The following is a 288,358-nucleotide window of genomic DNA, read 5'->3' on the forward strand; positions in this document are numbered from 1 at the left end:
AAAAATGTGTCCTCACTGGGGTTACCCGTGCCGAGGACACTTAACAATATACTTTTTTGAAATGTTTTTACATTAGAGAATAAACAAAGCAGACTTACTTAATAAACAGAGATAATTAACAAAATAATCACAGTTTTAAAAACAAGGTATATATGTACATCTATATTATTTATATTACAAAACGCACAATGAAAATAACAAAAACCTAACACTTGTGGATCGGTTGATTCAATATTGGTTTTCAATATTGAATATTTCCTCTTTATATATTTTTCTGTTTGGTTTTATTGTTAATTATTGTTAATTATTGTTATTAAGACTATTATTATTATTATTATTATTATATACATACATACAACCTAAGCCAATAACAACAGTTATATGAAGAAACATATGTACAAGAAACTGAATAAAAAGAACATAAAATTATGTAGCAAAGACAGACAAGGGCAATAAAATAATGATACACATTATATTCATAAACACGATAAACATATAGGACTTCGAGCTAAACTATGCGAATCCATCTTCATCGTACACTGTTTTAGTGGCGAAGAGATCTACAAAAAGCCGGAAGATCTATTCCAAAGAATTCCAAGTTGTGTGACGATTTGACAAATCTACACATTCTGGACATTGGGGCATAAAAACAAAAGTTGCTCTTAGAAGATTTGATATATTATAGCAGATTTTGACTTTTCGTGACATGGTTAGGAACACGAAAAGAATGGTATAAACTGTCATTTCGTTTTTTTATTGATAACTTTATACTTTATATACCATTATATCTTAATTATTTTTCCAATTGTGTGTTTGTCTTATTTTGATTTTTTAAATAATTAGTAAAAAATCTCATACATACGTATTAATTTGGCGTGATTTCCACACAATTTAAAATACGAGATTCTTTTTAATTGAAAATAAAAATTTTAATTAGCTCTTCTGTAAAGTTGCTATATGCCGCCTGGTAAGTTTTTTTTTCCAGCGTTGATATTATTTTTGTGCCATTGAGTATTGCGAGAAATTGTATTTTTTTGGAAGCATTTCAATATTTTTAAACCATGTAAGTAAATATAACTAACTTTGAACGAAGTAGATTGTGTACCTTGATATATTTTTAATAAAATATGAAACACTGCTTAATTTATTGAACAAAAATATAAAACAAATTCATGAAATCTTATTTTCATAAATGCACATGAAAAATAAGTACGTTTTTCATGAAACGAAATTATTTTCACGATTCAAACACTTTATTGTTTTTTTTTTATTTAAGGAAAAAAAGTTTTACAATATATTTTTTAAGTATATGCATGTGATATTTATACACATTACTACCTCTCTAATTTAGAGAGAGTTAAAGTTTTTTTACAAAACATTCAAAATATATATACATTTATACAAAAATCGATGACTACAGCATTCTTTGAATGGCGCAGATAATAAAACTGCCTTCCTCTTATGCAGCTGACAAATGGCATAATCGATTGGGTAGATTCCCCTATAATACAATTCAAGGGGAAGAAGGAAAAAGACAACATAGAGGGGTTTAATAGAAGAAAACATGGCGCATTGAAAAAATCAGCCCTTAATCGATTTCGGAGGCAACCCAAAATGATAGTAGTTCTTGATTTATTATATTTACCTATATACATTTATTAAGTGTTGTGTAGTTTTAGGAAAAATAAAATTTCTAGGTTTATTACAGAAAAATACGGATTTAATCGTTTTATCCGAAAATTTAGGATGGCGATCGATGTATCTTGCGCCTCGTCGCGACATCTTTAAAACAGCAATGTTTATTATAAAAAATAAAAAAATATGCACGCTAAGTAAGTATTAACATCCTTATTCTGAACCTTTATAAAGGAGTGTTTTCGCTACATATTTACTCAAATAAGCTTAATATTGTTGATTGATGTGCAAATTTAGTATTATTTTCCAAATAAAGATCCTATTATTTATTTATTTATACTTTTACATAGTTCGTATTTTATTTTTTATACAGAATAATGTTCTCCTCACTGGGGTGTCCCGTGCCGAGGGAAACATTTTACAAAATGTGAAACATGCCTTAAATTAGTCATTTAACAAATTTAGCATAGTAATAATAATAAAAATACTATAATATAATATAATTATAATATAATAATATAATAAAATCAACCTAATTATCATTAAAATAATAAACAACATAAACTTAAATAATCAAAACAAACATAACCAATTTATACGGATTAATAGAACAAATTTCATAAACAGTACACACATTTTAACTATTTGGCTTGATCCACTCATCGATCTGTGCTCAACCCACCTCCACTATCCATTTTTTAATAGCAATTTTATATTGAGAGTACTTACTAATTGTCCTTATGGATAATGGAAGTAGATTGTACATTTTATATTACCGAAAGTTATATTAAATTTTTTTTGCAGCATCAGGGTGGACAAGAGTTGAACTCTTGTATTTGTAACGGAAGGCAGAGAATAATGTTTGTGTGCGCATCGTAATAAAGCTTTTACATAAAGTTGTTTTATTGATTTTACATTAAGATTTTCGAATATACCGAGGGAGCTAGTTCTGATAGGGACTCTTAAGATAATTTTTTTAAAGGTTTTTGTACAATTATTACTATACATTCGTAAATACACAGGAATTTTTATTTTGGATCCATATCCTCACTGCGATATTCATATTTTTTATAATTGAATAAAATTTACTTCTTGCCCATACTGATCATCGTGGTTTCAAATGTGACAGGGTTTAAGGAACACCCTGTATACTGTTGCACCCTGGTTGCTCTGACGGCGATAGGGGTAGATTGAAAGCAGTAAATGTAAATTCGGAGAAAAAAAACGCAAATATTTTGTAAACGAAAAATTTAAAAATATTTTTTTAAATACCGTTCATTACAGCTTAAAAAAATGTTTTGTAGTGTGCGGATCTAAAAAGAGGCACGAGAACTTTAAAACGGATCCGGGTTAATAGACCACAAAGGAATCAATGTAGAAAAAATAGACCACGGAGGAAATGAACTGACGACATCGTCGAACTTATAGGACATGGGTAGAAACAAAGAGCCCAGGACAGAAAAAAAGGAAGAATTTGGAAATGGCAATGGAGATAAACGGACTGATAAGAAGAAGAAGAAGAAGCTTGCAATTTAGCGTATGATTGGATTCGGTAGACAACATGAAGTTATATATCTTATAGATTGCAATTTTACTTAACCTCAGTAAAATCTTGAGGCCTTAATAAATATTCCAAAAAATTGTAGGCTTAAATTCTACGGACACAATCACATAAGTCAATTATTTTTTAAAAAAACACATATTTTCTCATTTTGTAGTATGCACCTATGTTCACACGTGTTCTAAAACACGAAAGTCAAATAACCATATTAAGGATAGTATTATCAATGTAATTTATCACACAAAACCAATTTATTAATTATAATAATAAAAATACGTATATAGTTTTATTCCACCTTTATTTATTATCGACTGTGGAATCATCTCCCATCCACCATCAAAGATGTTACTACATTATCTTTGTTTAAATCACGTCTGAAGAAACATCTCCTTTTTCTTACTTAATCTTTCCCCCTTTCCTCCTTTCCTCTTTCCTCTTTTTTTCCTTTTTCCCATTGAGTAATAGTTTTTATTTAAGGTAATTCATTACGTTCATTTCTATTTTTATATATCTTTAGCTTTTGAATCTTTTTTTCGATTGAATATGTTCTGCACCTTGAATTATAAAAATATAACTTTTATTTTATTTGTTGGTTGGAAGAAATTACCATTTGGCAATAAACCCGCCAATGCACAAATAACATTATGTACATAAAGTTAAATAAATAACTATTTATAAATTTCAAACCCGGTCACTGGTAAAAATTTATAAATAAAAGTGGAATTAAACTATATTCGTATTTTTATTATTATAATTAAAAATGTAGTTCCATCAAGAAATGTCAGTAGAAAAACTCAACAAATGTATTAGTTATCAGCCAAAAAAAAGTTTTCTCGATGAAGAAATATTTTTATTTTACAAATTTATAAAGAAGAAAAAATAAAAGAATTTGAGATGAATAAGTCACTCAGATACCACCATAATACTAAAATTCCTAAATTCCATACCAGTGATGGTCAAAATAGCTTTGTCTTCAAAGGTGTAAAAAAAGATAATAATTTTCCCAATGAACTAAAAACTATTAAAAATAATATATCAATAAATAAATTTAAAGTTAATCTAAAGAAATTTTTTGAACACGTGTAAAAACCACATTAAATTTTAATTAGTACGAATGTATTATTGTTTCATGTTTTTTCTTTATATATCCTGTTTTTATTTTTCTTTTTCATGTACTCGTATTTAAAATTATATAAACTCCTATAAATAAACAACTAAAACAGTGTAAGTCACTCTCCAAGCACAAGAGTTAGTCTCTTTTTTTTTGAGAGTTACAGTGAATATACTAGATGTGTAAAAGTAGATATGTTTAGAATTTTGCAAAAACATGTTCTATTTATGAAATTTATTAATAAAAAAAGTAATAAAGATTTAAAAAAAAACTTTACGTCTTAAACGACGTTATTACATTGAAGAGTTTTCACATGATTATGTATTCCTAATTATTAGCAATAATTCAATTCCTATAAGTATGGAGCAGAAAAGGATATTCTTTTAATGTTAGATTTGATTCCTGCAATATTTGAGACACAAAAAAATGTCTCCTGAAAAGTAAGGGATTTTGACTTATGTGATTTTTCCCCCCGCCCATAGAATTGTTATATTATTTATTTTCTTAATGGCCACGATGAAAAAGTTGAACTAATAAAATGTCTTTTTTATAATAATTTTATCTCAGTTATGAGTCATGACATAATAGAACCATTAGCATAATATAAGCAAGTCGTGCATATTTTCTATTCATTTTTAATATCCATAGCTAAATCAGAAAAACTGTCATTAGCATTATTCCATCCAAGTTGAAGGTCTATTATATAAATATATGCTCATGAACTTAAGAGTTCTTAGAATATATCATTTTTCTTAACATATAATGCATGTGGGTATATAATGATATAATAATAGACAAAGAGAAAATACAATTGCAAAGCATAAATATAAGATGTTACTAATAAAATTATTACTTTGCAGATTATATTTTTACACTATATAAAGCATTATGTAGAAGCACGCTGGAGTATGCATCACTTATATGGAGTCCACAATACGATAAATATAAAAATAGTCTGTATAAAATCATCAACGAAAAAATTGACTGTCCTGGGTACGTATTCTGGTGGGGAGTTAAAATTTATCTTTAATTTTATCTACAAAGTAAAATTATGTTTTCTGTATGAAAAATAGTATATAAGTAGTTACATTTTATTTTCTAAACATTTTCAATTACCAACGAAGATATTTTGAATTTTCATTCATATATACACACTTTCGCACATAAATATCGATATGAGTTTATACCGATGAAGATGGCCGTTCATAATCGCGGCCCAGATTTACTTTCCCTAATATATTAATTTATTTGTAACATTACGCCGTACAAGGCAAACGCTTTTGTTTCAAATTAAGAAATATAAAACGAATTCACCAATCAACCGAGCATTTACTTACTATACTAAAAATGAGCAACGATTAGATTTCGATATATTTCACGACTCGGTATAGCAGTACAAAAAGAAGTTAAAAGCAGTTTTGTAAAAAATATTAATATTCCAATTTATATACATATTTTATTATCTTATAATTTTTATTTTATTTTTTCATGAACAATTAACTTCATTATTGATGTTCTAAAATAATCATCATAAACATATATTTATTATACATGCATACATACATGTAATCGTATTATATGTATGTGTGTATATGAGTACTTAGATGTATATTTATATATTTTTGTTTTTGATTACTTTTTTGAAATTTATACGTACAAATTTTTAAATTTGGATTTTATCAATATCGATAAGGTGGTAGATAGGTTTCCTCATAAGTGTTTGAATAAGTTTTTTGATAATATTTGTTTAATAACCACTTATATTCACTACACAATTTTCCCATACATACAATACTCACACACCCATACAGGCCATACACATATAACACACACCCTCGCAAAATATATATGTATGTACCCACCCTCACTCACGTGTACAATAATAACACTGATACACTAAAACAAGTAATTAGCATAAATATTATCATGTTATAATACAATTTATCCTCAGGCTGCTTTTGCAGTTTGGCGCATTTTATATATATTTCTACCGACATATTAAAACTATTGTATAAATTCTATAATGTGTTTTGTTTTTATGAGAAAAAAAAATAACAAATACAATATGCATTTAACAATAGAGAAATATAATATCACGTTTTTTTTAACATTTTTAAAGTAAGACGGGTCTCTAAAATAATGTCTAGCAAAAAATAAATCTACTTGTTAGTAGCATATTTTTTTTTTAAATTTGTTATTTTGAATTCGCTCAAAAACGTTCATTGCATTGGCCACGCCCCTAATACGTCACAATTCATGTTCATATTCAAGTTTGTTCCAAACCGTTCAATTTTTTTAGAACACCGTCACAAACCTTGACGTCACAACTATCAATGCCAAACATGTCGCGTTTTTATAGTGACATGTTTTTTTATATTTTCTTTTTTAAAGTTATACAGGGTGTTCTTTAAACCATGTCACATCCGAAACCACGATAATCAGTATAGGCAAGAAGACATATTGGCATATTTAAAAAAATATTTAGAACTCAGATTTTTTTTTTAAAAATAAAATATTTTAAAATAACAAATGGTTGCTTATTTCTGTAAGCGAGGGGAGCGCGGCCGTGCGTTCAGACTCCCCCCTCCACCCTGCAGAAGTAAGCAACCATTTGTTTTTTTTCTTTATTTTATTTTTTAAGGTTTTAGTCGTTCTAAAAAAATATGTCAATGTGCCAATATGTCTTCTTGCTCATACTGATCATCGCTGTTTCGGATGTGACAGGGTTTAAAGAACACCTGTATATGAAAACATTTCTCCACAACTGCAAAACATATCCATATTGATTTCAAAAATACAATTAATTATTCTAAATCCATTTCGTATATTTTTATCGGTATTTGAGTACGTAATATTTGCCTATACACAACATCTTGTGATACAAAATAGAGTAATTTGACACTCTTTTCTGATGCTGCAAAAAAAAAAAAAATTTACACCACTTTCGGTCAAAGAGGATCGGTCTACTTAATCGATTAAAGTGTACAGCCTACTTCCATTGTCCATAAGGACAATAAGTAAATAAAAAATGCTATCAAGAAGTGGACTCACCAATCAGAAGTCCGAGGTTCGATTCCCGCTCTACCATAAAATGATTTACATTTTTTATAGTGAGTTATTTATTACTAACTCTTTGAAAATGGCTCCGAAATTGAAATGTTTGTGTCAATCATATGGACGAAAATATTTTTATCCTTGAATAAAAAACATGAATCTGTGAGATATTTTCATTGTTTACTTAAAAGATTGTAAATAAAACAATGTTTGGCTATTTTTTAATGAACACTTTAGTTATAATAGTTTTTATAGTGTATTTAATCTCTCAGCCTCGTGGTGTAATGGTTAGCGCGTTTGCCTACCAAGCATGAAATCTCAGGTTTGATTTCAGGCATGGAAGATATAAAATATTTATTTGAATAGGGTGTTTTCTCACCAGAATATGTCATAGTCCGTGGACTGGTATCTAAAGCCTAAGACTGATCATCTTACCTTCACGTCACAAAAATGACCAAGATGCGCTGCGATTGGTGTACCAATGCAGTGCCCTATGCACCATTAGGTGTGGAAAGAGAATGATGATGATGATTGAATTTTATTCCACTTTTATTTATAATTTGCACCAGTGACCGGTTATAGTCGTGACAGACATCGTCAGATTGATGAGAGACTTAATTATGGAGGAAGTTCAGTGGTTTAAATATATATTTTTGATATGTTAATAGACAAACTAAACCATTCTTTTTTTAAATGCATCGTATTATCAGAGGTCAGCTTCGTGGTGAGCGCGTTTGCCAACCAAGCAAGAGGTCTCGGGTCAGATTCCCGACATTCCCGCGATGAAATATTTATTTAAAAGGATTTTTTCACACCAGAATATTTCATAGTCCCTAGACTGGCACCTGAAGCGTAAGACTGATAATCTTATCTTCATGTTACAAAAAAATATCAAGATAAGCTGCGATTTGTGTAACAATGCAGTGCCCTATGCACAATTAGGTGTGAAAAAAATGATGATGATGATTATCAGCGGTATGATTTTTTAAAGTTTTGTATTTTTTTTATTACTTCGCGTGTGACGTCTCAAATTTTCCCCTTCTTCTCGATGAGTTGTGTTGATTGGTCAGTCGACCTACCGTGAACCGGAAATCTATTACAACTCTCTTATCATTTTTTTTTTTTTTCGTAAATTTTCAAGATACTTCGCCGTACAATTAAATGTTCTAATTTTTACCGCGCGTAAGAATACATTTTTTATACCCAATACGGAAATATCCGAAGGGCTGAACTTCCTCATTGTTGTGTTATAAAAGACAAAACTTGGTTTAAATTATAAATAAGTATACAATAAAACTTATTAAATCATTTTTTTGATAAGAATGTAATTCCATGTAGAAGAGAAGAGAAACTCGATCAAACAAAAAAAAAAAAAAAGCCTTTGTGGTAAAAATTACAAAGTGTTTCATTTTGAATAAATTCGATCAAACAAATCATTGTTCTTAAATATTAGCTGTTGCTTATCAAAATACTATTTCCAAATGTGAGATTTCTTTAAAAGTTTGTTTGAATTATTGTTTAATAGATTTTATAGTAATGTAATGCCTAATATAAAGTTAGATACTTGCGTATTTCTATGCGGATAGCTAACAAACGATTCTTCTGTTCTTAGAAATTCTATGCACTCGGAAGACATTATTCTCTCGAAGACCGCCTGGCACTGCATAATAAAATAACCAAGATTCTTAAACGTTTTATATTAAATAATGTTTGAGTAAGTCCAAATGCTTGCAGACTGGCTGGATTTCCTCCCTAGGGAGTAATTCGTATTTAAATTTATTTCACCAGAGAGGGAAAACATTTTTGAGAAGGGAATATGGAAGTCAAGGCATTTACAGGGCTTATGACCTGTCATTGGCTGGTTTAAGTGGCCACTTTACACACTGTGTAACATTCACCATTCTGCCCATGTTTGAACATTGACATTTCCTGAACTCTTCCATCTGTTGACTTTTGTAAAGTAAAAGAGCTGAAACCTTTATCGCGTAGGTGAGATTCATCACCTACTAGGCAACGCAAAGAATTTGAAAAGAATTTGGAGGAAATCCAGCAGGTCTGCAAGCATTTGGAAAAACTTAAACATTGTTGAATTAACTACCTGGTAAAAGAAGAAGTATAAAAATATGAAAATTGTTTTCAAGCGTTTCCTAGTAGGTGATTTGGTTCAGCCGGATGATTCTCACCTACGTGATAAAGGTTTCAGCTCTTTTACTTCACTAAAGTCAACAGATGGAAGAGTTAAGGAAATATGGATGTTCAAACATGGGCAGAATGGTGAATGTTACACAGTGTGTAAAGTGGCCACTTAAACCAGCCAACGACAGGTCATAAGCCCTGTAAATGCCTAAACTTCCATTTTCCCTTCTCAAAAATGTTTTCCCTCTCTGTTGAAATAAATTCAAAATTTTAAAATTATTTTAATAAAAAATCTCATTTTGATTAAACAGACGCACTTAAAAAAAAACAACCCGCTAAGCCTTTATTTTAGAGGCTTGTCAGCAGGTGGGAAGGAGGTAGAGGATATAGAAATAAGTTATGAAAAACGCACCACACACCCAACCAATTGAGAAAAAAATCTTCCTTGGATTCCTTTCTTGCAACTGGCGGAAACCGAACCCGCGACGCCAGTTTCACAGTCAACCGTATAATCAACCAACTGTGCCACGACGCCTGTCACAAATATGATTTATTTACTATACGGGGCCCAGCTACTGTTTAATTCTAATTCGGTCTTATTTTTTTTCACTATTTTTTTTTCATCATGATCTGCAGATATGTATAGATACATACAAACTCAGGGCTCCAATTACAGTAGGAAGTAAACAGAGTTATCTGCAATTGTCTTTAAAGTTTGAATTTTCTGTATGAAACTGTGTGGGTATACATGTATGAACATTTTAAATAACTTTGTCGGAAACCTGTAATTAAACATCTAAAAACATGGTTTGCACAAATATTCATTTTTCTGGTATGGAAAATTGAAGATAAGTCTATTGACTTCCCACTGTAATTTAAGCCTTAGTCCTGGGGCCCGTATTACACTGGGAAGTTCACATTTATCTAAAATTTTATCTACAAAGTAATATTAGATTTTCCGAATGAAAAATATACAATTTTTTTTCTGAACATGTTTAATTAGTGATCGAAATTCGTTCGGATCTTCTTGTTCGGTAACTTATTGTTTATAGAATTTTTTACATTCAGAAATACGATTAGTGGTTGATTGAAAATTAAAGCTCATTCAGAATTCGTATCATGAAGAATAAAATGATTTTCCAATTTATTACGATTGTTTTTGCCATGTGTTGAACTGAATTTTGAACGTAAAGTATGTAAACAACGCGTTGTTAATAACGTAATTACATTTTGTGCACAAGAAAATAGCACGAAAGATGTTTGAGTGTACAATAAATACAAAAAAAAGAATATATATATCATACATCAAATTTCTTCGGAAGTCTATGTAACTCGTAAATTTTTGCATACTTTTCCAAAGTGCCTAAAACCATACCACGAATCGGACGTACATATGTAATTTATGTTCAGCACGGCATCTTGGTATAGCAACATGGTAATTTTCTTACAGTATAAAAATTGGCATTGTTTTGGAGTCAGTTTATGTTAACAGGACGATAACATGTTTCTGCGTACTGCATACAAAGCAGGTAACTGTTTTCGGGCGAACTTTCATATGGAAATACGAAATAAAATATTTAAGAGGCGCAGGCGGTTTGCAGAAAACGCCATGTAAAATTGCTTGTAAGGGATGATAGTAAAAATCTCACAGTATTGCACCGAAATTAGTTTCGTATTTATAGGCAGGAATAGTGAATGCACAGTCAGTTTTTTTGAGTTATAATGCCATGATTCGTTCGCACTCTTTTTCCGGGTTGATGTTATTCCGTTATTCCGTTATTCGTGTAGATATGTGAACTTAAGTTAATATTGTAGATATATATGTAAACTTATGTTATTTGTGTAGATATATGTGTAAAATTATGTTACTTGTGTGGATCTATATGTACACCTATGTTATTTGTGTAGATATATACATGTAAAGATATCAACAATATTTTGAGTTTGTCCAAATTTTAATAGACAAGGACTGGATTCAACTCCCTGGGGAGCTTTTTATATTAACATATTACAACAGAGATAAGGAACATTTAAGAGAAGATAATATGGAAGTCTAGGCATCTACAGGGCTTATGACCTGTCAATGGCTGGTTTAAGTGGCCACTTTAAACACTGTTTAACATTCACCATTCTGCTCATATTTGAACATGTATATTCCTTCAATTCTTTCATCTGTTGATGTTTGTGAAGTTAAAGAGCTAAAATCTTTATTTATGAGGGTGAGATTCATCTAATTGAATTATTTCACCTACATACTACGCAATGCCTGAATATCTTATTTTTTAAATTTCTCTATTTCTTCATGGACCAGGTGGATTTATCAACAACATTTTGAGTTTGTCCAAATTTTTGTAGACAAGGACTGGATTCAACCTAGGGAGAAGAAATAAAAATTGTATTGATAATATTATATTTTTCAGCTGGTGGATGCAGCCGATTTCAGTAGAGGATATAAAAGCAGAAAATGCAGAAAACTTTATTTTATTTTGTAGATAAAATTAAAGATAGCTGCTAACTTCCCATTGTAATACGCCCTGGTACCCAGTACCCAGTTATAAATCTATAGGACTTATGAGTATAAACATAAAAAAACAGTTTTACAGGATAGCGAAAATAATGTTAAACATAATTATAAGCTCGTGCTTCTAGTTATAGAGCATATTATATAATATATAACAAAAGTGGATACATCTTTGTAAATTATAGTCACTGTAATTAGAAGCACAAGCTTATAATTAAGTTTTCAAACATTGATCTGGTCCTCTTGTAAAATTATTTTTTGTACTTATACTCATAAGTCCTCTCACCATAAAAATAATCATTCAAGCCAAAGTCCTACATACATAATATTTTTGGTCGCAAGATAGTAAAATGCCGTTATGGAAATGTAGTTCTACAAGCTAGTACTCCATAAATATTTGTTGCAGTACCGGTCGATTATTTAAAGCTGGCGCGTTCGCAAAACTTTGTGTAGTATATGTGAATAAGCGTATGATATGACATCGCTCGGCATATGCATTATGGAAATAATCTTTGTCTCTCTCCGCTCAGACGCGCTTATGAGCAAAACATAGAATACTATTGCTTTGTTAGAAGCTAATTATATGGTTATAAAATAAACACAGGATGCTTCTGCGTTGTCTAAATTTTTCTACTATTTTAAATAGTAAAAATGTTACAATGTATTAAATGTTTAGCTATGGATTAAGAACACTGGTTTATAAATACTTTTTTTCCTTAAAATGAATTTATATTTAGATAAATCTAATCATGTATATTTAGGTCTATTATCTAGTGCTGGGGCTTTCGCAAATCTTACACAAACACATTTTTAATGTTTAGAATATTGATTAAAAAAACTTTTGTATTTTATTCAAGTCAAATGTGCTATGTTTTTTTCAAAATCTTCTTTGGATTAGAGCAAAAAAACAATCAGTTAAGACAATTTCGTATATTTATTTAAAAATACGTCGATCCCAAAAAACTGCTAAAAATGGCAGCAGAAAACTACCATTTTTATTATTTAGTTGGTCGAAAATGATGAACACAAAATTTTATTATAAATAAAAAATGTACTTGTGTAAAAATAAATTGCACTTTCTTAACCCAGTTTATTTTTTTCTAATATACACAACCCTCATATCCTACACGGATTTTAAAAAAAAGATAGCACATTTGGTAAAAATTTAATATAATCTTTTTAAAATCAACAACCTGTAGATTTTTACTGCGTTTGTGTAAGTTTTGAGTTAACGCGCCAGCTCTAATTAATCGACCAGTACGTGTTAGAATATTTTGTTATTCTATGATATATTTTAATTTGTCTGCAAGAACCACCCTGACATAAAGCTGGCTGACACTCGACAAATTAATTTTTCGACTCAAATAGATCATCGGGAAGGTAGGTAATTAGGTGTTCATTAAACCCTGTCACATCCGAAACCACGATGATCTGTGTGAGCAAGAAGACATATTGGCACATTCAAATATTTTTTTAGAAACAAGGGAGGGGAGAGGGGATTCTGACACTCCGCCGCACTCCCCTCACTTCTCCCCTGCAGAAGTAAGCAACCATTTGTTTTTTTAAATATTTTATTTTTAAAAAATCTTTGTTCTAAATATTTTTTTTAATATGCAAATATCTCTTCTTGCCCATACTGATCATTGTTGTTTCGGATGTGACAGGGTTTAAAGAACACCCTGTATATACATATCTTGGATAAAATCTAATTTGCCTTTAGTTTCTTATTTCAACACCATCCAAAATCGTACCTGCCTCGCTGCTCGCTACCATATTTATATTAATATATTTATTATGTAATATGGATATTATGTTTCAAGGCAGAGTTATGAACTGAATAAACACACAACTCCGGTGACTTGAACAAGTGACCGACAAAGGAAAATCATAAAAATGCTTAAATACGGCCATTTTACTTAACGGAGTACGCTATTTTCGCATTTTTATGAAATAATATATTTTTATATGGTAGATAAACGCACTGCCTACTATGATCTATAATACGAAGCTAATTTAACTCCACTTGATTTTATTTTTCAGGATTCAGCCGTCTAACCAATTGCGCCACGGTGCACGGTATTTCGTTTCTTACAAGCTAGATGCTTGAGAATAAATCATAAGAAATTACAAATAGAAGATGACATAACATTTTTTTAAATGCTGACATACACACATATAATACCAGCCAACAACAACACTATCACATTAATAAAAGCAAAGACGAACGTAGGACAGTCACACATACTATACAATGGACTTAAAGACTATAATGACTTACCTTACCATTTAAAAATTACACTAGAGACAAATTCAAAATGAATCTTAAAAAGCACGTAAAGACTTCACTTACCAGTCGAGACACAACATGATAAGACCTTATAATATATCCTATATAACCCTGACGGGTTTAAAAAAAAAAAAATGTTTTTTTTTTTAAATCTTAAAGGTCTTCTCTAAACCCACGCGTTTGATATTTTTCATTCTGCCATGGAATTTTTTTTTATATACATATGATAATTCACAGAAATAAATAAAAGTAATTCTCAAGAAATTGAAATGTACGTAAAAGTATGTGTTTAAAGAGTGTTAGATTTTTTAGTTGAAATTTATTCATAAAACTGTTATACACTCCCACTAACGTAAATCGCTTTTATAAACTCTTCCCAGCAAATTATGTACTTGGAGTCTGAAAAATAAAATATACAATGAGCTGCAACTAGAAACCTCAAAAGAATTAAGTTAAGTTTTAGTTTTCCGGAGAAATTTTTTTACTGACCATTTACACATATACATTTGACATTGACCCAAATACTTTGGTCGTGGCTCGAAAACGAGAGAATAAGATCAAATTTTAATGACAAAAAATATTTTTACTTCCAGATTCACTCGATACTCAACGCTTGTATACATCATCTAAATTACCATGACCTTATTACTTAATTATCTGGGAATATGGCTAGTGTCTCGGACTCACGGCTCATAAGTCCGTGATTCGAATCCCACTCTACCCCAACTTGATTCCCATTTTCTAATAGTGAGTTTTTTACAACTCGTTGAAAATGGTCCCTCAAAATGAAATATTTGGGGAAATTAAAAAAAAAACTTATATTAAAACACTGTGCGGCGCGTCGCCAGATATGAACTAAAATATAAATAAAATATAAAAGTGTATTAACGTGAAATACCAATCAAATTTAATTATCTGATTATTAAAAAAGGGAACAAATGCGTAACGAAGAGAATAAAATCGATTTACTCCAATTTTGGTCGCAGACACACCTTCTACAGACAATCTTTTATTCATGCCACGATGAATAAATTAATCAGCTTTATTGATTGAAATAAAATACATAGGTGTGTTAAATATATGAACCTTAGTTTGAAACAGGTTTTCCTGTAAACAAATATAAACTGGATTTAACAGCCGTTATTAGAATATACAATACTGAACAGGTAATATATTGAATTAAACTTTGACCTTAGACAAAAACAATGCAGTAAATTCAAACTTTGGTTTCTTGAGAATGTATGTAGGTGTACATTTTCTCTTCTGACTAATTTGGTAACCAGCTGAAATCAATAATCAGGTAGCTACTTTTGGCTTAAATAACATATATAACCTTTTATCGAGGATGTGTGTATCTATTTCTATATTTAATGTAGCTCCTAATTTTCCTCAACAATTTCAGGCTAAGATAAACAACAGATTTTTGATCGTAAGCAGGATGCAAACTACTCATTATCTCGCTTTCAAGTTCGTTTAGCATCGTTAGTATCCTATGTGCTATTAAATGTGGATAGAAAAATAACGGTGATAAAATGAATAAACCTAGTCAGAAAGTTCACAAATAAATTTAAATAAAATTGTTTTTCTAGGAATTTTAGAAATTAAGAGATTTTATTTGTATGCGTTTTAGTACGAATGTTTTTTTTTTTTTTTGTCTTTACGTTTATACTATTATTTATTTAGAATCAAAAAGATATTTACGTTCTAATGATTTACTAAAATATTACAATTTTGTGGTCATTTTCAACGAATTATCTCATTATTAGAAAATGTAAATTATTTACGGACTCATTCAGTCCATTTAGTTACAATAAAATGCATTTCATTTTATTTTATTTATATTCTTTTATTTATTCACAATATATTTACCTAACATTTATTGAGACACAAATCCCAACTCCATCTAACTAAGGTCCTGTGTTGAGTTAAGACGAATATATGTATAAAACTTTAACAATTTACATATAGCCATATATTATATATTGTACAGAACAAAAAATCATTAAAAAATACATGGCATATTAACATATAAAAGAACATACAACATTTATATGCAGATACGATAACAATAAAATACAATTTAAAAAGAGCTATGACAAAATATAAAAAAGCAAGGACATCGAGATAAGATTTGGTGTATTTTAGTGTTAGTTTAAATCTAGAAAGACTTACACCAAAAAATCCTGAAATAAATTTAAATATTGAGGACTTGATTCATTAATGTTCATGTTCAATATATCCGTTATTTTGATATTTATTAAACGATATTATTATGTCCAATAATAATTGAAATTCAGCACTGAAATTCATATAAAAAAAAACCGTTCAAATTAATGCCGACGTTAAAAAAAAATTGCCTCTGGTTTTAGTCCAAAAAAGTATCATCGTAAGTTCGTTGGTCTCATATTAATCGGAGGGGTGGAAAAGTGCATTGCTCACAGCGCATACACTGCTTCCCCTAAATAAATCGCATTTCTCGACGAGTGCAATAGTCCCCCCACGCTTATCGTAAGTTTCACCCACGCGCTGTATTCGATGTAGCCGGGAGTATGGAGTATAATACAATTTTGTATTTAGTAGAGATCGCACGCATCCACGGCGCGGTCCGCCAGCCGTTTCTAGAGCAATCGATAGCCAAAACAAACGGTTAGCAACATCCCTATAATCATCTCAGTTTTTCCTCGACTGCCGGAGAAATCGCCGCGTTGGTACCCCCGTTTTCCCGCTCGCCGACGCCATTTTATTGACGCTCGTTTGTTTCCGGGCATGTTTTGCCGCCGAAATGTCAATCGGCGTTGAAATCTGTATCGCCGCGTTCGCTCCGCGAATTCATCCCTAAATAACGAAGGTCTGTGTCGAAATGAGACGTTGGTTGTTAATATTTGTGTTGAGTGTTGTTTTTGCGCGGTGAAATAATCGGTTAAATGGGATTACGAATGACAGGGCATCGACTGGGGGTGAAAACATATGACTTAACCTGCTTTTACTAGGCGACGTACTGCCTGAATATTTTCCTCTTGCACGTGTTGATGTACCACTTTGATAAATAGCAGCGTTCTTTTTTACTATCATTATAAATGTGTCACGTTTTTTGTGACATTTGGTCGCGCCATTTGAGTGACTTTTGTTTATTGCTCGCTTTCCTTAAGGTTGTTGCGTATTTTTACGCTTCCTCATTTTGTAAATATTGATCGAGTGGCTTTTACATTTACACGCGTACATTTACGATGTTTTTTACGTAGGTAGCCAAGTGCGTGTAGTGATTTTCCTTCCAAATTTTCAGACGTTACTACGTACATATTTAAAATCAATATTTTTTTATACTTACACTATTAAATTAATTACAAACTACATTATATTTTGCACACATACCAAATAGCAACATTGCATTGAAGAATTTCTTAATCTCAAGAAAGTAAATGGACCTGATGAACTCATCGGGAATGAATTCCACTAAGGGTGACCTTTTCGTCTTAAGACGATCAAATAAGGACGTATATTATTACTTCAACCGGTTTTCATGGAATTTCAGTTTTAAAATTAAGTCAAAGATATCTGTTGAATGCATTCAACATTCTTGCAATATTTTCATAATTATTTCAACAACGTTTGTAAAAACAAAAATATTATTTTTTTAAATTCCTTCAACATTATTGTAAACTATTTCATTTATTGAGTTTTTCTACTGACATTTCTTGGCGGAACTGCATTTTAATTACAATAATAAAAATACATATATATGGGTTGTAAATAACTCTTATAAATATTAGAAAATGGAAATCAAGTTGGGGTATAGTACGATTTGAACCACGGTTCTTTGAGCCGTGAGTCCGAGACACTAGCCACGAGACCACAACGCGATTTTGCAGTTTACTTTTATGTAGTTCCTAAATAAAAGTATATACGTATACATAAATGAATGAGTACCTGCTCTTAGCTATAAATAATGACACGACCAGATACTTACCTACATGTTGGTGATATCGAAGAGCAAAATACCCTTTCACTTTCAAAATATTCATCAAACCTGTTTATATTTTCATGTATGGTATTGTTATTGCAAAATATCTACAGATATAAGTTATATGAACCCAAATACCTTTAATTGCATAATTGGAATAAATAAATATTACCCACCTAGGCACATAATGTTTAAAAACAAGTAGTTGACATACATCCATTAGGGCCAGTTTCACCGCATTCAACAGTATGAACACTGTCTATAGCAGTGTGTGCCAGCCTTCTTTATGCCATGCCCCGCCATAGTCTTTTCAAAAGTAAGATGCCCCACCGGAATCTTTTTTAATTAAACAGCAGGTAAATTTTCAAATCATATTGTAATATTACAATATTTGAGTTTGTCCAAATGTTCATAGACAAAAGACTGAATTTCACCCCCTTATTAAAGGTATTCTCCATCCCTGTTGTAATTTGTTAATCTGAATGACCCCCGAGGGGGTGAAATCCAGTCTTTTGTCTATGAACATTTGGACAAACTCAAATATTGTAATGAAACCAACTGGTCCAAGAAGAAGTTTAAAAATTAAAAAAATGTTTTCAGGCGTTGTCTAGTATGTGAAATAATTCAGTCAGATAAATCTCTTCACAACAATAAAGGTTTCAGCTCTTTAACTTCACCAAAATCAACATATGGAAGAATTGAAGAAATATGGATGTTCGAACATAGGCAAAATGGTGAATGTTACACAGTGTGTAAAGTGGCCACTTAAACCAGCCAATGACGAGTCATAGGCCCTGTAAATGCCTAGATTTCCATATTCCCTTATTTAAGGTATTCTCCATCCCTGTTGTAATTTGTTAATATTGTAATTTGTTTGTAAACATATGAACCCCTAATGAAAGGAAATAAAACCTATTGTAATACATATATTATAAGTGAAATTATTACAAAACACAAATTGAAAATGTAATTAAGTGGAATAAAATAAAAATGAAAACAATGATGAAACACGAGTGACAGCTTACCCACCACATACCGCACACCGCATCTGAGGACATAAGTCTCCTTTGCGGTGCCCAGATACACGGAAAATTTGCTCGTTGTCAAACGAGAAAAGCTGCCCGAAGGAGCTCTCTGAAATCTGGTAGCCTTAGCATCTTTGTTCTGAAAGAAAGTAATCCAGAAGTACATAATATGTACTTCATTGGATTGAGAAGAGAGGGAAGTGAATTCTTCACTGACTGGGATTAAATTGATTGGACATGATCAATTCGCCGAAATGATTACAAAACTTTTTAAAAGCCTTGAAATTCTATTTAGAAGCCACCAGATCTGTATATCCGACAGGACCTATAACAGGGCCACGGATAGTAGCGAGAAGCTCCATTCGGTAATCATAGAGAAGGGGAAAGGGACAAGAAACACGAGTGACAATTTAAATTGAGTACAGACACACACATGTCTCGACGCCTAATTCATGATTTAATTCAGTTACGCTTGCTACAAAGAAATTTGATGTCCGGATCTAACTTAGTTAATTCCAGTCTTAGGTCCTCTTTATACCTCTATTAGTTATATCCAATCGATTTCGTTTTTTAATGAGTAAATCGCGTAAGGCGCTAAAACCACATTCCACCAAATAAGATGAGGGAAAGGGTAATAATCATTTTCTGGCATGCAAAGTAATATAATGATATTTTGTGTTAGTTTTTTCGCAAGCAAATCCATGCCATTATTCCTTTTATATTCAATAAATTTGTAATCGAAATCGAATTTTGCATTTTTGAAAGTTCCTCTTCATACAGTTGTTCATTTGAAATACTACCAGCATTGGTTGTGTCAACCGAGCTGGAAATTTTATTTCCTTTAAATCAGCAAATCGTTCTTTAAAATCACTTAATAAAGTTTACAGGTGGTCGAAAATAACAAGTTTAGCATTATCACAAGTACAATTTGGCGTATATTTTAGTTTTGGTGCCTGTCGATTAAGGTAGTAATGAAGAGTGGGCAATATTTTTTTTTTTATTTATTCATCAACGGTTCAAATATCCTTCTACAAAAATTGTAAAACAAAAATAATCACAGCGGTGAACAAATTACAATGTAACACATTTTTTTAAAATTTAAAATGTTTATGATGAAAATATTATAATATACGTACAATATTAAAATTTATTTCAACAGAGAGGGAAAATATTTTTGAGAAGGGAATATGGAAGTTTAGGCATTTACAGGTCTCACGACCTGTCATTGGCTGGTTTAAGTGGCCACTTTACACACTGTGTAACATTCACCATTCTGCCTATGTTTAAACATCCACATTTCCTCAACTCTTCTATCTGTTGACTTTTGTGAAGTAAAAGAGCTTAAACCAGCCAATGACAGGTCATAAGCCCTGTAAATGTCCAGACTTCCATATTCCCTTCTCAAAAATGATTTCCCTCTCTGTTGAAATAAATTCAAATATGAATAACTCCCTAGGGAGAAAATCCAGCCAGTCTGCAAGCATTTGGACATACTCAAACATTGTTACCACTGTTCATATACCACTGATTTTCTCAAATTGAACGGTTTGGGTAGGTAGGAAAAAATTGCCTTAAGGCAATATGCCCGCCCTTATGCATATGTATGTAAACTGTATATGCATATAAAGTGTTTAAATAAATAAAAATAACGCAATAAAAAAAATAATAGTGTCCAGTCTTTCCTAGTTATAAGTTGACAAGATTCTGTATGACGATCATTATGGCATTTTTGCATGAAGCTCCGCGGTCCATTGCCCATTGTCATGACGCGATACAATCAAGGCCTCGAGTTCGATACCGTGAACAGTATAGGCTCTATTATGTAATCAAATCACACGTGCAATTCTATTTAAAACACCATTAGTGGCTACTCGGAACCTATTGTAAAATAAACACATACACATAACTGGGATCATACCATGACCAAATCCAACAAATGTTTGAAGATGGACATGTCAAAAGTCGGAATAATCAACGCGCGTGCATGAGAAGATGCATGAATGTAAAAGAAGCGAGAATTGCATGCAAAGACAAAGTGATATGGCGTCGTATCCTCTCTGCCTACCCTTAAGGGGAAACGTCGTGATGGTTTGTTGTTGTTGTTTACAAAATTACATAAGACTTGCTGGATATATTTATGTTAAGTCAGGACTGTATACAAATTATACACAATCGTTCTTTACAGCATAGATACATTTTAAATTGGCATACCTATTCACATTATTGTGATTCATTCATTATTTCACTCACACGTGAGTGAAATCTAGCTTGTCTACAAACATTTGGACTTACTCAAAACACTGTTAAATAACTATAGGTACATAAATCATCATAATTCCCTTTTGTCGTCGATTGATGCATGAATGATTGTGTATAATTTGTACTCTTCTTATTTGATAATTAATTAAAACTAATGTCTGAGCACCCGATGACAAACTATTATTGAATAGTTTATCGGTATAAAATATATCTTAATACTTTGTTTTCTTTATAATGTATTAATATTGTAATAATGTGTATATTTTATTGAATAAAGACTCTATAAATAAATAAAAAATAAATAATGAAACTGTCTTATACTGCAGGTTTACAGTCCTAGGGTGGTATTCCAAACGCTCTCGCGGCCGTATTATCTCGTATATTTACAAAATACATGAGAAAAACTGTTTTCTCGCGCCGCGAGAGCGGTTGAGAATAGCACCCCTGGGCCGCAAGACGGTATTTTTAAAAAATTCTATTCGATTCTATTCTAATTTGACTTTTCTTTCAACACATTATTGAATTTATACAATGGTTTCAATATGTCGGTAAAAATATACCAAATGTGTCTTAATTACATTATCAGGATAACTTTTACCATAACATAATAATATTAAAATTTATTTCAACAGAGAGGGAAAACATTTTTGAGAAGGGAATATGGAAGTCTAGGCATTTACAGGGCTTATGACCTGTATATTGATATATTTTCCACAACAATTATCTAAAGATATTAAACTATAAAGCTTCATTAATTATCTTACAATACATACATGTATGTCAATAAATATTTACTTTGTTATAATTTTTTCAGAAATTCAAATATCAATACCTAAATTCCCCATTACCTATTAAACACTTAGCCTTGCCCTTAACTATTGGTTTTTCCCACAATTATGATTAATGTACATGCTATAGTTTATAAGATTATTTTTATTTTTGCTCAAGTACCTTGATCCAAAAATTAAAACAAAATAAAAAAAAACTCAAATATATATATATGTAAGTACTCATATACACACATAAATATATGATAACATGTATGTATGTATATATATATAGGATGATTATTTTAGAACTTCAAACGTTTTTCGTTTCTGTTTAACTTGATATAAAAAGGTAATCAATAATCACGATTAACTAAGTTAATTTTTTTTTAAATGTAATCAACAATGTTTTGAGTATGTCCAAATGTTTGTAAACATGCTGAACATCCTTTCCTATGGAGATATTCAGATCTAAATTTGTTGCAACAGAGAGGGAAAACATTTTAAGAAGGGAATATGGTAATCTAGGCACTTATAGGGCTTAAAGGTTTCACCTGTTTTTTTTCCAAATGTCAACAGATGGAAGAGTGGAGGAGATGTGGATGCTTAAACATAGGCGGAATGGTGAATGTTACAAAGCGTGTAAAGTGGCCACTTAAACCAGCCAATGACAGGTCATAAGCCCTGTTAATGTCTAAACTTCCATATCCCTTCTCAAAATGTTTTCCCTCTCTGTTGCAACAAATTTAGAAAAAAAATGCAATCAATAATCACACTGAGTTAAATAAAAAAAAGATATTAAATCGCCATCATCATTTTATTTTATTTTAAATTTACAATGGTAAATATGTACAAACATTTTATTTATGGTTTTCCAAATTCTTTTCTTGTATAATATAACTTTATTTATGACACATTACGTATATTGAAAATTATAAGTTGGAGATCATTTTTACTCTAGTTTTTAAGTATCTATTATATTATAACCGTATTATTGTATATGACTGTAGATTTCAATAAATATATATTTTTTTTTTAATGAAAAAAATCATCATTCCATTTCCGCACCGAATGGTGCATAGGTCGTTGTATTGGTACACCAATCGCATCTTGGCATATGATTTATTGCTCCTATTCCTTATATTTCTTACTATAATTGAGTGAATTTCTAGAAAACATAACTCAATTATCATTTCAATTATGCTTATATATATATATATATATTATTTTTCTGATGATTTAAATCATGCTCTTATTTTGTGTTATTTTTTTTTAATACTACTATATTTTACTATTATTTTGTTGATTTTAATGATACCACTATTTTGTATATTTGATTATGTGTGATTCTTAATTTGTATAATTTATATTTTAAAAATTATTTCTGATTATCTTTTTTGCATTGTATTCTTTGGAATTTGATTATTTATTATATTTACCTTTTTTTCTAGATTGTGATTCTATGTCATTATAATTTGATCTAATTAATTTTACTATGTATTTTTATTGTTATTTATTGTGGCTTGACACGGGCATAGCCTAAAAAGCCTTAATAAGTTCATAAATATTTAATTTTGTAATTTTGAATGAATAAATAAATAAATAAAATAAATTGTATATTTATCATAAAGGTAAGATGATCGGTCTGTCGCTTCAAGTACCAGTTCAGGGACTATGAAATAGTCTAGTGTAAAAACACCTTAAAAACCACCTTTAAAAATAAATATTTTATGTCAACCATGTCGGCAATCGAACCCGAGACCTCTTGCATGGCACGGAAACGCGCTGACCACTACACCGCAAGGCCGACTATGATGGTAATCATTGATTGATTCAAAATATACTAATTTTTTTTTTTTTTTTTTAAATATCATCGACCACGAGTACCTAGTATCTAGTACCTACATGGGGATTTTTGAGAGTGCAGAACGAATTTTACTTACAGCGAATCATTATTACCTTTTTAAATGTTCTTTCAGTGGCGTATATAAGTTCACACATATTAGTTATGTGAATAAATAATAAAAATGCCTTTGATATCAAAAAGATTTTTCACTTTGTTGTATAACATTTTACGCTAATTTGTTTAAACTACTTTAATGTTTAAAGTCCTTAAAATATAGCTTAATTAGAATGACAGCTGTCAAACTAATTTCATTAGTGATGGGAAATTACTGATCACTGATCAAATTTATTTTATTGGTTATTTCATGCAATCATGAAACTCTTTTTCCGAAAATTGATATAAAAAACGCAAAAACAAGCCTATTATAGTGTGTTTAACACAATTATTCACCAAAAAATTAGAAATTTACACTTTTTCGTGAACAACATCAAATGAATATTTTTTTTATTCGATCAATTTACATTGATCAATTTGTCCCATCTCTAACATTTTTGCAAAATGATGTAACCTTGTTAGAACGTCGTTAGTAATAAGGTTTATTTTAGTTTTCTTTTAGTTTTAAAGCTGATTTTATATTTTTATGTTGATTTATGTTTCAAGCATTGTATTAAAAAATAAATTAACACGCCAGATACAAATGATTTTTCGTGTGTCAATATAAATAACTCCTTTGGCGTTACTACAAAGTTATGTCGTCACTTTTTCTGACAACTGTCATTCTAATCATGTTACATTTTAAGGGCTATAGTTATATGTTGACCGGTTTTGAGATTACTAACTTAATCACCAGGACATTTTACACGTTAAGCAGAGAAAGTAGAACAGCGAGTACGCGTGTTTAGGTATTTATAAGATACACAAAAACACGTTTTTCTTAGGCATTTGTGTCAACAATACCTCAAGTGACGCGTCAGCCGTTTACAATGTTTATCTCACTTTTTTTTAACAATCAGATTGCGTTCGACAGTAAATAATTATTCACTCGGTCCCCTCCACACATATTTACATGAAAATTGCGCACGGCAAAATAAATTATAATTAGTAATTTTATTCTATTTTATTTCGGATATTAACAGTAATACATAAAATAAAAATAGTACAACGAAAAAAACATAAAATTACACCAATAACAGATATCCACAAATATACATAAAATAAGTATTGAATGAGAGAGAGGATTCGCGTGTGTGAGTACATTAGGGTGTGAAAAGGTGGTTGAGAGTGTGTATGTATGTGAATAAGTATCAATTAAGTTTTTGTAAATATTATAAAACTGGAAGACCAAGATAAATGTTTTAAATTTTCAATTAGTGTAGGATACCTATATGAACATACACAAGGTGAAATATAGCCAAAGATTTAAAGACTAGTATTTAATATTAATTTAACCAGGGTTGCATTCAAGGAGAATGCATTTGCAAAAAAAAGGAAAGATGTTGTTTTTGTTTGTGTATAAAAAAAGTTTGTTTTTAAATGTTAACAGATAACATTTGTTTTTGGTGGATCTCAATCAGATTCTTTCCTTAAATTCCTTATAATTTCTACCCATTTAATTATTTTTATTGGATTTTTGGTAATACTAAAATAATATTAAATTCAAAACATTTAAAAAAATCGTATTCCTGCATAAGTACACCCCTTTGTTGGTGAGACGACCGGAGCTTGACGTTTGCAAAAAGAATGCCGTATTTGAAAAATATTTATTTTATGTTTTGGAATTCAACCATAAACAAGTACCTACTTAAATTCAATATTGTTTTACTAATTGACAATTTTTAGTTTTGTAATTTAATCACAAACAAATATCTAGGTACCTAATTATCAATGAAAAGTCTTTTTCCAAGGCAAGCCGACGTTCGGGGAGGACAACGTCTGTCGGGTCAGCTAGTATAATATATATATTATATTGTATTATATTATATTATATTGTACAATATTTATATTATATTGTAGTATTTTATTATATTGTACAATATTTATTTTTCGCGGGTCTGGGTCCGTTCCTTCATTATTTTTTTTATTTTTATAACTTATGTCTTCAGAAAGTCAATGCATCTTTCCGCAGTGGCTTTATTTATAATTACTTCCTCTGGGTTTTCAAAAATTTGATCGTATTGTGCGCACATTTGTTTGCCGTTTAACCTCTCGGCGTCAGACATAGGACAATCGCGTAGTATATGGAGGACGTCCTGAGAAATGAGTCCATCGCAAGACCAGTCAGACCACCAGACCACCAGAATCATTATCTCTTTTCCGAACCTATGAAGACATTTTCGGAAAGCACTATGACCTGAAAGCAATTGTGTCTCGTAAGTCCGCCCGTAAGTCCGCCCGTAAGTCCGCCCAAAAGTATCCAATATCTCGGCATCCTTTAAAGTTTTGGAAAACAATTTCGTTATTTTGCCTGTATCACTTGATAAATATCTTTTGTTCAAAGTATTATTTATTTTTCTTGCACTTTTTATTAAATGTATGACATGGGAATATGGTCATAGGTAGGGAGAGTTCTCATTTTGGAAGCTTTTTTCGCTAATTCATCGCCTCGCTCATTTTCCATATTAAAATCCATGTTTTAATCCATGTCATTGCAGTATCGTTTTTTACTTCGGTATTTTTTCCAGCAAGCTCTTCAATTTGGTTGATAATTGGATCTGTAGACTTTGGATCATTCAATCCTTGTAAGCTTGACATGCTGTCAGTAACATTTTGAAGTCAATATGCTTGTAAGACTTTTAATTTATTGTGCCTACAGCCAAGACATTTTTTTGCGTCATCCGCCTTTTTCAGGTGTGATTTTCCGTGTTCACTTAATACATATAGAAAAAATAGTTTATTCATATTACGTATTTAAAAAATAGTTTAATACTTTACTACATGCTAGTATACACCCATAGTATACCGTTTTTGCCTATTTCGCGGCCTTAAAAGGGACCACTGTCCTAAGTCATAGTGTTGCTTATTTTAAAAGTTAACTAGGTATATCTTTACCTATCATACTTGTGCATTTATACATATCTGTAAAGTTTTTTTTACCTGTCAATTGTTTTATTTTATTCAGTCAGTATATTTTAGTCAATAGTCGTATTTTATTAAAAAGTCCATTCGTTGTAACGCCAGTGGTGTAGTTATCTACCTAATAGAGTCTAGAAAATATAAATATGTATAGCCACATTCGAGTCTTTGTTCAAATTCAAATTAGCCATTAGGAGAATCTCCACCTGATGCTGTTAGGCCAGAGGTCATTGTCCTTTAAATGCGGCCATTTTGACACCAGAAGAAATATTGTTTAGCTGATTTTTATAGAAACCATTTAATGCGCTGTTCATTCCAACAATGGCAAAAAGTGATTCGTTTCTGATTCAAAAAATGCTTTGTCACTCTGCGACCACAATAACCGCCACATTTTGAATAAAACGTACATTAGACTTTTCAACTATTTGTCGCTAAGTGGTGACAAAAAACACGCAGCTGTTAATTAAGAATTTTCATCATCATTATTAATGTATTTTGGCCCACCTAAATTAGTGATTTTGTTGATTAATTAGTAATAATTGTTATTTTTGTATTCTTTAAGAATATGTATTCTTCCACTTTCCATTATGTTGTATCCAAACTCAACTCGGGGCTCTTGGCCTCATGGAGTTAGGGACACGTTATTTTAGATTTTATGAAAAATATACAGGGTGTTCTTTAAACCCTGTCACATCCGAAACCACGATTTCTTACATTTTTCGTCGTTTTATCAAACAACTTTATTCCATAGGTGCGACGGTTTTCACGGTCACTGTTATAAACATGTTTCTTTTTTGGGTGATATTATGTGTGTTGGATTTATTCCGACGTTTCGGCTACCACTGCAGGAGCCATCTTCAGGGTAAACTGAGCTTAAACTGGCTCCTGCAATGGTAGCCGAAACGTCGGAACAAATCCAACACACACGGTATCACCCAAAAAAGAAACTTTATTTCGTTTACATAAGGCAGTTTTGGGACACTGCTTTTAATTTATTTTCCAGTCTTATATATTTAGATCCTATTGTTGTACATTTATGAAAGAACTGGCTCTTTTTTATTTCATTTTAGAAATATCACCGCACTATTTCTTTCATAATTTTATCAATTTCATTAGCAATATTAAATTTAATTCTCCGATCAACTGTCGTAATATCTGGAAGTTTGATCATGTTTTTAATTTGAATAAGTCTATCACATCAATATTATTCTCATCGCTCTGTTTTGTATTTTTTGGAGTCTTTTGATACAAGATGGCTAAATTATTCGTTTTAGGATTCAGACGAATATTAAATATTTTAGTGAAATAAATGAGGAAGTTCAGTGTCTTTTTTTATTTTTTTATTTGTTAATGGCAAAAATATGTACCTTTTTACATCCTGTAATTATTTTAATGACTAAAAACTGTGTTGCTTTTAATTGCCAAATATCTCCTTATTGTTTTTATCTATATTTTATTTTTACTTTTTATGTTTATTCATTTCCATATGTTTAATTTTCTAATTATAAATGGTATATTCTGTAATTTATTTTTGTTCTTCAATTTTTGATTATTAACGATATATTTTCAAATTTATATTTATGCTTGAATTTTTATTATAATCGGTATGTTTTCCAATTAATATTTTTGTTTAATTTCTTTATTATTTTATTTTATTTATTTTATTTATTTGGATAACCAACAGCTATAATTATCTCATATTTATATAACAAAACAAATAACAAATAAGCCAATTACAGGTTTTCACAAGTAGCATCACAGTAAGTTAAAAAAGATTCTCGAACAAAAAATGAATAGTAATTAAATGTAAATTTAAAAGAAAAGAAAAAAATACTACGAGTTATTTCGAAAGCAAACGCCGCACGTTTTTAAGATTATTTTCAAATAAATCTATGTTAAATGATTTATTAATTACATTAAAATTATTAAAAGTTCGCCATAAATATGAATTTTGCCTATAATTACTAATGTTATATTTTATAATGTGTATTTATGCTTCATTTTTTATTATTATCGGTATGTTTTCTAATTTATAATAATTATGTCTCATTTATTTAATATTAATGGCATATTTTCTAGTTTATTTTTATGATTCAATTTTTATTATTATTACCTGCATGTTTTCTAATTTATATTTATATTGATTTTTTCTAATTTTATTATTATTTTTTGAATTTATTAAGCATCATTTAATGAAATAAAAAAAAACACACATATAAAAGAAGATCCTTCCTAAACACAGGAATTTCCTAGCTAGTCGGGACCTGAAACAAAGAAACTCTACATTTTAAAACTGTGAAATATAAATATAAATAAATAAATGGAATATTAAACTAAGCCATTTTTAAATTTTTTTTATACATCGTATTATCAGCGCTATGATTTTTTAAAGTTTTGTATTTCTGAAATAACTCCGCGTGTGACGTCAGAGGTTGTTTTATGACAGTTCTTCCGATTGGTTCGTTTACGGTGTCCAAACCGGATATCCATCAAAGCTCTCATATCATTGGATGGTTTATATAAATCAGTGACGTCATTCAAAGTAGTGCGTTTTTATTAAAATATTTATTATTATTATTTTCGTACATTTTTAAGAAATTTTATGGTACAATTGAATACTCAAATGTTTACCGCGCGCAAGATTTTTTTTTTTGTATCCTATTTCCCGTAGGACTGAAGTTCCTCATTGTCTTGCATGGTAGGCAAACTTTCAGACTCAATTGCCCGTTGCTCTTTTTACATCTTAAGAGCAGTTGATTTATTTAAATAACTATGAACCTACATGCAATGCGTTTTTATTCATAAGCTTTATTACCAACTCGATGTCAATAATAATAAAGAATTCATTCGAACAATGACATCAATACGCGCCTATTTAAATTCATTTCAGTACAGTTAGACAAATTGATCCGAATGTATTGTTACGCGTTTTGGTTAGTTTATTTGGTCGCCAGTCGAAATGCCTTTCTTTAGGCATGTAGTTTTTATAAACGAGTCAAAAATGTAAAAGTAAAGGCAAAAATATTTTTAAAATATCACTGAACTGATAATTTAATTCAATTCTGTGTAAATAAATTTACCTTTTGTGGCCCCAAGAGTGTTCAATGTAATGGATGTACATATTAAGTTCTCCAAAACGAAAACGATTTTTAGAAGAAGTGTACAAGTTTGGATTTTGTCAAGGGAAAAGACCATTTTAGGAGACTACTGCGACGAGACATTGCATAGATTTATATACAGTGGTGCCTCGCATAACGAACGCCTCGCACAGCGAACGCTGCACACAACGAACTTCCTTTTCGTTCATTTCACGATTCATACAACGAACTTCGCTTCACACAACGAACTTCGCTTCACACAACGAAGTCGCCCACTTCACACGATCACTGCCGATTTATTGCATCCTTCCGCGCAGGCAGTCGTTAGTCACTGAGCAGTACGCTTAACTTACGCACGTGTCGCAGCAATCGTTGAAGAGGATGTAGAGGAGCTTATTGAGGAACACAAAGAAGAGCTGACAACTGAAGAGCTCCAAACACTTCTGGCCCAACAACAGGACAATGCTCAAAGGGAAGCGTCATCTGATAACGAGGAGCAACAATCAAACAATCAACCAATTCCAACTGCTGACATCAAGAACATCATGGTCAAATGGAAAGCAGTTCAGGAGTTTACCAATGCCCACTATCCGGATTCCGCTGAAGCAAACAGGATCAACGACCTGTACTCCGATACTCTTGTCCGTTATTTCCGGCAGATGTTGAAGAAAAGAGAGAAACAAACGACTTTGGACAGGTTTTTCACTGCACCATCGGCCAAAAAGCGGAAAATGGATGAAGATGAGCAAGATTCGATTATTTCTTAAAATTAAAAAATGTGTGTTTTTTTCATTATGTTTTCAGATGTATCTAAATAAAAATAATAACAAAAAATTTATCTTTTTTTTATGTCATCTTACCATATTTTATGCTACAGAACGAATTATTTTTTTTAACATGTATTGTTATGGGAAAACGCGTTTCACATAACGAACTTTTCGCATAACGAACTTGCTCCTGGAACGAATTAAGTTCGTTGTGTGAGGCACCACTGTACATACTATTAAGCGTGCTGTCCAGATGTTTATTAAAATTTATGTTTTTGTAATCATTTGTTTTTTAGTATTCTTTAATAATATGCACGTTTCCACTTTCCATTATGTTGTATCCCAACTCAATACAGGGCTCTTGACCTCGTGGAGTTAGGGATACGTTATTATTTTTTTGTAATATGTAACTTTATGAATAAATATATTTTTTTTAAATATATTTCTGTCTCCGAAGAATACTGGGTGTGCGGTAGTTTAACTTCGTAAGGAGTTTTGAAATAAGACAACGAACGCACCAATCTCCAGTGACGGTCGCCACCAAGCGGAGGTGATATGCCCGGTCGAGCCACGAATGCCACCCGAGAACCCTACCCATGCTTGCCTACTGATTTGAAAATCAAATAATTTCATAGTTTATTGTTAGGTGTTACATAATTCATTTTGGGCAGTATAAAATTAAAGTTTATAACAATAGAAATACAAAATAAAGACATTGCAAAACATAAACAAATGCTGACATTTATCATCTTCATCATTATTCCATGTCCCCTCCCTGGTTGGAGTATGTGGTGTCCACAACGAGCCTCCCGGCATCTCTGTCATTTGCCAGCTCCTGTGCATCCTCCCAAGTCGTGTTCGCGTCCCGCAGTCCTGACATAAACTGCCGACGAACAGTCAGAAGCAGACGATTCAGGACATCGAAAACCTGATGCCTTGTAAAGTAGAAAAGCGTGGTTAACGCTCTCAGGGGTGGTATTCCAAACGCCATCGCGGCCGTAAAAAAAGCTTTTATCTAGCGAAGTAGATTGCAAAATACGCAAGATAAAAGTGTTTTCTACGGCCGTGAGAGCGGTTCAGAATAGCACCGTAGGAGGCATACACAATAGGTACCTATTTGGTCAAGCCAGCCGGCGATAGCACAGGCTGTCAGTGGAGTTTGCTGCGCTTGTTCTCTTATTTCATCATTCCTTACAAAGTCACAAATACATTGAATTTATCATAAGATATTATTTTTCACTTACAAACATTGTTAGAAGTCTTCACGAAGGCAAGATGTTAAGACTTTCACTTCAAATGCCAATCTAGGGTCCCGATTACGATGGGCAGTTAACATTTTTCTTCAATTTATCTGCAAAGTAAAATTAAGTTTTCTGTGTGAAGAGCAGAATATGCATACATTTTTTTCATCTGAACACGTTCAATTATAGGTTACCGATGAAGATACTTAAAATTTTCATGCAAATATACTCATTTTCGTACACAAATATCGGTTTTTCTTTATAGACAGTCAAAGATAACTCTGCAAACTTCCCATTGTAATCGGGGCCCAGGGACTCGTTTTAACAAGAAAATTATTGTAGAGAAAAAAACATCCTATGAAATATTTTTCAAGGCATCACAACTGGTCAGAAGCATAATTTCAGTGGTAAAATACAACACAAAACACACGGGCTTGTCAAAAATCACATTTAATTATTGCAATTTCGCTGAGAATCGAATTTGAAACCCCCTTGCAAGAAACATGCATTTTTTGAATTAACTAACACTTTATATTACAAATCAACATTGGTATTTACTAGCCATCGCTTAGATATACAATAATGACATAGCGTTTAAATGTATTTCATAATTATTGCGCAATCTGAATGACATTTTTGCCGATGAAACTGCACTTCGAATTTTGTTGCATTGTCCTGAAATGTCTAAATGCTTTTGTAATGTGAAATTACAGTTCCTAGGATCCATTGTGCGTTGTGCGTAATGGCATCGCGCGAACTGTTTCATAGAAGGACTGAAAAATGAAAGAACTAAAATGTACATCAAGTGATTGTGTTTTTCCCGAGTGAAATGGATCGAAGCTGCATCATGTTCAACTGTCTGTGGCAGCTGTGGGACTGGTGAGTACTAAACTTTTAATTTATTTTTAGAGAAATTTATAATTACTTTTATTTGTGGAGAATTTATAACGTTCCTGTTTGGGACATATCACTATTTATCGAATCAATCCCATTTTTTTTACAATACTGAATGACGTTCTCGTTTTGTGACAGTTTTAATTTTTTTACTGTCAAAATCACGCGTTTGGCTGTCAGCTGTCATTCGACACGCAACCGAACTGCCCATTTTAGAGAAGGGAATATGTAAGTCAAGGCATTTACATGGCTTATTATATTTAATTATTGTTTATTTTTAGGAGTAGTCTATAAACACTGTTGTTATTAGTAAATGTAAAAAGATACCATGTACCGTTAATGAGTATAAATGAATTAAATATATACCTGAAATAAGTTGGAATAAATTAAATTCAGTGGTTTAAAAAAATTAAAAAACCGAGATTCTTCATAAATTAAAAAAAAGCTTTCATTGGCTTTTCCGTAAAATGGCTACAACATGTCGCTTGGTAATTAAAAAAAAAAAATTCATAGCTGTCTTAGACCATGCCCTTGGACACCCAGAGGTTGGGGATTTTAGAATGGGGCCCATTAAGAATGTTGAGGCCCCTACCAGGTCGGGGGCCCTGGGCTCGTGCCCCACGTGCACGTTTGGAAAATATGGCCGAACTATCACACTGGGGTGCAATGAGAGATACACTTTATAAGTGACAAAAATTGGAAAAGATTTTCAATCAATTATGTTAGTAGATTACTAAAAAAATATAGGCAAGACATGAGGCAAGAATTAAAACGATTTTTCTCTGAAAATTATTTTAAGGTAAATTGTTTTTAAAAACACGGGTAATTTACATGCGTTATATGTATTCAATTTTTATATTAATTAATTTACGATTTAATATCATTATTATTCTAATATATTTTTAAAACAATAATATGAGAGAAAATCTAAATGACGTAATTATTTATCTCATTTAAAATTTTAGTTCTAAATCTCATCAAGAGGTGGCGCTAAAATCGTTCGCGTTGCGCTCGCGAAAGCGGCGACGCTGCCAATATATAGCTGGAAAACTGCTTCAACGGTAGGACTGTACTTCACAGGATCATTTCTGTAGTACTTCCTCCCTCGTCATATTAACTCTTCACCAGAGTGACAAACCGCGATGAGGAGAAGTGGCGCGGCTCCCTGAGCGTGAGGCAGGCCTTGCTTCGGCTCATATGAGCTGAAGCTTGGCCATCGATGATCGTTCGCCGACCGATTTTGTATCGGGCGGTTAGGGGGGCCGTCGCTTTCTGAGCGGCCTTTAAAAATTTAATCTTTAAATTCATTCAGCAACTTCTATTGTCGATAATTTGATATTGACTTTCTTGGTGGATGAATTGGTTAATATGACAAATGGTTAAAATCTTAATATTGCATTTTCTAGTTGATTTGGAACGTTTTATTTTTAAATACAGGCAAATTGGATTTTCAGACAACTTTAATTGAACGTAGTTATGCAGAAAGCAGCCAGCCATAGAAAAGTGAAACTAAGATAATAGCAATTTCGTGAAAAGGGTGAATTATCAAATCTACACAAGTACACAACAGTTGGAATGTTTTTAACTTACAAATGATAAACAATGAATAAGTAAGTTTTTTTTTAAAATGCAAACAAGAGTCTAATTATGTATTTGAGCAGTTTTAATGATTTTTAAAATATAAGATTTGTCTAGTGCTGTGGGTGTTTTCTTAAAATTGAGAAATGCCGTTTTTGTGATCGACATCATTTTCAGAAGATGATTAGTACAGTTTTTTGTATGAAAGAGGTCTGGCTATTTTTAGCAGAGCATAGAATTGACCTTACTGCACCCGATAACATAAATATTTCATTTTTTCAAAATTGTGGACTGGCTGCTTTCTGCATAACTACGTTCAATTGGGGTGTCATGTTTTTAAAAAATCCTTCATTTTCTTTTTCATCTAATCTACAACGAGGCTGGAGAATATGGAAGTATGGGCATTTACAGAGCTTACGACTGGTCATTAGTTGGTTTAAGTGGCCACTTTTACACGCTGTGTCCTACCTAGGGTTGCCAACCCTCCCGGAATTCCGGGATCTATTCGATTGATTTTTAATCTCCCGACATGCAGATAATGTCACCCGGAATCTATTCCTGTATGACCATGAATGTCATCATCTTTATTCCCTGTCGCGCACCCCTTGGTGCATAGGGGCACTACATTTGTAAACTGAGCGTGAAAATTCAGCGTATTTCAATAATTTAAGTCAGATAAGGTGATTAGTCTTACGTTTCGGGTGCCAGTCCTGGGACAATGAAACGTTGCAGTTTAAACAGTCCACCCTGCTGGGAATCGAACCCACGACCTCGAGAATGATGGGTGAACCCACCAACTACAACAGAACGAGTCGGACTTATCTCCAACCGATGTCCTTATTAAGGATAATAATAAATCTTTATTAACAATAATATACAATGTGATAAATACAATTATAAAACAATGAAGGATTTATTGCCACTAACAATAATAATGATCTGAGAGCAGCCACTTAGCCGAAAACACTTGTCCAGGGTTTTGATTCTATTTCACACACAAAACCGTATTTTCTATCCGCCCTTTCTGGTGAAAATGAATGTGGGAAAGGCTTAAAAAGATGTTGCATTTATCCATTAATCCCAATCTACTCGTACTAACTAATATTTCATTTTAGTTGTTTTTAATTTTACCTACCGGATTTTCGGTAGATTGAGTTGGCGACCCTAGTACTATCCCCTAAAGAAGATTTGTATTTACTTCATATAATGGCTACATCCATGATTAAACGTCAAATGGTGTATCAAACGGAAAAAAACGAATACGGTCGGATTTGGTCTATTCAACCTAATTATGTGTTTTATTCAGATAACATAATAAGTATTAAAAACAACAATTTTTTAACATAAAAAGACTAATTAAGTTTTCATAAATTATGCAAAAGATTTAAACATTAAATGTGACAAAAAATTTCATAAATAAGAAATTCAAGCGAGAAAATAATAATTGTTAACATTTGAGTTTTCCATGGAGGTTATCGTTGGTAATAAATTGGAATAAATAAAAATACCGAATGCACACTCCGAGCCATTTACGCTCACACACATGAACGCACATATAAAACATACACAAACATATACATTACACGCGGCACATACACATAGCACAAACCACTCAAGATGTACATTCAGCAACTATCCCAAATAATCGACCCCATGAAGAAATTTTCTGTATAAATGCAACGTGCAGTTAAAAATGTCTAAATCAATACTGAGTCCATTATAATTTCTACAGGTACGTCTAATGAATGAATTCGAGGTATGATTGTTTATACAAGTTTTCTTTATTATATGAAGAAAAATTAATCAGTCTCTAGGGGGTAGAGATGATCCAAAATATCACCTCCGGGGTGGTATTCTAAACGCAGAAGCGCGCGTCGAAAACGCAGTTTTAACGCGTATTTACATACTAAATACAAGCTAACAGAGCGATCTCTTCTTGCGCAATTCCGTGGGTCATAAGCCTTGTAAATGCCTAGACTTCCATATTCCTCTTTCAAATATGTTTTCCCTCTTTGGTGCAACAAATTTAGATCTGAATAACTCCCGGCGAGGAAATCCAGCCCGTTTGCAAACATTTGGACATAATTTTTAAAAAATGTTGGTTATTTTGTTTTTAAGGTGGGTCTACACTGCAATATTCCATTATTTCTAGACTGGCACCTAAAGCGTACTTAGATTCAATGTAACAAAAATGATTCGGACACGCTGCAATTGGAGTACTGATCGTCACGCGAAACTATATGATAATAATATGCCAAATACAATGCAATGCAGAAGCGTGCCACAACAATCAACAAACAAAAAACTAATTTACACACTCACGCCGCAGATTTGAAGGTTCACTGGCCAAGCACTCCGTCTTTAGTATTCCGTTCTCGGCTGTCAAAAAGAAATAATAGAAAAAGACGTAGAAATCCAATTAACGGTACATCAGATAAAACCATTAAAGAAGCAGGGCGCACGTACAAAAATGTCGGCTGAGAAATACCTTCTGGGAATTAAAAAGAAGGAAGGCAAGAACGTGTTTGTCTACTTCGCTTCGTTTGCTTCCACGTCTACAAAGCAGATTTCAAAATGTCTGCTCAAATTACAGTTACGCGTTAATTTGATTGATTTGACAGATCCAGGGTCGCTAAAACATAAATTATGGACATAAATATACATACATATCATTTGTTTTTAAAGTTTCATTGTTGTAATAATTTTTATAATTTGAATTCGCTTATTGTGATCTCTGTGACCTGTAATTTTTGATAACAATAACCGGCTGATAATATTAGCAAAGGATTAAAAAAAAAAACAATAATACAAACAATAAAAGACGAGAAATACTTAAATCAACAAATCTGGAATAACCAGTGACCTGTTTCTACGTTTTCACGACATCTTCGAGACTTGTATCTTTAGTATATAGGTAATTAGCTATATGTTATAAGGTTAGGGAAATATCAATTGCACCGTTTGTATATTTTTTTGTTACATGAAAGGAAAGGTGACCAGTCTTACGTTTCGGTACCAGTCTAGGAATAATGTTTCGCTCATACAAAAACGACAATAAACGAGTTACTCTTTAAAAATGTGCAATTTTTCAATTTCATATATTGCAATTTCAAATGAATTTAACTCTACTACTTTCACTGCATTATACACGGTTTTTCAGGGTCAGATCGTGAAACTTCAGTCACGGAAACTTTAAAAAAAGTCCAATAAAATTTTACAAAAAAGTCAATAAAAAAAATATATATAAATATATATAGTCTCAAAATGGAGTAAACCTTAATTTCTCGGATTAGCATCCCTTCCGCAAACCCTTACTCCTCCTTAACTAAAAAAAAATGAGATAAGAACGTACTTGACTAACGAAGCGATACACACCAGACGCGGACAAGTAAAGCGGCTGGGTAGGAAAGGGGTGGGGGCTTGTGGAGGGACTGCTTGTCTGAAAAATTAAGGATTTACTACATTATGAGATCTGATTTTTTTTTTATATTCGATGACTTTTGGAAAAAAATTATTAGATTTTTTTTTAAAGTTTACCACGAGTAATGTTCCTCTGAAGTTTCGCGGTCTGGCCCTGAAAAACCGTGTATAACCACCGTAAATAAACAACATTCGTGTCCAAAATGTCCTCAAGCATGGTTGCCGAACGCGCTAACCACTACTCAACGAGGCGAACTAATCTCTATTCGATTTCAATTTTAAGGATTTTTGCATTATAGTAGCAATCGAATTAAAAACACTAGTCCAGGGTTCTGTTCCTACTTCACACACATAATTCGTCGGGACCGTAGAACGACGACGTATGTGATTTTTTTCAACCTTACGTGAGAGCGGTTTAAATATTTTTTCACACTATGTCACAATTTGATAAGTACAAAAGAATACCATTTGATACATGGGTTAGTTATATAGATTTTTTTTTCAAACCTGAAAAAAACCCTTAATATAACTTTTTCAACTTCTTATTTTACCGCTCCTACCGGAGGTTGGCGCGAATCATTCTGAATTCATCACGATCCTGGGCCTGTCATCAGCGCTGCTACATCCGGCGCACCGAACCACTGTCTGACATTTCTGAGCCATGATGCTATTTTTCGTCCCATACCCCGCCCGCCCTCTATCTTTTCTTTTACAAAAGTTGAGAGACTTTTCAACATCAAATATAAAAGTCAAAGTCGCATTTTTCGTACATCCGCCATTGTTCTACGATCCCGACGAATGAGGAAGTTCAGTGGTTTTTAATTAATTTTTTTATTTGTTAGTAGACTAATTACACTAAGTCAATTTTTTTTTCAATTGTTGTATTTCGTATTATCTACGATTTTTTCAAGTTTTATATTTCTGAAATAACTCGGCGTGACGTCAGAGGTTCTTCCGCTTATTTTTGACCAGCTCTGTCCATTGGTCCATTCACGGCAAGCAAACCGGAAATCTTCCATAACTCTCTTATCATCGTATTCACTGCATTTTGCGGTTACCTACCGTATTATATGGGACTCGTTGCACATTATTTATTCTGTATGTATCAATTAAATTTTGAAATAAAATGCTTTTTTCTTCAGAATAAGGTTTTGAAATTCACTATACTTTTAAAAAATACAATTATAACATTTCTTGCCTAAAATATTTTCAAAAAGGTTTCGAAAGTAGGTATAAACAATTTTTTTTGTAATAATCAAACTTCTTATCAAGCTCTTACGTGTACCCTTTTCAATATAAATACAAGTTTAAATTAATTTTCATATATACTTACGCACCCACACACACACACCCTTGAACACAAACGTCACACGCATACAATTTCGTAAACTATTTTCTTATATATCATGTATTATTAAATTTCCGGTGGATTTTTTTTGGCTTTAGTATTGTTAATATATTTCTATTTATTTTTTGTGTAAAAGCTGTAATAATCCTAAAAAAAATAAAAATATCATTAATTAAATAAAAATAAAAATTCATATGAACCAGTGACGTCGTTTAAAGTAGTTCGTTTCTATCAAAATGTTTTTTTATTATTTTTTTCGTACATTTTTAGGAAACCTTGCCGTACAATTTAATGCTCCAATTTTTACTGCGCGCAAGAAAACATTTATTGCATCCCATTTCCCGTAGGGCCGAAGTTCGTCATCCGCCCGCGTATAAAGTAGTGAAAAGCAGCTTAAATTACTAGGAGCGCGGTATGTAAGTTGTAACATGTAAGTACACGTAATTTTATGGCTGTATAACAGCTCGGCCGCCAGAATAGTTATGGTAATGTAGTTTTCTCCAATCCGAGTATCTGGCAGCCGGGTAGGTGCTGGGTACTGCCGTCTGGGTACTGGGTACTGGGTACACGGTACACCGTACACCAATACTCCAGCACATACTGGATGTTGGTAGTTGGTACCGGACCGGTTTGGCGGTTTGTAACAAGAAGTATCAACGTATTTGCTATCTGGCTGCAGAATGGAACATCAACGGACTTATTCTCTCGCCCCGCATATACATTGAGCATACCCATATGAAAATAACATCCAGGCAAAAGAAGAATACAGTTATGTATGTAAAATAGAACCAGACACCTGGAAAAGCGTTTTCAGAAATGGCTCTAAAGTAAGAATCCCGAAAACAGGCATCGTTCGGTCTCTTAGTGCAATGGTTGTTATGAGGGAAAATACACGTCAAAGAAAATCAGCATTCGATTCAGTCAGAGGAAAACTTGTCGAAATCCGGCGCTCCCCAAACACTAGATTCGGAGATCGTGCTTTTCCCGTTGCCGGCCCCTCTGCCTGGAACCGATTGCCTTCAAACTTACGAATCATCGACAGTCCCAGTCAGTTCAGATCCCAACTAAAATCTCACTTCTTTAGATTATCATTCCCTCAAATTTACATCTGAAATTATAATATGTCACTTTAGCTTAGTTAGAATGTAAGCTTAAGTATACAACTGTAAAGCGCCCTTGGGGTGATTTTTCACAAAAATGGCGCTATATAAATCAGTAAAATATTATTATTATTCGGTTCTAGGTTTGATTCCTGACATGGTGGACCGGAAATATTGATTTAAAAGTGATTTTACTTGAGGCTTAAGGTTTTGGGTTCGATTTCTGACAATGTCAACATGAAATATTGGTTAGAAAGGAGTTTTTTTTAACCAACCAATAAAATAGCGTTATTTCTTAAATTTCAATACGCATATTAGTAAATAAAATAAATTTCATGAACTAAAATTATTATATTATTTATGTTCGAAGCATTAACTTTGTTGTCAAACATTTTACTTAACGTTAGTAAATGTAAAACCATTTACCGATTTTTAACGTCTACCGGCTTCGAGACGTACCCGCCTTTTCGTCAGGACACTCACTACACCAACATGTAAATACTAAAATATACTTTCTTCTTAACCATCACGGTAGTATACATAGTATTTACGAAAAAATACATAAATTACATACAGATTAAAAGGGATGAAACACCACCATGTCCCCCACCCCCACACATCCTGCAGCATATCACTAAATTTTACTAACCTTATTTTAGTGTACGTTCAGACATGATGGTGTTTGTATCCCCTTCACACTTTTTCGTAAATACTATGTTTACTACGGTGATGGTAAAGGTGAAAGCATATTTTATTATTTGCATATTGGTGTAGTGAGTGTCCTGACGTCTCGAAACCGGTAGACTTGAAAAGTCGGTAATTGCTTATATTGTAATATTTACTAACAATAATTAAAATAATTATTTTTATTTCATTTTATAAGGAATCCAATAAAGATACATACTTTTTTTAAATTTGTTATTTTTTAATTTATTTGGAAGTTCAACAAGGATACATAAAATACACACAATTTTTAAGTTAGCATTACTAAGATTCTTTATACATATCCTCAATTATAGAACTCCAACATCTTTTATAAATTATATAAAATAAGTGTGTAAAATCAATTTAGGTAATAATAAGATTAAGTTTAGTGAAAAATAAAATGAAGATTAAGAATAAAGATTAAGTTAAAGAAATAAAATTGAGTTTAACATAATAAACTACTTTTTTTTTAAGAAAAGAAAAGAGAAAATAAGAACATATAAGATGTAACACAATAAACTAAAATTAATTTACATACACAAAAATAAAGATTAGGCATTTGATTTAAGACACATTGTGATATTTTTTATAATCATTTGCTCTATTACGATAAATGTCAATGCTAACTTTTTTTTCTATTTTGTTAAAGAGTCCTTAACATTCTTGCAAGAGAGTTAAAATTGTGCCATATTGTTTGTAAAAATTGGAATGTGAAATGTATTATTAAATGTATTTAAAAAAACATACAACTCGTAGATAATTCTTGATACCATTTCACGTGCATATTATATACCTATATTAATTCATCTTCGTTACCTGTATATGAGAGAGTGTGGATACTACCCATTGCAGTAACCATCATTGTACCTTTTAGGTATGCTTAGTATCATAAGTCTGCGGGCCAGAAGGAGCATTGCCGCGCTTATGACGGCCTTAAAATTTCTGAACGGGTTAATTTATAACCCCAACATTTTAGAGTACATAAAATTATACGAATCAAGCAACTTTTTAAGAGCTAGGCAACACAGCCCATTCTTCTGTTCTTTATGAATGCAGGATAGATTTACCGTTGATAATACCAGTGAGGAGAATGATTGGTCTGTTGAACAGCCTACCGAGAGAGCTGGATCTTTTCCATGCTGAGATTACCAGTTTTCGACTCTTCCTCTTATGTGTATAACTGACTTATTCTTCTTTGTTTATTATTGTTTTTATGGACAATATGTTAGACCGTAAAAATCTATTGTGCTTTTAAAAAAAATGTGTTTTTGTAATTACTTAATCACATATGTACATTGTCATTGATAGTCGTGCTGTATTTCTGTATTGTACATTTAAATAAAATAAATAAATTATATCTTCTATAACAGAATCACACAGAGTAGATAAAGTAAGATTTCTCGTTTTCTATTTAAATGGGTTGGACAGTATTTTAATATTTCGTTTAAATCATCATCATCATTCCCTTTCCGCATCGAATGGTGCTTAGGGCACTTAGTACACCAATCGCAGCGTATCTTGATATTTTTTTATGTTACAGGAAGATAAGATGATCAGTCTTACGCTTCAGGTACCAGTCCAGAGACTATGAAATATGCTGGGGTGAAAACACCCCTTTAAATAAATATTTCATATCAACCATGTCGGGAACCGAACCCGGGACCTCTTGCTTGGTAGGCAAACGCGCTGACCATACCACGAGGCCGACTAAACAAATTTTATACGTGCACTTTTTTTTGCACGGCAATAGGCCAGGATACCTAATTACGGTGGTGAATTACAGTACGTATTGAATATTGATAATTAAAATTGATTCCAAAGAGATTATTAAGGAGCATGAAATATGTCTATCTTGCTACGTGCTATAAATCCCACATTAAAAAAATATTTTGTTGAGAAGTTTGGTATATCCGTGATAGTTTATTATTTTGTGGATACATGTTAAATTTTTATATTTTTTAGTTTATTCATACATTGTTACAAAAATGGCTCAAAAAACACTGGCAGATTCTGCTTGTACTAGGAGTAGGCTCAGTATATGAAGGGTCGGCAAGCCATAAATATTAGTATGCCTAATGGTGCAATCGGTTCCTATATAGGCAAATGCCTGTTCTAAGAAACCGATTTGTTGCGGCAAATATGGTTTTCGAATATGTTTCCTTTGAACAAAAATAATATTGAAGAAATAGAAAAACAGTTATAGCCCAAAAAAGAAGAAAAGAAAAAAAGTACAGTTTACATAAAATGTAAAAAATAAAATTAAATATAAAAATATATAAACGCATACACGCATACATACATATATTCACACATATATAAACATATACACATATATACACACATACATACATAATATATATGCACATACAAAAATACAATAAATTTATAAATGATTTAATGAGATAGCATAATATTTAGATTACTATCCTCAATAAATTCTCAGATTCCTTACTTCCAATGTCTGTCTTATATAGAAAACAACACGGAGCGTCGTCGATACTTGTCTTTATAAAAAATATTTAAAAAAAATACAATAAAAGTAATATTATATGTGAGGATGAAATGAGTTGAAGGCAATGCAACATTTTAGATGTGATTTGAACAGGATGCAATTTTAAGATTTTCAAACAGTTTTGTGCAGATTTTTCAGCAATTTAATCAAAATTACGATACGTTTATAAGGATTGATCAGAATAACGCCAAGGTATGGTTCTGTTAGCTGGTCGGGCTGTTTCTCGTACCACGTGATTCATCGCTGTAGAATGGAATTTGGGCGCCAAAGTGTACACCTGGGTGCGCGGATTTCGCGCGTGTGCCTTTCGTACTCCGTCCGATCTCAGAATATAGGAGGTCATACTTCGTTGCAACATAATACAAGTCGATCCTACCTTCGCTCCGTCTTGCGCCAAATCAATTTATTAGAAGCATCCGATAAATTACTAGTACTTTAACACAATTTTTTTTCTACAAAACACTCAGTTAACCCTGAAGATTGCTCCTGCAATGGTAACCGAAACGTCGAAACAAATCAAACACACGGTATCACAAAAAAAACACAATGATCAATATATGTTTGTTTATATTTAAATGTTTTACTCCATATATCGGATTATGTAATAATCTAATTAATTGTAACTGTTCCAGAATGAGTTTTCAAACTCATCACAAAAGTATAATTATATCATGTGATTTTTGTATTTTGAATTTAACCGGGTTGTGGTCCTGTGGCTAGTGTCTCGGATTCACGGACCAAAGGTCTGTGGTTCGAATCCCACTCTACCCCAACTTGATTCCATTTTCTAATAGTGAGATATTTACAACTCGTTGAAAATGGCTTTCAAATTGAAATATTTGGGTAAATCATAAGAACGCAAAAAAATTAAAAAAATAAATTTTAAATAAGCATTTGCTCTTTTGTAAAGTTGCTGCGTGTCGCTTGGTTACTTTTTTCTTTCCAGCGTCGATAAGATGTTCAATAATCCTCCTAAGGCCTCCGTGGTGTAATGGTCAAGACGCTTGACTCACACACGGAAGGTTCCGAGTTCGATTCCCGGTGAGAAAACAAAATTAAACGTGATTTTTCTCATGCCTGGGTCTTCTGTGATGTAATTCACCACTGTAATTGGGTCTCCTGGCCAGTTGTGGTACAAAAAAAACAAAACGCTAATATTAAGAAATAATTTTATTCCATTAATGTTTTGACAGGTCATTTCTTCGATTGGAATAGAAATGAAGTATTATGTCTCTGATTATACAAACTTTCTGAGGCAATCAATTTATCTAATGCATTTTGAACATTCTGCACACTTTCAATATTTGTTGCACAAGAATGTCCCCAGGCAGTGATTCCGTATTAGTTCTCTAAACACCATACCCGTTTGATTAAAGTAGGGATCTACAGATTTCGCAGAACAAAAATGAAGAGTATTATTATTATTATTATGGATAACTTATATGGCGCTATTTTCGTAATAAAATACCTCAAGGGCGATTTACATAGTGATTCTATTGTAAAATTAATTTAATTGAAGCTTTTAAATTTGTAATTTAATTCAAACAATTTATTTTATTGTCACATGCTACGGATTTATTCAAACATCATCACTTCACTTTCACAGCCTCGCATCTCTGCTGGGAGAGCATTCCATGCCTGCCATAATTCTGAAATTATGATGAGCATTGGTTTGTATGTTCCTGATAATTACCTAAGACAGCATCAGCATAGATTGTTTCATATTCCGATATTCGGGACCCACCTGCCTATGGTTATGCCTGTTGGAAGGGCTACCGCTATGCTGAACAACATCGCTCTGGATATTGATCTGTTCCATGTATCCAAAGGGGTTTTCCGGAGCAGGATTCTTCGACTACTTTGACATGAGTCTCTTTCGTGTATTTTTTTTTCTTTTTTATAATATGTACGTATTGAATATATTTTTGTAATGTATATGTTATATTTAAAATAAATAAATTGAATTGAATTGAAATGCCATAGGGCCTGCGACCGCAAATGCGCGTTCACTAAATTTAATGCGCTGTTTGCGTAGAGAGTGACTTATACATAAGCCAACAGAGTTTGTATTCGACCCTCTGTGGAAAACGTAGCCAGTGTAGTTCCCGAAGTAGTGGAGTGATATGACTGAACTTAGAGATTCCGAAAATAAGTCTCGCTGCGGCATTCAATACAGATTGAAGGCGAGTCATTTTGTTCATTGGTAGACCCGCATAGATATTATTACAATAATCGACTCTAGACACTACAAACGCATTTATTAATTGACGGGCGGCATCAACCGGCAAATTTTGCGTATGCATTTGTAAGAGTAACTATACAAGTAAAAGTCAAAGCTGGTATAAAAATTAAGAAATATTTTTAACACCAAAAGGATGCTTGATCGTGATTGTTGTTGAAGTGCGACAGGGACGACGCTCTACAAAGTACAGTCAGAAAGCCGAATGTACTTTATTAACTGCCGGTATTGAACATGTGTGTGCTTTTTTGGTACCTGTCTAGAAAATTTCAAATATACCGTTTATTTTTACGTTTTCTACGACCTAGGAAACCGGAATCGATCTTAAATATGACCTGCGCAATGCACTTCCTTCATCCTGTTACCCCTCGGGTGGGAACCGGAAGTAAGGGTGGATGGAAGGTACTTGCCTTAAGGACACTTATCCTTTTACGACCCGCAGTATAACATAAACGCCCGCCTTTATTAGGACAAGTAAATGACAGTTAAACGAAGTAGGATAGCCCTTGGCACCCCTGCTCATTTCTCAACAAGGACTTTCTTTACGCAATATTATTTTATTTTTTAAATCAATCCTTAATTCATAGTCATCATCATGTCCCTATCCACACCCGATAGTGCATAGGGCATTGGATTGGAGTAGCAAATGCAACTTATTTTAATCAACAATATTTTGAGTTTGTCCAAATTTTTGTAGACAAGGACTGGATTCAACTCCCTGGGGAGCTGTTTATATTAACATATTACAACAGAGATAAAGAACATTTAAGAGAAGGTAATATAGAAGTCTATGCATCTACAGGGCTTATGACCTGTCAATGGCTGGTTTAAGTGTCCACTTTACACACTGTGTAACATTCACCATTCTGCCCATATTTGAACATCTATATTCCTTCAATTCTTTCATCTGTTGATGTATGTGAAGTTAAAGAGCTAAAACCTTTATTTATGCGGGTGAGATTCATCTAATTGAATCATTTCACCTACATACTAGGCAACGCCTGAAAATGTTATTTTTTCAATTTCTATTCTTCTTCATGAACCGGGTAATTTATCTTATATATATGGAGGTTGATATTGATAACTTATTTTAATAAATTAGTTACGTACCGTGGGTATACTGGCAAAAAGCTTTAACTCTCAAATCCCTGTTTTGAGAAATCAAGCATTTAAGTTTTGTTCTAATTTTACATCCTATTTAAATATAGTAAAATGTCAGTGCCCATTTTTCAGTTTGTAACGCCATAATCTTGAAGCAGAATGCAGGAAAGATGGAATATCCGTAACAGATATCCACACTGTAGTTAAAAGTAGTTATCACGCGCCATTGTTCTTGAACTTTGCAACAATGGTGATTGGACTCATAAAGGTAATAAACCAAAATCAGTGATCGAACATCCGATTTCCAAGACAAACAAAAACGATTTTTTCCGAGTACCTTAGCCTTGTACCTGACACGTAAGGCTACTAAATACAGGGGTCCAAATATTTATAAAAAAAATATCGTAAGATGTCTTCTAAAATCTTTTTTAAGATCATGTTTTTAATTTTTCCGTTTTATAATTTTATATTAAGTAAAAATAAAATTGTTTACAGGTTTAAGCCTAAATAAAATACCGGGTATACGACTGAACCTTGAATTTATTTTTAAAACTACAGACATATGAAATTTAATATGACTTGGTGTATTTTAACGTTTTTTGCCAGTATACCCAGGATATATACCTATACATTCACATACATAAAAAAAAGTTTTTTTTACAAGACTCACCAAGCCAATGTATACGGCTTGTCGGTGATATATAGATTGATAGATACGACAAACAAACAAACAAACCATCACGCCGTTTCCCCGTAAGGGTAGGCAGAGAGGATAGAACGCCACAACACTATATCTTTGTATACAAATCTCGCTTCCTCTACATTCATACATCTTCTCATGCACGCGCGCCGATTATTCCGACTTTTGACTTGTCCATCTTTAAATATTTGTTGGATTTGGTCATGCCATGTCTTTCTCGGTCTTCCTCTATTTCTGCATCCATCAACATTTGCATTGTAAATATTCTTAGCCGTTCTCCCGCTGTCCATTCTTTCTACATGTCCAAACCAGAGCAAAGCTCCTTTCTTGATTTTGTCGATAATGCTTGTCTCAGCCTTACATAATATACGGATCTCAACATTTGTGCATCTATCGTACATAGTTTTACCACACATTTGCCTGAGATATCGCATTTCAACAGCATTCAGCCTACTTTCATCCCTGTTTTTCCAAGTTCATACTTCGCTCCCATACATCAGGGACGGGACCAGGACTCCATTGTGAACTGCCAATTTTGCCTCTTGTGACAAGCATTTATTTGCCATGGTCGATTTAAGTGCACCGTTCACTCTGTTCCCGGCACTCACCCTCCTTTCAATATCTTTCTCAGTCATTCCATCCCTAGTGAACATACTTCCCAGATACACAAATTCCTCTACTTGTTTTAGTATAACTCCATTCACAGTGATTTCACATTTAGTCATACTTTCATTTCTTTCAAAAACCATCACATTCGATTTATCGACATTCATCAGCAAATCGCTTCTCTCGCATGCATCGTAGACCTTTGTTACCAAGAATTGCATTTCCTCTTTGTTGTTAGCAAGGAGTACAGCATCGTCAGCATACAAAAGACAATTGACATTTAAATCACCCATTTTTGCTCCCATTCTTAAGCCTTTCAGTTCTTTCATGCAGTTATCGATATACACGTTGAACAGCCATGGTGACATAACACATCCCTGCTTCACTCCTTTATGAATGTCAAACCACGATGTGTATGATCCGTTTACCGTAACACATGCTGTGCTGTCTTTATACAGAGAAGCAATGGCACGTGTTAAATTTCCGCTTACTCCGTACTCCGATAACACCTTCCATAATTTTTCTTTGTCAACTCTATCAAACGCTTTTTGCAGATCGACAAATACGCAGAAAAGCTTTTGGTTTTTAGCAAGAAATTTCTCTGTCGTGTTTCGTAAAGCAAATATTTGATCCATACATCCTCTTCCATTCATAAAACCGCTCTAAATATCCCACACTCCATCCTTTGTAACTTTTCTTAATCTCTCAATCAGTATGATAGATACGGTGATTAATAAATATGGTGATTGATAGATACAATAAAAAAATATACTTTTTTAAAACAGAAAAGTCCTAGTTACAGTTTCTTAGGTACTAATTAGATAATTAATAATAAAATAATAATTAAAATATCGTTCATTCCAACTTAGCACACACAAGGTTAATCGACAAACTGGCTTCACGGGAACAGGTTTAAACGAATTATGGTTTAACAGGACTAATGCTTAAAAAGTTTATTCACTCATTACGAACAATGTATGTAGGTTCCTACCTGCATACATGCAAACATTAGACTGGAACCTATTTTTACATTGGGAAACGTTCCACAGACTACCGGTAAAAAAACCGTGAAAAAAAAGCTGGAAAGGAAAGACGCTGGGTAGGTTTCTTTGTATAAAAATAACATTGAGTAAAAATTTCCGCATGAAGATTCTTAGGCTACCGGATTACAGAGGGGTCCTTTGAGCAGCTTGTCTCGTTAGCTATTAAAAGTATTGGACTGTTTAAATAAGTACCTTTCTGCAAGGTTGCATACTGGAGGACGCTTTGTTACTTTTAAGACACAGGTGTTTTATTTTAAGCAGTAATTTACATACGTTTTTCTCAGGTGCACCTGTGAGGCCATGAATAATACAAATATGCAACTCTTATTATATAATATATATATACATATATATTTAGACGTTGGAGCAGGTAATTAGAATCGTAAAAGGAGTAGGATTTAGGTAACTGGAATCGTAAAAATCCGCTCTTAAAATTTCATATTTTCAACGTTATTCCTGATTTGTGAAAGTACCATTTAGACACAAAATTATAAGAAAAAACTTTTTTTTTTAAAGTTTTATTAATTTTAACAAATAAGTGACATACATACTTGTATTTTTGCTCCCGCAAAGCCGAAGCTTGTCCGCGGGTTACATTACATTATTTTTCTTAAATTTATAAAAGGTAAGTACATAGTTTAATAATAAATTAAGAAAATAATATATTTATGTGCACACTCAAGTTTCGACTATCACTCCCTCTCACTTCTGTAAAATGTAATTCATAGTCCTAACGCTTTCGCGAAAAATTTCAACGCTTATCAGTTCATGGTTTACCTCTTCGTTTTAATTCTCAAGGCACTCTCTTAATACCCATCCACAATTCCTTTTTCTTCTCTAACTCATATAGTGTCCATGTGGCTCGACTGTGGAATCATCTCCCATCCACCATCAAAGATGTTACTGCATTATCTCCTCTTAAATCACGTCTGAAGAAACATCTCCTTTCTCTTTTTTAATCTCTCCTTTCCTTTTTCCTCTTTTTTCCCTTTTCCTCTTTTTTCCTTTTTCCCATTGAGTAATAGTTTTGATTTAAGGTAATTTATAAACAAATACGTTTAATTCTATATTTATAAATTTTTAGCTTTTTAATCTTTTTTTTCTATTGAATATGTTCAACAACTTGAATTATAAAAATAAAACTTTTATTTTACTGGTTGGATGGAAGAAATTGCCATTTGGCAATAAGCCCGCCAATGTACAAATAACATTATGTACAAAAAATTAATAAAATAAATAAGTTTCACTTGCTGTTTTTAATAAGTTTTTGACTATTTTTAAATGATTTTAGGTTTTTTTTCTCACTATTTTCAACTGGTATTAAATTAAATAGTTTTGGTACTACACTCCCCATTGTTATATCTCTGTAGTAGTTTTTCTGTCGTGGCATCTTAACTTAAGATACGTAGATAATTTACATAAATTTAATACATAATTTACCACTTTCAATAACTTTAACGGAAATACGAGGAAGGTTAGATTATTCAAAGCAAATATTACATAAATCAGTTTTTCTACGGTTTTTGAAGTGTTCGTTGCGTTGCTTCCCTTTTCCTCCAAGCATCTTGCTATTGGCTTACCCCCTCAGACTACCTGCATAATGTGCATTTTGTTAGACAGTGGCGGCTCGTGTTCTTTTGTTTTACGTTTTGGCATTTATTGGGATAGGTAGGGTATGTTGCTTCAAGTTGCTCTAAGTGCTTGGCCATACAACAAAGAAAAGCAAAGACAAGTTTATACATTAGACAGGCATTATGGAATCCAGGTTAATTCTACAAAGATACAGTTAATAGATAAGTTATTTGTAAAAAAACTCAATTTACAATAAAAATAATTGAGATCTTGATTTTCATTGACAAATCTAATCATTCTGGGTAGAGGCGCATGGGAACCATAATAAGTCTTATGATGACCGATGGACAGAATTTCTTTATTTCTGAGTCTATGTTTTTTTTAATTTTTTTTTTTTATTTATTTTTCAAAAATATTTACAAAATATTCTTAAATTAAAGTCCTGCTGAGTTGCATACATACAACTCGTCAGCAGGTTCTTATAAATTACATTGATTATTTACACTTAACCTACATTAACAATAATTTTACTTGAAAAACAATTACAGATTACATTTTGAAAAATTAAAAACTATCACTAATACAAAAAACTTTTTTCTAATAATCATAATTTAAGCAAACGTCGAACTCCTGTATTTAACTCAGTATTTTTAATATTGTTTGGTAACATATTAAATATTTTAGGTAAACTGTATTGCAGTGTCCTTTTGCCATATTTATTGCAATATCTAGGAACAGCTAGCCCTTCCATACTAGTAAACTTGGTGTTGTAATCATGTACCAACTTGAGTTTATACTCGGAGTGCGACGCATGCTGACAAATTAATTTGTACCAAAGTAGAGCCCTAACAGATAATTTATTTACAGCTTTATACATAAATGATATTGAAATATTGTGTCTCTGGCGGTATACATCTTTATGTAGTAGCAATTTGATCATAGAATTTTGCAAGGTTTGAATAAGATTAATATTAGTTTCACTTGATAACCCCCAGGAAGTTATGGCGTATCGTATAATTGATTCAGAGAGGAAGGAACATTAAGAGATATCTGTTGGAGAATAGTCGGGACATCAAATAAACAATTAAGTATCTTAAACATGCTAATTAAATTTACATTTAATCGACGTTGGGAGAGACTGCAGATATTCAGGAAAAGTTCCATGTCGGTATAGTTATAGTGATCTCTTGTGATTCCTAGTTTGTACGCATTTAAAAAAAATATATATGCTGAACTGATTCGATGCGATTGGAATAACATATGAAGAAGACCATATTACGGAGGCGTATTCAAGAATGGGACAATTTTTTTAACATACATGATATGATATGATATTCTATTAATAAATAAAATAAACCAATTAACTTCCTTATTAAAAAGATGTGGATGGACATTGACTAGTAATAACTCAAGAGTTAATTTTATTTTTCATCGGAATTAGGGAAAAAATGTTATATTATTATATGCCAAAAATGTTATTTTACTCACCTACAATCTGTATGTAATGCTGCAGCGATACTTATTTTTGTTTTTGAATTTCTAAGTTCAGTCATATCACTCCACTGCTTCGGGAATTGCACTAGCTGCGTTTTCCACAGAGGGTCGAATACAAACTCTGTTGGCTTATGTATAAATCACTGCACAGCTCTGCTCCGGAATATCTAAGGGAACTATGCATTCCAGATGAACTAGCTGACAGGCGTATCATGCTTAGATCAGCTACGTCTACGGCGAGAGTAAAACCTATTATACCTCTACGCAAACAGCGCACTAAATTTGGTGAACGCGCATTTGCGGTCGCAGGCCCTATGGCATGGAATGCTCTCCCAGCAGAGGTGCGAGGCTGTGAAAGTGAAATGATGTTTCGGAAAAAACTTAATACCCACTTGTTTTCTAAATCATTTGAATGAATCCGTAGCATGTGACAAACATGTTTTTCATTTCGTTTTTAAAATATCACTTAAACTCTAAACTTCTTGGTCAAATTAAAAAAAAAAAAAAAAAATGTAAATAGGGGCTAGATTTCTTATTGTCCATGCGCGCTGTAGCTGCAAGACGTTCTGTTATCTAGCTCATTTATATCATAATTGTAATATATCATAATTGGAGACGAGGAACTAGAATCCCAACCGTCTATGCGCTCTGTAGCTGCAAGACGTGTTAGGATATTTATTTATTGTACAGCGCCCTTGAAGTAATTTTCACAAAAATGGCGCTATATAAATTATCCTAACATTATTATTATTATTAACAAAATATATTGTTAGAATTAAATTACAAATTTAAAAGCTTCAATTAAATTAATTTATCTATAGAATCACCATGTAAAGCGCTCTTGAGGTATTATATTACGCAAATGGCGCTATATAAGTTATCCATAATAATGATAATTATGTATTTAGATTAGAATTGTAAGCCACTGTACGGTCAGGTTCACCAAACAAACCTTACCATAGTACGGTCGCTCGCAGGTCACAAGATCTTCAACCAGCACAAAATGCAGGCAAAGCGTAACGACCTAATAAAAAATTATAATGAGTTGCTGTATGTAGACAGGACTATGCATACTGAATTTAAACATTTTTAAAAGCCGCTTTGGTGCTGGCAAGAAGACTAGTCGAGGTTGAGGCAGGCTCTAACAGACGCCAGGCTGGTTTTCAGCTAAAGGAAACCATTGGTCGAAGATTAAAATATTTTCCACTTTTCTGTAAAAAGAACGATATTTTAAAAATTGTAATCGTATTAAAAAACTCATTTGTGTAAAAAATAGTACTATTTCTGGTAAAAAAATCAATGTTAAAATCAAGAAACAATAATTAAGAATGTTTAATAAGTATTCCAGGAAAGTAAAAAGTTATCGAGCAACATGTCAGAATTTTACGAAAGAGCCAATTAAAGATATTTAAAAAAAAATAAGAATGTATCATTTTATTTTTTATTTAAATTATGTAAAATACGCAGGTACAAGTTTTTTATATATAAAAAAAACAACTTTAATGGGCTCTTTTTTATAGTTGCTACATTTCCCCTGATAACTTTTTCTTTCCAGCGTCGGCGTCGGTCTGAATTTTTCGAATCACGCACATCGAATATTCTTTTGAATGTAGTTGGAACAATAAACTATGAGTTGCTTTTTAAGTATTAATTTACTGCAATATTTCATAGTCCCCAGGCCTTGATTACAATGGGAATATAACGTTACAAAATTATCTTAAAGTGTCTATAATTAAAATTTGAAATACCTACTTTGGTAAACACGTTTCAAAAACATATGCGTATGTTCAATTTTTCAAAGAGGAAATTCGATTTGACTTTATACAGTCGAAGATAATTATAATGTTAATAAATATTAGTATATAACGACTTATCAACTTTTTATGACTACCAGTTTCAAAACATACCCCCTTCTTCGTCAGGATACTCACTTAACCAATATGTAAATACGAAAATACATTTTCACCTTTACAATCACCGTAGTATATATAGTATTTATGAAAAAATACATATATTACCTAGTGCAGACTTATAGGAGGATGCAATCACCACCGCATCCAAATATCCAATAAAAGTTAGCTTAATAATATGTAATGGTATGTTGTAGAATGGGTGAGGGTGGAGACTTTGGTAGGGGAGGGGTTAAAATGTTGAAAGTTACACTATTGGTTAATTTTTAAACCAAAAGCTGGACATAATTGAAAAAATATTTAATTATTTATTAGGAGAATATTATTTTTTCAAAGCTTGGAAACCGGTAGGTGTAAAAAGTCGGTAAATGGTTATATACTAATATTTACTAACATTAGTTAAGACCACAAAATTAATGCTTTAAACATAAATAAGAAGACAATTTAGTAACAGCAAGACAACAACGCCAGTATGTCCACCCATTTTTTTTTTAGATTTGTTTTACAAAATGTAAAAAAAAGATAATTTCACTTTATTAAAATTCAAACATGTCCTACCAACTACCAACTAACCATCACGCCATTTCCCCAGAGGGGTAGGCAGAGAGGATAGAACGCCACACCACTCTGTCCTGGCACACTTCCTTTGCTTCCTTCACATTCATACATCTTCTCATGCACGCACGTTGATTATTCCGACTTTTCACATGACCACTTTCAAGAATTTGTTGTACTTGATCATGCCATGTCTTTCTCGGCCTTCCTCGACTTCTACAACCAGACACATTCGCATCATAAATCTTTTTAGCCGTTCTTTCATCATTCATTCGCTCCACATGACCGAACCATCGCAAAAGACCTTTCTTAATTTTGTCGATAATGCTTAACTCAGCCTTGCATTCTGCTCTAATTTCGACATTAGGTAAAAATGAAAACACTGTCAATAAACTCCCTTTCAATCCAGAAGCTAGTATGTTCGGTCCACAGAGACATTGTGGTAGATCGTTGTGTACATACTTGCGTTTGATATTTATCAACTCAACTTTGATAACTTTCCATTGCAATCGGGGACTTGAACTCACTAATAAATTGTATTTATTCATTGGCAGGCAAACGAGTGAATCAGTTCACCATGAGACTAACTAATTTCCACTTGATTTCTTTTGGAAAAACTTTCACTCGCGAGTAGAAACAAAAGAAATAAAACGAAAAAGGAAGTAATAAATAAGTATCCACCCATCTAATTATTCTGGGCTGGGTGGATTAGGACGATACAAATGAAATGGGACTTAGACTGTACTGTAGTGAACTATGCCCTATGCACCATTAGGTGCAGATAACAAAATAATGTTGAAACTCTAAAATATAATTAGCTGCTTTAACATTTGATTTCATACAATCATCCAGCATATTTATTTTTAAATGTGCAGTGAAAAGTGCAGCCATTTAATTAAGAATAGTCCAGAAACCGCATACGAGCATCAAACAGAAGGCGACGAAACTACTCTTAAAAGAATAGTTTTACGTTTCGTCCCATTAGTTTCTTTGTAGACGTCGCTCAGTACGTAACTCCCGATATGAATTCAACTATGCCGTGTTGTATAGTTTAGTTTAGAAATACTGCTGGGATCTTAAAGAAACACGATGGGATTACATATGTAATTAGCAAATGCATGTGTAAGTAGCAAATGCATAGCTTAAAAATGGAATTATTTTACATCTGTCAGATTGTCGAAAAAAACAAAATGGACATTTCATTAGTGTTGCCAGGGAAGTAAATTTTTTTAGCCTACTTTGCTAATCTAATGAAAATTGGACCTCGGATTCAACAACGCCGTGGTAGACATTTGACCGAGATTATCTTTAAAACATCAAATATTATTTTACATTTACATTACGCGGCGACTTCACTAATGCGCGCGACGAAAGTGGGGGATTTTAGGACACAGTCCAATGTTTCCAAATATGATTCTACGCTCCTTCTGGACTATTCTTAATTCTATGAATGCAGTAACTATATTGCAGTGCACTAGTTGTCGATCGCTGGAACACTGCGTCAGGTGTGCGGGGGTGGGTGATCGGTTCGTTCCGTTCGTCAGTTGCCGTGCGGCATTCCAGCGAGTCGTTCGTCACCGCCTCGTGTCGCGGTCGCCCAAACCGGAAAAAACAAAACAACGCGATGAATAAATGAAAAGACGTTTCATTTTCAAACCTGTATCTTTAACATAACAGAAAACATACCCGAGAGTGTTAGCTTCAGTTTAAAAAGTATAGTTAGTTCAAGTTTTAAGTGCGCTTTGTTTTATGTGCAGACTGTTAGAAGGATTCTTCATTGTGCGTTTTAAGTTGAAAGAAACTTATGTTCTTTCTCTCAAAATATATGTTTGCGTTGATGTATTATTTTCTCTGTGTTCAGGCGGATGAAAAATACACTTCTGTGTATGAAGTATAACCAGAACCCTGAGGTTTCAACTCGTTGGCTACTCTCAGGTATAATCCTGAAAAGGGAAATCGAGTGGAGAAAAGTTCGCCTCGGCTGGCGCATTCCGCCTGTCGCGTTTGAGGTCCTGGGTTCGATTTTAATATTTCGTTGTTCCTGGAATGGCACCAGAAGCGTAATACTGATCACTTTACCTTCATGTAACAGCTGGTTTAGAAATGCAGTGCCCTATGCACCGATGGGTACGGAAAGGGAAATGATGATGACGTATTTATTGTTTAAGGAATGCATAGGGAAAAATGCTGTGATATTATTTTATTGTTAGTTTTTGTCTTTGTACTCACGATTTTTTAAACATTCAGTAAAACGAAATGGAAGCTGTGCAGGACTACATAAAAAAGATTTACTCCAGGCAACATAACATACATTTTTAATTTTTCCTTGATGCTTAGTGTAATTTTTCTTTTGTCTATCATTATTATTACGATGTTCCGTTGCAAACAAGTAAATTCACAGTTTGTTAGTCTTAGAACAGACTATTGTCTAGTGTCTAGTGGACGACAAATTGTGAATTGCAAATGTAAAAAATATCTATTTATAAGTGAATCGTTAACAGTTCTTTCTTCTTCTTTCTCTTCTTTTCAATATATTTAAATATGTATGTATGTAAATCTTAATCAATAAATAAATAAAATTCGTACAAGCACAAGCAGAAGCGTCGTACTATTAAATAAATTGAATCACGTGTACATGTTTTTTTCGATTCCGATGTACATCCACTAAAGTAGATGCCGTGCACGAATCGATTATTGAATATAGTGTATTGTTACAGCATCCATCGTCTACTGATATCCAGTTTTGAGTCTACATTACCCGCGGCACGTTCACGACTCGATCCTGAGGAATTCAAAATAACGTACAGATTTCAAATTCCAGACAACGAACTCGGATTGAAATAATGATATTCAAATTTGAACCGAGCCAACGATTTTCTTAATTACGTCTCCTACTGCTAACTTATTGCGGCATTTATGATTGAATCGATTAAATTTGCTTATCGATTATTTGTATCAAATAATTAATTTAGTTCAGGCTGATAAAATATAATGATGTATCTATATACTATACTATTATAGGCACATATTTTTTTAGAAAGGTTTAATTATGTACCTACCCACTTTTGCGTTATGTTAAGGCATAATGTTTATTTTTAAAATTTACATACCTTGTAGGCTTTTGCATGTTTTACATATATGTATAAATATAAAGTCAGACATGTATTGTACAAAATAGTAGCAAATAAAAATGAATAATGCCGAATAAGAAAAAAACATGTTAACATATTAGTAAAACATATATGGGTATATATAGAATACATACATATATTGAGTGGAGAGAACTAAAGTCATTTTTATCCCATCAGTTATATTAGAAGAATCTTTAAATTCGAAGAGGTTAGAAAAAATAATAATTAAGAATATAGATAAAAGTGAATAAAAGAGCACAAAATATATTAAAATATGTATGTAATTTGATACTTAAAAAACAATATATTTATCAGATACATATTTATTAGACCTACATGTTAACTTTTGTAATAAAACGCTGGGATTGTCATTTGGCACCTATCATGTAAAAGTCCTCTGGACGTATATAATAAATAAAAAGAATAATTTTAGATTGACTTAAGACATATATTTATGTGCATCGTTTACAAAGGCAAATTCATTTTATATCAAAGCTGAGCCAGTTTAAATAATTACTTAACATAATGTCACCAGAGGCGATATTCCAAATGTTCTCGCGGCCATAGAAAAAGCTTTTATCAGCGCCCTTGAGGTGATTTTCACAAAAATGGCGCTATATAAATTATCCAACCATATATGTTACATACAAAATACGCGAGATAACAGTGTTTTCTCCGACCGCGAGAGCGTTTGAAACAGCATCGCTTAAGTTAAATCTGCTATTTATCAAATCTTCTAAGAGCAACTTTTATTTTTACGCCCTAATGTCCAGAACGTGTAGATTAGGCAATTCGTCACACACCTTAGAATTCTTTGAGATAGAGTTTCCGGCTTTTCGTATATGAGTTGATAAATATAAACGCCAGTATGTTCACCCAATTTTAACAAAAAATTGTTCCACAAAATGTAAAGAAAAAATATAAAATTTAAATTAATTTAGTACTGTTTAAATTAAAACATGTCCTCATTATTACAATAAATCACTGTCAAAAAACTCTGTTTCAATTCAGAAGCTCGTACGTCCACATGGATATTGTGGTGAATCGTTGTGGACGTACCTGCGTTTGATATTATTTATCAACTTATATCTTTGCCATTAATAACAGAAGGTGAAGGTGGATTAGGATGGTTTAGCTCAAAATCTTATATGTTTATCGTGTTTATGAAAATATTTTATATCATTATCATTCCCCTTTCCGCACCCAGTGGTGTATAGGTCATTGCATTTGTAAAGCAAATGCAGCGCATTTCGATCTGTTACATGAAAAAAACGTTATCAGTCCTACGTTTCAGGTGCCAGTACAAGAAAAGGGAAATATTGCAGTATAAACAATCTTGAAAAATAAAATATTTTACATCTTTCCTTCTAGGAATCGAACCCAGGACCTCAATAATGGTGCGAATGCGCCAACCCCTACACAACAAAGCGGACATCTCCAATATTTTTTTCGTTCAGAATTTGTACCTACGAGCTGCGAGCTACCATCATGTCGAAAACACTCGTTCAGGGCTCTGATTACAATCGGAAATATAAAGAAAAACCGATATTTGTGTACGAAAATGAGTATATTTTCATGAACATTTCAAGTATCTTCGTCAGTAACATACTCGTATAATTGAACATGTTATATTCTGCTTTTTATATACAGGGTGTTCATTAAACCCTGTCACATCCGAAACCACGATGATCAGTATGAGCAAGAAGACATATTGGCACGTTAAAATATTTTTTTAGAACGAAAAAAAAACAAAAAAAAAAATCAAATAAAACAACTGGTTGGTTACTTCTGCAGGGCAGAAACGAGGAGGGTGAGGGGGTAGTCTGATAACTGCGCCGCGCTTCCCTCACCTCTCCCCTGCAGAAGTAAGCAACCATTTGTTTTTTTAAATATTTTATTTTTTATAAATTTCTTTGTCCTAAATATTTTTTAAATATGCTTATATGTCTTCTTGCCCCTACTGATCATTGTGGTTTCGGATGTGACAGGGTTTAAAGAACACCCTGTATAAAACTTAAATTTAATTTGTTGATAAAATTGAAGATAAATGTAACTTCCCATTGTAGTCGAGACCCTCGTGTGAAAATCCACATGGTATTTAAAAAACTTTAGGAATAAATAAATTTTCTCATAATACTAAAATAATATCTACTTCTGAAGATTTTTTTATTCTTTTTAATACAAGAAGTGGTGGCCATAGGTGGTCATAGAAATTACTGTTCAGGAAAATTGCAGCGATAACATTATTTACGTCAAGTATTTGGTAGTATTTAAATTAACATACGATCGACAGTATCCAATTACAATATCCACATTTTACTTTCCGATGCAGTTTGCATTTGCAATACAAGGTCATAAATAGTACGCTTTTTAGTGCAACTATACACGTATTATATTATTAAAAAAGTATTAACCTTTCCGAGTCTAAGCGTAAAAAAATCGGAATCCTGGGGTACCAGGAATACCCCAGCTAACATGCTGTAAATAACAAAAAAAATATTGTGGTAGTGTTTAAAAAAATGTTTCAAAATATGTCGAGCTTTCTGCGAAATTTTTCCATTTTTTTAAAGCGAGAAGATGCTATATGACCTCACGCTCCTCTCGCTGCTACACGTTGAATAACACCGAACTTAAGTCAGGAAATCCGTTAGCCGGGAGTCGGGAGGGGGAATGCATGTAAAATCTAACACACTTAAGCGGGATTTTACTACATTACAGCTCCCTTTGTAGAGGGATTTTTCCTAAATATAAAAAAAACATAAATGTCATTTTACCGCGCCGTGTAGATTTGGACGGTGCGTATGAAATGGGCGAATGCAAGCACAAATAATTTATTCTACCAACGTAAACAATAAACACGTTTTGCTGAGGAATGCATTTCCGTTTTCGGTTGTTATCTCGTGTCATCTGAGTAAACTGTGCGTCCAAACTTGTCACAGGTGTGCTTCATAAAATTAAAAACCTTAAAGATATACTCGCGTTTGTGTTATTAAATTTGTTATCGTGAAGTGATGTGATTGCTCGCAAAACATTGAAGAAATGTAGAGATTTTAAAACTAAACATTCCGCGGATCAAATGGTTATATCCCCGAAGATGCATGAAGATTTCAAAATGGAGATATAAAGTGAGTATTTTTTCAAATTTCTTTTGATGCGTTTGGTTGCTCAGCTGTCGGACTGCGCAATTATCATGTGTTATAAATTATAAACAAATCGAGTTCACGTAAACATTGATTCTCAAATGAGAATTTAACGTTTTTCTTTGTTGACTTTGTTCATGGTAATGTAAACATGACACCATTTTATTTAGTCATAGATCATACATCCAACCGATAAAAATAATATGTTTGTGTATATTAATTTACATTATAAACTTTTTTGCTTTGTTTGGTAAAAGAGGTTAACCTGGGCCCCGATCCCCGGTTAAAATGAGAAGTTAACAGAGTTATCTTTAATGAGGATGTTCTGCGCTATGGAAATTTAGATATAAAAGTGTTTTCTTACACGCGGTAAAAGTAAGAGCATTTAATTGTATGGCGAAGTTTCTCTAAAATGTATAAAAAAAATAAACCAATTCACCGTTATATTTTTTTGCCTCCTCTTTCACAGTAGTAGCTGCTGATTGTGAAATAATCTACCCTCTAATGTCAAAGACGCCCGTTCTTCATTAACATTTAAATCGAGATTGAAATGTCACAATCTGAATCTTTGAGTTTACCTTTCTCCTCCTTCTTTCTTTCTCATCCCCCCTCCTCTCTTAATAGTATAGTGTAGATTTTTAGTAAATTTTTGATTCTATTAAAAAAAATATACATTAATATGCCTGAAATATGTCCATATACCTATTGTTTTCTTAAACTGAACAGTTGGGGTAGGTAGGAAGAAATTTTCTTAATGCAATATGCCCGCTTTTATACCCTTGCTATCCCTAAAACATTCGCACGTTACGGTGCTAGTGAGTAGGCAATAAATTATAGATTTTAAATCGGAAAAATTCAATATTCCTAGACAATAAATTGCTAAAATGATTTATAATTGAAGTCAAAAATAACAATATTTTTAATCTAATTGCTAAAAACATGACAAGCTTATGCTCGCAGCTCTGGCGAAAGAATCGCTCCTGACGAAACTCAGAGAGCTACTAACTGGAGTCTGGCAGAAGTACTCGCAACTTTGTCGTTCGCGCGTGTGACGCGTGAAATCGTCTCTCTCGCTCCCGAATATACCTGTAATATCGAGAGTGAGTCGGAGAGAGTGTGAGACAATTATATATTAGGTTACTCTTTTACTGCGTATTCCGCAACATGTGACTCATTATTAAACTTTGGATTGATGATTTATCTCCGATTTTTTAAATGGGAAAATAAAGGTTTTTTTGTTAATTATTTGGAAAATAAGCATTCATTATTTATAAAATAAAAACATTTCAACCGATACGTAAATGTATAACGAAGAAATACCGAAAATCTTAACCTGAAATTTATTACATTTATGGAGATATAAAAGTTATTAGATGCATCACCAAAAAGTTAAGTAAAAATGACCATATTCATTTGAAAATTTGAAGTATCCTCGTCAATAACGCGTAGTTCAACAACAACGAACAAACTACTTTGAACGTCACTAGTCCATATGAATCAACCAATGATAATTGAATTGTGAAATATTTCCGGTTTGCGGTAAGACAACGGACTAATCGGCAAAACTGACCGGGAAAAAGCGGAAGAGAACTTGAGACTCACACGCTTAGTAATTTCAGAATTACAAAACTTTAAAAGTCTAAGCGATGATACATAAAAATGAAAAAAAGCTTAGTTTAGTGGTATTTAAAAAAATATCTTTATTTTTTAAAACCACTAAACTTCCTCATTGGATATAAATCCTCAATGAGGAACTTCAGCCCTACAGGAAATTGGATACAAAAAATGTTCTCTTGCGCGGGATAAAAATTAGAGCATCAAATTGTACTGCAAAATTTCTTGAAAATGTACGGAAAAAATAATAAAAAATATTTGAATAAAAACGCACTGCTTTGAATGACGTCACTGGTTCATATGAATCAACCTATGATCTGAGAGCTATGGCAGATTTCCGGTCTGCTTGTCGTTTCTGGACCAATGGGAAGAACTGAATGAGAATAAGCGGAAATGAACCTCTGACGTCACACGCGGAGTTATTTTCGAAATACATAACTTTAAAAATCGTAGCGCTGATACTATACATAAAAATTGAAAAAAAAAATTTGGCTTAGTTTAATAGTTTATTGACTAATAAAAAAAAAATAAAAAAAACACTGAACTTCCTCACTATGTCAACTTCCCGTTGTGATAACTGCGGCCTTAAAATAATGAAAATTTTCCGGGTGACCGATAACCACCTGACGCAAATGTCTTCTTGCGAAACATTCGTCAGAATATTCATATTTTGTGACTACAATTAGTCATTATATTATTATTAAAATTATTTTCTACTCCATATGTATTTTGTGCATATTTAACATTGATAAAAAAATACAGTTACACAAACAGCAAAAAAATAATACACGTTCAGTAAAATTTTAAATTGTCCGGATAAATGGGTGCCAGGCGTTATCCGGATATGCTGAAATCTGGATAATTGGATTAACCATTAAAGAAAGGCAATGTTTTAAAAGAAAACGAAAAATTTACTCTAAGATAACTTTTTTATTGCTTTTGAAATAATACAGCGAAGTTAATTGCTTTGACGAACATCTTTATTTTTTAACCATGTTTTGAGTATGTCCAAATGCTTGCAGACTGGCTGGATTCCCTAGGGAGTCGTTATATAAAAATTTATTGCAACAGAGAGGGAAATCATTTTTGAGAAGGGAATATGGGAGTCTAGGCATTTACAGGGCTTATGACCTGTCATTGGCTGGTTTGAGTCGCCACTTTACGCACTGTGTAACATTCACCATTCTGCCTATGTTTGAACATCCACATTTCCTCAACTCTTCCATCTGTTGACTTTTTTAAAATAAAAGAGCTGAAACCTTTATCACGTGGGTGAGATTCATCCAGCTGAACCAAATCACCTACTAGGCAACGCCTGAACACAATTTTCCAATTTTTATACTTCTTCTTTTACCAGGTAGTAATTCAACAATGTTTGATTATATCCAAATGCTTGCAGACTGTGTAGTGTGTAAAGTGGCCTCTTAAACCAGCCAATGACAGGTCATAAGCCCTGCAAATGCCTAGAATCTTATATTCCCTTCTCAAAAATGTTTTCCCTCTGTGTTGCAATAAATTGAAATCTTTATTTTTTATTTCCTAGTAACAATCTGGATGACCTTGTTTTATTCTTATCCGGTGTTGTAATCATACTCCTTTTTACTATTCATATTATTATTTTTAAATATCACTAATACACTAAATTTAATCCTCAATTTTTAAAATGTGTAAATGGAGGCTAAATTTCTAGCTGTCTATGCGCTCTGTAGCTGCAAGACGTCCTGTTATGTAGCTCCTATCTGTTATAATTTTTAATTGATCTTAATCGAAAACGAGGAACTAGAATCCCAACCGTCCATCCACTCTGTAGCTACAAGACGTGCTGGGATATTTATTAATTGTATAGCGCCCTTAAGGTAATTTTCACAAAAATGGCGCTATGTAAATTATCCAACTATATATATAGACCGGGGTTTGGATAAACGGAGTTCTACTGTAAAAGGAAATAAACGTGAACAGATCGTATTAAAAAAATAGTTTTTTATTGGGACACCAATAAAGCTAAATAAATATTTCAACACGTTTTACAGTTTTAATAGATTCTCTTTCACTATTTCCAATTAGCATGATCACCATCAAAGCTTAATCCACACCGAATGGTGCATAGGGAACTGCATTGAAAAATGAGATGCAGTGTATTTATCGTTTCATTAATGCTATGATATGAGTTGAAGTACTCTCTTATGGTCGGAAGGGTTCAAAATAAATTTCTTCGGTTTCTTCGTGCGGATATTATTCATGGATTTATCCAACTGACTTCCTCCAATTCATGGATTTATCCAACTGACTTCATCCAATTCATGGATTCATCCAACTGACTTCCTCCAAGGTATGCTTGGTTACAGCAGTTTGAAGACCAGAAGGAATCTGTATTTAACTACGAATTTCTTTTGATTGTTGCGCGGTGTTATTGACAACCCTGAAATTATGCTGAGCATTAGCTTTATTTATGTTCCGGATAATTACCCCATATAGAGAGCGTTAGCATAGACTGTGTCACATTCTAATATACAGGACCAACCTGCCAATGGATATGCCTATTAGAAGGGCTATCTCTATGTTGAACAGTATAACTTTGGGCATTGACATTTTTCATGTCTGTGAGGGAGTTTTTCGTTCCATGATTTTCTTACTTTTTTAACATATTATTCTCTGGATATTTTGTATTCCTATCTCTTGTTCTTATATATATCTAATTTTACCTTTTTATTTTTTCTATTAGTATGAACTAAGATATTCCATTTTGTAATGTACGTATATATAAATAAATAAAATTGAAATTGAAAATGATTTTTTGATTTGATGAGTTCGCCTGATTGGTCTGTTGGCTTCCCTTAAATCGGAAATCTATCACAACACTCATTGCTTGATTCAGAAGGACTAGTGATTTCATTCAAAGTAGTTCGTTTTATTTATTTTTTACACACATTTTCAGGAAACTTCGCCGTACATTAATTTATAATGCTCTAATTTTACCGTGCCTAAGAAAACATTTTTCATATCCAATTTTCCGTAGAACTGAACTTCCTCATTCTACGAGGTATAAAAGCGAGAACTTACATATGAAGATTTAGACATAAGTATAAACGCATTCAAAATATTCGTGGAGTAAATTTGATCTACATAACTTAATTTGTACCTGTGAAGTTCCTAGTCACTATTTTACGAAATAAGAAATATACGAAAAAAATTACGCGTTATTAACAGACAGGCGTTTTGTTGATCGATTGCCAAACAGATTGATCAAAAAGATTATGTTAATGTTGCTACCAAAACGATTGAATATAATTATCTTTAATTGAACATAATGTACATGGCGGTGCGAGGCATACCATAGTGTGTAGGTGTTGTACAATAATATTTTTAAAATACATTTATTAGCAATTCTGTCAATGAAATGTTCGTCGCGGGAGACAAAATTAGCAGTTGTCAATGGAGTCCTACATAATGCATGTCGGAAAAAGGATAAAAGTAGGTTGAAACTGATGAAATGCGAATGTGTAAACTATGAACGGTATGTGCAAAGGTAGGTGTGTTAAGATAAATATATGTGTTTATACTGTTTTTATAGATATGTGTCGCCATAGGTGTTTTTGATTTGAGTTTGTGTGTTAAATTATTAACGATTTGATGTTTGCTTACAATCAGAGGCGGTTCCTTAGTATGTGCTTAAGTGTAATGCACTGCCAAGTAAAAATTTGTGTAAATAAATTAGTAATTTTATTGATAGTAAAAGTATGTTAAAAGTAAGTAGAAAGAAACAGGGATTTGTTGCAATATTATACACGTAAACATCATAATATTTAATACTAGCGCCAAAAGATCTAGCGAAATCGACTCTAGCGGACGATTTTATCATCTTTTCTACGCATGCGCAATCGTCCCAGTGCATATTCTGTTTTGCACAATCTTTTACCCAGAATTTGTAAGAAATATATCATATCTCCTAAAATCGTCATTAGACAGACAATGCTTCATACCGATGAATTGTGCGTTAGAGAGAGAAGATAATATACATATTCCGGGCATTGCCAACGCATGCGCAGATTTGAAGTTCGTTTGTAATGTCACTTTAAACATGCGTAATTACATGATATTAGTACGAATTTAGTTAACTATAACGTGCGTATTTTGTTGGGCGCATTTAGCGTTTCTGGTTCCGATGCGCGGGCTGTCATGCTATTACTCGTTTATCACGTCAGACTTATCATATTATTATAATATTATTGAACTTAATAATATACAAGTGGAAAAAATGTAAAGAAATGCACTGCCAATGTTTTCGGTCAGGAGCCGCCAGTGCTTACAATATACATATTGCAAGTCGGAGGCAAGCATAACCTACAAAAATAAAGGGGTGTTGTGATTTAATTTTTTATTCCGGATAATTTTTATTGCGCCATTTTTGTGGAAAATGTCAACACATCCTGCAACTACAGAGCGCATAGGCGGTCGGGATTTTAGTTCCGCCTTTCCAATAGATTATTTTTAATTAAAATAATACACAGGAGCTAGATAAAAGGATGTCTTGCAGCTACAGAGCGCACGGACGGAAGTAAGAAGTATTTTTTATAAAAAAAATAAGGAAACGTTTACTGATAGAATCTAGATTGCAACATACAACATCCTGCAGCTTCAGAGCGCACGGACAGTTAGAAATCTAGACCCTATTTACAGTAAAAAAATAATTTAGAAATGATTTCATAATAAATTGAATTAAGATAATATATTATCAAACATCTTGCAGCTACAAAGCGCATGGACGAATGTAATTCTAGCAACATAATGATTTCAAAAAGTTTAAAAAAGATAAAATACATCGAGCAGTAAGTAGTACTTGGATTATAGTTAGATCATTTATAAAGCGCTGATTATACGTTATACATAAAAATGTATTTTTAAAATTATTGTTTATTTTCGTCTATTAACAAATAAAAACAACACTAAACTTCCTCATTATAGCTATTTTAGATTGTAGGTAGTTATTGCGGACATGTGACTATCAATTCCTGGAAGATGGTGGATGGACATGTGTAGTTACCGAAGGATGATGCCTACGGGTCCATCGACTTACGATGTAGAACGAAAAGACAATGAAAAAACGACAAAAAATATCGATAATGGTAATATTTGTGGATAAAGAAGACATTTTTTTCTTCTCCTTACTTCCATCTCAGGATGGGATTTGGTTTTCTCTACGTTTGCACTCCATCGGCTCCTACCCCTGTCCACCCTTCCTCCGTTTCCACTCCTTAATACGCTTATCCAGTCTTCTTCAACACAATTTATTCATCTCTATCTTAGTCTGCCTCTAGAGGCTTAGACCGCTTCCATTGGGGTAGGTACCCACATGGTTATAACAACTTTGCGCTACCTTAAGGAATTATTTTTACGTGTCCCACCCATCACAGCTTCTACGAATTACAGCGGCGCAAAATTGTTCCATTCATGAGTTATCAAGTCGTTAAAATCAATGCATAATATTTGTTGGGCCAAAACTAAATTGAGCAATATTTCGTTAATTAAATAATTCTTTACAGAACGCATTTAAATTACTAACTTCGTTCCGAAGATTTAGCGGGTTAAAATAATACTTTACAAAGAACGCTTTATTGGTCAATTTTGTATACCGACTAGCAATTTCGGATGTTATTGTTTTGCTTTGCAATATGTTTATTTCAAAAGTGTCGTATATCGTGAATTATTGTTTTATGCCCTTTTAAATGTTGTCTACTGTAATTATTATTTCTGTGACATTCAATAGTGAGCCTCTAGAGACAATGACGGAAGGTCCTAAGTGACAGGCGAGGCTTGTACGCATCCTCGAGTGTTACGAGTTGCGAGTGTGAGGGTGTGATTGACCCTGTGGTTTTATTTGAGCTGATTTGTTTGTTGAATGAATATGTGCCCGCTCAACTTTTTCAGACTATTTTCAATTATGATTTATGTGACTTTGCGGAATTAGAAAATAAATAGTATTTTGAAGGAACTGTGTGTCTTTTTCCTCGTTCGCATGTCACCCGAGATTGGCGAGACCGTCGAAGCGAGAACCCTGCACCAGCTGGCGTGAACAATATTATTGTGTATGCTTCTTCGGTGGCTTGTCATATCCCTCCGACGCTTCGTTGGCGATCACTGGCGAAAGCATCTCTTTCTTTCGCTACTCGGAACAGGTCCTCGACTCTCCTTATTCGATCTACTCGCCACAGTGATTCCTGACCTGAGTGGTTTCCCGTTGCCCTGTTTGGTGAATATTTCTGACGGGGTTACCGTCACTTAGCTAGTTGGTTCTTGTTCGGAGGCGCCAGAAACTCGCCTATCCTCTCGTAAATTGCTACGATCACACCATTATGCTTGTAATCCCATTGCTCAGGGCTCGCGGCGTTAACGCTAACGAGTTGGAGTAGCCAGTAGTTTTGCCGGTGCAAAGCAACTGGGCGTTTCGCAGCATTTTATAGAATCCAACCTCCAGCAAGATGGGACTTACACAGTTCATAATCCACCCTTTCGACTTCCTGACGTAGAAATTGCGACGAATTTTTTTTCTTCACTAAACAGGCGATTGATTGATTCACCGTGAGAATTAACCATAAAGCCGTGCCAACCGATACGTTTAATAATGACAGTTAGATTTTTTCTTTTGGAATGCCGTCTGGATTATGCAATCGGTTTAATTACAGCCAACTGGTTCGCCGTTTCGAGATTGGGTTATTTTTATATCCGCATAAGTTTACTGTTCAGATGACGAATTGGAAATAAAAAATTCGGTTCACAGAGTTCAAACTGTCTTTATTTCGCAATACCTACCCATGAATTCTAAAAATGTTTTCGTAATATCTACCTACTACCGACACACTCTACGCAATATTTATTAAGAAGCGTCTTACCCATTATCCAAAACGATTATTTCAATTGGCGTGAACCGTGAAAAATCATGCTAAAAGTCTCTAATTGTAAAAATATCCCAATTTTTCGTAGACGTCGAACATTTTATTGTATGTTAGTATCAAACAGTGTATCTGCAATTATATTTTGACTATACAATAAATATTTCATAGGAAAACCTGGCCAGCCATTTAGTTCTACCATTTAAATTTTTACAGTAAAAAATAGAAAGAAAAACGAAGGTAAGTTTGAAGTTTTCATTGTGAATAGCTATACAGATATTTATTTTGTGTATCTGTGTGAACGTGTACTTGTAGATTTGGTTAAATTAAAACTTATTCTTAGGTGTCCCCTTATAAAACAAACAGCCATTAGATCTGTCAACAAACATACCAATCTTGATTTCGTTGATAACAAGTTGTCTTTCAAACGATCAATGAATCAAATTAAATTATAAACACCTCTCTCCCGCTTCCACTCCCACCAAGCCTACTATATACCATTGTGTCTTTCTACTTTCTATTATAATAATTTTCTATGTATACATAATATTATGTCCTTAAAAATGCCCATTAGGCGTATATACAAATAAATAAATAATAAAACACACTTAAATGAATTTTACCTACAGTACCAAAGAAAAGAAACGCGAATGTATGTCACGAAATTAAAACTTTACAGGAGACAATAAAAACTTCATAAATCAGTAATTTCGTATAAAATTTTACAGGTTTTCTTTTTAAACCAAATATTTTGTTTAAAAAATACATGATTTTTTGTGTTCTATACAAATAAAAATAAAATACTGTATTGCTGACTACCTACTGACTGACGATGTATTCCGAGGAATATACACCTTTTTTAAATATGCGGAATTCGAAAAAAAACAACAATTTTTTCGTTCAAATGACAAAGATAGATGTTATTTCATACGAAATATTTCATCGAAACGTCAAATACATAAAAAAAATACTCACGTTGTTTTTAAATAAAGGCGACGAACGTTTCACAGTGTGTAAAGTGATTTCGCCGATACGGTGATACGCTGGACAATATTTAGCTCGGTAGGTACCTTAGGAAACGGCGTGATTGTTTGTTTGTTTGTTGTTTAAAATTAACAGATTTTTATATACAGGGTATTCTTTAAACCCTGTCACATCCGAAATTACGATGATCAATATGGGCAAGAAGACGTATTAGCACACTTAAAAAAATATTTGGAAAAAAGTTTTTTTTTAAAAATAAACTGTTTAAAAAAACAAATGGTTGCTTACTTCTGTAGGGGAGAAGTGAGGGGAGCGCGGCCGCATATCAGACTCCCCTTCCCCGTGAATCCTCTGCAGAAGTAAGCAACCATTTGCTTTTTTGATATTTTATTTTTTAAAATTTTATTCGTTCTAAAAAATATTTTAATGTCCCAATATGTCTTCTTGCTCATACTGATCATCGTGGTTTCGGACGTGACAGGGTTTAATGAACACCCTGTATATTATAATACCTACAATAAATATCAGTCCACCCTATGTTATTATATTTATAGTGTCGTGTGGATTTGCACCGCTACTAGCCAATGATATCCTATAACAGACAAGTTTTTCCGTCGAACATTTTTTTTCATGATTTCCAATATATGGCCCGTCTGCGAAACACGTGCCATACACGAACGCCATATTAAGTTATAATTTATATTTGTCAGCAGTATAAAGCCCAAGATCTCCAAAAAGTCTCGGTCTAAAAGTCCATCCTTCCGAGAAGTAACGACGGAACTGTAATTATTTGCCGAATGTGCCCACAACGGACACGCAAGCCGCTTGACAGAACTATCCGCTCATTTCTTGGTAAGAGAGACCGTAGAAATGTTCTCTACCTAAACTTCAAAACCGCTTAAACAAAAGCTTATCAACACGAATCGATAGTTCTCAAACAAGTTTTAGTGGTTTTTACGTTTCTTAAAAAACACGAAATATACTACAGGCCAGAGTTGCCATATTTCGCTAGGGTCTCGTCGGGACGTTCTGGGATGGGGACTGGAAGATGAAGTAACAAAAAAGGCAATTTTAAAATGATTAAAAAAAATATATATATATATTTTTATAATTTTAATATCTGCTCCACTACAGTAGTTAGGTAAATATATACATAGGTAGTTGTAGTTTGCGTTTTTTTTTTTTACGTTTTATAATGTAAATCCGTGTATTTCAACACCGTTTTCTGTCCCTATCCCACAAATGAAAAATACAACAGCATGTCGGATTAATTTTGCCCAACTCCAGAATATCTAAGGGATCTCTGCATTCCAGATGAACTAGCTGACATACGTCTTACGCTTAGATCAGCTACATCTACGTCGAAAGGAAAAGTTATTATACATCTACGCAAACAGCGCACTAAATTCGGCGAACGCGCATTTGCGGTCGCAGGCCCTACGGCATGGAATGGTCTCCGAGCAGAGGTGCGAAACTGTGAGAGTGAAGTGATGTTTCGTAACAAACTTAAAACCCACTTGTTCTATAAATCATTTGAATATATCCTTAGCATGTGGGAACAAAGTACATTGTTTTTCTTAAATTAAAAAAAGTTAAAATTAAATTTATATCTTTATGTAATCACTTTTTAAAACGCCCTTGAGGTATTACATTACGAAAATTGCGCTACATATGTTATCCAATGAAGTGCTTTATCTGTTTAGTTTTTTATTGTTTACTTTTTAGCACGAACACTTTACAAATTTACTATTATGCTCAATGTTTGTTTTTGAAAATTTATTGATAATTTTGAGTTGCCAGAATTTCACTCGTCTATGCACTTTGTAGCTGCAAGACGATTAGTAAACTAGCTTCAATAGGTAAATGTTATCAACCATCAAATATCCAAATTTAGTAAATGAGGTCTAGAATTCCAACCGTCCATGCGCTCAGTAGCTGCAAGACTTGTTGTTATCTAACTTCTATTTTTATAAATTTGTTTTTTATTTCATTTTTTTTAAATATCACTAAAACTCTAAACTCCATTGTCAAATAAAAAAAATAGAAATGTAAATAGGGGCTAGATTTTTTACTGTCCATGCGCTCTGTAGCTGCAAGACGTGTAATCTAGCTCCTATATATCATAACTGGAGACGAGAAACAAGAATCCTAACCGTCCATGCGCTCTGTAGCTGCAAGACGTGCTGGGATATTTATTTATTGTACAGCGCCATTGAGGTGATTTTCAAAAAAATTGCGCTATATAAATTATCCAAATATAAATAAATAAATACGAAACCCCAAAACTGAACCGATTTGTTTTTGTTGTAAAAGAGTATCAGTATTCAATTTTCTGTGGCGGTACTTTTTCCGGTTTTCAAAATTATTTATCGAATTTTTATTCCCAGATAAAACTGGCCCTTATTTTGAGTTTTCGGATGGTCCTAGCTCGCATTAGAAATAATTTATCAAAAAATAAAACTAAAGAGACACGCCGATAGTAAATATCTATATTTTGTACAAAAAAACATTGCTCTAGTATCATAAATCCTGGGAGAAAATACGGGAATACGTTTGTATAAAAAAAAGTGAGACATCGTTTACTCTTACGTGACCTTCATTTTATTTAACCTTTTGCATTGCTTGTGACTAACCTCCCTAAACAAGGCAAATTATACAATAAATAAATGTTATGAGTATTGGCTACATAAGTCTTTACAGGAGGTCTTAGCAAGTCCGACCACTTTAATTTTATTGGCGAGTTTAGCCATGGTTGAATTGCAAGAATCAAGTTCTTTGTTTTTCCGACTCTCGCCCCTCGCCCAAAACGTATGAATCCTGCATTTAATCATTATTCTCATATCCTCAAATCTCAAGGTTCACTTCACGAAATAGATTTTATTTGAATTAAAACATAATTTTAACTGTATTGTTATTAGATGCTAGGAATTTATTTAAATTATTCGGAGAATTAGAGTAGTGACCGACACCGAAACCGAAATATGTTCAAATAAGTTAAAAGACACACGCCTAAAATTAGGCGTTTTTATTGTTAAGTCTCGCGATTTTATTTATAAGTGTTAAATGAAATAAACAGTGAAAAAAAGGCATAAATTTAATTAGTGAATTTGTTTATTTCTTGCGGATTTTGGTTCGTTGTTATGTTATACATAAAACTTATATCGGTAATCAGATGGCAGAAGGAACCATCCGTAATTTTGAAACATGTTTAAGATACCTGAAATAAGACTCAATTTCAAGACTTTAATCCACAAACTAAAATAGTTTAGTGTACTTTTCAATAATAAATAAACATTGTTAACGATGCTTTTTTTCTGTGTATTAACTGAAATATTTATTAAACTTTTGAAAACTTGAAAAACTACAGAAGGTCCCTTCTGCCATATGTAACAGTTCTTCAATATACGCTATAGGAACTTTAACTTATTAACTATTAAGGAATTTGTAATATAAGAAATCAAACACTGATTTGAGTCTACTAAACACTTTTTAAAATTTTTACAAATATAAAAACAAAAATTTCGTGACAATTGTTTCGCCTTGTTAGGGCATTTTCAAACGAATGGGAAGATAAGATGGATTGAATGTCCTTATATAGTTATAAAATTCAAGGTACTTAAGTAAAAATAAAAATAATCTTATGAACTAAAGCATTACGAGTATGGTAAAGTTGATATATTTTGTCTGTCTTTATATAAATATAGGTTAAGTATTCAAAAGGTTATAAATTAATTTGTGTAAAATTTCTTAATATTTTTCTTTATTTACTTTTTTTTTTCACATGTTTCTCCATAATAATGTATAAACTTATATGTATGCGTGTATGTTTTCATATGTAAATTTTTTTAATATTTTTCTATGTACCATATACCTATGTTGGTACATTTCCTGATTTTTACTTATTATTGTATCTTTTAGCTTTTCTTATGTTATCTTTAATTTTAACTAAATTTACATACTCATGTTTCACTGCTGCACTTAAATGTAATTTCTAAAATATGTAAAAGCCCATAGGGCGTGTAAATTAATAAATAAATAAACAAATTACATTAATCATAACTGTGGAAAAACCCACAGTTAAGGGCAAGGCTAAGTGTTTAACAGGTAATGGGGAATTTAGGTATTTATATTTGAATTTCTGAAAAAATTATAACAAAGTCAATATTTATTGACTTACAAGTATGTATTGTGAGATAATTAATGAAGCTTTATAGTTTTATATCTTTAGATAATTGTTGTGGAAAATGTATCAATAATATAATATACATATCTATGTATAATGTATATAGATATATTGTTTTTTTTTTATTACTTTTTATTTTTTTACATATTTTTAAATTTGGATTTTAGGCTGGAGCGTTCTTAACAATCTTTTTCAACAGATATTTTTTGATAATCATTGTTCAATAAGTCCACTTATATTCACAACACACTCGCATACAGACAATACTCACACACACCCTAAATATATATACTCACCCTCACTAACATGTACAATAATAAAACTATCGTTATCTCATGGACGGAGTAAGGCTTGAAAGGGCTTCAACGTCCAGAGATCTCGGGGTGTTGTTTGATACTCAGTTATCTTTTAATCTTCATATAGTTAATCTATGTAAAAACTCCCTTAAAATGCTTGGTTTTGTTCTTAGAAATGCCAAGATCTTTTCTAACACTCAGATTATGAGGACATTGTATAATTCCTTGGTAAGAAGTCGTTTGGAGTTTAGTTCCATTATTTGGTCGCCACATGAGACTCGATACTCTTTGATGGTGGAGAGAGTGCAGAAAAAATTTCTGCTCTATCTGTACCTAAAAGAGTGTGGATATTATCCTTGTCTCTTTCCAACCGACTTTTTACTTGGGATGCTAGGCTATCAGTCATTATGGAGGAGGAGGGACTTTCATTTAAGTGTTCACCTTTTCCAGGTGATCGGTGGTCACATACATAACTCAGAAATTCTGATGGATGTAGGTCTGTTCGTACCTGATAACTATCTTCGACAAAGACAGCATCGATTGTTTTACCTACCGCGATGCAGAACCAACCTGCCAATGGTTATGCCGGTTGGTAGAGCAATCTTGCTTCTTAATCGCATCGCCTCGGATGTCGACATATTTCACGACAGTGGGCCTTCCCTTAGGAAAGCACTCTCTAACTTTTAATTTTTCTTTTTACATTTTGCTATATTATTTTAATAATAGAACTATCTACTGTAATTTGTGATCTATTATTGTATTTAGAATGAATTGGGTCTTTTTTCTGTAATGTTCTAAATATCTGAATAAATTAATGAAATGAAATGTTAGATTCAGTAACGGATGATCGAACTAAGCTGCGTCTGGTTTACTAATGCAGTGCTTTATGCACCACTGTGTGCGGCAATAGGGGGATGATGACAACGAAATTTATTAGTACCTTCACCCTACGACCCTCCACGCATAAAGACGAATCGTTAAGCAAGGCCTCGTCCGCGAGTTCAACGACCCACTTATCTTTTTTATTATTATGGATAACTTATATACCGTCATTTTCGTAAAATAATACCTCAAGGGCGCTTTACAAAGTGATTATATAAATATATATATGTAAAATTAACTTTTTTAATTTAAGAAAAACAATGTACTTTGTCACCACATGCTAAGGATTTATTCAAATGATTTAGAGAACAGGTGGGTTTTAAGTTTCTTACGAAACGGCACTTTACTCTCACAGTTGAACGTAGTTATGCAGAAAGCAGCCAGTCCACAATTTTGAAAAAATGAGATATTGATGTTATCGGATGCAGTAAGGTCAATTCCATGTTTTGCTAAAAACAGCAAAACCGTTTTCATACAAAAAAACTGCAATAATCACCTTTTCAAAATGGTGTCTATCTTAAAAACGGCATTTATCAATTTGCAGAAAAGACCCACAAAACTAGACAAATATTACGGTACTTTAAAAATCAATAAAACTGGTCAAATACATAGTTGAATTCTTGTTTGTTATTTTAAAAAACTAATGTATTTATTGTTTTTTATTTTTTAAAGTCAAACACATTCCAACTGTTGTGCACATTCAATTATTCACCCTTTTCACAAAAGTGCTATTATCTCAGTTTCACTTTTCTTTGACTGGCTGCTTTCTGCATAACTACGTTCAGTTTCGGACCTCTGCTGGGAAAGCATTCCATGCCGTAGGGCCTGCGACCGCAAATGCGCGTTCGCCGAATTTAGTGCGCTGTTTGCGTAGAGGTATAATAACTTTTCCTTTCGACGTAGATGTAGCTGATCTAAGCGTAAGACGTCTGTCAGCTAGTTCATCTGGAATGCAGAGTTCCCTTAGATATTCCGGAGCAGAGTTGTGCAGTGACTTATACATAAGCCAACAGAGTTTGTATTCCACCCTCTGTGGAAAACGTAGCCAGTGTAATGCCCGAAGTAGTGGAGTGATATGACTGAACTTAGAGATTCCAACAATAAGTCTCGCTGCGGCATTCAATACAGACTGTAGGCGAGTCATTTTATTTTAGAAATAACATGAAATCCAAGTTGCTTACACTTTAATAAATGAAAATTGCAGTTTGTTTCATTGGGGATCTTGCAGCAGTCCTTGATAATATAAGAATTACATCTGTTCGCTTTTTGCTCAATAGATTCACTGTAGTCTCTCCAAAGCGAAGGAAGTTAATTAATAGCTTTTTGATGAATATGCACTTACATTATGTATGTATGCTTGTTTATTATACAATTTACTTGCTTACAATTTATGTGTAATTTACACTTGTTCCTAAGTAGCTACATGTTCTTGGGAATATCAATCTAGCGTGTACTGGTCGAGTAACTAGAGCTGGCGCGTTCGCAAAACTTACACAAACGCTTATTAATTGAATCGGCACTCACTACGTAACACTTCATTATAAACTATTATGAAAAAAAAACTTTGTTATTAGTGTTACACAATTTTTATTCTTTTACAAGAACACTACTACAGTTTCGGGAGAGCACTCCTTCCATCGACGGGTGGTATAACACTAATGTAGTAAACTAGTAAGAGGGGAAAATAATCCGATGTTGGTTTTATAATTTCCGACAGCAAAGACAGGATTGGTACGCAAGTTACGGCGAGGTACATTAATATTTATCTGAGCAAGGATATTTATTTATTTGACACTTTATATACATATACAATATATATATAAATATAAGGGGGGGCATATTGCCTTAAGGCAACTTCTTCCTACCTACCCAAACCGTTCAGTTTGAGAAAATTATAAATACATGGACATATTGAATCTTACAATTTTATACAAAAATTAAACACAAAGATTAAAAAATAACACTATACTATGAAGAGAGGAGAGGGGATGGAAAGGAAAGGATAAAGGAACAATTTAAATATTTATATAGTGACATTTTAATCTTGACTTAAATGTAAGTAAACAAGGGGCGTCTCTAACATTAGTGGGTAGATTATTCCACAATCGAGCGGCTACTACTGTGAAAGAGGAGGCAAGAAAATTAGAGCGATGACAGGGTGTTAAAGGGGTTCTCTTGTTACTAGAACGAAGAGATAGTCCGTGTTGTGAAAGAGGTTGGAAGAGCTCTCTCAGATAAACAGGGCATATCATGGGCATCTATACAGTTAGATATTAATTTGTGCAAGAATATCAACGTAAATGTTACACAGTGTGTAAAGTGGCCACTTAAACCAGCTAATGGCAGGTCATACGCCCGGAAACCATCTAGACTTCCATAATTCCGTCTCCAAATGTTTTCCTTTTCTGTTGAAAAAATCGATATATACGAACTTTTGAAGCCACGAGAAATCTATTGCCAGCAATGTCTAAAATATGTTTTTATACGCCAACATTTATTTCCTAAAAGTTTTAATAGATCTAGTCAAATATTGAATAGTTTACTTGACCTTATTGTAAATCCAGACTCTGGCAAAGAAACTCATTTTTCATCGCCCCAAAACTGTTCAATGCATTTCATATGGACAGTATGATAGATATTTATTATTTAAATATATTTAGATAGAAATTTTTGTTGAAATTATCGATAAACAAACGTATTTAAAAACCTTATTTTTTATAATGAATAGAATATACTTTTACGATAATTTTCTCATTTTTAGTGTCAAAAAAATTGTGTTCTAATATCACCACTCATTTTTTACCTTATTGATATGTATTGTATTTTTCCAGTAGCCTTTATTTCAATTTAAAATAAAATGTATTCCCACACACAGGCCATGCCCTTGTGGGATTTTTTTTGTGTAAATGTAATAGTTTTTTTTTGTATTTGTAACTAATGTATACCTTTTGTAAAATGCAAAAATAAATGATAATAAATGAAAAAAAATATATAATAATAATAACTCCCAAGGGAGGAAATCCAGCCTGTCTACAAACATTTAGACATACTCAATACATTGTTAATTATTTTTTAATTCAAAATAACAATCGTTTTAACTATTTAATTATATTCCTGAAAATATAGCTTGATTAGAATGACAGCTGTCAAACTAATTTCATTAGTGATGGGAAATTACTGATCACTGATTAAATCGATTTTATCAGTTATTTCACGCAATCATGAAACTCTGTTTCCTAAAATTGATATAAAAAACGCAAAAACAAGGCTATTATAGTGTGTTTAACACAATTATTTGCCAAAAAATGAGACATTCATACTTTTTTTATGAACGACATCAAATGAATTATTTTTTTATTCGATCAATTTGTCCCATCTCTAACGTTTTTGCAAAATGATGTAACCTTGTAAGAACGTCTTTAATAATTAGGTTTTTTTAGTTTACTTTTAGTTTTAAAGCTGATTTTATATATTAATGTTGATTTATGTTTCTAGCATTGTATTAAAAAAATAAATTAACACGCCAGATAAAAATGATTTTTCGTGTGTCAATATAAATAACTCCTTTGACGTTACTACAAAGTTATGTCGTCACTTTTTCTGACAACTGTCATTCTAATCATCTTACATTTTAAGGACTATAACTTATTATGTCGCGGGCCCGGCAGCAGAGTATAGGTATGTTGTGGTAAAAAGCACATATAGTGGTCAACACCATCCGAAGGAACACTGAAGGGGTACTCGCAAAGGTTCGCTTTGAGGACATCCAGCCTGTCTACAAACATTTGGACATATTTAAAACAAGATTTTAGTAATGTGAATATAATATTCTTTGTGGGTATATAAATATACCTACGAAGATAAACCATTCTTTTTGGTATTTCACTGAATATACATCTTAACCATATTTTTCTCCGCGTTCAGTATAATTTTTCTGTTTATAAACTTAATTCCATAATTCTCCCAAGATTGTCGAGAACCGTCGTAAATTTAATCTCAGTACCAAGGAGATCCTGTCATGTTTCAGGCCTGTGTTTACTAAACGAAAGACCGTTGGAATTTTTACGACCTGGGGAATACTTTGGGTTCACGCCGCCTCTACTTTCATCTTAAAAGGATATTATCAACAAATTATGGACTTAGCGTCATCTTTATTTTTGTGGCACCACATACCATCATCTTCCCTCCAGGAATTATCAGAATCTGTTCACGCCATACAAATGCATTTAAAACTTATGGGATAATTAATTTACTATTAATATCGACGCAAGAGATCGTTGGGTCGAACCGAGCGTCTGTTTTTTCTCATTGTAATTGGATGGTGTTATGCAAAAATGAGTCAAGCCGCACCAACCTTTGAGATAATTATTATTGTTTTACATCGGGCGCATTTTCCAAAAATATTGATAATTATTTAGCTTGGCTGTGAAGTTTAATGTATAAAAAGTGGTATATATTGCTCGTTCTAACTCAACGCAGGACTTTTAGTTCCATGGAGTTGGGACTTATGTCTCAAATAATGTGTAATAAACTGCCTTTAAGTAAATATTTTTTTTTTTGAATAAGTCCTTAATAGAACAAAGAAAAAGTTATATAACTTTTGTATTTATTATTTTTTAATATACATATATATATATATATATATTTTATATAAAAATGAGAGATACACATTTTTTACAGCACACCCTTAAAACTATTACCGGTGTAATAACAATAATGCAAAAATGTTTTCAACAGGGTTACTTCCAAAAATATATTATCAATAGTATCTGAATATTTTATTGTGATGATAATTTTTGAGTAAAAAAAACAAAGAAAATTGAAATAAAATCTTCATGTTCTGAACCACGCGTTGAACATACCTTGAGATTTACTTCCAATATGAATCCCTAAATTACAAAAAGTTAGTTGCCGTTTGTAATAAACAAAACTTATTTGCGATTTTGGCAAAGAAAGGGTCTTTGACCCGTCGAACCCCAGTTAGCAATTAAAAAAAATATTGTTATCACGTTAGCCACATATTGATCTTAAATCCCCTCATGAAATGGCTCCGAGATACCTATCGGACCAAGGTATTAGGGAAAATGCAGGTCAAAAAATCTACTCTTAGGTCAGCATTTGATTCAGGAAGAGGAAAACTTGTCGAAATCGGCGCTCTCGAGATCGTGCTTTTGCCGTTGCCGGCCCCTCTGCCTGGAACCGATTGCCTTCAAACTTACGAATCATCGACAGTCCCAGTCAGCTCAGATCCCAACTAAAATCTCACTTCTTTAGATTATTATACCCTCAATTTTAAATCAGAAAATATAATATATCACTTTAGTTTAGTTGGAATGTAAGTTTAAGTATACAATTGTAAAACGCCCTTGAGGTGATTTTTCACAAAAATGGCGCTATATTAATCAGCCAAATATTTATATTATTATTATTTAATTCGCAACAATACATTAAGCATCTTAAAGTAGTGTTACATTGTTTTTAATCCAGTTGCATGGTTTTTGGTTAACATATCGAGATATTTATTACACAGCATTTGTAAGTTTATCAAACTATATTTTTTCAATGTAAGGATATCACTTTTGGATCATGATTCTGACACTAATTTTTTTTTTTTTAATTTTGTGGCTTCTCACATGTTTGCATAACACCATCCAATTACTTTATGGTTTCTAAAACGATATCAGAAAGGCAAGGCTTATTAAGACCTATGTATCTTTTTGTTCCGAGTAAAAAGAAAGTAACATTATATGCAGTATCTAGGTATAAAGGAAGATAAACTTTCTATAGATTTTTAGCACCTAATTGTTTATTCCATTGAACTGTTTTTGATTTCCAACTGGACAAAGTTGATGAAGTTATTGTTTTGACACTTCAATACTACTCCTACTTCCGTTGCGTTTGTTCTGCTTTCTCGAATCCTACTTACCGTATCGTGCATTTCTATTTAGATAGATATTTAGCATACTTCATTTCAGCTACAATTTATATCACATACAATGAACTGTTCATTGTCGAAGTTATTGAAATATTTTTAGAAATACACGGATGAAATTCTTCGAGTGTGCCTTTGTTCGGCACATTTCTTTTTTTAGTTCTGTCCTATTCGTGAAGTTAAAACTTTTATCAAGCTTTTCTCATTAAGGTTTGAGACAAACGATCAAAGATTCCGCTAGAACAAATAAGGCATTATATGAAATATGAACGCCACCTCGTATTTTTGGACAAAGCCCGTTGAAGTCCCGGTTACTTAAATACACATTATCGGCCGTTTCTTTTCAAGAGCTTCTGTCTGTTACATTGAGTCATCTGTGAGGTAGCGTTAGGTAAAGCTGGTAAATAGTTGGTCAAATTGGTCACCGTTAAAATTATGGCTATTATCTATGCGTAATACCGCTACAATAGAAAATAGAAGTAATACGTACCGTGGTCATAAATTATCCTGGTATTAGTTTGTTTGGGCTGGTAGTTTGTAGGTTCCCAGGAAAATGGCACTAACGCAATAAGCGGTAATACATAATCACCTCAATTATTTTGATGCGACTCGGTTGTTTAATTGTAAATAATTGGAATATATTAAAAGATTTGTTTTTTATTCAATTTGTTACTTTCTGAATGAATCTTTTGAAGATTAACGTGAGAATTTAGCTTTCAGTTTGTTTTGCTGAGAATTTTGTGCTCCCTTTTTATCTCAGAATGGTCGAAATACGGACAAACTCTTTGTTATTGAAAGTAAAGATACCTGCCTCTTCTGGCTACCTAGACTTTAAAGGGCTTTTTGACCGCTTTAGGGATGCGTAAAAAAACTTGCCGCATTATCCTTCCACACTTTTATCTACTTTGAATAACATTTCAATAATGATTATTGAACAGTCTGCAGGTATTCCTAATTCCCTATTAAATTCATTGGTCAAGGTATACCCGAAACAAAATGATTATATTACGTTTTTGTTTATAGTAATTCTATTCCTGGTCAACTAGGCCAAAGCCGCTGCCGGACTAAAGAATCTTGCTTTGACATAATTATTCTCGATTTAAGCGAAATTTATTTTAAGATCTGTTCTCCGCGGGAGGTACAGCGTACAGCTGATCTGAGTAGAAGCTTGCCAAAAAATGTATGCGCACCAGCTAGATATAAATATTCATATTTTTTTTATTTAATTGAGTACTAAATATTTTGTTCTTTTATAGGCTGAACAATATTAAAGCTGTTGTGTTCTGTCACCCTAGGTTAGTAGTATAAGTAATAAATATGTGATAAGAACCTAAGTTATATTATTTTTGACTTACTTCTTATCTTATGGAAGGCAAATAGATGAGCTATTCTTTTTTTAATTACTTCTTGTTGCAATTCGAATCTCATTCAAGTGTCTTCTGTAAAATTGGACTTGTATATACACCGCAAGACAAATAAATTTACGAGTTCTCAAAAAAAACTAAAATTGACATATAATGAATTATTCTTGATATTTAATTAGTTTTTTTTATATTGTTTGACATATGTGATGACTACTCGTTATTTCAAGGTTAAAATAAAAAATCTTACTCATGAATTGTACTTAGAAATTGCCATTATATATCAGGTATCAGATTACCCGAACCTTAGAGACCCATAACGGTTCATTTATGGTCGAGTGTTTGTGATGGAATAATAAAAGACATGTTATTTTTTTATTCATATTTAAGAAGTAGGTTCTTATCGCTTTATTTTAAATTAAAGTATTTTACATTTAAACATATTTATAACATTTAAAAATATTTAGTACTTAGTGAATTCACCTTTATTTTTTATAACATGTAAAATTCTATTATTTAGAGAAGCGTAAAGCGAATCTAAAATTTCTGATGTTATTTCTTCTTCCCAAACTTGAATTAAGTTTTTTTTTAATTCCTCAATGTTTTTTGTTTTTTTTTTCCCGACTTTTTTTTTCATAATCGCCCATAAATTTTCTATCGGGTTCAAATCAGGGCTATTCCCGGGCCACGTCAACGATTTTAAGCCAATTTTCTCCTTGAATTCATTGATCTATAAAAAAAACAATAAATTATTTATCATGTGGTCACAAAATGCATTTAAAAATATATATATTTGTACTCACAGTGCGGGCTCTATGGCACGGCGCAGAATCGTCCTGAAAAATTGGGTCCGCGGTATACTGCGTAATGTCCTCGATTGTTGGAATAATATGTTTTTTTAACACTTTTTTGTACTGAATGGCATTCATCGTACCCTGTACAAAATTTAGAGGTCCTAAACCGTATGCTGTCATGCACCCCCAAATCATCACGTAGGGTGAATGTTTAACGGTTCGAGTGACGCACGACGGATGATATCTTTCCCCACGTTTTCGTCGAACTATCTTTCTGCCGTCTGGACCAAAAAGGTTGAATTTTGATTCATCAGAGAAAACAACATTTTGCCAATCCTCCAAGGTCCAATTCTGGTGCTCTTTCGCCCAATCCAGTCTAGCCTTCTTCATTTTGTCCGTGAGTAATGGTTTCTTTGCGGGACTCCGTGCTTGGAAACCATGCTCCAACAGCCGCCTGGACACTGTTTTTACTGAAAATGTTGATGTGCTGGTAGACTGCACCTCTGCGTGTATTTCAGGTGCCGTTAAAAATCGATCGCGCATAACAATTTTTTTTATTAAGCGATCATCTCGGGCAGATGTCACGCGCCCCCGTCCGCTTCCTTTTTTCCGTTCTATGGATCCAGTTTCTTGGATTTTTTTAAATAAAAACCCCACTGCACCTTCTGAATACCCAACTCGACGAGATATTTCACAATTTGATATGTTTTCTTGCGACAATGTGATTATTTTGGATTTTATCGCAATCGACATTTGCTTTGCACTTTCCATGATTGTTGTGTTATGTTCACTCAAACGCGGGTAAAACAAGACTGTTGAGACATTTTAAAATGTAAATATTGTAGAAAGGTGACACATAGTGTCCTTAATTTATTAAACAAAAGAAAGAGGTATCGATAAAGGATTTCTTAGAAAAAGGGTTCAGTAAAGTCAAGGGGCGCGGTAGCAGGTAAACTCGTAATTTTTTTTGTCTTGCGGTGTATTCGATTCTGAATGCTTTTTAGAAGGTGAAGGTTTTAATTTTCGTTTTGCGATTACTTTCGAATGATTCAGATTCGTTTTTTATTTGCCTTTCTCGTTCACTTCTGTTTCATCTGGCACGACCATAGATATCACCCGCAGCTTGGATTATTCTAGAAACGTACTTTAGTATTCGCATTCTTTCCTGTTTTGTCAAATAAGTTTTCGTACCAAGTTTCAATTCGTTCAATCGTAATCTGCGTGTCTTCCGGAAGTTTGCTGATTCGTGACAAATCCAATAAAACCCAAGAAATATTGCTAAACTATTTGATTACATTTGGAGTTTGGAGTGCAATGTTCCGTAGTTATTGAATATTGAAATCTAGGTAAAGAATGGGTCTTTGAACTCAAAAAACTGTTTTTAATGATATCTTTAATGTACCGCAATAGGCAATCCATGACGAGGTCTTATTCAATTTAAGTTATTTCTCATCATTAGCCACGTACTAGTGACTTATTTTGTGAAATTTCGAGGACATTATGAATCATCTTTGCGTGAAATTTTACGATATTTATATAGCGTAGACAAGACCAGTTTACTTTAGTAACAAAATGCATAATAAAAAAAAGTACAAAAAAAGAACACCAGCTCAATGTTCCTTTATTGATTTGGAAGAAGTTAACCGAAACGTTCTTTTGCAAGCAATCAGTAATACATTATAAAATATATTTTACTTGTATAAAAACATTTATAGGTAAGGCATTAAAACAAGAGTTAATGGGACAAGATTGTGATTATGATAAAATTATAAATACACTTATTAATGAAACTTCTTGGTTTAGTTTTACTTTTTATTATTTTGTCCTACCAGCGCTGAAGAAGTTGCGTTGATAAGTTTATTTATAATTTTATCATAATTATTGACTATGGAGTTTTATCAAGAAATGTCAACAAAAAACATCAATACTGGACAAGATTGTGTTTAAAATGAACGGCTTTTTGTGTGGGTAATATAAGTATGTGTGTAAAATAGAAAATAATAATTCTACGTAATAAACAATTTATGTGCCAGAATTAAGCATTAAATGTACGTTAAAAGAAAATACTCATGTGACTGTAAAACGTCTAAATAATAAGTGTATTAAAAAGAATATATTTTTCGAAACAAGCATTCCGCAAGGATATACAAAAATAAATATAAGGTAAGATACAATACTAAATATCTATCAATATTGTAGAGCAATTGTTTTCTTTCATTCAAGTCTTATTCATATTACGCTCTGCTCCTTGGACTACTGATGCTACTCCTGTATATCCCACAGTTCTTTGTCTTTTTTCCTTCTTAGTTTCCATACATGGCCCATATCTGCTGGCGTCATCTTTGTCCCTTTGTCTATATTTTTGGGAAGCTCCACTAGCGTTTCTTTTTGAAAATACCTTCTCGGCCCAGCTGAATCAAAACAAAGAAAAATAAAAACAAAGAGATCTATTAAAAAGCTGGATAACCTGTATGGAGTATGAAGTGTGAGTATACATTAAGGCGAGCAGCTCATTCATTATTCGTTATCTCATCGTCTAATGGGTAAATTGGTCGTGTAACCTAAACCCCGCTTTCCAACCGTGGGAGGTTTTAAATTTCAAGAACAATATGTTTTTATTCAAATGATGTGGTCAGAACTCAGAGCTCGTGAAATGTTATCAACTTTTCGAAAATCTCGCCATCTGGCCGAAGTTTGTTATTTTTTTTGATTAAGCGATTTCGTATCGGCAAAGTAGCCAGTCAAGTTCACACAAATAAATGCCCACTCTTTTTATTCCGATTATTTGTTCGGCCTTTTGCCAAAACTATTTCCAGTTGAATGTTTGTCAGGATCGCGTGGAAGTATCTATCAGGCCCCTAAGACTGTTCATGTTGTTTTTGGTTGTGATATTTTAATCTCGGCATGAACACGGATCGAAAGTAAAATGTCTGTACTTTTACTTGTTCGAAAGCACAATGATGTTCTGAACCGTAAATACCTTGCAAACTACATACCTAGTATATGCACGAAATATTGCCTTCTTTAGGGCTAACGACAACACAGCAGGGGCGAACCGTATATAGAAGCGATTATGCGCAGCTTACCAGTATATTTGACTAACTATAATAATGTTTTTATTGTAACTTTATTTACAGAAAAACAAATAAATAGTTAACATTGATTTTAAATCATTTCCACCGTTTGTATTTTTATCCTAATATATATATTAATTTCAATAAAGCGCGCCCAGCGCCTGCGGTGAGCCAAGAAACTAGCCGATTATTCCAGCTTATTTTTTCATACAAATAAGTAAACTATATTTTGAATGTATTAACCCCAGTGCGGGTTTTTTCCCCTAAATTAAACTCGCAGATTACACAAATTATTTAAAGATTCATGATTTGGAAAACAGTATTTCAAACATTATTTCTTAAGTACTATTTTTCTTTGAGATGGTACTTTTGACGTAAGGTCATAATTACTTTCATGCGTCATATTGCAGGGCATATAGCGCTCCACGCGGCCGTTTTTAGCTCTATTAATTACTAGAACAATTCGGCCAGTTGACATTTCAATTAAATACCTAATATCGACTGAATTCATAGTGGTATTTTTTATTTGTTTTTAATAAATTATATATCAAAGTAATGGATAATATATCTATGTAATATAATATATCACGAAGTTACATCTTTCAAGTTGATTTCATGGATGAGAGTTGTTGTATCACACAGAACAATTTATAGTATAAAAAATATCAATTTATGGTATATATTACTTACATTATATTATGTACCTTCTATGTAGGTACAAATATATGATCTTTTTTTATAGCTTGCCTGTAAATAAAATCACCATTCGCCACTGCAACACAGTAAATCATTACTAAAAATTTCGAGAAATAAGAGTACATCATAACGATAGATTAGTGTAAATACTTGTACATCTCAGGCTCCCACTTGCTTCCATACCCTCTGTATCTAACCAGTCTGTATTATATATTTTGAAATATCTTGTTTCTTCATTCCTAACTTCAACTGGCAACATATTAATTTGGTATTCATTCCCGGCCGTTTGTTATAAACCTTTTGCACCTGTTCGTTTCGATCTGTACTTTTTGATCTGATACACGCGGGTTTTAAGCGATTCACGCGCTGTTCATTTATACTATTAGCATTCATTTCTACTACGTTATCAACCGACAGCCAATACTGCCGTAAGTCACGAACTCGAGAAACTGGTTGTCGTCGTTCTAACGTGCTCGACTAACCGGTGAGTTGATAGTTGATATCCAAGACCCAGAGCAAACACCAAGCTCAACTTGAGAAGGATTTAACTGTAACAAGTATTGTATTGGTACATATGGAGTCAACACACTGTGGGTTTTGTTAAGGTAAGCATAAGCAGTTTAAAAAATAGATACATTGAACCCCTAAATGAATACGTCTGTATTCGGTGTTTGAATGCTAAATCAAGAACAACAATGTCTTTTTTCTTTAACTCACGACTTTTAATATATATTAGTATTGACGTATAATAAATAGACACGTTACTCCATTCTTAGCTTCATCTAAAATATACTAAATGCTGCGTTTCCCTCAACAATTTAAAAAAAGAAATAACATATCACGAATCACGGTACACATGTTATCATTAATGTAAGAAAGAGAAATGCAAATTACTTTAGTTAGCGGCTGTCAACGTTTTAAAAAGTGTACCTACAAAACAAAATATAACTAATTATCTACTTATTTCATAACTTTTATTGAACTTATTTCTGAATGAATCTGTTTTGTTTTCCGCAATTGCAGTGCAAATAAAGCATTTTTTCGTCATACACGACGGCATATTTCTGCGTAGCATCACATCTGGGGTGCTATTCTGAACCACTCTCGTGGCACGAAAAAACTGTTTTTCTCGTGTATTTTGTATGTAAATACACGAGATAATACGACCACGAGAGCGTTTGGAATACAAGCCCCGATCAAGATCAAAGTCCGCTAGAGAATGAAGTCACAGAAGACAATTACCCACGAATTGAAATCTTATTTTTTCTCGCTAGTAACGTGTCTATTTAACTATACGTCTTTACACTACGACATCTTGATCAATATTATGGGAACGAAATACATATTTTAAATTTGGTATGTTTTTTTTAATTCTGATTTATCAAAAAATGAGTTTTGTTTTCCAATGATGTGGTTACAGTTTTTCTCAAATATTAAAAAAATAAAACTATATTTGTGTTTGTTATGTTGAATTACCTAATAGTAAATCAATGGTTAGAATACTAAAGACATAATATTTTAAGGCTGAGACAAGCATTATCGACAAAATCAAGAAAGGAGCTCTGCACTGGTTTGGACATGTAGAACGAATGGACAGCGAAAGAACGGCTAAGAATATTTACAATGCTTATGTTGATGGATGCAGAAATAGAGGAAGACCGAGAAAGACATGGCATGACCAAATCCAACAAATACTTGAAGATGGACATGTCAAAAGTCGGAATAATCGGCGCGCGTGCATGAAAAGATGTATGAATGTAGAGAAGGAGATATCTGTATGCAAAGATAGAGTGTTTCGGCGTTCTATCCTCTCTACCTACCCTTGCGGGAAAACGGCGTGATGGTTTGTTTGTTTGTTTAATATTTTAACAAATTTGTAGGTATGAATTTTGACGAATCGCAGATGTTTCCTCGATACAGTGCGAAGAAATAGATGCAGAACGGACTGGTTTTAGCTAACTGATAATGACAAAATCGACGTTTTGCTGTCCCCGTTTTCCGCACCTCAAAACTGAGCCGGTTTTGATGTTTTTTTTTTAAAAGGAGTATCAGAATGAAATATTCTGAATCTGTACCTTTTCCGTTTTTCAAAATTATTTATCATATTTGTACACCGTACGTCCGAAGACGGCAGATAAAACTGGCCGCTTTTTTGGATTTTTAGATGGTCTTAGCTCCCATAAGAAACAATTTATTAAAATAGCGAAACAATAGAGACACGCCAATGGTAAATATCTATGGGGTGTAAAAAATTCATTGCTCTAGTGCCAGGGAGAAAATACGTGACAACGTCTGTATGAAGAACAGTAAGACTGCCTTTCCGCCTAACTTAAAGCTAAAATACAGATGAACCAATGAAAGATTCTGCGGTATCCGTACCTAATACCTACTCGTTTTTCTATCTTTAAACTGTTAAAATATGTATAATATTAATATTCTAGAATTGATTTATTGTGTCTGTCCCTTATTTCAGTGTCATTTTCGTATTTTCAAATTGTATGTAACAGTCGGCCACAGCTGAATATTATCTTTTTCAATGGCTTATTCTTGTCTTTTTAATTTTAATTGCCTGCTTACCGATGCTTTTATGTAGAGATGAAATATTTCTCTAAATTTCGTATGGTTTTTGTAGTATTGTTTTGAGTGAGAGATTATTATTTATTTCATTTGGATTACTCCGAACAACAACAAAAAAGTGAGGCCTATAGGGACGATACTTCTAGGTGACCGAGATCCTAATCAACCCTAATCAACCAAGGCGCGAAGAGCCGAAAACTGAGACCCGTAGGACCTATAAAACGAGGTCCGGAGGGCCGAATTATGTAGCGTGTTGAATTATGTTTTATTTTTTAAAACAGTGCAAAAATACTTCCAAAAACATGCCGACTTAGACTAATATGCATACATATGTTTTGCCATTTAAATATGTGTAATTGTTTGGTTAAATCTTATAAAAAAATATGATAATTCCTTTGTCCATTAAATTCTCGTCAACTGCCAACTCTATCTAATTTCAACAATGTGCGTTCTTCCTATTATTAATTTTACTTATATTATCATCTCACTAATGATCTGTCGATCACTAGTTAGATTTCTAGCCCCGTTCAAGGTTTGTTACTTCAAAGTCTTCATATCTACTTATGCCCTTCTTCTACAGTACAGAGTACAGTAATAAAGTCACGCCTCACTACTCACTATACACGCCTACTCGCATGTCGCATTGATACCTACCTACTAAGAAAAAAACAAATATATGATTTGTTACATAGCACTTACTTGTCTCCACTCGATTTCCCTTTTCAGAATTTTTACCGGAGTTCTATTACGTTCTATTTCACATACAAAACTGTATTCTTCATCCGCCCAGACAAAAAAGAAAACTTAATCAACAAGTTTTATTGCTATTTTTAACAAAATCAGTATAATACCAGCGTGGAACAAAATCACAGCGACTTATTCACACTCAACGCGCTGGAAAATTCGTATGTAGATGATAAAACGTTGTTAAATTTAAAAGCTCACAGATAAAATAAACAATACAATTTCAACTTTTACTGTTATTCTGGTATATTTTTATGATAGTGTTTTTTAATCGCGCTTTTCTGAGAACATCGTGTGTTCTGTTCTCTCGTGTAATTGATAGCACGCTTCTTGTCCATATAAAATGGTATAAATCTTGTTTTGGAAGAATGAATGGAGTGAACAAAATAGTAAATTTAACGGTTCACGTGTTTGAAGGTAGGAAATGTTCTGTCTTAAATTAAGATAGCGCCAACTAAAATATAAATGTAAGGTTCGAGTCAATCGAGAAGTATTTTTCAAACCTTAATTATTTCAAATAAATAGTTTGATAAGGTGACCGTTTGATGACAGGCGGTTGAAATGCGATATCCTGAACGATGTGTGGGTAATCGACTGTAATAGGAAAATATCACATACTACGAATACCGATAAAAAATATGAAATGGATTTACAATAATCAATTGTATTTTCGAAATCAGTATTGATATCGTATATAATTTTTTTCGATATGTAAATTTAAAAAAAAAAAAAAAAATTTAAATTACGTCACCAGAAAAACGCGACATGTTTGGCCTTGATAGTTGTGACAGTTTTCTAGATAAGTTTGAATTATCAGGAACAAATAAACATGAATCGTGACGTATTAGAGGCGTGGCCAATGGAATGACGGTTTTTGCGGGAATCCAAAATTACAAATTTAAAAATATTTTTTATGCCACTAATAAGTAACCAAAAAAAATTTTTTAACTGGACAGTATTTCATAGACCTTTATCACTTTCAAAATGTTTAAAAAAAGTGATATTTTTCTTTTACAATTAATTTAATAAGGGTGATTTATATTGAGCCATTTTATTTCAAATCACTTCAAGGACCCTGGACAATAAACATCCCAACACAATACATGTTTAATTACTCGCTAAGCCTTTATTTTGAGGCTTATCAGCAGGTGGGAAAGAGAGGATATTAAAGGATGTGATGAAAAATATACCAAAACAAATAGACCAATTGAGCAAAAAAAAGAGATTTTTTCCCCTTTTTCAACATGCGCACTCAATTTGTTAAACAGTTGGCCTTTTAACTAGCTGCGCCACGCGCGGCGCCTGCCTCTATACTAAAAATGTATGTAGAACATTTTTAAGAACGGAATATGTAAATCTAAACATTCACCTGTCATTCGCTAGTAAGTGGCCTGTGATCTCCATCTCCGTCGTGATGTGTTGATTCAATTTTGTCAAGTTGCTCTCGTTCAATCCTTGAACCAGTAAAAATAGCACAAAAATCGATCATGAAGATCGTTCACAAAAAAACCCTTGAGGTATTCAACGGAAGATCTATTCACTGAGTTAAAGATATTGGATGTGAGGTGCCTACTACTTGAATTTTATGATAAATTAAGTGAGGTCAAAAGAACCCAACAAAATATAAACACTCGTTCAGCAACACAAATTAACTGTATTGTCCTATTTGCATCAACCGCCTTTGGTAAAAAGCAATACAATGTAATTGCTCCAAAAATATTTAATGATTTATTGTCAAATATAAAAGTCTCAAAATGTAAAACAAATTTTAAAATAAAAATAACTGCACATATAGATAGTGTAGCGAGAGATTTTTTTGAAAAACATATGAAAATCAAAAAACGTAGTACTTTATATAATAGGAATTTTATTGCTTTATATTTGTTTTATTATATATTATACTTTATTATTTATGTTTAAGTAACATGTATTCTTGGCACATATATATACTTTATATTTGTATACTAAAGATTTTTAATTTCTTACATTTGATTAGCTAGGAATTTATAATTCAGTAGTTTTAGTTTTTCTTTTTTATGTTATTGTTTTATTAGTATAGGCCTACTTATGCTCTAAAGATAGAAAATCTCCATCTTAGAACAGGCCGAGCTATGTTAGATGATACTATCATAAACAGAGAACACTCCGTTTTCATTTTACATTAATTGGTTTTATATAGATTCCCTGTTATTAAGTATGTATGTATATGATTTTTTTTGCAATAAATTGATAAATAAAAAAAATAAAAAAAATGGTTATAAAACATAACTCAGTCCATCCGTATAATAAATAAAGCTCCTAACGAGTCTTCCCATGTTGCATCAAATTTCTTACTCCGCCATCTTAAGTTCTTCCACTGAATAATATAATACAAGCACATTACAATTTCTTGGATTGTACGCCGCAGAATGAGCTTCTAGGAGTATGTAAACCTTGCATTAAGCGACTATAATGTCCGTTGCACTTTCTCCTTACGATAATGTAGTATTATACGTACCGGTTGCATTTTGAATACTTGTTTTCATTATTTGCCCTATCAACTATCAACACAACGCTTTCTCCACTCGCTACGTTGGATCTTAATAATTATGCAGTTTTATTATTTCAAAACATAATAGAATGTATATAAAAATAATAAGAGTATATGATTTCTTTTGCAATAAATTTTATCAATTTCACATATTTTTATATTCTATAGGCACGACATACTATTCATAATGATAATAATAATATTTGGCTAATTTATATAGCGCCATTTTAGTGAAAAATCACCTCAAGGGCGCTTTACAATGGGTATACCTAAACTTACATTCTAACTAAACTAAAGTGACATATTATACAGGGTGTTCTTTAAACCCCGTCACATCCGAAACCACGATGATCAGTATGAGCAAGAAGACATATTGGCACATTAAAATATTTTTTTAGAATGAATAAAATTTACAAAAATAAAATATCAAATAAAACAACTGGTTGCTTACTTCTGCAGGGGAGAAACGAGGAGGGGGAAGCCTGATACATTGTCAACCGCGCGTCTACGCCCCCCTCGCTTCTCCCCTGCAGAAGTCAGCAACCATTCGTTTTTTTGTATTTTCTTCATTCTAAATATTTTTTTAAATATGCTAATATGTCTTCTTGCCCATATTGATCATCAGGGTTTCGGATGTTTTAGGGTTTAAAGAACATCCTGTATTTTCAGATTTAAAATTGAGGGTATGATAGTCTAAAGAATTGGGATTTTAGTTGGGATCTAAACTGACTGGGTTTGTCGATGATTCGTAAGTTTGAAGGCAATCGGTTCGGGCCGGCAACGGCAAAAGCACGATCTCCAAATCTAGTGTTTGGGGAGCGCTGGATTTCGACGAGTTTTCCTCTTCCTGAATCAAATGCTGACCTAAGAGTAGATTTTCTTTAACATGTATTTTCCCTAATACAAAGGTCCGAAAGGTATCTTGGAGCTATTTCATGAAGGGATTTAAATACTGTTCAGTAAAGCTTGTATTTTATTCTCTCTGGGCTTTTAACCAGTGCAAATCTCGAAGATGTTGTTAGAATATTTTTTTTACTCCCGTAATAAGCCTTGCTGCTGCATTGAAAACAGATTGGAGTTTATTAGTTTGATATTTTGGGAGATTTGCGTATATTCCATTACAGTAATCTAGACGAAACGACATAAGCATATACAAGAGCTTTAGTTGCGTCTATAGGAATATTTCTCCGCACGGATTTGATCTGTCGGAGATGGAAGAAACCAGCACTTACCCTTTTATTGACCTGAGAATGAAGAGAAAGATCTGAATCCAAATGAACACCCAGTGGTTTAACATTTATACTAGGGGTAAGATCACAACCTGTGATTGAAATTGGAGATCGGTCTAAAAGGTGTTGTCGCTTTTTTGTCGCTGTCAATAGAAGCTCAGTTTTAGATGGATTGAGTTTGAGTCTGTTTGATGACATCCAGTTGTTGACGGTTTGGATGCATTGAGACATGCGATTTTTTTCGATTGTTTATATCTTGAGGAGAGCAGTAAGAATAGATTTGTTGGTCATCCGCATAACAGTGAGAAAGTAACCCGAATGAGTGAATAGAATAATTTTGGACACATCGTTAATGAACAGTGTGAAGAGCATTGGAATGATATTGTAACAAACCCAATACTCACTTATAATGTTTATGTACCCAACTGAACACGGTCCCGTGGGGTTTGGACGTACGAGTTTTCTTTAAAAACTAACATATAAATTAAATAAATCTCATTAAAATACCTACATTAAAAAAAATTAAACATACCAATGCAACGGCGCAGCCGTGGTTTGCGACAAGGATTTCCGGTTATATTTCTCAATGTATTAATACAAATACATATAGTAGGTATTTATTATAAATTTGAAGCAACAGAGACGGAAACATTTTTGAGAAGGGAATATGGAAGTCTAGGCATTCACAAGGCTTATGATCTGTTTTATTATAGTACATGCTGTTTGTTTACCGAATAAAATAAATAAATAAGTTTTAAAAAAAGGTGGATGAGATTCATCCGCCTGAACCAATTCACCTACTGGGCAACGCCGTAAAACAATTTTCCAATTTCAATACTTTTTCCCATTCTAGTTAGTTAATTCAACAATGTTTTGAGTGTATTCAAATGTTTGTAGACAGGGACAAATCCAACACACACGGTATCACCCAAAAAAGAAACATATTGACAAATACATTTATTTCTATTTTTTAAATATCTAGCTTTTTAATCTTCATTTTCTATTAAATCTGTTTTGACTTGAATTCTAAAAATAAACCTTTTATTTTATTGGTTGGTTGGAAGAAATTGCCATTTGGCAATAAGACCGCCAATGTACAATTAAAATTCTGTAAAATATTTTTTAAAAAAATAAACATAGACAGAATGGTGCATTCACCACACTGTGTAACATTTTACACAGTGTGTAAAGTGGCCACTCAAACCAGCCAATGTCAGGTTTGACAGGTCATGACCCCTGTAAGCGCCTAGACTTCCGTATTCCTTTCTCAGAAATGTTTTCCCTCGAATGCAAAAAATAAAGTTTATCTTATTTGAAAACTTGAAATTTTGAAATAAGCGTAACCGTTAAAATAAAAGACACTTGGAAGTGTTGAATTTATAGCTGTACTGGGGTATTATGTAGGTATGAGATAATATTAACGCACTCAAATAAATGTTTACCTTGTATTTTTAATCTACTTAAGCGATTAGGTGGTAACGCAGCCAGTTTGTCCCTAGCTACGTGGGTGTAGTTGCCACGAGTGACTTATTTCATAGGATCAATTCACACGCATCGTCCAAATCCACGCAACACGGCAAAAATAGGGTGGATTTACATATTTTTATTCTAATTATCAAAAACGTATTTCACATTACTCTTTAGGCGTTCGGTGTATGTTGTATTTGTACTTTTACTAAAACCAATTTGAACCTTATTGGTATTAACATATTACAACAGAGATGAAGAACATTTAAGAGAAGGTAATATAGAAGTCTAGGCATCTACAGGGCTTATGACCTGTCTCACTGGTTTAAGTGGCCACTTTACACAATGTGTAACATTCACCATTCTGCCCATATTTGAACATCTATATTCCTTCAATTCATTCATCTGTTGATTTTTGTGAAGTTAAAGAGCTGAAATCTTTATTTATTTATGCGGGTGAGATTCATCTAAAGTCCTTAAAATGTAACATGATTAGAATGACAGTTGTCAGAAAAAGTGACGACATAACTTTGTAGTAACGTCAAAGGAGTTATTTATATTGACACATGAAAAAGCATTTGTCTCTGGTGTGTTAATTAATTTTTTTATTACAATGCTTGAAACATAAATCAACATTTATGTATAAAATCAGCTTTAAAACTAAAAAAAAATCTTAAATATACCTAATTATTAACGACGTTCTTACAAGGTTACATCATTTTGCAAAAACGTTAGATTTGGGACAAATCGATCAATGTAAATTGATCGAATAAAAAAAAATATTCTTTGATTTTGTTCATGAAAAAAGTATAAATGTCTAATTTTTTGGTGAACAATTATGTTAAACACACTATAATAGGCTTTTTTTTCGTTTTTATATCAATTTTCGGAAACAGAGTTTTATGATTGCATTAAATAACTGATAAAATCGATTTGATCAGTGATCAGTAATTTCCCATCACTAATGAAATTAGTTTGACAGCTGTCATTCTAATCAAGCTATATTTTATGGACTTTAATTGAATTATTTCACCTACAAACTAGGCAACGCCTGAAAATGTTATTTTTTCAATTTCTATACTTCTTCATGGACCGGTGGATTTATCAACAATATTCTGAGTCTGTTCAAATTTTTGTAGGCAAGTGTGTAAAGTGGCCACTTATTCAAATTATTTATAACTGAATAATCACTGTAGCAAAGCTATATTTAAATTGGTTTTATACCACAAGTGTCATCAATTTCCAATAAATTAATGAAATAAAAGTACTAACATATTATAAGCAAATAATATTTTACGATAAGATGATATTTGTGTATAATATTATTAGTTAAAGAAAATTTTTTTAAAAAATACAGAATTTTGGAAAAAAAATGATCTAAGCCAATATGAACATGATGAGAAATGGTAAAAATCAGGCTACCACTTAGAACAAAGGCGAAGTCACAAAATTCAATTCTATATGAGGCAGCAAAAAAAAATAATATGGGAAAAAACATCTATGAAGAAAAAAAAAACTAAATCCAAAAAGAAGGTTAAGAAATATAAATAAAGAAGGTTTAGAAATAGAAAGTTTTATATTATAAACATATTCTTATATTTGCTCTAATAATAACGTTTATACGAATCCTATTTCAAGATTCAAGATTCAAAATAAAATAATTTATTTTGGATATTTATTCATTTACATACATGCAATACATTACACATTATTTGAGACGTAAGTCCCAACGGAAATATCGCATACTACAAATACTGAAAAAAATATATTAAATGGATTTAGAATAATTAATTGTATTTTCAAAATCAGTATGGATATCGTGGAGACATGTTTTCATGTATAAATTATATTTTTTTTAAATACGTCACTTGAAAACGCGATATGCTTGGCCTTGATAGTTGTGACGTCAACATTCGTGACAATGTTCTAAACGAATTCGAATGGTCAGAAACAAATAAATATTAATCGTTACGTATAGGGGCGTGGCTAATGGAATGACCGTTTTTGCGGGAATTCAAAACTACATTTTTTAAATGCTACTAATGCTTGGTGGCCTCCGTAGTGCAGTGGTCAAGACGCTTGACTCTCGTACGGAAAGTTCCGGGTTCGATTCCCGGTGAGAACACAAAAATTACAATGTGATTTTTCTCAAGCCTGGGTGTTTTGTGTTGTAATTCACCGCTGTAATTGGGCCTCATGGCCTGTTGTGGTGCAAAAAAAAATCAAAAATAAATAAGTAAAATAATTTACATTTTTACTGGACAGTATTTCGACCTTTATTAATTTTAAATGTAAAAAAATCGTTATATTTGATTATTGTCACAACTCAGTGGTTATAACGGTATTTCAAAACTACTGCATTTGCTGTAACAATCCACAATACGTATGCTATATTTTATTTCACTATAATAACAATAAATTATTATGTATTAGATCGGTCTCCGCATAAAATGACGGTGTTACCTTCGTCGCAAACATGACGCTGACATTAGAACTAGCAACATTCCAACAAAAGGCTGCATGCCGATGCAAATAACAATAGTTTTTAAATGGACATTACGAAGTTTGCACATTCATTAAGTTCTTAGCATCCACCATGAGTCGGCATAATATGTAAATAAGGTCGCTATATTATTATTATATTATTCAATTTTACAGCGGTGAAAAGTCGTGCGAGTCACATAGAGTGATGAGGGCAAAAATGCACAGCTAAGCGTTAAAAAAAGAATGCTGAAAATCGTGCAATAAAATGAATTGCGAAAATTATATGATTAGAGCTTAATAAGCAATGTGTTTTTATGAGTTTTTCGATTGTATTAGCCTAGTAACTTTAACTTAGTAACTTTTAATTTTCCATTTTATTTTTTAAAATATATCCTGTTTCATGTTTCAATGTAAACATATCAAACTTGAAAAAAGGGAGGGTATAAAGGGAGGGTCCTGAGTTTAATAGGTATACAGTGACCATTATACGGGTACGTCTCGAAAACGGTAGACACAGAAAATTTGGCAAGTGTTTAAATACAAATATTTTATAAAATTTAGTATCATTATTTAGTCCAAACTCTTTCTTATTGAATAATATTTTTCTTTTTTTTCAAGGAGAAAATTTTGGTTTTGATTTTTTTTTGTAATTATAGTTTCTACAGCAGGTAAAAAATATGTTCACATCGGGCATTCGACGGTATTAAGTGGTCTCAATAATAATATTAAAAAATCTGAAGTGTTCTCGAAACGGGACATCCCAGTGTGGACACATTTTGTTGACAAAATATAATGTGTCCTCAATGATGTTATAATATTACAAAACATAAGAACGTACCTACATGTATTACAAAAAATAAACAAGTTTAATTGTAATTTTTTGACGAAAAAATCAAATTTATGAATTTTTAATTAAATGACATAAGATTCGTTTTTCGATGGTCAGCTTTGGGGATTTTTTCTCTGCATCCGGGCGAATACAGAATACAGTTCTGTGTGCGAAATAGAACCAGAATTCTGTACGAGTGCTTTCGACTCGATAGCTGCTCTCAGGTAAAAATCCTGGAGATATATCCGCCTTGTAGAATAGTGGTTGGCGCGTTCGCACACCATGCTTGAGGTCCCGGGTCCGATTTCTGGGAAGGTCGACATGAAAGGATTAGGACTCGTCATAGACAGGCAATTCAAATGGACGAAACGCTTAGACGGACTCACTAAAGTAATGGCATAATTATATAACCTCTACTACAAAATTGAAGACCAAATACCAAAACAGGAAAAAAATCATGAGCTACATGATCGCTTTTTAACAAAACTGATATAACAAGGATAAAAATACAACAAAATATAATAATTAAACTGACATATAACTTACTCTACCTGCGTTGCTATTCTAAGCCGCTCTCGCGGCCGTAGAAAACACTTTTATCTTGCGTATTTTGTATCTTAATACGCTAGATAAAAGCTTTTTCTACGGCCGCAAGAGCGTTTGGAATATCACCCCTGACCCTTACGACTGAACTGTACGAAAAAAACATCAGTTTGACATAAAACACTTGACAAAAATTAAGACGATAAAAAAAATACACAATATTGCTCTGGGAAACATACAAAACGATGATAATTAACCAAACATGCTGACATACACAAATATAATACCAGACAACAACAATACCACATCAAAGACAGTTAAAAATACAATGAACTTAAACACTACAATGACTTACCTTACCACTCGAAAAATTGCACTGGAGACAAATTTAAAACCAACCTGAAAAAGCACACGATGACTACACTAACCAGACAAGACATAACATGACTAGCTGGGCTACCATTGTTGAGGAGAAGGAATATTCATTTGGGTGTTCACTTTTTTCAACTCATTGGCGGTCGCATACATACTTCTGATATTCTGAATGAATTCGGTCTATTGGTCCCCGATAATTATCTTCGACAAAGGCAACACAGGTTGTTCTACCTACCACGATGCAGAACCAACCTGCCAATGGTTATGCCGGTAGGTAGAGCAATCGTGTAATTCAATCGTATCGCGTCGGACGTCGATATATTTCATGACAGTGGGATTACTCTTAGGAGGGCAATTTCCAAATTGTAATATGTATGTCAATTTTACATAACAATTTACTTTTTTTTCTCTTTTCTATTTAATAAATCTGATACGTAAATTTTGTAATGTGTTGAGAATTAATTGTATACTCTGTAATGTTCTCAATGTAACAAAAAATAAATAAATGAAATGACTAGACCTTAAAATATTTCTTTTATAATAACCCCAACAGGTTTTTAAAAATTATAAATAAATAGATAAAAACAATTCTGTGCCCTATACACCATCGGGTGCGGATGATGCTTTGGATAATTTTATACATAACTAGCGGACCCGACAGACGTTGTCCTGCCTGAACGTTGGCTTGCCTGCTATCAGCTTGGAATTTGGAAAAAAAAAGAGAAAAGAAGGTCCCTAGATACTTGTTTATGATAGAATTCCAAAACTAAAAATTATTAATATTCAAATATTGAATTCAAGTAGGTACCCAGGTACTTGTTTATTGTTTGAATTCCAAAACATAAAATAGTTAATTTTCAAATATAGAATTCTTTTCGCAAATGTCAAACTCGGCTCTTCTCACCAACAGGGGTGCACTATATTTATAATTGCGATTTTTTCAAAAATGTATTGAATGTTAGTTAATATTATTTTAGTATTACCAAAAATTCAGTAAAAAAAAATAAACGAGAAGAAATTGTAAAAAATGTAAGGAAATAATCTGATTGGGATTCATAAAAAGCGAATGTTGTTTGTAAACATAAAAAGTAATATTTTTAAAACACAAAAAAACACATTCTTCCATTTGTTTTGTACATGTATTCTCGTCGAATTTAGGTTTATAATTCTAGCTTTTTTGACAGAGTCGATTCAAAATTTAAATATCTACGAACACGCGCAGATCGACAAGATCGACATTTCGCTGAAAACCGCACGTAAAACGGTTATGCCGTTTAGGAGGAGTTCATATAAAGATACAGTTTTATACATAGGCAGTTTAGACCTATTTCACCTTGCGTACGAACACAATAGGTACACGAGTGCATGTAATGTGAAACATTTTAATATGCTTGGCTATTATCGCGTCGAGTATCGTATTATCGTAAAACACATTATTGAATACGGCTAACTTACTTGGCATTGTTATTTTAGATCCTTTTCAGATTATAATTTCTAGGAATCGTATTCGTGAGTCTAGCGGCAGACACGTAAATCTACAACTCGGCACAAAACAAAATTATCGTGATGTAATTAGAATTTTATGTAAATCATTACAAAAAATTCTTGCCCAATCGGTATTGACTATTGATAGAAATTGAGGGGTATATGCAATAACGTATAATAAATATTCACGTTATTCACGACAGGCATGCAAATGTCCTTACCCCTAAACTTTAAAACTCCCACTTTAAAGACACAACAGAAAATTATAATTTAAGCCTCTCTTCTTCTAAAAATTTATTTGAACTGGGTCACAAATATAAATGTCAATGATTTCTTATCCAACATATTACAACAGAGATGAAGAACATTTAAGAAAAGGTAATATAGAAGTCTAGGCATCTACAGGGCTTATGACCTGTCAATGGCTGGTTTAAGTGGCCACTTTACACACTGTGTAACATTCCCCATTCTGCCTATATTTGAACATCTATATTCCTTCAATTCTTTCATCTGTTGATGTTTGTGAAGTTAAAAAGCTGAAACCTTTATTCTGTAATCTGTATAGTTGTTTCCCCATCTGCACTGCAGAACCTACATTTAGGAGTTCGGAAAGGTTCGTTCTAGCAAGTTTGTTCAATCTGCAGTGCCCTGTGAGGGCTCTAGTGATAACTCTCACTTGACTTCGACTGAGTTTTCTTAGGTCGAAAGCAAATCCGGTATCCAAATTGCGCTCTAGAAAAACTAAGACCATTATTTACAAAACTCTTCTCAGACTTGTCAAGTCTGCCAAATGCTATGTTATGACTTAAAAGAGATGAAAACATGGCATTAGTATTTAAAAAAAAAGTATTAACGAAAATATTTGGTGTTGTCAAACAAAACGGAGTATGGAGGAGACGGTTTAATCATTAATTAAAGGCACTATATGGCGAATTCAACATTGCACAATTCATAAAAATAAGAAAATTACAACGGTTGGGCCATGTGCACAGAATAAATGATAATTGTACCCCCAAAAATATATTTATACCACTGCGGAAGGCAGACGAATCAGAGGCAGACCGAAATTCAGATGGCTGGGTAATGTGGAAAGTGACGTTAGAGCAATTGGCCTGATGAACTTCAAAAGAGCCACAGGGTGCAGGGAGGAATAGAGACAGATTCTGGAGGAGGCCAGGGCCCACAACTGTGGCTCTACTGATAAAGAAACCTTTGCGAGTACCGCTTTAAAAGTTCCTTCATTTGGTGCTGACCAGGTACTATCAATGAATAGAATGTCGTATTAAAAAATACATTTCACCTACTAATTAGCTTATTTCCGAGAGCATGGAGAGCCACTATGCTATTGACCATGCGTGAGTTAGGTTTTTTATACAATGTACAAAACACGTTGTTCGTAGATAGATGTATCTACAATTATCTCCAGCTGCTCCAATGTTTTTCTCAAACCAATTTTGTAAAGAGTAAGTTTGCGTTGGTTCAACTATAAAAAAAACAATAATTCTAAAATTAAGGGTTAAGGACACAAATAACAATTTCCTACCTCTTACGAAGACCTTCTTTTCAACACCTCGTATCTTACAAGCGCCCTACAATGAAAACACATAATCTGTAAGATTGTGTAATTTCATGGGTAAATAATTAAAATAGAACTCGATTATGTGTTATTAATTGATTTTTCCCACATTGAATATGCCTTATTGATATTATGAGAATTCTTTGCAGTTCACACCGTAAACCTTATAACTCCGCTCTTTTTCGAATAACACAGAAAAAAATATATTTGAAGAACTCACTTTGTGGTTGTTCATTAAAATAATGATAATAAAATTCTGTTTTTAACCCCTTTTTTTTACTGACCGGTATCAAGGCTACACAAGCTTCTTTATCAAGTTATAATTTACTAATTAATCTTATCCTATTTTATTTTAGCAGTGTCTACTAAATCAGTAGAAAGTCAGGTCAGTAGAAAAAAAAGTGGTTAAAAACAAAGTTGTTTTGTTATTGTTGCTATACAGAAATAAACATTTCTTAACTGAGAAGTTTATAAGAGTAACTTAAGGACCAAGTTATTAGTAGTAGTATTTTTGAATTCTTTATTCTTACTGATATTGTATATATATTTGGGTTCGTATCTTTTAGTTTTTAAATATTTAAATTTCGGGGATTGTTTCCTCGCGTTGTAAATAACTTACTACAAGAAAATGGGAATCAAGTTGTGATAGACCGGGGGGGGTTCAATCCTTTGATGTGCGAGTCCACGACAACATGTTAATCAAGATACCAGCCTTAAAGATATCGTGAAGGCGAGGCAGGCGATCTAGGCATAAATAGGGCTTATGGCCTGTCAATGTCATTGTGTCTGTTTGAGATTTCCATAATTTCACAAGAATAGGAAAATATCACATACTACGATTACCGATAAAAATATATGAAATGGATTTAGAATAATTAATTGTATTTTCAAAATCAATATTGTGGAGAAATTTTTTCATATACAGGTTGTTCTTTAATCCGTGTTACATCCGAATCCACGATGATCAGTATGAGCAAGAAGACATATTGGCAAATTAAAATATTTTTTTGGAACGACTAGAATCTTAAAAAATAAAATATAGAAAAAAAAACAAATGGTTGCTTACTTCTGCAGGGTAGAAACGAGGAGGGGGAGGGGGGTGTCTGAACCGCACGGCCAAGCCCCCCGCGCTTCTCCCCTGCAGAAGTCAGCAACCATTTGTTATTTTTTAAATATTTTATTTTAAAAACTTTTCTTCGTTCTAAATATTTTTTTAAATATGTTAATATGTCTTCTTGCCTATACTGATCATCGTTGTTTCGGATGTGACAGGGTTTAAAGAACATCCTGTATAACTTTAAAAAAGAAAATATCAAAAAATGTGTCACTAGAAATACGCGACATGTTTGGCATTAATAGTTGTAACGTCAATATTAGTGACGATTTTCTAAAAAATAACTTAAATGGTTTGGTACAAAGTTGAAAATGAACATGAATCGTGACGTATTACGGGCGTGGCCAATGCAATGACCGTTTTTGCGGGAATTCAAAATTACAAATCAACATTGTTTTTTATGCTACTGATAAGTAGCAATTTTATATTTGACAGTATTTCAAAGACCCTTATTACTTTGACAATGTAAAAAAATTATATTTCCCTATTGTAGAACTTTTCAAGCGTCCTTTCACATTATTTGACATCTTATGACTTTTTAGTGAAGTTTTGTTTGCAATATTCTCTGTTTATGTGAAAAATGTAAATGCCGAGTGCCTAGATTTCCACATTCTGCCAATAATTGATATATCTCGTACGCGATATTGGTCTGTACGGTTATGATGCTTAGGGTGTTAGGCATAAGTTATTATTATTCATAATACCAACTCTATGTTTTTTAACAAAATGTTCCTATAAAAGTCGTGTAGTGCGTGAAGCTAAGTGTGTATGAAGTGCCCATAAAATATGCCATACGGTTGTTCAATAAACAATGAAAACATGTTATGTAGGCCTATATTCGTAGTTGCCGTCGGAAACAATGCCATGTTAACTCGTAAATAATGTAACGGTGGCCATCGAAGGATAATGATACTTAATACCAAGGGTCATGAATCAATCAAAGTTTGAATAAATCCGATATTAAAAATTATTTTATTGATATATGCGCCATTTATGGCATCTTTAAAATATGTTTTTTTTTTTAATTATGAGAGAATTAAAGGAATATACAGGGTGTTAGGCATCGATCGATCAGCAAATCCATAACATTGAAAGCAAGTATCTCATGATTAATTTTTGCCTGGAAAATAGAAAAAAAAACCTTTCTCACTTCGGTCATACTTTTTTGAAATATACCTTTTTTATATAATACAAAAAAGAATTTTATTAAGTATTTGACCAGATTTAATGATTTTAACGACAGCCAGATCTAATATTTAATGAAACCTCATACAAACTCTGAATGTATGAGGGGACATTCATGTTCATCAGTGGCGAATGGTGATTTTATTTACAGTAAAGCTATAAAACAAATTCATATATTTGTACCTACATACGAGTAGAAGGTATATAATATAATGTAAGTAATATATACTATAAATTGATCTTTTTCTGTGGTTCTGTGTGATACAACAACTCTCATATATGAAATCAACTCAAACGACGTAACATCGTGATATGTTATATTATATAAATATATTATCCATTACTTTATTATATATTTCTTTAAAAAATAGCACTATGAATTCAGTCGATATTAAGTATTCAATTAAAATGTCAACTGGCCGAATTGTTCTAGAAATTAATAGTGCTAAAAACGGCCGCGTCGATCGCCATATGTTCTGCAATATAACGCATGAAAGTAATTATTGTCTTATGTCAAAAGTACCATCTCAAAGTAAAATAGCCCTTAAGAAATAATGTTTGAAATACTGTTTTTCAAATCAAGAATCTTCAAATTAACCGCACTGGGGTTAAGACATTCAAAATATAGTATACTTGTTTGTATGAAAAAATAAGCTGGAATAATCGGCTAGTTTTTTGGCTCACCGCAGGCGCTGGGCGCGCTTTTTATATGAGGATAAAAATATAAACGGCGTAAATGGTTTAAAATTAAAAGTAATTATTTATTTGTTTTTCTGAGAAAAAAGTTAAAGTAAAACATTATTATGGTTAGTTAAATATAATGGTAAGCTGCACATAATCGCTTCTATACACGGTACGCCCCTGATGTTCATGACATTTTGATATGAAATTTTCAGTAGGTGATTATTACAGTTTTTTTGTATGAAAGTGGCCTGGCCGTTTTAAACAGAACATATAATTGACCTTCCTGAATTCGATAACACCAATATCTCATTTTCTCATGATTGAGGGGAGACTGCTTTCTGCATAACTACGTTTAATTATGCGTAAATATTATTAATTATCACGAGTGATGGGAATTATTACTATTTTTTATTTCAATAGAATACCTAAAAGCATAACCATAATAAAATGTAATAAAAAAATCAACCACCTTTTTTGAAAACTCGGAATTATAGACTGTTTTCCTATCTTTTTTAGCTTTTAGGATTTAAGGTCTCTGTTTTCCCGATTTTCGTTTGTTCTTCCTGGTAAACGTGTTGAGCTTTTGTTAAAACTTAGATTAACAAAGTTTTATGTCCGCCTAATCTCAATAATGCTCATTTTGTGATGACTGTGTACGTTTATATTTTGTACACACATGATTTTTTTAAAAAAAATTTTCATTCATTTTTTTTTGCTTATTTACAATAAACATGATAATGAAACAGAGCATCAAAAAATAAAGCATAATTACATATCAATGAAGTACATATTAATAGAAAAATAGTTAACAAAAAATCCCACAAAGGCATGGTCTGTTCGTGGGTATACAAGAAAATGTTAAAGAATTTTTGCTCCTATAGTAAATAATGGACAGTTATAATATTTTTGTATAACATAAGAAAGGAAAAATAAAATATTCTGTAAAAGATAAAATATGGTATTTTTTTTATAGTAATTAAAACAGGAAATAAAAAACATTTTTAAAAAAACACAAAAATATTCCTTATTATTAAAGGGCAACAAAATAAATTATAGAAAAAAAGAGTTTATATCTTTAGTTTGAATCCAGGATAGTGCATGTTTTTTAAAAGAAGGAAAATTTTGAAAATTTGGAATCAATTAAATATTATCCGTAAAAAAAGAATTAAAAATTTTTGGGCCTATAAAATATGCATGTCTCTGTGCGCGCCTCGTTTTACAATGAGGTATTTCTAACACAAATGTTTAATAAGTCTTAGAAGCCGAAAAACAAAATCTCGATTTCTAAAAGACACGATCTACACTGTATTTTATTGCTGTGGCAACTCTGAATCTATCCATTTATAAACAATAAAAGTATTAGCAATACTTGAGGAATGTGTATTTGTCTTATAAATGTTCTTAAAAACTCTAAATAATGTTTGATTTAGAAATATCGCAATAATTAATATTGAAAAAAGTTTCATTATTCCATTATTATTGTTTGGTTGTAATAATTTATTTTATGTTTCGTCAGTAAAATCCCAAGAGATTATATTGTCACTGTTTATAATGGCGTTCTTACTTTTCTAAATGCATGGGATTAAAACATAATCATAGATTTTTTCATCTTGAATTTTTTCTATCTAACTTAAAGCATACCTTATTGCTAAAAGCGAACTTTTTTATACATAAAAAGGTTAACATATTTTCTATGGTAATGAGGAAGTCCAGTCCTACGGAAATTTGGAATTAAAATTATTTTTTTACGCGCTATAAAAATTAAAGTATTAATTTGGATGGCAGTTCTTGAAAATTGTGAAAATCATAATAAAAAATATTTTAATAAGAAAGAACTACTTTGAACGACGTCACTAGTTAATATGAATCAACCAATGATAGAGAGTTTTGAATTTCCAGTTTACGGTAAGTCAGCGGACCTATCGGCAGAACTGACCGAGTAATTTCAGAAATAAAAATCTTTAAAAATCATAGCGCCTATAATACGATATATAAAAAAAAATCGGCTTAGTTAAATAGTCTTAACAAATAATAAAAAAAATATAAAACCACTCAACTTTCTCATTAAAGAAACAATAACATTTAAAATGCCAAATTTTACGGGCTTTTTTTTATAAAAAAATAGTAACTAGTAATTTCTTAACTAATGCAATGTATTTAATATATTTTTGGCTTGGTTTTTGAATACCTATTTGTTTTTGGAATTCCCTACATAGGTCTTTTACTCACTAGGCGTATGATATATGCTGGTGAATGGTGAGAGTGAATAATCTTTTTTACGATTTTAAAAGTATTTTGATGTCATGTTATATTTTTTAATAAATATTAACAATAGCATTTTTAAAAATTCCGAATTGATTTTTATACAAGGAAACTTATCCACCATTGATATTTTTTTAGTTTACTTATTTTATACGGTTTTTTCACACCCTGCATGGAACGCAAAGGTATTATACTCTCGGGTCAATAAAACGTCTTCGAGATTTTCACTGGTTAAAAAGCCCAGAGAAAACAAAACACAAGCTTTGCTGGACAGTATTCAAATCCCTTCATGAAATGGCTCCAAGAAACCTATCGGACCTATGTGTTAGGGAAAATACAAGTCAAAGAAAATCTTGTCTTAGGTCAGCATTTGATCCAGGCGGAGGAAAACTTGTCGAAATCCTGCGCTGCCCTAACACTAGGTCCGGAGATTGGCCCCTCTGCCTGGAACCAATTGCCTTCATACTTGCGAATCATCGACAGTTAATTACAAAATATAATATGTAACGGAGTTTTAGTCCCAACACTTATGTATGGAAGTGAAACACGGAACTGGCAGAGGAAGGATGAAAACCGAGTGAACGCGGTGGTCGAAATGCGGCGAATGTGTGGGAAATCAATGTATTATTATTATTTTATATTTTTTTCATACATTATATTATTTGTTTATACATAAACGGTTCAAAGAACCTTTTACAAAAAATAATAATTTACAGAAATAATCACAGCAGTGCACAATAATCATGTAGTATATAGTATGAAATAATAGAATAATTTAAACTAAACAATTTAGTAAACATATAATACAAAAAGTTAAAAAGAAACATAACATTTCAAAATAAATATAGCAATAACCATGAGAAAATCTTACGTACTAAATATAAATATAACACAGTAAAGTTAAGAATAACTAGATAACATTAATAAAAAAATTATGACAGGGTTACGTATAATACGAATGATGAAATCAGGCGAGAGTGTAAATCGGAGTCAGGTATAATTGATAAGATTAAAAAAGGGTATCTAAGATGGTTTCGTCCTGTAGAACGAATGGATGAGGAAAGAATGGTAAAACTAGTATATATGGCGAAAACGGTAACGTGAGACGAGGACGACCGAGGAAGACGTGGCATGATCAGATAAACCAAAATCTTAAGTCTAGGCATGTCAAAAGCAGGTAGAACCGAAGGGCATGTATGACAAGATGTAAGAATGTGGAAGAAGCTAGAAATGTATGCCGGGATAGACGTGTGTGGCGGTCCATTTTCTCTGACTTTTCCCACGGGATAACTGCCTGATGGTAGCAGTAGTAATATATAACTTTAGCTTAGTTACACGTTAGAATGTAAGTGTACATATAAAATTGTGGAGCGGTTGAGGTGATTTTTCACAAAAATTGCGCTGCACAAATCAGCGAAATATAATTATTATTGCTGTCCACCTCGTACCGTGTTAAAAGTGGTTCCGGTGTATGCGTATTTTAAACCATTGTAGAAAAAATATCCGATAGCACGGAAAAAATATTAATCCCTCCTTAATTTTCTGCTTATTGAAAAACGTGAAAATACTCTATTGGTACGTAGAAATCTACATACTTAATGTGTAAAAGTGTGCAGACGGCCAAAAAAGGAAATAAAGCCTGGGTTAAATCAGCTAATTAGAAAATATTTATGTGATGTTTATCCTAATTAGATCTCTCGTCGTTAATCTGTCAGAAGTTTGAAAGGTAGATCTTTTTTGAAAGATTCTGTACTCTATAGTAAGCTTACGTTTTTTTCCCTCCACCAGTTACGCTTGAGTTCCCTAAATACCACTTATCGCGTCATTTGACTGAGCTGTCAAAAGTTACACCCAGGAATTTGGTATTTTCAAAACAAATGTATTTTTATCAGTGCATTGGGTGGTCGGCAGAACGTCTCCATTAATTGCATTTGTAATTTTGACAGAACACACAGTTGAAACTAATCTCAAGTGTTCCTTACTCCCCTCCTGAAATTATATTTGGAAAACAAATTGATATTTAAAGACGAATTTGCATGTTGCCGTTCCTGTAACTGTTTTCTTAGGTCCGGTTGTTTGATCAGTGGTATAAGTTAAAAATCTAAAAAAGTAACAGTTGCGCCAAAATACTGAACGTGGGTTATTTGATCGTGAGCTACCTCCAGCCGATGGCCAAATTTTATCCTCATTGCTTAAAAAAATAATCCGCTAATATTGGACGGTATAAGTATAAAGTATTTATTTGTTAAAAGGATGGCGACTTGCTAACAGCTGTTCCCTATGGTAGGGTCAAAGCACGAGTAAATGCTCACCCCCCAGTAAATGACCATTGATTAATAAAACACAATATAATAAGAATTGCTACATGTGTCCAGTCAAAAAACTTTTAACACTAGAAACTATGACAAAAGCACTAGGCGGACGAATCTTTTGGTAAGAAACAAATCTATCAGTTTTGAACTGAGAGCTGTCAAAAGGTCATAGTGCGTCTTCCCGTTATTGTTCTGAGATTGATAGTGTTTTTATAAGAAAAGGTGTGGTAAGTATTTTATTTAATGCTATTTCTTATGCAATCCATATTCTAATGTGTTAGGGTGTTTTATAATGCTATGATGAAACTAAATCTTAGGTTTATTTTTACTGGGGTAGAAGTGGTATGTCACTGACGATTCTGCAAATTTTTTAGAGTAATATTAATTATTATTGTAATACTCGCATTTCAATAAAAAAGTAAAAGTGCTTAGAAAAATTCAGGTGTTTTTTAATGTTTTCTTTTATTCTGTAGGCTTAAATAATGAAATTTATACCTTTAATGTGGATTTCACTACAAGCTGAACCTTGAACCTTCATTCATTGGTGCTTTGACCCTATGTGTAATTTGCTCAGAGTAATAATGCACCAAGCTATAGAGGAGCCCAAACGAAGGAAAACCACTATATGAATATTGGGTATTAAGTTAGTTACAGTTCGCAGCAAAACAATGGGCCGTACTCAGGTCGAGAATTGCCGAATGGATATTGATTTGCATTGTAAATACTTTTAAACATGTGCCTGTGTATTTATTATTGCAGGGTTATCCCAATTTATTTTTCTATAATTCGCCTATATTCATTTTATAAAACTGAAGATACATGTGTGTGTTTATTTTTTTATTCATTTTATTCACAATATACTTATTTGACATTTATTGAGACATAAATCCCAACTCCATGGAACCAAAGTCCTGTGTTGAGTTTGTTTGTTTGTCCGTCACATCTCCAAAACAGCGAATCGTAGCGGCCTGAAATTTGGACACGTCATTTTAGATGCGATTTCAAGGTTAACCTTGCTATTTTCGAGTGAAATTTGAATCAACCTCTGCTCGATAAAAACTCAAACTTTATAGTGCAGCCCTGATATATTTCCTACAGTCAACTGTCAACAGTAAACATACTTTAATTCACAAATTTATCTCCTAAATTGAAAAAAAAAAGTATTTGAAGTAAATATGTTGATATAAGGAAAGTTTTTAAGCAACACAATACGCGTGTCTGGACGATAAATGCCAAAAATCAATGTAAATCATGGGAAAATATTCGAAATCAATAACCTGTGAAAACTGCATGCTTTAACACCTTTGACGGCTCCTACTGCTGCAACTAAACATACTGCAATTCACTATTGTCGATTTATATTTATTATAACGTAAATACCCAAGTTATTTATTTACAAACAAAGCCAAACACAGCTACAAAAGCATCCGATCGAACCGTTATGTTTATGTTGTCAAACAAAACAAAATGGCCACCAATTTGTTGCTAAGCAACAAACCAACATCGCTTGCGTTCTATAAAACATAGTTATAGGGCTTCTCTATAGGTTCACGCATTATTACTCTGAGATAATTTGTTTGTTTTGACTTATGACAGTACAACGAAACGCGTGGCGTGGCGCAGAAAATTATAAAAAAATCGAAGAAATTTGTTTATTCCATAGAAAATTATTTTTTTATGAGGAGGGAGGGATTATGGAAGTCTAGGGATTATGACATGTCATTAGCTGGTTTAAGAGGCCACTTTACGCACTGTTAACATTCACCATTCTGCCCATGCTTTAACATCCACATTTCCCCAACTTTTCCATCTGTTGACTTTTGTGAAGTAAAATAGCTGAAACCTTTATCATGTAGGTGAGATTCATAGGACTGCCTAGACTTCCTCATTTCCCCCTCAAAAATGTTTTACCTCTCTGTTGCAACAATCTCGATTGTTTATTTTTTAATATCTTTATTTCTTTTCTCTAAAACTAACAACTCAAATAATATTATATGATCAGCGAACCGTAAAACAGACTAAATCAAAAGCAAGCAACTGGAAACAACAAAAAATAATTTTCGGTATATTATACAATTTTTATTTATTTCCTACATCCGCTCACGAGGCTTTTACACACATGTATATAATTATAAACAGATTCCACACAAATTCAAAATAGGTACTATAAAAAATAATGATCTACAGATAATTACTAAATTATTATCAAGTCCCTAATTGATACCCTTCCAGAATACAGGACATGATTTAATTTTCTATAATATTAGGTTTTATTGCTTACAAACAAACAAATAAATAAAATAATTAAGACCTGTAACTTCTAAATAAATATTTGCCATAGTCGGTAATATTCTCTTATTTAGTGGTTGTGGTCCCGTGGCTAGTGTTGCGGTCTCGCGGATCAGAAGTCCAAGTTTCGAATTCCACTCTACCTCAACTTGATTCCCATTTTCTAAAAGTAAGTTATTTACATTGAATTGATGTAAATCGTAAGAACGCAACTATTTAATTTTATAAAAAGGTAATTTTATTATTCTTCTGTATTAATATTTTAAAGCACTAGAATCAATTTGGTTTAGCAGTGAAATGTCGGCCTCAGCTCGTTTGCCTACCATGCCAGAGGTCTCGGGTTCGATTCCCGACATGGTTAATATGGAATATTGATTTAATAGGGTGTTTTTACACTAGTATATTTCATTGTCTCTGGACTGGTATATGAAGTGTAAGACTGATCATCTTATCTTCATGTAACATTTATCCTGTGGTTAGTCTCTCAGACTCACGGACCAAAGGTCTGTGGTTCGAATCCCACTCTACCCCAACTGGATTCCATTTTCTAATAGTGAGTTATTTACTACTCGTTGAAAATGGCCCTCAAAATTAAATATTTTGGTAAATCATAAGAACGCAAATATTTCTTTCTTTAAATTTTATTTTATTTTTAATCAAGATAAGCTGCAATTGGTGTACTATTGCAGTGCCCTATACACCATTAGATGCGGAAAGGAAATGATGATGATGGTAATAAATTAAAAAAATAAATTAATATTCTCTGTTTATTATGTTTTTCGGGAACAGAAAAAGCATTTTATCAAAAATCGGATATAAATCATTAATACCTACAATATAACGTTTATCAATGTGTCGCATGTTGCAGAGTATGTAGTAAAAGAGTAATCCTAATATTTGATTGTCTCACACAGTCTGTACGTCTCACTCTCGATAATACACGTATATTCGGGAGCGAGAGACAATTTCACGCGTCACACGCGCGAACGGCAAAGTTGCAAGTACTTCCGCCAGTTAGAATTAGTAGCTCTTCGAGTTTCGTCAGGGACGGTTTTTTCGCCCGCGCTGCGAGCATGAGCTAATGTTTTTTTTTCATATTTTTAGCAATTAGATTTAAAATATTATCACTTTTGACTTCAACTATAAATGATTTAAGCTATGAATATTTCAATTTTTCGATTTAAAATCTCTCATTTTTTGCATGTGTAATGACTACACAGCACCGTAAGCGCGAATGTTTTTGGGACAGCAAGGGAATGGCTATAAGGTGAAAAGCTTATCTCGGTGTTCCAAGAGTCCAAGAGAAATATTAAACAGACACTGAAGCTCAAAATGTATCGAATCGTACCTAGATTCTCGAATAGTATACAAAATTACATAAACGACATTGACCGACTAATGATACAGTAGAGTGTTTCCACATTCCCGAACTAGAAACTAAATTTATCTTTTGCCCCTTATGCAATGTCCCCATTCGCACGGAGTAATATTATTTCGGGAGCGACTTGGGCTCCCAGTAATATATCGCCAACAAGAACGCCTTGTAATTTATACAATGTGTGGTATTATACATAAAATTATTATTTGTACTTGTTACGCAGCAAGCATTTGTCAATGCGATGTTCTGAGCTTAAAACTCCACGAGGATTATGATATTATGTTCAGGTTCATTGCCTCAAAATGGCGTTATTTCTAATGTACCGTTCTTCTGCTGAATAACTCAAGAAATTGAAAATCAGTGTACGCCAGGGTTACAAATTATGAAATTAGACGAGAGTGCCCCAATCACAACGGGAAGTAATTAGAGTTTTATCTTCGACTGTCTATAAAGATAAAATGAAATTTAAGTTCGAAAATGGGTATATTTGTGTGAGATTTTCATATTTCTTCGTCCATAACCTGTCATTGAACATGTTAAAGTAGGTTTGAGGTCTTGGATTAGCATGGAAGGAACAGATAGACACATTCTTAAAAAAAAAACATTAAAATTAAAAATAAATGCATACTGCAAATAAATCATGTTTTCGTAATATCAGCATATGTTAGTTTGGTTTTTCTTTTCTTTTTCTTTTCTTTTCATGGTCATACCATCTTTATATGCCATACACTTTTTAATAATTAAAAAAGGAATGGTCTACGCTCAGACGCTGAAGTCTTTGTGGGCATTTTTTCCAATTTATGTTATAGCATAATTTTAAGATGTATTTTTCTTAAGTGTTTTTTTGTAATTATATTTCTATGTAAATAATATATGTATAGAAAAATAAACAAATATATAAAAAAATATACGTCCAGAACTATAAAGTTAAATAAATTTTTCGGTAGCCATGAAAAATGGAATTTAAAAAAAATGTATTTGAAACATGTTCAAACTCAGGTTACCCGCGAAAATACATACAAACATACACATTTTCGTACAGAAGATTCAATTTTACTCTATAGATAATTGAAGATAATTTTGTTAACTTTAATTGTCTAAAAAGTAGAATAGAATGTTCTGTACGAAAATGTGTATATTTGTATAAAAATGAGAAGTATCTTACATATTTTGAGACCTATTCTATAAGAATATTTCATCGTTTTTACAGAAATTACGATTTTATATTATAGACAATTGAAATTAACCTTCCCTTTGGGAAGGTAACAGAGGTAACAGTACCTTCCTAAGGGCACGTATTGAATAAAATCTTTTTTCTGTACCAAGTTGGGTATATTTTTAATTTAAAACATGTTTAATTACATTACCTAATTTTGTAAAATTACATTACTTAAAATGAAATTTTTAAGTTACTTAAAATTTTCATTCAAATATACCCATTTTCGTACAGAAAATTCGATTTTACTTTTTTGATAACTATGTTAACTTCCCATTGTGATCGGTGGTATGTAATAACCAAATTCAAGTAGATCACTCACTCAACCATTACTATGCTGCTGAACGTATCGTGCCAATGGATGCTTTCTATGGTGATCGGATTGGATTATCAGCTGATAGGATTATCCTGTAACAGGTTGAATTGATAAAAATGGGGAAGGGTCACTAGTTTTATAAAATATGTATCTAAGTAATATTCCCCAGCAATTTATGGCAAAAAAAAAATTGGGATAGGGAAATCATAACATTTTATTTAGTATTCGTGTGGATTACAAACAAATAACGCGAACCCGTACCAAAAACGAAATAATAATGTGAAAAATAATATTTAAACCATTTCGAATACAGCTAAAAATAATCCGATTACGTTGGTACGGTAGGTCATTTTTTATGTTTTCGCCTCCCACAACCTCGCCAAAATATTGCTTCAAAAATCCAGGATGCTTTTATGTAAATTTTATGGTAGTGATCGAGATTCACTACGAATAATTTATTAGTAATTTATTCTACCACCCGTCCAACCCACAAACTTTGTTATAATAACAACATTTATTTGCTGAGCTGAACATGTCAAATATTAACAATAAAAGTTCGTCGCATTTTTATGATCGTGAAGGATAAATCACATATAATCATAGAATTAAGAATAGTCCAGAAACCGCATACGCACATCAAACAGAAGGCGACTAAACTACTTATAAATGAGTAGGTTGACGTTTTGACCCATTAGTTTCTTTGTAGACGTCGCTCAGTACGCAACTCCTGATTTGAATTCAACTATGCCGTGTTGTGTCCTTTTATAGTGTAGAAATACTGCTAGGATCTTAAAGAAACAGGATGCAATCACATTTCATGTGTAATTAGCAAATGAATGTGTACGTAACAAATGCATTATTTAAAAAAAAAAATATTTTTCCATCTGTCAGATTGTCGAATAAACAAAATGAACATTTCGTTAGTGTTGCCAAGGTAGTAAATGTTTTAACCCTACTTTTCTCATCTAATGAGAGAACAAATGAAAATTGGACCTCGGATTATACAACTCTGTGGCGGACATTTGACCGACATTTTCTCTAAAACATCAAATATTATTTAACATGATATAAAAATATCCGTTGTATGTAAAATAAAATTTGTTTCATATTTTAAGTTCATTAATTCAATTACTCTTATTAAATGACCCTTTAGTTATCTACTCTGTTGTGTCAATTAATATTTCCGCGTGCTCAATCAAATTTAAAAGAAATTAACGATTCCATTTTTTTAACCTTACATTTGCGTTGTGACTACATTTTTTCCCATCGTGCAGCATTATTCGGCGATATCACGAATGCGCGCGGCGAAAGTCGGGCATAGTGGGGGGATTTTTGGACACAGTACGATGTATTCAAATTTGATTCTACGCTCCTTCTGGATTATTCTTAATTCTATGCATAAAATATAGTAGTAGGTAATTTGGACTCTTAATAAATATGTTATGACTGCCACGTTTCGTATTATGGCAGGCAGTCTTGACGATAATCAGTCTAGACGATTAGATAGATGAATTTCACGCTAGAGTGCCATTGTGCACTCCGTATGCGGTTATAATGACCTTTTTAGTTATGGCAGTTTGGCGTAGTGTACTACGTTCCAAATTGTATTAAATATCTACTTAAGAGAAAACACAGTCTGACTTTTCTCCATACAAAAGAATTCCCATATTTTAACTCTGGATTGTGGCACTAGAGCAGTGATGCTTTTACACACTATTTGACCATTGACGTGTCTCTGTTTTTAATATTTTTTATAAAAAGATTTTGATTATAACTACCTGTTCGAAATACTCAGCAGCTAACGTTATTTTTTTAATCTCCTGGCAGTAATAATTATTATTACAATTCACCAATACCTAGACTACACCGGCTAGGTAACGAGTATGGTGAAGTAGATATATTTCGTCTGTCTTTTTATAAATATATATAGGTTAAGTATTCAAAAGGTTATAAATTAATTTGTATAAAATTTCTTAATATTGTTCTTTATTTACTTTTTTTTTCCTCATGTATCTCTATAATAATGTATAAACTTATGTGTATGTATATGTATGTACATGTATGTGTATGTATGTATATGTACATACATGTATGTATATGTGTGTGTGTGTATGTATGCATATGCATGTGTATGTATGTGTGTATGTTTTTATATGTTAATTTTATTATTTTTTTTGAAAAAAATAAATATTTGCGTTCTTATAATTTACCCAAATATTTAATTTTGAGGGCCATTCTCAACGAGTTGTAAATAACTCACTATTAGAAAATGGAATCAAGTTGGGGTAGGGTGGGATTCGAACGACGGACCTTTGGTCCGTGAGTCCGAGACACTAGCCACGAGACCACAACCTGATTTATTTATTAAATATTTTATTAAATTTAAAAAAAAAAAAAAAAAAAATTAAATTATTAATTAATTTAAAAATTTATTAAATATTTTTCTATGATCCTATATACCTATATTGGTACATTTCCTTATTTTTACTTATTATTTTATCTTTTAGTTTTTCTTATGTTATCTTTAATTTTAACTAGATTTACATACTTTTGTTTCACTGCTGCACTTGAATGTAATTTCTAATATATGTAAAAGCCCGTAGGGCGTGTAAATTAATAAATAAATAAATAATTTGTTTCTTATGGGAGCTAGGACCATTCAAACCCACAAAAGATTAATCCGCCGTCTTCAGACGTATAAAAATATGATAAATAATTTCGGAAAACAGACAACGTACTGACACATAAAAAAATCATTCTAAAAAACCAATATTGGGTAAGTTTTGGGGTGCGAAAAACGAGATATCGAAACGTCGATTTTGTCGGTTTTAGTTAGGCATCATCAGTCCGACGTTCAGTTATCTTTTTCGCAATAGAGGCATCTGCGAGAGATTCTCAGAAAAGGTTGTTTCAAATTTAAAATTTACACTAAAAATGCATTATGTAACTTAGTAGACATTATAATAATAAATATGTACATCTCCCTTCCCCTCCGTATCCTCTCTTCAAGCATCCTTGTCCTGATCCCGCCCAATTTACAATAACTTACTGTTCTTAAAAAAACATAAAAAAATTCTTTGATTATTGAAAAATATTTACGAGTAAATGAAAATAACATTTTTATATGTATAAACTTATATGTATTTATTTGATGTGTAATATATTTTCTTTACTAACTTTGTATACTTTGTGGAAATCTGTTATTAGTTCTGAGTTTATACACTATATCTGTTTGTTTACTATAAATATGTATGTAGAACTGTTGATTTCCCAAATAAAACAAAATAAATAAATAAATACCTATTTATAAAATGTCTCTGCCACTGCATTATTTCTTATTGACTCAAAATACATTTACTTATCGTGGCTTTAGTTAGTTTTGTCCAACAAACCATTTTTAACGACTTTGAGTTAAATGTACAGGGCCCCTATTGCAAGTTGACATTTATCTTCAATTTTATTTACAAACTAAAATTAACTTTTCTGTATGAAAAGCAGAATATGCATATTTTTTTTTCTTCTAAACATGTTTAATTATGGTTTACCTACGAAGATACTTTAAATGTTCATTCAAATATACTCATTTTAGTACACAAATATCGGTTTTTCTTTATTGTCTTTTGAGGATAACTCTATAAACATTGGAATCGGGGCCCGGTAGTTCTAAGAAAGCCTTTAAAAGGGGTTTTTTAAACGAATTTTGTCTCAAGTTGCGGTCATTATTTATAACTTTGAAAAACATAAATAAAAAGTATTTCATTTAGTACTGTCCTGATATTATCACAAAAAAATAAGATTGGTTCGAATGCCAACGTAAATAATACGTATCGTTATCAAGATTTATGTACTTCCGAGCCTATTGATTAGGCTCAGATATTTTCCTATAGCGATTCGGCATGCGTTTAATAAAAATGGGACTCCTTATCTTAGTAAAAAGTCTAATAAAATATAAACCAAAAAACAGTCTTGTTCGTGGTGCTACAGCGTATAATCGTGCCGCTTGCTACTAATTATTTTAATCATTGCAAAATGGCGACCAAACATTTAATTAAATATTACCTGTAAACTTTGTATAAGTGAGTGAATCATATAATTATTCAAGTAGTTATTTTAGTGCAGATCAATTAAAGTAATGATACTTAATTATTGAATAAGTTTGTACGCAATAATTAAGCAAGTCATCACTTCTAATCTTCAAGACATTCTCAATAATTGATGAGTGAGGTTTAAATACATACGAAAAAAGTCGTATCTTAATGATACGAAACTATCCCAATAAACTGTGGAGCACCCACTAATTTATTTGTAATTTGGACCTATTTTTACGAACCCAATGCAATGGTGTGTAATTGTTTTACCTGGTGAGTACGATTTTTAAATTGTGACATTTATTTATTTATTTGGTCCACAAACTACAAACAATAAAAAATAATATTACAAAACAGAAATATTCATATAAATAAAATACATTACAGGATATTGCCAGGTAAATGCACTTACAGTACACCGTGAGGCCGGCTGATCTCCTCTCGATTTCCTTTTGCACGATTTTTACCTGAGAGTAACCGCTAAATAAATTTTACATAAATACAAAACAAAAAATAAAAATGTCTGTCTCCCTAATTGTACCCTGCCTTTATTACCTTTAATCAAGAATTCGCCACGATAAATGTGGTCAACAGGAAAATATATTTTTTTGAAAATGATGAATTCGAGACTTTCGTATCAAAATATGCCCTTGATTTAGATAGGTTTTAGGTAGGTATAAATAATAATAGAATTATCATGTGCATAGCATTTTATACCACGGTAACTTACTTATTTTTCTTATCGCAATGCCTCCTTCTACGCAAATTATGTCAGCTTCATGATAACGTTTCATGCGATAAATTGCCTTTATATCGTATATCTTTAGCTTATCTTTACGGTCTAATTTTTTTATTTACTTTTTATTATTAGGTATTATATTTATACACAATAATATGCAGACTGCACCAAGTAATCATGTCGCATTACAGAGACAATGTTGGCTAATTGAAATAATATTGAAGATAATTAAAATAATTGGAAGAATATTTGAGATCCCCGATTACAACTCATTCAATGCAATGGGAGGTCATCAGAGTTATCTTCAATAATGAAGTTCTGTGCTACGGGAAATTAGATATAAAAAATATTTTCTTAGGCGCGGTAAAAATTAGAGCATTAAATAGCACTGCGAAGTTTCTTAAAAATGTTGAAAAACAAAAGAACTGCTTTGAATGACGTCACTAGTTTTTTCGAATCAACCAATGATAGAGTGTTGTGATAATTTCAGCAGAAGTCACTGAAGAGAACTTCTGACGTCACACGCAGAATAATTTCAAAATTACAAAACTTTAAAAAAATCATAGCGCTGATAATCCGTATTTATTTTTTTTTCAATTTTGGCTTAGTTCGATAGTTTTTTTAAAATTTTTAATCATTGAACTTCTTTATTGTCTACAAAGTAAAACTGATTTTTCTATATGTGTAACACATTGTGTAGGTATATATGTGTAATGTGTATATTTGTTAAAAAACTTAAATATCTTCGCCGGTAAGTTGTAACCTTAGAGTATATACGTTGTAACAAACGTGTTTTGGGTTTTTTTAATGAATATTTTAATACAGAAAATTGTATTTTACTTTATGGAATATAAAAGAAAACTCTTTTAACTTTTATCTTCATATAGTAATACGAGCCCAGGGCTTTGGTTCTATTTCACACTCAACACTGTTTTCTTTATCCGCCCGAATACAGAAACTTGACTGTCATAAATACTAGTTGTTATTATTCTTATTATGGATAACTTATATACCGCCATTTTCGTAATATGATACCTCAAGGGCGTTATAAGTGATTATATAGATAAATAAATTTAATTAAAACTTTTAAATTTGTAATTTAAGTAAAACAATTTTTTTTTTCACGTGCTACAAATTTATTCAAATGATTTAGAGAACAAGTGGGTTTTGAGTTTTTTCCAAAACATCACTTCACTCTCACAGCCTCGCACCTCTGCCGGGAGAGCATTCCATGCCATAGGGCCTGCGACTGCAAATGCGCGTACACCGAATTTAGTGCGCTGTTTGCGTAGAGGCATAAAAACTTTTCTTCTCACCCTAGACGTAGCTAAATTAAGCGTAAGACGCCTGTCAGCTAGTTCATCTAGAATGCATAGTGCCCTTAGATATTCCGGAGCAGAGTTGTGCAGTGATTTATACATAACCCAACAGAGTTTGTATTCGACCCTCTGTAGAAAACGTAGTTTGTGCAATTCCCGAAGTAGTGGAGTAATATGACTGAACTTAGATATTTCGAAAATAAGTATCGCTGCTGCATTTAATACATACTGTAGGCGATTCATTTTGTTCATTGGTAGACCTGCGTAGATACCATTTCAATAATCGACTCTAGATACTACAAACGCATTTATCAATTGACGGCAAATTTTTGTGTATGCATTTAATTTGTCTCAGCTGATAGAAGCATGAACTTATCGTTCTAGTAATTTGAGCGTCAAGAGAAAGGTCAGAATTAAGAAAGACTTCCAGTAGTTTAACGGTGGGTAAAGCGGTAATCCTTACATCGGGTAGTGCAGTATCCTGAATCAAATTCTGTCGTCTGGTTGAAGCTATCAACAGTTGTCCGTTTTAGATGGGTTACGATTTACGATGCTATGTTATTCTGTTTTGAGGTTATGATCAAGGTGAAGTATTTTGTTTATTACTCTTGACTGGTTTTGAGTGAAAGTTCTATCACCTTGTGGTATAAAGACTATACATACTCGTATCCGTTAAAGAACTTTGAAAGCTATTAGTAATATTATGACGACTGACTGTGTATTTTAGATGACTAATGATATGGAAATCCTACCTGAGTAATCCATGGTTTCATTGACGTTTCCAGAACCTATTTGTGGTTTTACTTTGAACATTTGGTAGCCAATTTGAATGGACTAAACGTGATTATGGATCTTTTCTTACCAGGGCCTCGATTATGATGGGATGATAAAGAGGTCATACCTTCACCTTGGCGGTATAGTTGAAGATAAATTATTTCTAGTGATTACAAAGATATACTACCGACCCCCCACCTTCAAGTTTTGTGTAGGTACATCGATATGAAACAAGGGGAAGAGTACGTCACGGTACACATATCTACGCTCTAAAATTAATGACATAGCTTCAGTATGACGTCGTAGTTGAAGATAAAATTCTCTCGACCGACTGCAAATATATACTACCGATCCCCCCACCATCAAGTTTTGATGTAAGTACATCGGTTTATAAGGACGGGTCTAGAACCCCCCGATACGTTTATCTACGCATTAAAAGCGTCAAAAAAAATTTTCCGCCGTGCAATTTTTCCTTTTATTATGATTTATTAAAATCTTTAATCGTTTTGAGGCTGGCACTTTTTTTCTTTAAAGCCTATTAAAAATATGAGACAGAAATAAGTAAATTTTGAAGTCGAATTAAATTCAGACATAACTGTCAGTTTAATAAAACGAACGCTTAGAGCAAAAAATGATGTCGCTAGGTTCTGTCCTATTAACATAAGAGTATCTAGGCGTTAGAAAGTTACCACTGTGAAAAATAAATTTAGTTATTACATTTTTTTCATATGTTTTACTATCTTTCTGAGAGAACGTATCGAGAGTCGGCCTTGTAATCGCTCAGTACTACCTCAGTAGATAAATGCAGACGATCGTTAAGTATATCATTTTGCCAATGGTTAAAAGTCGTATAAAAATCATATTCATTAATTTAGCCGCAGATAACGGTGCATTGGCAACGGGCACTGCATTGTGAATGAAAATTTTCAAATTTAACTTTTTTTGCTTAATTTATTAACCGATTAAAACATAATATTACCGATGTATATATTTTTTTTATATTAGCTTATAAAACATTGTGGAGAACTTTGCGGAATAGTTATGGAATAATATAGACAAGCACAAGAGTTTATCTAATTTTTTGAGAGGGACAGCTCAAAATAAATAATAAATAAATAAATAAAATAAAATAAAATCGTAATATACCTATTATACTCGTACTTAAATATCACTTGATACCACAAATACTTGGCTACTACACCACGGAGGCTTCGATTCCCGATGAGAACACAAAAAAAAAATATATTTTTCTCAAGCCTGGGTGTTCTGTGTTGCAATTCGCCACTGGAATTTGGCCTCCTGGCCTGCTATAGTGCAAAATAAATATTTTTTCTTATTTGTGTTTTATTAAAATGAATATATTTATTTACACTCAAAATCGAACTCTTGCAAATTCATGAAAGATTACATAAATGTCCGGTATCCGGCCTTTTTTACATCCGGCCGGATATTAGCATGTATTTTATAAGGTGAACAAAATATCATTTTATTTATTCGCAAATGTATTTATTTTTAATAAAGATGCGTTATAAATATAACGCGTAAAATTGATTACAGGAAATTTTCATGAATAAATACAAGTTTTTCACTACTTTTGGCATCAAATTTTTTTTTGATAGAGCAGAAAAAATTTGGGGATTTTTATTTTTGCAGAAATCTCCACCAACAAGCTACAGAAAGTGGCTTGGTGGGATTTTAGTTTTAGTAAAAATATGAAAATTAAAATGTTAAAACTGTAAAGTTATTGCATTACCCAAAATACTTAATTAGGTTGAATTGACCAAACCGTATTGGTTTTTAAAATAGCTAAATAGTGCAGAGAGAAAAAAAGAAACTTCCTAAAAAATGAAAACTAAAATACTAAAACAAAAAATAAAAATCCACACATTAACCACTCTACCCCCGCGAGCACTATGAATAGGCTGGAGGCTCTTGAGATGTGGTTGCATCGCAGAATGCTTAAGATATCTTGGACAGACCTGATAACGAACTCATAAGTCTTAAGTCGAGCTAGAACGAACAGAGAACTCTTAACCACCATAAAAGTTCGTAAAATTTCATATCTGGGGCATATAATGGGCATACCACTTGCTTCATTTAATTTTGAAAGTACCACTTGCTTCATTTAATTTTGAATGGCAAGATTGAGGGTCACATAGGGGCTGGAAGAAGACAGATGTCGTGGCTGCGAAAAATACGAGACTAGACTAGCTTCGTGATTCGGCTGGCAGAGTGATTGCCAACGTTGGGGATACCTGACAGGGCACTAAGAGAAGAAGAACCCCCGCGAGAAGATTTAGAATAGTAGCCCTGGTTCAGGAATAGCCGCTCACTGTACAAATGTAGATAAAGTACACGCTGCTGCTGCCTTTTTTTCGGCGTCCAGCCAAATTACTATACTTTTCATCGTATTTATATCAGTTCTACTTAGGATCTTTTTAAATCTCTTGTAATTATTACTATCGATAGTTAATCTTTTTTTTTGCTTGATGTTATCGACATAGGTATCTGTTTTTTATGCTTGTGTTTCTTATTGCAGACTGACTCAAGATACTAAAATTTTATCGCGTTAATAAAGCATCAACCAGTCATCTCGGTCATTGATCCCCGAATAACATATTTGAGTAGGAAAAGTTATCGACTATTCTACTGTTCAGAATCGTTGCCCAGATCAAACAATTTTTGAAAGATATTTCAACAGAGTAGGAACCGCTTTGAAAAAAAGGGATAATAAAAATAATAATAAATTTCGTCAATTTTTTATAGCGCCGTTTTCGTGAGTAATCAATTCAAGGGCGCTGTACATTATACTTAAATAAAAAAATAAGAGAGTGCGGAGAGTGAGGCGCCTATCTGCCAGCTCGTCCGGAACGCAGAGTTCCTTAAGGTATTGAGGAGCCGTGTTATGCATCGCCTTGTACATTAACCAACACAGCTTGTACTCGACCTTCTCTGGAAAACGTAACCAGTGAAGACTTTGAAGCAACGGTGTAATGTGATCGTACTTTGATACACCAAATATTAACCTGGCAGCTGCATTCAGAATGGACTGCAATCGCTCCATTTTATATTTAGGTAAGCCAGCATATACCTGCCTATGGTTATGCCTGTTGGAAGGGCTACCGCTATGCTGAACAACATCGCTCCGGATATTGATCTGTTCCATGTATCCGAAGGGGTTTTCCGGAGCAGGATTCTTCGACTACTTTGACATGAGTCTCTTTCGTGTATTTTTTTTTCTTTTTTATAATATGTACGTATTGAATATATTTTTGTAATGTATATGTTATATTTAAAATAAATAAATTGAATTGAAAATAAATTGAAATTGAATATATTCCATTGCAATAATCGACTCTTGATATCACAAATGCGTTCACTAAAAGACCCGCCTCATTAGGTAAATGTTTTCGGATACACTTAATTTGCCATTGCTGGTAGAAACAAGCACTGACTGTCTTGCTGATTTGCTTTTCAAGCAAAAGTTTAGTCAACGTGAACGCCTAAAAGCTTAACAACGGGCATAATATCAGATCCAGTGTCTAAGGAAGGATCTTTTAACATATATTGCCTTCTTGGTGTGGCTACCGTCTACGAAATGGTAGCATCACGTCTGATCATAATGAAAGTCCATTGAAATTAAAATTTTCTTCTCCCTAGTAACGTGTTTGTTTGACTGGTCATCTTACCTTCATGTAACAAAAATGATCAAGATACACTGCGATTGGTGTACCAATGCAGTGCCCTATGCACCACTAGGTGCGGAAATGTAATGATGATGATGAAACAACCTTAGAATCTATTTTAATGTACAGTGGGTATAGTCAATTTTTTTTTGCACAACATGCCAGGAAACCCAATTACAGTGGTGAATTACAGCGCAGAACGCTCGAGAAAAATCTTTTTTTTTAATGTTCTCACCAGGAATCGAACCCGGAACCTTCCGTGCGTGAGTCCGAGCATCATCCAATCAGTATAAAGTATTTCTTTAATTTTAGTAATTTTATTTTGTATATAAAGTATTACTACTTACATGTTATTAAATATTTCTACTCACCGACTTTTCCATGTCTACTGGTTTTAGACGTACCCGTCTCTTCGTCAGGACATCAGTTAAACTAACATGCAAAACCCACTATACGCCTTCGCCATAGCTGTTGCACAAAAATATAAAACCAACGCGCTGACTTGAAACGATACGCTTTTATTAGGTAATCCTTACATGCAGAGGATTTATAAACTATTGTTTTCGTTTACTTTTTGTTTGAAGCGTTTATTTCTATACACTATGTATTTTTTTCACTTAATAGGTAAAAAGCACTGCGTTCCATGTATATAATTGATAAATAATTATTTATTACGTGAAAATTCCCTATTAATTTTACTGTGCGATTCGGATGTTTGTTTTGAATGGTTGATATTCTTTAGTATGTATGTATCGGTGCGTACGAGTAACTTTGTGCTCATTACCTATACAGGGCTATTGGTAACTCGACGTGTTCCCGGCAGGACGAGGTAGGGGTAGGGGTACACAAATGCAAGAAATTTAAGTACCCCAATGCATGGCCGAATGTTAATAGTTTTTGAGATATTTGGAATTTAGCGATTTTAGGACCGGCCACATTATGCGCCATGAGGGTCCCCTACACGACATCATAGAGGGAATGGCTGAGGGGACAAATTATAGAGGGCGCCCCGACGGGAATATTTGGAGCAAGTGCGCGAAGATTTAAACTGCGCCTCATATGTCGAGCTGAAGAGGGCTGCAGAGAATAGAGACCGATGGAGGACGAGATGCAGGACTTTGCTGCAAACCAATCCCCAGGATTGAGACTGCGAAGAAGATGAAAAATGCCCATTTTTGGGCGTTAGTGACAAAATAAAAAATATGGGTTTTTATACCTTTTTGGAAAACTTATTAAACAGGGATGTTTTATGAGTAATTTGTAAGTTTAATGTAGTAGTGATTTTTAAAGCTGTATGAATTTTTAGAGCAAGTAATATAAGACATTTCAATTAAATTAAAAACAACATTATTTTTTGGTATGTGTATTTTTTGTACATACACAAATCTGGATTTCTCCCGAGGGGGAGTAGGTATATATTTTTTATCAATATTCCTACAGAGATGATCTATATCTATATATCTATATATATGAGATATCCTTCATCTCTGTAGGAATATTGATAAAAAATATATACCTACTCCCCCTCGGGAGAAATCCAGATTTGTGTATGTACAAAAAATACACATACCAAAAAATAATGTTGTGTAATAAGATCTGGTCAAAATATAAGTATAAATAAATTGCAGAATCATCTGCAGGCGATTACTAGTACTTAATTTAACTCGGAAGAGTCTTAAATACATAAAATAAAGTAATATGCTAATTAAAAATACTTAACTTCAATATCAATACATAGATGGTGCTCCAACACGCTAGTGAATGCTTTCTCATTTAATAGGATATATACAGGTATCAAAATGATGCCAATGTCGATATTCGCTAATAAGCGGAATGGGGAATGTTGTTAAAAACGTAAAGTGGCCACTCAACCCAGCCAATGACAGGTCGTAAGCCCTGTAAACGCTCGAATATCGATAATCCTGAATTTGAAAAAATTCTACCTCATCTCTGTAGGAATATTGATAAAAAATAAATTAAAAACACTATTAGTCCTAGTTATTAAATTATAAATGTTTTAAGATATTTTATTGCTTATTACTACTACTACTACTACAATCACGCCATTTCCCCGTAGGGGTAGGCAGAGAGAATGGACCGCCACACACGTCTATCCTGGCATACAATCCTAGCCTCTTCCACATTCATACATCTTGTCACACATGCCCTTCGGTTCTGTCTGCTTTTGACATGACCAGACTTAAGATTTTGGCTTATCTGATCATGCCACGTCTTCCTTGGTCGTCCTCGTCTAACGTTGCCGTTCATTTTCGCCATATATACTTGTTTTACCATTCTCTCGTCCATTCGTTCTACGTGACCAAACCATTTCAGAGACCCTTTCTTAATCTTATCAATTATACTTGTCTCAGATTTACACTCTCGCCTGATTTCATAATTCGTAACCCTGTCATACATTGATTTCTATTAATTTTTGTTACCAGGTCACCTATAAATAAAAAAATATTTCAATGATATTTAATCAGCCATTTTTTAAAATTTTGTCACTAACGCCTAAAAATTGGTATTTTTCATAAAATCGCTAAATTCCAAATATCTCAAAAACTATTCACATTCGGCCATACATTGGGGACTTAAATTTCTTGCATTTGTGTACCCCTACCTCGTCCTGCCGGGAATACGTCGAGTTACCAATAGCCCTGTACGGACTAGAAAAATATGCTAGATGCTATATCATATCTCTAAGTTGGGTGCTAAATGATATTACAATATTGTTAATACTTCAAACATGGCTTGTATTATGTCCGTGTCATGTTTTCTCGTTCTGGCACGAGTTGTCATGTTTGTATTCCATACGAAGTGTCACTACTTTGTAAAGAGTTTGTTTGGTGAGCACGTTTTTCGATCGTACGATAGCTATCAACTATCGAGGCGTCAATTGCAATATTATTACAAGCTGACAGTAAATGGCTAATTCAAAAATAATAAATGAAGAAAAATATTACACCAGTAGTTAGTTACATTCGATATTTTACCTATACATATTTAGGTCAGTAGGTGACACGAATTAAGAGGAAAGACGGTTTGACTTTTCTTCATACAGACGAATTCCTGTATTTTCTCCCTGGATAATGGCACTAGAGCAGTGATTTGTAACAGTAAGACACTTATTAGTATTTTTTTGCATCACAACAGGCTTTGAGGCCCAATTGAACGTAGTTATGCAGAAAGCAGCCAGCCATAGAAAAGTGAAACTAAGATAATAGCCATTTTGTGAAAAGAGTGAATTATAAAATCTACACAATAGTTGGAATGTTTTTGACTTTGACAAATGATTAACAATGAATACATTAGATTTTTGGTATTACAAACAAGAATCTTATTATGTATTTGAACAGTGTAAATGAATTTAAAAGTACCGTAAGATTTTTCTAGTCCTATGGGTGTTTTCTGCAAATAGAGAAATTCCATTTTTGTTATCGGCACTATTTTCAGAAGGCGATTTTTACAGTTTTTTGTATGAAAGCGGTCTGGCTGTTTTAAGCAGAACTTAGAATTGATCTTACTGCACCCGATAACACCAATATCTCATTTTTTCGAAATTGTGGACGGGCTGCTTTCTGCATAACTACGTTCAATTATTGGTTGGCTGGAAGATATTGCTTTTAGCAATAAGTTCGCCAAAATACTTATTCTTTGTAGTCGTAAAAAAAAACAACTTTTTTGTGTTCTCATCAGGAATCGAATCCAGAACCTTCATCTTAACTACTACACCACGGAGACCGTCAAGATATTTACCATTAGCGTGGTCTTATCGTTTTGTTTTTTTGATAAATTGTTTCTTCAAGGAGCTAGGACCATACAAAAACCATTAAATGCGGCCAGTTTTATCTGCCGTCTTCGGACGCACGGTATACAAATATGACATTTATTTTCAAAAAGCGGTACCGGCATAGAGCGTCACATTCTGATCGTCGATTTTGTTGTTTTTAGTTAGGCACAATCAGCCTGACGTGCAGTTGTCTTTTTCGTTCAGTATCGAAGAGACATTTGGGAGAAAGTGACAGAAAAACGATGTTCAAACTCCTACAAAAAACTCAGCCATCTCTTTACATATATTCTAACACAATACAGGGTGTTCATTAAACCCTGTCACATCCGAAACCACGATGATCAGTATGAGCAAGAAGACATATTGGCACATTCAAATATTTTTTTAGAACGAACAAAATTTAAAAAATAAAATATCAAAAAAAGCAAATGGTTGTTTACTTCTGCAGGGGAGAAACGAAGAGGGGGAAGAAGGGAGTCTGATACTGCGCCGCGCTCCCCTTACTTTTCCCCTGCAGTAAGCAACCATTCGTTTTTTAAAATAATTTATTTGAAAATTTTTTTTTTGTTCTAAATATTTTTTAAATATGCTAATATATCTTCTTGCCCATACTGATGATCGTGGTTTCGGATGTGACAGAGTTTAAAGAACATATGTATATTTAAACACTAGAACCATATATTCAAACACTGTTTTAAAAAATACAAGTCATTTTTATTGAAAAGATTACAGAAAATATCCAAAATCCATTTTGACGTGTTCTTTGTGTTTTCGTAAGAGTATTCAAACTAAAAGCCAGGTTTCTGTCCCGGTGCGTGTTGCTAGTTGCTATAGTTCTTAAAATGTAACATGAATGAATGACAGTTGTCAGAAAAAGTGACGACATAACTTTGTAGTAACGTCAAAGGAGTTATTTATATTGACACACGAAAAATCATTTGTATCTGGCGAGTATTTTTTTTTTTAATATAATGCTTGACAAACATAAATCAACATTAATATATAAAATCAGCTTTAAAACTAAAAGAAAACGAAAATAAACCTTATTATTGACGACGTTCTTGCAAGGTTACATCATTTTGCAAAAACGTTAGAGATGGGACAAATTGATCATGTAAATTGATCGAATAAAAGAATAATTAATTTTATATTGTTCATGAAAAAAGTATAAATGTCTTATTTTTTGGTAAATTATTGTGTTAAACACACTATAATAGGCTTGTTTTTGCGTTTTTTTTATCAATTTTCGGGAACAGAGTTTCATGATTGCATGAAATAACTGATAATATCGATTTGATCAGTGATCAGTAATTTCACATCACTATTGAAATTAGTTAGACAGCTGTCATTCTAATCAAGCTATATTTTAAGGACTATAGTTGCTAGTGTCGCGGACTCACGAATCAGAGGTACGACTTTCAAACTCCACTCTACTCGATTCTCAAATTTAATAGTTAATTATTTAGAACTCCTTATAAATGCTCTCTGAAATTGAAATACATATTTTCGTAAATCCTAAAAACGCAAATATTGTTAAAAAAACGATCAGTTTTAAATTTATATATGTTTTGGAGTCATATGAAAGATAATTATTATTATATTGTGAATTTTCTACAGGAATCCAGTATATTTTTCTTAATTAACGTTTTAATTTTGAGCGCGTTGAATTTTTTTAAGGATATTGAATTTATGCTGGACATCTTTTAAAAAAAATATAGCCTGGAAAATTCTACACCTTGGGTTGTCGTCCCTTTCGACAAATCTCTTTCAATAGGTTAATCGAAAATTATTAATTTTTTTGATTAAAAACAATTAATTACATTCTTATTTTTCCAAACTATTTCAATTTTGGGGGGAATATTCAACGAGTAAATAACTAACCATTAGAAAATGGGAATAAAGTTGTGGCAAAGTCACCGCCACACTAGCCATGGAACCACAACACGATCTTAATTCGAATTTTCCAATATGTGTTTATTCAATATACTTTGTTAAATATACTCTTTATTTATTTATTTTACTGAAACATACAGTCAAAAATGATTCAATTACATGATAAAAATAAGATTTAAAGACAGACCAGCGAAGTTTCCAAATAAAAATCATACTTATTTAATTATGGTACATTTTAAAATTTGTACGGGCGTATATAGATTTATATGTTCAGGTGTGTGTAAGTGTGTGCATAATGAAAACGCAAGTGGGAGCGTATCGCAGCCAAAAAGAATGAGAAAAAACTAATTATAATTTGAGAAAGAACGATAGAGGAAAGAGCGTTGTGCATAGTTGATGCCACAGACTAGCAGATGGAATGAATATTTATTTCTTGTCACGCGTAAGGGGACATTAAAATTAATTTTGGAGAGTAGGTTTAAAGAGTACTTAATTTCATAATTTATATAAAAAGCATATTTCATATATAGTGCGTCTATTTTCAAGGGTTAAAAATCCATTTTGTTTAGTAGATTGGCTGTCAGTGCAAAGCGTTTTATTGTTTTTATAATCTAGGTTTTTTTTTTAAATTTACGTTGAACATTTTTTTTTAGAAAAAAATAAATATTAGCGTTCTTATAATTTACCTAAATATTTCAATTTCGGTGGCCATTTTCAACGAGTTGTAAATAACTCACTATTAGAAAATGGAAATCAAGTTTGGGTAGAGTGGGGTTCGAAACTCAGACCTCTGGCCCGTGAGTCCGCAACACTAGCCACGGGACCACAACCCGATTCTAAATGTAAAATGTATTGTGGGCTCCACACAACGGATGCAAACTCCAAGTTACTGCGTATGGATGTATCTTTTTTTATTATTTTTATATATCTATGTGCTAAAAATAAATAAATGTATTCCATAAAACATGAATGTCGTCGTTGCACTGGCAATATCTGTTAATTAAACTTTAAAAAAAAAGTTTTGATTTCTCATTAAGATTACACAATTTTGTTTTAACGAAATATCTCTTAAATTTTTTTTTATGTAATTTTCCTTTTTGTTATCAATGAAATCAAAAAAAAAAATTATTAACCTCCCAAACAATTTTTAAAATGTTACTAAACAGATATTGTTTGCCCAACGACATTGTGCTATTTCATTCGGGTGTCTAAAATGTTATTTTCCTTTCGTTGCAGGCTGGACCCACCTGTCCTGACATCATCTGCTTCCATGGAGGGGAAGAAGATGGCGCCACCACCCCACCAGCACCCTCCCCGCCCCCACCAACCTCACCCTCAATCCAACCATGCGGAGAACCATTATACCGATTCTCCGCAATACACCCAAGTCATGCAACAGCCCCAGCAACACCCGTCTTCTGTCATTCACCAAGCCCCAACAAGGCCCCAACACCCACAATCCATCGGTCCCAGATCACCGCTTCTCGAAAACCACCAAGATCTCTACGGAACTAGGCAGCCGACAGAACTCGCCAGACAGTACGCTCTAAGGGAACAACAACAAATGGCCAATCAAAGACTAGAACAGCAACAGAGGTCCATGCCGATGGGCAATTCTTCTTATTCTCTTCAAAGCCCATCGCAAGATCCCATTCTAACAGCTCCTGTACCGCCCGGATATAATGCCTCGGTGCATCAAGCCTACTTGCGAAGAAATCAACACCAATTAGGAGATCATCAACAAATATACCAAAACCATCAAAGTATATATCAACCTGCCAATCAACAATCTCGGATGTATCAGCCATACACAAGTAGAATACAGCAGCCTAATTATATGTCACCAGGCCACAGTCACACGCAACTACTCCGGCAGCAGTACAATGAGCTACAGCAAATGAAATTGCAACAACAGATGCAATATCAAAGTCAGGCTCAAATCCAGCAGCAGCAAACGTTTGCCCAAAGGCAGATACTTCACCAACATCTTCACAGTAGGCAACAATCCCAGCAAAATCTAGCGCAGTATAGCATGTCTCCAAGCACTGCGCAGCTGAATGAAGTAAATGCACGATTATCCAAGAAACAAGATAATATGATTACTCCTGATGACTATGCAACCCATCAATCTATGAAGAATAACCAGAATCAGGCTAAGCAGTCTTCTGTCTCTCCCATTAGTAAGACTTCTGGAGACCCCATGAGCAGTCCAAGTACGAAATCGCCTAGTGGATCAGAAAGTAGAAGAAGCAGCAGTGGAACATCGCAAGCCTTGCGATCTCCTATTGCTCAGAGACCTCCCTCTGCTCCTGTTACCAAAGCTGGTTGGCTTTATAAACAAGGATCGGATGGATTGAAAGTTTGGAGGAAGAGATGGTTTGTCCTCTCTGAGTATTGCCTCTTTTACTACAAAGGTAACCATTTGAATGCCGTTTTCCAGAAGATTTCACTATTTTGTTGTCTTATTTATGTTGATTTTCATATCTTTATTTTCATTTTAGGTCAAGAAGAAGACAAACTTTTGGGATCTGTGTTGTTACCATCCTATGTTGTATCTTTGTGCACTGGAGATGAGAAAGGATTAAGGAAGTGGTCTTTCAAATGTGAACATGCGAATATGAGAACTTACGTGTTAGCTGCCCCTGATCAGCATTCTATGGAGCAATGGGTTCGAGTCCTAACAATGGCGGCCACTATGCAGGACATAAGGTAATAAAAAAATCAATAAATATTCTTGAATTTGCCAAATATGTAGACTTAGATATAAAATGTTACATTCTTTTTGCAGATCAATGGAAAAACAGCACCAATCCGGACAATCTGCCCAACTGAAGGAAAGAAGAAGCAAAACACCGATTCATTCTGGAGAGCAGGTAAAATTGAGTGAGTTGCATAAGCAAGTTGCTTTTCTTTGATAAACATTAAATATATCTTGTTAAATTTCAGGATGAAATTGTACCTGAAACAAGCGCTACTGTACAGCACATGTATGAGAATGCTCCCCCAAAACCTAGACGGTCTAATGAAGGATACCAATCACCCAGTCCTGAACGAGCTGATAGGTATTTCGTCAATCTGTGTTTCTATTATTTTGAATAATTTTCAAAATGTTTCATTTTCTAATTCTTATTTCTTTATTTTTCTTTCCAGGTATGATCCAAACTATGATATTCTAAGAGAACCTGCATACGGCAGTGCAGAAAGTTCTCAGCAAAAGTTTGTGAAGAACAGAATGAATGCCAAGTCACCTATTCACACAAACGCTGAAGCTATTTACGAAAGCAAATCTGCTTCCAGTAACTACGCTACCCAGAGAAATCTTACCAAGTCACCTGAAGCCGTTTATAATGCTCATAATTTATCCTTGCCTTTAACGAATACACATACAAATAGATTAGATAACAATAAGTCTCCGATGACTATTTCAAATAATATGCCTAATAGATTAACGCAAAGTAACGAAAACAGAATGTCACAAAATAAATCTCCGGCCTACTTTGATAATAAAAATCTACCCCAAGAAGTTGTGCAAGCACAAAATTATCAACATGAAAATCAAAATATATATGTAGAATCGGGATATCAAAAGATGCTACAGCAGCAAGACATGAACAAGAGAATGATGGAAAGAGAAATTTACCAAGAGCAAAGTGCTATGCAAGGGCAGCTGCAGAACATGAATAGAACTAACGCTAATGGATCTTTTGTAGAAAGACAGTCTTTTGAAAGGAGAACGCCAGATACATATGGAAGATCTATGATTGTTCCCGGTTATTATAGTAAAGGAAGGTCTGGGGATTATGAAGATGTATATAACAACCCATCCAACAGCCAGAATTACAGGGAACATTCCAGAGATCAATCTAGAGAACAATCCTACAGAAGGCCTATAAGTCCAGTTGCCTACGAAGATAAATCCACAACTCCAGTACAACTTCCCCACCAAAGATATGCTCAAACAAATTTGGATAATGTAAGTAGTTATAATTCAATTGTAATTTCATTTTGACATATTCTATTAATTTTTCTTTTGAAAAAATAACTCCAAGCAATGGTTTTAATGACTGTGTTTTTTCTTCAGAATCAAATTTATCAAGCTCCTCCAGTACAAATGCGTCAAAAGAAACTTCCACATAACTATACCGCCCCTGTTTTACCACACAACAGTGTTCCGAGACCTCACAGTGCTGATTTCCTTGAGTATGAAGCTAAAAATGCCTCCTACGATACCAATATATCTACAAGACATACAAACCCATCTAGGCAACCCCCTAGACCCAAGTCAAGTCTGGACATCAATTCGCATGATTACAATGGAGATAATTACTATTACTCTGAAGCTAGTTATGCGGAAAAGATGCGCCAGTCTGCTCATTATTTAAGGAATAAAAATTTTGGCAGCACTGTCTTTAACCCGAGACAGTCTGATCCAAAATCCCCAGAATACGTAAAAGAACGCAAGATGTCGATGCCTTCATTTCGTGGTGATGAAAGTATCTACGATCCAGAAATGAGAATCGACAGAGAATCCATTTATGGAATGCGAGATCAGAACAGGAATGTCAATGGATCTGATAAATATAGACACAGTGAAGTTACAGGTCCTAATTCTAACTGGACTTTGAGGAATAAAAGTCTATCCCAAATCATGACGCAAGATGATGTTTACAACAGGAGTAATAGTGCAATGAGTGAAGGGTCTACTGTGAGTGGATTTAATCGGGATGCAACACAGATGTCTATTGGAAATGGTGATCAATTCATGCGATCGGCGAGTGCCAGACTTCCTTCGACAGGCTCAGAGCAATTATCATCTAGGGATGGAGAGAGAAAAGTTCAACAGGTCGGTGTTGTGAGTAAAAATTTTTTAATACTTATTAGACAATTTAAAATACTTAAGTTTGTTTAAAACCTTATTACTAGGCATAATGTTTTGCATGTGTTAACACAATGTTTTTCATGCGCTTACAGCGAGAGGAATCAATGAAGCGCCTGCTTGAATGGAAGCAACGGATGCTTCAGTCTCCACTAACTCGTAAACCAACCCCTGCTACTCTGTCCCTTGCAAGAAGTCTTCCACCGGGACCCTCACAGCGACAAACACTTCCCAAAGTCTCCAATCGTTTACACAACCAAATTCAACCATCATACAATAGCTATTCTTCTGATGATGAAGGTAGGGCAACTTTATTTAGAATTAGTCTGTTATCATTAAGTTAGTGTATTTTATTTTAAATTTCAGTAGAACTACTCTTTCATGAGTTTACATAACAATGTTGAAATAATAAGATCTAATCAGTTCTATCACGATATAACTCTTTGATAGTTTTGAAAACCTCGAAGTGCCAGCTTAATAGTAATTTAACGATTTTTCTGGGCACATCATTTCACTGTGTAAATATAGTATGCTTTGAATAATCATATATTTTATCAAGAATGTATGGTTTGGTATCATTAACATATATTTTTTAAATAACGAACTATTATAATTAGAGCTTAGACCAAAGATAATTTAATTAAGTAGTAATTCTTAATTTGAGCACTCCAATTATAATCATGAAATGTTTTGTCAATAAGTTATGAAATGAATGCCAAACAGTATTTAACAATAACAAAGTATTTTTTTAAATATCTTTCTTTTATTAATTTATATACTTTATCCCTTATATTGTAATGATATATTATGATTTCCATCCCTGACAATAATAATTTATGTTCTATTTTCCTCTATGCAACACTAATCCGCAGTTACTTGACGCGAGGCACTTGGCAACACACAGAGATACACAGTAGCCCGTAGTTGGTGAAGATAGACGTTGACCGTAACGTAGATTAGCAAACACATGTGACTCTGATTAGCTTGCAACAGTTACCTTCCTGCCTGCTTGGGACAAACTTTACTAACCTCAGCTGGAGGGCGTTCCTCCTCCTTCTCGTCGATACTGTATTGGTGAATGGGTATTATTATGTATTTGTACTATTTATCGAGATATTCCGAGTATTCAAGTATAATAGAAGGGTAAATAATTCTTACTAACACTCGGGTTATGGTTCTTACTTTAGCTCTTCTGATTATTGTATGCATCTAGTGAATGAAGAGAATATTTCTAGTATACTTTGATTAACAAATCGATGTAAATCTAATTTAGTCTAAATGGTGAATGAAAAGTGTCTAATGTATGGTTGTGACTGTCATTCGGTTTAGAGAGATTGGGGGATATTGTTGGCGCGGAAGGCGACTCGGCGACAAAACTCGGGCAAGGGCAGGCAGGAAGGTCTCTAACTCCTTCTCCATCCTCCCCACTCCCCCCACCCCCACCCCTGGAGCTTCAGCCCAGTTCTCAGCCCGCTATGTCTTCTCCAAGCTCTGAATCTCACGTGCCTGACTTCGCTTCGCCTAAGTCTGTACGGCCTGTAGGTGAATCTCACACCTCGACCGCGTCACTCAGTACAGTGATAGATATTCCACCGTCTCCTATAGATAGCGACGCAGAATCTGAGATGCAATTGGAATATACAGACAACGATTTGGATGAAATCTTAGCTCAATCTGATGATAATGAACATACCAAAGATGACCAAACAAGTGGAAGAAAATCTGTTATTAATTTTTTTCCTCAAGATGGTAAAAGTGATACAACAGATCATGGAAATGTTTCTATGAGCCAAAGGTTTCCAGACTACGAAATATGTGAAATGAATCAAAGCAATATGGAATCTATTGAGAGAAATATTGATGTCAACGAAACAAAGGTTAGAAGTAGAGCATCAACGCCTAAAACACCTCCTAATCTAGAAGAATGCGAAGATCACTATTTACCGATGAGCCCGAGAAAAATAGTATTTCCAAACCCCACACACGAAATATTTAAAAACATAAGTGTTTTTGGTAGTGTCGAACATCATGAAGATAACCCATATGTTGAGATGAGTCAAGGTATAGGTGTAGAAAGTGCATTTCTTAAAGAAGAGATCCAAGCTTATGAGGTTGTTTGTGTAAACAGTGGAAAAATTGAACCAGTTTATATGGAACTCAATAATCTTCCCGACAATAATGTTCTCGCTGATCAAAGTTCCAGTATTACTAATACAGAAACTAATGTTAAGGAGAAATTTGCACCTCAACAAAAATCGATACTGAGAAAACAAAACTCTGAAAGCAAGTTATCGTTGAAAAATTCTTCTAGGATCGATGTCAAATCTCCCTTGCCAGATATTTTGATGAATTCACAAGGAAAAAGTAGTTCCCTAAAATCTGATAGTTCAGACATAGGTGATGAAGAATCAAAAGATTTTCCTTCAGATACTGCATTTTCTCGATTCAGTATCTCGGACAATTTTAGACCAGCTTCATATTACCTGGGATCCAGTGGAATACTAACCGACATACAAGATAGTTCTGACAGTGAATTAGTTTCCCCACCACCTATACCAACATCACCACCGCCGATGGAAGAATTAGAATTGCCCTTGCCAAATCCCCTACAAAATGCTAAGTTGGATACCCTCGATGTAAATAGAATGGTCAATACTGGAAACAAAAAAAGTACTTTAATGGTTTATGGTAATACTCCATCAATGTATGATACAATTTTCAAAGGGGAAAGAATCAAACGCAATAGAGCAAGTATGCCCGATAATGATCGTAAATTTAAGGATACTACAAATCTTGATACAATCAAAAGATCTTCTTTAGATGCCAATTTTATCCCACCAAGTTACAGAACAAGTAGTAATACTGATACAGACTCTTTGTTGAGCTATAATGCTGATAGAGGATCATCGAGAATGTCCCTGGAGTCAGATATAAGCAGTAAGTTTGACGCTTCCATTTCTGGAAGTACTGTAAATATAGATAGAAAACACATACAATCTGATAAAACTAGTTTGAATGATGATGATGATGAATTCATCGAATTACGTCACGCGCATCTACAAACTGACAATGAAATAGAACGAATGCTCAAAAGAAGACCCCTTTCTGAAGAATCATGTATTGAAATTGAATCGTTGGATAGTAATTTCAATGATAATATTGACAATGTCAATTTGGACCAGTATTTAGATGAATTGCAGGCCAGTAATGTTTACCTGTATTCGAATAATATGTATCCAGGAATGAAATCATCTGGAACATACTTTCACGAATCCAGACCATTAGATATGGCAACTGTTGGTTATTTAAATGACAGAGTTGCCGCAATCAGAGAAGAGGTGCAGTATGAAAACATACAATTGATGGAAAGTAGTATAGAAAGATCTCGAAGTAGAAATTCAAATATTTCCAACACAATCAGTGATCCAGATACAGTTAACACCTTTCAAACTGTAAGACCTTTGAGTCGGATGTCTAATGCGTCTGGAGTAAGTGGAGTTTCTTCACATGTTAAAACATCGGGTCTTTCAGTACGAAGTTCCAGCAGGAATTCTTTACCTACAGATAGTAACTTAAACACATCGTCCTACAGTCAGGTTCCAGCTAACCACACAAGACATGCAAGTTTCGAACAACCAACTATGTCGTACTACTCTAAAAATACTCCAAACTTTGAAAATGACGTTTCCATTCTTAAAAATTTAAATCAATCTGTTCATCATGAACAGTCTACAAATAAAGTGAATATTTCAGAAATGTGTAAACCGAAATTACAAGAAAATGCAACTTTTCAAGACACCCAAATGAAAGTGGCTCAACCCAATTCATCTCACAGTAGAGACAGTTCTTTTGAACAATCAGCTCCCTATTACTATTCGGATATATCCTCTCAAGACAACTTGAACTTAACTGCTACCGGATCTCAATACCCACCGACTTTCAGCAAAAATAATTTTATCCTAAATAGTAAATTAAATAATCAAAGAATAAAAAATAGTCCATTGGGAAAAAAGTGTGATATTAGCCACATTCATAATCCAATACACTCTGTATCAAATTATAACCAGTTTATTGAACCCGGAGAAGGGCCTATACAGATTGCAGCTGCAGCACGATGCGTTTCAGTCGAGTTTTTAAGTGCTGCTGACAAATTTACAGATATAGATGATAAAAATATATATGAATCAGATACACTAAAAAAGAAGAAAGTCAGAGATTCTATGCCAAGTGTGCACTCCAATTTGAGTTCTAAAAACATTTATTTATCTTCTCACGATAAAAGCAATTCTTCAGATGTTGATATGACTTTATTTGGTCAACATTTAGAAAATCTGAACTTGAGTGATGGAAGTACAACATTAGAGAGACTTCTTCACAATGCGGTACATTCCGTAAATAGCAATGAAACAAGACTATCAGAGTTAAACCGTTCTAGAAGCCAATCTGCTTTGAGTGACGCTATGCATGTTCAAAATCAAACAATGGTCCCTAACAGATTCCTAGAACAAGAAATACAATCTAATAGGAAACCCGTCAATAGTAATTTGTATGTTGAAGTCGGATCAAGATTGACTAATTCCGAAAATTCGAGAGATAATGCTGAAGTGCAAAGGAATATTGACGGAAATATTTGTGATGGGGAAATGATGTGGGATGAAGATTCTTTATGGACTGAAAATCTCAGAAGGGTTTCCCAACGCCACGCTCGGTCACTGGATCATTTAGACTGCTTAGTTAGTCCAACCGGTGCATCTGGAAGACGAAGTGTCGATCTGAAAACAATGCTTAAAAGTGCAGACGGGAATACAGAATCAGATTCTAGGTTGCGTTTAAATAAAGTAAGCAGAGGAGTCACATACGTCAATGATAATGTTAAAGGTCAAAGACCGTTGTCTTCCAAAAGACGTCCTTACAAAAAGAATACAAGGAAACCGGTGATGACGCTAGTCACGATAGATCAGTCAAATGAAAATGACGTTTATGTTCAGTTGGCGTCTGAATCCAGTAAAGTAGATATTGCACTCGGCAATGACGACGGTGTTTACGAGCAACTAACAACTGATTCGCAGAACATGATGCAAGAGAAACTAACGGAGTTTGAAGATGTTAATGCGGGTGATGAGAGAAAAGGTAACACGGATAGGAAGAAGTTTGAAATAGACAGGGAGAAACTGAGACAGTGGGACTTGTTGTCAAGTGGGGAAGGGTGCGGAGGGGACGGGGAAGGTGATGTGGCAAGCACCACCCCCACCAACACAGGTATCTACAGCACATAAACCAATCCTGAATTCTTATTCCTTTTTCTTTTGCAATTTGTTCACATTTTACAGCATAATTATGAGTTTTTGATTTCTTTATGATTTACTATATCCAATGCACGCACCAACATGTATTATAAATTCAATAGGTATCTTCAAAGATCTATAAAATATATATTTTTAAATATGGCTTTTATGAATACAGTTTTTAATCGTTTTTTAAGTGGGGTTTTTTGAAAGTAACACTCGATCTCCGAATTGCAATAAATAAAAATTGCCAATGCATATTTACATTATATTTTTTTAAATATATCAGCCAAATGTTTGCCGTGGTTCTGTTTGGTTTCTTGAAATTTGGAGATCCAATTTAGGATGACCGTTTCACATAAAAGAGGATGACTTTCACCAATAAAGCATTTGATGTTGACCTTTAGGGCGGCAATTGCCTGTGGTCTATAGCCTCGAGATTTCATGTTGTAGTAATGGGCGTGAAATCACGCGATAACAATTTCCACACGTTGTTGAATCGTGTAGCGCTTCATAGCAAAATGTAAAGACTAACCGACCAAAAACTACACCTGTTAGTCTCCTGACTTCATATGAACTGTTATCAAACATCGAGCATACTATTGAAAAACCCCATACAGCAGAACTTCGTTTATCCGAACTCCAATCATACGAATTGCCAAATATTGGGATCTTTATCAAGAAATAAAAAATAAGGGAAATTTTATATTAAATTAAAAAGGGCAATTAACTGTTTTTAATGTGATTCCAACTCCCTGTATTATTTCAAAAGCAATAAAAAAGTTATTTTAGAGTAAATTTTGCATTTTCTTTCAAAAGATTGCTTTAATTTAATGGTTAATCTAACTATCCGGATAACGTCTGGCTCTAACTAATCCGGATAATTGGAGTTTTACCGTATATTGAACTAAAACTGGTTTTCTGTTTCATTACCAAAATGTGTCATGTAAAAACTTCGAATATTATTTACAAAATAAGTTTCTCATAGATTATAAAATGTTTAAAACAAGGAACTTCATTATATTATCAAAAGTTCTAAATAATGCGGATGAATTTTTAGAAGATTGTTTTTTTGTGATTTACCTGTTGATTATGATGGAGGTATACATTTAAAAAATTCACTGCGAACTTACATATTCCTATTTCTCTACCCATTAAAATAAGTATCAACCTAACTATATGGATTTTATTTTATGAACAGCATCAATGTCAGCTTCTATTTCGGGAATGGAAAGTTCGATGGGCAAGCGTCAGCCTCTAGTTGGAGGAAGTTCAACCAGTCGCGCTGCTCAGATTCCAGTCAGGGCTGTCAGTCCGAGGGTCCGACCTTCCGGAGACCAGGGGGGATGGTCAGGAAATGATTCCGACTCCTTATGGACCAGTCAAACTGTTAGTACCCCAGACTTAAATAATACAGATTAAAAAAAATAAAAATTTGTTACAATCTTAATTTACAATCATTAGCATGCCTGCTTAGAAATTTAAGTTGTATTTATATTTGTAGATAAAAATCTCGAAAATAGAAATCAAGTGGAGATATAAGCCTGCCTCGTCTTGTAGTGGTTGACGCATTTGCCTACCAGGTTTGAGGTGCTAGGTTCGATTCCTGGCAGCGCAGACGTGAAATATTTGTCTTAAAGATGGTTCTACACTGCAATATTTCATTGACCCTGTACTGGCACGTGAAGCGTAAGACTGATTATTTAACCTTCCATGCAACTAAACTCATTCAGATAAGCTGTAATTAGAGTACTAATCCAGTGTCTTATGCACCACTGGGTGTGGATAGGGAAATGATGATTGGTAAGATACATAAAATTACTAATGTTCAGATACAGAAAAAATCAAGTAGCAAGACTTCAGTATTCAATCAGAAATCAAAATACTTGATTTGATAAACAATATTTATACTGTTCAACTTGGATCACAAATCAATCAATTCTACTCTGCTATCATTATATATATTTTTTTAATTCATTTACTCACTTAAAATTAATTTTAATGACGAAGTTCATTGCTATGGGAAATTGGATATAAAAAATGTTTTTTTACACGTGGTAAAAATTAGAGCATTTAATTGTACCGCTAACTTTTAAAAAAATTGATAAAAATTTCCTTAAACTACGTCACAAGTTCTTCCGAATCAATCAATAATAGAGTGTTGTGATAGATTTATGGTATCCGGGAAGCCAACTCACCAATCAGCAGAACTTGAACTTGTGATGTCACCGGTGGAATAAATTAAGAATCACAAAACTTTAATAAATCATAGCTCTGATAATAAAATACGTAAAAATATTAAAAAAATAATTATGACGTAGTTTGATAGTCTATTAATAAATAAAAAAAAAAATGAATAAACCACTGAACTTCCTCATTATATTAATTAATTGGTGAATTATTTATTATTATCAATCATAATCATAGGATCCCAGAATGTAACATGCCATGTCTAATTTTCTTGACATTTTGTTTTGATTGTTTTTTGTTATTCAGAATGTTGTCTCTTCTCTCTTTTATGTATAATCTATACAAATATTAGGAAGGTATAATCTGCAACTAGTGAATCAACCAAAGATCTGTCAAATTTGTAATTTTCAAGCAAATTTTGTTTTGCATTTTTCAATAATGTTTTTGTTTTATTTGAAATAATAGTGTATTTATGTGACAGATAAATTCAACAATTTAAAAAAAAGAAAATCGTATGTCCTACATAATATACTGAAACCATAGAATTAAGAATAGTCCAGAAGGAGCGTAGAATCATATTTGAATACATCGGACTGTGTCCAATAATTCCCCCACTATGCCTTACTTTCGCCGCGCGCATTCGTGAAGTCGCCGGGTAATGTTGCTTGATGGGAAAAAAATAATCATAACACAAATGTAAGGTAAAAAAAAAGCAATCTGTTAATTTCTCTAAAATTTTATTGTACACGTGGAAACATTGATTGACACAACAGAGTAGATAACTAAAGGGTCATTTAATAAGAGTAATTGAATTAATGAACTTAAAATATAAAACAAATTTTATTTGACATAAAATGGATATTTTTATGTCATGTTAAATAATATTTTATTTTTTAAAGATAATGTCGCAAAGTAGGGTAAAAAAAATTTACTACCCTGGCAACACTAACGAAATTTCCGTTTTGTTTCTTCGACAATCTGACAGATGGAAAAATAATTCAATTTTTAAGTAATGCATTTGCTACTTAATCATTCATTTGTTAAAATCACATGAAATGTGATGCTATCCTGTTTCTTTAATATCCTAGCAGTATTTCTACACTTTAAAAGGACACAACACGGCTTAGTTGAATTCAAATCAGGAGTTGCGTACTGAGCGACGTCTACAAAGAAACTAATGGTTCAAAACATAAACCTACTCATTTATGAGTAGTTTAGTCGCCCTCTGTTTGATGTGCGTATGCGGTTTCTGGACTATTCTTAATTCTATGACTGAAACTAATGACAGGGTTAACTAACATGAATACATCATTTTTACAGATTTGTCAACCTATGAATACTGAAGAAAACTGGTCTAATTCAAGATCGCCTTCTCGCCAGGGCAATAATCAACCCATTAGAGCCGTCAGTCCCCGCGTGAGGAGAGCGTCCGATTTAGACGAGAGAGTAAGTAAATGATGATTAAAAAATAAAGCCATAAATCACTTTTTATGACTACTAATTTAAAGTTTACACACTCAAATACATAACTTTTATTTTGCTCATTTATAGAATTATTTTTTAAAATTATATTGGTAGATATCTTAACTAAACTTATCTACCCGCTGCTGAAATTTAATTCGCTCAGTAGAATAATGTCATCACACTTAACATCTTATATTTTTTGTCAAGTCTATTGTGTAGTAAATGGCACCTGTTTTGAAAGCTAAATAAATCATCAAAAGCATATTTTTTCATATTAAGGTAGTAGTAGTACTTTGAAATTGGCGAATTTATAATGCTGATGGATTTATTATTATTTGATTCGTCTTTTACCTGATTGGTGGGAGATTAGCATAATTCAAATTCAGAGGAAAATCAGTTCATATTTTATTGTCTATACGTTCTAAGATTTACATGTGGTGACAGTAATTTTTCTGGTGTTGTTTTTGATCTGTGAAAATGTGGAAGTTTTTTAATCATATAATAGTTTTTTTCGCTCTGACCATTAGTATCTTGGTGTCTCCAAATTAATATTGGTGAACCTTCTTTCCGGTACAATGATTACTTTTAAATTGGTCAGGTTCATTGATATATGTATCCTGTTTTGTGTTCCATTCAACTGAGGCTTCGGAACTTATATTTTATTTGATGTGAAATAGTGTTTTACGCGCAGCGGTCAGTAAAAATTGAAGCAGCCTAAAAGGCAACGATATACAGCTTTGAATTGCACAGTAAACTAGCATAGACAGCTAGTCTTTATAACTCTACTCCGCGTTTTGCACGGCAATGTTGATGCGATGATGATGCAACAGCGCTCATTTTTAGAACATAATGTCTATGAAGCATCATCTCTATTAAATTATACCTCAGTGGTTAGGTTAGGTTGGCTATCACCAATTAGTATTAGACAACCGAATGCTCCTGGCATTTTTTAATATTGTTTCTGTTCGTATTGTTTAATAACATGCTTACATAAAATTATACTAAGTACAACATATAAATCTTGGGTGTTTCTCAATATATGTATGTATCCAAAGTGATTTTGGATAAAAAAAAAATTTAGGTACATGTACATATAAATAATTTAACAATTTTAGTATTTTTCAATACCTTGTCAGAATAGATCTCCACAGGTTGCAGTGATGTCAGGAGCTTAAATACAGCACTGACTACCATCTTTCAGAATACTTCTAAAATGATTTTAATTACAAGTTATATCGAGAAAGCATGTTCCATTTCACAGGTTAAAGAAAGAAGATACATATTCAGAAAAAATAAAAAAATAATTTTGAAAAAATATTTAGACATTAAACTATTTTTCTACATACCTCCCAACCGTTTTCTAGGCACTTGTCATAGCACGGCGCGAGCTTTTGTATTCCCTCTTCATAAAAGGGGACGCCCACTTTGTTCGTCATCGTGCGCAGTATCACGACCTTCATTGAACTGTCTCACCCATATCCTTACCATTGAATCATTTATCACATATTCTCCATACACCTCACAGATCTGTTGATGAATATGGACTGATTGATTTTTCTTCACATTGAAGAAAGGAATTACAGACCTTATGTTATAAGTGGCAGGATTTTTAATTTTATTTGCCATTTCAAAGAAGCACCACGAAGCGTATCCAACAGTCAGTTAGCTCATAATGGCGTCAACTCCTTCTCAATAGGTCAGGGTGAGATGCGCGAAACTGCGATCGTAACTCTGCAATGGCAAGAAATACAAATGGAACTTGCTTTCTGAATATGCGTTGTAAATCATCATTCATTGGCAGTATTATAATGGCCTAGGAAATAAAAATCCCAGCTTAAAACATATGAATACGAATATTTACGAGTATATTAATTTGTTTCACTATATTTTATTTCCATTTTAAAGCATGCTTTTCATTTATTATATACATATTTATGTTTTGTAAATGTATTGTTTTATTTTATGCAATAAATAATTTTACTTTTTCCCATTGAAATGTTTTCGCAAATATTGAATAAAAAATTGTAGAATCCTATTTTTTGTTTCTGTATCTATGGATGAGCAGTGTAAATATTTGTAAGAAAATTATAGATTTATTTCATTTTTAACTAAATTATTTTGAACTCTTTTTTTAAAAGCTCACTCTTTTAAAGGCTAAAAAAATCATATTGATCAAGTCAGGAATCAAACCAGAGACGTCAAACATCATCGTGAAATGCGTTTATCATTTCTGACCAATCAAATGGGGTGAAAATAATCAGTAAGAGTAAAATTATTGTGGCTTTTAAATTTTTGTTTGTATCATTCATCTGTTTAATTTGGTTGTCACTGTCCCGCTTCTCTCCAGGCTCCGCCCCCCCCTCCTCCCCCTGCCCCCCTCCAACCCCTGCCGCCCTCTCCGCCCCCGCCGGAAAGCCCCGCGGACCTCGGCCAGAGTCCGGGAGGAAGCGTCCCGGACCTCTCGGCGGGAGAACTCCTGGGGAGGACCCACGAAGAGCTAGTTCTGCTTCTCATACAGCTTAGGAGGAGGCATTCTGCTACTGCTAGTGCTATTGAACAATGCTGTACACAAATACATAGCGTACAGGTCTATTTTTTTACTTTATTTTATTTTATATTCTTTTTTTATTTCATTTCATTAGTTATTTACCTGGATCATATTTTTTCTCTTATTTTTAATAATCGAGATTATGAAGAAATTTTTTTTTTAAATTATGGCAACCAAAAAGTACTTATACATTGTCTTTTTGTACTTTTTGGTAGCCATAATTTTTCATGCGCTTTTAAGTTAATTGATTTCTATTTTTATTTTTTTACTTTAGTTATTATAAATTTAAAGGGAATTAATACATTTCATAATTTAATGATAGGGGTTTTACGAGCAGCTTTCAAATAACATTTTAATGATTACATATCGTCCGGTTTCTGTCACAAGTTGCTAACTAACATTTGACAAGTTGAATGAGATATTGCACTTATAATGTCAAAAGCACATCCCAAATTTATTTTTGTTTTGAACAAAGATTATTTGATGCCATTTATGGAAGACATCTAATTTTTTGAAAATTTGTAATTACCAACTTGTGACAGAAATCCGACGATATATCACATCTACATTTTACTGATTGTCTTTTTACTAAGATTTTCTCCTTCAAACAGAGCCGCCTCAGTACTGATGAGTCGTCAGAACATCGTCACGAGAACTTGCAAAGGCTAGAGCATTTAAGGAGGCACTTATCAGACCTGGAAAGGCACTACACAAAAAGCAAACCACTCGTACACCTTGTGGACAATATGGTGAAACTTGGCGCACTTTATAACCGGGGACCAACCACTATTGACAGACTGGAGCAGAACCAGTTACTAAGAGAAAGACAACTTTTGGAACAAGCGCAGGAACAGAGAAGGTTTGCTGCTTATTTGTTATTTTAGACTTTGTTTCATATCTGATCTTGAAAAGGTCATATAAAGACTTTATATTCCAGGTTTGAAAAAAATAAAATACATATATAAAATAACTCATGTATCAAATTATATACTTTTGTACGTTTTAAGTTGTGATATTAAGTGTCAAAAAAATATTAAACCATTCTCATGTTAAGTTAAAGAAAATCACATGCGTTATCGTTCTAAGATCATGATGACGACATGTATTTTTTCCTCACCTTACACACAATTCATGCCTAAGTACAAACTTTTATACAACTAACAGAAAACTGTTTTCAAAACAAAGTAGATTTTTTTAAATGTATGTCCCTAATTTCAATTACTTCTTGTCTCTTCTCCTTAAACAAAAAATATACCCCATGTATCACTCTTCTGCACTAAACTCAAGTGGCTTCATTTAAATCAGCGCAGTAAACTTTCAATATCTTTCGCTTCTTTTTAACATTCTTCGCAACCCTTGCACACTGAAATACCTTGCTGAGAATTTCATTTATATTACTTTAAACTTCTCCGGAGAGAACACTTTCCATCGCTCAACATACCGCATCATTCTTCAGCAATTCCTTTTCTGTCGAAGGTGCCAGACTTTGGAATGAGCTACTTCTTCATAAAAAAAATGCACCTTCCTTGGCTACCTTTAAGAAACAACTGAAACATTATTATAGTATGTCCTTAGAACCCTAACATTCTGTATTTTTCATTTCTTTTCTTTCTGGGATCATATTCCCGTATCCAAACTCTACCCGACCCCACATTCCTCATCATATAATGTGTATAATGAAAGTATTTTTATTAATAAATTTATCTATCGGCCTGCTAAAAATGACACTCAGTCGCTAAATTCTAACTATGGATAGTTAATTCAAAATCATTTCTCTTTTCAGATGGGCTCAGTCATCAGAGAGTCTATCTCGTGAGCAAGTAGAACAGCGGGTGGAGCAGTTGAGGGCCATGGAGAGGAGTGTGGCCGGGGAGGCGCAGACCCTGCGGGGGCTCCGGCGGGAGCGGGAGGCGCTCCAGAGGGCTTTAGGGGGCGCCCATCTCCAGCAAGACTTATCCAGGGTGCACGCCATGCTTGCTATCAACTCCAAGGTCATTATTATCATCATCTAATTTATTAGATTTTCACGCTATGGGGGCTAAGGCTATGGTTTTTTTTAATGAGTCCCTGGACTGGCACCTGAATTAAGAGACCGATCATATTTTCGAAGTTAAGAGTTCTATTTACATTTATATTTATTAAGAACACAGAATGAGGAAATTCAGTGCTATGGGAAATTGGATATGAAAAATGTTTTCTATACGTGGTAAAAATTAGTGCATTTAATTGTACAGTGAAGTTTCTCGAAAATGTATGAAAAAAATTAACTGCTTTTCAATGTCACAGGTTTATGTAACCACATGTTTGCAATAGCCAAGCATTGTTATGTTGTGGCAAACATGGGCGATCATGATTGTAACCAGCAATAGATTTCCAGTTTCCAGGGTAGCCATGTTTTTCAACGTGTAGCGTGTTTGGGGTACAAATTATAACTGTGAATTTTTAAATGTTAGAAACAAAAACAGAGTGCGTGTTTGTTTGTACAAACTAATCCGATCATGTCAAACGATATCGTAGAATGCCTGCGAGTTAACGGTTCCTATATAAAATATCAGTTAATGCCATGTTTTCTTTTGTCAGTTATGTTTCACAGTTTAGATGTGTGTTTCGATCACTCTTAGCAGGTGGTGTAATTTCTGAGTTTTTTTTGGTTTAGTTTGAGTCTAATAAAAAAAAAATATATACATCAATATATATTTTTTTTATTAAAAAAAAAAAAAATTAGCTTCCTCACTGTATTCATTATTTTACCCAGTAGGATGGCAAATTTGCCAGGACACGGGAAAAAAAATACCTCTATATTTTGTACGTAAGTACATCGGTCATTTATTTGGCAAAATTGTTTGATTTGTCAATTCTTTTGAATATCCAGAAATTGGAGCAAACAGTGGCTGGGAATGCTCGCCTTGAACAAGAATTGGCCGTTCTAAGACAGAAGCTTCAAGGCCAACATATGAATTACACTAATAAGGATACTGTGCCCAGTAATGATGCTGGGACGGACGCTCGAACTGCGGCTGATGCCACCGCTCTTTTGGAAGATGGTAATTAAAGACTATAAATTTCCTGTATTAAGATACAACATGCACATTTCTCATTCGTGTGTACTTTTTAAAGAATTGAAGAGAGTTCAACACTTGGTAGGAGACCTACAGAAGCAACGCCAGGAGTTAAGTGTTGCCGTGAGACAGTTAACAGACAAGTCGCAGAGCTTGGGTCTTGTCTCTTCCAATTCCAACATACACGCAGCTTCTACTGACTACTCCAGTGATCCATCCTGTAAGCTCACTATCCCTATATATTATAAATATGCTAAGCAAAAATACACTCCTTAAAATCCATACATCAAGCTGTTTTTGTTGTTTCTCTGATTTGTCAATCTCTCTTTCGAAAGATCAGTAAAATGCAATATTTTTATAACTCGATAATTTTTAAAATAAAAATAACAACAATAGGGTATACCTTTGCGAAGTTTGTCATTAAAAATATTATGTTCATGTAAATATTTTTTAAATACGTAAGCATTTTAAAAACGATTTGTAAACTGATTATAACAGACATATTTATTACGCGATGTAGTTCATTCTTGTTTTATAATATTTAGAGATAAAATGTAAAGCTACAGTGGAATACATACAAATGAAAAGAATTTAATAATTTTTTTGAAAAAGTCTTTACTCAATTAAATTTATGTTCAAAGTGAAAAACATGTTAAAATGCATATTGTACTCAGAAATCCACAAATTCAATTGTTTTTCTCATTTCAATATTTATTTCCAGCTTTCGCAGATTCCCAAGCGAAGAAGCGTTTTAACCCTCCCTGGGTGGAGACAGACCTGGATAATGAGGCTCTGGAGCACGGCTCCAGCAGCCCTACCGGCCTGTCCATGGCCCCTCTCTATATAGATACACATTCCACTGATCAGCGACCACCATCTCCAGACCAGAATGATGACCTCGCCCTTAACAGTGCTTTCGGTAAGCCGAGTAGTGTAACTGTTAAAAATATGGAATATAGAAACTGCTTTCATTATTCACACCCACCCCATTAGGATGTTTAGATATCGATGTGGAATTTTAGTTTTCGCTATAAACTCCCATAAATAGATAAAATCACAAATATTACTAAGTAATAACTATTTTTTATGAAGCTTATTAATTAATGGGTTTTGACTTAAATAGCTAAGTTCAACCTTTTGACCACTGGTGTATTTTCTACGTACATAATCTGTGGTCAAAGTTATGTTCATTTTTTGATAAGTAATTATTCTTTTTTTTTTTGTATTTAAAACATTTTACACTTGTTTATTTATAACATTGTATAAACCACTTTAACTTTTGAGTTTTACGCCAACTGATTTCGAGGTAACTTCGTCATCATCAGAACTTGAACCAAATTAGAATTACTAGCGTTGCTTTTTATACTATAAAATATTGTGAGAAAGAAACAGTAGAATGAAAGAGGAGAGAATGAGGATCATATAAACCATGAGTATTTTAAAAAGAGGACTCGAAGTTAAATTTAATTGATTATTTATTATGGAGAGTTTTTGATTGATGGCTTTACTTATTTCCAATCTATTTAGATTGTTTAAACGAAGACTATTTTTATTCATATGTAAAATTTATTCAGAGGAAGTAACCTCAAAACCGATTAACGTATAACTCGAAAGTTAAAGTGGTTTATGCAAAGTTATAAATAAATAAGTGTTAATTATTGGTTTCATAATTTAAAATTTGGATACTTGTTTCTATCTTTTTTTAATGAAACATTATTTAGTGTCATTCAAGTCAAATCTGAAATTTGTTATAAACCTACAGAATTTGTTTTTCTCTCTTAAATACCCAAAAAAAATCGACATGCATTTTAATATATTGCATATCGAGATGAGAGTCAGAAAGAGCAAGAAATATGTATATATTATATACATACTTGTTATGACAAAAGTAAATTATGCAACACTGTAAAATAATGCATAATATGTCAATGGTTATAATACAATATTTATTTTTGCAGCCAATTTATCAAGTGTTGAAAAGCAGGAGATAAAAACCGTCCGCATTGTTAAGCGCGAGAGTGAACGAAGACAGAGGGACAGGGAACGTTCTTCTCTCCAACCGGGGAACTCTGAATGGACCTCACACCAGACTGTCGGCACGCTCGATCAGCTTTTAGAAGAAGACAATATGGCTCAGTACAGTAGCCGGTCCACATCTCTTCCCCGAGGCTTTCAACCTGCACCACCACAATACTCCTATAACACAAATACCTCGTACCAACAAGACAATCAATCAAACTCTAGACAATACGCTTATCAACAGGACAATACTTCATCTTATCAGCACAGATTGCACGCCAACCCACCGAACACTTTATCATTAACAAATGTCAATAATCCATTTGATAATATGTCAACTTCGAGTGTAAGCATAAACAACAAGTTTGTCTCGAGTCCTTCGCTCATAAACAACAATGACTATACATCGAATCATCAAGATGTTATACAGATGTCCCATACTAAGTATGGGGGGTATCAGAAAAGTGCCCAGATTTTGCCACTGCCAGTATCGAGTAATAATTATACCAGTAGCTTGCCGAAACACACTGTTTCTCACTCCGCCCCATACATGGACAGTAATCTATCTGAAATCACAAGGTCTGTTTACACCAATGGACCGATTAGTCCTGGACTGTCTAAGGCAGCCAGTATTAATAGCTTGACCAAGGCAAATGCTGAATTATCTCCAGTGTTTACGAGTGAAGCAGCGAGACAGATCATCATCGAAATGGCTGGGGAGAAGAATGGAGTTGTGAAGAGTAATGGGTCGCAACACAGGAGGCAGGTCCCAAAGGAGAAACGAAGACATTACACCGCACCACATCACCTGAGTGCTAAAGCATTGGATCAAGCCAATGGAGATGACTTTTTCTATCAAGAAGTGAGTTTAGATAATTGTATTTTATTAGATGTTTTCTTTTTCTTAGATGATTTCTGTAGATTGTCAGTAATATTAAAAACATTGAAAATCTCCTGACCAGGATTTTTTTTTCTTTTTTCTTTCTGTTTTATTGTAGGTTATATTTAACACACACTTGCGATGATTGTCAAATTATTTAAAATATATTACAGACTGAGAAAATAAAGCAGTTATTTTATGTACTTCGACCAGTGAAATTCTATTTGTTAATATCTCACTCTGGGGGGTTTCGTATCATAAGTAAATAATATTTCACCAAAAGACATTGGTAGATAAAGGACAACTACAGTCTACGTAAAACTGAAGTAATTAAATGGTAAGGGACGATATTGTGTCCACTTAAAAAACAGTTAGCAACAAAAGTGTATCAGTATGTTAGTCAAATAAGATTTATTTCTATCAATTACAGTCAAATCGGAAGTGAAAGTTATGAAATGTGTTCATATGAGTGGACCCTATGAAAAAAGTGTGAAAAAACTTGTTTTTTAAAATATTTACACTGTCTATTAACATGCTGTTTTTTTTATATTTATTTATTTGAATAATAGATAATCAATATAATAAAACATCTTTGGTAATGAAGCTTGTATAACTTTGAAACCAGTCGCTAATAAAATATATACAAAATAAGTGATTAAAAACAAAGTTGTTTTAATTAAATTTTAATTGATTTGTTTGTCTCGCAGAAGTGGTACCGCGCCCGTGATGACGTGGACATGGAACGAGTGCTGCGAGGATCCTCCCACGGCCCTCCTCCCTTGGCCGCCCCCCCCGATGTAGTGCGCTCCACCCTGCCAGCGCCCCACACCGACCATTACAGCGAACACACGATCGACCGCCTCCTGGCAGCTCCTAACAAAATACTCATACCGGAAAGATACATACCAGAACAGGTAAGCATATAATAGAACCTGTTGTCCTTGTTAGAAATGTGTATTGTATATTGTGCTGTGTTAGGTTTATGCTTTTTTCGTAATACTTTTTATGTATTGTACCAACAACTGTGAACAAAAAATAATTACGGTCAAGTATATTTTCTGGCCCTATCCAGTTTTTCGACTCTTTTATTTGAATGTTTTTAATAAGATTGTTTGACATATGATAGTTTTGTTGAGTGATAAATATAATGCATGTTGTCTACTGCCAGAGTTCAGCACAATCCGTACTATGGAGAATGTTATTGCCTACTGCAGTGCCAATTTAGAATCCGGTGGTGTTGGTTGTGTTCTTCGTAAGGAATGAGGCAAAGTTTTCTGTCATGATCTTCTAAATCAGAATTTAAAATCTTGTTGTTAGTGTGCATTTATTTCAATCAAAATTTAATGTCGTTAGGGAAACATCACTTTTTTTTAATAAAAGTTTATGAAATATTTTTTGTGTCTATAATTTTTGTTTTATTGCATTGGCCACGCTCCTTATACGTCACGATTCACATTACATTTTGACTTTTTGTCATTCTAGTATGTACTTTGTATGAAGAGACCGTCGTATATTATTTTGTCCGCGTTTATTTACATATTTTAGTGGTTTTACAACTACTTTTTGTGTATTTATGTCTGGAAGAAAAGTTTATAAATACTGTACAAGTACCCAGATGCACATCGAATATATAATTCACAACATCAGAATCCTTAAAAAAACCACACGACAATAATGGCCCATACAAAAAGTAAGAAAAAATGACAAATATTGTAGACGAACATGAATCTTGACGTCACAAATGGCAATATCAATCATGGTGCGTTTTTTTCAACAATTTTTTTTTTTTAATTATGAATGAAAACATTTTTCCACAGTATCCAAAATATTGATTTTGAAAATACAATTATATATAAATATATTTTTCATTTTGAGGGCCATTTTCATAGAGTTGTAAATGACTCACTATTAGAAAATGGGAATCAAGTTGGGGTAAAGTGGGATTCGAACCACGGACCTTTGAGCCGCGAGTCTGAGACACTAGCCATGGGGACCACAACCCGATTCTTTTCTAAATCCATTTTGCATATTTTTGTCTGTATTAGTGTATGTGATATTTCCCTATTGTAGAAAATTAAATTACTCAACCACTTGTTTAAATTTAGCATTTGGGAAAAGTGCGGAATATGCGGGATATCTGTAAACAAAATAATGTACTGCATTCGTTTATCGACATTGGATGCTAATATTAAAAAAAATATATAAACTGAAATTGTTATCCGAACACTATAAATATATTCACACAAGTTGTTTAAACTGTTTTTGATATAAAAACGTTGTTTTTATTCAAATATCATTAATCATATCTAATTTAGTACTTACTTAAACAATATTATCATCTCTTAATGTGCCGACAACTGTATACTTTATCCTATAAGTAAATATATAAATAAAAGTACAATAAATATTTTTTAGGCTCCAGAATTGTCACCAGAAGAGCAGAAGAAGCGAATGGAAAAAGTTGAGTCCATTAAGAAAATGCTTTCAAGCACAACACCATCAGGTGATCCAAGCAAGGTATGTCAATGTCAATCTAAAGTTTCTATTTATAGTTTTTTTTTAACATTCCAATACTTTGAAATTCTTATATAAAATACATTTTGACTTTGGACTACATACAATTTGTACCTGGTACTCGCCGTTTTAACATTTGCAGTATGGCAGATTCAATCCTTTGTTTTTATAAATTTATTTTTATATTTTCATTATAGTAAAATAATAAATGCTAATATTTTTTTTGTTAAAAAAAATATGTTTGCGTTCTTATAATTTACCCAAATATTTAAATTTTCGGGGCCATTTTCACCGAGTTTAAAAAACTCACTATTAGAAACTGGGAATCGAGTTATGGAAAAGCGGGGTTTGAACCTCGGACCTCTGATCCGTGAGTCCGCGACACTAGCCACGGAACAGTGGGTAACTCGAAAATGCTGATTTTTAAGTTACCTAGTTGTAATTACCCCCCCTAGTTGTAATCAATCCGATTAGCCATTTAAAAAAATTATGCTAAATTCGCTCTTTTGAAGTAGGAATTTAGTTTAACAGAGTATTGGATATAATTTCAAACCTAAATGTGTACATATAAAACAATAATGATTTTTACTTTAAGCATGTAAATTCAAGACATTACTCGATTATTCTAATTTAGTAGAATGAGTTGGAGTTGATGTTAATACACATATTCAAATATCGTTTCTCTCATATTTTAGAGTCCCGATGACAATGATAAACGACAACGTGAGCACTTGCTTCAGCTGAATCAAATTTTAGCAAAACAAGTTATGGAAATGAGCAAAATCGTTGCTGGTAAGAACAAATAATTACACTAATGCATGATACCTTTTGATTCAGTAATTCAAATGGATTATCTAGTTAATTGTTAAAATTTTGTAGATTTTGGAGTAATTTTATCAATATTGATTGTCATTTAATTCTTCAGTCATTGTAAAAGCTATTGAAAATCTTTTGTATCTATTTGCATCATCAGTACCTTCATAATGCTATATTTCTTCTTAATTTTACCATAAAATTGATATTTTACATCAACTATTTATGTATGTAGGTACTTTGATTGTTTTTCTAAAAAAATCTCAATTTTTTAAAAGTAATATTTTTATATTCATGATTGCTTTAGGCGAATTCTCTTCCGGGCTTTATTTGACGATTGCACATGAATTGATAGGAATTATAATTTATTTTGTTTACCCTTTGACAATTACTTGAATTATTGAGCCATTATAGTGAATATTCCACCATCTCCAGCACATGTTCTAACATATAAAATAATTGTTGAATTGTAATGTCACAACCCTTAATAGATTTAACAATATTCCTTGTGCTTGTCACACTAATATTAAAGAGTTCAAATAGGCAGTACACCCACTTTATACAATTCTATACTCATTTAGGGAAGCAAAATACATATAATCATACAGAATTTTTGATATTTAAAACATTTTGCTTATCATCTCAAATATTTAGATTACAGTGGAATCTCTATTTTCATCATTAATCTGTTTCTGGGCCTATATTACAAATGGGATGTTAATGTAGTTAGTGAAGTAGGAGAGAGGTACCAGAAATACCCCAGCTAAAATCCCATAAATACAACTTTAAAAATAATATATCATGATTGTCATGGTAGTGTATATAAAACTGTTTCATAATATTTCAAGTTTTCTGTGAAGTTTATAAATTTTTTCATTAATCACTGTTGCGAGAGGATGCTACGACATCACACTCCTCTCACTGCTACACGTTCAATAACACTGATCTGAAGTCACGCCAATCCGTTAACTGGGAGGTACAGCGGGGAGTTAGGAGGGGGGAATGAATGTTAAATCTAACACACGAAATCCAGATTTTTGCTGGAAATAAGCAACCAAATAGCAAGAAGCACACATGACCACACTGCGCACTGACCACCGTAGCAAATATTATGAAACTGTAGAGCGATGAATTGTAATTGTTGGCTGTTTGCACCGGGGAAAAGCAAAGACAAATGTGAATTATTTTTGAGAAAATTCTGCAGAAAAATATTTTAATAATTTTGAAACATACTTAACATTCATCATCATCAGCGGCGCGGCGCTACAGCCCGTTGTGGGCCCTGGCCTCCTCCAGAATCTGTCTCCATTCCCCCTGCACCCTGCGGTTCTTTTCCAGTTCGTCATGCCAATTTCTCTAATGTCACTTTCCACATTATCCAGCCCTTTTAATTTTGCTCTGCCTCTGCTTCGTCTGCCTTCCGGAGTGGTATAAAAAATATTTTTGGGGTACGATTATCTTTCATTCTTTGCACATGGCCCAACCATTGTAATCTTCTTATATTTATGAATTGTGCAATATTGGGTTCGCCATACAGTGCCTCTAATTCGTGATTAAACTGTCTCCTCCACACTCCGTTTCGGTTGACAGCACCAAATATCTTCCTTAATATTTTTTTTCTATCAAATATTAATACCATGTTTTCATTTCTTTTGGTCATTCTTGACATTATGGGGTGGGATTAAGCAAAAAATGAAATCAATGTGATAATTACCAAAAAGTTATTGAAAAGAATATGTGCTTCCGGGGGACCCTAGGTATCCCCCTTAGGCTTGGATAAGAACAAGAGTTGCTATCAATTAAAACAAAACAGCCAATAGCTTCGATTCTGACCATGAGGTCTATTTTGCTGATGATTCAGAAGCACTCAATTTAATAAGGAACTTGTTCAATCTGCTCTGTGATACCTTCCTGAAGTAGTAGAAGTGACAATGAAGATAGAAAATACCAATGAATAGGGGGACAAAAAAGTATTAAAATGTGACGATTATCAAATATTACAAATATGGGGTTGACGAGTATAGAGGTTCTACTGTATATTTTCTTTCAATTAGAAATATTTTTTTGAAAAATTATCACTATTGCAATTATTACTATCTAAGCCATTAAAATTAGCACACTCTATAATCAATAACTTTCAAAATGCATAGCAGAGAAGTATTAAATAGGTATTCAATTGAGTACACAACGCCCTGCTGAAGTCAAGTAAATTCCGCAAAAAACAAAATGCTCGAGGTTGATTTTATCTCAAGTGAGCGCATAATAATTTAGTAAGGAAAAGTTATGAAAAATACTTGCAGAAATGTGGCAATGATGGCCTTTAAATTAATTTAATTATATTCAAATAATACGCAAGACTCTTATTTTTTATGCGCTTTCTTCAAAGATCAGTTAATTCATTGCGTATGTCGGTAGAGAATAAAAACATAATGCTTCCAATCCAAAGATCGTGTAAACGATGAACCATAATACATACCACCCTTTTGCATCATTTAATTTTTAACGCTAGATTTAAACAATCAAATAGCTACACAATGCAAATTGGGACCCTTTAACCAAATTATTGAAGCTCATCGAAATTGACTGTGCTGTTGTCGAACTTAAGTACTGTGGCCACGAAAATCTAAAATTGAAACTGATTGGCAACATTTTCAAGATTGGTGGAAATACTTTTAAATTTTATCTCTGTACTATCAAATATTTTCAATCTTAACATTAAAATAGCGTTTATTCAGATTTAAATTTCATTCAGATTAAAATAGCGTTTATTCAGATTTAAATTACATTCAGATTAAAATACCATTTATTATAAAATACAATTTAATTTACCATAAAAGTTGCAGTATGTCATACTGCGAACAAAGATTTTAAGACTGAGATGGAGAACATTTTAGAAAAGGGCAAATGGAAATGTAGGCATTTACAGGGCTTATGGCTGGCTTAAGTGGCCACTTAACACACTGTGTAACATTCACCATTTTTACCGAAGTTTGGACATACATATTTTTTCGATTCTTTCCTATGTTTATTTTTTGTGAAGTTAAAGAGTTGAAAGCTGCCAATGAGTTCTAAATCCTGTAAATGCCTAGACTTCTATATTCCTTGCTCTAAAATGTTCTCCATCTCGGTTGTTATATTATGTTGATCTTAATAATTCCCTAGAGAGTGAAATCCAGTCTTTATCCACAAACATTTGGAAAAACTAAATATTGCATTCTAAGTTCATATGAAAAATCTATTTCTGATTATTTCCTAGTAATGGACCACTAAAATAATGAATTTATAATCTAACGTTTCACAGCAATGACACCCTTTTAATTTTGATAATGATAATAAGGAGTAAAATTGAATCATCGTTACATTTTCCTCAGCGCAGTCAAGTTTCTTTAGCTACTCTACATCGCATGGATCTTTGCTTTTATGTGTTTTGTGTTTGTGATTGATTTCCCCACTTAGGTACTGGAGCCGACTCTCTGCAGCCGATGCCTTCGCCCAACCCGATGAACCAAAAACCTTAAACACCCAAACCACTTCTGCGCACCAACATGCAATTAGCAATAAACTAATGCTTGGTTTTAATCATGTGATAAGCTTGACAATTTAATGTGAGTTTTATTTTTATGTTGTGATTTTTGATGTTTAAGTGTTCACGTTTTGGTTTAACACAATGCCTATTGCTGGTCTCAAATGGCAGATGACTTTGTAATAAAATTGATGATAAAGTTCCTAAGATTACATTTCCATTAAATTTATTTTGTAGTATATATTTCTGTAAAATCTCAAGATAGGTTTCCAGCTAATATAATTTTAACTTAAAATACTACATACTGTAATTAAAATTGGGTGCTCTTTAAAAACGAATGTTCCACTACCTTTTTGAGGCAAATTTTTTATGCGTTCCTGTATATCGAAAATGGGTATTCTTTTTTATTTTACTCTGTTCAAATTAAGTTACTTTTAACTATATTCATAAACTTATTATGTCTTTTTAGACTGTGCCCGTGTTTGGCCATAATAATAAACATTGAAAAAATAGTTAATTAGAAGAAATAATAAAATATTATACAATAACAGTCTAAAAAATAACATTGAATACTTTAAAAAAATAATAAAACAATAGTTATTATACAAAGTTACGGACATAATCTAGAACACAGAACAGCAAAGAAAAAAATAGCAATAAGCAGATAAAACAATACTACAATCGATTTATTCCCGCAGCAATCCCATACAGTGGTTTCTTCCCTTCAATAAAATCCAGTTATTGAACATGGCCATTGTTTTGGAAAACTTGGTATGTTTATCCAAGACGGTGAACACTCTTTGATTGTTATAAAATAAATCACAAATTAAAAAAAAATCTCTGATTGGTTTGTAACAATGGTATGTAATTCTGTTGCATTGATATTTCACTGAAATCTATATTAGTTGCTTAGTATTCATATTTCTCTATGGGTAAGTTCTAGTGCCGTAGATGCATATTTTGGTTTATATGGGGATGCATATTTTGGTTTATACCCACAGAGGGCTCTTAAGGCAGTAAAATAGGTTCAGACGAGCTGTAAAGACAGCTCTAGCTAAGGCTAGCAAAATAATAATAATGATTTAATAAATACATTAAATGGGCATTTAATAATTACAGTTGGAAATAGGAAAATAAAGGGACTTGAAATCAAAGAATTGTAATATTTCTTCATGTCATGCGAAATAATAAAGTCATCTGCCATTGAGTAAGCACAACAATTATATTATTATGAAGCAAATAAAACGACTTTGTTTTTAACCACTTATTTTTTTATACCGACCGGTTTCAAAGCTATAAAAGCTTCTTTATCATGGTTTACTAAACTTGCTTATCATCGATACTATTCTAAAGAAAATAAAATATTAAAATTAGACAACTTATCTAATAAATGAAAAAAGCGATTTATAATAAGAAAAAAATAATAAATAACCAAATAAATAATATTTTTAGTCCACTCCTGTCTAGCTTTGAGCGTATTCATCTCAAATTAAACTTCCCACTCTTAAAAGCCAAAAAGACTTGATTTATTAGTTCCATATGTGTAGAATAATACTGATAGAATAAAATAGGATAGAATTTGTTACTTCAGAAAACCTTTATAAAGAAGCTTGTATAGCTTTGAAACCGGTCGGTAGAAAAAATAAAAAATAAGTGGTTAAAAACAAAGTTGCTTTATTTATTTTATTATAGTGAATAACCACAAAGTTAGTGCTTCAAATATAAAATTTATAATATTATTTTTTATTTGTCTTTTTTGTCTGCGCACATTTTTGATTTGATATAAGTAGTAAATAAAATATTCACAAAATTTTGTTTAATGTCTTTAAGACATGCATATTTTTCTAAATAATAAATTTAGAAATGTCTATTTTTCTGAATCAATTTTTTTACTCAAGTTCAACCCCCGTTCAAAAGGATTTTAGTGTATTATATTCTAATGAAATATGTTTTCATTTCAGTTAAGGCTTTGGAACAACCAGCTGATCGTGAATCAAGTTATGATTCAGAAGATTTATCGCCAGAAGTAGAACTTCCCTTGTACCAACAAAGGGATAATTTTTTCACGTAAATTAGATAAAATTACATCTCGCACTTTTATGTTTTGGTGAGTGTTTCAACAATGTTTGTCTACAGAATTCTGATTTATCACACAGAATAGAAAAAAAAGGAATGCAAAATTTTGATTTACTTTCTTGGAATAATATATTAGCGACCTGTTTTGATAGAGTTCTTAAAACGTGGCACTCGATGTATGGTTTTTAGCATTTTAACATAGATATTTACTTGTTTCTTAAAAAAAAGAGAATGGAAATAAAGTTTGATTTACATCATTTACTATATTGGATGTAACACATATTTTTGTCTAGATTGATAAGTATGTTTATTTAGATTATCATTGTTCAATCATGTATGAACATATCACTTCAATCGTCTCTTATATCAGTATTTAATCTATGTTAGATGGTTAAAAGTAGCTAAACTTGTTGAGAGTGAGTAGGATTTGTAAGCGTAATTAAAATACATATTATTATGTACTTAAAAGATACCATTCGTGATTTTGATCGGAAAGGATTTAAAATGCCTCGAATATGTATAAATTTATACATATCGCTGTTGCGCCTTGGAAACTGGCTATGTGCATTCATTTTACCAAGTATGTTTTTTACGCCAATGGCAAATTTAACAATTAAAATGATAATGCACCAATTTTTATAAAAGTACTGCAGCCAAGTATTGTTTTTTGTTTCTCTTGAACATTTTTGTGAAAAACAAATAGCCGATTTCCAAGGCGCAACGACGATACAATATTATCACCGACACTAAGAAAGTCCTTTAGGCTGGTGGAAATGCTTCAATAATAATCATCTAGAAAATAAGAAGTTTTAAATGTACTTGTAGGAAAGTAATAAAGCAATGAGCAACTTTAAAAAATTTAAACAAATTATCCACTTTATAACTCGCAATCTTAATAATTCACTTAAAAATCTTATGTAAGAATTGTTATATCACATAAATGAAATTAGAAATATTTAAATTGAAAATGATTGGTCAATTTATTGAAATTATAGTACGAGAAATGATAATTTTTCACTCAGTATCCCGAGTTGAAATTTGTTAATGTTTTTGGACATAAAATATTTAATTCAAATATGTGTAATTTGTACTACGCAAACCTTTCTTCCGATGGCAATGTCAATTCTAATATAAAATGTGCAATTGTATAACATACCTGCTTAGTGTTATTAATTTCCACTGAAAAGCTGTTTATCGATTGTTTCTCGCAAATTGTGTAAAAGTAATTTAGAAGAATTGTAGACGGATTGTCGGCCTAAATTGATTTTACCGGGCACCGTAATAATATTATTAATCTTTTTACATAGGCCTTCTTCAAATTATTGCAAAAACCAATCATTAATATATTGTGTACAATTGAATTCTCAGATGTTTCTCAAAAGACAACGCTTTAATGTCAGTTTGTGGCAGTAAAATCAAATGTCTGATAAAATGAGCTTATTTTTATCACTCAATTACAACCTACGGTTGCGAAGTAATGTCGAGGCGTGGTTGAATAACGTGAAAGTATTCAAGATACACAATTACTTACTGTTTTATATTTACGTATAACATTAGACTCTTCCAAATTAACAATTAAATGCGGTTTCCAGGTTGATATAAGATAAAAGCATATCACAAAATTGGTGGCATTGTTATTTACTGTCCCTAGTAGAGAATTGTTAGACTCACTTTAAGTACAGTAATTTAGAGAAAAGTTTCTTTTATAAATATATCTATCCTCACTTCAAGATTACCCTGTGACTACTACACTGACCTGCATATACATATACATATGTATATATTAGATTATCGAGTTGATGAATTATTGATTGTACCCCTTTCTATGTATTATCTTGTGATACAGCTTATGCCTGTCTTATCCCTTGTGGCGTAATATGAAAATAGACATTTAGTTAATTTTAAATTGAAAAAATATCTTCAGCAATAGCCATTTGTATTATTGTAAAAATAATATTTATTGTCTCTGTAATTACCTCAAAATTTTGTTCCTTGTAAAATTGAATATATACCCACACAATACAATAATATAATAGTCCAATTAATTAGTTACAATATGGAATTGACACAAATATATCGATTGAAGGTGTGTTATTAGCACGCTGTATGTTTTATTTGTTAGTAATGTTTGATTGTTATTCAAATTAGCAAAATAAGACATTAAGTTATTAAGTTCCCTTGACAAATCGGTAATATGTAATTATTTTGTACCATTTTTGGAATCCACAATATTTGCTCAAACATACCATAAATATGAATCATAAACACACATGTAAATACTAATTTACTCTAATATATATGACTTGTATTATAATATTATTTAAAGGTTAATTTATGCACAACATCATTAGAATTATATTGAATTTCTATGTTTTGTTTCATTAAGTTTCTATGTATTTTTCTATGTTTTTAAAAGTTTAGATGTGAATAAAATAAACACTGAACACTCATTATTTGAGAAGCTATTGTAATTATATTATTTGATGTAATAATTATGCAATAGTTAAATATGGTTTATTATTTGAAAATATGTATCAATAAGTAAATCAGCTGAAAATTTATTTCAGTATTAATTGCCATGTTAAATTTTTTCACCACATGCTTTGTGTAAGATGTATAAAATATTATTTTTAATGATTTCCGGTAAATAAAATGAATTATTAAAAGGAGTGCCATCAAAATAAACTCGACAATTCGATCGCAATAAAAAATGTGTTAGTGCATTTGTAAAATTGTTTTTAGTTTTAAAATTTACTTAGTTCTTTGAATATATTGTTACGAGAGAGCAATACACTATAATTTAAATAAATTTACTATTATTTACCATTGTATAATAAATCAGGTTAAGTTTTCGTGTCCTGAATAATATTTCAGTAGTTGGTGAGTAAGATTCGTCCATTTTGTAATTTTATTTATGTACATTACTGTAATATATTTTTTATGTTCACGATTCAGTGATTTTTTTGTACAAATTTATCAGTGTCATATTTAATTTTTTATCATTGTTTTAAGAATATTTTATCAGTAATCCGGAGTAATGTAATATATTAGTTTTGTGATTTTCACCCGTATACAATGCATTAAAGTGTAATACAAAATTGTAACGGCTTTTCTATTTATACCTCTTTTCATTGTAGGATTTTGTTTGTTGATGCAGGAACTCTTACACCAGTTGGAGATGAACAAAAGAAATGTGTATTTGTTATATTGTCGGCCTAACGACGAATGTGTCTGGTTGTAGAAGTCGAGGAAGGCCGAGAAAGACATGGCATGATCAAGTACAACAAATTCTTGAAAGTGGTCATGTGAAAAGTCGGAATAATCGACGTGCGTGCATGAGAAGATGTATGAATGTGAAGGAAGCAAAGGAAGTGTGCCAGGACAGAGTGGTGTGGCGTTCTATCCTCTCTGCCTACCCCTCTGGGGAAATGGCGTGATGGTTAGTTAGTTAGTTAGTTAGTTAACTTGTAAAACTCACAAACCCCATAATAACTTTATTCAGGGGAGAGTAAAAACGGTTTCTACTTCCAGTACCTAGCGAACTGTAGGGTGGTTTTTTTTCCAAATGTCTGACGTCTTTATGGCGGGAATAAAGTTAATGTACTCTAAAATGTTGCGCTGGATTGGTCATCCAATTTGGTTATTGAGATAATGTCCTGTGTATAATCTTGGTCTGTCGTGTATAAAGTCCCGTGTATAAAGATTTAGATGGGCCGGACATGTACAGCGAATGCCTGGTTCACGTGTCCCTAAAATATTATGCGCGGACAACCGGGAGGAAGGAGATCAGTGGGAAGACCCAGGCTGAGATGGGAGGATGAAGTGAGAAAGGATGCAGCGCAGTTTCTCCAGGTAGCAGATTGAAAGACGGCGGCTGAGGACAAAGAGAGTTGGAGGCGAAAGTTAATGGAGGCCTAAGCTTGATATGAGCTGTAGCGCCATCGAAGAGAGTATACTGTTGGTCTTGCACAATATAAACATGTTAATTGGAAAATGCTAAGTTGCTTTCTACGGGCGTCGACCGACGAATTTCTGGTAAAATAATTCAGCGTGTGCGCGTGTCAGCCGTATGTCAGCGTGTATTAATATTGGTTATCAAATAAAAGTAAAAAAAGTTGTTCTCGTATCAAGAGCAAAGGCAGTTTCTTATGTGCATAAGTGAAGCGTACTGCCACATATAAAAATATGAATAAATTTATTTATGATTCTTTAGAATTGATACTAAAAATATGTACATAACACAAAGAAACAGGGATTCGTTGGAACATTATTATCCATGGCTTTAACCCACTGAGTTCCTCCAGGGTATACTCGGTTACTGCAGTTTGAAGACCAGAAGGAATGTGTAATTTAACTACGTACTTCTTTCGATTGTTGCGTGGTATTATTGACAACCCTGAAATTATGCGGAGCATTAGCTTTTATGTCCTTAAGCTAGGATTTCCTAGGACAGCGGCGCCCGTATCTTAACGGCCGTAGTGAACGGTGATGCGGTGGACAGCCGTCGTAACGGTGACTAGAGAGTGGTTTTCTAGGAAAACGATGTTGATAACACCGTTAAAAAATAAAACCACTCTCTAGCCACCACTACGACGGCTGTCCACCGCATCACCGTTCACTACGGCCGTTAAGATACGGGCACCGCTGTCCTAGGAAACCCTAGCTTTAGACAGCGTCAGCATAGACTGTTTCACATTCCAATATACAGGACCAACCTGCCAATGGTTATGCCTGTTGGAAGGACTATCTCTATGTTGGAACAATATTACTTTGGTCATTGACATTTTTCACGTCTCTGAGGGAGTTTTTCGTCACAAGATTCTTTTACTTTTTTAACATCTTATTTTCTGGGTATTATGTATACTTATGTGTTATTTATATATGTACCTAATTTTAACTTATTATTTCTAACATATTACAACAGAGATGAAGAACATTTAAGAAAAGGTAATATAGAAGTCTAGGCATCTACAGGACTTATGACCTGTCAATGGCTGGTTTAAGTGGCCACTTTACACACTGTGTAACATTCACCATTCTACCTATATTTGAACATCTATATTCCTTCAATTCTTTCATCTGTTGATGTTTGTGAAGGTAAAGAGCTGAAACCTTTATTTATCCAGTAAATGCCTAGACTTCGATATTACCTTTTCTTAAATGTTCTTCATCTCTGTTGTAATATGTTAATATAAACAGCTCCCCAGGGAGTTGAATCCAGTCCTTGTCTACAAAAATTTGGACGAACTCCAAAATATTGCTTATTATTTCTATATGTATGAATTAAGATATTCCATTTTGTAATGTACTTACAGGGTGTTCTTTAAGCCCTGTCGCATCCGAAACTACGATGATCACATTAAAATATTTTTTTATAACAAATAAAATTTACAAAAATAAAATATTAATAAAACAAATGGTTGCTTACTTCTGCAGGGGAGAAACGAGAAACGAAAATTTTCTTCACTCTAAATATTTTTTTAAATATGCTAATATGTCTTCTTGCCTGTACTGATCATCTTGGTTTCGGATGTGACAGGGTTTAAAGAACACCCTGAATATATAAAAAAAAATTGAACATTGAAATTGAACATTATATATATTATTTTTTCTCAATACTCTCACCAAAAGATGTAGAAAGATTGACTCTAGTGGACAACCTTCTTATTTTGTAATCTTGTGCACGCGGTTATTATTACCATGCATATTTTGTTATGTACGAGCTTTTACCCTAAATTTGCATAAAAAATACCAGATCTGGTAAAACCGTGGCTTGAGCGAGATGGACTATGCTTTATAGTGGTAAATCATGCGTTAGACGGAGAATACAATATAAATAATCCGTGTAGTGCTGGCGCTTGCTTAGATATATGTTAGTCACATTGAACATGCATACTGACTATAATGGTAAGAATTTGTGAATTAGTTGCGTACAAACAGTATGTAAACAAAAACAGTGGAGGATTTAGTGTTCTGATCTGGTTTCGATGCACAGGTTGTCATTGCAAATATTGTTGCTCATTTACAACACCATGTCTGACTTTTTACATTATAATATTATTAAACGTACCACTTATAGTACAAGATTTCAAAATGTAAAAAAATGCACTGCCAGTGTTTTTGGTCAAGAACTGCCTGTGGTCGATCCTTATTGCTGTATGTTTGTGTTATCTTTATTATCAATGCGAAAATATGTATCAGTTAAATATATAAATATTTGTCTCTTCTTTAGTTTTGGTTTGTTCTTACAAATTTTCAGCATAGAGCATGAAAGCTAGATGTAATTTAACTTGTCTAACATCTGTTTGTCATGTGAAATTATCTGTCTTATGAAATTAATATTTAAACTTCGGATAAGTTTGTTAGCACGGTAAATAACAACATTAAACGTAAATCTTGGAACTTTGTTTACATGTCAAAGTTTGTGCAATCAATTATTACAATGTGTGGCGGAATATTTTGCCATCATAGTTTCAATTACAATTAAATTTGTTTTAAACCTTCTATTTAATAATACAAATATGTTACTTATTTCAAATGTGAATCTCTGACATGCAGGCTTGATTTTTGCCAGTTTATTTGTTTATTGGGCGTTAACATAAGTTGTGTCTATTTTTTTTACTTCCAAATGAAGAGAACAAGAGGACATGACAAAAAAATAACAAAAATTAGTCAATAACATTATTGACTTATTAGTTATTATAGTAATTATTAAAGTTATAGTTATTTTCCTTCATTATTTTACAACAAATTAGTCAGTAATTCATAGAATCTTCATCGTACACTGCGCGAATATCGCGAGCATCTTTGGCAGCTTTATTCCCTCGATTGAACGCGAACAGAAGGAGGTGTTGAAAATGGTCACCTTTGTTTACTTGATATTCCATTTTGAAGGCTTGTAATCAAATAAAATAATACATGTAACGTAAAAGCAAACGCTCTACAAGTAGAGCAGGATTTTTTTTTCAAATGACAATAATATTATGTCATTTGAAAAAAAAAAGAAATGGTAAGACTTGGAATGAATGGAGGAGACCCACTCAGGGCTGTCGAACTTAGGATGATGATGACGAATGTAAACTGGCCAGAAGTTTTATACACCGCAAGACAAAAAAAATTACGAGTTTACCTGCTACCGCGCCCCTTGACTTTACTGAACCCTTTTTCTAAGAAATCCTTTATCGATACCTCTTTCTTTTGTTTAATAAATTAAGGACACTATGTGTCACCTTTCTACAATATTTACATTTTAAAATGTCTCAACAGTCTTGTTTTACCCGCGTTTGAGTGAACATAACACAACAATCATGGAAAGTGCAAAGCAAATGTCGATTGCGATAAAATCCAAAATAATCACATTGTCGCAAGAAAACATATCTAATTGTGAAATATCTCGTCGAGTTGGGTATTCAGAAGGTGCAGTGAGGTTTTTATTAAAAAAAATCCAAGAAACTGGATCCATAGAACGGAAAAAAGGAAGCGGACGGGGGCGCGTGACATCTGCCCGAGATGATCGCTTAATAAAAAAAATTGTTATGCGCGATCGATTTTTAACGGCACCTGAAATACACGCAGAGGTGCAGTCTACCAGCACATCAACATTTTCAGTAAAAACAGTGTCCAGGCGGCTGTTGGAGCATGGTTTCCAAGCACGGAGTCCCGCAAAGAAACCATTACTCACGGACAAAATTAAGAAGGCTAGACTGGATTGGGCGAAAGAGCACCAGAATTGGACCTTGGAGGATTGGCAAAATGTTGTTTTCTCTGATGAATCAAAATTCAACCTTTTTGGTCCAGACGGCAGAAAGATAGTTCGACGAAAACGTGGGGAAAGATATCATCCGTCGTGCGTCACTCGAACCGTTAAACATTCACCCTACGTGATGATTTGGGGGTGCATGACAGCATACGGTTTAGGACCTCTAAATTTTGTACAGGGTACGATGAATGCCATTCAATACAAAAAAGTGTTAAAAAAACATATTATTCCAACAATCGAGGACATTACGCAGTATACCGCGGACCCAATTTTTCAGGACGATTCTGCGCCGTGCCATAGAGCCCGCACTGTGAGTACAAATATATATATTTTTAAATGCATTTTTGACCACATGATAAATAATTTATTGTTTTTTTATAGATCAATGAATTCAAGGAGAAAATTGGCTTAAAATCGTTGACGTGGCCCGGGAATAGCCCTGATTTGAACCCGATAGAAAATTTATGGGCGATTATGAAAAAAAAGGTCGGGAAAAAAAAATCAAAAAACATTGAGGAATTAAAAAAAAACTTAATTCAAGTTTGGGAAGAAGAAATAACATCAGAAATTTTAGATTCGCTTTACGCTTCTCTAAATAATAGAATTTTACATGTTATAAAAAATAAAGGTGAATTCACTAAGTACTAAATATTTTTAAATGTTATAAATATGTTTAAATGTAAAATACTTTAATTTAAAATAAAGCGATAAGAACCTACTTCTTAAATATGAATTAAAAAATAACATGTCTTTTATTATTCCATCACAAACACTCGACCATAAATGAACCGTTATGGGTCTCTAAGGTTCGGGTAATCTGATACCTGATATATAATGGCAATTTCTAAGTACAATTCATGAGTAAGATTTTTTATTTTAACCTTGAAATAACGAGTAGTCATCACATATGTCAAACAATATAAAAAAAACTAATTAAATATCAAGAATAATTCATTATATGTCAATTTTAGTTTTTTTTGAGAACTCGTAAATTTATTTGTCTTGCGGTGTATGTGTGTAAAATTGTGATAGCAAATTTAATATAGTAATGTGATATAATTCTTTAAAAACCATTATTTTAAATATTTCTATTTATTTCATTAAAGTTTACATAGCTTGTATATTAAATAATAAATGCTCTCAAACTTATGTAAAATACTTGATAGTAAAAAAAAAACAAACTACCTATATGTTTTTCAAAGGTTATTAAATCTCACCGTAAATATATCCAGTTGATAATATAATGCATTAACATGGCACTTAAAAGTAAATGAAATAAATATATTGATGTTTTCAATAATTGTGAATTGTGATTGTTAATGATTAATGATGAAGAATGTTACTATTGTAAATGAATTCTTATTGGTTGATGCACTCCTTCCTGTCAGCATTTTCCGGCCAATCGCAGACTTGAGTACGTGAATTGAATACGGTTCCCGGACGACAGGAGAAAAGAACTGCTTGTCCGTGAACACATCGCCAATACTGAAAAAGAAAATAATATCAAGAACACTATCATTCAATCATATCAACAAAAAAAGAATTATAAGACATATTATTTTCTACATTCATTTTTGTGTTTCAACATAAATAGCTGTATTCGAAAATATTGTATTCAAAAGTTAGGTTAGATAACCTAACTTTTGAATACAATATTTGAATACAATGAATGCAAGATTGCAAAATGTATTTTTTTTCCTTAAAATTATAGAAATCATTCATATAAGAAAGTGATATGCGTGTTTCTCTAATTCTTATTATTCTAGTGTAATTCGTTACTAATACGATGTTAGTTGACAACGGTCAACATTTTGAAAAAAATGTACTTTTTTTTTAAAGCCAATCAACAGGCTTAAGTAAGCCATAACAGATTGGCATTAATGAGTTATACTTAATCTAAACATTCTTAAAATCCACTTAAATTAACAAAGTGTATAATTAACAAAAGGTATGTATATAGCATAATCTAGGCGGAAATGGCAAGTGTGACATCGCGAGTCAGGAGATACAACACCGCTCGCTTCTTAAATGCCTGCCCTTGCTGTAGGAATACATCGACAGTACCGTTTAGTGAGATTTCGTTCACTGTTCTGAGGAACCTTGGCAGAGGGGAAAAGAATCCGATGTTAATTTTATAATTTCCCACAGCAAAGACAGGATTGGTACGCAAGTTACGGCGAGGTACATTAATGTTTATCTGAGCAAGGATATCATCGGCATCTTTATAGTTAGATATTAATTTGTGCAAGAATATCAAACCAGTACTTTAAAATATAACTAATTATCTACATATTCTATAAATTGGATTGTGTTTATGAATGAAATGATATACCCGTATTTTTTCACTGTTTCAGTGAAATTAAAGTATTTTTTTATCATATACTATGGCGTATTTCTGCGTAGCATCGCATCTTTATTGTTTTAGGCATTAAAAAATATTTTTTCATGCGGAAATGTATGGGAGAGTGCTCACTCAAGCGAACTTCCATTGTCAAAAAACCTAGGAGTTATGTTTGAAGCTAAACTGTAATTTCATACTTAGGCACTGTCCGTGACAATGCGCGCAAAATGTTGGGATTTGTTCTCCGAACAGCTAAGGTGTTCTTGAATACTCGTGTTCTTAGGTTTCTTTATAACTCATTAGTGCGAAGCAGACTTGAATGTGGATCTCTGATCTGGGCGCCCCACGAGTTGAAGTACGCTGTTATGCTAGAGATGGTTCAGAAGAAATTTCTGAGGTACTTTAAGCAGTACATATATTATCCCTGGTTATACCTGTCAGACTTCATACTGGGAACGCTTGGCTACAGTAGTTTGGAGAAAATAATAAATTAATATTTGCTCATATATTTTTTCTGATCGACCCGTGGTATTAATATCAATATTATTAATGCAGAGTATTTTTCTTTATGTTCCTAATGACTACCTTCTTAGACATAGGCGGCTTGAGCTGTTTTATTTTCTTGCTTGCAGAACCAGCCTACCAATGGCAATGCTAGTAGGAGGTACAGTTTCTTTACTGAACTGTATCTCTTCAGATATCGACATCTTTCATGTTACTAAAAGAGAGTTCAGTGAAGAAAGCTTCCTTTTACTCTAATTGCTGGGTATATTTTTTTTACCATTTTTTCACATTCAAATTGTATTGCTAATTTTTTTCATGTTATGTATACCTTGAATTGTATTTTTTGATTAATAGAGTTATGTGCATTAGTACGTTAACGTATTAATAAATAAACTGAAATCTGATCATGATTGAAAATGCATTAAGGAATAAAGGCAAGGAAGGCAGTTACCCAAACATTTAGAAGGCGTTTTCTTCAGGCTAGCAACGTATCTATTCAATTATATGTCACGGCTTTCAATGGTCAATAACACATTATTACCATAAAATAATTAAAAATAGCTAATTAAATACCTTATTGCATGACTTGTGAGGCATAAAGTCGCTGGATCCAGAGCACTCCACTTGGTTATCTTCTGGAATAGTCTATAATAGGAATAAAAAAGAAAGCGCTTTATTCTTTAAACTATTGTTATGTCATAAAAAAAAACTAGCTACAAAAATATAAAATATTTAAAGTCTGGTCGAATTTTTTGTTATTTCGATTTTTTTAAGACATTGGTATAAAATAATAATCAGACTGCATCAAAATGTAGGCAAAATGCAACTGGCAATCAGGAATTGAAAAAAAAAGATTAACTTGCACGGCAGTATTCGGAAACTGTTTTTAATTTTCCCTTTTAACTATCAATAAATCATTTTCCAGTTTTGGTCTCCACCAGTACTACTCTCCAGTAGTACCCTCAACTGGCCAGTTTTTATCTCTCATTCATACCTCCACATCGGTGGCTGGTGCCTTGGTGGTGGTAGGTGTCTCAGTGGACGGTGATGGCCCAACCGTGGTGGGGCGAGGGGTGACAGTGGTGGGGCGGGGGGCAGTCGTGGTGGGTCGGGGGGCGACCGTGGTGGGCTTCGGAGGGGGCACGTCCCCTTCCGCGGGGTCGGCAGGGGTGGTGGGGGGTCGAGCCCATTCCGGCTAGATAATTAAACGAGAGAAATGGCATTATGCTTTGTTTATTCTGTTTGAAATTTGAAAAAAAAAATATTCAGAGCAAAAATGTCTTTTCAATTTTTTTATAACAAGAAATAATACTGTATCTTTACCCTTGGAGTTGTAGTCCCAGTGGGAGTAGGTACAGCATACTGCGACATGCTGCTGTGCATAATCTTGATGAGGGGGTTGGAGACTCCGCACAATCCTCTGAAGTCATCCATGTCTATGGCCCAAGTCATGGCTCCCAGGTAGCCCTTGCTGCGGATCCAGTCCATCTTGATCTGAACACTCTGGGGGTCTTCATATCCCACCCACTGAGTTCCTAGGGAGAGAAATGACAATTTAAAAAAAAAAACACAATACATACCAAATATGTGGTAAGAGAACACCGTCCTCGGGCCCTGTTCGCATCTCAGTGGGGAGTTGAGCCTAATATGAAACAAGTGTGTGACGTCTGGAACAACCATTTCCATGGTGTCCTTAATCGCCCACCCCCCTCGGACCTTTTCGATATTCCGGTAGAAGCCGCTCAAATAAATGTTCCTAGAGCAGTCAATATCCTCGACCATTCTCCGACCATCGATGAAATCGTTTGGGTGGCGAAATGTCCAAAGAATGGGAAAGCGCCGAGGGAAGATGGAATTCATCCCAAACTGTTAAAAAGTAGTTCGGATGCAATTGTTCAACCTCTACAGACTTTTTTATCAAAAGTTTGGGATGCATAACGTTGTCCGAGAGATTGGATTAATAGGATGATCATTGGACTTCACAAAAAGGTACTTGGCAACCCGCCTAAAGAGATACTGTATATATATATAGTAAATATTTTAAACTTCTAACTCTAAACTAATTGATTTTTGGTCCTAAATAACCCATCAAATATTATTCTATATAATATGTATTTAATTAAGGCAGACATAGGAAACTCCAATCAACGTGTATTTTCAAATTAATTGTATAAAAATATAATGGAAATACTAATACTGCTGACAAGCCGGTCTTGCGGTTTAGTATATTTTTTTATTTTTAATACATGTATCTATTCTAATAAATAGAGTAAAAAAATACCTTTGTAGGCATAAGGGCACTTTCCAACATCATCCCATTTTTTGGTCCAAGCACTTCCATCTTTGTCTACTTCCATGCAAATCTGTGGACCATTTAAAAACATTTAATGGAATTCAATTGTCATAAATTAAAAACACCAAATTTAATAGGTCAAATAAAGTATTTTGGCTACCACAAGATGGTTTGATTTAAAGTATTGTTATTATTTTATTCATATTTATTCCATTATGAATTATATTGAATAATAAAAAAATATGACCTTACTGGGGTTACCCGTGCCAAAGACATTCATACAAAGATGATTACAAAAATCATAGTGATTTTTGTAAGTATATACACGGTTGCTTTTTGTACAAACTAAACGATATTGTAAGTGAATAAAAAACTATTATGAAATTACAACTCTTTTTTTGTAAGCACATATCGCTTTAAAAAGGAAATAAGGGTTGATTATGTAGCCGTTAGTAATGAAGAGTTATCATTTTAATATGTGACCTTACAATTATAATAAACCAGCAGTTCACAATGGAGTTCTAGTGCCAACTCTAATGTATGGGAGCGAAGTATGGAATTGGAAAAATTATGATGAAAGTAGGTTAAATGCTGTCGAAATGCGATCCCTCAGGCAAATTTGCGGTAAAACGATGCATGATAGGTGCACAAATGTCGAGATCCGTGAACTGTGTAAGGCTGAGATATGCATTATCGACAGAATAAAAAAAGGGGTGCTGCGTTGGTTTGGACCTGTAGAGCGAATGGACAACGAAAGAACGGCTAAAAGGATCTACGATGTGAATGGCCGAGAAAGATATGGCATGATCAAGTCCATCAAATACTTGAAGATGGACATGTCAAAAGTAGATAATCGGCGTGCGTGCATGAGAATATGTATGAATGTATAGAAAGCGAGTCTGTATGCAAAGATAGAGTGATATGGGGTTCTATCCTCTCTGCCTACCCCTACGGAGAAACGGCGTGATGGTTTGTTTGTTTGTGTAAAATAAATATGTTTCACAGGTCGCAATGACGTCAGGAGTTTCAATAGCACTGACCCCCACCTCTATGAATATGTTATCTAGTTTTGCCCACTAATAATTTAGAATGAGGAAGTTCAGTGGATTTTTCTGAATTTTTTATTTGTTAAAAGACTGTTAAACTAAGTCAAAATTTTTTTTTAAAATTTTTTATATATTGTATTATCGGCGCTACGATTTTTCAAAGTTTTGTATTTCTGAAATAACTCCGCATGTAACGTCAGAGGTTCATTTCCGCTTATTCTCATTCAGTTCTTCCCATTGGTCCAGAAGCGACAAGCAGACCGGAAATCTTCCATAGCTCTCAGATCATAGGTTGATTCACATGAACCAGTGACGTCATTTAAAGTAGTGCGTTTTTATCAAAATATTTTTTATTATTTTTTCTGTACATTTTCAAAAAACTTTGTTTTACAATTTAATGCTCTAATTTTTACCCCGCGTAAGAAAACATTTTTTGTATCCAATTTCCCGTAGGGCTGAAGTTCCTCATTATTAACCAGAGACCAGGTTTAGTTGTGACTGACACGGTCTAACTGGTGGGCGACTAAACAGAATCTTATGTTACATACCGTGTGAGAGTTGATATTTTCCATTACGGATTTATGTTTACAGTTATGAGAATAAACAAAATTGTCAAAATGAATTTATTTATTATAATTGAAGTGCAGTTTCGCTAAGAAATATTGATAGAAAAACATAATCTACATCATAATATTTAAATTATTTTATAATTTTACCACTTCCATTCCATTTAAATAAGGAAGTTCAGTGCCAAGGAAAAGTGGATATGAAATTTATTTTTCTTATAAGCAGTAAAAATTAGAGCATTCAATTGTATGGCGAAATTTCTCAAAAATGTATGAAAACATTAACCAGCTACTTTAAACTACGTCACAAGTTCTTATGAATGAACCAATCATTTACAGCGTTGTTATGTGTTGTGATAGATTTACAGTTCCGGTTAGCCATTTTTTTCAATGTTTAGTGTGTTTTGACGGTACTGGGCTCTACTTTAAAATATAAGCCCAACGCACCGACGACAACTTGTGACTTCACGGGCAGAGTAATTTCAAAATAACAAAACTTGAAAAAATCTTAGCGATGATAATTCGATCCGTAAAAATGTAAAAAAAAAAAATTGCCTTAGTTTGAGTCTATTAACAAATGTTTTTTTTTAAATTAACCACTGAATTTTCTCATTGGGCGTTGGCATAAAACGGAATACATTTACTTAATTTAATTTTTATTTAATTAATCACTCTTTAAATGTGCGTTTGTTATTGCAACAAGCGAATAGCAGAAACATTTTTATCTATTTTATCTTTTAAAATTCAATTTTTATTGTTATTTTGATTTATTTTTGGTTAAGATATTGCTAGTGGCAATAAGTCCACCGTTTAACCATGTATACCTTTGTTTTATTTTGTATTTATCACATTGTATATTATGGTTAGTAAAGATTTATAATTATTATTGTTGGAAAGAAGTACAAATAGTAACCTCATAGTAAGACCAGAATCCGGTGGCATTAGTGTAGGGGGCTGGTTCCCCTCCCCCGGCTTCCTTGTTGATGTACGTCCCCAGGTCATAATTGGTATTGCCCTGAGCGAGAGTGAAGGAGCGTCCGTAGAAAGGTACTCCGACCACTAGCTTGTCAGGAGAGCACCCCATATCTACCCATAGTTGCAGGCCGTCATTCTAGTAACACAGCAAGTAAAAATATCATCATCCCAACCTAATGGAGTATCTTTAACCAAATGCAGCATATCTCATTCATCTGTTGCATAAAAATTATTTAAACTTGAAGATATAAAAAAAAGATGTATTTTTATTGTGCTAATGGAATTTATATATTTTTTAAGTATTTAAAAATGCACTTGTCGGCCCTAGTACCTACAGGGTGGGGTAGTGACCCTAGTTAGACTAACAATGATACTTTTGATATATATAAAAGGCAATGTTCGTATGTGTGTCCTAGATGGGCTGAATAACCATTGGACCGATTTACACGCGGTTTTCAGCGGAATATAGATCTTTGCCACGAGTATATTTATAGCTCTTAATATCGTCATTTTATTAAGTAGAAAAAAAGTGAGAAGGGTAAAAAAGTTTGTTTTTGAATGTTTACAAACGAATTTCGTTTTTTTTAAAAACTAAAGCTTAAATTAAAGCCTATGCATTTACTGCGACTCACTAGAAAATGTAAAAATTGTAAACAGGACCTGGGCTGCTATTCCGAACGCTCTCGGGCCCGTAGGAAACACTTTTATCTTGCGTATTTTGTATGTAAACACGAGACAAAAGCTTTTTCTACAGCCGCTAGTGTTTGTAATAGCAGCCCAGAGAGGTTAAGGAATGTGAGACATATATTGGCAAACATTGCAATTTTTTTCTTATTTTTGATCTAAAAGTATAATCAATAGAAATAAAATAAAAATGTACATACACATCATTTCATAGTATGGTCATACATGCACATGACAAATATATTATTGAAAGTATGGGTATATAAATACACAATTTATTAATGTATATTACAATTGCCTTATTTTGTGATTTTGTTGTTATATTCCACAACATACTATTTTAATACTACTGTTTGAAATGTTACAATTTGAGGTAAGGCATATTGAACACAAGCGCTCTGGTGACAGACTGTACTGGCTTCAGTTAATGAAATGAGATTGTGAATATTTATTGTAAATAAAGAGTTATTTATGTGATTTTCTTACCACATTGAGTTTTTCGTATGCCCATTGGTCATGTGGTCTCTTGTATAGGGGGCTGTGGACATCAGCAAAACCAGCCCAGTTTCCTCTCAAATCATAGGACATCACATGTATAGCATCAAGGAGTCTGTTAATGGGAAAACATATTATTAATATTGGAAAATAGTGAGCAAGACAAACATTTGACTGCCATTAGAAAAAACATAACTTTTCATGCTTTATAAAAACCTTATTTATTCCGTTCATGTTGCTTCATTATAGAACCATGATAAATTATCTTCAATCTAAATGATAATTTATTTAGATATTTTTTACTCCACCTTTTTTCCGTTTTCAAATAAAATGCCATTAGAAAATTGCTTACTATCTTTTTGTTTTTAAAACTCATAAAATAATAACATTTAATAAATTAGTATATATTAGTTGATATGAAAAAGAAAAATGCAATATGGCATGTCGAAAATTTTAAATTAAAAAACAAAAAAATTAAATCAGAGGTTAGTTGTAAAAATAATTGCAGAAAATATCGTAAATTCTGACCATAAAATATAAATAAATTTATAAATTTGTTGACATTTTTATTGTCTAATAAGAAAAATGTACATTTTATGTTTCAGGTTTTTTGTTGATTACACATGTATTTATTTAAAGGGGTGTTTTTACAATATAATATTTCTTAGTTCCTGGACTGGTACCTGAAGCGTAAGACTGATCATCTTGCCTTCATGAAACAAAAATAATCAAGATACGCTGCGATTGCAGTAAAATGCAGTGCCCTATGCACCATTAATTACGGAAAGGGAATGATGATGATGATGATGATGATACATATATTTGATAAACAACTGTTGTTTTAGAAACGTGGTGAATAAAATTTGTTTGAAAAGAGCGTAATATTCAGTTAGTGATGCACATTTTCATAGCAGGTTCAATGTATCTTTTAAATTATATATATAACATTAAAATACAATAATAGTCAATATTATAATCGATGTTTGAAGAAATGTTACAGCCTCTTCGCATATAAATCAACAAATCCTGTTTTCTGCAAGATGAGGATTGGTTATTTGCATAAAGGTAAAAAATACACAGGTGAAAAACAAAATGATTTATTTTTAAGAAACAGAATGTTTAACAGTTATTGCGATTGGATGAGAAAGATAATTTAAAAAATGATCTCATAACAGGTTATTTCAACAAGTAATTTTGAACGAAGACGTAGACGAAGAACTAAAACTAGTAAAAAATTGTAGTCAACATGGACATAATACGAGAATATCAGACAAATACCATATACAACTTTCTAAAACAAGACAAGGACAATCAAGACTAATGAACCAGGGACTGAAATTATATAATAAACTACCAGACAAAACTAAACAAAAGACTCAGACAAACTTTTCAAAAGACGTAAAAAATATTATCTTGAACAACAGAGTATAAATTAAAAATGTATATATTATTTTATGTAATATGAATGTAATAATCCGTAAGGGTTTATAAATAAATTTTCAAATAAAAAAAAACTTTTTTTGTAATAACACAAAACACGCATTTTCAGAAACTTATACATGAATTAAATATATTTACATATAACATTATTCTCACTATGCCTCTAGGAGGGTTTTAAATGATTTGAGAAAAATAAATATGAGAATATTTATATTTATGTTTCTGATCCTATAGAATATTTGTTGTGATGTACTCGTATGTCTGTGTTAACTAATTACTCATCTCAAATCAACACAGGACTTTTGGTCCTAGGGAGTTGGGATTTATGTCGGAAAAAATGTTTAGTAAGCAAACTGTTTGTAAGTAAATAAATAAATTTAAAAAAGTAGTTGAATTAAGATAAGATTACTTAACAACTGGTGTTAAAGATGTTACGGAACACATACGCTTGCCCGCCTAATTAAACAGGTTTGATGTTTTAAAATAATAAAGTATGTAAAATACTTGCAAATCAAATTGCGAAAAAATATAAAATACCTTTGCACGTTTGGACCAAAAAAATGTAATGTTAACTCTGTCTTGTTTTCTAACCTGTCTTGTTCTCTACCCTTTTTCTTCCCATATCCTGCCATGCCTCATATTATATTTTCTCCCTACCCTGTCTTGTCCTATACCCTGTTTTGCCTTGTTTTGTCCCGTACCCCGTCTTGCCTCCCCACCCCCCAACCGCCAACTGCTTGGTATTTTCATATTTCCAACTTACTCGCACAGTTCGGGGACGTGGTAGCCCTCCTGCAGCCGGAACTTGGCTAGGGGGACCGCCATGGTGATCTCCCAGCCGCGGGCCTGGCGCTCGAAGGCCCTGCGCAGCTCCTCCACGAAGTAGAGGAAGCGGTCCTTGTCGCCGAACGAGCCCCCGCGGTCTGCCGCCCCGGGGTACTCCCAGTCAAGGTCGAAACCGTCAAATTTGTATTTGTTCATGAAACCTAAAAAAACCCAGTTATTTTAAATTTATTTTATTTTATTAATAAATTTCATGAAAGGTACATATTTAAAAAAAAATTCTATACATATCTACTTTTACACATCTAGTAAATGTTATCACTGTAACTCTACAAAAAAGAAACTAACTCTTGTGCTTGGAGAGTGACTTACACTGTTGTAGTTGTTTATTATAAGAGTTTATATAATTTTAAATACGAGTACATGAGAAACAAATAAAAACATACGATATATAAAGAAAAAACATAAAACAATAATACATTCATACTAATTAAAATTTAATGTAGTTTTATGCATGTAAGAAAACATTTTTAATATCCAATTTCCCGTCGCACTGAACTTTCTAATTATTTAGTAGTTACAAGTAGCCGGTTTGATTATTATTATTGGCTTTGCTTGATAAATATTTTTAGCTGGTATAAAAAAATGTTTGCATTAAAAAACGGATTCTTCTAAATAATGCTTACCTACGATGCTTCTGATAAACTTGGTTCTCTTAACCTTATCAGCTACCATGGCGGAGTATTTTTCGCCTCCCTCAGCCCAACCACCCACAGCGATCTGAAGCTTGAGGCTTGGATACTTGGAGCGAATGGATGTGAAGTTGGAGAACCCATTATTTTGAACGTCGAGCTAAAAAAAGAAATCGATTTATCTGAAAATGTTCCGGTTCAATAAAGTTTTTTCATCAACATTCCCTTTCCAAAACCTAGTGGTGCATAGGGCACATTAGTCCAACAATTTAGCGTATCTTGATCATTTTTGAAACATGAAGGTAAGATGAAGTACCAGTCCGGGGACTAAGGAATATTCAGTATCAAACAGGTCGGGAATCAAACCTGAGACCTCTTTTATGGCAAGCAAACGCGCTGAACATTATACCACGAGGTCGACAAAAAGTTTTTTATACTTTATTAATCACATACCCTCTCCATGTATGTCTGTAATACACAAAAAAATACATTTTCGACGGTTTTACTCTTCGAAGAAATATTTTTATATATCCAATATAATCATTTACTACATCATCAATTCCCTTTCCGGATCCAGGGGTGCATATGGCACTGCACTGGTAAACCGAATACATCGTTGTTACATGAAGGTGAAAGCATATTTTAGTGTTTGCATGTTGGTGTAGTGAGTGTCCTGACGAAGAGACGGGTACGTCTCGAAGACATAAAAAAGTCGGTAAGTGGTTATATACTAAAATTTGCTATCATTATTTAAAATGTTTGGCCAAAAAGTTAATGCTTTGAACATAAATAATATAATATGTATGAAATGTCAATAAAAAAAAAATATTTTTTTAAAAATTGTAAATAATGTGTAGTAAATAATAAAAAAAATTTTTAGCTCTCAATAGTAGATGATACATTAGATTAGATTTAGATTTATTTATTTATGACAAAATACAAGGTTTTTAAACTTTACATATTACATTACATCACATATTTTATTTGTACGAAATATTCCCAATCAGCAAAAGTGCTGGTATGAGGGGATATTATATATAATAACACAATAGTTTAAATAAAAACATTTAAATTGAAACACCAGTTGCAGCGTTGTCTTGTTTGTAACCTAGTTTTAGAAATTCGCAAAAAAATAATATAAATTATTAATCGGATGTTTTGAAATGATTGCAATTATTTTACTTACTTCTGGATCAATAACTAGCACTTCCCAGTTGGAATCGTCCACTCCGATAAAGGAGTAAACTAAATGTGTGCACAGCTCTGCTGGAACATCTTCTAGTCCGTACCTTCCTACTCCGGGCCTGTACACGGCCCAGTTACTAAAGTAGCAAACTATTCGAGCTGGCTTGTCTCCTGGAAAGTCATTTTAAAAATAAAATTGTTTTATAATATTAAATTATTTTATTAATTTTTGAAATTTGTCTAAGAAGACTGCTCTTTAATTCAAAGTTTGTAGGTTTTTGTGATGTTATTTAATCATTTAGATTATCGTATTCTACGGACGATAAGACACATCGGACCATAAGACGCACCCCAATTTTGTTGAATTTTCAGAGTAAAAAATGCGTCTTATGGTCCGAAAAATACGATAAATATCGCTAAAGCACATCAAATAAAATTATTTCTCTATCTAGTAAAATAATAAAAATTTCCTTTTTTTTACTGTTAATATTGCTTTAATATTTTTTTAACAACCTTTAGTTCAAAATATTATCTTAATATTGCTTTTTCTAATTTTCAAGATAACTGGAAATACTGTTTTTTTTTCTTTTAATTACTGTGAGCACGTTTTTATATTTTTAAACTACTTTTAATTTCTTTCAGAATTGCTTTTTAAAATAATATGATGGATTTCTTTTCTTACCCTGATATGTTATTATTTTTAAAGTTATTTTTATATTAACTTGAATTCTTTTTCTTTTATTTATTTAATTGTTGCATCACGTCTGTTTTAAAAAAAATTATTTACATATATTTATATATATTTCTCCTTTTTAAAAAAGGGTTTTTTTTTTGCTTTTGAGCATGTTTTTTATACTTATTTATTTGCAATCTTACTTTTTAATTAATTTTAGTATTTTTTTTTCTTTTCATTTTCAACATTATTTCCACTTAAATTCCATGTAAATACTGCCTAAATGCTTTTAACATAACTTTTTTACATTGATTTGAATTTTGATTTAATTCTTCAACTACTTTCAGTTATGTTTTTTTCCCCTTAAAATATTTTTTCACTCGAAAAAAAGTATTACCATAGCAATACAGAAAATTCACTGGTCCATTAGAATTAAGTATTATTTTGTATACTATAAAACTATGCCATTTGTAAGTTTCCCGAATAAAAGAAAAAAAAATTACAACACGGTTACTTATAACTAAATGAAAATCACCCCAAAATTTGTTCAAAGGAGCAAAGATTACTACTTCTCTGCTAAACTTTTTAAAAAGCTTCCCCGTAAAATTAAGTTAACAGATAATACAAAACCGGCGGCCTCCGTAGTGTAGTGGTCAAGACGCGTGACTCACACACGGAAGGTTCCGGGTTTGATTCCCGGAGAGAACACAAAAATTTAATGAGAAAATTACATCCGAGATCTTGCTATTTTCGTGATTGCTGTAACCAAGTTTGTCTGTATTATCCTTTAAATTGCTAGGGCATAAAGTTTTTTTTTGTTTATATATATTCATATGACATGACACACCCCGTATTAAAATAATGTGCGTCGTGTCTCGATTATTAGCTGGGAATTTGAATTGATAACCCAACTAACATTTTTCTACGGTAACCCAAAAAGTCACATTATTATAATGTATCATTTACCTCGACTAAACTTATTTTTACTGAATTGAATGGAGATAAACGATACGTCAAAAATTATACACTGATGTTGAAATCATATCTTATGATGATTTTAATTTTACTACCTTTGTTTGGCAAATAAAGGCGCGTCCGTATGACAATCTTTTTCATTCCACCGACATTGATTTCTAGATTGTATTTTTTAATGTTTATTTTTAAATTATTATGAAAATAAAACTTTGTTATCAGTGTTACACAATTTTATTCTTTTACAAGAACACAACTATAGTTTCGGGAGAGCACTCCTCCCATCGACGGGTGATATAAAACTAATATAATAAACACTTATTATTTTTTTATCTATCTTTTAAATAAAAAAAATCTCTGTACAATTGGATATATGAAGTCTATTTTATATCATGAAGATTTTTGTTTCAATATTTGAGTTTGTCCAAATGTTTGTAGACAAAAGACTGGATATCACGTTTGATAATTAGAAATCCTTCTTAGTTTGATCACGTTTTGGCAAATAAAGAATGTGATTTTTCTCAAGCCTGGGTGTTCTGCGATGTAATTCACCACTGTAATTGGGCCGGGCCTCCTGGCCTGTTGTGGTACAAACAAAAAAAAACCTATCAAAAATTTTCTGAGGCGAATTAGCATAAAAGGAATAAAAAATATTTGAGCGACAAATGAACATTGCAAAAATTTTGAACACTGTACGAGTGTACAGTCCTCCAAGAACAGATTTCTCCAATAAAAAGAACATTAAAATTAATTTTGTATATTTGTTTTTCATATTGTATCTAAAATAATAACAACAATAAAACTTCAACAAAAGTCTTTAAATGCGGCCTCTATTATTTGAACTTGAACGTACAAATTTATTGAATAAAAAAAGTGAATAATTTATTCCTTCTATTTAGGAATCTAGGCCGATGAAAATAATGCAAAACAGTTTTTTTTACCTGATACCGAAGTCGCGACGATGGCTAATACAACTAACGGTAGATATGAACATAAACCCATCTTGAGTTCTGAAACAAATAAATTAGGTATTAATAACGATTACTTTAACATAAACAATGTTTATTAGTGTATTAGCACTTTGTATCCCGGAGCCGTGTAAACACGTGATTATATAACCATGCGTTGTGTCCCGGTCCCGTGTTTTCACGTGGTTTACCAGTTGTCTAAAAAAGTGCATTTTATTGACATCTGGTAACTTTTATTAGTACTTTTTTGCTGCTGGTAAACTACGTGAAAACACGGGACCGAGACACAACGCGGGGGTTTATAATCACGTGTTTACACGGCTCCGGGATATAAAGCACAAAAAAGGAGTGAGACCCGGTGTATGTGCGAACATTGCAATGTGGTTCTTCAGAAAGGCCAATGTTGAAAAAACCATCAGACAAAAATGACTTAAAAATTGTTTCAAAATAATATGATAAGTGTCAATTGATTTAACCCAGTATTTTCATAATTATGACACTTTTAAGAAACACTTCACAAAGCATGAAATTTCACAAAAATGGGCCGGGCACAGGGTAAATTCTATATGTATTCGGCCGGTGCTCAAAGTGTAAAACGAAACAAACAGTTCTTCAATGTCTCTAAATGTTTTGTCATGTCGTATACAAGAGCGTCCATAACAATTTACTTCCGTTATATCATGGATGGAGTAAAGCTTGAACGAGCATCGACGTCCAGGGATCTCGGGGTGCTGTTTGACGATAAGTTATCATTTAATCTACATATAATATCATTACGTAGTAACTCCCTTAAAATGCTTGGATTTGTTCTTCGAAATGCTAAGATTTTTCCAAATATTCTGGTTCTGAAAACATTGTATAATCCCTTGATCAGAAGTCGCTTGTAATTTAGTTCCATCATTTGGTCGCCAAATTAAACCACGTATTCCTTAATGATAGAGAGGGTGCAGCGTTCTGCGTTATCAGGGAGTATGGATTTTACCCGTGGCTTTTCTTAACTGACTTCTTACTAGGAATGCTGGACTACCAATCATTGTTGGGGAGAAGGAATATTCATTTGAGTGTTCACTTTTTACAACTCATTGGTGGTCGCATACATAATTCTGATGTTCTGAATAAATTCGGTCTATTTGTCCCTGATAATTATCTTCGACAAAGGCAACACAGGTTATTCTACCTACCACGATGCAGAATCAACCTGCCAATGGTTATGCCGGTAGGGAGAGCAATCGTGTTATTTAATCGTATCGCCTCGGATATCGATATATTTCATGATAGTGGAATTTTTCTTAGGAGGGCAATATGTATGTCCATTTTACATGTTTTTTTTCTTCTCTTTTCTATTTAATAAATCTGAAATGTATATTTTTTAATGTGTTGAGAATTAATTGGAAACTCTGTAATGTTCTCAAAGTAAGTAAAAATAAATAAATGCATGAAATGAATGAAGTATACTTTATGAAATTGAACGTAAGAATTTTTAAGATATTGCTTGATTTGGTGTTTATTTTGTAGAACTAAATATTTTAACTTATAATATTAGAAATCAAACACTGATTTGAGTCTACTGAACACTTTATTTTATTTTTACAAATATAAAATACAAAAACAAAAATTTCGTTAAACTTGATAATTAATAGATGAATTATGTTACAATTGCAGTAGACTCAAATCAGTGTTTGATTTCTGATATTATAAGTTTATTTTTAAGATGTCAAATTAATTTACTTATTTTCATCAGCAGTTACCAATTGCAATAGGTGTTTTTTTATCGTGATAAAACATTCGATTGGTAATATACCGAATCTTGTCAAATTAATGTGGTTTTTTTTTCAAATGTGCTCTAACAGTACTGAAATTAATAATGAAACATCGTACACTTGAACCAAGCTTGCCGATTGCGAAAATTTATTTAAAAAAATCAGTATTCAATTAATAAAAAGATAGGACTCTTCGTGAAACCATGAATTTCCTGTGTGACGAGTTTGGTGACATTATTTCAAGAAATGGACCTGTTGATTCCACGATCCTGTGATCTGACGCCATTGAATGATTTCTTATGGGACTATGTAAAGCCCATAGTCTATGGAAACAAACCAATGAATCATGAAGCAATGGAAGCCACGCAGGATTTATTGCGAAAAGTGGCAAAAAATCGTATCGAAAAAATGCGCTACGTAATTATTGAAAGTCGCGGAGGACATCATTTATCAGATATCATTATCATTCATTCAACAAACACATTCTAGCAAATATTTGATTCTTTTATTTGAATTGAAAGTTTTGTCACGCTTAAAAAACACCCTTAGATAGAATCACACCCAAAGTAATTTCGGGGTATTTGCTGTAAGCAAATATTCAAATGAATTAATAATTCAACATTTGTACTGTAGAGGGTGTACATTAAATAATTTTAACCAACGCCATTCACGTCACGTAATAGTTTAAGTGAGATTTAAGCTTTAATTTTATATAGGTTCAAAGTGCTTACAGTGTCAATATTAAATTATTAGTAGGTATCTTTATAAACATTGCTTATGATCGTTTAGACTTAAACCATCCATAGTGTATGTAAACACAACATCTATTTTAAATATTTTTTCATTATAAAAATAGTTTTTTACAATAGAGAGGAAAAAAAAACTAAAAGAGAGGAAATATTGAAGGCTATCTTAGTCATATCTATGTATTGAGGTTTCTGCTCTTTGACTCCACAAACGTCAACAGATGAAAGAGTAGAAGAAATGTGAATGTTTAAACATAAGCAGAATGGTGAATTTTACAAATTATGTAAAGTGGCCACTTGAATCAGTCAATGACACGTCACTAGTCATGTAAATAACTAAAGTTTCACACTCCCTTCCCAAAGTTATTGTTATTATAATTATTATACTGTTATTAAAAGTTTATATTAGTTCTTAAGATGTTATGAACTAACTTAATAAAACATAAATAAATAATAATGTTTTCCCCCTCTGTTGCAAAAAATGTCTTAAAAATAGTGACCGACCGAAAGAACATTTTCAGCCGACAGCGAAACCGAATTTTGTCTTCTGTTCTAGTTTCGGCCGAAACTAAAACCAAAACTTATTGAAATATATTAAAAGTTACTTAAAAACGCCCAAAATTAGGCGTTTTTATTGTTTCACCGTGCGAGTTCATTAAAATACACAATTTAATAAAGCGCATAAATTTAATGATTAAATTAGTTTATTCAACAATGTTTTGAGTATGTTCAAATGCTTGCAGACTGGCTGGCATATTCGAATTTAATGCAACAGAGAAGGAAAACATGTTTGAGAAGGAAATATGGAAGTCAATGCATTTACAGGGCTTATGACCTGTCATTGGCTGGTTTAAGTGACCACATTACACACTGTGTAACATTCACCATTCTGCCCATGTATAAACATCCGCATTTCCCCAACTCTTCCATCTGTTGACTTTTGTGAAGTAAAAGAGCTGAAACCTTTATAATGTAGGTGAGATACATCCGGCTGAACCAATTCACCTACTAGGCAACGCCTGAAAATAATTTTCCAATTGTTATACTTTTTCTTTAACCAGGTAGTTAATTCAAAAATGTTTTACGTATGTTCAAATGCTTGCAGACTGGCTGGATTTCCTCCCTAGGGAGTTTCCTTTTCAATATATTCTCTTCTCAAAATTGTTTTCTCTGTTGCAACAAATTTAAATAATATTATTTTTAGCACGTTTTGTTTTTTTGTTACGTTATATATAAAACTTATGTGTAACAGTTCTTCAATATACGCTATAGGAACTTAAAATTATTAACTATAAAGGAATTACAAAAACATAAATACGAAAGATCTTAGAAGTTAAAGAGTCACGTGCCATACGATGCACGCGAGTACAGCCGAACGTAATCCGACACATCCCAACCGCAGGTTTTTGCTGAGCCAAAGTTTCGGACAATTTTTGGCCGTAACCGCGGCCGAAACTCGTCTCCGGCCGTTCACTACTTAATAACTCCCTAAGGAGGGAAATCCAACCTGCCTACAAACATTTTGACATACTCAAAATATTGTTCGTGCTTCAAATAAAAATTATATAATTTATTTTTATTTTTAAATATACTGTTCTGTGTGTAAAATATAACTAGAATCCCTAACTAGCGTTTTAGATTCAATGGATAACTCTCAGGTAAACATCCCGAAAAAGGTAAATGAGTTAAGATAAATCCGCCTCGTAGTTAAGTGGTTGGCGCGTTTGCCTTTCGTGCTTGAGGTCCCGGATTCGATCCCTGGCATAGTCGACGTAAATGACTTGTTTTAAAGGTGCTTTTACATTGCAGAATTGCACTGCCATGGTCTGGCACTGGAAGTGTAAGATTGATCACCTTACTTTTCGTGTAACAAAAACGATCCATATACGCTGCAGTTGGAACTACAATGCAGTGCCTTATGCACCACCGGGTGCGGATATAGAAATGATGATAATGAAAATTTTTATGAATCGTATTTATCAAAGATATTTTACTGGTGAAATTCTGTAAAATTATTTAATATTTTTGTTACTTACATAATTAACGCCTAGTTATGTTATAAATATTTATTATAGCAAAATAAGTGTAAAACCAGACGTCCCAAATTAAAATGCATTGTGGCATTTGTTTGATACGCCTTTATAGTGTTTGTTATCATGATCTATTTCGAAATAAAATAAAATTATTCTTGGAAAACTTCGTTAGATTATGTCTTAGTGAGAATATTGAAAAAGTAAACAGAGTGGAGAACACGTGTCTTATTAAGCCATGTGACATATTACATAAATTGTGCAACGCGGTCACGTGGGACGAAGGGCGAACCATGAATGCGAATTTCACCCTCAACACAGTTCACTTTCAGTTTTATGTATAAATAGAAATTGAAAATATGTCACAAACGCAAAATGATTCTAAGGAAATAAATAATCATTTTAAGACATCACTACCCTTTAAAAAAAATCTGTCAAAATATTTATAATCAACAGTATAAATCAAATATTTATTAAATATTTCATTGGAGAGACGTAGAACTCAGATGGACCTTATATGCATTTTCAAAATACTTAATGCTTTAAGTGATGTCCCATCATTGTTGCAATCAATTTCTTTTCATGTTCCCAACCGTGTCACCAGAAGTCAAAATCTGCTATTTATAAAATTTTCTAAGAGCAACTTTGGTTTTTATGCCCCAATGTCCAGAATGTGTAGATTAGTCAATTCATCACACGACTTGGAATTTTTTGGGATAGATCTTTCGGCTTTTCGTAGATCTCTTCGCAACTAAACAGTGTGGGATGAAGTTGGATTGGCATGGTTTAGCTCAAAGTTTTAGGTCTTTCGTTTTTTTGAATAGGTTGTATACAATTATTGTTTTGCCCTTGTTTGTCTTTGCTTAATAGTTTTATGTTCTTTTTGTTCAGTTTCTTGCATTTATGTTTCTTCATGTAACTGTTGTAATTGGCTTAGGCCGTATATATAATAAATAAATAAATATGTAAAAAGTGTTTTCGGGGTTTTCCCAGTGGGAATATTTTTTTTTATGTTTGAAGCACTTATTTTGTGGAACATTATTATTTAATATGTTAAAATAAAATAATATCACTTTGTTTTTATGTACCACTTATATTTTTGTAATTTGATAACCAACTAGTTTCGGCAATACTATGCTTTCTTCAGGGTTAATTACAACTAAACTTGTTGGTTTTCAAATTATAAAAATACAAGTGGTATATAAAAACAAGGTGATTTTATTTTATTTTAATATACTAGAGAAATACACTATTCATTCACTTATATAATGCATTCTGGTGAAATATTTAATAAATTAATAATTTAAAAATATATATGAAAAGAGAAGTAGGTATCATACTTCTCTTCCTACTTGCTTATCATTATTAATTTTATTTTGTCGTAAAAATGATGAAACATTTATTATACAAACTTAGTTTAGTTTGGTATATTCTTTACATAGGATTAATTGAATAACTTATAAACGTCAATTAATTACAACTTGTATAATACAACTAACAATCAGTAAATTTAACTAAAAAAACTAATCAATTCAAATCAACAACACAATTAAAATCAACAAACTAAAATCAATAAACACGAATCTAATTCCAAGTTTTGTCTTGCAAATATTCTTCGACTCTATAGTTGCTCTTTCTAAACAGCATATGTTTGACAAACTCTTTCAAATATTTTTTTTGACAAAGCCTGAATTTCAAGAGGTTCCTTGCTGTAAAATCGTATGGAGTTTGAGGCAAAATAATTACAAATTTATTTAAGTCTTGTAGAGGGCACATCAAGTTTATCTTTATTTCTTGTATTAAACCTATAAAAATCTCTATTCCTTTTAAAATTATAAGTATTTTTGTGTACATAATCGTATTAAGTTGTGACTGTCAATCTCTAAGTGATTCTTTGGGATTCGCATTGTAAATTGCATGAAATTAAATATTCTTATATATTTTTCATTAAAATATAAGTATTATTTTCTAAATTAATTTCTATCTCTCATGAGACATTCTGGCAATAAATAAAAGCAGGTTTGAGTAAACAAGAACTTTTTCATAACATCATAATTTTTTACCCTACATTTGCTGACCAAAGGCCGTATATTTTGATTATCTGTTAAACGAAGGTAAGGTGACCAGTCTTACACTTCAGGAACAATAAAACAGTGCAGCTTAAACAATCTCTAAAATCAATATTTCACGTCCACACTTCCAGAAATCGAACCCAAGACATAGTGTGGTACAGACCGCGTATATGTACAAAAAGTATTTGTTATTATTTATTACAAGTTATGTATACAGTATTGATTAAAACGGAAATCAATAGAAGGTAAATGAACTATTTATATTTTACCATAGGATTCGCCCGGTCATAAAAATGTAGTCAACCTAACAAAAAAAAGATTGACATATTAAATTTCTTTTGTAATTTTGTATTATACATATTATCAAGTTGTTGCGTTGTCATCAAGTCATGATTCTGGTATGAATCATGAGTGTCTTTATTCTGGGAGTTATAAAAACCTTTTATGATACGTGGTATATTTTATGTACCCTACGTATATATCATAAAACAACAGATAAAAATTCACGTACTAGAAACCTTTGTAAAAGAAAATTAGAACTGAAAACGTTAGGAAAATTTTCAACAAATAATTTTATTCTTACCCTTATACGGACCGTAGTGAATTGGGGCGCTGTATTAGTACCGACTCGTATCTGGATTATTTTTTATTTATTTATTCCAAACATTAAGTACGAAGAATAAGTACTTAGCTGGATTTATTGCTAAAAGCAATGTCTTCCAGCCAATCAAAAAACAGACTGGTCAAAATTTTGTACTAAAAAACCAAAAATATACACACATGTGTTAAAAATAATAAAAAACCCTAATTAATTCAAAATAACAGCTGTTTTTTTTTATTGGGATATAAGGCTTGTACTTATTAACATTAAATGAAAATTTTAAAAAGTACATTTTGTTATACATATTAAATGATGGGTAATGTGGGATCAGATAATGAGTTTGGAAGGAGAGAGAAAAATGAACCAAGGAAAGAAAAGGTATAAAAAAATATGTTTGAAAAGAAAAAAAAGCAGTAAAAATTCAGAGAGTTCAGGATTCTGGGGATATATAATGATGTTTCAGATGTTTCTTGAAGGTGGTTAAAGAAGGTGCATTTTTTATATGAAGAGGTAGCTCATTCCAAAGTCTAGCAGCTTGGACGGAATTCAACCATAAACAAGTACCTACTTAAATTTAATATTGACAATTTTTAGTTTTGAAATTCAATCACAAACAAGTTCCTAGGTACCTACTTATCAAAAAAAAAGTATTTTTCTAAGGCAAGCCAACGTTCGGGCAGGACAACGTCTGTCGGGTCAGCTAGTAATATTATATATTCTAGAATAAAAACACCCTTTTAAATATGCTTTTCATGTCAACAACGTCGGGAATCAAACTCACTTCCTCTTGAATGGTAGGCGAACGCGCTAACCGTTTGACCACGAGGTGAATAAATACATAAATAAACCCAAATAAAAAACGATTTTTCGAAGTGGAAAATATTTTTAGTATAGTTTCGTAGTTAATAAATATTTATTTATGCATTTCATAATAGCATCAAAACGTTATACAAACAAACGTAATGAATCCGAGGAATCAAATTGTGTGCTCTGTTTTGCCCTAAAAAGAATAAAACATTTCGTAATAACTCAAACGCAAGCGATTTGCGTACTTAATGTAGTCACTACTGCCAAAGTGGTACAACATAATCCTAACATCTAGTAAGCCCTTTAATGCTTTATGGCACCATAAAGACGTACATGCTACTTATCTTTGTGCATGAGAATTTCTTCATAATAACGTGTACTGGTGGTTTAACTTAAGCTGGTGCGTTCAGAAAACTTACACTAACGCATTTAAAATCTACAGAATGTTGATTAAAAAAAAAACGAATTAAATTTTAACCAAATGTGCTACCTTTTAAAAAAATTCGGTGTTAGATTATATGGTTTTGTATATAACAAAAATACAATGGGTACAAGAAAATGTAATATTAATTGACTAAAAGACTTTGTTTCATTATTTTTAATTTTTCAAATCACTTTTTTAAATGTTGCATTTTACTAATTATAGTACTTCCAAGAACAAGGGGTAATTTAAATTTTAAAATATGTTTTTTTTTATAGTCAATTACTCTAGAACTAAAATGCAAAGTTGTGAAGATTGTTTTAAGTAAATAAATAAAGATTTATTGTTTATCAATAAGTGTGTATCCTTTTTTTTTCCGATATAATTTTTACTGTGCATTTTTCTCTTTTAATTATTATTATGATGGACACAAAATATTAAATAAAAAACATGCTTGTTTAAAAATAAATACTCGTAAATATATGACATTTTCTTGAATAATTGTTTTTTTTCCTCTCTAATCCAAAAGAGATTTTTAAAAACATTTTTTATAACAATATGTAACAGCAAGATTTTTTAAATTAGTATTCTGTACATTAAAAATGTTTTTGTATAAGTTTTGTGAAAGCGCCATCACCACATAATCGACCTATTCATGATTCGATTAAATGAAAATACCTACATATTTATTAAAGAGTGTTTTTAATCCATAACTTGATACTCGTATATATTATATTTTTACTATTAAGAATCGCAGCGAAATTCAGACGAACGCAGAAGCATCCTGTGAATATTGTAGTACCATATCAATACCAACTAATAAAGCAATAGTTGTCTATGTCACACTCATAAGCGCTTCTGAGTGCGAGAGAGACAGAGATTATTTTCATAATGCGTATGCCGTGCGATGTCAAACCATGGGCTTATTCACGGATACTACACAATGTGTATGTGTAAGTATAGCGCACGCGCCAGCTTATAAAAATCCACCAGTACACCTACAAATTTAAATAAAGTCTATTCATTAAATATAATGAGATCATAAAAAATGTATGATTTGCTCCCATTTTCTTTTAAAATTGTATATAATACATCTTTAGATATTTAAAATAAAAAAATCTGCAGTGTCAGTGGGTAGAAACGACTTACATTTTATGCATATTAGTACGTGTCGGTCGCATGGTGTAAGAGAGGTCTCGGGTTCGATTTCCGGCATGGTCAAGATACGCTACGATTGGTATGCCTATTAGGTGAAGTAAAGAAATAATAACGGTGACGAAGTATTTGAAAGGAATACTCTACAGTTAAAATAATGAATTATTGTGAAAATAAAATAAAAATGTACCTTACTATGTATTTTTAATAAATTATGTAGTAATTAATAATTAAAAATAGTTGACAAAAATGAAAAGTTAAAATAATTTTTATTATATAAACAAGCAAGTAATAAGTAAAATAAATCAAAATGATATTTTTAGTCTTTGTTAACCAAATGCAGTATATTTTTATCATTTTTTACATGAAGGTAATGTAATCAGCCTTACGTTTCAGGCGCCAGTCCAGGAATTGAACTCGGGGGCTCAAACACGGTAGGCGTACGCGCCAACTATAACTCCACATACTCGAAAACCATTTTAAGACCCAAGGGTCTCGGTTTAAATGTAACTAAAAAAATCTTGCCTTTGAGAATTCGCGACTTTAATTGAATTGAATTCTACCGCTTCCATTGCCCCTTTCACCGAGAGTTTGGCAACTTGTATGGAAGGCTTATGCCGGATATTGTCATTCCTTTCATAATAAACACAAAACAATTACAAGAACAGTAGGAAAAAAACTATGAACATTTCCCGTACAATCCTTTTCTACTACGGTACTTATTTTATATTTAATAACATAAATTTAGATTATGGTGATTATTATTTTGTAAAGTTAATTAACTCCACCGGCGCGACACCCTTCATACCGGTAACCAAAAGATTAATTCCATAACTATGCAATTACAACTGTATTAACCCATTGCTCTCTGACGATAAAAAATTGTCAAAAGTAACTAATTACGATTTTGAAGTAATTAATTTAAAAAAATGACTTCTGGGGATCAGTTTTGTATAGTGCTGTCTCTTGTTTGATTGTGTAAAATCGCTACCATTTTACAAATCTCAATATTATAATTATGATTGCAAGTAAGTTCCTATTTAAAAATATTTTATATTAAAAATAGATTATAATGCGGATTATTAATCAATTTTTTGAAAATATACCGTATTGAAAAAATGACAACTTTTAATATTGCTAATCTCTGAAGGTACAAATTGTACAACAATTTTATTATATAAAGAGTTTTGGAAAAAAAAAACAAGAAAAATAATACGTAATCGTTTTCAAGCTATAAATAACATAAATCAAAAAGAAAAATCTCAAAAACTCTACTAAATCTATGTTCAGAGAACACAAGGTTTATCTATGTAGCAACGGTGAAAGGATTTTTATTATTTTTTATTTTATTTTTGCACCACAACAGGCCAGGAGGCACAATTACAGTGGTGAATTACATCACACAACACCCAGGCTTGAGAAAAATCACATTTTTAAAATTTTTGTTTTCTCACTGGGAATCGAACCCGGAACCTTCCGTTACGATTGTTACCTATTACATTATTTGACATTTAAGCACCAAGCAAGAGTTCGAAAGGCAACACCACTTCTCTTTGAAACACAGATATAACAGGAAAAAAATACATTTCGTGATTTTGATGTCGTCGGGAATTGAACTCCCAGCCTAAAAAACAAGAAGCTCTAATAGCCACTGTACGGGCCAAATAATCTATGAATAAATCGTGGGCATACAAGAGAAATTGACCAAGTGACAAAATCAAAAATGTTCAGGGGAGCCATTTAGTGTTTTTCTAGAGTTCAATTGCTTCTCAAAGATCAGATTTTTCCAGTCGGTGGTTTGTAATTTTACATTATATGTGCGGTACTTTCATCTTTAATGTGAAGTATACACATATTTAAAAAACATTATCACATTTATCTAAAAAAATATATTAAAAAACTAAGTCAATTTTACCGGTAAAATTTGCCATGAAATTTGGCAGATAATCATTTTTGTTTCGTTCATTGAGGGGAGGTAATATTTTATTTTATAACTATAAATTATGTTTTTGGGATTTTTTATATCAATTATCCATTTTCTTATATTTATGAAGGTGAAATAAACACAGAAATACAAAAAAAATGAAAAAGAACAAATAATTGAGAATTGTTACGTAATAATCAAAAAAATAAATTGTATCAATGAACTTTTTATAAAAAAACTGTATCTGTCAAATACAAAACGTAAACTAACTTACTAACTACTTACTTTAACTAAGTCTTCACTGGTGATATCACCTACAAGTAAAATTGACTAACTTTTACTTAGTCAATTCTTCGGATCTTAAATTTACTAATAAACGTGACGTGTGTTGGTCAGTTTTACTTATCAAAAAACTGTAAGCTTCTATCAAATGGTCACATATTTTACAAATTAAATTCTTTTTAGAGTGTCGGATCGACTTGGCATTTTTACTAGTCAAGCATTATGCTTATACGATGTCAAAAAGCCAATAATCTCAATTTCGTCATTTTTGCAAAAAGTCACTTTTACTTGTATAACCACGAAATAAATATAAAAAAATGTGTACTCACAATATTTGGTTATAACACGAACCGTATCACTTAAACCATGCTTCACAAAATGTTATATTTATAACGGCTTTCTGTTGTAGAATATTTAAAGTAAGACAAAATCTTCATAGACTAGTAAAAGGAATTTTATCACGATATTACAGAATATGTTGATCGATATTTTAACATCGATGGAGATTAAAGAAATGAATTTCACAGGTGTTTTTTAATAGGGTTTATGACTTGTTTTTGTTTGATTTTAATGATTACCTTATTTTAATAGTAAAAAATAAAACTAGACAAATTAAAAAAAAAAAAAACGCAAATAATTACTTGAATATAGGCAGAATAATTAATCGGTGATCATTGAAACAGATGACAGATTATTTTTCCCTTAAATCCCTTTTCAAAAAAGTCGTCTATGTTGACTTTTCAATCTTACAGTAGATAAAACAAGACTACTCGGTGAAGAGATTAAGGTAAGCCGGTCCAGTAGTCTCAAGATCTGAGTGCACACGAAGCGATATTAGTCCGGAGTAAGTAAGGCGACAGTGTGGGTAGTAATTATCCCATCTGTAGATGAATCTCATGAATGATTATCTGTTCGGAACAAGACAAGTTTCGGAGATATTCGCCGTAACGGTATACCGGTGTAACAGATAAAGGTTCGACGTCTGCGGGGACCGGTTTGCAGATTGGGTTCTGGATTCGGGTAAATGACCGGACGTATTGTATTGTAATCAGAACGGGTTGACAAAATTGCGATGGGTGCAATATGAGTGTGGCCGTATTATACGAATCGGAAATATGAACGAGAAATTGGTTGGCAATTGGAAATTCAATCGGAATCGTTGTCAACATTATTTTGAATATATCTAAATGTTTACGTAACTACAGATACTGAATTAAACCCTCTTGGGAATAAATCAAAATACCATACCTTACCGTAATTTGCATAATAATTACCAATGCTGTCTCTACCGTAGGAAATTTTAGAACCAACGTCGGATTCTTCTAACCTCTGCCAAGGATCCTAAGAACAGTTTAAAAATTTCCTTAAACAGCATTGCCGATGTGTTTCTACAGCAAAGGCAAGCTTTGAAGAAGAAAGCGGTGTCATCACTCTTGGGGTGATTGGGGTGACAAAATACGCGAGATAAAAGTGTTTTTTACGCGAGTGCGTTTCAGTATAGCACCGCTGGCTTAAAAATGACACGCTTACCATGTCTGCCTAGATCGTTCTATTACCATACCTAATGTAAATAGCTTTGTCTTCAAAGGTGGCAAAAATTACAATAATCTCCCCAATGAACTAAAAACTATTAAAACTAATATATCCATAAATAAATTCAAAGTATTTCTAAAGACATTTTTTGAACAAGTGTAAAAACTGCATTAATTATTAATAAGTATGAATGTAGTATTATTTTCTGTTTTTCTTTCTATATCCCAATTTTTATTTTTTCTTATGTACTTGTATATTCAACATTATATAAACTCTAATAAATAAATAACTGTAACAGTGTAAGTCACTTTTCCAAGCACAAGAGTTAGTCTCTTTTTTTTGGAGTGTTACAGTTTTAACATTTATTAGATGTATTAAAGTAGATTTGTATAGAAGAAAGAAAAAATGTACCATTCATGAAATTTATTAATAAAAAAATAGTTTAGATTCTTTAGGATAAGTTTAATTGATGCATTAATATAAACTCTTGACGCCAATCCACGAGGAATCCCATTAGCCTAAACCTGGGGTAGACCGACAAGGGCATACCGAAACACATGTAATAAATAAACAAGGACAAACGAACGCTATTTTGATTTGTGTAATATAATCCAAACCAAGTTCTTTTTTTGAAAGCCATGGTACGTAATTGGTTAATGATTTCTGAACGATGCTCTTGGGATGAAATTCATACAAGAATTAAGCAGTAGAAGTAATAAAAATAAATTAAATGTATCTAATGATTGCGGCTACTTCCTTGAATATACCGAAAAATACGCTCAGAAAAAGGTCTTACTCCGAACTTTGTGGATCCTACAATTAAAAGTACATCTAGGGTGAAAAGTGGGTCTAGTGCACTGAATACTCGAAGTGGTACTATAAGGACTGTGATCCCAATGGGGAGTATCTACAGTTTAGGTGGAATCAGTGTGAAAATAATATTTAAAATTAGATGTTCGACGGGGCAAACCGACATTTTAAGCTAGAATGATGAACAAAATTAAACCTGACATGTTTTTCTTTGTTTTGAGTTCCAAAACTTGTTATAATAAATTGAATTATGAAAACAAATCCACAAAACTACACACACAAAACCGTATAAAAAAGAATGTTTTAAATTTAATTTAATTAAGTTTAAACAATTTATTTGAGAACGTTTTAAGATGAATATTTGTTTAAAAAATTCCATACCACTGGTAATTTTTTTGGCTAAAGAATGGAATATAGCCAGATAAAAAGATCCACCGTAGACTAAAATGAAAAGAGAAGATGCAGTTCGTTGCAAGAAGTTCCCCAGAATTGAAACCAGAATAAATTATACGGTTGAGTTTAATTTTTAAAATATTTTTCCTATTTTCTCTGCCGGCAAACTGATTGTTTATCTAATCATAAATCTGTATAGTGCAATTAAATATCGATTGATTATAATGTATGAAATATTTCAGATACCAAAATGATTCACTGAAGTTTTTCGTAAATATTGTTTTTCAATACGAGTATGAACAAGAAACTACATGACGCGTACACAAATGTATACAGTTCATCGTATAATAATTTCTAGAACAAGAGGATATATTTATGTAAAAATGTCATTCAGCAAACAATGGAGTAAAAAATACGAATGTATAAATAAATGAGTGCTCTTCTATTATTAAAAAAATCTACACCCATAGCTAGAGGAAAAAAAAATGTATTTCTATGTTGGACTTATGTGCCGCGTGTCTAGATGATTATTGGATGATGAATTATTTTAACAAAATAACATATTTTTTTTGCATTGAAAAAGATATTAAATAAAAGATTATTTTTGGTAGCGTAAAATGATAATTTAATAAAAACGAAATTACAAGTAAAGACCAGTAGAAGATGACAGCCTCATTGTGCAGTGGTCAGCGGGTTTGGCTACCAAGCACAAGGTTCTGTTCCCAGCAAGGTCAAAACAATATATTTATTTATGAGAACAATCCAGTTTGTTAGTGAAAATTCTTGGTGGAAGTTCATTATAATTTATTGAAGAAATAAAAGATGAGTAATATTTAAATCCACAAATTTGGAATATACATCACGTTCACCGGGATTGGATAATAAAAACTTGATAAAAGAAGAGCCAAAATAATATGTATTTAAACTCAAATAAAATAACATTCAACAATATGTTGAGTTTGTCCAAATTTTTGTAGACAAAGACTGGATTCAACTCCCTGGGGAGCTGTTAATATAAAAATATGACAACAGAGAAGAAGAACATTTTACAGAAAGTAATATAGAAGTCCAGGCATCTACAGGGCTTATGACCTGTCATTGGCTGGTTTAAGTGTCCACTTTACACACTGTGTAACATTCACCATTCTGCCCAAATTTGAACATCTGTGTTCCTTCAATTCTTACATCTGTTGATGTTTGTGAAGTTAAAGAGCTGAAACCTTTATTTATGCGGGTGAGATTCATCTAATTGAATTATTTCATTTACATTCAAGGTGAAAAAATTCAATTAAATAACGAAAATGGTGAATGTTTTACAGTGTGTAAAGTGGCCACTCAAATCAGCCAATGACAGGTCATAAGCCCTGTAGATGCCTAGACTTCAATATTACCTTCTGTAAAATGTTCTTCATCTCTGTTGTAATATACTAAAATAACATTATACAAACTCTCGTATTTACCCAGTACATTTTGTAAAATGGTAATTTAGACAAAAAGAATAAAAATTAATTACTACTCGTATTATATAAGTTTTCATTCTTTAACATTACTGGTTTTGTTCAAATAAATGTACCAGTCTCGAAGATGTCGCAAAAGCGATAAAACCGATCAATGGTTATTTAGAACTTATAAATTTAAGTATCACTAGTATTTAATTATCATAATGAATTTATATGTAAGGGTTTTGATATGAAAATGTATTTTAAATGGTGTTTTACATGATAATATTTCACAGTCCCTGGACTGGCGCCTAAAACGTAAGACCTATCTCTTCCATTTGTATACCCCATAAAGAATCTTTTCAACGAAATTAAAATATTTTTCAATGTTTACAATTTTATTGAGAATTGTAAGTATTTCAAATAATCAAAAATTTTAAATGAAAAATTCGCGTAGTAAAAATCATCTTAAATCGAACCTCGTTCCTAATTACTCGAGCTCGCCGTGCTACCACAAAACCACAACTGGCCTATTTTCACAAATGACGTAATTATTTGCATGTTTTTATCATAAGAAGTCAGTATTATAATTTGGATTGAAATATTTTACGTGTATATTTTCTTATACAGTAAAAACTAATCTTACAATTTTATAACATGTTCCCAAATCAATGGAAAAAATCATTCTATCGACGCTCAACTCTGGAAAATTTAAAGCAAAATATCACATGGTAAGTTAATTGATTTTTATGGTGTATTTTTTTTCAAAGTATTCCAACTCTAGAGGGCATTTTCAACAAATTGTAAATAATTCACTTTAGAAAATGGGAATCAAGTAGATTTAAATAACAAATTAGATTTAAGCCCCACTCTACAGTGGGGCTTAAACCTCGGACCCCAATCCGAAAATCCGCAACACTAGTCACTGGACTACAATCCAATTTTGTTTTTCTTTGATTAAATAACCGATTTGTTCATTTCAAAATCAGACCTAATGGTGCATAGAGCACTACATTAGTACACCAAATGCGTCTCAATTATCGTTACATGAAGATTAGGTAATCAATATTACTTTTTGATTAATTTATTTATTTAAGTGAGCACAACGTGTAATTAGGCGTTATCATATATTATTTAACGTGAGATACAAGAAAAAATATTGGATAATGATAATGTTTAGTTTTTAATATCGTACTTATACGATTTGGCTATTCATAGTTCAAACAATAATAATGTTTAGTGTTACAGAAAATTTGATAAAAAAATAAATTCTTTCACGCGGTAAATGTTAGAGCATTTAATTGTACGGTAAATTTTCTCTAAAATATATGAAAAAAAAATGGTTTACAGAAAGATGCAGCACTTTGAAACGTCACAGGTTCTTTGAACAATAAGCGATCAATTATACGAGTAGCATTGTTATGTGATAGATTTCCGGTTTCCGGTTTCCGAGTAGCCATTTTCACAGCGTTTAGTGTATTATGATCGCTACGGGGGTTAAGGATACGTTTTTTTTGTAATAAATATATTTGTATGAATAAATAAATATAAAAAAAACATTAAAAAATATAACTCAAAGGAATTATTCGTGATTTTAACTAAGCGCGCCTTACAAGTCAATTAAGTCTTTAATATTGTAATAAAACCTATATTTATATTGATTATAACAATAAAATACTAGTGATTTACAAGTTATAAATGATCAGTGACTTAATAATAATTTAAGATAAAGCAATATTTTAAAAATCAATAATTTAAAAATAGCTTATTACTCAATTGTACAATCTTTGTTACAATATGGTATTGTAGGGTAGGGTGGTTCATACGCCAATATATTAAACCCTCTTAAAATAGTACAAAGATTAATTACTCAAGTAATTCTAAAGAAATCCTCAACATTCAACACGGAAAGTATATTTAAAATATTTAAGGTTCATACAGTAGACACTCTTTATAAAAAAATATATTATTCAAACATATAAAAAATAAAAGAATTTGAGATGAATAAGTCACTCAGATACCAATATAATAATAAAATTCTTAAATTCCACACAAGTTATGGTCCAAATAGCTTTGTCTTCAAAGGTGTAAAAAATTATAATAATCTTCCCTATGAACTAAAAACTATTAAAAATAATATATCAATAAATAAATTTAAAGTCAATCAGAAATTTTTTGAACACGTGTAAAAACTACATTAAATTTAAATTAGTATGAATGTATTATTGTTTTATGTTTTTTCTTTATATATCTTAAGTTTTTTTTTTCTCATGTACTCGTATTTAAAATTGTATAAACTCTTATAATAAACAATAAAAAATAAACAATAAACAACTACAACAGTGTAAGTCACACTCCAAGCACAAGAATTAGTATCTTTTTTGGAGAGTTACAGTGATAACATTTCCTAGATGTGTAAAAGTAGATATGTACAGAATTTTTTTAAAAGCTAAAATTTATTAATAAAAAATATAAAAAAATTCTAATTCACAATAAAATTGTAAATATTAGGTATTCATGAAAACAGCCAAAAATATTTCGAGTTCTTCCAAAGGATTTTTTATGGGATGTACAAATGGAAGAGAGAGATCTTTCGCTTTAGGTATTGTGAAATAGTCCAGGGATTGTATCCAGGGATTCAAACAGTCCAGGGATTGTGAAATATTCTAAAGTAAAACACCCTTTCAAATAAACATTTCATGTCAACCAAGTCGTAAATCGTACTCGAGACCTCTTGCACGATAAGCAAATCGCGCTGACCATTAGATTACGAGGAAGACAACAACATGTAATTTATTGGTTTATCTGCATATTTTAATATTTTTTACTGTTTGTTAACCAAATAAATAAACAGTGTTTTCATTGTAAATCGATTTAAACAAATCAACGAGAAACATAAATTTAGGCATTATATTGAAGTAGTTTAATAATAATCATAATCATTTATCTGTACCCGAAAGTGAATATGGCATTATATTCGCACACCGAATGCGGAGTATTTGAGACATATTTTACATGAAGGTAATATAATTTTATCGTAATAATATTTTTTTTTTGCACCACAACAGGCCAGGAGGCCCAAATACAGTGATGAATTACATCACAAAACACCCAGGCATGATTTTTCAATCTCATTTGATTTTTGTGTTTTCATCGGGAATCGAACCCAGAACCTTCCGTGTGTGAGACAAGTGCCGTAACCACTTCACCACGGAGGCCGCCAATATATGATTTTGTTATGAATAAGGCATGTTTCAAAATTATATAAAATTTTCCCTCGGCACGGGACACCCAGTGAAGGAACATTATATTTGATGTAAAAAAGAAATACATACATTGTGAAAGTATAAATAAAATAAAATAAGTATTAGTCTTTCGCTTCAGGTGCAAGTATAGAAATAATTAATTATTTCGGAACAAAACCACATTTCAACTCAATGCTATTTAAATCTTCCCAGGAATCGAATCTGTGGTTAAAATCGTTCTTATTTAAATTTTAATTATACGATGAATAATCAAAAAGTTATTGCTTCAAACTTTCCTCGACAAAGCACATCATTTTTCAGCTATTCCTTTTCCGTTCGAGGTGGCAGACTTTGGAATGAGCTACCTCTTCATATAAAAAAATGCACCTTCTCTAGCGAACTTCAAGAAGCGCCTGAAACATTACTTTATACCCTCAGAATCCTGCACTCCCTGTACTTTACTGTTTTTTAAAAAATATATTTTTATTGCCTTTCTTTCCTTATTTCCAATTTATCTCTCCTTCCAAACTCATTATCTGATTCCACTTTCCTTATCCTTTAATATGTATAACATAACGTACTTTTTAAAAGTGAGTATGTGCAAACTTTATCTCCCAATAAAAAAACAGCTACTATTTTTAATTAATTAGGTTTTTTCTTTATTTATCTTTTTGATGTATTATATTTCCGTTTTTAGTGCACATTTTTGACCAACTCTTCTTTCGACCAGTCCGGTTTTTGGTTGGCTGGAAGATATTGCTTTAAGGAATACGTACCAAGTACTTATTTTTTGTACATGAAGTTTTCAATAAAAATAAATATGCAATTTCGTAACTGTATTATAATGCATTTACTTACAAAATATATATAAACCGCATTTTTTTTCGATTGTAGTATTATGAATATCAATATAAGATTATAAAGTTTAAAAATATTGCTCATAATAAAGGCTTTCTTAAATCTCTTTATGATGATGAGAATAAAAAAATAACAAACGAAATTATCATACCTGAGTTCTAACCTCACCTTAAATTATGCATGTATTTTGACAAAATGTAAACATATTTTAACATCGTATACACACTTGTCAAATGCATGGTTGCGTGAATACAAATTCAAAAATTAATCTATCAAACAGATCTGATAACACATCTAAACGTTTCACCAACACAAACTGAAGTTTCACTTAAGTGCCTCTAGACACGATGAAGCTGTTTATAATATTATAACTTATGAATTATCGATAAAAATAAATCAGCGAAAAACTACAAAATTAAATCCCGCCGAAGATAAGCGTCACAAAAAGAAAATTTGCATGTTCAAATATCTATGGAATTCGTTTGAAAAACCAATGTCGTTCAGTGTAGAAAATATGTAGGCAGCTAACCTCAAATTCTCCGGTAGGTACTTACGAACTAGACACACTCGACATAACCTCACGTAGGAAATTCAAATATTTGAAGAACTCGTACACCGACGTTACGTTTGAATAATATGGAACGCAACGTGCGCTGTGTTTTAAAAATGTTTGTATTTGCAACTCAATGCAAGTTCCTTTGTACAAAAAATAGTATTATAATTTAGTTATGACAATTTTAACACTTACATCTCTTAACACGCGCCCAGCACGAGAGCCACTGAAGAATAACGCAAAAATTTCTCGGGCCCTTACCTTTTATATAACCAAATCAATATATATACAAAATATCGCTTTGTATCGAACGAAATCTAAAAAAAAGAACGGCATTCGAATGCGTGAGAGAGATGACAAATATGGGTACAATGGGAAAAAAAGAAGAGGCATGTTTGGATAACTGATATTCTTTCATAAAATGTAAATTTGAGAAAATAAGTTATCGGTGAACTCAGAAAACATATAAAAAAGTAGTTGAGCGGATTATATACCGGTTTATGGTATACCTAATAAGATTTTTTTAGAAACTAAATTTATTTTGATCTTTTTAATTACCGAAGATTCAATGATAATACGAAGATAAATGGATTGAAAATATTCTTATTTCTATTAAATAAACTCCTTGCATTACTGCGACCTGTTTAAATCTGTTATGATAGGCCCTCATAAATTGATGAAGAAGTTCAGTGCTACGGGAAATGGGATATGATTTTTTTTTCTTACTCGCGGAAAAAATTGGAACATTTAATTGTACTGCGAAGTTTCTCAAAAAAAGGAATGAAAAAAATAATAATCATGAAATATGAACGACGTCACAAGTTCACTTGGATAAACCAATAAAAGAGTGTTGTGATAGATTTCTGGTTTTCGGAAAGCCAACTCATCAATCAGCAGATCTCTCTGACGAGAATTTGTCACGTCACGTATGGAGTAATTTCAGAATTACAAAACTCTAAAAAATCATGACGCTGATAATACTAGGTATACATAAAAATATTAAAACCATGCTTTAGGTTAGTTTGACAGTCTATGAACAAATAAAACAATTTGAAAACAACACTGCACTTTTTTATTGCAGTGCACCTAGAGAGGAGTTTGATGGTGTAGTTTGGAAATATTAACCTAAAGATTAAAAACACCTTTAAATTTAAAATGTTGACCTATGTAAAGTTGAAGATTTCAATTATGTTGACTGTACATCGCTGGGTAAGTACTTATATTATTCATCGTCAATATTTTCTTTCGTGAGGTGGTACGCCAAGAAAATTTGCTTGATAATTATTATTTTAATTAGCAAGCATTAGTTTATGGTTAAATCAGTATCTTTCTTCGTTAAAAAAATACTTTTGCAAAATGGTGTCTAAAATCACTAGCAAATGAGTTTAGGCATAAGATGAATAAATTATAAGAAAATAAATTTAACGCGTTTTTTATAATTTCACAGCCGTTAATATAAAAATATCCTGTAATCTAATTGAAAACATTAAACAATCCGATTCTTTCTTACAAAAATACAGTGAATATGTAAATGTTCCGTCTGATATAATTTTTCTTATTTTTTCAATAATTTATTATAAGAACGTTAATAAATTTAATTTTATATTGTTTTTTTAATTTTATTTCAGAAAACGACAGCCATTACAACAAAATATATATTATTTACGAATTTATCGAAATTATAGGCCAATTTAGTTTTATGTATGCCAAAAACAAAAAAAAAACGAAAATGTTTTTGATATTAAAAAAACTGCGTAATTTGTTTTTTCTTTTTATATTTCGGTTCCATAAAGGGACTATATATTTTTTTAACGTTTATTTTGCTGTCAATATTTGGTACTGTTTGGTGTGCTTAAGATAAGAGAGAAATTCCCTGTAAAAACATATGTTTTTTTGTTTTATAAGGAATTTCTCGATTATTTGATGTTTGAATATTTTATAGTCTCTCCTCTTTTTATATTTTTAAATGGAGTATATAAATCTACCCAATGTCTCACAGCAGTCTCCTGCAATGGTCTCTTCCCTTAAACAAAATTCAAACCGAATGGCTTTCGTTTTGGAGAACTTAACAGGTTCATCCAGAACATTGAACACTCTCGGGGCCACAAAAGATAAATTTCTGTGAGCGAAAATCATACGTGTTTTGGTATTAATTGATTCAAATTACAGGAAAACCTCGAACGAGCATTCTGCTGGGATCTCTTCTTGTATCTGCATGACCATAAATGTGTCAATGACTCTTCAAAACAAAGCCTTATATCCAGAAAAAAACTATGTCCCAGATGAGAAAGTTAGGGGACATAGATGCGCAATCTTTGTATTATTTTTTGTACATTTTTACATTATGTCATTATAATGATATAATCACAAAGTTAGTGCTTTAAAATATTTTTTGTAAAATTATTGTATTCGAAGAGTCTTATACACTAGAGTGAGTAAGAGTATTTTTTTTTCTTTAAAGATAATGTTTAAATATTACTGTGACTCAAAGCGAAATTATGACAAAAGTCATATTTGTTAATACGTAAAGATTAATTAGCTTTATTTAACGTAGCACCTATTTGATTTATTTAATTTACAGGGATTAAATATGATATATATGCAAATTTCGTTCAGTTTGAGATAGTCGATGTTCAGTTTACTCGCACAAATAATGTAAATTGACTTCTCTAAACAATACCTTTGTTCCGTGAGGACAATATTTATATGGGAACAAAGACCCCCAAACCTCCAGGTATTTCAAATTGTTATAAAATATTTTAATTTATGCCAGAACCCTTATATTATAATGCGAATTATTCAAGCAAGGTTATTTTGCGACGAGTCACAGTAATGTTAAAACTTTTGTTAGATTCTAAGAAAATACCAATCCAACAATAAAAGAGAAATACATATTTTTATAACAATTTTAATTAATAAGGGTCTATGAAATACTGTTAGTAATTTTTTTTTGTACTTATTAGTATCTTGACGTCCTTATTCTCAAGGCCAAATATGTCACGTTTTTGTAGACATATTTTTTAATAATTTTATTTTGAAAGTTATGTATGAAAATATTTCTCCACAATATCCATACTGACTTTGAAAATACAACTAATTTTTCTAAATCCACTTCACATATTTTGTCTGTATTCGTAGTATGTGATATTTCCCTATTAAACTATGATTGTATCATATGAACGTTGCTCCATAAATTGGCTACGTATGTATATTATTGAAAAATGTATTATTATAAGCTCAGAGTAATAATGCTCTACTGCTTATAAAGCCGTTTAAACGGACAACACTTATTCTAGGATTATCGATCACGAAGTTCGCTACAACTTGCAGCAAAACAATGGGCCGTAGGTACTCAGGTCGAGAATTGCAAGCACAGCGACGAAACCGTTAGTTACTAAAAACCAAAACCAAACTACAAATTTCAACCGCATTTATTGAAGAAAAACGAAATGATATCTCTATAAGCGGGTCATTCATTATTACTCAAAGATTTTAAGTACTTTTGAAATACGTTTTTTTTTTCTATCCTGAGGTTGATCGATAAAATCTATGTGTGTCATATTGATAAAATCTCTATGGTGTTTTAATTGAGTATTTGTTTATTTTATGAGTTTGTGTTCATTTGATTAGAGTATTTATATGAGTTGCCAGTATAAAAAATGTAGGCAAATTCAGTACTTAACAGCGTAGAACAAAAGCGTTCCAAATTTTTGTTTCTGTTTTTAGTTTAACAACAAACGTGTAACGGACGATTTCGGTTTGCGCTTACAATTCTCGATCTGTGTACCTACGGCCCGTTGCATTGCTGTAAACTATATTGCTAACTTCGTGGTTGATAACCATATAACGTTTTTGTCTGTATGGGAGACTCTATTAGCCTGTGGCGTTTTATTGCTCTAAGGCCCAAGGCGTGGCAATTCAATAAAGCCAAATTAGAAAAGTGTTACCAGTATTTGGTTTCCTTGTTCAAATAGCATCTAAACAAAGTATTAGATTAAACAATAAGTTAATATAGATTAAAAACTTTGTTGAACTTTAATTATATTTGTGTATATGTCGTCGCAAAATTGGTAAATCAGCCACTAAATTTGAAGGCTAGGCTGTTAATTAAATGCCAGCATATGGCTAGGCCGTTCGTTGAATGAATTAAGAAAGCTCAACGTTCAACGTACTGGCTGGTTGAAAGCTAGCCCTTTGGAAACAAACGGCTTGAACCAAAAGCCGCCGGCTAAGGTAAGGGTAGGTTGAATTAAGTTAAGTAAAGATAAACATTTTTTTTTATTATTATCAATCTAACCTTAATTTAACCTAACTTCACATAACAAAATAAATTTAAAAATAGAACAATTTTATTTGTTGTATTAACATTAATGAGGCTTAGCGACGTTAAGTCCTTTCGTTTATCGTTGATTTTATTATTTAGGCTAAGCATCCGTTTGTCATTTAATTGAATGCCGGCTTTTAATGAACAGCCTAGCCACCCAATCGAGTGGCTACTATCACTAACTAACATAATCCATTAAATAATTAAGAAAAAAAATGCAACTTGATGCAAGGACAATTTGACTGTAGTATCTGTTGAAAAAACATTAATGAGTAAAGAAAATATGGAAAGAAAAATTTCAAAATATTACATAAAGTCCAGAATAATCAGTTAATTAATTAAATAGCTTTTCTATCATGAAACAATGATCTTGTTACTGATTTCTTCCTAGAGAATTGATTCACCATTAAATAATGAAGATAGCGTGCGAATTACTGTGCGCTAATGGTTTGACATAACGAACAAGGAATGTGTTATAATATAGTATTGATTGGAAAACATGGGAAAAATTACAAATCATGATGACTACAACAAAAAACACAATGCCACCGAGAACTTGCTTGTATTTCAATATTATTGTGAAAATATCAACACGAGAGGAGAGCACAATAGTATATTTTTAATTCTAAAAAGATCATTCTACGAAGACGTTATACGCATATAATGTTGTTTTTTTAACCTTCAAAACAGTTGACAAAATAGTAATTAAAAAAAGAGTAAACAATGCGTACAAAGAGTAAAGTAAAATTTACGAGACAAGACAGTAAAGTAATTAAGTATACCATTAAATGGTTTTTAATTATTATAATATTAAACTTACGCTATGGTTTCCAGGAATGCGGTGCCATTATCTAGCGACCGTAATATATGGTGATGCGTGGATGTAAAAAGACGGCCATCTTAACGGTGTCTAGAGATGTAAACTGAGAAATTTGTGGCATCTGGCGGCCGCGGCGTGATGGCTTATCTGTCAAAAAATTGCGTTGTAATGCAATCTGTCATCATATTTTTCAGTAATCTTATAGGATTTAGTAGTTGAGGGTTTGGTTGGAGTTCCTACCCCAGTTAGAGATGGACAGAGAAGACACGAGGTTGGTGTTTAATGCGTATTTATTACATGGCAAATAAGATACAGCACTTGGTTGTGTAGCACGAACGTAGCGGCGATGATAGGTAGAAGTAACTGCACTTGAACTACATGCTGGAGCTGAGCAAACTGCGCTGATCTTGTTGGGCTTACTGAACGAGCTGACTGATGTTTGCTGCGTCCTGTGGTCTCTTTATAGACCATGTTCCTTTGTTGTTCATTTCTTAATGGTAGGGATGATGTGAATGTACTGCAGGGCGACGATCCCATCTTTATGTGCAATATTGCTAGAGTTATAATATAAGTTTTATTGGATTCGATAGAAAATGATGACATTGCATCGTCAGTCATTAGTCTACTTCGGGTGAACTAATTTAACACGTGTGTCATCGACTATGGACTATGGACCCTACAATCTCATCAGATAGTTTGTCAGATTTATCCACAATTTCGAACAATTTCGAAGTCATGCGACATTCTCATGCACGAAAATCGTATAATTTTATTATTATTAATATTATATTTCAAGTGTTGCCCCGATATTTCTCCACTAATTTAGTTTTTACCGGGTTTTTCAGTATCTTTGCTCTTCACATTATAATAAAACTTTATGATTTGTTATAATCGACATTTATTTGATTTAGCTAGTCCGCATCACGTTTGCACTCACTTTGACAGTCAAAAATATTCGCCGTTACACAATAAAATCTGGAAGACTTTTCGCCCTGTAATGACGGCCGTCCTGCAAATGGCGGCACCGATGTTTGACGTTCTGCTCACAATCAACGCTATCTAAGAAACCAGCACCATTGGTTTGCACCGATGAACGTTTTAATGACATTATCCGCCGCCACGTGACGGCCGATAGATGACAGCACCGCTCTCCTAGGAAACCATAGCTTTAGTATCTGCCAGTAACACAAAAAAAAAATACTTTCTTACTTTTATGACAAAATAGGCAGAATGGTTTGCTTTATCATTTTTGAACATATATACTTTTTTAAACCTTAAAATTTTTCAAACTTATATACTTTTCTTGGTGTAAATAGCCCCTAATAAGTTAAGCTAGGTAGACTTTGAAATAATGAAATGCTGTTCCGAAGTCGTCACAGGACTAATTATGGCTTCCAGCTACCTCCATTTGTAAAATTATCAGACTTATAAACTTTAATTGGAACTAAGATAACGACTCCATAAACATTATGCAATAAATTTAATTATATTTAAAAGTAATAAAATATTGTCACTAGATACGAAAGTCTGGATATTTACATATGTATGATCTCAAATGATATTTTTACTAATGATTCTTATCATCTTAAATCCATCTATCAATAATTTTTTATTTGTTTATTATTTTAAAGGGAAATAGTTCTTATTATTTACTCAAATATTTAAATTTTCGGACCATTTCCTAAAAGTCGTAAATAACTTTTGCTGCAAAAATTGTAATCGAGTGATGGTAGAGTGAGATTTGAACCCGAGACCTTTGATCCTTGAGTCCACAATACAACCACGGGACCACGATTCGGTTCTAAAACCTTATTTTTTAATACACATTTTACCAACAATAAAAAAAAACGGAGAAGTGATAAAGATGTTAAAACTTGAAATAATTGTAAATGTTATACAGATCGCTAAAACAAGTCAATGACGGATACATTAAAAGAAAATAAAATATTAAAATTAGGCAACTTGAAAATCTAAGAAATTAAAAAATATATTCATTATCCAATCCAATCACCGTTGTTCAAGCGATGGCGCGATATGTTAAGACCACCATAAGTGCTGCAATATAAAATTTTATTTTATGTTTATATTTATGTTTATTGTTATATTTATGTTTATTGTTATATTTATGTTTATTGTTATATTTTTGTTTATATTTATATTTATGTTCATGTTTATATGTTCATATGGTAGAATTGGCTCTGCACTTTATAGCCATTTTACTGGAATAAAAATTTAAAAAAAATTTAATAAATAAATAAATAATTAAAAAAAAAAAAACGAAAAAATATTATTTCCTTGAGTCCACTCCTGTCTAGTTTTAAAGATCGTTCTTTATGTACAAAACATTTATGTTAATTAAAATTATCAAAACAATATGCAAAAATATTTTGAGTTTGTCCAAATGCTTCCAGACAAAATACTGGATTTCACCCCCTAGGGAGTCATTAAGATTAACAAATTAGAACAGGGATGGATAACATTTTAGAGAAAAGAATATGGATGATATACGGATTTTCAAACAAACGCTAAATGGTGAATATTACACAGTATGTGAAGTGGCCACTTAAACCAGCCAGTGGCAGATCATAACCCTGTAGCCTAGACTTCCATATTCACTTCTTTTAAATGTTATCCATCACTGTTGTAATTTGTTAATATCCAAAAAATTCACAGAGTTGACTTTGAATGCAAAAGATTGGAAATTTGGTCAGGTGGTTCACTTTACCTGTATCATCAGTAGCGCTACAGCCCGTTGTGGGCCCTGGTCTCCTCCATAATCTGTCTCCATTCCTCCCTGCATCCTGCGGCTTTTCTCTAGTTCGTCACGCCAATTGCTCTCTGTAATTTACTCATTATCCATCCATCTTAATTTTGATCTACTTCTGTTTCGTCTGCCTTCCAGAGAATTTAACTAAGGTTACGATTACTATTACTTAATCTGCAATGGGTTCAACCTGAAATATTCGTTTGTGTCCAGGAAATGAATTAATTGAAAATTAAAAACGACAGCTGAAATTCGGAGCCCCCTTGTTATTCCAATGAAAAAAAAACATTGTTAAAAAATAATTGTACGTAAATACTTAAAAAAAAAACCTTTTTAATATAAGAAGGTTACATTGAACGAAATGTTCAGGAAGCAAAGAAATGATTAAATTATAATTCTTCGATTTCCAAAACATTATAACTTTTGAACCAAATGAGATAATTTCCAACCTACAAAGAACTTTCAATGTTAAAAAATGTTTTTCTTTTCAGTGTATTTTATTATGTTTTAATCAGAAAACATACAGTCGTACAAAATAAGTATTAAAAACAAAAATTTTCATAGATAAAAAAAAACAATTATGTTTTCATTAAGACGAACAAATGTTAAAAAAATGATTCAACTTCTAGATATCATGACAATTGATCAAAGAATCAAATTCAATGTTGCCAATGAAATAAACAAAATTATTAAAGGAATAGTTCCGAGATATTTTCAAAATGAACTAAAAAATAATGAGTTCTTTCATAACTATGCAACAAGAAGATCTAAAAATATAAGACTGGAAAAGAAATCAAAAGCAATGTCCCAGAACTGCCTTATGTACAAGGGAATAAAACTATTTGAAGAAATGCCAGAAAACATAAAAAATGAAATTAATGTAAATACATTTAAAATTAAATGTAAAAAGTATATATGTGAAAAATATTAGGTAGTAAATAGTGTAAATAGTGAATATAATTAATGAAAATGTACATATGAAACAGTTAATATTATAAATTAGGATACTAAGTGTATAATAGTGACAAATAATGTTAGAATAAGTATAGATGTAAATATTGTGTTGTAAATATATATTAGACTATGTTACATAGAACTAAAAAAATAAATAAATAAAATTATGTAAAAGACACAAACTTTAAATGTGACAAAAAAAACTTAAGCGAGAAAAGAATAATTTAACATCTAAGATTTGCGTTTTCCATAAAGGTTATTATTGGTAACACATAAAAATACCGAATGCACACTCCGAGCCATCTATGCAGACATATTTCTATATGAACGCATCTTCCTGGGACTACTTATGTTTTTTGCATTTAAACAAAGTGGACTTCAGATTTTAATTTCAACTTAAAAAGTATTTTCACAACGAATGTAGATTTTGGTGTTTAATTCACATGTAAAATAGCTTATTGCGAAAGTTTATACATATTTAACCTCAAAGCGGCAAAAAATGGACTCCAGAGTTTTACCTCTAAGGTACAGATATATGTATATTACATGGTAAGAGGTTAGTAATCCGTTGAAAAAATAAATGCGTTGCCTCATTTTGGTCCATGTAAATTTGTTTGTTTTTTCGGCTGCACCATTTGTCATTGTCCTGTTGGGATTTTGTTTTATTTTATTTGTACTTAATCCCGTTCAGAGAGAAACGCTTCTCTGTAAGGAGGGGCAATAAACGCATTCGTTCTTCTTAACTACATCGATCTGCGATATTTCTTCCTTGACCGGTTCCCGCTGTTTGCTGAACACGTTATCCCATACTTAATTTTGGTTTATAATGCATAATATTATTATGAATCATGTTGTCCTGATTGAATCCATCCCATTGAAATAACCGTTGCAAATGCAATCCTTTTTTTAAACTCATGTATTAAAAATATTAAGTATGCAACTTGGTTATGCTTTAAATTTTGCAATACAGTAGCGCGCAAAGCTGCAGTTTGAAGCAAGACCAAAATTAAGAAGGATAATATTAAAATTGGTGATTGGCGGATTTGTATCGACGAATTTGTGAAAACCTGTAAAATAAACTTGACTTACTAGTACAAAAAGTACCATTGACCAGCCCAAATAATATTTTTTTTCCCTTAGATATTTCCTCACTAAATGATTTATAAGATACAGTTTTGGTGCTGCAATTTCAAAGAACCTTGATCACTTGTTATATATAAAGTGGCCAGATAATCAGTTTAAGCGTCAGGGGTGTTCGGGAAAGTTATAAAATGTTGCAATAAAAAAAAACACACTTTCAAACAAATGTTCCATTACGAATTTTCAATCACACTAGAAACCTTGGGCATAGTAGTAAAATTAAGTGCAAACAAAAATATTACTAGACCGTTTTATTAAAATTTACGATCTTTGAATTTTTTAGTTTAGATTTGACAAATACCAATTTCAGTACTGATGTCATTCATTGCAGCTTATTTTGTTGTAGCTGATGTTTTATTCTTATTTATATAAGGTAATAGTTCTTATCAAGGATTAACGATTGATTCTTATCAATGATGACGAAGAAACGAGCAGAACTATTGAAAAAAATATTTTTTGAAAATTATATTACGGAGTATTACATTTTTTTTTTTTTTTACTGTATTGTGATTTATTGGTTGTCTTCAGTATTTTCTTAAATTTGGACTAGTAGTTTATTGTATGATTTCAATCTCTGGTTTATCAGTCTTGTCTCGTTTCAGAATATTCCATGTGATATTGTTTTGACATTTTCGTGTGCTTAATACTATGTTTTTCAAAGTTTTAGTTCTTTGTATACAATTACATCAGTGGCTAATTTATGAATAAACTTTAAAGATCGTAGTTAAAAAAGTTTAATTACGTTTAACTGTTTAGTTTTTTAAAACTATTCTTTGGTTGGTGTTGGATGAACGTCAATATTTCATTTTGTTATCATGATTTTATTTATGTCATTTTGGTTTGCTGTCCATATAACATATTTTAGATTTTACATTCGCTTCAAACATACGATTTAAAAAAAAAATCGGAACAATCAATTTAATTTGAAAATTTCGTCGCTTTCTTCATGACATAATACATAATTATATATTATGTGCAAAAAAGTTTCAATATAACGAAGTTATCTACAAGTATGCATGAACTGTTTATTTAAGTACGGTATCAAAGATTGAAAGTCACGTGTTATAATGCATTATGGAAATAAGATAAGATTGATGATATTTTAATCCATGAAATTTGGTCAAGCAATGACCGTTATCATCGTCTCCTCGACATAATAAATCTCAAACAGGTTATACAGAAATTCAGAGTTAAAAACCCGTCTTTTATTTCGGGAACTAATAACTCAGTTTTCAAGGAGTTCAGCGTAACCGCTAGAGCTTCTGGATTTTATCTGTGCCATTTTTTTACTTATAACATGAATCCACACAAAATACTAAAAATAAGGCAGAAAAAAGCAAAAGGCAAAAAAATATTGATTTATAAATCGTATTTTAATATATTTAAAATAATTGGTACTGTATAATATGTGAGTAACCATTTCAACATTTTTTTTGTTTTTTTATTTATTTATTTACTTATTGTGGAAATCATAGTCTTTTTAAGAAATATAAGGTACAAGAAAACAATAAAAAAAAGTAGGATCAATTACAGATTTCATTTAAATTTATTATTAAAACAGAAGGAGAGAGGAAAAAATAAATACTTTAAAAATAAATGTTTTAAATATTAAATAAAAAGTAGGTAAAAGAGAGAAGACTTGGTAAAGTTCCAATTCTTTTTTCCTCCTCTTTCTCTTTGCTTCCATGAACATTTATATTTATTACTAAAAATTCACAACCAACAATAATTATTCGTTAGATACAGGTAGTAGATAAACTCGTATGTAAAAGTTAAGCAGGAGATAAATTTAAAATGTCTTTGAAAGATCTGATAAAATTTAGTATTTAGAGTGTAATATGTCGATGTCACTAAAACTTTCATTATAGGTAGTCTGTATTCTTCGAAGAGTTTTATTCTTCATATAATTGGTCATTGAACTCAAAATGTCGAAAAGTACAGAATGACGAGCGGACAGGGATTCGATATGAAAAGCTTCTAACAATTTCTGGGCCATCGATTAGGTTATAAAATTTTTTATAGATAAAGCTCATATCCAACATGATACGTCGAGTTGCGAGGCTTTGAATTTTATGAAGCATTATTTAAAAAAAAAATCTTCTTAGAAACCAGGTTTAAATATGTTCAATGTGATTCTTTTAAATATTATATTGAGGATTCCAAATCAGAGAACTAAACTCTTGAATACGACGTACATACGAAAAAAAGTTTTATAATGTGTCAGTTCTTGTAAAAGGTTTGGTCGATTGTACAACAAACCTTAACATTTTGTAAGCTTTTTCTACAGTATTTTTAACGTGTTTGTTATACATAAGTTTACTATCAAGTACAACACCTAGGTCTCGGACTTCCGAAGAAGAATCCACAATCAACTCGTTGATTTTATATGAATAACTTATTTTTTTGGAACGACCGCGGTAAAAAAAAATTTGCTGATCCGGTATTTTTGAAGATTTATACTTTCTTGATCATTCTTAATGGGAGGGTAAGCATAATTTCATATCATTGGCAAAACTACTGAATTGTGCGAACTTGAAACATTGACCGATATCATATAAATATTCGCTAGTAAAAATACTGATTTTCATACAAGCATAAAGAGAAAATGACTGGGAATATGAAGACACTGCTACTGGCAAAAAAACAGGTGCCCTCTAAGAATTGAAAAAGTTTTTGTTTTCTTAAAATCAATTCTTTAATATTTTAAATCCCAAAGGAATAATAGTTTTGTAGTGCGTTTGTGTTGCATCTAAACGCTAAAATCAAAGATTTTGAATTAAAATTAATCAAATCAAATTCTTCGAGTACTAAATTTGATATTTAACATCGTCTTCATTTTATAAAATAATATCTGCTGAATTTTTTTTCTTAAATCTTAATGAGATGATCACAACTATCAATCTGATACTTGACTATTGATACGGCCAAAACTAAATTAAAGTTTTTAGTAGACTGGCTTTTTGGACAGAAAAAAGATTAGTTTCATGCGTTATACATGAAAGCTGAAAAAAGATACCGCACACTTTTAAAGTATGGTTTGAAATACGATACTTTTTTTATAAAGCTCGGTAGTTAATATTGTAAGTTTGAAACCGACCCATACACCAACGTAATCAAAGGAAGGTTTATTGATAGATAAAAAAAATTAAATGGTTAAGTGCAGCTATAATAATCTATGAAAACCTTCATTAATATGATACTTTAAATAGGCATATGGATAAAGGGGTTGTAAAAAATAAAAAAGGTAAATAATAAAAAGGGAATTAAAAAAAAATACTTCGCTTCTATTCATTTTAACAAAAATTGAAAAAAATGAGAAGGGACACAACGCTTATGACCTACATCATGTTATTTGAATTAATCGTTTCATACATTGTGTGACATTTACCATTTTGCATATGTTTGAATACCCACCAGGTAATAGATAAACCTTTTTGATTGGACTTTAAGATGATTATTCTAATGCTTGTTATTATTCCAGGAAAACGTTTGTGTGCTAAATTAACACTTCAAATTGATGTCTCCGGGCAAACGGAGTCTACAGTTTTGTGTGTGAAAAATTACCAGAACTATGGACAGGTGTTTTTGACTCAATGGCTGCCCTCGGGTAAAAATTCTGAAAAGAGAAGTCGAGTGAAGATAAGTCCGCCTCGTAGTATAGTGACGGGCACATTGCCTACCATGCTTGAGGTATTGAGTTCGATTCCTTGGAGGGTGGACGTGAAATATTTGAGTGCAATATTTAACTGTTCCTTGACTAGTATCAGACTGACCACTTTACCTTTGGTGTGGTAAAAATGACTAAGATACGCAGCAAATAGAAGTACAAATGCAGTTCCCTTTGCACAACTGGGTGTGGGTAGTGAAATTATGGCGAATGACAGTAAGTAATTTTTCTAAATTCGCAAACCATCTAATGGAAAATAATCATCATTTTAATAAAGACATTGGATTAAACGTTCTACACGTTGAAAATTAAATATACATTTTTAAATTAGACAACTTGGAAATCTTAGAAATTAAAAAAAGCTTATTATAATAAGAAAAAATCAATAAAAATTATTTCCTTTGGTCCACTCCTGTCTAGTTTTAAAGATTAAATCCATCTTACTTCACACTTCCCATATTTACAATAACAACATGGCCAAAATACTTGATTTATTAGTTCCACGTGTTAAGAATTAATATTAAGTAAACGCTGTTAAAATAAAAAAGGATAATATTCATTACTAAATTATACCCTGATAAAGAAGCTTGAGTATTTTCATTTAATTTAATTTTTATTTATTAAGGAAAAACAACAGTTTTTATATAAGAATACGTAATATAAAAAATAGTACATACATCCAGTTAAAGTTTTTCACAAATATAATGAGAGAACATGTTACACAGTAAAGAGAAAAATAATATATTATATAAGACATAAGAAAAAAAAAGAGCTCGTAAGAAGGTTACGGGATGAGGAAATAGAGTGGAGAAGTGGAGGAGAGGGATTTTCATAATATAGTTGACCAATTAAAAATTTTGTTATTATAATAAAATAAACACAATTAAAGGAACATAAACTTATTACACACTGACAAATGTTTCAATTTACAATGTTTCAAAAAGTTTTTTTTTAAAGTCACAAAATTTAGTAGTAAAAATATCTAAATGGGGACAAAGTAAATTAAATTTGGAGCAGCTACGATAAATAAACGAGTTTTAAACATATTTTTTTTTGGGCAATGAATTATAAAAAAAAAAATCTTTAATTTTAGCAGTTAACCCTGAAAATGGCTCCTGCAATGGTATCCGAAATGTTGAAACAAATCCAACACACACGGTATCACCCAAAAAATAAACATTTTGATAACAGCGACCGTGAAAACCTTCGCACCTGTTTAAAAATGCTATATGTTTATTTTCAAGTAATTAATTAATTTATTTAAATGTATAGTTTGAGAATACATCGTATAGAGGCGGTATCACTGTCTGTCGTACCAGGAAAGGTGTCCGTTGACAAAGGCCATTAGGAATTCAGAGCATGTCGACCTGTGTGACTGGAGACCAGACCTGACGAAATCGCCATGCTAATGGTAAACTAATAGTCTTCAAGGTGAATTGAGGCATTAAACATCCACATGGAGCCAATGTCCGAGAATCTAACTCTTGCTCGATTGTTTGCTGATGACACTTGTCTTGTGGGTACTTGAATGGGACACATGCGTAAATTATATTTAATTTATTACTAATTCACAGTTCAATTTCTTTGCCCCCTCTTTCACAGTAGTAGTTACTCGATTGTAGAATAATCTGCCTACTAATGTCAGAGGCGCCCCGTCCCTTATCTACATTTAAATCAAGATTAAAATGTTATTATCTGACTATTTGAGCTTTTCCGTTTTTTGTTCGATTCCCGACATGGTTGATATGAAATATTATTAAAAGGATGTTTCACACTATAATATTTCATAGTCCCTGGACTGGTACCAGAAGCGTAAGACTGATCATCTTAACTTCATGTAACACGTCTGAAGAAACATTTCCTTTCTCTTCCTTAATCTTTCCTCCTTTCACCTTTCCTCTTTTTTTCTTTTTCCCATTGAGTAATACTTTTAATTTAAGGTAATTTATAAAGAAATACGTTTATTTCTATTTTTATATATCTTTAGCTTTTTAATCTTGATTTTCTATTGAATATGTTCTGTAACTTGAATTATAAAAATAAAACAATTATTTCATTGGTTGGTTGGAAGAAATTGCAATTTGGCAATAAGCCCGCTAATGTACGAAGAACAATAAATACAAAAAGTAAAATAAATAAATAAAAATAACAAAAATGATGAAGATTTGCTATGATTGGTGTACCAATGAAGTGCCCTATGCGCCATTCGGTACGGAAAGGGAATGATGGTGATGATGATGATAAGGAACATATTTTTTAAGCGATCGAATAATCAAAATAAAAATAATAAATAAAATGTGGCATGTTCCCCATGCAGTAGTGACTTAAATAATCAATTTTTGAACTTGACGTACAATGTCAAATAATCATATTTTATTCATTGTGTTAATTTTAAGGATATATTTATGAGACTTCCTCAACTCCTTTTTACGATGTTTGTTTCAATTGCTTTGTTTATTGTTTTTAATTACACCATCTTACAAAATACTTTGTTCAAAATATTTTACAATCGTTGGTCGTCTTTTAATACCATTACATGAACACCCTGTCACTAGGATCTAAAGCCCACCAACCACCGCAGCTATAGTCCAGGGGAACTTCCGTCAGCTGCGCAAAGAGTAAAAAAAATCTACATATTGTACATAGAGCACAGCCTTCAAAAGCAAAAAGGCATCCATTTGCAAAATTCACATTTTGAGATATGGGTCTTTTTAGTATTCATCAACTTTATGCAAATGAAAAAAAACTCTAAATAATCATAAGTAAAAACAATATTTTAAGACATTCCAATTGTTTGGAGACAAAATACTGGATTTCACCCCCTAGGGAGTAATAAAGATTAATAAATTACAACAGAGATGAAGAACATTTTAGAGAAGGGAATATGGAAGTCTAGGCATTTACAGGACTTCTGACGTGTTATTGGCTAGTTTGAGTGGCCACTTTACACACTGTGTAACATTCACCATTTTGCCTATGTTGTACATCGATATTTCTTCAATTCTTCCATCTGTTGATTTTAGTGGAGTTAAAGAGCTGAAACCGTTGTTGTTGTTGTTGTAGAGATTAATTCAATCGAATTATTTCACATACGAGTACTAGGTAACGCCTGAAAACAATGTAAATGTGTGTTAAGTGGCTACTTAAACCAGCCAACGACAGGTCATAAGCCCTGTAAATGCCTAGACTTCCATATTCCCTTCTCTAAAATGTAATCCATCTTTGTTGTTATTTGTTAATAAGTAAAAACACAGTATGTCAATTGTTTCTTATTATAAAATTTGTATGTGTTACATTTTATTTGCATATTAACTTATGTATGAATCTCCTGATACTGGATTATTGTTTAAAATGCTAAAACAGTTAAAAAAACATTATATCGTTTTTCGTACTGAATTTTTTTTGACTGCTTTTTGCTTTGTTGAAATTTCTTATAGAATATTCACCATCATTCCCTCTCCACAACTAATGGTGCATCGGGCACTGCAGTGGTATACAAATTAGAAGATTATAACATTTACTTATTTAATTCATTTTGTAATTTATGTCGAAAAGCTGCCTTTTTGCTTCTAAGGGCAGAACACCTCCAAACTACCCATCGAATCCTTCCAATATTTCTTGGTTGAAATGTAAATTAATCCAAATTTATAAACAACCTGCAAAAAAATATTTTTAAAAAAGATTTAAAAAAAGAATGATTAAAGACTATGGGAAAATTGAATTTGAACTTAATGTATACAGAAATTTAAAATGAGCCTAATATAATCATAACTGGAAAGGAAATAAAAATATGGATATACCCATATTTTTACTTACAAGTAATACAAAAAAAATCGTATTAACAAAAAAAAACAGATCAAAGTATACAAATGACAAAGAATATTTTTTTTTGTGTGATATTTTTTTACAATGTATTTGGTATAACATGTTGTTTACATTATTTTATAGGATTCCCAAGAAAGTCAAAATTAAAATAAATCATGGCAAAAATTTTACAGAAATTTCGTTGTTTATATATAACCCACGTCATGGGTATTATCGTATGTACATAATTCTCATAATTGTAAGATATGTGTTAACCAAACATGCTTTATTTAATTACGGACGTCTTTTGGGTTTTTTTTGGAACCGGGGCTTTTCAAATCATTGAAATATATTTTATAATTATTAAAATTGGATGCGAAATCAAAACTAATGCAAAAATGTATGATAAGTCACAAAAAATATTGTAAATTAAAAAGGAGAGTAAAGGATTACATTTTTATGGCGTGTTGTATGGTCAGAATTACAGTGCTCTAGTGTGGTGTGTCGTGGCGCACCACGATGCAGTCCCGATGCGATGATTTTTAGTATGCGCCAGAGTGATGGAGGAGGGTTTTAGCGCGTAACAACACACCATAGCAATGAGTTTCTAGAAACGTCTCCTAAACGTATTGAGTCACTGTTCATTGCTTCACAAGCACGTTAAGCCAGATAAGCAAACACATGATCAATAAAAACGACAGAAGAGTCCCCAACACACCACACAACTCCGCAACACGACACAACAATGTAAATGTATTTTAAAAGCAGGGTCATATTGTTATGTCGTGTTGTGGATCGGTGTGTTGGAGAGCTATCTGGCGCGTACCACTTCTATCTATATGGTCAGAATTACACTGTTTTCGTGTGGTGTGTCGTGGCGCCACGACCTATACAAACCTTAACCTTAAACAGCCTTTACAGTTAATATTTCACGTTCACCCTGCTGGGAATCGAACCCATGTGCTAAAGAATGGTAAGCGAACGCGTTAACAACTTCAAAACGAGGCGGACTTATCTCCCCTCGATTTCCTTACTCAGAATTTTTACCCGAGAGCAGCCATCGAGTCGCAAACACTCATTCTGGGCTCTGGTTCCATTTCATACACAGAACTGTATTCGTTTTAAACTTGTTCTTAATTTAATAAATTGTCCCAATTTATATGTTGTTTATAGCGCATACTGCAAATTTTTTGTATTTTTCAGACTGAACTTATGGCTTTAGTTAATGTACCTGAAAACTAAAGGCATAATAAACCACGAATACAGCTATCCCAAAACGTGTTGCAAGATGTTCGGCCCCTTAGAAATAAAGGGAACCCTTCGTCTAATAATATCATTCCCTCATCCCTTCCTATTATGCCTCGGATTTCGGTCGAGGCGAGTTGAGAAGAAATGAGATTATTATGGAAATTTCTCTTTTGTTTTTATTATTGTTTGGTGTCGAAATATTCAGCCACGAGTGAGAGACGGCGTCGTCTGTCGGGAATACGAAGAGAATTCTGAAAAATCAAGCGGTTTTTGCAAAACGCCTTGTTGGTTACGCATAATACAGACTACGAGGAAACATTATTCTCCTTAAAAATTCCAGTGCCTGATTGATTTGTTTTTCTTTTAGCGTTTCGTGACGTTAGAAATTTTTTTTTTAAAACTGTTTTGTGTGAAACTAGTAAAAATATAAATTGGCATCTTCAAAGTTCTTTTTTATTGATTTATTTAGCATATTATGTAGTATTTTATCTTTATTTATTTGTATCTATACAGCATAATGTAATTCAATGATTAAAAAGAACGCTTTATTAGATAAGTTATGTGATTCAATTAAATAAATATAATTTTTTGGGCCCTAGTGATATGATATGACCAAACACTTGGAAACATTAAACCTAAGTTTGTTTCGCCTTCCCCATTCAGATATAATATTAGATATATCCGCTTGGAGAAGACAAAAATCATCAGATGTCGTCACCTTTAAGAAAATGTTGAAATCATCCGCAAATAACAGAAAACGCAAGTTCAAAATTACATTTTTAATATTAATAATGAAAATAGAGAACAACAATGGACCCAGGTTAGGTCCTTGCGGGACAAGTAGAGAAACACTCTGAAGCAAATAGACCGTAGAAGACGTATTGGTTTCTATTTTGGAGGTAGCTCGCTATTAATTTACATACCATCCGAGAAACCGATCTCTTGCAGCTTATTTAATAAGACATTATGGTCGACAGTATCAAAGGCCTTTGCAAAGTCATTATATGAATAAATTACCTGATGTCTTGCATCCAGAGCTTCCGTGACGTAGTACTATTAGGTTTGCCTCAGCCAAGCAGCTTTTCCTGAACCCATGTTGTGCATCAATAATAAATAGCTCTGTTCGGGAAGCGATGATTTTACATATGATGATTTCAAATAACTTCGCTGGTGCAGAAAGAATAGCTACAGGTCTTAATTTTCTACGGGTGACTTTAATCCATTCTTATGTATATGAGTTACTTTTGACGTCTTTCATGTTTCCGGGAAGACTCCCGTATTAAAAGAAATATTATACAAAAAGAAAATGGTTTTTTTATTAGTTCCACACAACTTTTTAAGACAAATGTCGAAATAAAATCTGGACCGAGACAATAAGTATTACTTAATTTTTTAATAGCGTCGGTCACATCGTTCTTATTGATATTTTAAACACTAATAAACTATCCACCGCTCTGTGAACATTGCTTAGCAATATTAATATCCAGAAGCGGAGCTTCATTGCTATAAACTGTTTTAAAAGGACCCGCGAACGCCTCAGCTATGTTTGCACCCCGAACCATTTTTTCACCTCATGTCATGGAGTCAACTTTCCCGCTATCCGCCTTTTGCGACCTGATGTAATCCAAAAAGGTATTCGGATCTTGAAGAATATTATTTTCTATACTGGAAATGAATTCCTGGTACGCCAATCGAATGTTATGTCTTACGACAGATCTGTAATACCCAAACATCTCATAACCACCGCGATATTATAAAGACATATTGACTTGTTTATTTTATTTTATTTATTTATGTATTAAAAAAACAGTATATGCCTAATTACAAGCCAATATTTTTGAAAAAAAAAAAATGCGTTCTTATGATTAACCGAAATATTTCAATTTTGGGGCCATTTTCAACGAGTGGTAAATAACTTACTATTAGAAAATGGGAAACAAGTTGTGGAAGAGCGGGGTGCGAACCTTGGACCTCTGATCCGTAAGTCCACGACACCTAGCTACGGGACCAAACCCGATTAATTCATATTAATAAGTCAAACAAGCAAAACAGTGTGATATAGCAGAATACTTATAAGGATTTATCGGTTTCTATACAAGCAATGCCTGTTCTAAGGAAACGATATATTTACGGCAAAATAAATCGAAGGTATTTGCAAAACTGTAAATTTACATAAAAAAAAACATTTTTTTACAAGTACATGTTGCGAAATAATTTTGTAGGCAAGTTTCTAATGTATGTATATACTATATAAATATTCAAATAAAATAAAAGTTACATAAAGGTATCCACGTAAATAATAACAGATTATCAACTAATTATGCTAATTTTTTTTTTAAATTTGATGCGCTAACTTTGTGGTTATTTGTTTTAATAAAACAAATCTAAAACAACTTTTTTTAGCCACGTATATTTTTTAATAAAGAAAGATAATATGGAAATTTAGCAAGATACAGGAAAGAACATAGGACATAATATATTACTTTGAATTAAAAATTAAAATAAGTGTCAAGGTTTCAATTCTGTGGTGTGATTAATTTGATTGGGAGGTTGTGGAAAATATGATTGAGAAATTTTTTCGTCAGTTATTGTATGCAGACGAATTCATCAGAAATTCGGCCTTCCTACAAATTCTATTGTGGCAAAGTACTGAATCATTTTACCTGCTAATTATGATGAAGTAAATTTGTTTTAATATTTTTAATTAATTTTTGATATTAAAATCAAACACTTATTTGAGTACATTTAAAATTTTTAATTTTATTTTTAAACACAAAAACGAAAATTCGGACAGTCGTTTCATCTTGTTAGGGTATTTTAAAACAATTGTAAAGATTAAATGGACTGAAGGTCCTTATATAGTTGTATAATTCTAGGTAATTAAAGTATAATAAATTGTACGTACCAAATCAGCATTTACACGTCACCATCGTTTGAAAATGCCTCAACAAGTCGAAACAATTTTTGTTTTTGCGTTTAAAAATAAAATGAAAGATTTTAAGTACACGGAAATTAGTGTTTGATTTTTATATTTGTATTGGTTTTTTTGCCTCTGTCAAAGCAATGCTCATATGTTTTATTTTTATTCAAATTTTATGTATAAATCCATCATCATCATCATCATACCTTCCAGTGTATAGGCTGTGGGGACAAGAGAGTGAGAGACGAGGATGTGTTGATGTCTAAGGGCGCGTAACACGTCACTCGCCCTTCTCTGTCTTCACCAGTATTCAAATTCACTTTAAAGTATTCTTTGTTTAATCTCTGTATTTTCGTGTGTAATAAACCAAAAATTGTAAGTAACTTAAATTATTGTGTTTATTTATTCCTTGAGGTTAAATCCATTAAATCCATTCAATCATAATATGTTTTACATTCAATAACATATGGCTAGTATATAGTAATACCTCTAAATAAGAATACCTCTACAAGGCCACTGCATTGACACACTAAATGTAGAGCGTATCGATTATCTGTTAAATGGAGGTAAGGTGATCAGCCTTACGCTTCACATGCCAGCCCAGGAGCATTTAATGTGAAATCACTTTTCAAAGAACTACATAATGTCGACCTTTATCGGAATCGACCCAGAATCTCAAGCATGGTAGGCAATGTGCGCCATCCACTATACTATGAGGCGGACAAGTCTCCATTCCATTGCTTACATCAAATGAGTCTAAAAATCTCGTCGAAAATGATTTGTTCTAAACACACAGGATCGTATTCTTCATTCGCGCAGACTTAGACAATTTCAAATGTAATGCAAATTAAAACACGTGTCTCAGGAATTTCGTAGTGTATCTTCACAAAATAAAGCAGAAACTAGGAAATTCTGTTTTAATTTTATCCTCTAAATGGTGAGACCCATTTTCATCAGGGTCGCTAAATGACAAGACACACAACATCGAGTCTTGATTACCCCCACCCTAGAACACCCTCTCCATCCACCGAAATACCTAAGAAAGTCTTAAAAATATTCTCACGAAGATTTTGATAAATGGCATACGCTAAGAACTAAGCACTTTATTCAATAATTCAGTACGGAAATAAATAACATTAATTAGCAAATTTGACAAATTCGAAGCCGAACGAAATTCAACGAATGTGCATAAGTAATGCTTTCCGAGCAGAAGTGCGAAACTGTGAGAGAGAAGAGAGTAGTATCGTGAAAACGTTGAGAGTATGAAAGATGTCATATAATTTTGATGAATATGTATTTGAACATTGTTTTTCTGTCACTCTCTCGCAAATGTCTTTTAAAAATTTTGCCTTACTAAAATCGACAAAATCGACGTTTGGCTGTCCCGTTTTTTGCACTTCAAAACGAACCGATTTGGATATTGATTTTTTTTTAAAGTAGCAAAACAAAGTTTTCTGTATTGATACTTGAACATTTTTCAAAATTATTTATCAAATTTGTCTACGATAAATAATTTTTATTTATCATATTGTCCGAAGGCGACAGATAAAACTGGCCGCTTTTTAAAATGTTTTTGGATGGTTTTAGCTTCCATAAAATACAATTTATAAAAAAAGTAAAACAATTGAGACAGGGTAAATATCTATATAGTTGGATAATTTATATAGAGGCGTTTTTGTGATAATCACTGAAGGGATTGGATAATCACGTGGGAGATTTCATAAAGTTCACTTAAACCGGTAATAAGCCCCGTTTTCCTAGAACTTCATATTCCCATCTCAAAAATGTTCTGAATCTCTGTTGCGATGTGTTTGAAAGGAAAACATTATACAAATATTAAATAAAATTTCAATGCTGGTTACTTTCGATGTTGTTATAACAAGGAAAAGTGGATTGGCGCCTGTTTGCAGGCAATATGCATAGCATTAAAAAGTCCCCCTAATGAGTTTAAAAAAATATTTTTTAAATATATACAAATACATATTATGAGGTAGTGTTTTTTTATTTAAAATAGTTTCAAATACCTCAAACGGTTTATCATAACAGCACAAAATAGCTATAACATTGTTTTGCCGTAATGCTGTGATTTACGACATTGGCCCTTTTAGACCCAAGCCACAGAATTATTGATTACGGGTACTTACTACAGGCCAATAGATAAAGGTAATATGCCTAGTTTAACACGTTTTCTTTTAAAGGCGGTAGGTTAGAGTTTTGACCAATAGCTGTTTGAGCTATTTTTGTATTATTCATATTTAAAGCATTAACTTTGTGGTCAAACATTTTACTAAATGTTATTAAATATTTGTACAAAACCACTTACTGACTTTTCTATGTCAACCGTTTTTGAGACGAATGCGTTTCTTCGTTTGTTACACAAAAGACATATCAAGGATACAGCTTGCCCACCACATAGCGCACACCGCATCTGAGGACATAAGTCTCCTTGGCGCTGCCCACATGCACGGAAAAAATGCTCGTTGCCGAACGAGAAAAGCTGCTTGAATGGGCTATCTGTAATCTGATAGCTTTAGTATCTTTACGCTGAAAGAAAGTAATCCAGAAGTACAGAATATGCACTTCATTGGATTAGGAAAAGAGGGAAGTGAACTCTTTACTGACTGGGATTAAATTGATTGGACATTATCAATTCGCCGAAATGTTTACAAAACTTTTTAGTGCCTTGAAATTCGTTTTAGAAGCCATCAAATCTGTATATCTGACAAAACCTATAACAGGGTCATGGATAGTAGCGAGAAACTCCATTCAGTTATCATAGAGAGGAGGAAAGAGACAAGACTACAGGATGTGTTCAGAAGATTGATTAGGATATCCGCAGCAGCACGAAGAGGAATAAATAATATTAAAAACGAATGATTTTTCTTTAAATTTACCATGACCTGATAAAAACTTATAAAGAATACAATGACAACTTTTTTTACAAATTACCTTACTTAACCACTATCACTAAACCAGCGTTGGCAATTCTACGAATTTTTATTTTGATTTACCGATTTGAGAGCAATCAACCGATCTACTGAATTCGATGGCGATTCCACCGATTTTAAAACATCTTCATCAATTTTTAGGACACAGCCACCCCCTTTCCCTGCCCTTCTTCGTGATTTTTGAACTGTTTATGATATGCGGAACTGTTTTTTAAATAACAAATTTTGGCAGCGTGGCTCTGTTCTAGCTAATAACGAACTTACCGAAATCTATCGATTAGTTTTTTAGAATCTACCGATTTAAGCTTGATGGCAAATTAGCAACAGTGCCCTGAACTGTATGTAAAAACATGTGAATTTAATGTAAAATACTTGACAAAAATTAAGACGGTAAAAATTTTACACAAAATTTCATTAGGAAAGATATAAGACAATGAGATAACTGTAACCAAAAATTCTGACACACGAATATAGTATCAGACAACAACAACATTAACCTCTTTTAAAAAAAAGAAATTCAGGATACCAAAATATTGTACAATGAATCTAAACACTACAATGACTTACCTGATTATTTGAAACATTATATTGCAGACAAATCAACTTTAGCTAAATATTTAATTGCCACTAACGAATATCTCCAGATGAAGTAGACAATTGCCATTTAAACAATATAAATAAGAAAAAAACACTAAAAATCACATAATGACTATTTAACTTGACTTTATAATGTGTTAATATAAAAACATATTACAACAGAGATGAAGAACATTTAAGAAAAGGTAATATAGAAGTCTAGGCATCTACAGGGCTTATAACCTGTCAATGGCTGGTTTAATTGGCCACTTTACGCACTGTGTAACATTCATCATTTTGCCTATATTTGAACATCTATATTCCTTCTATTCTTTCATCTGTTGATGTTTGTGAAGTTAAAGAGCTGAAACTGTGGCCACTTCAACCAGCCATTGACAGGTCATAAGCCCTGTAGATGCCTAGACTTCTATATTACCTTTTCTTAAATGTTCTTCACCTCTGTTGTAATATATTAATATAAACAGCTCCCCAGGGAGTTGAATCCAGTCCTTGTCTACAAAAATTTGGACAAACTCAACATATTGTATTAAAATACCAATTTAGTTTTTTTTTAAATTAAATACATAAAATATATGAGTGAAAATTGGATATTCTGTAAGAGTAGTTTTTATTTTATTTTATTTTTCTCATAAAAACAAAACACATTATGGAATTACAATGGTTACAATATGTCGGTAGAAATATTTACATTAAATGTGTCTTAATTCCATTATGAGTATAACTTTTATTATGACAAATTAATATTTACTCTAAGTACTAGTTTTAGTCACAAAAAATGTAGTGTATCCGTTTTATTATTGTAAATGTTAGTGAAGGTGAGTATATATATTTAGGATGTGTGAGGATGTGTGTATATGTGTATGGGTGTGTGAGTATTGTGTTATTAGTTGCATATATAAATGTAATAGATGATCTAGAAACGCTGTATTTCGTTTACAAATGCAGTGCCCTGTGTACCACTGGGTGGAAAGGGAAATGCTGATGAGTCAAAGGTCAATGTTTTTCTTTTTAACTCAGACGAAATTATAAATTAGTGAAAATTATTCAAAATCTACTCGTTACTCGTATTTTGATTGATGGAACTTAAATTTATTTGTGTAATCAAGACTCGGTATATGAAGGGTGCTAGAGTAAAAGTAACGCTTGAGTAAGGTTGAGGTAGTTTTGACAGGCTGCGATAAGACAATCAAAAGCCTTCTTTCAAATTCCTAAACTTTGAAAGAACGGACGGTTAAAGGACCAAACTTGGCACGCCTTGCATCATTTCTGTTCTATTTTTAAACACGGAGTCATAAAATGGAGTAATGGGGGTTTAGATTACGTAACTGATTTTTATGGTACAAATCTTAGATAGAAACATAAAAAGAAAATTGACAAAATCAAAGTTTCATTTAAAATATAAACAGTGAAAGATTTCAATTGATTTAATTCATTGAAAATGTTGTTTGTATCATAAGTTAAAAGTAATTTAGAATATAATTCCGCGATTTGCACGCCATTTTTAAGCCTCAGCGTAAATAAGAAAGAGTTTAATGAAAATTGTTAAAAATAAATTATCTATAACCATCGATTCCCCTTGGAACAAATATGTAAGATTTAGGTGGTTGTTGGGAGTTGGAGCTCTTATAGGTCGAGATTGACAGAAGACACGAGACTGATGATCTAAGGTGTATTTATCATATGGCGAATATGGAACTACACTTTGTTATGGAGCGTTTTTGTTACGGCGATGATGTGTTTGATTGACTGCACTTGGACTACATCCAAACTGAGTGACTGCGTTGAGCTGACTGGTTGGGCTGACTCTTCTGGCTGACTGGGCGTCACCACGCCCTATGGTTTCTTTAAAGGTCATATTTCTTTGCGCTTCATGTCTCCATGGCGGGAATGAAGTGTGTAATAAAGGTAATATACTGCAGGACGTTTTTTTTTCAATCAAATTCACTGAGTAAAAAAAAAAAATATACAAGACGTACATATTAAAAACATAATTATATACAAAATAGTCTCTTGTTAAAGTAATGTGAGAATCCTGCTCCCCTTAGCATAGTGGTAGCTCTTCCAACAGGCGTAACCTTTAATAGGTTGGTCCTGTATATTGAAAAGGAAAATAATCTATGCTGACGCTGTCGTTGCTCTTATGTAGACGGACGTTTTATGTGCAATGTTAGTCTCGCAAAATATAATGTATTGTATCCAATAAAAAACGCTGAGTTTCTTCTTACAATTGTTGCTCTATATTTCAGGTGAAATCATTATCTGCCTGTGAGTCATCGATCAACGAACTATGACCCTCACAAATTAATAATAATTTATTTATGGGTAAAGTTATTTCAAAACATTGTCTAGTAGAAGGACAATTAGTTATTTGATGATTTTGGCTGGTTAGAGCCATTGATTTAACGAATCTCATACCGTTTAACGTTCCTTAATCTCGTACGCGATAAACACACGCAGCGCTATTTTATATTAACAAATTTAAAATTAATTAGATTGTTGAAGGTTGGAGCTCCTACACCAGTTAGAGATTGACAGAAGAAACAAGTTTGTTGTTTGAATGCGTATTTATTACATTGCGAATAAGATACAGCACTTAGATGTGTAGCACGAGGGTAGGTTGAAGAAACTGTACTTGAACTACATGCTGAAACTGAGTAACTGATTGAACTGGACTGACTGACGTAACGTTGACTGATCTGAACTGACTGACTGACTGGCGTTGCCACACCCTGTGATCTCTTTATATGCCACGTTTCTTTGTAGTTCATTTCTTCATGGTAGGGGCCGTGTGAATGTACTGCAGGACGACGACCTCGTCTTTATGTGCAATACTGTTAGAGTTGCATAATATGTTGTATTGGATTCTATAGAAAATGATTACATTGCTTCTTGGAGCCATCGCACTATTTCAGGTGTAATGTTTTAGCACGCGTGTGTCATCGATTATGGACTATGAACCCCACAATCTATTCACTTACATATTCAGAGACTACATAAACTTGGCAATGAATTTAGCCATATTGATATGTTTTGCTGCTCAATATCAACGATTAAAGAAAGGCTTTTTTTAACCTAAAACAATTAATTTACTGAGCCATTTAGCCGGTTTGTGTTCAAATTACATCTACAACTGTTTTTTCGTTTTTATTTACATATTTTTTTTCCATTCCTATTTTTGTATTTGTTTATTTTGTATACTAAATCAGTTCGTAGGTTTGTGAGAGACCTGAAGAGAATTATTTATATTTTTTAAACGTAATTATGCACAGCTGTTTATTTAGCAATACGTGTTAGTAAATAAACCTAACACAAATATTTGCAATGAACCTGCAATAATAACAAAACCACATGGTTGGATTTTACTCAGCACGAAGGTGAAAGAACTCGCATGTAACCCCAAAGTTATTTTACGTATTTTTTGTCATTATCGATGATTTTTGTTAATAAAACTCCTTGGTTAAAATTTTTAATAAAAATACCAATAAAATGTGTTGTTAAAGTTTTATTATTGTATAATTTCATCCACCTGCACACAAACAATGTATTATTCATGTAAGTATATTTTTATACTGTTACTCTATAGGTATGATTGATATTCTATTAGTTTCAACGTTATTTCTTTCTTTTGGATTACTATTTTTTAAAATTAAATTGGTATTATTAATATTTTACCATATGTAATTGTAATTATGTTATATTTGGGTTGCCTTTTATGAATTTTTTTATATAGTATGATATGACATTTTTAATAATTTTAATTTACTGTCTATTTTGTTGTTGTAAATTACTATGGCTTAACACAGGCACAGCCTAAAAGCCATTATTTGTTGGTGAATATATATGCAAATGTAATTTCAAATGAAAAAAAATATAAATGAATTAATGCGTGCGAATTTTTTTTCACTATTTCTGAACCTCAACGGATTTTTTTTCATTTCTCTTGTTTCTCTACTCTTCAATGCGTATGTAAATTTTAATCAATAAATTAAATGTAAAAATGCTTTTTAAAGTATCTACCAAAAAAATGCAACTGGGGAACTAGAGTAATTTGATGTCCCATTTTTCATCATATTCTTGAATAATTTACAAAGAAAATCTCTAGCTTATACAAGATTTAAACTTTTACAGTGTTGCAAAAATAATACTTTCTCATCCTTTCCACATTTTTTCCATGGCCACTTAAGCCCAAATTTATTACCCAACATTATTTTACGATTTGACACTACCAGCCGCTAACGGCGCGGCGTCTGGGTTACTTATATTTGTTATTGACTTATTTCTGTGGTTAATGCGGGAAAAAGTAAACAAGTAGACGTGGTTTGAAGCAAATGGAGGGTAACATGATTTGTTGCGGTGTGCTAATAATATCTTACCAATATTTAATCTACACTTGTTAAAATAAAAGCACAAAGACGGTTACTTTTGTTTTATTTGACAAAGACGTATATTTATTCATACAAATACAAACAGGATTACAAAAAAAAAAAAACGCATCTCTAACTCTATGAAGCTAAGAACCCTTATCAGTTTTCTCAAACGCCGCAGAAATTAGAGCATTGTTCAGCGAAGTTTTTCGAAAATATATGAAAAAAATAATCAAATACGTCACTAGTTTTTCTGAATCGAGCAATGATAAGAGTGTTGTGATCAGTGGCGGCTCCTGACCGAAAACATTGGTAGTGCATTTCTTTACATTTTGTCAACTTGTATTAAGTTCAATAATATTATAATAATATGATAGGTCTGACGTGATAAACGAGCAATAGTATGACAGCCCACGCTTTGGAACCAGAAACACTGAATGCGCCCAACATAATACGCACGTTAAAGTTAACTAAATTCGTACTAATATCATGTCATTACGCATGTTCAAAGTGACATTACAAACAAACTTCAAATCTGCGCATGCGTTGGCAATGCCCGGAATATGTATATTATCTTCTCCCTCTAACGTACAATTCATCGGTATAAAGCATTGTCTGTCTCGCTCAAATGACGGTTTTAGGAGATATGATATATTTCTTACAAGTTCAGAGTAAAAAATTGTGCAAAACAGAATATGCACTGGGACGATTGCGCATGCGTAGACACGATGAGAAAATCGTCCGCTAGAGTCGATTTCGCTAGATCTTTTGGCGCTAGTATTGAATATTATGATGTTTACGTGTATAATATTGCAACGAATCCCTGTTTCTTTCTACCTACTTATAACATATTTTTACTATTAATAAAAACACTAATTTATTTACACAAATTTTTAGTTGGCAGTGCACTGCACTTATGCACATACTAAGGAACCGCCTCTGGTTGTGATATATTTACGATTTACGGGAAGCCAATTTATTCATCAGCAGAATTCACCGAAGAAAGTTTGTAACATCACACGCGGAGTAATTTCAAAATAACAAAATATAGAAAAATTATATTGCTGATAATACGATACGGAAGCATATTTAAAAAAAATATTAATTGGCTTAGTTTAATAGTCTATTTACAGATAATAATAAAAAACTGAACCTTCTCATTTAAATAAAGAAAAAATCAACTTAAAACAAATGAGAACACACATCGATTACCACACAAAAAAACAGATGTAAAAATAAACGACAGTCGAATGAAAAATACATTTTATTGAGGAGTGGACAAGGTGTGAAAACATTAAAACATTATTTTTTTTTACAAAACATTATTTTTTTACATTTTTTTTGCACCACGACAGGCCAGGAGGCCTAATTACAGTGGTGAATTACATCACAGAGCACCCAGGCTTGAGAAAAATCACATTTAATTTTTGTGTTCTCACCGGGAATCGAACCCGGAACCTTCCGAGCGTGAATCAAGCGTCTTGACCACTACACCACGGAGGCCGCCAAGAATACCTCGTCCTAGAAGGAGGAAAATTTGTAAGTGGACTGTATTGTTAGGAAGGCAGGTTGTGCAACTCCACTAACCTGCTGATGATGAGGCGTAATGGGTCCTGGAACCTGGCTGGTGGAGCTGGCGGTCGTGAAACGCTGGCACAGCTTGAATGGAGGTGGAGGTCTAAACGGACGCAGGCACAGCTCGCTTACGGAAATATTAGTTGAGCACTTCACTTGTTTGATATTAGATTAGTTTTAAAATTTTAAGGATGATTCCTGCAATCACACGTAGAATTATTGTTACGTGAAGTGCGCTAGAATGGGAAGGACGGGTAGGTTAGTATAGATTAGGTTGAAGATTGGTCCGAACACATTTAAACCAGATTAAAACATATTTCAGTGAGATGAATATCACCCACATCAACAAAACTTGTAGTTCTTTGATTTCACAAGTCAATAAGTGGAAGAATAGAAAAAATACGGATGTTCAAACAAAGGCTAAATAGTGAATGTCACACTATGTGTAAAGTGGTCACTTAAACCAGAAACTTCCATTATTCATAAGGACAATTAGTAAGTTCTCACAATATAAAATGGCTATTAAGAAATGGATAGTGGAGGTGGGTTGCACACGGATCGATGAGTGGATCAAGCCAAATAGGTAAAATGTGTGTTCTGTTTATAAAATTAGTTCTATTGATCTAAATAAATTGATTTTGTTTTTTAAGATTATTTTAGTTTTTTATTGTTTATCATGTTAATGATAATTAGGTTTATTGGATTAATTTCTTTTTTATATTGTTATTATTATGTTAACTTTGTTAAATGGCTAATCTTAGGCATGTTTCACATATTGTAAAATGTTTCCCTCGGCACGGGACACCCCAGTGAGGGAACATTATTCTGTATAAAAAAATAATACAAACAATGTAAAAGTATAAATAAATAGAGTATAAATAAATGACAGGCCAAAAGCCTCGTAAGTGCCTAGACTTCCACATTCGTTTTTCTAAAATCTTCTCCATCTCAGATGTGATATGTTAGTGGCGATAACTCCCTAATGGGTAAAATCTTATTTCCGTCTACAAACATTTGAATAAACTCAAAAAATCGTACATCGTAAAACTTATATACAGCCTTTTTTTATGTTAAATGTAATTGACTAAATTACAATAAAAAAAAGAAATTAATCCAATAAACCTAATTATCATTAACATGATAAACAATAAAAAACTAAAATAATCTTAAAAAACAAAATCAATTTATTTAGATCAATAGAACTAATTTTATAAACAGAACACACATTTTACCTATTTGGCTTGATCCACTCATCGATCCGTGTGCAACCCACCTCCACTATCCATTTCTTAATAGCCATTTTATATTGTGAGAACTTACTAATTGTCCTTATGAATAATGGAAGTTTCTGGTTTAAGTGACCACTTTACACATAGTGTGACATTCACTATTTAGCCTTTGTTTGAACATCCGTATTTTTTCTATTCTTCCACTTATTGACTTGTGAAATCAAAGAACTACAAGTTTTGTTGATGTGGGTGATATTCATCTCACTGAAATATGTTTTAATCTGGTTTAAATGTGTTCGGACCAATCTTCAACCTAATCTATACTAACCTACCCGTCCTTCCCATTCTAGCGCACTTCACGTAACAATAATTCTACGTGTGATTGCAGGAATCATCCTTAAAATTTTAAAACTAATCTAATATCAAACAAGTGAAGTGCTCAACTAATATTTCCGTAAGCGAGCTGTGCCTGCGTCCGTTTAGACCTCCACCTCCATTCAAGCTGTGCCAGCGTTTCACGACCGCCAGCTCCACCAGCCAGGTTCCAGGACCCATTACGCCTCATCATCAGCAGGTTAGTGGAGTTGCACAACCTGCCTTCCTAACAATACAGTCCACTTACAAATTTTCCTCCTTCTAGGACGAGGTATTCTTGGCGGCCTCCGTGGTGTAGTGGTCAAGACGCTTGATTCACGCTCGGAAGGTTCCGGGTTCGATTCCCGGTGAGAACACAAAAATTAAATGTGATTTTTCTCAAGCCTGGGTGCTCTGTGATGTAATTCACCACTGTAATTAGGCCTCCTGGCCTGTCGTGGTGCAAAAAAAATGTAAAAAAATAATGTTTTGTAAAAAAAAATAATGTTTTAATGTTTTCACACCTTGTCCACTCCTCAATAAAATGTATTTTTCATTCGACTGTCGTTTATTTTTACATCTGTTTTTTTGTGTGGTAATCGATGTGTGTTCTCATTTGTTTTAAGTTGATTTTTTCTTTATTTAAATGAGAAGGTTCAGTTTTTTATTATTATCTGTAAATAGACTATTAAACTAAGCCAATTAATATTTTTTTTAAATATGCTTCCGTATCGTATTATCAGCAATATAATTTTTCTATATTTTGTTATTTTGAAATTACTCCGCGTGTGATGTTACAAACTTTCTTCGGTGAATTCTGCTGATGAATAAATTGGCTTCCCGTAAATCGTAAATATATCACAACCAGAGGCGGTTCCTTAGTATGTGCATAAGTGCAGTGCACTGCCAACTAAAAATTTGTGTAAATAAATTAGTGTTTTTATTAATAGTAAAAATATGTTATAAGTAGGTAGAAAGAAACAGGGATTCGTTGCAATATTATACACGTAAACATCATAATATTCAATACTAGCGCCAAAAGATCTAGCGAAATCGACTCTAGCGGACGATTTTCTCATCGTGTCTACGCATGCGCAATCGTCCCAGTGCATATTCTGTTTTGCACAATTTTTTACTCTGAACTTGTAAGAAATATATCATATCTCCTAAAATCGTCATTTTAGCGAGACAGACAATGCTTTATACCGATAAATTGTGCCTTAGAGGGAGAAGAAAAGTTCACGAGTCATGTATTCATTTTAATGTTGGTAATGCCACAGGCCACAGATATAGAGAGTTGTCTATGCATATTATCTTAAGATCCCCTTACCCACTCTAGTTCCAGGCACTGACGGATTATTTTATGGTTTTCAACCTCTTCTAAATATTAATTTATTATGATAATGATAAATTGAATTATCAATTGCAGATTTATAGTTTTCTTTTATTTATTCAAACGCCTTGTAGGCTTTTAAATGTTTTACATACATTTATTTATAAAGAACAGACATATATTTTTCACAAAAGTAGCAAAAAATTGAAAATGAAGTAATAAGAATAAGAAAATAAACATAGATATAAATTAATCTTACATATAGTACAAACATACATATATTTCTGTAGAGAGAACAGAAGTACATTTTTTCCCATCGGTTATATTAAAATAATCTTAAAATTAGAAGAATGTAGAAAAATAATAATTAAGAATACAGATTTAAGTTACTAAAAAATTGTATACAATATATTATAACAACATAGTAGTATTTAAGCATTTAAATTTGGAGATAATAGATTGATACATTGCCTTTTAAAATTCAAAAGTGTTGTATTAAATATATCTATATCATTTCCGTATTTGTTATCATAAAATCATGAAAATTATAAATTACAACTCGTAGCGTTTAATATGATACAGGACGCCGGTAATGTAAACAAACGACACATAGAAAAAGGAAGCTATCTACAATACTCTATAAAATCCATAGACATTGATGAAAAAAAATCCAATGACGTCACAAAACATCCAAAGGCGTCATACTTGATGATGTCGCGAATAGTTTGGTTTTGGCACCATTCAAATGACTAGAATTTAATTAGTTATATCTCCCTTATTTCTTAACAGATTTTAATAAAAATAGTACCGATGGGCTTGTGATTTTTTGATTAATGTATTTTTTAACAAAAAAATCCATAATTATTGCCCATTACTAATTGTTTTAACATCATTCAAGTTTTTTTTAAATAATAGCATTTTCAAAAAGAATGCCATCTCAGACCACCTTCTTCTATTAATCAATCTACATTTTTTACAAATACGTTTTTCTAAGTATACATATACGCCTTGAAGGTTTTTTTAAACACGAGGACTTGACTTGAGGAGAAAAAAAACAATGAAAATGTTTTCGATATATAACATCTTTATTTTATCTGTACTTAACTCACCATTTGATTATAAGAATCAAGTTGCGGCGAGGTTCGAACTTTGGACCCGTGACCCAAGCGCGCGTGTTAAACTCGAATGCTAACCCGGGTCAAAATTGAAGGTTTAAGTTTACTTGGGCCGCAAAAAACGGAAAGAAAAATATCCAACATTTTCAATGAAACATCGGTCTATTTCGGTCTAAGTTCAGATAGGTAGTATAGTATTGCAAATTTACTATTATGCTCAATGCTTGTTTTTGTAAATTTATTGATAATTTTAAGTTGCCAGAATTTCACTCGTCCATGCACTTTGTGGCTGCAAGACGATTAGTAATCTAGCTTCAATACGTAAATGTTATCAACTATCAAATATCCAAATTAAGTAAGTGAGGTCTAGAATTCCAACCGTCCATGCGCTCAGTAGCTGCAAGACTTGTTATCTAACTTCTATTTTTATAAATTTGTTTTTTATTAAATTTTTTTAAATATCACGAAATCTCTAAACTTTATTGTCAAATAAAAAATGTAAATAGGGGCTAGATTTCTTATTGTCTATGCGCTCTGTAGCTGCAAGACGTGCTGTAATCTAGCTCCTGTATATCATAATTGGAGACGAGGAACAAGAATCCCAATCGTCCATGCGCTCTGTAGCTGCAAAACGTGGTGGGATATTTATTTATTGTACAGCGCCCTTGAGGTGATTTTCACAAAAACGGCGCTATAAAAATTATCCATATATAGATATATATATATATATATTATATATTTTTATATATATATAGATATACATAGATATATATATATATATATATATAGATATATACCATATATAGATATATATATATATATATATAGATATATACCATATATAGATATATATATATATATATATATATATATATATATATATATTATATCTTTTTATATATATATATATATATATATATATATAAAAAAAGCACGGGTTAAAATAATAATATTATTATTTTCTTCCTGAAAAAGAAGCCAGTCCACAATTTAGAAAAAATGTGATATTGATGTTATCGGGTGCAGTAAGGTCAATTCATGTTCTGCTAAAAACAACCAGACCGATTTCATACAAAAAACTGTATTAATCAGCTTCTGAACAAAAATCGGCATTTCCCAATTTGCAGAAAATACCCAAAGCACTAGAAAAACCTTACGGTACTTTGTAAATCATTAAAACTGGTCAAATACAAAATTAGATTCTTGTTTGTAATGTGTAAAAAAAACTAGTATTTTCATTGTTCATTTGTTTAAGTCTAAAACATTCCAACAGTTGTGTGGATTTGATAATTCACTCTTTTCACAAAGGTGCTATTATCTCAGTTTGATTTTTCTATGGCTGGCTGCTTTCTACATAACGACGTTAAATTGATATTTCTTGTTTGTTACGATTTTTTTTACTTATGGAGAAATTCGGTTTGCAGTGATTGCTTTCAAAACCGACCCAAGGTAAATGTCAGTAATTCTGGATCTGACAGGACACTTATTTTCTTTCATAATAGAAAACGTCAATCGACAAGTACTTTGGAAGTACATGGAAACAATTTCATATGATAACTTTGAAATATTTCCAAATCTGGCGGGTAAATATTTGTTGAATTCCGGTATCACACCGTATGTCAATTTCTCCCATTTGAACCTATACAATTAGATTGAGTTGAGTGGGGAGAAAAGAGGTTCTACAAACCTCTACCCCTCTCCTACCCAGCCGCTTCACTAGTCCGCGTCCGGTGCGTATCGCTTCGTTAGTCAAATACGTTTTTAATCTCAGTTTGTAAAAAAAGATACATAAAAAACGGTAATTTTCCAAAAAAAAGGATATTAGGATAAACATATCATAAAAAATATTCCTCTGATGTTTATTTTTTACAGATGTCATATTTCATTTTTATTAAAAATTTATTTTATGATATAATTTTTTATGTGATAATTTGGTGTAATTTGTTCACTACTATAATTTTGTAAAAGGTAACCGAAATAAATCATTTTCAATCTTGAGAAACATGAAATATTTCGATAAACCAAAATGAATGTCCTAAAATGCTGGTTTATAGTATTTTTATTTTGCACCACAACAAGCCTAATAGTTTTAAATTGGAGCTCAGAGTATCTAGGTTTTGGTAAAATTACATTTAATTGGCGAGACGAGCGTTTTAGCTATTAGAAACATCAGTGCCTAACTTCCTACTTATTTTTTAGATTTCAAAAATATGTTTTTTCCAGTAAATTTTCTTAGAACTATGAGAAAAAACATTATATATACCACAACACCCAGACCAATTTACTGAGGAAAAATATTTCTCTAATTTTTTTCTTGCAACTTGCGGGAATCTAACATGCGACGCCAATTTCACAGTTAATTATCTAACCAACTACGCCGCGGCTACTGATGAAGACAGAGTTTGTAATTGAGGACCGTTTGCACAAAGTGAAATTTCTACAGGAAACCAAATGCGTTGTTTTTATTGAAATGGGTTTTTCCATGTGAGCTTTATCGATTAGTTAAATAAAACTTTGACAAAACAATGTATATGCGAAGTTGTAGCGGTTCAAATATCGTGAATTTTCACAAAACGAAATAACTACACTACATACAAGTTTTCACAAAGCGAAATATCGACAATTTTTTTTGGGATGTTAAGTTTTTTAAAATCGAAAAAAAATCACAAACAAAACATGATTTCAGCCAAGAAAAAAGAAGTATATAATAATGATAATAAAATAACATTATTTGAAATATATTTTGTTATCACTTTATTTGTGCTTTTATGTATGTAAAAAAATATATAAGAGGTAAATACCTAAATGTGTATATTTAAATAGGTACTTACATATGTCAGTAGACATATAATTTTACAAAAAATCTGTTTAAAATGATTTCATGCAAAAGTAAACTTATTTAATTCCCAACATAAATTAATTTTCGATACATTCCTATCAGAAAAGTATGTAGATATTTCTTTTTTGTGAAAATTCGTGAATTTAGAACATTTTTATAAATATTTTTACATATTCTACATTGTTGATTTTTAGTGAATGTGTAAGGATTTTATATATCTACCAGCTGACCCGACAGACGTTGTCCTGCCCGAACGTTGGCTTGCCTTAGGAAAATACTTTTTATTGATAAGTAGGTACCTAGGTACTAGCTTGTGATTAAATTCCAAAACTAAAATTAGTTAATATTCAAATATTATATTTAAGTAGGTACTTGTTTATGGTTGAATTTCAAAACATAAAATAAATATAGCATTATTTCTGCAAAAGCCAAACTCTGGTCGTCTTACCAACAAAGAGGTGTACTTATGTAGGAATACGATTTTTAAAAATGTATTGAATTTAATATTATTTTAGTTTTACCAAAAATCCAATAAAAATAAATAAATGGGTAGAAATTATTAGGAATTTAAGGAAAGAATCTGATTGAAATCCACAAAAAATGATGTTTGTAAACATTCAAAAACAAACTTTTTTTATACACAAAATAACAACATCTTTCCATTTTTTTGCAAATGCATTCTCGTCAAATGCAACCCTGGTAGATCGATGAATAAAACATTTATGCTCCTAACTTTTTTTTTACATTTTCGAATAAAGGTTTTAATATCTACGAACACGCACAGCGCAAAGATCTATATTTCTCTGAAAACCGCACGTAAATCGGTTAAGCCGTTTAGGAGGAGTACGGTGACATCACACGTACAGAGGAATTATATATACAAAGATAAAATATACTTTTTATTTTATTTAAAATCGCAATCGTGTTTTTTTAAACTGTGGCCCTGGAAACCACGACCCCCGGCGTTAAGGTAGACGATGAAATTCGTTTTAAGTGAACATATTTAATTGTAAATAGGAAATTTATATTTGTGCGTTTTTCGGAATTACACCTATGAATAAATCGCGTAACTAAATGTGAAGATCAATAATTAGTATTTATTTGCAATGATGCCAATGATCACACATGCAATCATTTCGCGATGATTGTTAAATGCTACTATAATCAGTAATAGTGATGATTAAAGTAATAGTTATCTAAAGTCATGATACAAGTTCGTTAATCTCACATGTCATGATAACTGATTGTTATTCTAGTTAAATTTTACATGTCAAAATATGTGTTGATTTGAGTTTGTCATATCATTTGTCTGTGTCGGGCGGATATAGTATAAAGTTCTGTGTGTGTGGAATAAAACAAGAACCCTGGACGAGTGTTTTTGTCGCGATAACTACTCTCAAGTAAATATCCTAAAAAAGATAATCTATTCGAGAAAAGTTCGCCTCGTAGAGTAGTGCTAGGCGAATTCGCGTACCATACATGAGGTTCTAGGTTCGATTCCAGGGCTCCGATTACATAACATTACATTCAAATAACATGTATGAATACGATAACTTATATTTTTTCCATGGAAGAAATATTTCGTACTCTATGCTTTTATGACTACAAAATGGCGTAAAATATTAAATTTATTTCAGATATTGAAAACCTCGTCCTTCGACTTTAATAGGACGGATTTACTTCGAAACGAATAACTTATTTATGCGAACCATAAAGGTCATATTACATCGCGCGGAACAACGTTCAACTAAATGTTATTTAGTGTTTTTTCCTTAGAGTATTTACTCTAAGGTTTTTTCAAAAACAGATTCACATCTTTATTTTTCGTACTCGTCAGAACGCCAAATGAGGTTAAAGTAAAGTGAACTCTACGAATAAAAAATAACATATTTATTTGATCAATAATATTTTAAGTTTGTCTAAATGTTTGTACAAAAGTACTGAATTTTATCCTCTACAGAGTTATATGGCATATTACAACAGAGATGAAGACTATTTTAGAGAAGGGGAAGGCATTTATTTACAGGGCTTATAATCTGTAATCGGCTTAGGAAACAAAATGCCGAACACTCTTCTCGTGGAACCACTTAAAACTCTTCTCCCGAAGAGTTTTAAGTAGTTTCCTCTTCACATATGCAAACGCTGATAAGTACCTGATTTGCCCCTTATTAGAATATCCTTCCTGATCCCAACAGTTTAGCTAAAATAAAGTAATATAAAAGCAGAAAAATCCTCTTTTTGAAATATAAACCTTGTATATTATAAGCAAGGTTAAAAAATAATGCAATTCCCATATAAAAAAATATTTAAAAATCAGTAATCGGCTAGTTTAAGTGGCCAGTCTACAAACATTTAGAACAACTAAAAATATTGCGGATAAAACCAACAGGCCCAAAGGTGTAAAAAAATTAAAAAATATTTCCAGACGATGCCTATTATATCTTTATTTTATCATTCGTAAGGCCTATTACATTTTAATAAATACAGTTATTACATCTATTAGTGAATAATAAATACAAAAAAACAACTAAATTAAATTATATATGTATGTATGTGAGTGACAGTAATTTTTTTCACATTGAATAAAAAATAAATAGAAATAAAGCAAATTAAATCTATGCATGGGTAATAAGCATGAGTGATAAACAAAAAAACAATATAGTAAAATATTGACTGTAGGGAATAAATAATATACAACAAATGTCATACTAACAAAATAAAAACAGAAGTATGTGTAAGTATGTACTTAAGTTGTCTAATATTACAAAATAAAATAAAATAAAAATAGTTAAATTGACCACAATCTTCCACTAGTATGTCTCACCAGCGAGAAACAATTTAAGTTTAACAAAGTCTCTCCGTAGATCCCGCAATTCTATAAAACAGGAATCTATGTTTTCAGCACATGTATTCATCATCTTAATGAATCACACCTGCATAAATGAAGGTGTAAACTCTTGAACTTTACAAAAACCAACAGATAGAAGAATCGAAGAAATCATAATCACCATTCCCTTTCCGCACCTAATGCTGCATAAGGCACTGCATTGATATACAATTCGCAACGCATTTTGATCATTTTTGTTACGTAAGGGTAAGATAATCAGTTTTACGTTTCTGGTGTCAGTGCAGGGACTACGAAATATTCGAGTGTGAAACTACCTTTTTAAAGAAATATTTTATGTCAACCATGTCAGGAATCGAACCCGAGACCTCTTGCGTGGTTGGCAAATGCGCTGACCACTTACACCACGAGGCACGAATCGAAAAAATATAGACTTTTAATTACTTTAAACTTTTTTATCACGCTATACATATTTTTTTTAAATATCAAAAAATGCATTACAGAAGTGATATTTAAAATCATTTTAAATGTTTCAAAACTTTGTTAGGTACTTTTAATAAAGTTATATATTTATAAAAAAGATAGTTAAGAAAACATACAAGTTTGTTGGTGACAACTCGCGGTAGAAATTTTATGTAATTTATTGTAAAAAGTTGAGCGGCGTGTTTTTTTATTTTTTTTATTTATTTGGATAACTAACAGCTTTAATTATCTTTTATATATTACAAAACAAATAACAAATAAGCCAATTACAGGTTTTCACAAGTAGCATCACAGTAAGTTAAGTAGTTTTTAATAATAAAGCTCATTACGTACTTACATTTTTATGTTTTTTATTACGGTTTATTATGACAGCTTTCGCGGAAAGTCTGAGAGGTTGGCGATGGCTAATAAATGACCAACACGTGTTCTTGTTTAAATTGAATTTTTGCTGTTTTAATTGAATTTTGTATGTTTTACGATGTATTATTAATATTTGACCGTTTTTTTTAAAACACTGTTTTTAATTTAATTTTCTGTTAGTTTTGATTACTGCTTTCATATTTTGACTGTCTTAGAACGGAGTTATTTAGTATAGTTAAGACACCAAAGCAACTTATTATAATGTGAATGATTCTCATCATTCTTATTATTAGAGGTGAGGGTCAGTGCTATACAAGCTCCTGACGTCACTGCGACCTGCGAAGATCTATTGTGATGGGTCCTCGTAAACAGTTCTCGCACTCCAAGCTCAGGTCTATGAAGAGCCTGGCTAATGTGTGGAAGGCGAGAGTTCACATTTTTCTGAATCTCCCTCTACAAGCCCAGATACGAAAAGTATCGGGTTATCAGGCGAATGGTATAAAATATAATATATGGCGAATGGTTAATGATATAAATAAATAATAATAATAAATAAATAAGTCATTTTCTAATAATCGATTAATAAAAATAATATTTTGTAGCAGAATTTTTTGATAAGTTATATAAATCAATACTACGTTATATACAAATATATTAAAGAAAATACCGAATCAAAATAAATGACAATACATATAAACCAAAAAACAACAGATTTTTCTCTCTTTATTATTACATCCCTTTTGATATGTTACTTTTGATCGTTTTGCCTTTCGCTCATTATCCTTTTTACATAAAATATTATCCTGAAAGCAAACTTTTCAGGAGCCTAATGATTGGGTCAGGATATGCACGTTGTTATAAAAAACATTTGTGTTTTTAGTATCAAAACATTTTTCATTTTACTGTATGACATTTTACATTTATTACCACGTTTATTAATTGTTTAAACTGCAATATTTCATTATTCATCGACTGGCATCTGAACCGTTAGATTAATCACCTTACCTTCATGAAACAGTTGATCAAAATAAGCTGTTTTTAGTTTTCCAATGCAGTGACCTAAGTACCACTGTTCGTAAAGGAAAATGATGGTGATTATGTTATTCATAAATTTGTATTTGAGAAAAACAGAAAAAAAAAACTATTGAATGAAATAATTAACAGATGCATAATGATTTTAATGCTCTTAAAAAAATAGTGGGTGATTATAACTGCTACTAAAAAAAGATAAAAAATGAAAATAAACATAATACCTAAAAATTTCAATCATTGAAAAATGAACATGAAACATATTCAAAATAAAAGAGAGAAGGTAAAAAAGAATAATTAAATTATTGACACGGAAGATTAAAATATAACCTTTTAAAAATATTTTTTTTCATTTAATTTCATTTCATTTTTTTGCACCACAACAGGCCAGGAGGCCCAATTACAGTGGTGAATTACATAACAGAACAACCAGGCTTGAGAAAAATCACATTTTTTAAATTTTTGTGTTCTCACCGGGAATCGAACCTGGAACCTTCCGTGCGTGAGTCAAGCGTCTTAACCATTACACCACGGAGGCCGCCAAGGAAAAATCAAAGTCAAACATAAATAATAACTCAGTATAGAACAGAAACAGCTGTCTTCTAACTTTCAAAAAACATAATTTTATTTTTATTGAGCCATGTTTTCAAGTCATGTAGCAGCATATAAAATATTGAAGGAACAATATAATTCAAAATTTGCTCTCCATATTTATTTTCAAATTTTGGTATAACTAGACGATCAACAGATGTAAATCTTTTTAAATAACTGTTCTCTAACGTGTTCTAAGTGAACAAACTTGAATGATAGGTTTTTAATAGAAAATTGCTGAAACACAGTAAGTAAATTTTCAAAACATATAATGAAGAACTTAAATTTTTTCATAGCATAAAATAATTTGAGAGATTTTTCAATTTTATTTCAATTAATAGTTATTGTTAGCGAATATATTTGATAAAGTAAATTTTCGTGCTTGGTGCTTGCTATAAAGAGATTTTATGGTAGGTTCTAAGATAGTTAGCTTTAGTCTCAAGTCCCTCTTTTGCGTTATAATTACCAGATTATTTTTTTTAGCAGGAAATCGTTAATGACGCTTAATCCACATTTAGCTTAGTATGAAAATGAAAATAGCAGCATTAGTATTTTTGCATGCCAAAAATGAGAGACATAAGTTGGACATAAAACGTATTATATTATTGCTCGGATTACAAAGGGGTAATTATTCTTATTTTGAAATAGAGCAATCTCTTAATCTGTCTTCATTGGAGAGACGTAGAACTGAGATGGACCTTATATGCATTTTCAAAATACTTAATGCTTTAAGTGATGTCCCATCTCTGTTGCAATCAATTTCTTTTCATGTTCCCAACCGTGTCACCAGAAGTCAAAATCTGCTATTTATAAAATCTTCTAAGAGCAACTTTGGTTTTTATGCCCCAATGTCCAGAATGTGTAGATTAGTCAATTCATCACACGACTTGGAATTTTTTGGGATAGATCTTTCAGCTTTTCGTAGATCTATTCGCAACTAAACAGTGTGGGATGAAGTTGGATTGGTATGGTTTAGCTCAAAGTTTTTGGTCTTTCGTTTTTTTAAATATATTGTATACTATTATTGGTTTGCCCTTGTTTGTCTTTGCTAAATAGTTTTATGTTCTTTTTGTTCAGTTTCTTCATATAACCGTTGTAATTGGCTTAGGGCGTATATATATAATAAATAAATAAATAAATTATACTGAAAGTTTACCTAGATCGAGAAGAGACTGACAATCACCATACGGTTAACTGAATATCTGGACGTGTCCATTTTCGAATTCCCCTTTAACAATCTAATCGCCTCTTTTAAGCTTTCAGAGACAACGTTGGAGGCGCCACGCAAAAGTTTGGACGAAGACCTATGCGACATCGGATCGGTGATACTTCATTAAAAAACTCACGAGAGGCAGTATCGTACGTGGTCATGTTAGTTTAGGACATTGGTAAAATAAACCGAAGAGGATCTCAAAATGCCGAACACTCTTCTAGTTAAACGGAAGGTCTGTCGATGACTGCCAACAGGCCGGCTTGTTCTGAAGAGTTTTAGATTGTTTCCTCTTCATTAAAGCAAATTCAAGAGAAGTTTCTGATTAGCCCACTACAATATCCCTTCTGATCCCAACACTTGAAAATCAAATAAAAGCTTATTAAAACCTAAAAATTCAGCTTTTCTGAATTATAAACCCTGTACATAATAAGCAAGGTAAATAATACATTCAACTCTTAAGTAAAAAATCTAATCGCCTCGTGTAATCGAAGGCGTAGGCTCCACGTTGAAAAACACTGCTGTAGTTAGACATGTGAATTATATTTTTTAAATATTTAATTGCACAAAAAGGAAATTTTATTTTACTTTATAAAATGCAATTGAAGATAAAATGTTCTTTATCGCTGTTGTAATATGTTAATATAAACAGATCCCTAGGGAGTTGAGTTCAGTCCTTGTCTAAAAAAATTTGAACAAATTCAAAATATTGTTGATAAATCCACCTGGTCCATGAAGAAGTAAAAACATTGAAAAAAATAAGATTTTCATGCGTTGCCTAGTATGTAGGTGAATTAAATCAGTAAGATGAATCTCACCTGCATAAATAAAGGTTTCAGCTCTTCAACTTCACAAACATCAACAGATGAAAGAATTGAAGGAATATAGATGCTTAAATATGGGCAGAATGGTGAATGTTACACAGTGTGTAAAGTGGCCACTTAAACCAGCTAATGACAGATCATAAGCCCTGTAGATGCCTAGACTTCTATGTAACTGTCTCTAAAATGTTCTTTGTCTCTGTTGTAATATGTTATTTGAACATAACTCTTATATAATCCCTTTATAATCGAGGAACCGGTGTTTTGTAACTATGTAGGTGAGATGAAAAAAGAGCATAATAAAGCAATATTTCATGTCCCGTATACGCATACACACATACAAATATATATATAAAAAGAAAACCGTGGCTGGAATAATGATAAGTCAAGCGCGCAACGTGACGTCAGAAGTTCGCCTTTAAAACAAACTTAACTGCTTTCCCTCTGAAACTATTCCTATCTTAGTAGGCTTTGTTTTCTTGATCTTGTTTTGTTTTCTGGGTCACCAAAAGACTTTTAAAAAACAACACTTACAGTATAACAAGATAAATTCTAACAATTTTAATAAATCCCTTTAAAAAATGCGAAGCTTACGTGATTTTGTTTACAATTGTTTATTAACCTTTTTTTTCTTGATTTTTCTATACCCGCAATGGTTAAACGATTGGTTGGGAATTACACTACCGGAAATATTTAAAAAATCCCATGTGTTTATTCGCTGTAAAAAGTAGCTTGTATCGATTGCGGATCATCCAACTATCGCAATGAAAAAAATACGAATGAAAAGTCTATGGCGATGTAAAATCGTTAATTTGTTCATAAAATACCACTACACCAAAAAAAAAAGTAAACCAAACCAACTTTAGAAATAATAAGTCAAATTCAAAGAATTTATTTCAATTTGATTTATTTTAATATCCCACCTCATTTTCAAATAAAAGTCGCTGATTTTTTTTTATTGTGCTTTTTTAAATTTCGGTATAAAATAATAATAATAATTATTATTATTATAATAATCAAAGTTTATTAACAAAAATAACAATAACTTTATCTACTACATAAACACTTAGGTAATAGATTTCTCTGGATCATGTCTAGTCTGCCTAACTAGGTACAACCTGTTTTAAGGCAGACATTTTTATGCAAAAAGAAACAATTACATTACTACCTACTTGTTAATATACTAAACAGTTATAAAGTATTAATTTATTAGGAATTTATTTTTAGTGAATTTTCGGATTTCTCTCGACCTAAATCCAGTAACCATTTTTTTTACAAATTTGTTAAATTGAATCCGGGTCATGGTTTTGCAATCTTTGGGTAACATATTGAATATTTTTGGGCCCAGAAACCTGAAATTTCTTTGCCCGAATTCATAGTTTGAGATAGGCCCCATGACCCATCCTCTGGTTTGACTTCTGGTAGTGCGGGAGTGTTCCTTTTGGGATTTGATAGAATAGTTGACTTGCACAAACATTATTATTCTAAAAATATGTAATTGTCTTATATCTAAGATCTCGAATTCCTCAAATAACTTGACGCTGAGGTACCTGAAGGGCTTTTTTAAAATTATTTTAATGATTGATTTTTGAGCAGATTCGAGAGGTTTTAATATCGATTTATTTGTGCCTCCCCATCCTATTATGCAAGTTACTTTTCTTAATTTCATTGTAAAATGCAAGTAGCTTATTTCAATTTTCATCTCTCATCTCTCCGGCTATCTCGATGCAAAAATTCACGTAAAAACGTCTGAAACTTCATAATGTATTAGGTTTATATAAATTAACTCTAAATATATATACATTGGTACTTTCACATTTATTACAAATAATACTTTGAATATGTGAGAAAATTTAAAGATAGAACAAATAAAGTTATTAGTTTGAAACCCCTGAATTATTATTTAAATAAAATACAAGCAGTCATTCTGCTACCTAGATTGGTACATGCTTATACGGTTGTACATAGGAAGTGGGTACTACTGACTTTGCAACAATAACCGATGAACCTGAGATTCAGTATGTTTGTATAATATGCTCATATAAAGGTATATTTATTTTTATTTTTGCTTAATTTGTGTGCCTAATAATGTGTGCCTATGTAAGATTTACATACCTAAAATGCATCACTTTTTTTAAAAATTATTTTATTTTATTGTAATTTTTGTTTTTTACAATATACATAAGAGATAAAACAAAGAAATAAATAATGACATTAGCAAACAAAAATCCCACAAAGACACGGCCTGTTCGTGGGTATACACAAAATGTTTTTTTTTTTTTTTTGAAAAAAGAAATATTTGCGTTCTTATGATTTACGCAAATATTTAATTTTGAGGGCCATTTTCAACGAGTTGTAAATAACTCACTATTAGAAAATGGAATCAAGTTGGGGTAGAGTGGGATTCGAACCACGGACCTTTGTTCTGTGAGTCCGAGACACTAGCCACGGGACCACAACCTGATTGAATGTAATAATTGTTTGCTCCTATAATGAATAGACAGCTCTAATATTTCAAAATAATTTAGGAAAGAAAAAAGAAAATGTATCATGTAAAAGATTACGAGGTACTTTTTATATTTTAATAATTAAAAAAGAAACAAAAATCTTTATTTATAAAGGACACCAAAATATATTTACTACATTTCTTATATACTCGTACTTCACTGTTTTACTAGAAATCTTTTGTTTTTTTTTTACTGTACATTAATTTTATTGAGTTTAACCATAAGCATTGACTATGTTTTCTTTATAATATATTTTACTTTAATTTTGTAAAAATTGGCTACGGCTGTTAGTTTTAATAATAAATAAACATTTAAGTGTAAAATAACTATCCAGTGCAACGCAAACCATTATAAATCGGTTTTTGGGTCACAATCTTAAAAGCAGGTTTAGCAAAGTTGTGAAATATATTAAATAGAGGTATGTTTAGTTAAAATCATTTATTTTATAAAACAGTTGCATTTGTAGACATTTTAAATTCAACAAATATTAATTTGAAAACGTTTATTAAACAAAATTATTCTCTAGAGCATTTAGAGAAGGAAATATGGAAAACTAGGCATTTACTGGGCTTATGACATTTCATTAGCTGGTTTAAGGGACCACTTTACGCACTGTGTAAAATTCACTATTCTACTGTTTCAATACCCACATACATTTCAATCTTTCGATCTGTTGATTTAAATTAAGTAAACGAGCTGACAGCTCAATGATGCGGGGAAATTCATTATACTTCATTATTTTACATGCATACTATATATAAAATATTTTTAGGTGTTGTCTAGAATGCAGGTCATAAGATCTCTAAATGTCTAGACTTCCATATCCACTTCTCTAAAATGTTCTCTATCTATATTTAAAAAAAAAAAAAATCAAGGGGTTGAAACCCACTTCGTGCCTACAGGCATTTTGACAATCGCAAAACATTGTTCGGTTTTAATTAAATACACTGTAAATCTTATTTTATTTTGTTTATTTATTGTTAGTTAACAAACAGTTAAAAATGTCATAATATATATACAGTTCATAAATTTATAAACATCTTTCATCATCTTTTATCTGTGAACACTAAATTACAATAAAATTTAAAAAATTAAATATACCAAAATTTAATTAATAATGGATGTTATTAGACCAATTCAATAAAATTTTATTTTCAACAGATATAATCTATACAATTGCATAAAATTTAGTTGAAATATTTATAATTTACATTTAAACTGTCTCGAAATAATAAGTAATTTCAAGATTTTTAAAGTCGGTATTAAACATTATTTTTCTTTCAATATTTTTTGTTTTTAATATAGATACATCGTAATATATTCTACAATCGTATTCTGTAATATTATATTCCATACATAATGTTATTTTTATTTTATATATTTTAAACGCCCTAAAATTGGATTTTACATCTTAAAAAAATAAACACGAGTTTGTTAAAATTAGTAATCTTCAATCTGATAATCTATGCAAAATAAACAAACACAAAAAGGTATTCAATTATAGAAAAAAAACCACAATATCAACTTAAAAAGTTACGGGACTCGTCGCAAAATGGCACCCAATAAATTATTCTACCATTATTATAAGTTTTTCTTTATATTTCGATATTGAACAGCAAATAATATCAATAGATCTAATTCATTGCCAACTTTATGTAGTCATTAAATAGGCAAGATAATATGATTAGAATAATTATAGTACTAGTATTTGTTAATATGACTGTGGCTATAGTCTAAAGGGGCAATGTCGTAAATCACAGCATGACGTCATTACCACAAATGTATGAATGTACATATAATTTTTTTAAATATGCGTATTTTTCAATTGTTAACTCTTTACAAAATGTTGGCAAGAAAAAAGTGAAATACGATATTGGCCTTTTTAGTCCCAGAACACAGAACTGCGCTGTCTGTGTTTGTCGCGGACGAGTTTATTAAATGATATTAAGATTTGTTGAATTATGGACGTCCAATAAGCCATCCATATCAACCATGTCGGGAATCGAACCCAAGATTTCTTGCATAGTAGGCAAACGCGCTGACCATTACGCCACGAGGCTGACTACTGGACAATGTTTTAAAATTCAGTTTACATATGACTGAATTAATTTGTTCAAGGAGAAGCGATAAATTTAGATGTATAAATCTTAAAAAATTACTTTTGACTTTTTCTTATTCATACTGGTAACATTTATAAAATGGAGACAAAAACGCGGAATTAAATTCTAGATAACTTCGAACTAATGCAACAAATGTCAATTTTGATTAATGAAGCGAATTAAACATTTCGTCGCTTTATTAGTGCATTCATTAATATGACGAACACTAGAAGTCCCATTATGATAATTCCAAGATCTTTTAACTTATTTAAATTTACAAAGCGGCAATGCGGTTTCGACAGCGTTCTGAATTCCGACGCAGGAACTACTCCGGAACTGGACAATGCTGCTTGTATGAAGCCTCGACACCGCTAACAGGAGAGCAGAGATGAGTTGGCCTTTTTCTCGTTAGATTATTTCGAAAACAAAACGAATTTAAAAAAAAAACATTAGTCGTATTTATCACATATTGAGAACATCAAGAGTATTAATTACATGAACACTTTGGCAAAACAAAAGAATGTTTAATTGAGAGAGAGCATATTAAATACATAAAATAAACGTAATTTAGAAATAACAGTCAATACCATTATAACATCAAAGAAAAAAATACAACAAAATATAACAGCGATGCACGGTAAAAATATACATTAAAAGCTTAAAACCTACGGAAAAACATAGAATGTACACAGTTCGAGCATCAATAGTGGATATTTGAACGCAAAACAAAGTATTATAGGCATAATTTTAATTTTTCACCTTAGTTTTTTTTGGTCGGGAAGCATAGGCCGGGGTCCAGTGTGCCTGTAGCGGTAATGCGGCTTCGACAGCATTCCGAATTCCGACGAAGGAGCTACCCCAAAACTGGACAATGCTGCTTGTATGAAGCCTCGACACCACTGACAGGTGAGCAGAGATGAGTTGGCATTTTCCTCGTTAGATTATTTTGAAAACAAAACAAATAAAGAAAAAACATTAGTTGTACTTATTAACATATTATGAACATCAAGAACATGAAAAAAATTATTATTTTTTGACAAAACACAAGAATGTAAAATTTAAGAAAAGTACATCAAATACAATCAAATACATAAATAAAACGTAATTTAGAAATAACAGTCAATACCATTATAACATCAAAGAAAAAAATACAACAAAATATAACAGCGATGCACGGTAAAAATATACATTAAAAGCTTAAAATCTACGGAAAAACATAGAATGCACACAGTTCGAGCATCAATAGTGGATATTTGAACGCAAAACAAAGTATTATAGGCATAATTTTAATTTTTCACCTTAGTTTTTTTTGGTCGGGAGGCATAGGCCGGAGTCCAGTGTGCCTGTAGCGGTAATGCGGCTTCGACAGCATTCCGAATTCCAAGGAAGGAGCTACCCCAAAACTGGACAATGCTGCTTGTATGAAGCCTCGACACCACTGACAGGTGAGCAGAGATGAGTTGGCATTTTCCTCGTTAGATTATTTTGAAAACAAAACAAATAAAGAAAAAACATTAGTTGTACTTATTAACATATTATGAACATCAAGAACATGAAAAAAAAAATTATTTTTTGACAAAACAAATGAATGTAAAATTTAAGAAAAGTACATCAAATACATAAATAAAACGTAATTTAGAAATAACAGTCAATACCATTATAACATCAAAGAAAAAAACAACAAAATATAACAGCGATGCACGGTAAAAATATACATTAAAAGCTTAAAATCTACGGAAAAACATAGAATGCACACAGTTCGAGCATCAATAGTGGATATTTGAACGCAAAACAAAGTATTATAGGCATAATTTTAATTTTTCACCTTAGTTTTTTTTGGTCGGGAAGCATAGGCCGGGGTCCAGTGTGACTGTAGCGGTAATGCGGCTTCAACAGCATTTCGAATTCCAACGAAGGAGCTACACCGAAACTGGACAATGTTGCTTGTATAAAGCGTCGACACCGCTGACAGGTGAACTGAGATGAGTTGGCATTTTCCTCGTTAAGATTATTTTGAAATAAAAACGTATAAAAAAAACGTTAGTCGCATTTACTCAAATATTAAAAACATCAAGAGCATTGAAGACATTATCTACATTTTGACAAAACATAAGAATGTAAAATTTAAGGAAAGTACATTAAATACATAAATAAAACGTTACAGAAATAATAGTCAATACCATTATAACATCAATGAAAAAAATACTATAAAATATAACAGTAATGCACGGTAAAAAATACACATTAAAAGCTAAAAATCTACGGTGAAACATAGTATATACACAATTCGAGCATCAATAGGGAATATTTAGACGCAAAACAAAGTATTACCTGCATAACTTTAACTGTTTACCTAAATTTTTCTTAGTCGGGAAGCATAGGCCGGGGTTCAATGTGTCTGAAGCGGTAATGTGGCTTCAACAGCATTCCGAATTCCGACGAAGAAGCTACACCGGAACTGGATAATGCTGCTTGTATGAAGCCTCGACACCGACGAAGGTGAGCAGGGATGAGTTGGCCTTTTTCTCGTTAGATTATTTTGAAAACAAAACGAATAAAAAAAATATTAGTCATATTTATTGACATATTATGAACATCAGAGCATTAAATACATTTTCAATATTTTGACAAAACGTATGGATGTAAAATTTAATAAAAGTACATGAAATACAAAGAAATAGTATAACAAAATAAAACAGTTATGCATCGTAAAAATACACATAAAAAGCTTAAAATCTACGGAAAAACATAGAATGTACACAGTTCGAGCATCAATAGTGGATATTTGAACGCAAATGAAAGTATTATCTGTATAACGTTAGTAGTTTACCTAAGTTTTTTTTGGTCGGGAAGTATAGGCCGGGGTCCAGTGTGCCTGTAGTGATAATGCGGTTTCGACAGCGTTATGAATTTCGACGAAGGAGCTACCCCGGAACTGGACAATGCTGCTTGTATGAAGCCTTGACACCGCCGACAGGTAAATTGATATGAGTTTTCCTTTTTCTCGTTAGATTATTTTGAAATTAAAACGTATAAAAAAAACATAAGTCTTATTTATTTAGCTATTAAGAACATCAAGAGCATTAAATACATTTCGACAAAACATAAGAATGTAAAATTAAGGGAAAGCACATTAAATACATATATAAAACGAAATAACAGTCAATACCATTATAACATCAAAGAAAAAAATACAACAAAATATAACAGTAATGCATGATAAAAAAACATATTAAAAGCTTAAAATCTACGGTAAAACATAGAATAGACACAGTTCGAGCATCAATAGTGAGTATTTGAACGCAAAACAAAGTATTATCAGCATAATTTAAATTTTTTACCTTCGTTTTTTTTGGTCGGGAAGCAGAGGCTGGGGTCCAGTGTGCCTGTAGCGGTAATGCGGCTTCAACAGCATTCCAAATTCCGACGAAGGAGCTACCCCGGAACTGGACAATGCTGCTTGAATGAAGCCTCGACATCGCCGACAGGTGAGCAGGTATGAATTGGCTTTTTCCTCGTTAGATTATTTTGAAAACAAAACGAATTAAAAAAAAACATAAGTCGTATTTATCACATATTAAGAACATCAAGAGTATTAATTATATCAACACTTTGACAAAACAAAATAATGTGTAATTGAGGGAAAGCATATTAAATACATAAATAAAACGTTATTTAGAAATAACAGTCAATACCATTATAACATCAAAGAAAAAAATACAACAAAATATAACAGCGATGCACGGTAAAAATATACATTAAAAGCTTAAAATCTACGGAAAAACATAGAATGTACACAGTTCGAGCATCAATAGTGGATATTTGAACGCAAAACAAAGTATTATGGGCATAATTTTAATTTTTCACCTTAGTTTTTTTTGGTCGGGAAGCATAGGCCGGGGTCCAGTGTGCCTGTAGCGGCAATGCGGCTTCGACAGCATTCCAAATTCCGACGAAGGAGCTACCCCGGAACTGGACACTGCTGCTTGTATGCCTCGACACCGCTGACAGGTGAGCAAAGATGAGTTGGCATTTTCCTCGTTAAGATTATTTTGAAATTAAAACGTATAAAAAAAACGTTAGTCGTATTTACTCAATTATTAAGAACACCAAGAGCATTAAATACATAATCCACATTTTGACAAAACATACAAATGTAAAATTTAGGGAAAGTACATTAAATACACAAATAAAACGTCATACAGAAATAACAGTCAATACCATTATAACATCAAAGAAAAAAATACAACAAAATATTACAGTAATGCATGATAAAAATACATATTAAAATCTTACAATCTACGGTAAAGCATAGAGTGTACACAGTTCGAGCATCAATAGTGGATATTCGATCGCAAAACAAAGTATAATCAGCATAATTTTAATTTTTCACCTTAGTTTTTTTTGGTCGGGAAGCATAGGCCGGGGTCCAGTGTGCCTGTAGCGGTAATGCGGCTTCGACAGCATTTCGAATTCCGACGAAAGAGCTACCCTGGAACTGGACAATGCTGCTTGTATGAAACCTCGACATCGCCGGCAGGTAAACCGATATGAGTTGGCCTTTTCCTCATTAAGATTGTTTTGAAAGTAAAACGTATATAAAAATACATTTGTCGTATTTATTTAACTATTAAAAACATCGAGAGCATTAAATACATTTTCAAAATTTTGACAAAACATGAGAATATACAATTTAGGAAACGTACATAAAATACATAAATAAAACATTACAGGAATAACAGTCTATACCATTATAACATCAAAGAAAAAAATACAACAAAATATAACAGTGATGCATGGAAAAAATACACATTAAAAGCTTAAAATCTACGGTAAAATATAGAATGTACACAGTTCGAGCATCAATATTAGATTTTTGGACTCACAACAAAGTATTATCAGCATTACTTTAATTGTTTAAAGTTTTAAATACCTATGGAAAAAACATTTATTATTATTTAGTGATAAAACTGAAGAAAATCCGCCGAAAAAAATAAATTTTAGTAGATAATTATGAAGTAAAACTAACATACAATGGATAAAATAACATATTGAGAGAAAAATATAAAAGAAACAGCTTCAATATCTATAGAGAAAAATATGAGATATGGAATTATTTTAGTAAAAAAGTATAATTGATTTGTTTTAATGCTCGATACATTGCAATGTCTTGTCTTTGCACCGCTGGGTGTGGACAAAGGAACGAATATGTTAAAAATAGGAATCTAGAACAAAATATCATTAAGTAAAGAAAAACGTCATTTGCTTCTAGCATTGAGTTTCTGGAACAAGCGTTCAACAACAAAACAATTCAAATCCCATTGGCCCGAGCAAATAAAACTTATTCAATATAAATGTGTATAGTTCTACATATTTTTTCTAACCAAACCACACAAAGTAAAAGAAAATCAACATTTAAAATATCCGGCTACATGGATATAATCATTGAAAGCTCCCTCCACATACCCGAAACCATTTTAGACCACAAGTCTTCGTTTTTGTTTCGTACATAAAAGAAAGAACGAATCTTATAGAAAGCTTATCTTAAAAACTGTGATGTTTGTACAAAAATATCATAAAATATTTATTTCGCGATTTTTAAATACGAAATAAATGCTTTCAATGACTATCCCAATTTTAATAAACCCATACTTTTGCAAACTTTGATAAACCTCTAAACCGTATTAGACATTGGTGATAGCTAAAATACAAACCCATAAATATAAAAGTTAATTTCAAATTAAATCACTAATTAATAATGATAACTATTCCCTCAAAAATTCATGCCCAAAATATAAATATTACCACCAAAAAAAGTTGCATAAATGTCTACAAATTTAATTAACTATTGAATTAGGGATGAAAAACACAAACAGCCCTTCATAATGATTTAATTAATAAAGTACATTCATTGAGTTGTCCCGACTCCACATGAATTTTTTAGCGAGTCGAGATAAGTTCACAGGCGCGGATCGTTTCTGATTGTGTCAATATAGGCTGTGTCATTGTATTTGATAAATGATTTATGTATTATGTTGTTAATAAAAAAAAAAAAAATTGTGATGCAAAAATCATCGTGAAACTTAAATCTCATGTGATAAAATATTTTTCATGGAAAAATTATCATTAATGTAAAAAGATTAGTAACAGAAAAAGTCTATTAAAGTGAATAGTCTCTAGACTTAATTTTTGCTTCTTTTTGCTGAACTAGATAAAATAAAAATACAACGCATTTAAAATTCCATATCTGCTGTCCAAGTTGGAGCATATGTCGTCCACGAACAGCCTTTACACGTCTATCGGCTTTAAACTCTTTAAAAAAAAAATGTTGCGGATCGAACTAATTTCACAAAGCTTCCACAAATCGCCTCTAGACGTCTCTATCTGATTTTAACTTATGTAAATAATATTTTGCCGGGAATCTAACATGTCCACTCCATAGTTGGAGCATATGGCTTCCACAAACAGTCGGTAATCGAACCCAGAAATATTCAACGATCATCCCTTCATTTCTGTTTCATAGTTGGAGCGTCCGACTTTCACAAACAGCCTCTAGACATCTCTATCGCGTTTTAACCACCTAAAAAAAAATTCGTTGGGAATCGAACCAAACTATTTTCAACAATCATCACTCCATGTCCACCTCCTGTAGTAGGAGCTGATGGATTTCACAAACAGCCTATTGAGGTGTCCATCAGTTATAGGCTTTCAAAATTTTCAAAATAATGAAAAAAAATGTTGGTTATCGAACCCAAATATTTTCGAATATCATCATTCCATTTCTGCTAGTTGGAGCATATGGTTTTCACAACGGCCTCAAAAAGTCGACAATCAGCTTTCAAATTCTGTAAGAAAATATATAAAATCGGGTATCGAACCCAGATATTAAAAAAATTCGTCATTCTATTTCTGCTCTATAGTTGCAGCATATGGCGTCCACAAACATCTCGGCTTACGCCTTTTGACTCATAAAAAAAAGTTTTGCGGGAATCGAACCAAACGATTTCCAGAAAACACAACTCCATTTCAGTTTCATAGTTGGAGCATTTAGCTTCCAAAAACAGCTTTTTGACAACTTCATCTCTTTAAACTCCTGTAAAAAAGATTTTCAGTCTATGTCCACTCTGTAGTTAGAGCATATAGCTTCCACAAACAGCCTCTAGACCTTTCTATTAGCTATCGGCTTTTGAAGTTTTGTAATAAAAAAAACGTTTCGTCAGGGATCGAAACCAGAAATTTTCCACAATCATCAGTCCATTCCTGTTCTATAGTTAGAGCACATGACGTCTACAAACAGCCTTATGACGTTTCTTTCGGCTTCCAGCTTATAACTCGCGTAAAAAAAAGATTTTGTTGGGAATCGAACCAAACAATACTACAAATAAATCATTCCATGTCCGCTCCATAATTTGAGCATATGGCTTTCACAACAGCCTCTAGAGGTCTCCATCTGTTATCAGCTTCCAAATCCTATAAAAAAATGTTGGTTATCGAACCCAAATATTTTCAAAAATCATCATTCCATTTCTGCTAGTAAGACCATAAGGTTTCAACAACAGCTTCAAGAAATCGACTATCAGCTTTCAAATTCTGTAAAAAAAAAACCGGGTATCGAACCTAGATATTAAAAAAAAATCGTCATTCCATTTCTGCTCTATAGTTGGAGCATATTATAGCGTTCAAAAACATCACGGTCTTACGCCTTTTAACTCGTAAAAAAAATGTTTTGTTGGGATCGAACCAAACGATTTTCAAAAATCATAACTCTATTTGGGTTTCATAGTTGGAGCATTTAGCTTCCAAAAACAGCATTTAGACATCTTAAACTCTTTCAACTCCTGTAAAAAAGATTTTTAGTCCATATCTACTCTGTAGTTAGAGCATATGGCTTCAACAAACAGCCTCTAGACATTTCTATTGGCTATCGGCTCTCAAGTTTTATAAAAAAAAACATTTCGTTAGGTATCGAAAGCAAAAAATTTCCACAATCATCACTATATTCCTGTTCTTTAGTGAAGCATATGACGTCTACAAACAGCCTTTCGACGTTTCTATCGGCTTCCGGCTTATAACTCATCTAAAAAGGTTTTATTGAGAATCGAACCAAACAATACAAAAAATAAATTATTCTATGTCCGCTCCATAGTTAGAGCATATGGCTTCCACAACAGCCTCTAGAAGTCTTGCATTGGTTATCGGCTTTCAAATCCTTTAAAATATATATTAGGTATTGAACCCAAATATTTTCAAAAATCATCATTCTATTTCTGCTAGTTCGAGCATATAGCTTCCACAACGACCTAGACGTATCTATTGGATGTTAAATACTGGTAAATAAAAGAAAATTTTGTTGGGAATCGAACTCAGATATTTAAAAAAATATCACTCCATGTCTGCCTCCCGTTGTTAAAGCATAAAGCTTCCTCAAACCGCCTCTAGACGTCTCTATCAGCTTTTAAATCCTGTAAATAATATTTTGCCGGGAATCTAACCCAGCGATATTCAACAATCACCTATCTATGTCCGCTCCATAGCTGGAGCATATGGCATCCACAAATAACATCTAGACGTCTCTACTAGATTTTAATACCTGTAAAAAAGACGTAAGTCAGGAATCGAACACAGAAATTTTCAACAATCATCACTTCATTTCTATTTCGTATTTGGAGCGTACGACTTTCACAAACAGCCTTTAGACATCTCTGTCGATTTTTAACTTTCTTAAAAAAATATTTCTTTGGGAATCGAACCAAACTATTGTCAACAATCATCACTCCATGTCCGCTTCCTGTAGTTGGGAGCATTTAGCTTCCACAAATAGCCTCTAGACATTTCTATTGACATCGGATTTCAAGTTTTGTATAAAAAAAACATTTCAGTCGTTCGATTCATTTTGTCAGGTATCGAAACCAGAAACTTTTTTCAATTATCACTCCATTCTTGTTCTAAAGTTAGAGCACATGACGTCTACAAACAGCGTTTTGACGTTTTTATCGGCTTCTGGCTTATAACTCACGTAAACAAAATATTTAGTTGGGAATCGAACCAAACAATACTACAAATAAATCATTCCATGTCCGCTCCATAGTTGGAGCATATGGCTTTCACAACAGCCTCTAGAGGTCTCCATCGATTATCAGCTTCCGAATCCTATAAAAAATGTTGGTTATCGAATCCAAATATTTAGAAAAATCATCAATCTATTTCTGCTATTTAGAGCACATAGTTTCCACAACGGCCTCAAGAAGTCGACTATCATCTTTCAAATTCCTAAAAAAAAGAAAAATTCGGGTGTCGAACCCAGATTTAAAAAAAAAATCGTCATTCTGTTTCTACTCCATAGTTGGAGTATATTATGGCGTCCACAAGCATCTCGGCTCACGCCTTTAAACTCGTAAAAAAAATGTTTTGTTGGGATCGAACCAGACGATTTTGAAAAATCATAATTTCATTGCGGTTTCATAGTTGGAGCATTTAGCTTCCAAAAATAGCTTTTAGACATCTTTATCTTTTTAAACTCCTGCAAAAAAGATTTTCAGTCCATGTCCACTCTGTAGTTAGAGCATATGGCTTTCACAACAGCTTCTAAAGGTCTCCATCGGTTGTCAGCTTTCAAATCTTTTTAGAAAAAAAAAAAATTGGGTGTCGAACCCAGATATATTCAAAATTCACCACTCCATAAAGCTTCCACAAACCGCCTCTAGACGTCTCTATCCGATTTTAACTCATGTAAAAAAAAATATGCCGGGCATCAAACCCAGCGATTTTGGGTTAAGTAAAATAAAAGGTTTTGTTGAGAATCGAACCAAACAATAATAAAAATTAATCAATAATGATATAACATATAAATGTCCGCTCCATAGTTGGAGCATATGGCTTCCACAAACAGCCTCTCGACGAATTTTCCAGCTTTCGATACCTTTCGATAAAGTTAAGTTGGGAATCGAACCCAGAAATTTACAACAATCATCACTTCATTTCTGTTTCATAGTTGGAGCGTACGACTTTCAGAAATAGCCTCTAGACATCTTTATCGGACTTCAACTCCCTTAAAAATAAGGTTTCATTAGGAATCGAACCAAACTATTTTCAACAATCATCATTTCATTTCTGCTCTATAGTTGGAGCATATGGCGTCTACAAACAGCCTTCCGACGTTTCTATTGGCTTTCGGCTTATTATAACTCATGTAAAAAAAGGTTTTGTTGGGAATCGAACCAAACAATGCTTAAAATAAATCATCCCATGTCCGCTCTACAGTTGAGCATATGGCTTCCATAACAGCCTCTAGAAGTCCTCATTGGCTATCGGCTTTTAAATCCTATGAGAAAAATATAATTGTCTCTTAAAGAACCCAGATATTTTCAAAAATCGTCATTCCGTTTCTACTAGCTACAACACATGGTTTAAAAGACTGCCTTAAAAAGTCTCCATCAGCTTTTTAAATTCTGTAAAAAAAATATAACTCCAGCTTATAACTCGCGTAAAAAAAAGATTTTGTTGGGAATCAAACCAAACAATACTACAAATAAATCATTCCATGTCAGCTCCATAATTGGAGCATATGGCTTTCACAATAGCCTCTAGAGGTCTCCATCGATTATCAGCTTCCAAATCCTATAAAAAAATGTTGGTTATCGAACTCAAATATTTTCAAAAATTATAATTTCTTTTCTGCTAGTTAGAGCATACAGTTTCCACAACGGCCTCAAGAAGTCGACTATCAGCTTTCAAATTCTATAAAATAAAAAAAAAATCGGGTATCGAACCTAGATATTTAAAAATTAAGTTAATAAAAATTAATTAATTAATTAAGAAATTCCACTTCTGCTCTATAGTTGGAGCATATTATAGCGTTCACAAACATCTCGGCTCACGCCTTTTAACTAGTGAAAAAAATGTTTTGTTGGGATCGAACCATACGATTTTCAAAAATAATTCCATTTGGGTTTCATAGTTGGAGCATTTAGCTTCCAGAAAACAGCTTTTAGACATGTTTATCATTAACTTCTGAAAAAAAATTCAGTCCATGTCCACTCTGTAGTTAAAGCATATGGCTTCAACAATTAATTGGATACTCTGTAATGTTCTCAATGTAACTAAAAATAAATAAATTCAATAAATGGACACAAACAGCCTCTAGACATTTCCATTGGCGGTCAGCTTTCAAGTTTTATATAAAAAAAAACATTTCGTCAGGTATTGAAACAAACAATTTTGCACAATCATCACTCCATTCCTGTTCTATAGTGGAGCATATGACGTCTACAAACAGCATTTCGACGTTTCTATCGGCTTCCGGCTTATAACTCGTGTAAAAAAGGTTTTATTGGGAATCGAACCAAACAATACTAAAAATAAATCATTCTATGTCCGCTCCATAGTTAGAGCATATGGCTTCCACAACAGCCTCTAGAAGTCTTGCATTGGTTATTGGCTTTCAAATCCCTTTGAAAAATATATTAGGTATTGAACCCAAATATTTTCAAAAATCATCATTCTATTCCTGCTAGTTCGAGCATATAGCTTCCACAACGACCTAGACGTATCTATCGGATGTTAAATACTGGTAAATAAAAGAAAATTTGGTCGGGAATCGAATTCAGATATTTTAAAAAATATCACTCCATGTCTGCCTCCCGTTGTTAAAGCATAAAGCTTCCACAAACCGCCTCTAGACGTCTCTATCATATTTTAAATCCTGTGAATAATATTTTGCCGGGAATCTAACCCAGCGATATTCAACAACCACCTATCCATGTCCGCTCCATAGCTGGAGCATATGGCATCCACAAATAACATCTAGACGTCTCTACTAGCTTTTAATACCTGTAAAAAAGACGTAAGTCAGGAATCGAACCCAGAAATTTTCAGCAATCATGACTTCATTTCTGTTTCGTATTTGGAGCGTACGACTTTCACAAACAGCCTTTAGACATCTCTGTCGATTTTTAACTTTCTTAAAAAAATATTTCTTTGGGAATCGAACCAAACTATTGTCAACAATCATCACTCCATGTCCGCTTCCTGTAGTTGGGAGCATTTAGCTTCCACAAATAGCCTCTAGACATTTCCATTGACAATCGGATTTCAAGTTTTGTATAAAAAAAACATTTCAGTCGTTCGATTCATTTTGTCAGGTATCGAAACCAGAAACTTTTTTCAATTATCACTCCATTCTTGTTCTATAGTTAGAGCACATGACGTCTACAAACAGCGTTTTGACGTTTTTATCGGTTTCTGGCTTATAACTCACGTAAACAAAATATTTAGTTGGGAATCGAACCAAACAATACTACAAATAAATCATTCCATGTCCGCTCCATAGTTGGAGCATATGGCTTTCACAACAGCCTCTAGAGGTCTCCATCGATTATCAGCTTCCGAATCCTATAAAAAATGTTGGTTATCGAATCCAAATATTTAGAAAAATCAATCCATTTCTGCTAGTTAGAGCACAAAGTTTCCACAACGGCCTCAAGAAGTCGACTATCATCTTTCAAATTCTGTAAAAAAAATAAAAATTCGGGTGTCGAACCCAGATATTAAAAAAAAATCGTCATTCTGTTTCTACTCCATAGTTGGAGTATATTATGGCGTCCACAAGCATCTCGGCTCACGCCTTTTAACTCGTTAAAAAAAATGTTTTGTTGGGATCGAACCAAACGATTTTGAAAAATCATAATTTTATTGCGGTTTCATAGTTGGAGCATTTAGCTTCCAAAAATAGCTTTTAGACATCTTTATCTTTTTAAACTCCTGCAAAAAAGATTTTCAGTCCATGTCCACTCTGTAGTTAGAGCATATGGCTTTCACAACAGCTTCTAAAGGTCTCCATCGGTTGTCAGCTTTCAAATCTTTTTAGAAAAAAAAAATTGGGTGTCGAACCCAGATATTTTCAAAAATCACCACTCCATAAAGCTTCCACAAACCGCCTCTAGACGTCTCTATCCGATTTTAACTCATGTAAAAAAAAATATGCCGGGCATCAAACCCAGCGATTTTGGTTTAAGTAAAATAAAAGGTTTTGTTGAGAATCGAACCAAACAATAATAAAAATTAATCAATAATGATATAACATATAATTGTCCGCTCCATAGTTGGAGCATATGGCTTCCACAAACAGCCTCTCGACGAATTTTCTAGCTTTCGATATCTTTCGATAAAGTTAAGTTGGGAATCGAACCCAGAAATTTACAACAATCATCACTTCATTTCTGTTTCATAGTTGGAGCGTACGACTTTCAGAAATAGCCTCTAGACGACATCTTTATCGGGCTTCAACTCCCTTAAAAACAAGGTTTCATTAGGAATCGAACCAAACTATTTTCAACAATCATCACTTTATTTCTGCTCTATAGGTGGAGCATATGGCGTCTACAAACAGCCTTCCGACGTTTCTATTGGCTTTCTGCTTATAACTCGTGTAAAAAAGGATTTATTGGGAATCGAACCAAACAATACTAAAAATAAATCATTCTATGTCCGCTCCATAGTTAGAGCATATGGCTTCCACAACAGCCTCTAGAAGTCTTGCATTGGTTATTGGCTTTCAAATCCCTTTGAAAAATATATTAGGTATTGAACCCAAATATTTTCAAAAATCATCATTCTATTCCTGCTAGTTCGAGCATATAGCTTCCACAACGACCTAGACGTATCTATCGGATGTTAAATACTGGTAAATAAAAGAAAATTTTGTCGGGAATCGAACTCGGATATTTAAAAAAATATCACTCCATGTCTGCCTCCCGTTGTTAAAGCATAAAGCATGTAAAAAAGGTTTTTTTGGGAATCGAACCAAACAATGCTTAAAATAAATCATCCCATGTCCGCTCTACAGTTGAGCATATGGCTTCCATAACAGCCTCTAGAAGTCCTCATTGGCTATCGGATTTTAAATCCTTTGAGAAAAATAAAATTGTCTCTTAAAGAACTCAGAGATTTTCGAAAATCGTCATTCCATTTCTACTAGTTACACCCATGGTTTTTACGATTGCCTCAAAAAGTCTCTATCAGCTTTTAAATTCTGTAAAAAAAACGAGAAAAATTCGGGTATCAAACCCAGATATTTAAAAAAATCATCACTTTATTTATGGTCTATAGTTGAAGCATATGGCGTCAACAAATACCTTCGAGACGTCTCTATCGGGTATTGCCTTTTAACTTGTAAAAAAAAGGTTTTGTTGGGAATCGAACCAAACGATTTTCAAAATCATAACCCCATTTCGGATTCATAAATGGAGCATTTAGTTTCCAAAAACAGCTTAAAGACATCTTTGTCACCTTAAATTCTTGTAAAAAAGTTTTTCAGTCCATGTCTACTCTTTAGTAAGAGCATATGGCTTCCACAAACAGCATTACGACGTCTCACCAGTTATTGGCCCTTTAACTCCTGTAAAAAAACTTTTTGTTAGGAGTAGTTCTACACCTGTATATTACTTCCACAAGCAGCCTCTAGATAACTATCAGTTTCAACTCCTTAAAAAAAAATCAGTCCATGTTTGCTTCATAGTTGGAGCATTCAGCTTTCATAAACTGCCTCTAGAGGTCTCTATCGGCTTTAAAGTTCTTTAAAAAAAAAGTTGTCGGGCATTAGAAATTTTCAACAATCATCACTCCATTTCTTAAATATATAGTTTTTTTTGTGGCATATCAAGCCATCAGGCCCAATCTATGTCAAATAACTGAACAGTACATCTAGGCTTCGTGGTGTAATGGTCAGCGCGTTAGCCTGCCATGCAAGAGGTCTCGGGTTCGATTCCCGACATGGTTGATATGAAATATTTGTTTAAAAGGGTGTTTTCACACTAGAATATTTCATAGTTCCTGGACTGATACCTGAAGCGTAAGACTGATCATCTTATTAATATTAAAAAACAATCAAGATACGCTGCGATTGGTGTACAAATGCAGTGCCTTATGCACTGTTAGGTGCGGAAAGGGAATGATGATGATGATGATATCTAGGCTTGATTAAAATAAATTACATCTAATTTTTCCGTTCTCACCGGGAATCGAACCCGGAACCTTCCGTGCGTAGGTCAAGTATCTTAGTTATTACACCACGGAGGTCACCAATGGAGTTAGATGTGGCATCTATACAAACAGCCTCTCGACGTCTGTATCGGCTTTCAAGATCTGTAAAAAATGATCAATTTGTCGGGTATAGAATCCAGAAATTAAAAAAAAATTCACGTCTGGTCCACAGCTGGAGCACATGGCTTTCATAAACAGCCTCTAGACGTTTCCATCGGATTTCAACTCCTGTAAATAAAAGTTTTGTTGAGAATCGTAACAGCGATTTTCGACAAATATCACATCACAAAAGCGAGTGTTGTTGTTCAACAAGTTGAAAAAAGTGTTTACCTCCCTCTTTCATGACATTGGTCGTAGGGAGTCAGCGAGGTTGCTGCATGCCGCGGATTAGAGATTCTTACTGGATGATGATTTAAAAATATGTATAAAAAAAAACAAATAGCGATCACGAAATTTCACCCATATTGATTAAAGTCAGCCTCGTGGCGTAGTGGTCAGCGCGTTTGCCTACCTTGCAAGAGGTCTCGGGTTCGATTCCCGATACGATTGTCATAAAATATTTATTTAAAAATGGTGTTTATACACTTGAATATTTCAAAGTCCCTGGACTGGTACTGGAAGCGTAAGACAAATAATCTTACCTTCAGGTAACAAAATTGATCAAGGCACAGTGTTTAGTGTACCAATCCTATACCCTATGCACCTTTAGTTGCGAAAAGGAAATAGTGATGATGATGATGATTAACTTGTTTGTCATTTATGTATGTATTAGTCTGCGCATAGGGATATGTATATGAATATAAATATGATGTAAGAATATTTGTAAACTATTAAGTTTGTATTTTATTTGTGTTTTCTTTCTTTTAAATAATTTAAATTGTGAATTATTACTAAATCATCAAACGTCATCGCGTTTGCCTACCATGCAAGAGGTATCGGGTTCGAATCCCGATATGGTTGATATGAAATATTTATTTGAAAGAGTGTTTTAACACTAGAATATTTTATGGTACCAGGACTGGTACCTGAAGCGTAAGACTGATCATCTTACCTTTATGTAAAAAAAAAACGATAAAAATACTCTGCGATTGGTGTACCAATGCAGTGCCCTATGCACCATTAGGTGAGGAAAGGTAATTATGATGTAACGATATATGAGAGTTACATTGAATTAAAATCGCGAGTTCTGAAATCGAAGTTTTAACCAAATTTTATTTGGAATTCTACCAATCGTCTGCATACACAATAAATAAGTAATTCGGTAATTGATAAAAAAAGTTTTTTGGTATGAGGAAATCCGATTGACAGATCCACGGTCTTTCAAACGACTTTCCAGTATGTATTAATGTAAGAATATTTTATATAAGAATATTTAAAAAAGTACATTAATAAAACGACATTTTACGTACCTTTAAATTATGATGAAATTCCTGTATTCTTTTAACTTAATATACGCATACTCATTCAGTAAGTAATTATTTATTATATCCTTTATTTATGTATTAAAATTACTTTTCATGTCCTGAAATAAACTTTAAAGAAAATGCCAGATTAAAATTATCAAAAAAATTGCTTACCTGTGTTCCTCGACAAATTCTTGATTTTCGTATTTAAAGAAAATGCAAATTTCTTGTTTTTTCACTCTTTATCCGGATCTTTCGCATTGCACTTAATATAAATTTCTTGTATTACACTTTTTTGACAATCAAAATTATTCCTTCGCACTCTTGAGTATGTGGGTCTCTCGCATATCACTTTTTCCGTTTAGTCATTAAAATAGAATTTCGCAACCGAGTATTAAAAAAACAAAATGTTTTTCGACGAATCGTGTATAGATAAATGTTATGATTATAAATCGCATAAAACAGAGTATTAAATATTTTTTTCAACTTAAGACGGGAGTCCCGTCGGGGTAAAACAATGATAAAATACGTACTTTTTTATTGTTAATCGAGTGTTCAAATTAACTTAGTATTAACAGAACAATTCGAGATCGAATGACAGTGGGTGGTTTTGTTATTATATGGATTGCGTGTTTCAAAGCATTTTCATTTTTATCAAGTTTTCGCATTTATGAAACTATAATTTATTTAGTACTTTATATTAATTATATATATCATATCATAAACTAGTTTATACACATGATAATTACGCAACAATTTGCAATCTTACTTGTTAAATACAAATTTAGGTTCTACTATGTTTTGTCTTAAACATTTAACGTTTTAAATATTTAGGTTGCAGTGAAGTTCTTAAAATCGTGACACAATTTTTTTTTTTTTGCTTTACACTAGGTTTGCTTTGAAATATTTTGTGGTGATGTGGAAAACTAAATAATTTTATTATGATACGGTAAATTTGTTTTCTCGATCAATGTCTTAAATAAAAAAAATATTAAATCCTTTACATACATCACTACCCTCTGTCTTAGTACTTAATAAGTTATTATTTGGTTATTTAAAATAACCAGTTAAAAAAAAGACGCAAATACATAAAAGATTTACGCGTTTTATGTTAATAAAAATAACGTGTTCTATTTTTTATGTATGAAGATGAAATAAAAAATTCATTTTATTGTGCAATAATTAAAAATATGCCAATAGTTCTCTATTTTAAAATTTATATTCGCAATACGAAAACCTGTATATATAAAAAGAAAAGTACGAAAAATATAAAAAAACCCAATTTAAATCTAATAATAATTTTAAGTGTTTTCATACTGCTGTCGTCTTCTTGTCTCCAATTTCGCCTTCCCTGTTGCTGATTCCACGTTTTTTAGTGCTTTTAAAAATATAAACATCGCGCCCGGAACAAACTATGTAATTATTTTTAAAACACATGTTTATTAGAAATTTCAAAAGGTTATTATGTTTATTTTCACTTTTATTAAACCGACCTTACGTTGTATTATTTTTAATTTCACTCAAATCAAACAGATATTCACTTTGTTACTTATTATTATTGAGCAATAATAATAAAAAAATATGCCAGGAAACCTTTGCCTCAAGTACTGGATTTTCGGCCAGGTCGCAAACACATTTTCTAAAGCCTGGGTGGATGTATGTACCAACCGCTCCCATAAAAATACTCTTGATTTTAAAAAAAATTTTAGAACACGCGAAGGGATAATTATATTTATTTGAACAAATTAAACCGATTTTAAGTTTAGTTTATCATTAATTAATCTAATTGAACACTCACTTTGTAAAACTTCGATATTGCAAGTTGTTGTGCAATTATTAAAACGCCATTTTAATCAATTTAATTCAGCGGATAACGTGGTATTGCGGCTATGACGTTTGCCTCATCCACGTGTATTCATGGTTCGATTCCTGATTAAACCACATTTTTAAAAAATTAAAGTATTTCACTTAAAAGGCACCAATGAAAAAGCAAAATGGTTGCACGAAATTTTAATTACAAAATTAAAAATATATATTTTTTAAAGGCAAAATTGCCACTCCTAAGCACCACGTTTTATACGAATATCGACAAGAAGATTGATTTTTTTTTAAACTGAATCTTTCAAAATAAATAGCAATAGTACAGATTTTTTATTAAATGCGTGGCAAAATAAATTATTTTTAATGCGTGTGCTCCGCGGTCGAATTTCGAATACGAACTGACTCGGGTAGAATTTTCAGACCGTTTATACCCATAGAAAAATAAAAAACAGATTTCACAATATTTTGTATCAAAATGCAACAATAAGTTGTTTTGTTACTATGGAAAATAATATTTGGTAATATATTAATTTCGTCCTCCAGAATTCATTGTTGAAAATTTTCAAGTACTTCAGTTGTTTAAATCCATTTCAACAGAGAGGGAAAACATTTTTAAGAAGGGAATATTGAAGTCTAGGCATTTACAGGGCTTATGACCTGTCATTGGCTGGTTTAAGTGGCTACTTTACACACTGTGTAACATTCACCATCCTGCTCATGTTTGAACATCTATATTTCCTCAACTCTTCCATCTTTTGACTTCTGGGAGGAAATCCAGCCAGTCTGCAAGCATTTGGACATACTAAAACATTTTTTAATTAACTTCAGTTGTTCATGTTTTTAATACCATATAAGAAGATGCATTTTGAAAGCAGAACAAATGGAGAAATGACTTATTTTCCTGTACTTTTGTACAAAAGGAACTACGTTAGTACGTCGATTCAAATTTACATGACGAAGATACGAGTATCAGTATTACGCTTCAAATGAAATTATTTCATAAATTAAATTACAGTGATACCTACATACAATTAACTAACTGATGTTTAATATTTAACAAGCAATTTGACCATCCTCGGTCCATATCTCGGTCTCACAGACCAAAGGTCCGTGGTTCGAATCCCACTCTACCCCAACTTGATTCCCATGTTCTAATAGTGAGTTATTTGCAACTCGTTGAAAATGGACGTCAAATGAAATATTTCATAAGAACGCAAATATTTATTTTATTGAAAAAAAAAAAAAACATATTTCACACGAAAAATGAAAACAGAAATGATGTAAAATAAATAAAAATTTCAGGAAAAAACCAGAAAAGATTTTAAAAAACTGTTTCTCACTCGCTTTGTCTCTCTCTATGATGGTGCATAGGATACCGCATTGGTACTTTTTTTTCATGTATTATTCCTGGGAATATTTATTCATTTAAAATTACAAGAGTTTAAATTTAAATTGACAGGCGCCGTGGCGCAGTTGGTTAGACGACCAACTGTAAAACTGACATCGAGGGTTCGATTACCGCCAGTTGCAAGAAAAAAATCCAAGATTTTTTTTTCTCAAATGGTCTGGGTGTTGTAGTGTATTTTCCATCACCCCCTTCCATATTCATGTGATGCAATAGAATAGCAATCTAGAAGTAAAGGTAAAAAAAAGAAGTTAATAAATAAATAATATTATTTATTTATGTTGCGCCATTTAAATAAATCATTAAAGTAAACGCAGTTAGTGATTAAATCCGGTACCTCGTACATGGTAGCCAATTGCGCGTGAGATTCCAAGATTGATTCCCGGTAAGGACGATATAAAAAATATATTTAAAACATGTTAATTTTACAACAATATTGATTAAATTATTTTATTTTGATGTCTTCACTTCAATTATCAAATACGTTTTTTGTTACAATAGATTTTTTATTTAACCATGTATTGAATTCTTTGAGGATATTTTGAGTTTGTCCTTATATTTGTAGACAATGACTAGATTTAAATTCCTAGAGAGTTACTAAGATAAACATATTACAACAGAGATGGATAACATTTTAGAGAAGGAAACATAAACATCTAAGACTTATGACCTGTCATAGGCAGGTTTAAGTAGCCACTTAACACTGCATAACATTCACCATTTAGCCGATATATGAATATCCATATTTTTTCAATTCTTTTATGTTCTCTGTCGTTGCCTAGTTAGTGAAATAATTTAGTCAGATGAATCTCACCCACATCAATACAGGTTTTAGCTTTTTAACTTCATAAAAATCAACAGACGGAAGAAATGAAGAAATATGGATTTTTTAAAATAAATAAAATGGTGAACGTTACAATACTCAGTGCCTAAAGTGGTGACTTAATCCAGCCAATGACAGGTCATAAGCCCAGTAACTGTTTAGACTTTTCCACCTCTTAAATGTTCTCCATCTCCATGGTAATGTATTATTCTTATTATTCATTTATTAAATTTATTTCATTTTAATGTATTATAACCCATAATAAAAAATATTCGTTTTAAGTAAAATAAAATTTGTTTTATATTTTATGTTCAAAGTTCAGTAATTCAATTACTCTTATTAAATGACCCCTTACTTATCTACTCTGGTGTGTCAATCAATATTTCCACGTTCACAATAAAATTTAAGAGAAATTAACAGATTGCTTTTTTTTTTACCTTACATTTGTGCCATGATTATATTTTTTCCCATCGTGCAACATTACGCAGCGAAATCACGAATGCACGGGGCGATTGTAGGGCATAGTGGGGGGGGGGAAATAGTAAATATCTATGATGCGTAAAAAATCACTGATCTAGTGTTATAATCCAGAGAGATAATACGACAATACGTTTGTATGAAGAAAAGCCGTACCGCGATTCCTTTATTATTCAATACACTTACAAAACTTTACTTCAAAATGCTTTTATGTAGCCATCAAAACAAGCTCGGTGTTTTGGATTAAAATCATTGACCTATTAATACACATAGACGCATCCGAAACCTTCTGAAATTATGACACTTAACTTATGTCCAAACGCTCAGTCCTGTCCTACGCGTATTTATTCGTTCTTTAACCGCCAGCCAGGTTTTGACATACATAAGCTTGACATTGAATTTGAAACTGAAATGCTTGATTGTGTAAAAAAATGTGTAACTTTTCATTGGTTAGTAGGTACCTAGGTCCTTTTTTATGATTAAATTCTAGAATTAAAAATAATTCATTTTCAAAAAATACTGAAGTTAAGTAGGTACCTAGAAACTGGTTTATGATTGAAACTTTAAATAATTAATTTTCAACAATAGATTTTTTTTAATATGTCAAACGTCACACTTCTCACTTACAGGGATGCACTTAATTAGGAAGGTGATTTTTAAAACTGTATTTAATGTCAGCTAATATTATTTTAGATTTACCAAAAATAAAGCAAAAAGAAATAAATGGGTTGAAATTATAGAGAATTTAAAGGAATAATCTGATTGGGATCCAAATAAACGAATGTTGTGTGTAAATATACAAAAACAATTATTTTACACACAAAAAAATAACATCTTTCCATTTTTTTTGTATATGCGTTATCTGCAAGTGCAACCCTGGGGAACAATGAGAAAAACATTTGCGCTTCTAATTTTTTTCTACTAAATAAATAGAAAATTTTAAGAACTATAAATATGCTCAGGGCAAAGATCTACATTTCGCTGAAAAACGTACGTAAATCGGTCTAGTTGTTATTCAGTTCACCGAAGACACAAATATAATGCCTTTTGTATATATATTAAAATATCTTACGGAGCTTTGTCAGGTCCCCACGACGTTGGCAAATGGCCGACTAGAGTGGACGTGAAAGGGCCGCTAGTTTGGCACGCTCCGCTCAATTCGTCCTTTATACGGCAGCGGCCGGTTAGACACGGAATTAGCCTCACTATATATACTAGGTTACATATTTCATATAAAATAATGATTAAAACATTAATACTAACATACGGTAATTAAAAAAGGACCATGACGTCGGCTACACTCCCCCCTGTCGAGAGACACTACTTAGCAATCAGACGTCATCTTGTCTTACATTAAGTACTGCGAGCTTGGCCGTTGGTTGCGTGAATTCGCCTTTCGCTGTCTTGACCCTTGCAGTTCTGATGATACCATCTCGTCCCGGGTTAACCTCGATAATTATCCCACGTGGCCACTCGTTACGAGGTAGAACTGGGTCCGTGATTATTACTACATCTCCTACTTCAAGCGGTTTGGTAATTTCTCTCCATTTTTGTCTCTGGGCGAGGGTCGGTAGGTATTCACGAAGCCATCTTTTTCAAAATTGATCGGCCATTCTTTGGGCGATTCGCCATTGTTTTTTAAGGCACACTTCTGGGGGCGTGTCTCGGTAATCCGCTAAGCGAGGTTAGCTACCGTCATCACCTATCAAGAAATGCATAGGTGTTAGTGGTGGAGCGTTTCTCGCGTCGAGTGACAGGTGAGTCAGAGGTCTTGTATTCACAGTAAACTCAGCCTCTGCAATGGCTGTCAATAAAACTTCCTCTCTTCCTTCCTGTTCTTTTAATATTGCCATTAGCGCGCGCTTTGCACTTCGATAAATGGGCTTGCCGGAGAGTTGAATTTTGAAAAAAAAAAGTTTGAAGCCCCAACCCCCGCCCCGTTCCTCCATTGCACAATCGAGCGCCGACTAGAGTGAACGTGAAAGGGCCGCTAGCTTGGCACGCTCCGCTCAATTCGTCCTTTATACGGCAGCGGCCGGTTAGACACGGAATTAGCCTCGCAGACTCATAAATTAGGTTACATATTACATATAAAATAATGATTGAAACATTAATACTAACATACAGTAATAAAAAAAAGGACTCTGACGTCGGCTACATTAACGATAATTAGGTTAATTAGATTAATTACGTTTTTTTAAATTATTACTATGTTAACTTTGTTAAACAACTAATTTAAGACATGGTTTACTTTTTGTAAAATGTTTCCTTTGGCATGTAACATTATTCAGAATAAAAAAGAATACAAATAATGTGAAAGTATAAATAAATAAAATGAAAGAACATTCTACTGTGCTCATCTTTACGTTATTCTCTGCATACGATATTAGAATGTACATTCCTGAACTTGAGTTTTGTCTTTGAATACGGGCATAAGTTGTATTAACTGAACTACCTATTGTCATTTAGAAATTTGGGTTAAGCCGATTGCCTCTGTTTAAGCGTGTGATTAATTAAGCAATAATAGTTTCGAATGCCAATACGAACACACAATAAACCATCAAATAATAGGTACACAAATCGTTGATGTAACAAACTACAGACGAGTCTTAGTATTTCAATACATACAAGGATGTCTTGAGAAGGGACCTTTTACAATAATAACAAAATAACGCAAACCTTACAAATTCAACGCTTAATAATACATCACCATCACACTCTTATCCGAACCAGATGGTGCAAAGGACACTGTATTGGTACAGTCAATGCGAAGTATTTAGAGCATCTGTTCCAGGGGTGCTGTTATATTTGTTCCCGCGTGGATAGATAGTATTCAATTTGTGGATTTGAATTTAGTGTGTGAAGTGGCCACTTAAACCAGCCTTTGACAGGTCATAAGCCCTGTAAATGCCTAGACTTCCATATTCCTTTCTTAAAAAGGTTTTTCCTCTCTGTTGAAATAAATTTAAATATTGATAACATTTACCATTACCGTTTTCCTAGGAAACCATTCTCTCGTCACCTTTACGACTGCTGTCCACCGGTTCACCGTTCACTACGGCCGTTAAGATAGGGGCACCGCTGTTCTAGGAAACTCTAGCTTCACTCATAAACTTAGCATGAAGTTATGCTTAAGTATAGTGGTATAATTTTGATGGAAATACGATCCTCATTATAGTGGTAGAATAGGGGTAGTATTCCCATCCAAATTATATCTCTATACGCAGACGTAACTTTACGCCGAGTTTATGAGTAAGGCCCAGTGACTTTTGGATAGGTTTTTTATGTCTATCACGTTGAAGCATCTTAAGCTAGGGTTTTCTAGGACAGCGGTGCCCGTATTTTAACGGCCGTAGTGAACGGTGATCCGGTGTACAGCCGTCGTAACGGTGACTAGAGAGGGGTTTCCTAGGAAAACGGTGTTGGTTGATGTTATCAAAACCGTTTTCCTAGAAACCCACTCTCTAGTCACCGTTACAACGGCAGTCCACCGCATCACCGTTCACTATGGCCATTAAAATACGGACACCGCTTTCCTAGTAAACCCTAGCTTAAGGCCCACTTTGTTTCAAATGTTCAAAGATACAACAAAACATACATATCTGCAAACGATTACGAGGTCTTCAGGTAAAGAATTTGTTGAAATATCTGAATTTTTAACGGTGCCCGGACAGCAATGACAGGATATTTAAGAGTCAAAGTCCAGTAATCGATGACACACACAAGAGTGCCAAACAAATTTACCTGAGATATAGAGCAACGACCGAATAAGCAACTCAGCATTTTATATTGTATACAATACATCATACTCTCGAAGATCAACAGAAACGCACCGTCCACATAAGAGTAACGTTCTGGAGTACATTAACTAAATTTCTACAATGGCGACATAGAAAACAAAGGAATGCGTTCTGTAATGAGACTACCAAGCGTGGTAACACCAGTCAGCCCAACCATGTAAGTTCAATCATCATCGCCATTACGCTCGCGCTTTATAACAAAGGATAGTACTTTATAACAAAGGATAGTCCGAGGTACAAATAGCGCTCTACTACAAATTATTTTTTTTATTTTTAGGATAGTAGAGAGGCCTAGTGGATGTACAGTTTTTGATTCAGAGAATTGGTGAGTGGATATAAAATATCCTTGGTCAGCTTAGCTGGAGAACTGGACAGTTTGGACACTGGAGCTTACCAAAATGCTGTAGGCGTGTAGTTGTTATGCGGTTAAGCAGTAGTCAGGAATTTTTTTTGTAAATACCCGAAGCGTTTTCCATGCGGGATGCTTCGGTAGTACTTGGAAATATGTTTCCCGTTCGAGATGCTTCGGAATCACTCGGGCGCTAATTATTAATTAGCACTGTTCAATTTCGTAATGCCTTCAAATAGCCCCTGAGTAGCGTTTGCTAACATAACTCAAAATAAACATTCTCATAGTATCTCGGCTACTTCGTCGTCTTGTAAAATAATTTTATTTGTTTTGGTTATTACTAGGGTGGGTAACGCGTCAGGTATCTCTATCCGACGCGTCTGCAAATTTACGAAGCCACTTCGGGTGGATTGAAAAATATTCCGAATGGATAACGCGTCGTGTAATTACGAATATGCAGCCAGCAACGAGGTGTTTACTTGCCAAGCGATAAGACTAATCTACCTTATCTAATCTACTGGAGGGAGGGGGTGAAGTAGATGTAAGCTACGTTTTGCATATGCAACAAAATGCGGGTAGTTTAAAAATTATTTGGGTTCATCAAGTGAGGTATTATTTGAACGTAGTTATGCAGAAAGCAGCCAGTACACAATTTTGAAATAATGAGATTTTGGTGTTGTCAGATGCAGTAAGATCTATTCTATGTTTTGCTAAAAACTGTCGGGTCGCTTTCGTACAAAAAACTGTGTTAATCACCTTCTGAAAATAATATCGATCACAAAATCGGCATTTCTCAATTTGCAGAAAACACCCACAGCAGTAGAATAATGTTACGGTATTTAAAAATCACAAAAACAGGTCAAATACGTAATTAGATTCTTATTTGTAACATCAAAAAACTAATGTATTTATTGTTTATCATTATTCATATTTGCCAAAAGTCGAAAACATTCCAACACTTAGATTTGATTATTCGCCCTTTTCACAAAAGTGCTATTATCTAAATTTCACTTTTCTATGGCTGGCAGCTTTCTGTATAACTACGTTCATTTGTTGATATTGGCGCAATCACACATTTATGCACGATTTATGACTGAAATTAAAATATTTGGGTAAAAAGTTTTTTCGTGGCCCTGTGGTATAAAGAACTTGTCTGTGAACTTGAGTCAGATCCTTGGACGAATGATTTTTATTTATTTTTATTTAAATCTTAAAGTAGGGCACACATATCATACATATTGTTATGTGTGTTCTAATAATAACATTGCAAATATATTTAATTTATAAGTTGTTTATCACATATGTCTTGACCATTATTTTAAATTTTGATAAGTTTTTTTCTTCATAAATATTTTTTTCCATTTCGTAATACTTCTTAATTGCTTTAAATAAAATTGAATTTTGTGACTTTGCCTTTTTCCTAAATGGAAGTCTAATTTTGTTCTTTTCTCTAGTATTGTGATCGTGTTCATGCTGGTTCCGATCAATTTTTTTCCAAAATTCTGTTTTTTTATTAGAGTTTATAATTTTATGAACAAATATCATTGTATTGTAAAATATTCTTTGTTTATATGTTAATAATTTCATTTCATTTACCATCGACTTTACCCTCGTGTATCTGTTTTTTTCAAAATGATTCTAAAGGCTTTATTTTGTAATACAGTTAGTTTATCTATGTTTTCTTTGTTTGATAAAAATAAAATGCTACTACAGTAGTTAACGTGTGGTTCAATAATTGCTTTGTAAATAGTTTTGCAGGAGTCCTTATCAATAAATCTTCTGATCCTTCCCAAAATTGATATTTTTTTTGCAATCTTATTTATTACCATCTTAGCGTTTTGGTGAAATGTAATGATTTGACTTAACATTTACTTCCGGTTTAAATTCCCAATACATCTCTCTTGAAATATTGGTCGTGTGTTAATGAAAACTTGGCTGAAACAAAATACGCAACAAACAAATGGTCCTGTCACTACCCTAAACGATTGTGTGATCGTGCTTGAAAACGAATTATAAAAATGTGTTTTGAGCTGAATAAAAAGGAAAGAAAAGATATTGTTGAGGCCATGACAGCTGAATAGGGTTCAAGACATTTGATAAATTACATATCCTGACCAAATTCCGCAAAGCATTTTTTCCGTAAAAGACCTTAAAAAAACCAGGTAAATGATAAATTTGTCACCATGAAAACTTTTCCGAACTTTAAAAGGTGGTGTATTCTAGCCAAATTTAAATAGATCAAGTCGTATCATAAAATAAATATATTAATTGAAATTAATGGCAAGTGAGAAGGAAAATATTTATGCGAAGGAAAATGGAAGTCTAGGCATTTGCAGAGCTCACAACATATTACTGACTGGTTTAAGAGGTTTTTAAATTATAAATATTCTTCTTTTTCTATTAGTGCCCTGTCAGGTATCCCCAACGTTGCCAACCACTCTGGCGAAATTCTCTCTGTCCTGTGCTGCCCGGAAAATCTGCTCCACAGTCCTAAAGCCAATCCAGTATCGTATATTTCGCATTTTGAATTTAAATGAAGCAAGTGGTACTTTTCTCCACGCATTATATGCCCCAGATATGAAATTTTACCAACTTTTATAGTTGTTAAGAGTTTTTTGTTCGTTTTAGCTCGACTTAAGACTCCTGAGTTTGTTATCAGGTCTGTCCAAGATATATTAAGCATTCTGCGATGCAACCACATCTCAAAAGCTTCCAGCCTATTCACAGTGTTCACTTTCAGAGTCCAAGTCTGACAGCCATACAACAATATAGACCACACATAACATTTAACCAATCTTTGCCTTATTTTCAAGTTGAGATTAGCAATGCAGAAAAGGGATTTCATAAAATATATTAAATTCCGGATTTATAGGAATGTGTCCTGCGTTATTCTTTATTATTATTTACATTCGTTTCAATTAACCTTTCACAAAATACAATAATAGTAATGAAAGATTTAGAACAAAATGGCTGAATTCTGACTTGCATTTGAAGAGTTTTGAACGAAAACACACAAACTAATCTCTTTTAGTATATTTGAATCATATGTACTTCTAGAAATCAGCCAATAGACATTTTTAGTGTACTAATGCAGTGCCCTATGCTCCATTGGGTGCAGACAGAGATATGTCACTGTCCATTAAAACAATTCGTAAAGAAAACATATTCAAAAAGGCTATAAAAAGATGGATGGTGGATCTGGGTAGAAGTAAAATGGATTGTCTCATACCAACATTGAATCAACTGCTCCACAAATGTATAGTTTAAGTTATGTTCTTTTATTGTGCGTTTTACAATATAAATAATACAGGTAAACATAAATGAAATATAAACATATATACATAGTTTTTAAAACTGTATGAACATTTTGTTAATTATCTTTGTATATTCTCACATGTAAACATATAAAAAAAGTGCATTTTTAAGTGTCCTCGGCACGGGTAACCCAAGTGAGGTTCCATTATTTTTATTATTAATCATTGTTCATGATGGAAAAAATGAACGAATAAAATAAATAAATAAATATTATGATGAAAACGTTTAAATTAAAAAAAATCAAGCAAGTTATAAATTATTATTATCATTATAATTTTTTTTTTAACATTTTATTTTCTTATTATCCGCCTCACTAAGTTAACCCTGTATCGAGGGAGGATTTTTTTTTTAGTTGAGTCAGTAGGTATTCAACACATTATATTAATTTATTTTTTTTATTCCCTGAGCTTCTACGGCAAGCTCTTTAAGACTCTTGGTCCTATGAACAGATGACTTCACTGCCCGACGCACTGTAAGGAATTTGGGTAACTAAAGTTACATTTTAAATATCATAGTGCTGTATTATTCTACGTAGCCTTTTAAAAAAAAATATTTTTAAAAGGTTTATTTTTCAAAAAAAAAAAATTCTGCTATTATATTTACATTATTTCAGCTAAACTGTTGGAATCAGGAAGGATATTCTAGTGTCGGCTAATAAGGTACTTCTTAGAATTTGCTTATGTGGAGAGGAAACCACTTAAAACTCTTCAGGAGAAGCCAGCCTGTTGACAGTTGTCAATCGGCCTTCCGTTCCATTAGAAGAGTGTTCGGCATTTTGTTCCCTATTTTGGTTTATTTTACTAATTTCCCGCACTATATTGATCACGTATGAAACTACCTCTCGTGTGAGTTCTTTATTACCTATCACCGATGGGATGTCGCAAAGGTCTTCACCCTGGCTTCTGCATCGCGCCTCCAGCTTGTTTCTTCTACGTTGCTGCACAGGAAGGAAAAATATCTAGATGTTACAAGTCACAACTAGGTCATTAATAAATAAATAAATGAATTTCCGAACCTGGCGGGAAGTTAATTAAATTTCCATCTTGTGATGGTACTAGTTCAAAGGCGTCTTAGCTCGTTCCGCGTCAGATTAAAGACAGAAACATTTATTTTCATTATTGTTGCAAGTGACTTAAATTACCTTAGAAATACGTAATTAAAGGTTATTAGATTATTAAACATAAATATATTTTTAGTTTTTTACTGATTTAATTTTTAAGATCCTCATGACTTTTTAATTTGTTTTGACTATGTATTTTAATTTTTTTATTACATCTTTTATTTTATTTTTTAATATGTTTTTTTTCTCTTTCTACTCGATACATTGCTTTGTTTTTTTAAAATATGCTTTTTGCTATACACATACATTCATTTTTTTATTATGACTTTAAATATGTTTCTTACTATGTATTCTGTTTTTATTTCACATTTCACTGAGTTTCAAAATATTTTTATGGACATATTTTAATGGTTTTTACTATGTTTTCACTGCATTCATTACTTTGTTTTTATTTTGTTTTTGCTACGTTTTTTTACCACATTTTTACTGTTTTTATAACATTTTTGTTATGTTTTTACTACATTTTTACTTTGTTTTTACTACAATTTTTCTGTTTTTAGTACATTTTTACTATGTTTTTACTACATTTTTTACAACGTTTTTACTCCATTTTCACTTTGTTTTTCACTTTGTCCTGTATCTTTATAACTGTTTCTATATATTGATTACTATTTTTTATATTTTTTGACTGTATT

General features: G+C 32.4%; 2 protein-coding genes, 1 long non-coding RNA gene and 1 other non-coding gene across 7 annotated transcripts; 2 read left to right on the forward strand and 2 right to left on the reverse strand.

The window, feature by feature from the left end:
• Positions 1-16,975: 16,975 nt before the first annotated feature.
• kmr (pleckstrin homology domain-containing family A member kramer) lies at positions 16,976-164,453 on the forward strand. Of its 3 annotated transcripts, none has more exons than XM_088227946.1 (23): positions 16,976-17,153; positions 33,055-33,220; positions 134,216-135,393; positions 135,481-135,688; positions 135,768-135,852; positions 135,926-136,041; positions 136,130-136,952; positions 137,061-137,831; positions 137,951-138,155; positions 139,185-143,114; positions 144,342-144,529; positions 146,651-146,776; positions 149,142-149,381; positions 149,954-150,201; positions 151,126-151,333; positions 152,215-152,386; positions 152,460-152,621; positions 153,123-153,320; positions 154,360-155,282; positions 156,008-156,214; positions 157,716-157,817; positions 158,510-158,606; positions 164,112-164,453. In XM_088227946.1, the coding sequence occupies exons 2-23, from the start codon at positions 33,171-33,173 to the stop codon at positions 164,219-164,221; spliced, it is 10,347 nt and encodes a 3,448-aa protein (XP_088084072.1). In that variant the 5' UTR covers positions 16,976-17,153; positions 33,055-33,170; the 3' UTR covers positions 164,222-164,453. The 3 variants fall into 3 exon arrangements, with proteins under 3 accessions (XP_088084072.1, XP_088084074.1, XP_088084073.1); XM_088227948.1 differs by lacking the exons at positions 16,976-17,153; positions 33,055-33,220 and adding exons at positions 56,661-56,836; positions 61,189-61,374; XM_088227947.1 differs by lacking the exons at positions 16,976-17,153; positions 33,055-33,220 and adding an exon at positions 120,650-121,048.
• On the forward strand, positions 34,299-34,516 carry LOC148280744 (small nucleolar RNA U3). The gene has a single exon (XR_015822540.1). It is a non-coding gene; the product is annotated as a small nucleolar RNA U3 (small nucleolar RNA).
• Positions 58,259-59,175, reverse strand: LOC148280745 (uncharacterized). Its single transcript, XR_015822535.1, has 2 exons — positions 58,894-59,175; positions 58,259-58,836 (listed from the first exon to the last, which is right to left on the reverse strand). It is a non-coding gene; the product is annotated as an uncharacterized LOC148280745 (long non-coding RNA).
• An 8,608-nt stretch (positions 164,454-173,061) lies between the features above and the next one.
• On the reverse strand, positions 173,062-213,428 carry Cht5 (Chitinase 5). 2 transcript variants are annotated; one of them, XM_088227950.1, is made up of 12 exons: positions 213,376-213,428; positions 187,576-187,644; positions 184,991-185,160; positions 183,799-183,964; positions 183,093-183,315; positions 180,881-181,004; positions 179,649-179,846; positions 177,112-177,193; positions 176,154-176,365; positions 175,825-176,025; positions 175,404-175,475; positions 173,062-173,470 (listed from the first exon to the last, which is right to left on the reverse strand). In XM_088227950.1, exons 2-12 carry the CDS (start codon positions 187,634-187,636, stop codon positions 173,345-173,347), a joined length of 1,635 nt encoding a protein of 544 aa, XP_088084076.1. In that variant the 5' UTR covers positions 187,637-187,644; positions 213,376-213,428; the 3' UTR covers positions 173,062-173,344. The 2 variants fall into 2 exon arrangements, with proteins under 2 accessions (XP_088084076.1, XP_088084075.1); XM_088227949.1 differs by lacking the exon at positions 213,376-213,428 and adding an exon at positions 208,427-208,503.
• Positions 213,429-288,358: the final 74,930 nt, after the last annotated feature.

Source organism: Micrasema longulum, unplaced genomic scaffold, assembly GCF_059751315.1.
Source record: "Micrasema longulum isolate JH-2025_06_02 unplaced genomic scaffold, ASM5975131v1 h1tg000548l, whole genome shotgun sequence".
Lineage (NCBI taxonomy): Eukaryota > Metazoa > Arthropoda > Insecta > Trichoptera > Brachycentridae > Micrasema > Micrasema longulum.

Bases quoted from the DNA above. Each gene is read 5' to 3' on its own strand.
- kmr (XM_088227946.1), top strand. From the start codon at position 33,171: ATGGATCGAAGCTGCATCATGTTCAACTGTCTGTGGCAGCTGTGGGAC. The intron at 135,394-135,480 runs GTAACCATTTGA...TTTTCATTTTAG, and splicing joins TTGCCTCTTTTACTACAAAG to GTCAAGAAGAAGACAAACTT. The intron at 152,387-152,459 runs GTAATTAAAGAC...TACTTTTTAAAG, and splicing joins CACCGCTCTTTTGGAAGATG to AATTGAAGAGAGTTCAACAC.
- Cht5 (XM_088227950.1), bottom strand. From the start codon at position 187,636: ATGGGTTTATGTTCATATCTACCGTTAGTTGTATTAGCCATCGTCGCG. The intron at 183,965-184,990 runs GTAAGTAAAATA...TTCTTTTTTTAG, and splicing joins TGCTAGTTATTGATCCAGAA to CTCGACGTTCAAAATAATGG. The intron at 176,366-177,111 runs GTATTTTTTTAC...TTCTCTCCCTAG, and splicing joins GTGCCCTTATGCCTACAAAG to GAACTCAGTGGGTGGGATAT.